The 249,457-nt window shown below is 42.2% G+C and overlaps 4 protein-coding genes across 23 annotated transcripts; 1 reads left to right on the top strand and 3 right to left on the bottom strand.

Moving 5' to 3' along the window:
* Positions 1-4,880: 4,880 nt before the first annotated feature.
* Positions 4,881-24,341, top strand: slc12a4 (solute carrier family 12 member 4). Its single transcript, XM_070960482.1, has 24 exons — positions 4,881-5,124; positions 13,806-13,903; positions 13,994-14,125; positions 14,494-14,640; positions 14,990-15,044; positions 15,360-15,490; positions 15,648-15,889; positions 16,220-16,434; positions 16,685-16,849; positions 17,135-17,233; positions 17,356-17,413; positions 17,542-17,716; positions 18,018-18,136; positions 18,621-18,719; positions 18,933-19,052; positions 19,253-19,357; positions 19,864-20,032; positions 20,701-20,896; positions 21,197-21,366; positions 21,729-21,860; positions 22,161-22,268; positions 22,412-22,599; positions 22,792-22,925; positions 23,029-24,341. The coding sequence occupies exons 1-24, from the start codon at positions 4,989-4,991 to the stop codon at positions 23,118-23,120; spliced, it is 3,285 nt and encodes a 1,094-aa protein (XP_070816583.1). The 5' UTR covers positions 4,881-4,988; the 3' UTR covers positions 23,121-24,341.
* Positions 24,342-25,097: 756 nt separating this feature from the next.
* On the bottom strand, positions 25,098-32,262 carry dpep2 (dipeptidase 2). Its single transcript, XM_070965634.1, has 11 exons — positions 32,185-32,262; positions 31,438-31,598; positions 31,170-31,296; positions 30,810-30,939; positions 30,402-30,552; positions 29,969-30,038; positions 29,047-29,223; positions 27,492-27,576; positions 27,315-27,390; positions 26,209-26,344; positions 25,098-25,740 (listed from the first exon to the last, which is right to left on the bottom strand). The coding sequence occupies exons 2-11, from the start codon at positions 31,593-31,595 to the stop codon at positions 25,531-25,533; spliced, it is 1,320 nt and encodes a 439-aa protein (XP_070821735.1). The 5' UTR covers positions 31,596-31,598; positions 32,185-32,262; the 3' UTR covers positions 25,098-25,530.
* An 8,660-nt stretch (positions 32,263-40,922) lies between these two features.
* On the bottom strand, positions 40,923-43,653 carry LOC139332996 (uncharacterized). The gene has a single exon (XM_070965219.1). It carries the CDS (start codon positions 42,864-42,866, stop codon positions 42,036-42,038), a length of 831 nt encoding a protein of 276 aa, XP_070821320.1. The 5' UTR covers positions 42,867-43,653; the 3' UTR covers positions 40,923-42,035.
* Positions 43,654-84,851: 41,198 nt separating this feature from the next.
* On the bottom strand, positions 84,852-227,959 carry celf6 (CUGBP Elav-like family member 6). 20 transcript variants are annotated; one of them, XR_011602400.1, is made up of 14 exons: positions 227,484-227,942; positions 217,619-217,701; positions 135,837-135,885; positions 125,223-125,351; positions 121,217-121,296; positions 110,961-111,134; positions 109,874-110,021; positions 108,320-108,469; positions 107,437-107,499; positions 106,778-106,858; positions 103,300-103,443; positions 98,495-98,644; positions 94,793-94,864; positions 84,852-92,433 (listed from the first exon to the last, which is right to left on the bottom strand). XR_011602400.1 is itself a non-coding variant. In XM_070968361.1 (13 exons), the coding sequence occupies exons 1-12, from the start codon at positions 227,731-227,733 to the stop codon at positions 98,517-98,519; spliced, it is 1,449 nt and encodes a 482-aa protein (XP_070824462.1). In that variant the 5' UTR covers positions 227,734-227,959; the 3' UTR covers positions 84,852-92,433; positions 98,495-98,516. The 20 variants fall into 20 exon arrangements, 16 of the variants coding, with proteins under 16 accessions (XP_070824462.1, XP_070823943.1, XP_070824071.1 ...); XR_011602409.1 differs by having other exon boundaries at positions 106,778-106,855; XR_011602415.1 differs by having other exon boundaries at positions 110,991-111,134.
* Between the last annotated feature and the right edge of the window lie 21,498 nt (positions 227,960-249,457).

Below are 249,457 nucleotides of genomic sequence, written 5' to 3'. Positions count from 1 at the left end.
ACTTTTTTCCACCACTTTAGATGTTGAATAGACAAGGCCCAAGAATAGACCCTTGAGACACTCCACGTGTGATTTTTGTTTGTCCAGATAGAGAAAAATGACTTGAATCAGTTTAGCACAGTGCCAGAGAGTTCAAACCACTTACTCAAACCCACTTTATTAGTATCTTTAAAGATACTAGCACAGTGCCAGAGAGTTCAAACCACTTACTCAAACCCACTTTATTAGTATCTTTTAGGCAGCGCTGTCGTATGCAGCACTTAGAGCCAGTAATACAAAGAGGATCCATCCATTATCTATACCGCCTATCCCTTTCGGGGTTGCGGGGGACTGGAGCCTATCCCAGCTACAATGGGCGAGAGGCGGGGTACACCCTGAACCGGTCGCCAGCCGATTGCAGGGCCACATGCAAAGACAGACAAACATTCACACTCACACCTACGGACAATTTAGAGTCACCAATTAACCTAATGAGCATGTTTTTGGTCTGTGGGAGGAAGCCGGAGCACCCGGAGAGAACCCACGCATGCACGGGAAGAACATGCAAACTTCACACAGAAAGGCCCCGTCTGACCTGGGGATCGAACTGGCAACCTTCTTGCTGTGAGGCACGCGCACTACCTGCTGCGCCACCGTGCAGCCCAATACAAAGAGGATATGTGCAGCAAATAAAGGAATGAAGGAATGCAGTGCTGACCAAAAATAAGTGCAACTCAATGTTAAAATGTCATGTATAACACAAGTCTAAAAGGCAATTCATTAGGATACCATTTGAGAGGCAAAATATACCCCATTTCCAAACTAAAATATGTCCTTATGTAAGACAAAAACAGAAAACTTGTCGCAGCATAATGACACAGACTGAAATCACCAATAGTTGCTCTTAGTGTAGCCACATGGACTGGAAAAGCTGCTTTGGAGACAATCTAATACCATGGGAACCTTTCTGTCACCAGAGCAGTCAGGCCGCATGGCTTTCATTGTCCACAGAGGCAGATCTTCAGTGCTAGAGACAAAGTGAAAGGGCCCCTAGGGCCATGTCAATGTAATAATGGCAGCCAAAGGTAATTGGATCGACTTAAGTCCCTTCAGGCACAGTATTAGAAAATCCTAATCAATGTCACTGGTAGAGAGACAAGGGGTGCTTAACTTTCACAACCAATTAGATTTAGCAATGAAGCTAAGTACCATTCACTCAAAATGCAGAGAAATCCCCTCTTTCAGACAATAGTCTTTAAAGTTGTTCTTCAAAGGTAGACCCAATGACTGTGGGAAAAGATGGTTGTAATTAAATGTGAGAAATGTATTATACGGTGATTATTTCACATCACAGGTTTCCACAATCTTTGATGATGACACAACTGATTAGTAGATTAGTTTAGAAAGATATAAATAGGCCTATTCATTCAGAAAATTAGCCAGACAATTTTTTCTCTACAAAACAAACACAGCTAAACAAGCAGAGGACATTCACCATGCTTTTCAGCATGTTAGTCTGAACTACAATTTGACAAAATCCTCTCTAGAAATGTAAACAAAATGTCCAACATCACATTTCCAAACACAAACTTTGAACCTTAGAGTCTTTGAGTCTTAATTACTGCAGATAAACAGCCTGATTCCAAAAAAAGTGTGGACACTGTGTTACACATTAATATAACAGAATGTGATAAGTTGATAATTCTTTCTAATGTTCATGTCAACAGGTTCATTGGTCGTTCACAAGCGAGGATGGAGAGAGGTTCACCACTTTGTCAACACATGATTGCATGAAGGATATTACTCCATGACACCGTTGTCAGCGTGTGTGTGTGTGTGTGTGTGTGTGTGTGTGCGTGCGTGCGTGCGTGCGTGCGTGCGTGCGTGCGTGCGTGTGTGTGTGGAAATCACAGACTAAGACCAGAAAATGTCAGTTAGCAATATCTGATACTGATAAAGGTTTATTTATATCACTCATTTCCCTAATGCAGCAGTATAGCAGGCTTGTATTTTCAGATCAGTTGTATCATAAAATGTTCATTTTGTATTTCAACTAATTTCTGCGAATATAGTGCTTGAAGAGAAAAGGCGTTCTTCGGATTACGTCCTCTTCCTTTCATCTGCTTTGAGACTGGTTATTATCAAATGCTTGCCAAATCAAATATTAAGAGGTTATCTCAAACTGAATGTAACTCTGCTATATTTATTAGGTATTAAAATTGACACTGTGGAGGAACTCACCTACTTCTTATCAAGAAGCTGAAAAGACCAAATCCATTTGCAGAATGAATTTCTGAGGTACAAGGTTTCCATCTAGTGGACAATTGCCACAATCACAAGTCAGAGAAGTCTGAACTGTAGCTGATAACGTCAAGTGAAGCCTCAACAGAACACAAACAGATTTTCTTTCAAAAGTTGTGAAAAGATAAACTGGTGAACCTTGAATAGATGCTGAAATTTAGACCGTTTTGTTCCTCTTTATTTATTCCTTTGTGCTGTTTGTGACATTTCAATTCTTTTCATTATATGTTAATGCTATTTATTGTTTGGTCATTTCATATATTTTCTGGTGTTTGTATATGATTATGTTGTCTTATTGATACTGTGATTTTGGGTTGTGGATTTTTTTTTTTTTATTGTTTTTGCTTTTGCATGGCCCTCAGGAAGACTTTGTGGAAGCTAATGAGCATTCAGAGAAAGAATCAATAAAGAACACTAAGGAAGAAAAGAAGGTTAAAAGATTGAGAGCCTTCAGGTAAGAGAATCCTCTCTGTTTGTCTGTTTGTGGCTTCAGGTGTGCCATAATGACACATTACAATGAAGTACATATGATCAGGCAGTCAGTCGTTTTGACTAATTAACTCTGGCAGGCAAAGCACAAAAATGTGACATTTAGTCCATGTCGTTAGAGACAGGACCTGACCTAAATTTGAGCCTTAGACCACAGCAGGTGGGCTCAGAAGTGATGCAGTGCCAGCCCAGAACAAATCTGAGAAGCTCCCATGAAGTACTTTCTCCCCTCTCTACCTTCACCAACATATCCTCAAGTCTCTTCCTGTTCTGTAAACAAGCTGACCCTCTAGGGCCTCATGTTTCCTGGGACCTGCCCTTACTGCTTACATGTCTTTCCACAACACTGAGTAATCGTGGTGGAAGAAAGGAGTGTGTCAGGCCCTGCCCTCCTGCTAGCTGCTCACTGACCCTCACTTGTACAGCACTGCATGAGTTAGTCAGTCCAGGAAATAACCTTATATGGTTGATGCTATCCCATTTGTCAGCCAGGAAAAGAAATGACTTCTATTATGCCAAAGCCTCAGACTGTCTGGAGAGAGGAGAGAGAAGACAATTTGTATTACAACATTGTAACATTTTATTGTGGAGCAGAGCTGTAAGAGTACCAATTACTAAAGAGTCTTGATTCTTGCAAAAGTAAACAAAAAAAAAAAAAAAAAATGGTGAGAAAACATACAGCAATTGTTTTATGGTCTAAAAATTTATTTTTTTTTTCAGAATTTTTCTAATAAAGAAGTTTTATGTCAGGACAAATATTTTACGTACACATTTTTTAAATTTTTTTTTGCCTATGAGGGTCTTTAGGTTACGACAATTTCCCATGAGATAATGACGTTATGTGTTATTGTGATGATTCCTATTTAAAGCAAACCAGCATGTGCCCAAACAATAATCCTCTTCATATTGGACAACTTTGCATAAAACATGTACAGTCATGTAATATGTGATCATCCAACAGATATTCAAGGCTGTATTTCAGTTTAATTTTAGTGTATTTACCCGCCATTTTTGTAGGTCAGACATCCTAGAAAATTAAATATACCTTGACTGTAAAGTCTGCAGTATGATACAGACATGTTACTCACTGGGTCTAAATGCTGTATACACCGAAGGTTTTTTGTATATAAGTGCATTGTGATTGTCCCTGCAGCACCTCAGCTTAGTAAGTGAATTACATTAAGCACTTTTGTGTTATTTTCCAATTGTTTTTGTTTACTTCAAATGGAAAAAAGTTTTTTCTAACACAAAGTGAAAAATCACTGTAGACACACTAATAGATTACAAAGACTCTGCAATCCAAACAGAGCAGCAGCAAGCTCTAAAACTGCCTCAAACAGGACCTCTAATAACAGCCTTACTAGAGAGTCTTTAATCTGCTGCTTTTATGGTTCGAGCTGCAGTGCTTGAAAAGAGAAGGGTAAACTCTTTCTGACATTCCTGCTGAGCTTTTCCTCGTAGCTTCCACAGCTGCTGACCATCTCAATTCAGATTTATTGTACTCAACATTCATTTCTTGTCATTTAAAAAAAGATTTTGCTACATTTGCCAAAAAAAAAAAAGAGGTTGCATTTCAAATTTGGATTGACCCTCACGGTCAAAGGTTGTTCTGCTGTTTGAACAGTTGGAATGAGGATCTTTGATTGTTTCCTCTCTTTTTAACAAGCTGTCTCTTTTCTATCTCACCTTCCCTCTCTTTTCCACTCTGTACTTCCCTGCACTAATGTAGTCTGATAAATTTCCAAGCTGCCACGTTGCTGTGTGTGTGTGTGTTTTGGGAAAGGCTTGCATACACAGAGGACTGTCTGTCTGAACCTTGAACAGACAAGGTTCACTCTGTTAGCTGTCATTATGACACAGAGAGCAGAGAGGGGTTACCCTGCACCCTCTCACTCTCTCACTCTCTCACTCTGCAAGACTCAGGGATGACAACCCTGTCCCTTCAATCAGAGCTATGGCCCACAGGTCACTCTATCCCCTTCAGGGGGATGTGAGCGTCTTTCTAAATGCGTCCCTGAGACCTCCATACCCTCTCTATTCACACAAAAAGCCCAGGAGGGGCTGGCCTGTGGGCGGGGAGTATGATAATACCCTCCAGAGGAAGTGAGCGCAGTGTAGTGGAATGTAGTTGCCATTAGTGGGAGTTGAACTGGGGCTGGCTAACAGTTAGCCTGCTATGTTGAGTCTGAGCTGGAGACGCAGAGGAGAGTGATGAAAACATGCCTCACTTCACCGTGGTACCGGTGAAGGATCAAGCTCAGTCCAGCTACGACAGTCTAGAGGGGATTAACTGGGTGGATTACAGGGACACTGGACAGGACTGCCCTGATCATCAAGACACTGTCAGCTCTGATGGTAAGTCTCACAACTTTTACTAAGCTCTTTATCTCAGCTTGGAAACAATGGGACTCATTTGAAGTTTTGAAGTTGTAAAATCTGCCCTGAGAGTGATACGACATGAGTTGGACCCAGCACAGCATAAGAAAGCTGTGCTTTGTCCCCAGAGCCCTCTGAACAGCTGGCTGTATGGTTACCATGGCAATTCTCCAGGGCCGAGAGCGGTTTTCCTATAGCAGGCAGGTCTGTTTCTGACAGCTCACTCTGGAGAAAGTTGTTGAAACACTTCTCTTATCATTTTGGAGTATTTTTGCCACATATGGAAGCCTTTTAAAATAAATTCAGGGACATATGAGTAACAAAGGGAAAACAATGAAAGGGGTGAGAACCGTGGGGAAAGGCACAACGGGGGTGGGACTGTGTAAGGGGGGCCGGTACTGCCGCAACAAGAAAAGGCCTCAAGTGCTTCCTTGCACAAAAGATGGAGCTCTCTTTGTGCCAGGGGAGGATTTCCTTTCACAAAGATTGGCTGTTCAGTAACACAGGAGCAGATTTCTCCGTCCTCGCTTCTCTGTCTCAGCTTGTCTCTCACTGTCACTCACTTGTTTCTCCACTGTATCAGCATGGAGAGAAGGGGGGCAGTCCCCGACAGAAGAGAAAAGGAGGACAAGGAGAGAAGCATTTGGGATTATGTGAGAGCACGGCTGATTTTTGTTGGCTGAGGGAGTGAACCAGCTGAAGGTTTTTTAATAAAACACACACATGGGTGTGGCCTTCAAATGAAGCACCCACGCTTTACCAAGGGCCCAGAGGGCCAGGCTGGGCACAAAAACCACACACTGACAGGCCATCCATTTATATCACAGTACTGTCTAGCTGTGAATGTCATGCTGACTGTGAGCTCCTTACAGCTGAATAACATCAGAAAGGAGCAGTGTGCAAGGCTGAACACTCATCTAACTCAATGACATGGTCATGAGCCTCCATATAAGGATGGGATGCCTGTGCATTTCTGTGTGTTTGTGCATAAATGTGTGAGTGTGTATCAAACAGTGCCATGCAGATGAGATAATCCATGCTTCAGTGAGCCACAGAGCTCAAGTGGACTGATATTTGAACAGGATGGAATCTCAGCACATGTTGTCGTAGCTGTCAGCTTGTACATTTGTGGAATGCATGGAAGTCACCCTTTAAAGCCAAATGGCATTCTTGAACAGCAGAAACATAAGTTATTGCACTTAAAATACTGCACATAACAGTATCTAATAAGTGTTTAAAAAGTAGTGGCTTGAAGGTTGTCAAAGCTAAGAACTTTGCACTGTGCTCCTACAAAAGGTTTTGATGACAGAGCAGAAGGAAAAGCTCATGTCCTGGAATAACCCTCACAGTTTTATGGGTGAGTCTCACATACGCTTGTGGCCGTTACCCTTGTCTTCCTGCTGTCATAATGCTGTCTAACTCACCCAAGCACAGCAACAACCATTAAATTTAGTGTGGATAGCTGCAAGGATGAATGTAAGCTGGGGTGAACAGAGTGAGGAGGAGAAATGGAAGTATGATGAATGAAGAGATGAAGCAAAGGGCACACAGCATGTTACCATTAAGTAACAACTGCTCATGTTAATGTAATTAACTGCATTTTGAACACACCTCTACAGTGTTCTTAAATTTTAGTTTTGGGCAAAAATGTAAATGTTTTGTTCAAGAGTATAGCGTAACAACTGCAGAACGGACATACTTTGTCATGCACACATTCCATATTTCTCCAACTTTATTTTGCATGCAGTGCAGTGCAAGCAGAAAAGAAATGGGTGGGAAAATATTCGCTGTGGTAAAATACAGTGATTTCATCATGGGAGTGGTGGGCTTGGATATGGTGCATGCTGTATGTATGTATGTATCATCAACTGCAGCACAGAGGAAGTGACACAGTGCCAAATCTGTTTCAGGCTATGAACTTAGCTCTGTGCAGCACAGGATAGGAGTAACACTGCGGTCATTGTAACAGTGCTGCACTCCTGAGTGAGAGCAACTGCCCTGAAATGCTTTCACGTATCCAGAAGTTAAAGTTTGTTGCAGAGTCTTGCTCTTCTTGGCTTCTTGCTGCTGCATGAAATGTGAAAATGAGAGCATACGTGTTTGTTTTTTTCTCAGTGGACATTGTTCAGCCATGTCATCAATACCTGAGATAAAATCTTGTTTCCTTCATTTTCATGTTTGTAAATGTCAGACGGGAATTAAAGTTTTAATCGTCTAAGTCTGTATAAAGTTTCTGTTTTAATAAAAATAACATCTCCAGTTGTGATAAGTCCTTCCAGTTTTTGCATTGAATGTAACAGTGACTTTTCTGCAAGATTAAGTTGTTATAGTGAACATGGTAGCAGACTTTTGGCCTGACTGTAAGTCCAATATTTGCTCACTAGGTCACCTGGCTCTGTTGCTGTTAGCTTGAATGCTCCACTACTCTCACAAGCTACTCTGTCTGCTCTTTTGCATTGCTCAGGTAGCGTAGGGTTTATCAGAGCTTTTAAGCTACAAACCACTGTGTGCCGTAGCTGGAAATGTTGATAAGTAGCACTAACACTGAACTGAAATAGCTTCAGGTCATGCAACCAAAAATATGAGCTGAAAGATGCTAAAACGCTCGTTAGAGCTTTTGATGGGTGCAAGCTCTTTTTTTTCATTTTATTGTTATTGGAAAGAAAAACAATGTGTGACCATGTAGTGCAAATATGTCTTTTGTTTGTCTTTGCAAACTAAAAGGTCCTGAGAAATGATGTAGTGAGTGAATGACTTGGAGAAAGCTGCTGTCTGTTCCTGCTCTAATTCAGGAGAACAGGGTGACCATTCCTGTCCGGCATGCTGCCACTCAGATAGCCCATGAGAGATAAACACACTGTGGCAGAGCAAAAATGTGCAGCTGATGACAGAGTTAGAACAAATACCCACATACACACACACTTACACATAACCCTTAACAGCTCTAAGTTTTAGTCTTTGTAATACTCTTTGAAGATCATCATGCGTTGTAGATGATAAAGATCATGTTTTAATAAGATTATTTGTCACACATTGTTTCCTATGATACAACTGTCTTGCCATCCAATCATGTGCCATCTTTGTTCTATCTGTTCATTGCCATCAAAGTGACAACAAGGCAAGCAGAGCGGCTCAGATGGTTTTCCAATGTGTACCAACTCTGAGGGTCTCCTAGTAATCTCATGTATTCGCTATGTCCTGGGTCTACTGGGATATTCACTGCTTCACTTTGACTCTAAGCAGAGATCAGTACAAAACATACAGTACTACACATGAACACATGAATAGTTTAGTGCCCGTGCACAAAGGAATTCTATTGTGGGTTTTCTTGAGTGTATGAGGAATGAGAAACATGTGAAACTTGGAAATGATCACTGCTGTAATGTTTTCAGAATGTAATACATGAGAGAGGTTCATTGCCATTCCAACCATGTACAGCTACTACACAGTGAAAATGAAACAACGTTCCTCCAGGAACATGGTGCTACATACAACAGCCATGTACAAATGTATCATGTATGTGGGCAACCATGTAGAAAACGGGGCAAGACACAGCAAGGCAGGGCAAAATCACTGATAATGCCATTACAGAAATATTTGATTATGGATTATGATTTCTGAACTGGGATAATACCTGTGTATACATTCGTACTACTTAAGCCATTGTTGTAGGGGATCTTCTTGTTCATTTTAAAGGGAGGTGTTGTCAGTCATGTTGCAATAGGTCAGATTAGGGGGAGTAAATTCATCACTTTTCCTACCTGTTCTGTGTACATGACGGTACAAATAGCACTTTAGTGTAGTTGTTGGTCTAGTATTGAAGTTACTGATGAATAAACAGTCTCGTTCTTTACCGCCATGGCTGTGTGCTGCCTGTGATGTTACAGTACATCACGTGAAGATAAACAAGGCAGTGACTGTTCATCCGCACCATAGACTGTGCAGTCTACCAGCTGTGCATGTAGCATTCACACAAAGCAAACATTTATGAGTAGTGTGTGCTGCCGATGTACAGTTTAAACCTCATTAAATGCACAAAGCCATTTCATGAGGAACACGCTGAAGATAGACAAGTCTCCTGTACAGACCACACACGTTTAGTCATTAGTTCTACACCCATTGATAAACACATTTAGTTAATTTGTGTCTTTTTGAAAGCCTGTTGTACGACTCACCTCATCCCGCCCACCTTTACCCCCTGAGGTAATATGGCTGAGCTGCCATCCTTTTCTCATCATTAGCACACATCAAAGCTAATATGTTTTGCTGTACAGCTCAGCAGGTAAGCATTCCTCTGCTCTGTTCAGATGCAGCTCTGCAGGAAACATAGCCATTACCAACACTGGCTACAGTGGAATTACATTATATTTCATGCCACAGGCTAAAGAAGAGAAAAAAGTACAATGAAACCAAACAACTTTATATAAAACTTGTAGAAATTTTTTAAAAGGAGAATAATGGGATGCAATATTCATTTAGAAAATCTGCCGTCCCACCATGTTGATCTTTCACGACCAACAGGATAACAGTATATGCTGAAATGTACTGTGTCGGCCTATAACTGAACTTGTGAGCGGCATTGTCCAGATTTGGATTTACTACAAAAGTATCAGTGTCAAAGTTGCTTATTGGATTTTGCAATGCATTATGGAAAGTCGGTGCTGTCAATCCATGCACTGAAATGATATTCGGATTACCACAGTAAAGGAATTGTGTCTGTCCCCGGGCAGTTCATTATTAAACTCGGACTTGGTTTGAGACATTCATTCAGATCTGATATTTCATTGGCTTGTCCTCGGCTTGCATCAAAGTAGGAGGAAAGGTGCATGTCTCATCATGGCTCAGTTATATCTACTTATATAATAACAATGTTATCGTCCCTCCACAGGGACGCACCGTACCATAACTAACAGAATGTTAGCTGCCGCAGTCTGTATGAATGCAAACACATTTTGACAGATTTCGCACTCCTGCTCATGATTAATGGAAATGTGGTTTGAGATCATGTTGATTGAGCTGAACTAGTTTCCACATTGCAGCACTCCAAATTGGTCAAGCCAAAGTTTTTCAATTGTAGGATTGGTTGCTCATTCATTACCTCGCCATGCAAAGCTACTAGAGTGCACACTGTTGTAATTTATCTTCTTTTACTCTCTCGCTCTCTCATTTACTGTATGCATGCTTACACAAACACACACTTGTACTTGTATCCTTGTGAGTACCCTCATTGAAATAATGCATTTCCTTGCACCTTACCCCAACCCTTAATATCAGACACATACACACACACACACACACACACACACACACACACACACACACACACACACACACACACACCACCTCTAAACACATAATCGGCAAATCATTCTTGCCAACTAACTGCACAGAGTGGGCTAAGCTGAACGACTTCTCTGCCTCTTGGTGCTAAGTCTTAAATGTTTATTAAAGAGGAAGTTTAGCAAAGAGGCTTTTTTCAACCCCTAAGACGCTAATGGGCAGCGATATTGTTTTCCATGTCTAATCGGCTTTAAAAAAGTGCAGCCACATTACTGTGAGAGAGTTTCTCTCTCTCTTGAACATTAGTGGTTTTGAAAATGTCCGTCTGAAAGATGACTAAAGAAACTCTTGAATACTCCGCATATTCCATCCAAGTACACTGCACAGTCTCGATAAAGTTAAGTAATGACCTGTTTGGTGAAAAGTCATTTTGCAGGAGGCGTTTTCTGGACGCTGTTTGTTGGACCTGGAGCAAATCATAAATCACGCTGAGCTTGTCTTTGTATATCTGCCCTGAGTTTGTTTACTTTTGTTCAGAAGTCATGTACTTTGCACTTTGAAAAGACTTGACAACGTAGCATCTTCTCTGGGAATTGATGTACTTGTAAATACACAGCAAATTATACCCAGACACCCCATAGGCAGTCTGTCAAAACATTTGCGTTGGACTGGAGCTACAATTAAACGATGGTACACAGTCTGTGTTCTTTAAATATTTGTCTTTGATTAATTTCTTACATGTCTGTAAGCACAGTGTGCAGCGCTGCACAGCACCAACACTTCACACCTCTTCACTGAAAAACCTAGACAAAACAAATGCTGTCAATAAAAAGAAGAGTGAACAGATGCAATATCTTGAATGCTTGTCTGCAGACAGTCAGCAGAAAGGAAAAGTCATGCTCGCCACTGTTTAAGTTCTCTATCTAGATATTTCCTTCTGTAAATGTGTCAGTCCCATGACACAGACGGTCTTTGATCTTCCGGCTGAGGTTGGGAGTTTTGGTGGGGGCAGAGGTGACATGTTGGTACACGTTGCCGTAAAGCCTTTGTGCTGTTCTGTGCACACAGCAGGACTCTTGTGTGCCTTCATAACAAGCCAGTTAATCTTTAATCTTTTTCATTAGACATTTAATGTCAGGTTATTAACAAGAGACCCCCACTGTCTCCCCGGCCCCGTTGTTAAAATGGCTTTTATTGTGCTGGTCCAACAAATGGAATGAGTCTGAACTATTTTGGGTTTTAGCATTAGGACAGTCATGTGGAACACAGTGTTTGGAGCAGCACTGACTGAGTAACAGTTCCTGCCAGGAAACATCTGAACATGTCTCACTTTGTGGCTAATTATGGAGTAACAACCATCTGCATTGCTCCCAACAGTGCCTCCATGGCATCTGCAGTAGTCTCCTTTCATTGTTGCTTCAAACACACATACTGTCTGTTTTATCCCATGCCAGTGACAGCAAGATGACACTAGAGGACAGTGTTGGCATGGTTTTTACTCTTATCTCTTCCCAGGCGTCACTACAGTCCAGCTGTGTAGTTGTCACACAGTTTGGAAAGACAGACCAATAGGAACCTGGCCTTCATGCTTTCAACTTTTTCAGCTTCTTGCATCCACTAAACATTTTGAAACAATCCCGTAATTGAGAAATGAAACATCATGTCATGTCTCGTTATCAGAGAAATATGGTCATGAGAGAAACTGCGACTGATGATACATCCAGATTTATCCAGATTGATCACGAGTACAACGTAGTACAGATACTGTAATACTGCACATCTTTGAGATATCCTCAACCCAAAGCTTTTACATACCCATGAGCAGATGTGTGTGTGTGTGTGTGTGTGTGTGTGTGTGTGTGTGTGTGTGTGTGTGTGTGTGTGTGTGTGTGCTGTTGTGTGTGTTACTGAGTTACCACCGTATCCTCCACTCCCCACCTCTCACCCCCCTCACCGTGCACCACCAGGCCCCCGAATGAGTATTCACCCTGGGTGACCGGGTGTCCTGGATAGTTATCGACAATTCCCCAAGCTAGAGCACAGTGTACTCTGTTGCAGTCTGCAGACTGTGCATAACTATGCTTACCCACAGTGATCCTAGCAGCAGTGGGACACAGAACACAGGTGAGCGAGGACCACCGGTGAAGCTCAACCAACTCACTTGCAACAAAGCTGGTCTATTTTCAGGATAGTCGAGAGTATTTTTCTATTTCATGCAGACTTGGGCTAAGTTGGCAGACTTTTTGTTGGAGGATTAATTTGGGTTCTGAGATGGCGCTGTTAACGTTTACATGCTCTAATAACTCAAGGTTAGGTAATTTCTAGGTAATGAGGTATGTGGATGCCTATGAGTGTGAATGTGTTTGCGATAAAGTTTAATTGCCCCAGGCACTGTGCTCATCTCTGCTTGATTCCTCTCTTCAAAAGCAGAAATTAATGAGAGTAAAATCTAATTACATGCTTGTTTATCACCTGGACTTTGTTGGTCTGTGCTGCTTTTGGCCTTCACTGGTGCTTCGCTGCATGAATTGTTGGGGATTATTAAGATGCTGATGCTTCAATTCTGATTAATAGTGACAGTTAAAAGCTGACTGAACATTAATTGCCATGGAAAAACTCGAACTGGTATAGAAAATTGTAATTTCTCATCTACTTTGTTTCAGTAATTGCTGTACAGGCATTGGTACTGGGCTGCTATTTATCCTTTGGAGATTTTGTCTTAATAATGCCACATTGATACGTGATATTTTTACTTTTATCAAAATAAATGTTTTCCTCTTGTTCCCAATCCAGAATAGATGCAAACAGCTTGTTTCCAGGGAGTGATCTTACTCTATTTTGAATGCAAATTGATTGAAAAAATAAATAAAAATGTGGCTGCAATTGTGACCCTTTTAGGCACATAATCGGAGTTCCATGGTAGTTTAGAATAATTCAACTCATCTTAAATGTGAACCAGAATCACATTTTCAATGACTAAAATGACTGACTGAATTTCTTACAGTTTCAAGATTTTAAGTGAGGATTGTTTTCACCTAAATGTCTCATTACATTAAAGACGCCTCTGAATCCACACTGACACTGTCGGATATTTTATGTCTATGAAAGTCTGCTTGTTGCACTAAATAAGGATTTTCTTAAATCAGGGCAGTGCTGATATTATTGCAGGTTTTAAAAACTTTGCTAGAAATCACGGCTTTTTCATATCTGTGAGCCCATTGCCTTGATGTTGCAATAACAGTGTATGTGTTACCAGGATGCCTGCAATATATCTTTAAGAACAATGGTGGCCAGGTTTATTTGCAGGCAAATATATATATATCTCTTTGGCCCTATAACATTTTTATTGTTAACCTCAAGTCATTTCTCCTCTCTAATAGGACACGGAAATCATAAAGAAGACAGTCCATTTCTCAGCAGTGCTGATGCTGCGAGCAAGAAGAATGACTTCTATGACAAGAACTTGGCTTTGTTTGAGGTTCGCTGTTTTTACGTTGTAATATTTCTGTCAGATGATAGACTTAAACCAAACTCTTTCATTTAATCTCTTCCACCTTTCTCCCTCCAGGAGGAGCTGGACATCCGGCCGAAGGTTTCCTCCCTGCTCAGCCGCTTGGTCAGCTACACCAACATCACCCAGGGAGCCAAGGAGCATGAGGAGGAGGAGAGCGCTCAGGGCTCACGTAGGAAGACCCCCAAGGTCAGGAGTCTGGGGCACAGCGGAGGGACACTATGCCTCACTGTTTATCACATGCACACTCAGTCATTCGTGGCTTAGAAGCATTATCTACACTTCTGGCTCTCTCCCTGCCTTGCTATTTCAAGTTCTAGTTTTGTATTAAGACCTGCTGATTGATTGCTTATGCCTCTGCACACTCTGCAGTCAGACTGTGGCTGTGCAAGACCTGGATACATGGAAAGAGCTGATAGCATGATTGAATGACCTTTAAAAAGTACATCAGTCAATGCTAATGATCGATACACTTGTTTCCTGAAATGTCATGGTCAATATTCTCCTCTCTCTCTCTCTTTGCCCCCCTCCTCCTCTCCCTCTTTCTCTCTTATCAGTCTCCCAACATGGGCACTCTGATGGGAGTCTACTTGCCGTGTCTCCAGAACATCTTTGGTGTCATTCTTTTCCTGCGTCTGACATGGATTGTTGGGATGGCCGGCATCATGCAGTCCCTCTTGATTGTCCTTATGTGCTGTTCATGTGTCAGTATGCGCGCACACACACAGACACACATACATACTGTACTGCACTAAGACACACACCCTCTACAGTCAATTGAATCAACATGGTTGCATAAGCAGCAGCATTATTTAAGGCAAAGAATGTCAAATTGACTTGTATTTTTTACTCATTATGCTTCCATTACACAACACATACTGTGGACTTATGAACTTCCAGGCTATATATGCTAAATCCCTAGAAATATGCTCTCTCAGATGGAAGCTGTGCTTGCTTTCAGCTGTCAGATTGATTACAGGATGTTAGTGTCACACTGATGATATCTGTGTCTGCCCTTTCCCATATTCATCATATTTCCCCATTCCTCTGCAGACAATGCTCACAGCCATATCAATGAGTGCCATTGCTACTAATGGTGTTGTTCCAGGTAACACTTTTCAACCTTGCCTCTCAGGTGTATTCACTGAATATCCTTCATCTGTACCTTAAATCCTTTGGTAGCCTATTTCTTTTGTTGTGTAAGTAGTTCAGTAATGAATTGGCATGGTTGTTTCATAAACTGCTGGACCTTGCCATCTCCACACTGCTCTGAAAAGATTTAGAAGTAAAAATAACATAGGCTATTCTTCCACTTGGGGGCAGCATAAATTTACTGTTATGTCCACTGCATAGAGTACACATTAAGGGCTTCCCAGTGGCCTTGTGTATGTGCATTGTGTAACAGTTTGTTTAACTTTTATAGCTGGAGGGGCATACTTCATGATCTCACGCTCCCTTGGTCCTGAGTTTGGAGGAGCTGTGGGCCTCTGCTTCTACTTGGGCACCACCTTTGCTTCTGCCATGTACATACTGGGGGCCATTGAAATCTTCCTGGTCAGTTTGCTTACAGTAAATGTTATTCTGTGGTTTTATTCCAGTTCACATCTGTATGCTAAGATATGATCCCTTCTGTATTAAAATATACAAGCCATGAGTTTTATATTTACTCTGTATTCATTAACTATCCTGTTGTAATTTTGTTTCTCTTCAGAAATATCTTGTCCCCCAGGCGGCCATCTTTCATGCCACAGACCCCCCTGGGAGTGACAGTGCCATGCTGAACAATATGCGGATCTATGGCTCTGTGTGCCTCAGCCTAATGGCTGTGGTGGTTTTTGTAGGAGTGAAATATGTCAACAAGCTGGCCTCTCTTTTCCTCGCCTGTGTCATTATCTCAATTGTCTCCATCTATGCCGGGGCAATCAAATCCATGACTCATCCACCAGAATTCCCGTAAGTCTTATGGAGGATTTTTGTTTTTTATGGGGCGAGGGAGTGTTCATTCTACATGGAGAAATAATACAAGTTGCTCTATGACAATTTATGTTATGATTCTATTTCCCATCTGCCACCAATTACACTCTGTGTGATTTTTCATTCAAATAGAAATTTTCGTTTGAAATCTACAGTCCATCCTATCACCATCAGTTTCCGGAAATAACACTGAATTAACTTTTGGTCATGATGAGAAAGGAGAGGTATATGATGAGGATGACATTAGTGGTGGAAATAATGATGACTAACATAGTCATCATTTCATTTTTGTCCCTGTTATTGCTGTAGGATCTGCATGCTGGGGAACAGGACTTTGGTTAGAGATCGCTTTGATGTGTGTGCTAAGACTGTGGTAATGGGAAACACAACAATGCCCAGTCAGCTGTGGGACAGGTTCTGTCTGCCGGGGAACATGAGCAGCCCGCAGTGTGATGACTACTTCATCCAGAACAATGTGACGGAGATACAAGGCATCCCTGGACTGGGCAGTGGGATTATTAGAGGTAAATTTGTCATTAATTGATTTGGGATTTAAATACATAGCAAAGGAGTTCATGTATTCCTCTATATATCATTATGCTAGACATGTGATTAAGGGGTAGAATACAATAATCATCAATAATCATCATGTGGCAACCCCAAAATGCTTTTTTTTCCATCATAAAAATTATACTATTATATTTTGAATTACAGTAGTAGTGTTTTATGAATGACACACAAGCCTCATATAATGTCATTCTCTTCTGTTGTTAGAAAACATGTGGGGCAACTACCTGCAGAAAGGGGAGATCTTAGAGAAACCGGGGCTTCGCTCAGTGGATGCCCATGGTGGCATGGAGAACTTTGGCATGTATGTGTCAGCAGATATCGCTACATCATTCACTCTCCTGGTTGGGATCTTCTTCCCATCTGCCACAGGTATAACAACGTCACAAAGCTTAAAGTGCCACAGTCTGCAGCAAACTGTAAGATAATTGTTTCCAAGGATTTTTGATGCAATATCAAGTCATTAAATAAATTGTAACAGCTATCTACTCCATTGTATTTTCTATAGAAGCTTGTCGCACACAGTGAAAATATACTCCTGTGTTGTATTCCCGGTGAAGTTGAGAAGCTTTTACACCTCCCTCTAATCCAGCCTGCAGGGGGGTAGTTAAACCATTTGTAGATTGTTTGTAACCTGCTGTCTGTTTGTTCTTACAGGTATCATGGCAGGCTCCAACAGATCTGGTGATCTCCGCGATGCTCAGAAGTCCATCCCTGTGGGAACTATCTTAGCTATTACTACCACATCACTTGTTTGTATCCTTGCTCTGGAGAAGACGCACAATGAATCTGGCAATCTTGCTCCTTCAAACAGGATATGAAGGCCGATTTGATATACATCTTTGTGTCACCTAAGCTCCTTGATCTCTTGTGTTCAGATTTAAGTTCTGTGGTCCTGTTTGGCTCTTGCATTGAAGGGGTAGTCCTGAGGGACAAGTAAGTTCATTTGAGTCCTACTGGAAGTCAGTGCTGTTATCAAAACACTTTTTGTAAAGCAAAACGTATTAAAAGAAAAACAGATAACTTCATCAAAAAACTCTCATTCAATCAACTTTGACTTGCAGGTTTGGGGATGCCGTTCGAAAAAACTTGGTGGTGGGAACGCTCTCCTGGCCATCTCCGTGGGTCATTGTCATTGGCTCCTTCTTCTCCACAGTTGGGGCAGGCCTGCAGTCCCTCACTGGGGCCCCCCGACTTCTACAGGCTATTGCCAAGGATAACATCATTCCTTTCCTCAGGGTGGGACAGAAAACACCACTGATGATACACTTGCGTAACCACTTCACATTCTCTGAATGTCATTTCGTAATAACTCATTACAAGACAGAAATGACTCCTAGAAAATTGAGAGTCATTCAGTTAGACACAACAGCTACCCCATAATTTGTTTCTTATTATTTCCAAAACACATGATAACGCTGAGTATATTGTGGTGGGAATGTTTGCATTTGGTTTGACTTGCAAGCTTATTTGAATATGATACAGTACCGAAGAACTGATTTGCATTGCTGCATTGAAGGTTTTGAATTTCCTCTTTCAGGTGTTTGGCCACGGAAAGACTAATGGAGAGCCTACATGGGCGCTTCTACTGACTGGTCTCATAGCTGAGCTGGGCATCCTTATTGCGTCACTGGATATGGTGGCTCCCATCCTTTCCATGTAAGCACACATGTCAAGAATACGACATATGCCAAGTATTTACTGAACATACCCCACACATTCATTTCTCTTGGTTGTGTACATGAATTTGTTAATTTCCCTGTCTGGTCAAGGCAAATTACACCACTGATGACATGCAGGAGCGGGGCTTGCGGACAGGCAAGCCAGGCAGTTGCTTGGAGCCCCCAGCCACTAGGGGGGGGGCCCGGCCACTTATTTACAACGATTATTGATAGGCCTGGGCTTTCAGGGACCTCTGTTGGTCACTGGACCTCACTTTGAGAACCACTAATCTATTTTTCAGTATTCATCTCAAATGTTCCGGAAATTGTGCATTCATGTGTGCAAAAACCAAACTATTGTGGCGTGCACAGGTGGGGTGGGGGCCCCAGGGATTACTTGCTTGGAGCCCCAAGAGACCCTTGCAACGCCATCGATGACATGACATTATCTACATCAAATTCTTTTTGTCTTTATTTAACAGGTTCTTCTTGATGTGCTATCTCTTTGTAAACTTAGCCTGTGCAGTTCAGACTCTTTTACGCACACCCAACTGGAGGCCAAGGTTTAAATATTACCACTGGTGAGTACAAGCTAGTCTCCCCCATTCTTCTTACCGGCTTTTCCAGTACAAGACAACCTCTGTAAGATTTATGCTACAGTTGCTTTCATCAATGACCAATGTATTATGTTCACTAAATAATGTCTACTGTTCTTGGTATGCAAAAAAACAAACAAAAAAACAAACAAACAAACAAAAAAATGCAACTTCAGGCTTTACGTGTCACACCCACAGGGCTCTGTCTTTCCTTGGCATGAGTATGTGTCTGGCTCTAATGTTCATCTCCTCCTGGTACTATGCTATTGTGGCCATGGGCATTGCTGGGATGATCTACAAGTACATTGAGTACCAGGGGTATGTCTGCAGTCTGGTTAGCATTTGCACTTTCATTTCTTTCACCTCTAATGGTACGTTCCTGTATGGTATGGGGTGATCATGGTTGTCTCTGGTTGTGTTTGTGTCTGAGCTCTGCATATGTGCTAGAGGACAGCTGGTCACTTAAATTGTCTGCTATGTCTTATGTTTGTGCCTTGTCTTGCCCGCTTACATAACAGAGCTGAGAAGGAGTGGGGAGATGGTATAAGAGGCCTGTCCCTTAGCGCTGCACGATATGCCCTGTTAAGACTGGAGGTTGGGCCGCCGCACACCAAGAATTGGAGGTACACCTACACCTAAAGGAGATGCTCTGATTATCTCCATGAAATTTGCATCTCTGATGAGCCACATTGCATGTTGGGATATAAAAGTTGTTTTTACATCTGTATTCAGAAGAATCCATACACTGTACTATAGGAAACAGCATGCCTTCATTGTTTTGATTGTGGAATGAAGAACGGAATGGAGGCCTTTAGTACTATAGATGCAACATTTACAGTATGTACCCTAAATGTCTAAATAACTTTCACATTTCCTCCAAATTTATCCGTGTCATCTAGACATCTTGATGTGTTTCAACCCACAAATCACAAAATGACTTATTGTCCAGTTTGATCAAAGTCCAGTTAGCAATATTTACCAGTCTTCATCCAGTGACAGTGACCATTAAATTAATCTTACTTTGTCACCAAAGTATTGAGAAGAATCAGTCCTTCGACAGGGGTGCAAAGACTCACCTTTGACCCAGGCCCTTGTTTCATAATGACCATCTTTAACTTGTGCACTACAGACCTCAGCTGCTGGTGCTGTTGAAGCTCGATGAGGACTTCCATGTAAAATATCCCCGACTGCTCACATTTGCCTCGCAGCTGAAGGCAGGAAAGGGTCTGACCATTGTGGGCTCTGTCATCCACGGCAACTTCCTGGACAGCTATGGAGAAATGCAGGCAGCTGAACAGGTAAACACTAGAAAGGGATATGTATGCTCTATACAATTCTCTATTGTAATGTGTTGCTGACGGTGTCCGTTAATTGTTACAAATGAACACCTTTTGTAAATTGAAAAGCCCACTGAAGCATAAACAATCTGCATTTTGTGAATTTTAGACTTTTGTTACATTTCTTCCTCACAGACTTTTTTCATTTGTTTGCGTTTGCCACTTTAATCAAAGGGCATTGGTGGAAACACCTTGCTGTTATCTCTACAATATGGTGCCAGTGAGCCATTTCAGATAAAATAGGGAACTGGTGCAGGGCCATTTTTCATAATGTGATGTGTTTGGCAAATGATTAAACAAATGAAGCAACGTTTGCTCTTGTTTATGTGACAGTAACTGGAGAATTTTAATCACTCCTCCTTCATTGACTTAGTGCTAAGCTACTCATGCATTATGTTCAATATCAGGTGTTATCATTAGAGCTTGTGCTATAGATGGAAGTAGTGAAAGTAGGACTTGTATTTATTTAAATTCAACTGTTATTCAGTTCTATGCTGTATGAATCTTTATGGTATAAATGTGACACATGCACTATAATCCGTTCAGACATACAAACTTTTCGATAGTTCAGGTTTATAAGTGTTAACATCATAGACTACAGTTCTCTTTGCCCACATTTTGCCTTCCAGGCCATTAAGAACATGATGGAGATTGAGCGAGTCAAGGGCTTCTGCCAGGTCGTGGTGGCATCTAAAGTGCGTGAGGGTGTTGTCCATCTGATCCAGTCCTGTGGTCTGGGTGGCATGAAGCACAACACAGTGGTGATGGGCTGGCCGTATGGCTGGAGACAGAGTGAGGACCCTCGTGCCTGGAAAACTTTTATCAGTAAGAGTCTCACTGAAGTACTGTTCGTACAACATTACACTTAAAAGGTCCAATCCGCCTCCCTATTAAATGAGTACCACCCCAACTGAACTATGATACATACCTGTTAACACGCATAAGCATATAGTTGTTACACTTGAATACTTGTGAACAGAAGCTACTCTCTCGATGTTCAAATACTTTCTGTGTTAGTTTTCAGCTATCGTTTACAGAATGTAAGGCATAAACATATTCACTTATGAAGTATTCATTTATACAGTACAGTTAATATCCACCCCTGCATGCTTCCATCTCAATCAGACACAGTCCGCTGCACCACAGCTGCCCACCTGGCCCTGATGGTGCCCAAAAATGTGTCCTTCTACCCAAGCAACCATGAACGCTTCACAGACGGCAACATTGATGTGTGGTGGATTGTGCACGATGGAGGGATGCTAATGCTGCTGCCTTTCCTACTCAAACAGCATAAAGTGAGATGACAGATGTCTTGGAGTTTTATTCCAATGAGCTACTTTAGAATTTGTAAAAAAATAATGTAGTTTTACTGCCTGTAGAATGGACGTGTTCAGAATGAGTTTCACCTACAATAACACACTAAAGAAATTCTTAAAGGTGTGTTCAAAATTGTGAATATGATGATAAATTCATTTTAATGAGAATAAAAACTATACAAACTGTGAAATGGGATCATTCCAAACTCGCATGCTCTCCTTGAACAGTATTTGTTAGTTTTAGTTTTATGTTATTTGGGGCTTTCCTTTTGAAGAATGTTACTTTTATTTTGAAGTGTGTTTGCTGTTCGTAATTTTATGTGTTTACATTTGCATTTTAGGTTTGGAGGAAATGCAGGATGCGCATCTTTACTGTAGCCCAGATGGATGACAACAGCATCCAGATGAAGAAAGATCTGGCCACGTTCCTTTACCAGCTGAGAATAGAGGCTGAGGTGGAGGTGGTGGAGATGGTGAGAATTCCTCTTCCACGACTACTGAGCAAAAGTGAAGACTTAAATAGGGCCTTTTATGGTGCGAACAGCTCATAATAAATGCAACTCAGTCATAAAAATTTCCACTGAAACCAGATGTTGATAACGATAAAATGAAGCACAAGTTTGTTGTTTACCTCAAGATGCCATAAAAATGTTTGTTTCAAAGAAAATTTGAGTGCTAAAAAACACACACCGCTTACCTTGAACATGAATCAATTCACTTTCATGGTCACTCTTGTAAATCTAACAGAAACAAATATGATGTTTGCACGTTAGCATGACAGTGACATCTCAGCATACACCTACGAGAGGACGTTAATGATGGAGCAGAGGTCCCAGATGTTGAGACAAATGAGGCTGTCCAGTGCAGAAAGACAAAGAGAGGTATGTTTTTGTCTTATGTCTATTCTTAATGTAACCTGCTCAGTCTCTGTCAACTCTGTCAAATGCTGAGTAACAGTGTTTCTTACATGCAGCATATTGACATACAGTATGGACCCTTATGATATTCCCATGGCACTCAACAGGCCCAGCTGGTTAAGGACAGACACTCTCTGGTGCGTATGGGAAGTCTGTACTCAGATGAGGAAGAGGAGGTGGTGGAGGCTCCTCCAGAGAAGGTTCAGATGACATGGACGAGAGAGAAGTGTGAGGCTGAGAGAAGGAACAGGAACAATGCACCTGAGAACTTCAGAGAACTCATGAGCCTCAAACCGTGAGTCGCATTCAGTTTGCATTCTTCTTTGCTGCCTCTCATTCAGCCAGTGATGTCTGTAACATTTAATGTGAAACCTTTCAACTCATTTTTCTCTTCTCATTGTGTATCTTTCTCGGTTTGGCACAGTGAGAGCTTGCTTTGAAATAGTCCAAATAACTCTGTGTCTCTCTCCCCCTTGCTGCACTCCAGGGATCAGTCTAATGTGCGGCGAATGCACACGGCTGTGAAGCTAAACGAGGTAATAGTCAACAGGTCCCACGATGCCCGATTAGTGCTGCTCAACATGCCAGGGCCACCTCGAAACACAGATGGAGATGAGAACTGTATCCTTTGCCAATATGATCAAACAAAAGGGGTCATTTGGGCTACGGTACATACAGAGTGTGCAGGCTATTGTTCGGTTGCTTTCTTTAACCTGTGCGTCAGATATGGAGTTTCTGGAGGTGTTGACTGAAGGTCTGGAAAGAGTGCTGCTGGTTCGAGGTGGAGGTCGGGAGGTTATCACCATCTACTCATGACCTGTTACTAGCTGCTACACAGGAGCATCGGCCTCAACAGAATACATTCCGCCTCTGGACACCAGGCAGCTGTGCTCTGCTGCCAGACAGTTCTGGGTAGACGCATGAATTTGCCATTTTTACTATGAAGTCTGGACTTTTGAGTACAAAAGAGGTTGATTCTATTCTTGTAGAATATTGGGACATATTACTGTACATATCCACCTGTATGTTGCCATTCTTTACAAATGAAAGCTGTTACTTTTCTCCCTCAGAAGTTAGTGCTGCCAAACACAAAGTTGAGACGAACATTTCCTTATTTCTAGGTGACAGATACCTCCTCATATGTGCTAAAGAACCTATATTTGACAATTTGGCAGACCGAACAATCCTAGTAGTACACACATGAAATGTTTTAACAGTGTGCCAGATTTTTATTCTCTTTACAACTCTGTACTTTGGAAGCACAGCTCTATTTATTTATTTATTTTTTCAACATTTCCCCACTGAGGTTAAGAAAATGTTACTGTAGATAATGAATACAGTGCTTGCCGTTGGTTGTGCTGTACACAGTAGGTGGCACAGACTCAAGTTTGTAAATGTGGATTCCAGAGATCATAAAGCAAGTTTTTAAAAAGAGTTATAATTTATGATTTTTTTGACAGATTTTGTGTTGTTGATGAGAAAAAAATGCATATGAATGACTTTTGAACTGTTTTTGCTACAGACCTGAAAAGCTTATCTACACACAAAAAGGGGGCTTAATTTAAAGTAAGAGGTTTTTTTTTTTTTTATTCCTGCAATAGCTATTCATTGTATTTACATGCTTAAAATACCTTTCTGTATCCTAGTTTTCATTGTTAGTGGCAGAGTGCATCATTCCCGCCCTGGATTAGAACTGCCTAACAACACATACCTACAGCGTGAGATTGTCTGGTTGTATGGTAAACAGATACACCAGTTCTTCTTTCTGATGAAGAAGCTGCTCGATGTGTTTACTGTAGTATTAAACTGCACTTGATGTTACCACGGTAACCTGACTGAACTCTTAAGGAATACAATTATGACTTTCAGACCCTGTTTGTGTCTTTTCAGGTCTTTTTCTAAGTGTGATCAGTATTTCAGGCTATTAAACACTGCTTTTTTCTATGTAGAATAAATGTTGTATACAAGCCAACAGTGTTTTATAAAGGATAAACCATGATAAGGTGTGCAGTTATTAAAAACTAATCACACAATGCTAAGAATGTTCCTGATCTTCCCTTCACTTGAATTTTGATAAAAGCATTTTTCCCCTTGCTTTTTCAGAAAAACATAGCTTGGAGTGGATTATGTCACTTACCAGCAATCCAAATATGCATTTTTGCTAATAGCACTTTGCAATTAGTAATTTGCACTGATAACTGCAGCAGGTCTTCACACTGTTGCTTTGACTAACTGCTGTTCTAAGATTTAGTGTCATTAATATCTATGCACAAATATTGAGATGAGAAAAAGGCAGCTTTCTGTTTGGCCAAAGGGCAGTTAAGCTGAAATATGGACTCTTTTGTACAGTCCCGTCATATTTTATCCATCCATCCATCCATTATCTATACCGCCTATCCCTTTCGGGGTTGTGGGGGGCTGGAGCCTATCCCAGCTACAATGGGCGAGAGGCGGGGTACACCCTGAACCGGTCGCCAGCCGATTGCAGGGCATCATATTTTATTATGCTGTAAAATTAAAAAATAAAATAAAAAAGAAATCAGTTTATAAACTGCTCCCCCCGTCCTCCTCTGATGAAATGCCTCATAAAATACCTACAATAATATTACAGCAATAAAGAATTAGTGTGATATTAATATGATGATGCACAATTGTACATTTAATTGCACTGTAAGTGAACTGTTTACCTTAGCTAATCCTAGCCCTTGTGATGTCACATCCTGCTCTTTGGTTAACAGAAGATTATAAAGTCTTTCACAAACAAAAAATGAAAATACAGATTTCAAACAACTAAAGGTGCCATCTCTGCAGTTTTATTTGTCAGTGTCATTATTCTCTTTCATGTCATAATTGTTCACAGAGATGGTGTCAGCACAGCTACAAGAAATTAATCAACAAAGTAAATATCTGATAAATTAAATACATTCCAAACTGAATGTGAAAGTGCCTTTCAGGGGACTGGTCTTCTTTATTTCTTTTGTATGTGCATTATCTTACTGCATATACAGATACTGCCTTTTAAATTACCTCCCAAATTGAGCTACACATTGAATCCTTTTTTGTCTTGGTGGTAAGAAAGTGATTAATCTCCCCTTATCTTCACTGACCTGTGAAGTGCTGGGATGATCCGTGAATGGCTACATCTCATTAAGATCTTCTTATTTACTTTAAAAATGATCCACTTTAAAAAAAGAAGAAGGTGCAGCTGAATTGACTTTCTAAATAATCATTCAATCAGAAATGGGCTGGAAAGCAGCATAACTATGGCAAGGATTAGCAGACCTTTTGGGCCATGATGGGCTGTGGACGAAGGATTCTGGTCATAGGTCAGCCTTCTCAGGTCCGGAGGTCTGAGGACCAGCCTGCAGGGGTTCTGCACCTCCGCCACAGGGATCTGGGCCTCACTGGGTTGGTTCACACTCAACTGATCGCGGACCTGGGGGATATGCAGGGAGACAAGAGAAAGAGGTGATGTATATAAGACTTCAGCTACTGAAGTAATCTGTGCTACGATTTTATTTGAGAATATATTCAAATTTGTAGTGCAAAGAAACCATTCTATGTATAATAGTATGTCATTCAAACTATTGATGAGCCTAAAATGCACTTTGGACAAAAAAAGTTAAAATAAAAAGGGCATTCATTCTTGAAAACTCATCATGAAATAAGATGGTTCACGTCCATTTGTGTCAGGACAGGAAATTCCTTTTGTATTTGGAAAAATTAAATATGTAGAGTGAAATATATGATGCGTACTAATGAAATAATACACACTGAGGGCATTTTCTAATCACTCCTTTGACCAAGACATGGAGTGAAAATATGCCTTACAATAACCTTCCCTCCCTTCATTTAACAGAGGAGGCTGTTCGTCGATATAATATATATCGATCTTCTAGCTCACCCCCTCAACCTCCTGGAACACTCGCAAGAAGTTCCTTCGAAGGACATCGGCCAACTCATTCTCAGTCCAGTTCCTCTGCAGGAGTTCCTGGATGAGAGCGGGATACTTTGACACATCCTCCAACCCCTGAGGAAAGCTGTGAATGCAAAACACGTTTCAATTCACAGACATTTAATTTCTGAAAGAAAACACTCATTCTGACAGCTCTGGTGTTAATGAATACATTACTTATCATCACAAATAGCAATAGTAATAATAAACACTTGGAAATTCAGTCCTTCAATATGACTTGTTTGGTGACATTCCTGTTTGGACTAAAATGCATCTGCAGGGAACATAGAGATTCAATGCCCACCAATCAACAGTAAATCTACTGCAGCCGCCCTCTCTTTATGCCTGTTTGAAGTACAAATTTATTGATTTTTTCCATTTTTCAGCCTGTTGACAGCTGAGGCAGCCCAATTGTTGATATCATGACAGCCTAACAAAAGCACAAAATTGATCTGGTTCAACAACAACCTCTGAAATATTGCTCGGAGACAAGTGTACACCCTTCTAAAGCTTTGTTTTATTTTACTTTTTGTGTGTATAATGCAAGTTTGTCTGAAGAAAACCACTTATCCTGTAGGATTTAGTATTTGCAAACAGTATGTCCATTTGAACCCATTTACACCTGGCACTAAAATGTGATCTGTATCTGGATAAGGAAAAACACATGTTGATGCAAGATATAAATGCGTCGTGATTGGAACATGATCAGATCTGACTGACCACAGGTGGTGGTATTCTGGCTCGCATTGTGTTCAGATCTTAGGTCGGCGTTAATGCAGCCAGTACGTACAATGCACTGGCGATCGTACACAGCACATAGATATTTGTTTTTAATCAACATAAAATATAGGTTGTTGTTCAAATTTAGAGAGTGAGCAATCTTGAGGTTGAAAAAGAAACCTCTGATTACTGATTACACAGGTACACCGAGGCAAGAAAGTGCTAAAGATGCATTATTCAAGAGAATAATGCATTTAAAATACCAGTTGTGAATGGCTTGTTTTTTCGTGCTTCTACTTATCTCCATATAGTGTTTGTAAGGGAATATTTCTTACCTCACAGCACCGTCAAAGTCCCCTCCAATTCCAACTGATTCAGCTCCAATCACCCTCTTAATGTGATCAAAATGGTCTGTAAAACCCAGGTGGAATAATAAATCATCTGAGTAACAAGAAATAAGAACTAAAGGCTCACTTCATGACTAACAAAAACACTCAACACTGATGCCTCACCAGCCACATGAGATATGTTGGCTTCATCCCTGCAGGAAATGAAATTGCTGTGGAGATTCACCATGATCAACCCCCGGTTCTTTTTCTGAAACACAATACACAGGTGTCACTGCCAAGTCAAGCGAATAAGAAGAAATATGTAGACAAGCATTGAGAGTGAAAATAAGATATGTATAACACACAAACAGCCTTTATGTTTGTCTCATTTTAGCCATTGGCTGTCTAGGTGGATGTGGTAAACATCCGGTTTCCGGTTTATGTTTATCTTATTTCAAACACTATGGAACCCTGTGCTGCAGCAAGTACATTTCATGAGTATATGTGAAAACATCAGTCAACATGCTGTTTAATGTCAACCAGAGAAAGAATATTGCTAGGAGGGTTTAAAAAAAAACTGTACTTCCACTCACCCAATGGATGCTACTCATTTAAACACTGACAATGATGTGCAGTACACTGACCTTAGCAGTTTCCATCAGCAAGAAATGCTGAAAACAATATGCTACGACCATTTACAAAGTAAGATGAGATGGAATTATATCTTTTAACATCCATACTGCTGGTTGTGTTCAGCAGAAACAGAGAGAAATTGACAGATTTCTTGTAATGCTGGACAAATGATATAAAGCACGAGTGGTGAAGGAGGTCGACATTATATTGGAAGCAAGCTGGACCCAAGCTGGAAAAATGAACAAGGCATTAATGAGATAGCGTTAAGTAAAGCAGAATAAGGACACATTAATGGCATTATGTTTGTAGTTAGGTTACTTTGTTAACACAGGTTTGATCCTTTGATTTGCAACCTTGTAACGACCAAGATAAAGCAGTTTACTGTAAGTCTCACCCACAGCACAGTTTCAAAAGTCGACAAAGGAATGGTGGCACACACACTTTGCTATGAGCTTTGGCTCATAAAAATCTTGTAATGTCTCATTCTAAGTGCTTACATTAGGCTGGAGGAAAAACACTCATGATTAGAGGCTTCTACCACTTAGTGTCCCCCCCCAGAATGTGAATCAGTCATTCATTTTAAGATGGAAACCATGTACCACACCGTCAAATGACTGCCAACGACAGCAGAAATACACCACGTGCAGCTGATCTACTGTAGATTTTCAATTTCATCCAGTATGTCATCATCAGGTACTGATGTTTGTGCATTCATGTGTATGCACGCATAGCCAGACGAGAGAGGAGATTGGTGGGAAGCAGACATAGTTACAGAAATTATGGAGGATATGGAACAATAACAAGTCAGGCATTAACTCGATTTCTCGAACCTGCAAATACACCCGAAGGATTTAGAATCGATTATAGTGACTGTTAATGGACTGAAATAGAAGCGTTCTTTACTGGTGGAAATCTGCTCAGAAATTTTCCATCCTGGTGACAAACAAAAAAAAGCTAACAATGAAAACAAATTAGATGGTCTTTGTCAGAGGTTTAAATAAAACTTATAATGAAAATAAATGAATCAGTGACTTGACTGATAAGCTATTCATTTAATCAAGCAACTACGCAAGCAATTAATCACTCTGTGAATTGGTTTTCTCACCAGCTCGTGCAGCAGCCAGTCAGGTACATTGCGGCCGTGGTCACAGATGGAGTAGGAAGATGAATGGCTAAAAATAACAGGAGCCTTGGAATGCTTCAGCACAGCCCAGGCTGTGTCCCAAGAAGTGTGGGAGAGGTCCACTATCATCCCCAGTCTGTTCATCTCCTCCACCACAGCCTGAAAAACACATTCAAAAAGCGTTTAATTGGCCATTTACAGTATCATGGGAAGGAAGGAAGCCAATCCAGCTGACAACAGGAGATTACACATTGGCACATTTTAACTCCCTCGTGCAGACAGCCATTGAGGAAGTCCTATATTGCTGCTCCTAAGAGGGCCAGCTGAATAGGAAAAGCATGATAAAAAAAGTCATAAAAGTTGTTTAGATAGTACAACAGCTTTGCTGTAAAAACAAATACATGTTGAAGGACTTGCAAGTCCATTTTAGGCTACAGCAGCTTCTCTGTAAAGAGCCTCTGTCAAGAGAACACATGGCATGCATAGCATTAAGCAGCTTTAATAAGAAAGTGTCTCAAAGCTGATATAATCAGTATCTGGAATACGAGTATTTCCACTATGACAACCAAAGCTACTACTATTACTACTACTACTGCTGCCACTACCACCACTAATAAAGATTAAGAGTGATAAAAGGCAACATGTTTGTTCATCAGTATATAACACACAGATTATAGGGCTCACAGTCAGTTTAAAAATAGTAATTCAAAGTCATATTTATCAAATGATGGGTTTATTTTACACACAATTCTTCATCTTAAATACACAGCAAGTGTTATTTTCAAATAACTTCCCAATAAGGAGCAGTCAAAATCAGCGGACATGCTGGCAAACTGCTTTCTCTGGAATGTGAAAAATGAAACAATCCTGTAGTGCAGTTGATACCGCTGAGGATTAACCTTACCTTTCCAAAGTGTGTCAGGCTGTCGTTCTGTCTTTGAAAAACATTATAAAGTTTTGAGGATGATTCAGCCCTGCATTGAAAAAGAATACGATCAACGCCACAAATCGTGCAAGTGTGTGCAAGTCACTACCAGGAAAATGTAAACTGTATCCAAATAGCGCTTCACGTACGAGATCTGAAATGGACTTCCAAAGACAGCACAAAATACAGGTTCATTTGCATAGAAGGAAAAAACACCTTTGACATTTCCAGTCAGTCAACCCTATAAATAAACCCTTAAACTAAAGTTTAATCAGTTTTTAAAATAGCAACAGAAGCTAATGGTAAAGGCATAGTTCTATTCAGGTCTGAGCAAATAAACAACGTTTCTGGAATATATCAATCATTCATAATATATGTCAATCAACGCATTTAGAATAAAAGTCTGAATTACCAGGGTGTGTTGCAGGTATGTGTGAGCGCCATGGAGCGGACCCCAAGCTGGTAAAACATCCGCAGGGCCGGCAGGCTGCTGTCAATGGAGTGGCCTCCCTCAATACTTATTAGACAGGCTATCTTATGCCTCATCTCAGAAGTCTTCAGCTCTGCATTGACAGACACACATGCATGACACACACACTATGCACATTATCCAAAGTGAATGCCTCCATCCAAGTCAACAGCTGAGTTGTATCATCATTCAGAAAACAGCTAACACACTGAATAATCCTGCCTCATGGGGAGCACTGAAAACACACACAACAAATCAATTATTTTTATAATGTTATATTTACTCGTCATTCATCTCCAGAGTGGTTTTGTCAATAAATTGTCTGCAATCCCATCTTGAGTTGTACTTTACCCTGGGCAGATGTGACCAGCTCAAAGTCCTGGTACTCAGTGCACATGCGTCTGACTACATCTATTTGTTCCAGAGTCAGCCTCACAGCGTCCTTCTCCTGGGCCCCACACATCACATAGACTGCAAACATCTGACAAAGGGACGGGGGTATGACACAAGAGAACAGGAGACGCATTTAAGTTACTGACATGACTGTCATTCCAGGTTTGAGCTTTCCAATACATTGTCCTTCAGGTACAAAATGTCAATGCTTGACAGTTCAAATGAAGTCAATGTGTGTTTCCACTGGGCTGCTCTCATGAGCAATCCACACTAAAACAGACCAGTGTCAGGAGAGAAAGACTGATCAAATAACAATACCTGAGTCTGCACATGGCCTGCTTGGAGGCGGGTGATGTCCGTAGCCACTTTGCTCACATTATGGAGGTCAATTTGGCTCAGCCGATTGTTGTGAAGTCTCCTCAGCTGGAGAGCGAGGTCGTTATGACTGACAGATGGAGAGAGAGAGAGAGAGAGAGAGAGAGTGTAAGGAACAACAGAACGGATGAAGAGGCATTCTAATTGGATTCCATTCATTTATTTGCATGAGTGTAACTTGTGTGTAGGCAAGACAAGAAACATCCCTTACCCATCAATAAGAGGATATCTGGACATCAAGTCATGTACTCTATCTCTTTGAGAGTATCCGCATATTAAACTACACAGAGAGGACAGTACCACCAGATGCCTGAGGGACTTCATCCAGAAGCTGCTTGACACACTTATTACAGTTTTCCTTAAGGGCATATTCTGAAGAGAGAAAATACAACAGTGCTTTGCAATTATCTGATAGCAAAAGAATTGCAACTGCATGGTCAACACACACACACACACACACACACACACACACACACACACACACACACACACACACACACACACTATAAGCCATATTGATAACACTGACTATTTTAGATTTTTAATAAATTTTGGAAGTAAACAAATATGATAGGACAGATAAGTCTCTTTTGGAGTATTACAGAAAAAAAATATTGAAATATTACAGTGACAGCTAGAAAAACAAACACACAAACAAACAAACATGCCAGTATCAGAAACTCACTGCACTCACTGCTTAGTGTAGCATCTCTTACATTTACTTTGAAAACACTGTAACTATGATGAACTTAAAACGGCCCGGGATATGATGGGACCGTGTTTTCGAACAGACTATTACAAATATTTTGACGTGTTAGTTTATTTGAACTTATGGAAAAAAAAAAAAAAGAAAAAAAAAAAAAAGAGCCCACTGGACACCAAAACTCTTCGTTTCCAATGACAGATTTCATCTATGCAATTGCGAGAACCACTTTTAATTAAACAACAATAGACTTACCTGCCAGGTCGTTATCAGGCAACTTGTTGACCACCTTGTTGAACAACCGCACACAAGCCGAAGGCTTACGAACTTTCCAGCTCTCTGTGCAGTCAAATGCAGAGCAAACCTAAACAAAACCGGTAGATGCGCTGGGTGCTGCATTCAAGACCTGTCGGAGAATTTACTTAACATATGGAATAAGAATTCCATCGCGTTTAGCCAACGAATAAGGATGACATGATGCTGAAGCAATATCAATAATGTTACAGGTTTCAGCGCTAGATGGACTTCTGGACAACTTCTGCCATGCGTCCTTATCGTCCCTTCTTCACTTTCAAAACGCAAGAAATTTGTTAGTATTGCAGTGAGTGTAACTATCTATGGTTACAAAGGTTCAAGTGAACAATGACAATAGGAAAAACGATCGAATTCAGTTTCACATGTTTATTTATCTACATGTTTACTTATTTACGACTTACTGTTATTTAACCGCGTTGCGTCTCTGGGATTTAGAAACTTCCGAGGAGCGTTTGAATGCAGCGTTGAGACCTGTGGATTTGATGCTGCCGTCTGTTGGCCAAATCACGTAACCATAAAAGACCCAGGCAAGAGGTCTAGACCTACCGCCAAGCAATCAGCGGTTTTACATTGTACACGTTTGTACTGACGATTATCATTCTTATCACAGAGCAACCAGTTTTATGCCTTGTAAGATTAATTATTCGTTGATAGAGGTTGAACACCGGTGTCCTTCAAAAGCCCTTCTTTACAGATAATGTCACGATTTCCTGACCGCTTCCGTTTATGTAAGGGAAAATATTAACGGCAAAAAATGGTGGGCGGAAGTGACATCTAATGGACGCGTAGCTCTGGAAAGTGACAAAAGTAAGTCGAAAGAAAATGATAAGCACCCAAATCTGAAAATATTTAAGGGATCAAAGATTGATATAAATAAATGTACTAAAAACAATTTTGCTCATGTCCACAAACTAGCTCGCTGTGTGTTCACATAAGTCACTGTCATTGTTTGGATGGAGCTTGCATGTTTGGAAACCAGTTCAAAGTTTTCAACACTTTTTTTTTTTTTCATTCAGCATGCCGAAAATTTTTGTAACAGCTGAACTAAGGAAAGTTTGAAGAATGTGAAACACATCAGAAAAGGTAAGTCTTGTTAAGCAAAGTAATGAGAGTAAATGGATTTGAGCAGTATGTGGGCCCATGCTGTGTTTTGGTGTTGCAGAGGCAACTGGATTCTCAGGAATGCATGTTTACATTTAAATGGTTTCCTTATGTATCTTGTATTGTGTAAATTTTATGTTGCATGTCTGTATGTGTGTTGTAGAGCTCATTGGGCACTTATGAGGGTGGGCTGGTTGTGGACATCTGACCAGGGATCTGCAGTTTAACTGGTGGATTTTAAGTTTATCTCCTTTTTGAGGAATAGTTGTATGATTTTGTTTTGTTTGTTGCCAGTGAGTCTTGAATTATTTTTCTCTCTCTGGCTCGTGGGTAATATATGTATTAAAAATTAATAATAATAATAATAATTTCATTTTATTTAATTATTATTTGTACATGTCTGGTCATTTGGGTGGGAAAACCAGACATGAGGTAAAATATTGGTTTTCGACAGAGAAAAGAGATGTTATGCGCATTCTGAAAATTCTCAATTAATTAGGTTAAAAAAAACTGTTTATTGATGTGAAGCAGTGAGAAGCAGAATTCATTCATGAGTATTTGCATGTACTTAGGGCTGTTGATTAATTGACATCAGTCATTGTGACATCATGCAGAGTAATATGTTGCTTTACACCATCAAATTGCAGAGAATGTGTGTGACTTAGTGCAATGCAGAGAGCAAAAAAAATAAAATAAAATAAAATAATAAAATAAAATAAATAAATAAAGAAGAAAAGTTATTGGGCAGAAGCAATATGGTGACATCATGGGTGGTCAGAACTAGCAGGTCGCAAGATTGTGTGAAATGGGGGTGATGCTGTTAATTCTAGTTGTGTTTTTTGGTAGTGGTGTTGAATGTAGGTTGTGTAGATGTGAGCCTTGAGCCTCAAACCCAGCTTGGCTCCTAACATACTGCGGATGTTGTGTCCTCTGATACTGCTTCTGTTGTGTTCGAGCATTTCAGGGACAGGAAGAGCAGGTTTTGTTGTGTGAACGGGCTGGTGGGGTTGACAACTATGGTACCTGAAAGTGGAGCAAAATTCAGAGATGATCCGATTGCTAGCAAATTCAGTGTTCAGTGATAATAATCCATTGAGTCACGTGAACACTGCAAAGCTTGTTGCTGTGATCGGTGTCTGAACTTGCTCAATTTGACTTTCAGATTATGTATCCTCGTAGCCTGAATGCAGATTCTGTTTCATGTTTTTTTTTTTAGGTAACCCGCAATGTTCCATCGAAGTCACACTGGCACCCAGCATGCTTTCACATCTACCTTTCCTTCCTTTTACATGGCTGTGTTGACAAGTCCTCAGTGGGTAGATTTGGTAATGTCATGTTTTCAAACATACTGGCTGAGTGGTGTGAAGCCTTGTTGGGTTGGAGGAATATCAAAAGATAGCTGAACACAGAGAGTTCCTTACTCACATGCATACATATCATGGATATCAAGGTGCTAAAAGGACATTCAGATCGGGTTGAAGTCGTTGTTATTAGCTGGGTATGACCAAGGGTTTTGAGGCTTTTTGTAGGACTTGTAAACGTTGCATTGTGCCCTAAGCACGACAGCTAAGGGTGCTCATAGCATTATGGAGTTTATTGGCCTTTATGCTTGAACTTCAGGCCGGGAACAAGATTTTGGATGGAAGGATGCATTTATCTTTAATAACTATGAAATATAGATTATTTTGATGTTCCTGGAATGCTATCTATACCATGAAATGTTTATGAATTGCCCAATCAGACTGTGATAAACCACTACAGATCTACCAATGCTAACCAAGATTTCATAGTTGCATAGAAGAGGTCCTAATAGTTTCTAGGAGTAGTGATGGGAATAGTGAATGCATTAGCTGTTAATGTGTTTGCGATAATTGATTTATTTATTTATTTTTTGGTTGAGTGGTACTTTGGTTTACTTTAGAGAGAGGAAAGTTTTTACATGTGGTGTGTAAATAGTGTGTGTTCTATGAATGCATTGTAACAGACTTAATATGTGGACTTTTAGGACCGCTTGTGATGTGAAACAAGGGTGGCAACCATGTGGCATGTGGTATAGTAGTTCCCCACGTATGGATAAAGGCATGGTAGTCATCACATCTGTTGCTGTAGCACTTGTAGCATACACTTATTGCTGCTTGAGATCCTAAGTCCTTTGGTGTCCGTGCAAGAGTAAATACATTCAAGCACCACTCCACTGGAGCAGCACCTGGTCAGATTATTTTGCTTTGCCTTAACAAGAATCGTTCCTGGAAAGATGCATCTGATACTGTGAACTGCAATTTACAATGTAGCCTGAATACCAAGGTTCAGGCCATTGAATATTACCTGTGCTTTTACATGCTTTCAAACTTGAAATGTGTTTGTGCTTAATGAATCCGGGCCAGATTGCACAAAATGTGAATGAGTCTGGTGCTGATGGGGAGCATCAGGGTGCCACAAATGAATTTCAATTAATTTCAGTGGGAAGATAGGAAGCCTGATTCTGTAGTCCACCCACTGAGATTTGGCCTTGTAGTCTGTAATGAGGAGAGTGATTCGGCTCTGATTGGAGCACCCTACTGCTTCAATGGAGTAATCACAACTGTGTTGATATTAGTCTACCAATCCTCCTACTGTGCAGAGTGGATCCCCAGCTGACACTGTTTGAATTCAAATTAACCAAATCATTTAGTCATATTGTCGACCTTGGTGTGGAATGTGACTGGCAATATACAAGATAAAAATCCCTCATGTTCAAAACAGAGTTTTGATAGATTGCTGAGGAAATTTAAGCCAAATCCTTGCCATTAGTGTTGCTGGTTGCTGTTTTTTGCCTTAAATAATGTGGTGGAAAGGACTTTGGTCAATATCAGGTGAATCACTCGAGAAAATCGATTTTCTAAATAATGATGTTTTTCTTTAAAACCTCGAATGAAATTGAGATAGCTTTACAGAGAAGCACTTGGAATGACCATGAGGAAAAATAGGACTCAATTAGAAAATGCCACTGGCCTGAGTTTTTTTTATTCTAAACCATGAATACCAGTGACATAAATAGTGATATAATTAATTGTAATACTGTCAAGAATAGTTTCTAAAAAGTGCATTTTACATGACAGCCTTGAAATCAGATTCTGAAAGGCATAGCAGACGTTAACATAAGGTTTTCATTTAAATACGATGTTAAATACAGTATGTAACATTGCATTGAAAATGATAATTGTGCTCTGTCGAATGTATTATTGCAGCGTAAAATACTCCACTTGCCATGTTGTTGGGTGTCTATATTTGTGGTCAACTTGGACACTGCTGAACTTCAGACAGAACACCAGTTCTTCATCTGCGATAGGGAATCTGTGATCCCAAATGTTGTCTTTCTTCCAGTCTGTCTTGGTAGGCTGCAGTTGCCTATCTGGATATCTGCCTCTCTAGCTAGCTCGATGGGTAGCTTTATTTATTCCAAAGGGAAATCCCTTATGACAGCAGCTACTTCACATAAATCCCCAAAGCAAATGAGTATATAATTTTATTTTAGTCATCATATAATAAGTAAAATACAATTTAAAAATATAATAAAACAATGAAAATTGACCCCCAAAAATTCTAGTATGAAGCAAAAAAAACTGCTGCATATTCTTCAAAGTAGGACTGTCTGTGGGGAAATGTTTAGTCCCTTGCTGTTCCAAGGGTAAGATGCTTAAGAAAACCACGGTGCCTTCTTTTCAGTGATCATATTGATCGCACTGGAATCGGGCATCCAATTACACCGATAACACTGAGAAGCAGCAGCTGTTCATCACTCTATCAGTACTGAGAAGAAGACTGAAGAATGTTAATATACAACCCAAGGGCACTACACATTATACCCGCCTTTTTTTCATCTGAAGACAGCCAGTATTTTAGAGCAGTATAGCCACCATTTTAGTCACAGTAGAATTACAATACATTTTCCCCACATGTACACATTTTTACCTTTAGGATCAGAGGGCAAAGGTCAGACAAGCCAGAGGGGCTCCTCATTTCCACTTCGCCATTAAAGTGTTTATTTTGCTTTTCCCCCGCATCTGAACTGTCCCACCTCCACCTTTTACTAGGCATTACTGAAATAGAACAAAGCTAATCTTTGCTGGTGCAGACATAAGCTTCAGCAATGTGTGTGGGCGTGGGGGATTTTTCCGTTCTGTATTTCACAAATATGAGTCTGTAAGTGTGGCCTCTCCTGTTTCTCATTGCCTTGTAGAGGAGACTCTACAGTGTATATTATGAGTGCTTTTCATTATATTCCTCAACTTCTTTAAGCTAATTGAGTCTGAAGTCCTCTCATTATTGCAAGCGAGCGGGAATGACGATAAAATGGTAGAATGTAGTCTTTACACTTGTTGAAATTGAAGTAAGATAACAAGCAACATTTCAATAGGCTAGCATTGAGATTGCCATTAAACAGTAAAAAAATAGCACTGCCAACAGCTCCCATTTGCTTGTTGTAAATGCTGTGATATAAAAACATGATTGCAGATATTAATCATTTCTGTGGCCATTTTGCTCTGTTGTGCAGACCTTCTAGAGAACACGACCAGAGATGCCTTTCAAATATATTCCAATAATCATGCCTCTGAGCAAACAGATGTATATTTTCCTGCATTTGACTTTGAACTTATTTGTCCACCAGGGGGCAGCAACAGTCAGAACAAACTCCTGATGGTTTTCTTTCAGCCCATCCCTCATTAAAGAAAATCAATCAAATACCTATATAATACCCAGAACTCACAGATGCATGCACGTTACTTAATACATAAAAATGTGCAAAAATGATGTAAAGAGTCTGATAAAGTCTTACAAAAAGAAAATATAATCATGTCTCGGTTTGCTTTTAAATTCTAACAGCATAAGGCAGCTGTCACAATATCGCTGCGTTAGTAACCACTAAATCATAGGTGATGTTTTTTTTGTACCTTTATTTAGTGTAAATACAGTGTACCCTCATTTTGTATGAGGGCTTTTGAAAGAATGCTGAAGACATTTTGGTTTCCGAACTTCTTATTTCTTTCGCCCTGGATTCTGGCAGCCCTGTAGTCAGTGTTCATTATCTGCTCTTACAGCTTTGACTTCAGCACAGCAATTACATCCTCAGCTGCACTGATTAATCCAACATGGAGGCATTTCACAAAATGGTTTTGAAAAGACATTTCCAGACACTTAGCAGGGAGTAGCTGTGGCACGGCTTGTTTATGCAGATAGACCACAGCCAGTCATATTGCAATAAGATGTTTTCAATGGCTGCTTAAGTGTTCTCTTAACCTCTAGTGTACACTGTGCAGGAAACAATAGACTGTTCGGAAAGTGATTAATTTCGTCAATTTTACTCCCCACATAAAATGGAGGTCTGTCTGATGTCATGTTTGGGTAGTGTATGATTTTCTATTGTTGAACATATTCCCTCTCTGGCCATTCGTTAATATGTCTCTTCTGCTCTCTGCTTAACTGCTTAACCTTCCATTCTCTCCTGACAATCACATAATCAATCACTGTCCCATTACTTGACAAGGCAGACAAAGAGAGTGTATGAGTGAGAAAAACCTTTGGCCTGTCTCGACAAGCAAGAGGAATGTCGACTTCAGAGAGCTAACACAGGCAGAAAACATAGGCCCAGTAAATATTCAATTTAAAGGATTCCCAGATAAGGCGAGTTGAAAAATTGAGGCAGCACCCATTCTTCTAGATAAGAGAAGACGGAGCCATCTGGAGGCTGGGAGATAGCGAACTCCCACACCATCCCAGAGACCTCACTCTCATCTGCTGCAGCGGCAGAGACGGGAAAAATAGAGTGCCAACACTTTCATTATGTTAACTTCAAAGTGAATTTATTCACATTCAGCGCATGTAGTTATTGGCTTTGGTAAACAGAAGGTTATTGTTGTGTCCGCCATAACCGCTAACTTTGATCGGTCAGTCTTACACCTCAACATTATGTTCTTTAATAGCGTTTTAAAAACGGAAGTACCATATGCATGTGTCTTTGTGGGTGTTTGTGTGTGTATATATATATATTTAACTATTTCGTAAGATATTATTGAATTCAATAAGTAAATATACTCATTCTCTGCATCACCATTTTGAAGTAATCATTCAAAAATGATCCGGTTTGTTCTTTAACAGCGTCATCCATTCCACTGTAACATACATACACAGTGGGGGGAAAAGGGCATCACTAGTCTCTAACAGAGTTTCACCCACTTTAGAAAAATCCATGTCTAACCCATTTTGTCTGCTATGCAGGTATGGGTGAATTGATCGGTGATCAAGATTTTACCTTTTTACCGCTTTCTGTTAACTGGTCTGTTTCATAGAAAGAGTAGATGCTTTTGTGATTCCTCGCACTCATTTCAAATATACCATATAGCACAAGGTAAACCAAAGGCCCGTACCTCTTTCAAATCCACCTTGAGTGCATCTTTGAAAACAAACATTATTGGCAAAATGGACGCTCGGCTTGTGAATAACCTTGTCCACGTTCTTGTAATGCAGTTTTTTGACTCCTCCACCGTGCTATTTCGTGCCAGCCACATTGGATTTAGCTCTGGCATAATGCTTTTGTCAGTATGTTTTATCTGTTCTCTCACTCAGGTACGCTGTGCCGTTATCCCTAATTACCCCCACTGCATTTTGTACTTGGCCAAAAATTCTTAATGCTTGATAACAGATGCAGGTCAATTTGAAATTTACTTATAGCAGCATTATCTTTTTGACCTGCATCGCAGACTCACTGTCCCATAGGCTCTTGGGTGAAAGCTGTTAACTCCGTGATAACAACGACACGAAGTGATAACCTTCCAGCAGTCTTGAGGACACACAGTTTGCTACATATGTGCTGTATTGCAGGCACAGCATTTCTTATTCAACCTTGGGTGCTCTGCTTTGCTCTGATTCATTTAATGGGATCGACAGGGAGGTTAATCACTATGTCCGCTATAGACTGCTAAAGGTCTAGCTGACCACAATATGAAATATTGTGATTTGTATTCCTTTGAACTGTGAATTTGAACGCTAATGCCATAGGGCTGAACTCTCCTTTTTTTTCCTCAATTTTAAGCTGTAGCAGAATTGTCTCCCCAGGTAGGAGTCACTTTGATTAATTTACTTTAGGAGGCCGACATCTGCGTTTGCAGATTTTCATTAAGATCAACAGTAAAAGCTTCAGACAAGGTTACACTTGTCTAAGTTATTATCCCCAGAAGACATGGCTGATTAAGTGGAAAAAGTTCTTCAGTATTCAGACAAAATAATTCTCAGGAAGGTTTATTTTGTTTGTCTTGTTTGCCACAACTTTATGTTGAAATTTATGTTGAAATCTTTAATCCATAAAATTCAACACATACGCTTCCAGCTGCTTTTTTTTTTTTTTTTCTTTTTTTTTGCCTAACGTTGTGCATTCTGCTCGGAGTTGAATTTTGATCCAATTGCCATAGATGTCTGTAGCAGCCAGTTAAGCCCCAGCAATTACTCAGAGGTACCTTTTTTGCAACTAAAATAGTATTTAAATGGTGTGAAAATGCAGAGAGGCAATGCATAAAAAACGTCAACTGGAGAAGAGAAAGTCTGCAGCCGTTTCATTTATTATGTCAGTAAACTACAAGTGTGCAGTATTTCTGTGAAAAGTTGTCTTTTTTCAGACCATGTCATTCAGCACATTATTTTGCTGAGAAGTGGTAGAATAAAGTGTAAGAGTGTAAGACAATAACTATGTTGGTTGAGGAGGCCTTTTGGCTGAAAGGGAAGGAGTAAAGCGTGTTTCCGTGGGTTCATATTTTGCAGGAACAGTGTAGTGTGACGCTCTGTCAAGCCCAGTTTTAATCCTTTTCTCCACTGTGTTGTGTGATGTTATGCTGTTATCTTAATGATAATCTGTGCCTGTATTTCTGCCCTAGGCATATCTGTCAGACTGGGTTGGTTTAGGAGCTGTGCCTTATCAACAGCTTTGTCATTAAATCAGCTTTTTCTACAGACAAATTTCACTGCAGTTATTCTTATCAAAACATCAGCACACTGTGATTTTCTGTTCAATCAGAGCTTTGCAAATTCAATGATGTGTGAGTAAAAAAGATGAAATACAGAACAAAATTTCCATTGGGGAAAAAAACAATTTATTTAATTTTGTTTTCATGAGATTTTATAATCAGACAAATAGAATTGGTATGTTTTGCATTTGTCATACCATCAATGGCTTTAAGCTGTTTTTATTTCATGTCCTTGTGTGTTTTAAAGGCTACACTTAAGAACATGGAAGAATAGAGATGATTGTATCATGATGCTCATAAATGATTTTGTCCACAGGCTGTGGATAGTTTACTGCAAGCAGGAATCTGGAACCTGTGCTTTTCATGGCTTTTCTTTGTCAGTGTGAAATGGGATGTGAATCTGTTAAAGATTTTATAGCACGGCAGCACACATCATCACAAGTTTGTGGATGTGAGAGACCACATTGGACGTGCCGAGAAACACATCCCTTAAATGCTGTATGTATAGAGGCAAGCTTTTAGGTCCCAGTCAAACTGACCTCTGGAGGCTGGAATTGGTACTCAGTTCTTCTGAGAAAGCACTGTTCTGTCTGAGTGAGTGTTCTGATTGTCTCAGCATTGTGCTTGAGTGGAGGGCAGCGCCAAATGAACTCCTCTGATTCAATCCTCTCCACTGTTTGACACCAGTTCAGCCAGTCAGTGAGGAGGGTGGACTGAGACTCCTTCCCCCAAACACACTCTCTTACATTGAGGGAAATCGCTGTATGGCAAAGGTCCAAGAGGTCTCTTGCATGCTGTCTGCGAGGAAGATTCAACACTTTCTTTCTCCTCCCACAATGCACTGAGAGTCTCTGGAGGCTGATAGCCTGGTTCCTGGGGATCCAGTGGGTCTTTGGAAAGAAGAATGCTGATGGAGGGCACAGTCCTGTGCACCGTCATCTCAGACGTCCCCCCTTCAGTACTCTCCCACACCTCTTTCACCACCTTGTACTGCAGTTTGGTCAGCTGGTGCAGAGAGCCCACTTTTCGTTTCATGATTTCAGCACAGGTGATGGTCTTTGTGACTGCACGGCCTGACCCAGTGAAGACCACCTGCCTCAGCCCACCACCACTCACAGCTCCCCCATTTACACCCTTCTCTCCCTGCATCCTCGCCATGGCAAATCCCATTAAGTTACGGATCTTACTTCCCTCCTTCACGCGCATCTCCAGCACCCCAGAGGCCAGTCCTGGAAAGGGACAGGGGCTATCCTCTTCAGTTCGGCAGACTTTCTTGAAGCCTTCCTGCCCAAGTTTGAGTGCAGGCGGGGGGGCTGGTGGTGGTGTCAGCGGGCTGGAAACATTGTTCACCACTGCTGGCTGGCCAAAATTACTGTACGTTTGATCCTGGTAGACAGAGCAGGTCCCTGGGGTTACCCCATTCTCCATTTGGATCGGTGTGTTCACCTCCAGTCCAGGGTGGGGCCTGACGGCATCTCTGGTAATGTACTGGTTCTGGCCACTGACCACTCTGCACCCTGTGAACATTTCTTCTGTCCTCAATGCTCCACCACAATGTTAGTCCAGACACACTCTTCCCCAACATGGAAAACAGCACATTATTTTCTTATGCATGTGGCACTTTTCTCTCCCTCCAGTCAACAGCTGTAAAGTTTCAAGACTTCATATAAGAAATATTACCCGCTCCCCAAGAGCACTATCAATGAAGTCTTTAATGCTCCCTCTCCGAAGGAGCTGGAGAAATAAGATAAACGCCTGGCTGGTGAATTAAGAGCACTGTCGGGACCATTCAAGATGTTCTTTAAAGAGCATCTCAATTTCCTACCACAAATGGCTATTTGGAAAGTGCTCTGGAGATGGATAAAAAAATAATAGAAAACGAAACTAAATTATCCTCTGTCCTTCGTTTATATGTTTTTCATATGGTTCTTTTATCCTTAATAGCTGCAAAAGATATGGAGTACTTTGATTCTTCTTTAACAAAACTTTTCTAAAGAGAAACTAAAGCTCGTATTAAGACTCCACCTTTTTCTTAGCGATCCAGTCCAGCGTTGTTCATTTTGATCTGCTGATCATGTCGACTTCAACTCAAAATTGACCTCCTGGATTGTCCAGCTGTTCCACGTCCTGTGTTGGACCTCTGGCTGATTTACTCCAGCTTGAGTGGGTCCGCGTCTCCCCTCCTTGTGCTCATCTGGGCATCCACTGTAGTTGAGGCCAGGGTTGCATGGAGGTCTGCATCTGGGGTGTCCTCCCTTGAGCTCTGTCTTGTCTCCAGTGATGCTCTGGGAAGTCTATTCTGTTCCCCACAAAGAGACATAAGGGACAGGAGCTGCCTCACAAATGCTCACAGGAGGAGTGTCTGTGTGGTTGAGGGGGAGCATGAGGGAAAGGGGAGACAGCCCTCTTAAAGGCGCAGGTCTTTTCATCTTTTAGATGAACACCCTCCCCTCCACAACTGAAGCCTGCCATCTGAGGAAAAAGAGAAGGGCAGGGCTACTGTGTCCCTTTAAAACCTAGAACGCAGAGCCCCGGCAACTTTGTCAATCTCTTTAGAGGACGTTCCAGTGTTCAATGTACATGACTGATTAAACCTGAGTTCTGAAATAGAGACTCAGTCAAGCTTTAAAAATGCATTTTCAGCTACGAAACAATGAATTAAATTAGCTCTGTTAAAATTGAAAACATCCTTCAAAGAGCCACTGAAAGTCAGCAGCATTAAATTGCACTGTACTTAGCCTTTATCCTATTAGATGTTTGTGACCATTACAATTTACATAATGCAGCATTAATAGCTTCATTGTTGAGGCAATCAAGTGGCGCAGTAAGAACGCCTGTCTCTTAACGCTTGGATTGTTATATTGTTCCAAGACTGGAGAGCCCTTGTGATCAAGGACACAAGAACCACAAAAAGCATAGAGGCATGACTTTCATGTTCAAGGTGCTATATTAATTGTGACTGTCTTCATTAGTCTGGTGTATCTGTACAGGTGAGGAGATGGGGCTGACAGGTGGGGTAATAAGCATCTTAATGGGCTTTCCATCACCAGTGGGGGGCGCTGGCTTGCTCCCTTCTGCACAGAGTCAGGCCCAGACAGCTGTGACATCGTCCTGTTCAGCCCAGTCTCCTGGTCGACAGGTGGATTTGTTTTTGTGTGTGACTGACAGATGGGAGAATAGGTAAAGACAGCCCGCTGAGGCTGAACCTATGAGGCCAACAGACAGAGGCAGACAAGTCCTAACTACTCTCTGCTCAGTATATTCCATGGTGCACAGTAGCACACAGACATTATAAACTCACTGTGGCTCAGTCCAGTCCTTACTGTGAAGCTAATTCACAGTGGCATGTGTATTATATTGGATCCCTATAGTAATCAAGGAAAAAATAAGGAAAATCCCCCACACATCCAGCTCCAACTGGCAAAGTGGATGTCTTTGTGAATGTCTTTTATTGGCGGAGTTTGAATGGGAATCATCTGTGAGGAATCAATAGATTGATTGGATTCATGGAGTGATTAAGTTATTTTTTTTTGTGGGGGTGTATGGAGAGGAGAGCTATTTATCTCCGCTGGAACCATTCCAGACGCTGCAGGAGACGTAGTAACAAATATCTGTCTTTTTCTTGCCTTTTTTTGTAAGCTAAAAAGAAAATGGGAGAGCGGGGAAGACAGGGGGAGAAGGGAGGGTCTGTGGCGCTCACCACCAAAGTGATCATTCTGTTGTTTGGGAGAAATTACCCTCATCAGTCATACAGGGATGCACAGTTGCCTAAGGGAATCTGGTAATGTTACTGCATAATAAACTGTGTTTGTGTGTGCACGCGTGTTTGTGTGTGTGCGTGTGTGTGTGTGTTCAGAGTTAGAGTTAGAGGAGGCAAGAAAGCACCGCAAGAGGGCAGGGGGTAAAAGAAGTCTGATTTAACCACAGAGGTTAAAATTGATGATAAAAGCAGCTCTGTAATCATCCCTCCTTACTACATGATGTTGGCACATAATTTATTGCTCCTCAGTTTAACTTTAGGAACCTGTTTGCTGTCGGGAATGTGATAGATTGAGCAATTCAGCTTGTGAGAAAAAATGCACGGCTCTGAGGAAAGTGTCTTCAGACACATATTCACAACTTTTTCTGTTTCCATCAGAGACAAAACTGTTCTCTAGGTGGCTAAATAATACCATCAGGGCTTTGCAAAAGTGCCGTGTATTGACCTTTTTGAGCAGAGCGCTTTTTTCCTTTAAGTGGCTTCATTTAATGATGGGTAGAGGCGGCGGCGCTCACGCTTGGTCACTCACTCCTTCCCACCTCCTCCACAGAGCTGGCCTCTGCTCCTGTAGCTCTCTAAGCACTTACTCCACACTTTATCTGACCTTGGTTGGCATCTGTGACGGTCTAGGCATTCTCTCCCGCGCGCTCACTTCCCTGTCTTCGCTCAACAACCACCCTCGGCTTTCACTCCTGCCCACCAGAATTTAAGTAAAGAAAAACCATTTATTCCCAAACGCTGTGACAAATAGTAGTGCTTGTGTCTTGCTCCCGTCCCTGTTTGCTATGTACTTCAGATGTCTGAAGTGGTTGCTGTTATAAATTGTTGGGCCGTCCCTTTGTTGTTTGTTGCAGCACTGCAGACTCTAGGTGTAGAGGGGTTTGTTGTGCTGTTGTCAGGGCTGCACATAAGCGCGGTGCCTCACTGTGACAGCCGGTCGCTCACTTTACGTTAACCGCAAGTGTTTTCACGGTCATCAACCAATGGTGGCCTGGAGGCTGTCATTTCACTCTGTGTGGAGTTCGCCCGCGGCTTGGTTCTGCCCCACAAACTCACAGCCGGCCCTGGTGGGGGGACAGAGCAACACACACGCATATGCACACACTTATAGACACTCACACGCCCACTGGATGGGCACACACACACACACACACACACAAAAACTATATGCTCAGCATAAGGCAGGCTGTTGGAGCAATTACAGAAACATGGCAGAACACGATGAAGCAGGCCCCACTATCAGAAGGGAAATAGAGTGAGCAGAGAAAAAATGATGACGCCATTAATAACAGGGAGGCTCAGAGGCTCGGAGGGAGGTGGGGGTGGATGACCCTCTCTGTGATTTCCCTGTGACAGCACTTTGAGGTACAAATGGTTGTGTTTGTATTAGTTTAGATGGGAGTGTTTTTCCATCAAAGGCAAAAATAAATAAATAAATAAAACTCTGCTGGTATGATATACCAAATGATGCGAAGTGATGTTTTCCTGTCACTCATGCATCCATTTTTTTTGCTAAATGACAGGTCAGACTTCCTTATTCTCATTCTCTCTTTGTGCATCACCGTCTTACGCTATTCATACACATCTCTTCTCCTCCAGCCGCTGCTTTCCTCTCGGCACTGCAATGCAGATGTGTCTCACACAGCGGCAGGAAACTTTCATTGAAGATGCTTGTGAAAGTGGAACATGAGAGAGTGGAGAGTAGGACATGAAAAAGATGGAGCCAAAGCTGGAAGGGGACAGAAGTGGTCGGAATATATGCAATGCTACCACAAGTGATATAGAAGGAAAGTTTCTGCGTTTGGGAACAGCGAGCATTACGAAGTGAGAAAGTGAAAGCATATGGTAGACTAAAAAAAAAACAAAAAAACAGACATGGCAACTTTTGATTTATGAGGCCTGTCAACGGAAGTGATGTCTTTAGCTTCATCAACTAAACAGCTTCACAAAGCTATCACAAAACCTAACAAATGTTTGGATGTTTCTAAAGCCCCACAGTGATAAAAAAGGGTTGCATTTTTCGGTTTTACATTAAATCGAATTGGGCGGAGCTGAGCCCTGCTGATCTATGCTTTTAGGTGGATTATTGCACGCACTTTGATTAACGGCACTGTCTCTAATTTAAATTGGCAGCAGCGGTTGATAATCACATTTGCATTTGGTGCCTCAGTTTTGTCTGGCCTCAGGCTAAAAGTTAATGGACTTCATAGAAAAATTGTGATCAATTATTATCAAGAATTAATTTGCCATGTTGAAACAAATGCAAAAAGTAAATGGATGTCTCACAGCAAGTATTCACTAATTCTGCAGCTGTCACTATGGGAACATAAGGCTACTTACTTTACATAGACAAACCAACATCAGCAACCAAGACAACAGGTAGACAGAGCTGATATTAAAGGTAATGACATGTGATTGATGCTCTCACACAGGATGTTCTTACACCACATTGAATGTGAAATCTGGTAGATGCCAAGCTCCTTAATAGTGATTTTGCATGTATTAGCCCATTTACTTGAAGTGACTTCTACTTTTTTTTTTTTTTAACATTTTTGGATATATTTGTCTGACCTTCCAGGAAGCTATTGCTTTGTCTGCCTTCTCTGCCTTTGAACTTATATATATAGTTTTCATTTTTTCAGACAGATTTTCCTGTGGTATTAAGATTTCTTTCACTCCAGTGTAACTCTTTAATTGTTTCTAATTTTATCTCACTGACAGAAGCCTCCCTGTTTAATGATCACTCTCGTGTAGCTGTATCTGAGATGTATTTGTCACTGCCAATACAGCAGTTGACGAGCTCCTGAAGCAGCAGCAGGAGATGCAATATATTTGTCACCAAGGTGAATGCCTTTTTGTTAGTGGCGCTTTTGTTCACTCAAAGTTGTTCAGCACCACAATACATGGACATTTTGGGATTTTTTTGTCAACAGAAGGGTTTTCAGTATTGCCAAGAAGGGATGGTACAAGAGAAAGCAGCCACTGTAAACTGTTGGAGGAGGAGCTGCAGCGACAGGCTTTTACTGAAGTTTGTGCAAACCAGCACATCTCCAACACGCCATGAGGTTAAACAGAGCTGTTTACATTCTGTCAAGTGCATGCAAAACCATTCCCACTGTACGTACCGGATGAGATCTAATCACAGGTGCTCATGGCAGACTCGGCATGGGTATCCCCGACGTACTGTTTTCTTTATTAAAACAATGTGACGCGATGAAGCCTCTCAGTCACCGCTCTGCTAGAAACAGATACCCAAGTCGCTCTTCTTCTGTTGTTTCTCTAACATAGACAGCTGGTATGTGCCATTTCAAATCAAACTCTGGCACCTGTTAAAACGCACATCATCGTTACATCAGTCTTAATGTTGTAATAATGAATGTACCTATTACTGTTGATGTGTTTTGATACTTTGTCCACATTGGCTAGATAGATAGATGGATAGATATATTTCCCAGAGGTTTTCAGGTCATATTTTTGTTACAATACAGGTTTTGAACACACAGTATTCATTCTACTCTGTGACATAAACTGATAAACTGACTCTCCAGCCTAATCTTGCAAGATGTTCCTTCCTAGATTTTTGAGTATTCACCTACTTATATATATTGTTTTTTAGTCTCCCATTTAAGCTTTGAGATCATACTGTTTGCAGCTTTGGATATTACTTTTTCTCCAACCAATTTATTGACCAATTTATATCTTCCTCCTTTGGGTCCCAAGCCAGCCTTTTAGCAACAGTGCACTGGATCAGTGGTTTCTGTACAACAAAATGAGACAAAGTAGGCTGTGGCTCTTTGTTCCCCCAGTCTCTCATAAACACTTTCCTGTCACTGATGTTTCCAGATGGCCACGCTCCTCTGTATCCCACAGTTCATAGCTCTAAACTTCCGAGCGCACACATTTGCATCGGGTCACTGCTCCCTCCGACACGCTAGAGGAAGAGGAGCACTAATCCTACCCAGCATGCCTCCCTGGAAATGCTCTCTATGCAAATGCTTGTGGTATTTTTTTGTTTGTTTTTGTTTTTGTTGAGTTTTTTTTTTTTTTAGGGGGAGGGGGGGGGGGTCCACTGTGCGAGTGGTTTTGTTGCAAGCATGTGTATCCAGTGGGGGTGCTGTAACAGATGTGTGGCTCTGCCTCTGTAGGTGTGGCTGTTTTGGCAAGTGACCTCCTTAACAGACTTGGTTCAGGTTTCTTGGCTGGTGACTGGTTGTTAGAAAACACAGCAGCAAAACTTTAAAATATCCATTCACAGGTCCACACCAGATTTATCCTGTATTTAATTGCATCGGAGAGCAATCACTCTCTGCCCTACAAATCCTTGGTAAAGCTGAGCTTTACAATAGAGCCATAATTGCAGGAGTTTAATTGCCTGCCAATGCTCTGCTCCCACTGCCTGCTTGCATTGAAGAGCCCAATAATTAGAAACAGGGAGAAATTAGGTGGCAATTTTGTCTTGGCAATTATCATAATGCAAAAGAAGTGCCATTAGTATTGTTAGCCCCACAGTACATAATCCTTTGACACTGTCAAGTCCCTCTCTTGGCTGCTGGGTACAACAACTCTTGATTTCCCTGTAGCCTCTGCACTCCCTCAGTCACTACTTAAGTCATCAGCTATCCAGGCCAGCCAGCACACTCCGAGTGAAGCTAGCAGACTGAACACATCCATGCCCGGAGTGCTGGGAGGATTAGAAGCTACAGTATTAGCAGTCTGTGTTTCCTTTAAAGGTATATAAATTGGGTGTTAATCCTCTTCCACCATGTCAACCATGAAATTGTGTTTGATATAACAGAAAAATTAATGCAGTCGACAGATATTGTATTTGTACCGCTGCAGCATTTCATTTTGTTTCACTAGATTTTCATTGTTTTGACTCCTAAGTTCAAGTTCCTGTTTTTGAAAGTGTATCTGGTAGTTTTAGCATACGAGCACTGACAAGGAAAGATTACAGGCAGACTTATCTCCTGTAAGTCATTGTAACTTGGATGAAATAAAACTCAAGATCTGCATAAGAAATGTGTGCTACTCTGTCTTTATTTAAATGAAACACATTTTTTACTCTAATCTTTCTTAAAACTAGATGAAATATGTTTTTGGCTAGCCCCTTAAATATGGCATTCTACAAACAAGCAAGTTTTAACTTAAGCACATTTACATGCTCACAAATAACACCATTTCTCTGAATACCCAGATTAACCCACGCTCTAACCCACCACACTCTATGATAGTAGAAACATTGTGATTGTAATTCAGTACTCATTTTACCTCTTTAGTAAGGTGCTCATCAGTCATGGGTTTTGCTTACGTATCTAAAATCATGATCTGTAAATTGTCAAATACTTAAATCCCTTAAAGTTTAAATACATAGTTGACAACATGGTTACTTTTGTAATCCTGCTGCTCCCTTTTGTCAGACTTAGTGAAAACATGAGTCACGTGTATGAAAAGTCATCCCGCCACATTTTTCAAATGTTTGGATTAGAATTCGTTAACTTGGTTGTGAGGAGTGCAAATGTGTAGTAAGGCTTCAGATGTTTTAGTGGAGCATCAAATTGCAGATTGCCTCCAAACCTAAAAAGACACTTGGGGAAAAGATTTGGTCATGCATCACAATAATGTTTATTATTGTCTCTTATCAGCTGATAATGTCATTAGCTTGCTGTCTGGAGTGGTGTCTCACATCTCTTTATGACTTCAAACAATGTTTGTTGCTCTGGGACATTCTTCTTTTCACACTTGTTTTCCACAGTTTTGTCATATTTATCAATACCCTGATATAGGGAGTACTGACCTCACAAGTTGGAGAGCGAACTTGCTGCGGCTGCTCTGACTGGATAGAGTGCAATACAAGGAAGGATATGTAATGTACTTTACAGTGGTCTGCCAGAAATTAGGGGACTCGTATTCCCCCTGGCCTTTTGAACAGATCATTCAATTTTTTTTATAGGTCGAAAAGTAAAAATCCCTTAGCCATTCACTTTACAGTGGTTGCACTTTGAAATTGTCCACTGTGCAATTCTGTCGTCTGAAATCAAGTTTATTTGTTTGTGTAAGGATTAATGAGTATATATGAGTATGCTTTTATTCTAAACAATCCTGACCAGAAGTCTTGTTGAAGGCATATACACTCAATTGCCAGTTTATTAGGTATACTTATCTGAAACTAATGCAGTCTAATACAACAGTTTCCACTCCGTTCATATCAATGAGGGAAGGCTAAGTATTCAAAGCACCTCCCTGTACAATGCAATACAGTTCAACAGCCTCCAAAATGAGCATGCAGTTGAATCTACACGTCTAAAATGGTTTTAACAAAAACCTGAACATTATAACCTTCATGAATGTTGGATTTTTTTTGCTGGAAGTTATGTTGGATTGCTTCTAAGTGCTTTACAAAGGCAGTTCTTCAGCTCTAAGTGACTGGTGAGGAGTCCCAGGCATTTATCCTCACGTAGGGTCGTTCACACCTTGGGAGTCGTTGAGGTCACATGTGAGTCGTTGACCCACCTGGCCGTCATGTGAATCGTTAGGCTTGCTGAACTGTGAAACTGCATTAGCTCAGTGTGCCTGAGTGTTGATGCTTCTCCAGTTCTAACACAAAATTTGTCAGCCTATTCAAAAACACAAGAAGTCCAAGCAAAGCTCGAGTTGCTGTGGACAATTTTCTAAAAACTAATTTTGAACACCATTCAGGGTTGGTTCTTGTTACCCAGTATCACTTCACATGGCTTCTCTTCTCTTTAGCCTTCAGCAGTTTGTAAAAACCTCTGCCTGAATTTGTTCAGAATCTCTTTGTGCAGTCCACTGCAAAATGGCTTTTTTTTTTTTTTTTTTTTCAACCATTTTAGCAGTTTTCCTCGTGTGAATTCATGATAGCAGATGCTGACTGCTGTGTTCGCCACCCACAGGGGAGAGTGACCCTGGTAGCTACGCATACAGCGGCATCATGTTCATATCTTCTGTTGCACACTTTGCATTCTTTTTCTATTTTCTTTCTTGAGCTTATAATATCCTCATACAGCTCATTTTATGATGGCATGCAGCTGGTGTTATTATTGTAGATATAAGTTGACATTGTCACCACTTATTTGCACAGCAGGTGGCTAAAACTTTAGCAACTACATGGCATCTGAATGGTAATAGTTTGTGTTGTATTGGAACTTTTATTTTGTCTGACATCTAATCCAGTATATTTGGTTATTATCACTGATACGGTGTATTGAACTGGTGCTGCCATACCCTCAAGGCTTCCTAAGAAACAGTAGGACATATACTGTTGACAAGGCATTTATAGAAAAACAACATCTGTGGTTATGGTATAAGAAAGATGTGATAATGGCTAGGAAGCTGCATTAAAATTGATCTACACACGTAAAGGGCCCAACTGAGATGAATGCAACATTGGGGACACAGATAAGAGGATGCACATGACCTGTTTGTCACCTCGGCTAACTGTGTTGTATAAGGCAGTTTAGTTGGAGGGTGTTATCTCTGTGTGGAAAACAAGAGGTGCTAATACACGCCTGGATAATGAGGAGAAAATGACTTTGGGAATCAGGAAGTCCTTCACCATTAATGTTGAACAACTCTCAGTGGCTCTCAAGCAATCAAGCAATGGGATTTACAAAAGATTTTAATTTGGATGCATTATCCAAACTCCTCACAGACCAAAAGGCAGGCAATTGCTCTGACAAAAGATATGCACTGATAAGTTTGAAGGTCAACAAGCTGCTGCAGTGGAGATATCAGCAGCTGGTGTGTACCACACGCAGTCAGATGCAGTAAAATACAGGCACATGAAATGTATACGTACACGTTAGAGGTTGACCAGGTGGTATAAACACTATCAAACACTAAAACTGAGTGTATAATTAGCCTTTTTCACTCCTCATCAAAGTTTACGACCAGTAAAGTGCCTCTGTTTCATCACACATTTGAAAGTCACATGGAGCACAGCTTACAATTTGCAAATGCCATAAAGGAGAACAGCTAATGAGGCCCTATGTAGAGAATAAAGGGGGGATTAATGAACAACACGGTTTGAAGAGGCTAGACAGCCCTCGCCCAAACCCTTTACAGTGTATGCATATACTAGGTGAGAATATTCTGAAGCTTTCACACGTTGCCACAGTATTGAATGGTCTGTGCCGCGCTTGGAGGAGCATTCTGCTGATGGAATCAAAACCCCTTTCACAGATTCAAATGAGGTGCACTCAGCTGTGATTGGTATTGGAAAAGCATTTGTCGGAACAGAGGCTCACAGAAGGCTTCTTAAATACAAGGCAATCACAGTGTCTAACGCAGAGACGAGGCGAGAGGTGTGCCCGGACTGCAGAGTGGAAAACAGGACAAAGGATTATGATGGTAATAAGCAGTAAACCAAAACAAAGTCATCCCCTGATCCCTCATTCTCCCTCTCCCTCTGTCTCCGTCTCTCCCTATCTCTCTCGCCCCTAAATCCTCTAACGCGCTCTCTCACTCTTTCCCCCCTCTCTGCATCACATGCACCACATATTGACAGGGCCCATTTTTTCACTCTGCCTGAGCTACAATTTAAAACTCATTTCTCATTATTTGCGGTGAATCCTTTACACACACAATTTCTAATCTGTCGAGGCCATGATGGCTGCTGGCAGAAGCAGAGGCTCTTTATGCAGATGCCCGGCTGTACACCTATATGCAATGTCAACTCTTGCACACCCGGCTGGCCTTATTTTATTACAGGCGTCAGCAAATCTGCATGCCGTCAACTGTGAACCTTTGTGCTAATGTCTTTTTTCTCCCCCTTTAGCTGAGCCTGTGGTGTACAGACTGAAGGCAGTTTTACATCCCAGTGATAACATGCAAGTGCAGATCAGAAGCAGTTTCTAGCTCACAAGCTTCAAGAGATATCACCGGAGGTACAGATTCAGCAGGCTGGGGCCACAAAGGATAAGGTGGAGGTGGATGAGCTCGGGTGGCTGTGGTATGAGGGGGTTTACAAACCTCTAATTTGGACTGTTTAATGAAAGGTTGTCAAGGCTTCACTGTATCCCAAAGTGGCTCCCCGCCTAATTTTCTCTGCATCTTTGACAGACACTGGAACGTAGAGTGTGTGTGTGTGTGTGTGTGTGTGTGTGTGTGTGTGTGTGTGTGTGTGTGTGTGTGTGTGTGTGTGTGTGTGTGTGTGTGTGTCTGTGTGTGTGAGAGAGAGAGAGAGAGATAGAGAGACAGAGAGAGGGAGAGAGAGGGGCAGGGGACAAAAACAGCCATTATTATGCCTGCAAGAACAGGGGTTGGCAGCAGAGGAAAGAAAAGAAAGGACGGGAGAAGATTGTGTCTGGAATTGTCCAAGTGTGGCAGTAGTGGTCCTCAGTCACTTTATCAGTGCCACAGCAGCGTTTTTTCCTCCCATCTATCTGCCCAGCGACGATTCTCCCCCCCCTTAGAGCAGGAAAAAAAACTCGCTCTCACACCATGGATGGCTCAACACAATCACCAGCCCTTTTTTTTGCACCACCTATCCTGCTCAAAACCATCTCTTCACTCAACATCGCTCTTTGTCTAAATGCTGTTCTTTTTTTCCTCCCATCGCACAATCCCATCACTTTCATACAAGTGCAGAGTACTGAAAAATTACCACACTTCACCTCCTCTGCACACGCTATTTCTATCTGTTCACTTAACATCGGGGTTGGGTGTAAATGCCACACCATGCCTGGTAACTTACAGGGTTTGTAAGAAAGGTTTTTGAGTTTGTACTCATAAAGGCTTTGAAAGTTTATCTGGAAAACAGCTAAAGCTTGTGGGGAAGCAGGAACCCTTTGATCCAGGACTTTCTGTCTGTACACGATATTGGACCGTCTTTTCATATGTTTCTGACGATACTTACTCCATACTGAACATCCGTGAGATACAGAACAACATTGTGAGGATGTTCGACCCTAAAATTTGGATTGGAGTACATTCTGTACAGACTCAGTGCTCAGTAGATATGATACAGTCTTTTTCTACCTGGATGTATTTGCTACGTTTTCCTCTAATAATACTTTAACTGATTAATTATTTAGTTTTTAAGTAAAGAACACTTAAGTCAGTATTAGCAAGCTCCAGCATTCTTAAACTTTGTATGGTGAGACAGTTAAGAATGAAATGCTAGCAGCTGCAGTGTGAAATAAATATATGGCCTGTCCACAAATAGACAAGTTTAATGTTTATAATGCACATCAGATTTAGAAAAAACAAACAAACTATGGCTTATTTTTCATCTCTGTAGTTGTTCTTGTGTCTCTCCTTTTTGTTCCTCCTGTCTATCACTCTCATCCCATCTCAATACTTTGCTGTTAGATCAAGCGAAAAACGTCGAAAACATGTCAGTGATGGCTGTCTTCAGAATCTTTGATGAAATCAGGCATACACCTCACTGTCACTTCACACCTTTATGCCACAGCAGTACCAGACTGCTGCTTGTATCTCTATGGAATTGGGAGGGACAGAAAACATTATGTGGCATACTGCGGAGAATTCGCCTCTTCGCAGAAACTCAGATACTTAGGAAAACACTCCAGAAAACACTTATCACACAAGCTACAAAAATTCTCTGACAAATATAGACAATGCAGCATACACATTTCCAGAGTGTACCACAACATGGGAATTAATATGTCAATGTTAACAGTGCCTCCAGTTTGCTGCATATGTTCACCTTGCACCAGTATGGAGTCAGTTAGTAACTAGCACTCAGCATATAAATATAAATAGGTTGATTAACAGTATTATGAAGGTAAGTTTTAGTATCTGTTTAACTTAACATTCTGTAGGTGCATGATGATTTCTGTGTGCCAAGAATCAAAAATAGTCTACATTTAAAAATAGTCCACATTGATACCATGAATGCTTGGTCAGACACAGACATAAAATAAACCAGTAATCCATGGATCACAGATGAGAAGATGGGTGCCCTTTGTGTCTTCTGAAGACTGAAATAGCTGAGCCCCAAGAAAGTTCAGAGTCTGAAGAGTGACTGTGTCGCTGTCATAATAAGAATGAAGAGGCCAAAGCAAAAGAAGGTACACTTATGGAACAGGCAGATGTGCTCACACTGTGTGAGAGGGAAGTCAAAAAGTTTGCTTTGTGGTTTTTTTTGTGGTTAGCATTGCAGTATTGCAACCACAGTCATGGTTAGTGGATAGCATTTAGTGGCAGAAATTGCAGTTACCATCTATTATATGGGTGAAAAATGGGTGGTGGGTTGCATGTTTTTCAATCTTTATGCCATGACCAGTGAACAGTGCTTAGATGTCCACTTAACAGAATGGTCTGTTCCAGAGGTTTTCCAACTGTGAGGCGAGCCGCCCCAGGGGGCCGCAGCAGGGTTGAAGGGTGGTATGGGGAGAGAGACACGAGGCTAAGATACTGCATGAGGTGAAAGGGACACACACGTGCTGGTGTGCTGAAAACAATGGACAGTTAGTTATTGTAATTTCACCTTCTAATTTTGCCTGTTCGCCAACACAGTCAACAGCAAAGGCTGTGACACTCAGCACATTGAGGCAATTATGGTAAAAACCCTTAGCACCAGATTGCTGTGATTTGTGTCAAAAATAGCACTTATCCTCTGAGTCATAACTCAGTCAAATCTGCACACACAGACATGATACACTCATGATTCAGTCTGACTAACGCTTTCCCAGGAAAGTAAAGCTGTTTAGAAATCGCAGAAAAGTAGACTAATAGAATTTGCCTGTAAGTTTATTTAAAGGCACAATATGTAATGTTTCCATATCAAAAATGTGTAAAAATGTTGGGTCCTTGTGTAATATTTTGTTGAGCTGTGTGCTTAAAATGATCCCAAATGTTTCCAACAATGTTCAAAATCAGAGAAATTGATAGCGTCATACCCCTCCCTAGTAGCTATAGCTTCAACAACACGAGAAGCACTAGATGATACGTCAGGGAGTGAGCAAGGGAGTCGCAGAACTAGCCAGCCACTGAATATACCTCACTAAATGTAATGTGAACAAAATAATGCATTACCCTGTCCGTGAAAATTTCTGCCGAGTCATGTCAGATAGATTTTCATCAGCAGTGTTGGTTGTTTAGTAATGACTACAACAACTCCCATGATCCTGTTTTGATTGAGATCAGAGAGTAGCAGCAGAAATCATGCAGTGTGCATTTAAGGATACAAGTTTTCATTTATCAAGAAAGTCATCCAGTGATCCTTGTCTGTGTATCCGTGGATTCATTCAAACAGGAACATCTGATAGCTAATTTGACCTAATAGTGCCAAATTGACAAATGCATCAGCAAATATAGGCTAAAGTTGTCGCCCACAGTGTAGCTAACTGAATCCTTTGCAGCATTATGCTTCCTGTTTATATTTTCCAAATCATTGTTGAATCTGTAGTTCCAAAAATTAGTGTGCACATCCCTCCAAATAAAGGGAAGGTTGAGAATAATATGATTGTGTGCTTTTTTTGTGTGCAAATGTGAATATTTTTTCTCGATTTTGTTGCAGGGTGCCCCACGGTGTCAAACTTTTTATAATCCCTGCTCTATTCCAACATGCAGCTCTGAATTTGAGCCCACACTTCTAGCGGTTTTCCCTGTTTTTGCTGCTAAGAATGGAAGTTGAACTGTGACACCAGCCTCAATTAGGAATTTTGTTGATCATTACCTCACAACCTCAACTGTTACAGTTTTCATGGACGGGTAGTAAAGACTGGATGTCCGCAAAATTACTAGTCAGTATTACCCTTGATATATTACATTAATAGGCCAAATTGTTGTGGGTGAAAAGATTTAATGGATCATTATCAACCAAAAAACGTCAGTCAGTAATCTCTTAGAGGCTCGTGTCCATTCAATTTCACCATCCGTTATGACTGGCGAAGCCCTGTATGAATGTTTAAAAGTGAACTCGGTTTCTTAAAATGAAAGAATCATGTGCTGTCTTTAAACAGCTTCATAGAGAAGACTTTTAAAAATACAGTGCAGCCTCTCTGAAAATCTACTCAACTACAATAACTAGTTTGTCATTGTTGCACACAGCAGCACATCAAAGCAAGCTAAACTGAGGATGTGATGAGCTTGAGTGGATAATTGATCAGACTGAAATTACCAATGGATTTCTGCAGAGCCTACGCCTGAAAATCTATCGTGCTTCAGGTCATCTATTGGGAATCATAGAAGTATGTAATACAGTGAAATGGGCACAGAACACAGTGTTAATAATATGTTTACACTTCAACCCCTTTCCATTGATTTCCATTCTTACCATGCACTGACAAGCACCACCTCCCCCAAAGGACTACAGCTAGTTTTGGTGAGAGCACAGACATTTCAAATGAAACAGCGAGACTAAATCTGTTACGAAGGTCTGCTTTGTTTTATACTGTGTTATATACGTACGTGTTTCATACTGCTGTATGTTTATGTGTTTGCTGGTGGTGAGCAATTATCAATATATTGTAAAATACTTATTGATAAGCCATCAGTTCTTGATTATGTGCAGGACATATTGATCTAACCGTCTATTGAATTTTGTTCACTCATTTATGAATGTACATACATCATGTTTACGTCTGTGTATGCAACCCGTTCTCATTCCCAGAGCGTCAAATACCAACGCTTTGTCACCCCCCTGGGCATCTCATGCAGGGTTCACTTAAGTGTCTGTATGATGCACCACACATTCAGCTAAGTCCATTGTAAACCCATCCACAGCAGTATTACTTGCCCAGAGGCCGGCGACGCACAGAGCATTCCTGCCAGAGGCCTTTCAAATGTGATTTAGGCAAAGCTATTTGGTTAGTTATGAGAAAAGATCGTTCACTTTCGGTTTCACCTTTGTTTTCTCGTGGGACACGAACCCTGGTCTCCTGGGTGAAAGTTGTGTGTGGCTTTAAGGTGGAATTTGTTTGAATTCCTGGTGCGTCTCATTCAGATGCTAAAGGGTAGCCACCTTGTGCATTTGTATGAGACCTCAAGGTGTGTGACAAAACGTTGGTATTTAACACCGTCTGAAAGAGACTAGGCTTGTCTGAATGTGGGTCTCTGTGACATGATTGTGTGTGTGTGTGTGTGTGTGTGTGTGTGTGTGTGTGTGTGTGTGTGTGTGTACAGCGTTTGCCTGTGTGTATGTTTCTTGGATGAGTTTTGATATATAGCCTCTATGAAGAAAGGTCAAAACTCAGATGGCCAGCAAATGGAGGTTCAGAGTGGGCAGCAGTGATGTACAGTGTGCCTGTGCATGAGTGTATGTGTTTTATGAATTAATAGTTCTTATCTTAAGGCTGAATAATTTGAGAAAAATATCAAAATATGCTATGTTCAGTCAGTCGAAAAAAAAAAGTCAATTTCTAAGTAAACTTGATTATCTTACTTTGTCAGTAACATTTCTTTATTTATTATTCAATAATTTGCAAATACAGTCACGCCATTCTGTTTTGAAAGATTACTACTTTTGCCTTAATTTACAGAGGGGGGAGTGACAGAGTGGAAAGGGGAGAGAGAGGGAGGACGACACGCAGCAAAGGACCACAAGTCGGAATTGAACCTGGGCCACTGGGGTAAGGACACAACCTTAGTGCATGGCGTCCTGATGATGAAGACATTAAAGTGGCATCATACTTTCTCGTTAGTTATAGCAGCAGCATAATGCCCACTTATGGTAATGATGACAAACTACTGAGAAATCACATCTGCCGATGTTTTGATATCTGGCTGACGTTTGATCCCGCTGACAGTTCTGCATCGTAGCTACTTGAGCAAACATTAGCTGCACAGACTGACAAGACAGCCTGAGCTACTGGAGGCTGCAATTTACAGCTTTTAATGTGATGATGTTACACAATTAAAAAAAAAAAAAAGATGAGAGATCCCATAAACTGTGTTCACAAGCTGTCTGTCAGCTGTCTGAAATTTACACGAGGTGATTTAGATCATTTATGTGGAAAAAGACTGCAACAGCAAAAAGAGACTGCTGCTTACAACTTGCTTTGTCAAGTATCAAAACTATACCAAGCAGGTATCTTCTTGTATAAAACCACTTTTGGCTGAGCCTAAATAGTGCAGACACTGAACCAGGTAACAGCAAAGAGTGTCCTTTTTATTGTTTAGCCAACTCACCAAATAAAAATCAATTAACGACAGCTGAGAAAATGATTATGGTTAAGTCATGGCTCATGGGATTTGAAAATTGCATTATTTCAAATTGTAATTTTCATATGACAATTATTACAATTATTTATCATATCACAATCAATTGTTCAGTCCTACTGTACATTGTACATTACCGATACCGATACATGATGTCATTGTCTGCATCGTTTTACGTACATTCATATCCTTCAATTGTCCACTCCACACTATGTATGTGTGCGCACTGTACCTTATTTCATTCACCTGTACCTCCTTCATCCGTGTGCATGCCTGTGTGTGTGTTTGTGTGTGTGTCTCACTGCAGCTCTGTCTGTCTGCCTTTAAAGAGGCTGTGAGTGATCTTATTTAGTGTGCGCTGATTGCTGCTTTAACCTGGCGGCCACGCTGGCTGCTGCTGCATTAATAATCGCAGAGAGGCAGGAGAGCTGGCGAGGCCCGCACCTTGTTCACCGCTCGCTCGCTCGCTATCTCCACGGCACCAAGGAAAGAGCCAGCAAACAGCAGGGGAAGTGTGGCGGAAAATTACAGTCCTCACATGCCAGCCAGGGAGGCTGCTGCTGCTCGGTGGGGGCCAGTGCTGTGTGAAGAAGACAGAGGAATTGGGAGGACATTTTGGTGTATAATGCCTATGTGGAGGCAGAGGGGTGGTGTGTGTGTGGGTGTCTTTGAACCAGTTTGAGCTGAGCATCTTGGTCTCTCTTCTTGAAGGAGCTAGTTTTCAGGCTTTAAGTTTGAATCAGGATTCAGTTTATAAGTTAATTATCAGGCTTGGGTTTCTCTTAACAATTAAGAAATGACATGAGTGTTGACAGCGTATGCGTGTGTGTGCATTCCATATTTGTGTAAATGGCGTTGGTGTGCTCCAGTTTCCTCCCACAGTCCAGAGACGTGCAGGTTCGGTGATTTTGAAAGTAATTTGGTCAGAGGTGTGAATTTGAGTGCTAATGCGTGCATGTGAGCCCAGAAACAGACCGGCAAACCGTCCTCGGTGTATTCTGCCTTTTGCCCAGGGCATGCTGGGATTTTCTCCGGTGGGTATGTAAAATATATGGATGAGTGATTTTGTATATTGGTGAGTGGGAGTGCATGTGAGGCATGTGAGGAATAGACGGAATGAAACACGGAAAAGCAGAACATGCGACAAAGCGGTCCACCAACAGACCTCCTTTGTGTCAATATTAACTAGATGAGTTGAAACTGCTGCCCTTTTTAAGCATGGCCAACAATTCCCTCTTTCAGTCCAGTCCAGACGACATTTTGATTGGTTGTGTGAAGATTAAAGCTTTGCACTCTCTGCCAGGGAGAACAGTATAATTGATATTTCAGCCCTGGGCAAACTTGCTCTCGCAGGCCAGTGGCTGTTTCAGCAGAAAATTAATGTTAGCACAGCTTGGCGGCAGAACGCTCGGCATGTTTCAGGAAATATACTTTGAGTTGGGTCTCTCTGGTCCACTGGCTTCTGCTGCAACTCTCTATGTGTGAAATGAACATCCTGTCTCACGAAAATGCATGTTCTTGGGCGCGCGCGCGCGCACACACACACACACACACACACACACACACACAGTTTAAAGATCTAGATCTGCTAAGGGAGGCTCACTGTTTATGAAGCTGTAGAAATACCTTTTTATGCCTTGTCTTATGATGCCAAAATGTTGCATACAATTAAAGATGTCAAGAGTTCTTCAAAGAGGAAAACAACGAGAGTCTGAGCAGGATTTGATCAGTCCCAGTGCTCCTCAATGATATCAAGTTGCTCCACAACGAGGAGCATCTCGTCTACTTCATTAACACATGTATCATTCAGCCAGTGTGAAGAACATAAAAATCGACCTTGCATGAAACAACGCCAGAGTCCTCGTTCCGATAGAACCCTCATGGTGCACTTGTCCTGAATGGGCCATTTAAGTGGACACAGGGGATTAGGCAGATGATGGCAGTCGAGGTCCTCATATTGGTGCAGTGTGACTCGGACCACATTAACAGGACATTAGTCTCATTTCCATTCCGATGGCGTGCACTTGCACACAACACTGGAGAGCGACTAAAATCATTGTGACCCTCACGCTCCAGCCTTTCATTTCCTGTCGCCATTCAAACCTTCCTTATCTTTCCCTCTCTCTGTTCTCCCATTTTCCTCCTTGCCCTGTCTCTGCCGTCGTTCTTTTTTTTTTTCCCCCGTCCTTGCCCCCGCACACCCCATCCTCTCCCCTCCATCTCCTTTTTTTTCTTTCTTTCCTTCTTGTTCCACATCAGCAGCTCGGTGAAGCCTCTCCCCGTCACGCTTGGCCGCACTCCCCTTAATTACCATGTATTCTTCTTTAGCTAATAAAAAACGCTGATGAAACCGATTACATGGCAGCAGGGCTTTGTATGGAGTTGGATTTAGGCACGAATGGAGAGTGAGAGAAGAATGGAGAAAGAGAGGGACATTGAAAAAGAGCGATAAAAGGAGAGAGAGACAGTAGGGGAGTAGCAACAGGAAAAAGCTGTAGACAAAGGGGTTGAGAGTGATAGAAAGAGGAGGAAGAGAGGAGACGGTAGGAAAGGCAGAGGCAGAAAGGAATGGAAAGGATGGAAGGAAATGAAAAAAAGGAATGGTTTGGGCAGTAACCCGTTTGTTGTCTTTGTTGTTGTTTGGGTCAGAGATGCTTTAGGCCCTGAGGGAACTTCCTCATCTTATCACAGCGAGCAGACGGCTGGCACATCTTTCTCATTACTAGCCTCTCAGTTATAGATTACTCCTGCCTTACTCCTCTCCCCAGCCACAGGCAGTCTCTGTTACAGTCTACAGAGCCACGCTTGCACCAAACGCAGTTTGAACTCCTGAATATAGAGTTTGCCTTTTTATTTCCCTTTCATGAGCATTAAGTCACTCTGTCTGTCCATGTAATTGTGGTTTCAACTGCACCCAACTGTGGCTTGGAGGAGAAAATGAATTGGGCCTTCTTGCTTGATTGAAAGCCTTCTGTTAGGAGCTGGTAACTGGTTCATGATACACTCTTTCTCCCTGCACTGCATTGTGTCCCTGCTCAGCTGGATGGAGCTTGTATATTCAGCTCATTTTGTTTTTTAGAGTGTTAGTTTCAACGCATGCTAAACAAAACAAAACAAACAAAAAAAAAACAAAAACACAGCAGCCAGCAGAGAAAAGCTGTCAGTGTTGCAGCAATGTGTCTGTTACAGTGTTTGAGATACCAAGAACCTGGTAAATGTGATTTAACACAAGCATGAAAAGTCTTCCTCATTTTGCTCTGGCACTCTTGAAGAATTGTGTTCCAACAATGTAAGACTGGCTGCTACTGCAAAGTGACCCCTAATGTTAGCCAAAATATACAATAGACAGTTTATGATAACTTTACACTATATATGGGTGTGTGTGTGTGTGTGTGTGTGTGTGTGTGTGTGTGTGTGTGTGTGTGTGTGTGTGTGTGTGTGTGTAAAAACACCTCAGATATTCCTAATCAACAAGTTGAAACATAAACTGTGACCTTTGTACCCACTGCTAGTGCAATTTTCTGTTTGCATATCTGGACCCATTAGCAGCAGAATAGTGCTTTGGAACAAGCTGTGCCATTACTGGTTTGTTGTCCTATTTCATGACCCCTTTTCAACAAATACGGAAGCCCTGTGAGGCATCCTCCACATTTACATGTTAATGTTTGCAATTTGTAAACATAAATTGAAAATGTCAGAAGCTCAATAGCTAAATGGAGATAAGTAAACACATTATTGAAATGCTGTGGCCACTTAAAGTCGGACACCCATTCCATACAAAAGTCGAAAATTATTAGGAGGAGAAGGAGGAGGAGGTAAGAGAAAGGAGTGGAGGAGGAGGAGGAGGAAGACAAAGAGGAATAAGAAAGAGAAAAAGAGGGCAGGGGCGCTTTAATTCGCACAGCACGTACTTGCCGAGGGGGTGAGACGATTAGGTTTGTGATGAGAGGCAGTAGTGTGACGGAGAGGGCATGGGGGTTGTCAGGATGAGCGAGGATGAGGGAGATGAGAAAGAGAGAAGTATTATCTTGCCGTGCTTTCAGAATCCTGCACATGCATGGGCACAAGCACTCATTTATATGTACAGATACGTACACATGCAATTACATTGACTTGTGCGTGGTTATGCCCACATGGCCACACTTAAAATGAACACATATGCACATAATGTTCACACTTAGTATCTATTTCTGTCTCCTGCACACACACACACACACACACACACACACACACACACACACACACACACACACACACACACACACACACACACACACACACACACACACACACACAGATGTGCACACAGTCAGTGGAGAAGAGGAGTCACTGCAGTTGGCACCTGGTTCCCCTCTCTGCACACACATTCATCACTCAGTCGTGGGCCTGACAGAACCCTCTGCCCCACAGGCCATTGGTCCACACATACACACAATCACACACACACCTTTACGCTGTAACAGACATGCACAGACTAGAGAGGTAGAATGAGGAGACATCAGCAGTACCATCCAACTATAAAACTGCCAACAGGCCAGAGACCTGCGCATAAACACACTTAGGCTGTTGCACACTGTCAATAAAACATTTTTCAAGGTGTGGCGGCATCTGTGCATTAATTACTGCATTGTAAGTATGGAAGACTATGATAACTAACGGGCAGGTATACAGAAAGGTTTGTGACTTGAAGGAATACTTCAGTATTTTGAGAAATGTGCTTTTTCACTCTTGGGTTGGATTAGAAGATTGATGTCACTCATGTCTGTACATTAATTAAGCAATCGGTTAGCTTAGCTTAGCTCAAAGACTGGAAACAGGTGGAAACAACTTTTGTTTGAAAAAAAGGTGGGAATCAGCTATAAGAGTGCACACTGGGCACATTTTGAATTTAAAAAGTTAATAATGAGTTTTGCAAGACGAAAAAATATTTCTGGATTCTCTCTGCTCCATCACCCAGAGACTAATGTTAGTGGAACTCCAGCACAAACAAACGAGACTGGCTGACCAACACCCGCTGCAACACAAAACTCCAGCTAAGTGTGGTCGGGTGAGAAAATGACTCCATCCACAGTGAGTTTCATTCCAAAAGACCTGCTCCCATACAGCGTTGTAGTTAACAATGGTTTTCCCCATTACAAATGTTGAAGCAGAGAGGCTGTTCTCCACTGGAGATATCACTTTAACAACAACACAGTGGAACGCTTGGCTTTCTTCCCCAGAACACGTCAACTTCTGTTTACGCAGCAAAAAAAAAAAAAAAAAGCAACCAAGCACCTGATGTTGATCAGTAAATTGCACTTTCATTTCATTACTCACAGACTGCTACATGCTTCCAAATGAATGCAAATACCTTTTTTTAATTTAAAAACAGTGCGTACTCACACACTTATCTTCTATGTACTTTCCTGTTCAGTCAAAAAGTGACCTTCATCAAGAGCAGTTAGCCTGTGTGCTAGTTAATGTTTCACATTGCATTTCAGTGGAGTAAGAGCCTGACAACGTTGCACCCATTTCTATTTATTCAATCGAGAATCGAGTTTGGAATTGAGAACTTATTTTGAATCTAAACATGACTCTGCATATCGAAGAATGATGACAAAACGTCTCACACCTATTGATCAGCACACCAGACCACCATAGTGGCCATAGAACATTCATCTGAATGGGCAAACCTGTGTTGTCTAATATAAATGTCATCAAATCTAAACCACAGGACAATATACAGGACAGTATACAATGGAACCATTAAAAGATGTGGCCCTATAGACCCGTCAATGTTGGGGTAGGTTATTTCATGATGGGATTAAATGAACAATACAGATCCCACAAAGTCAGTTTGCCTGTACCTCCATGTTCAGTAAATAGTGTGCGTGCGTGCGTGCGTGCGTGCGTGCGTGCGTGCGTGCGTGCGTGCGTGCGTGCGTGCGTGCGTGCGTGCGTGCGTGCGTGTGTGTGATATGGTCCTGTTTCTTGCCAGAGTGATGTTTGTTGAATTGCAGTAACTGAACCAAAGTCACATATGAATGGCAGTGACCAAGGATCAACCCACGACAGCAGGTTGAACGTGTTCGTTATTGTGCACCAAACATTGGAGTTTATGTGTGAAAGCGGTTGAAGACACTCAGCAGTCATCATGGGAGGCAAATGTCATCTCACAACAGGGAAAAGACAAGCTGTTATTACTGTGAGGAATGAAAGATTGTCTTACAGAGAAAAACTGTCAAAAACCTTTAATGTCTTTGAGCTCTGTGGCCTACACCATCAAAAGACTCCCAGAAAATGACAAAACCTCCACTGGAGCTCTGTTTTAAACATAGATGTGGCTAGCATTAATGAATACACAGCCTGGTACAGGTTCATACTTTGAGTAATCAAGGCCATGTTGTTATCCATTAGACTTCAAACCTTTCTTATTCTTCACTCCTTTCACATATTTAGAGGTTGAGGCTCAAATTCTAGATTAGGTTTAGCCAAAATGTTTGATAGTAAAAACCTTTGGTGGTGAACACGTACATGGACTCAGCCTATCTCTCTGTCCTACACACAGGCACCAAACATAATTTGCTCAATACACAGCATGTGTTTACTCCTGTCCTTCATCATACAGGTGGTGGAATTTTGCTAATAACACAAGTACACATCAAATGAGTAACGGGTCATCCTGCATGAGCAATAGCAGTATTACCTTGTAACTTGTTCTTGAGAAACAATGGTTAACAACATGTGCCGGGATCTCTAGAACGTATGCTCTGAAGTCACTCCAGTTACAGTAAGACTTAAGTAGATTTAGAGCGAATCATTTGTCAAAACCTTCCACGTCCTGTTGTAACCACATAGTTTTTTTTTTTGGTTGGTTTCTAAGCAAAAACAACTTGATTACAGCACAGGAAAAGAGTCTTCTACAAAAGGAAACAGGGATATTTGGAAATTGCCTGTAATTCATGTGTTACACAGCCAAACCTCATTTTGTGTGGAATTTTGCCATTTCCAGATTCATCATTTGAACATAACAACAATTTCCACCATTTCGTTCTTCTGTTTCAGGTGGCCCTTTTTTGATATGTATGATGAAGTTGCAGTTGTACAACTTACCTGATGAGGTTCAGAAGCCCTGTCAATTCACTTAAGTGCAGCGTAATAAATTGTGTTTTGATTTGCCCCCATGGGTCCATATAACCCACAAAATCCTTTGATTGTATTTTAATTGTCAGTCCATGTTGTTTACAGCTCGTGGTTTGTTTGTAAGCCAACACAGTGGGCCTGAAATAGTCTGAATGCAAACTGTTATTATTGCTTCCTGGCATGATGAAGACAATTAATAGCTGCGTCGTGTGCTTTGAAAAGTGAATGAGGTGATAAGGACACTCCCAGACGCCTTCAAATAAATATAAAATACATTAATACATTTTTTAAAGTAAATTCCAATCTTAATTTGGTACTGCAGACGCTGGAGAGAACGATTGAATGGTTAAGTCCAAAAGTTAACAGTATTAAATGCTCTTAAAATGTCATTGTACTTTGGTGCCACCAGGCATTTATTATCAGTGTATTAACCTCTCTTGCAGTAAGTGTCAAACTGCACAACATGCTAGTACATTTCACTGCTTTTTGACATTTCACTGCATGCAATCTCATCAGCTGACCTTTACCCCGGGAACCTTTCACTCTTCTCACAGTATGTGAGTCCAGTCAGTGGTTCAGATATACATACAGATTCTAAATGTTTTCCTTTCCATCATTACAGTCATAATGCATAATACAGGAAACCAGTACTTGTAAGTACTCTGGACATTGCTTTTTTAATGGATGCAGTGGTAAACAGTATTTTAAATTACATGCTAATTGTTGCAAGATAATGCTTCATTAAACTACACAGTGTGTTAACATCTTCTCTACAAGTAATGAGTCACAAATATTTACGTATGTAAGAAAAAACATTCAAATTGTATCTCACCATCAAGATGCAGTGTAAGCACAAGGAAAATGTCTGCTTTTCATGATACATTAGGCCTTTTCTCAAAATGCAACTTGAGAAAATTGCAAATGTGCATGTATGCGGAGCTTTGCCTAAAGTAGTGTGTGTCTGAATGTGCTCATTTGAATGTGAGCACTTGTGTGTGGATTGCAGTATTAATGGACGTTCCAGTACATTTGGTCTGACGCCAATGGGCCCAATTGCTTAGCATGCCTGCAGGACATTAATTGATGGCCGGGTTACGCTTCCTAATAAGTGTCATAAATAACGGTTTAGCAGGACGAGGGGGAAAATCTCAAATACATTAACCACTGCGTTGACATCTTAATGGAGATTCAACTGAGATGTGATCAAGTGGAATCCGTTGAGTAGGAATCCATTAATGCAAGGCTGAACCCTCCGCAGCGGCAAACTGGTGACAGTGATGATGGGGATGGGACAGACCAGCTTTACTGCTGCCCATGTGTCACTCGCAGCTTTAATGGACAGCCTTGTCAACATCCTCATCCCCACCCGCACATGGCCCTCCACCAACACAGCTGTTGAAGATCTGTCAAACCTCCGTGTCAGAGAGCCACACACACCCTCCCAAAAGTCACTGATGGAGCCCATAAAAACCACGGGCCGTTCACTGGCAGCATCATTGATTTTATCCCCGAATTATTGTTGAGGACACACCACGCCTTGCATACCAATGGCGGGCCTGTCACAGGCACACAGACAGGAGGGTCAAATTAGCCCCAGGTTGCCACAGTTCTTGTTGTGGGTATGGAAGTTGGAGAAGCGAGCGCTGGCAGCTTTGTTTGGCGATTTGTCGAGTCGCACGTACTAACACTCAGGCACACATACCCACAATAAATTCATAGAAAAGCACCCACGCACGCTTTGCCAGATTTACCTCCGTATTGGGTATGCAGCCAATAAGCTCATCAGTGGAATTACAGGTTTAGCCAACCGAGGATTTTTCCATGTAACCAAGCCTCAAATGAATGGCATAAAAAACCTCTGAGCTCCCACGATATACTGTAAGTGATGTGCGACTCAGCAAAGGGACGAGCATTTGCATGGAACGTGCTGGGGCTATATTACGGAGAAGTGTGTGTATTCAAGTGCACATGTGGGAGTGAGGCAGAGTATGCATCTGCGTATGTTGGTGCATACTCATTTCTGGGTGTGTTGACATGTGTGAATGGGATTCTGGATGTAGTGCATGCTTATTTACATGTGCATGGTGTATGCGTACACATATACCTCTGAATAAAGATAAGCATTTAATTCTTTGCTGTCCCTCTTGTTACAGTAATAGTGTTATTTTTTCTTTTTGTTCGTCTTTTTTTTTTTTGGCTTCTTTTCAGTGGGATGTTTTTTGTGAATCCATTTCAGAATGAGTCTGCAGTGCAAGGATCTTGGCACTCTGAGTAGTGGTACCTTTTTGATAGTTTGACAGGAATTGCCAAAGACAGGAAAATTTGAAATTATGCACATACAGATTGGAAATTAGCTACTTTTTGCATTTAAGTAGAGTTTTACATTGTAAAGTGACTGTTAACATGAGTAATATCACTCAGAGTAACAGTACTTTTACTTCAGTATAGTGTCTTATCGTCCTTGCTGTCAGTCTCTTTCAGTGAAAATGGCTGTTCAATAGTGTAGCATAAGATGTGCCATGCTCAGCTCTACCAGCAGAGTGGTGGATGTAGTCTATCATTAGCCTACAAACTGTCTTGACAGGCGCTTTTGTCAAAGGAATTCCCTCAAGTTTATCAACTTGGTCCTCTGAAGTTTCTTTTGTAAATCTGCCAGTGTTTAGGAGGTGAGTAGAACTGCTGCGGTGACAGCCATTGTATGTCTGCGTGTGTGTGCCAGCAAGTGTGAATGCCGGTGTGTGTGTCAGTGCGGGTGCTTGTATGTGCATGAAAATGTCTGTTGGGGCCTGTGGGGTGACAGTTCTGCTCTCAGCAAGTAGGTAATTAGCATGCATTATTCAAATGAAAGACGGAGGGAATGAGGGTGGGGACCTGTCCACCTGGTTGTCAGCACTGGAGCCCGTCTCGTTCAGCGCCACTTACTCCACATATTTGGAACATCAGAGCGCGTCTCTTGTCAATGTATTACCCTCCTCTGAAGCGTGGTGATAATGTACTTTTACAGAGCCCCATTATGAGGCAAGATATGATCGAAGTAAGCCAAAGTCAGAGACTTTTAATCTTTAAATTGGAACAGAAAAGCTGTTATGCACTTTTATGTTTGAGTCAGATCAAGTCAATTTTATTTGCGCAGCACATTCAGCAAAAAAGGTCTGACAAAGTACTTCACACAGCAGCAAAGGGCATAAGTAGACGGGCCTTCACATTAACACAAAGAACGCTCAGCACAGAATGACATACAGAGCTTACAGTATGACACTGAGGTTCCATATAAAGTGGAAGCGTACTTATAAAGAGGCCAGACTCGCCTGAAATCAAACTAAAGCTGCACTGTGTACAAATACAAGCGCACAATACTGGAACGCTTATATTGTTTTAACCAATCCAATATAGTAGCCTTGCAATGCATCTTACCTTTGTGAAGCTAATATCTTCTTGCTGTGGCAATTCTATGGTAATATGTCAGGCTGTAGTTTGTGGCCTTGCTGGATTACCATATATTGTAAGGCGCTCCCGTTATTGTGCCTACTCCCCTGTACTTACTCACTGAGGCTTTGTTTTGTTGGTTTACTTAAAACTCCATGGCAGCAGAGATGCAGGAAGCAGAATTGGAAATGCTTTTCCACAAAGCAGCAAAAGCAAATTGTGGTATTTTAGACCAATTACGGACTTTCATGCACCAGGATCTGGTGTGTGAAGAACTCTCCTAGTTCAGCCAGCAAGGCTGTGCGAAGGCTGAAGCATCTGTATCTCCACAAACATGTCCCTTTGTTCCTGTGAATGAGCTGAATTATGTTTCTGCAGCAAGTGCACTGGCAGCTAAAGTAGCACGAATACTACATTGTGCCTTTGAAAGCAAAACAAGGAAACGTGAAATATGAAAACAGGACTGTAAAATGATAAGACATAAGCTTATTGTATCTGTATACACCTAAAATATTGCTTAGAGTGTGAAAGTGAATGCACACAACAAAATGACTTTGCAAACATACGCACATGCACTCTCCTATAATACTGACTTTTGGCATTTTCCTTTACAAAATATTATCATCTCCAGGCTCATATTTTAGCTACAGATGAGTCACAAGCACCTTGCCTTATTCTCCAGCCCCACCACGACACCCCTTCAGGAGCGGCCTCTGTTTACTTAATTGATCAATTAGCTGCTTGAGAAGGCTCCCTCTCTCCTCCACACGTCCCATTTAGCCAACATTTACATGTGTCAGTTTAATTGTGTCCCTATCTCCTCTCCCAAATTATTTACCTACTCACTCACCCACACTGCAAAGCTCCCATTGTCCCCAGGTGACTGATAGTCTGACTGGAATGGCAATGTGCTGTCTGCATCATAATTTTAACTTTTTTTTTTTTTTTTTCAACTGGAAAACGATGAAGCTGAGGAGGTCTAACCAGTAATACTACAGCATCAACCTACACAGTCTCGTAGACTCTTTTTAGTAACTATACAGGTGGCAACTTTGACCGATCAACTGCTGTATGCTGTACAATATTTAAGCAACAGTCACAGCTTCAGCACAGAGCTGAAATAGAATTAAAAGTGAGTCCTGCATGTGGGCAGACTTGAAAACAAAGCCAAAATATATCCCCAGATGAAAACTGCGGGAACAAAACATTTACAGAGGAAAGTGATTTTGTGTCGGTGCCTGACTTTTCACAATACCCTTTTTTCTCCACGACTATTCAGCCATGGGTCTGCTGGCCTGAGGTCCTCTTCCAGAGGGGTGACCGGGCATGGAATCATACTGGCATAACCCTCCTCTCCCTCAGTGGATTTGCACAATTTACATACAACAGTCTTTTGATTGTGCTGGACCACCAACTAATCCTTTGTTCCCAGGAGGGCTTAGGCTGTAGTGTGTCCACTCTGTCAGCTGCAGACTCCTACTGCCCTCCAGTGGTTGAAAGGCGTGTTACAGCCTGGTGAAGGTAACGGGTGCTCAGGATACTGTATTTGTTGATGTTGATTCAAATAAGTAAGCAAGCATAGAATTTACTGTCTCCCAATAATGAAGGCCGTATTGATGCATTCCAAGTGTTTCTTAAAGGAAAAAAAGGAATTCCTAAAAAATTGGCTTCGGGAATCAACACTTGTTGCAGACTAAATTACACAAAATGACATCACACTGCATATCGTACAATGACAACCTGCAAATAGTGTAGCGTATTTATAGACATAGATCATCATATTAAGTTGTGTGCTGATAATGCACTTAGGGATTCTTTAATTTGCCTTCTATGTATGTTTATCTGAAGGAATGTTTACTGACAAATTATTTAACTTTTGTTTTTTATGTATTTGTTTTTATATATGTACAGAAGAGTACAGTACTTTTTTTGTCTTTAAATCAAACAAGATTATTACTATTATAACTACTCTTCTACCCTCCAGCAACCACAAGGTGGTGGTAAATCACTGAGATTGATTTGGTGTTCTTTGGTGTTCTTCTTGTGTGGCTTCGGAAACCTCGGCCCGCAATGGGTATTTATTTATTTATTTTTTTTTCATTGAAAACAACAAAGAATGCTGTTTCTATTTCTTTAAACCAGCATAAAATATTTTGGCAGTGTTGCATCCTCCTTTGAATGCTGCCACAGTTTGAACTTGTCCTTTATCCTCTCCACTAGTTCAATAGAAATAATAAAAAATGCAATATAAACACATCAAATAGCATTTGTTTCTGCACAGACTCTTTACAGAAGCCTTCGACCAGTCCTTATTGGAATTGAAATTATTTTAAGTCAATAAAGCAAAATGTTTCCTGTGGTTGTTTTCACTGTTAGAAATTCAGAGAAACTCATCCTCAGTCCTTACAGAACAGTCTACTTTTGTACAAAGTGAACGTGTCCCTGTGACAAACTATGAGGCATGTTTATATGTAAACTAACAGCAGCAACAGTCTAAAAGAAAAACCTCTTAGGCCAGAATTTGAAACAGTAAGATGAGTTTGTTCCTTCTGGAGCGCAGGCTACAGCTCAGTATGGGTGCAGCAGGAGCAGAGGGGTTGTGGTCAGAGTCATGTTAGTGTAAGGTCATGTTTCCGGTCCTGTCCAAGTCCTTGAGCAAAACACTGAGCCCCAACCTGCTCAGGGCCCTCTGACCGAACCTCCCTGTCAGTCTCCAGAATACAGATGAAAGTCACTGATGATCTCTGTGGCCATGTTAGTGTGAGGGGGGTGATGGTACACTACTACATATAGAATGATATACTGGTTGAATGGAATAGCTTGATATGTATAGCGTGAAGGATCACATATTATATAGTAATATATTTAGGGCTGACAAAATCTTTATGTCAAGACATTGTGGTTCATAGAGAATACATGATAAGTAAAAACTAACATAATGAGATGTTTGAGTGCCAGACAAATCTTTTCTTTTAATCGTGATAGTGTTTGTGTAGTTCATGAAAAATATCAATCCATAAATGATTAATGACGAAGCAATTTCACCATGTGCACGTGCACACTTTAGCATTCAATCAGCAAACAATCAGTGCTATATTAGACTCAGTATAATTATTACATAATTATGTGAAAATGAATGATTATGCTGGAACTTTAATGTAAAATGAAGTAAGAGTGAAGAACAATCAGTAACACAGATCATTTAAATACATTAAAAACAAATTGCATGTAAAATAAAACATTTGTTTGAGATAATACACATATAACACTGAATAGAAATTCATTCACTTACTTTAAAACTTTAAAAGTAATGTTGCAGCATGTATTATTTACTCTCTGTGTGTGTGTGTGTGTGTGTGTGTGTGTGTGTGTGTGTGTGTGTGTGTGTGTGTGTGTGAATGGAGGCAGATGTGTATTATATGTTTGTACACGGTACAAGCGTCATATGTTGCGTTTCCTCTTAGGAGGTTCAGTAATGACTACATCTAACACAAAACCACAGTTTGGTGTGGAGTCAAGACAATGGTGTGTGTGTGTGTGTGTGTGTGTGTGTGTGTGTGTGTGTGTGTGTGTGTGTGTGTGTGTGTGTGTGTGTGTAGGTATATGTATTCTCATGTGGGCGTCAGTACTCTGTTGAACACTGGTGTACTAATGGTACGGACCTCTGTCAGATTCAGGCCCCCATCACAAGCATCCAGCCATCAGAGTTCAAGCTAGGATCTGCCCATTAACACGGAGGCTGGAGGATACAGGCTATCCACACCAGGAGAGAGAGAGAGCGAGCCTGACACAGAGCAGGTCGCTCTCCCACAGCATGCGCACCAGCCTGCACTTTCCAAGGACATTACGGCTCCATTCCACCAGCTCTCCAGTGGCAGGCTATCATTAGTGCGCTTGCAAGAGCCCAGAGAGGTGATAGCAGGGGAATTGTGGGCTTTCATATCCACAAGCTGGTCCACAGGATGCCAGGCAGAGTGTGGCAATTTAGCTCAGAGGTGATGGAAAATAGTAGGTTAGTTTAATGACAAGTTTGTGTGGCCATGTAAAAGCACTCATCAGAGAGTGGGCGATAGAGAGAATGGGTGAGAAGCACCAAAACGAAGAGAGAGAAGGGACTGTGTCAGTGTGTGTCAATGTGTGTGTGTGTCTCCTCTTTTCTTATTACGGCTCTGTTTTCTTTTTCTAATAGCGTGCCAACTTACATACCAATTTTCAGTGGCTTTAGAGTTTATTTAAAAGAAAATAGATCAGTGAGATGTCAGGGGCGAAGTCTGAATCTTAAGTCCATCCTTTCTTTTGATAAAATGAATCGGCTAATTATTGGAAATTCAGAACAAAAGACCGACATAAGAAAAAATAGAAGGGCTGATGCTCGACTCAACAATCATGACAAAATGTGATATCGTACCTTAATATTGTACATCAATTCACAGATTAATCTAAATCCAAAGCAACTGTTGTATCCATAATATAATACTATGACTGACACGGAGATTAATTCAAATCACATTATTTGAAGACTAAAACACAAATACAATTCCCTTTAAATGTATTTAGTACTTCATTTGTCTTCAAGTCTTTATAAAGGTGTAATCATAATGATATCAGTCCATGACGGTTTACCCTCAGAAAACCCTTCTGATCATAAAAACAGGCTCAGTGCTAATCTTTTTGATAATCTGTGTCAGGATCAGGTTTAAGACTGTAAATGAATGAAGTCACCATTCAGAAATGTTAGTGCGCCCTGTCTTGATGCATTGTTTATTCATGCATCTACTTCACTTTCAATTTCATCCCTAAAAAAAAAAAAAAAAAGAAAAAGAAAAAAAAAAATCAATCCTCCATCTCTGTCTCCCTTGGCAACAAGTTATAATCCATAGTTACGAGGAGCGGTTGCTAGGTGCGTTGCCGAGATACAGACCCTTGTCTCCGCTGGCGCTTCGTAGGAGGCCGCCAGGTCCTCGATGATGGCAGAGAGATGAGGGACGGGTGAAAGGATGACAAGAGACAGGACAATGAGGAGAGGAAATGGACGCGCTCACCTGACAGAGGCTGCGTGAGCAGAGGCACAAAGACAGCGCAGAAGAAAGGCTGAAAACGAGCACAGAGCATGAAAAGTAAACACAAAGAGGATAATGTAACAGTCTAAGTGGGCAATCTGCACACCTCCATTTGCTGCGGCTACGTTTTAGTGCGTCTGTCTCTGTGCGTGTTTGTGTGCGTCTGTTTCTGTGTGTGTGTTTGTGAAAGACGGAATGACAGCAGAAAGGAGAGCAAGATGGGGAATCTACTTTGACTCCTTGAAAAACCTGCTATTATACTAAAAGAAAGAAAGATAAAAAAAAAAAAGGCTGCGCTGATGACTTCAATCACTGAATCTTGAGAGGGCTGCTTTTTTTTCTTTTTTGTCCTGGGGAGTGGGGAAAAAAAAGTAAGCAAAAAATGAAAGGAAGGAAACTTTGAGTACGGCCAGCATTTTCAAGCTCCAGGTGGCTCCTCTTGGGCATAAACAGGAGTTAGGATTTGATTAAAATGGAAACAAATACATGTTTTATCATTTTGAAGCCGTGGTGATGATTCTGGACATGTTGGACCTGTTCTGTTCTGACAGATGTTGCATACAGAGGCAGTAACAGCTCTTTGTTTATTGGTGCTCATGGCCATAAAAGCACCTGAGTAGCACAAGCTGTCATTTTTTTTCTGAGGCTGATCCGGTTAGTATGGTGATGATAGAAACCCATGGGAGTTCTTACTTCTCAAGACTTTCCTTGTTGGTAGATAGAAAGAGCGTTCTTTGGTGGTGAAGCTGCAGGAGCCATCTGCCGCTCCCAGCGCCGATTATCCCCAGCGTCTCCCCCAGGGGGCAGTAGCACCGTGCGCACGGCCACTCGGCACACTGCTCTGCCCTGAGATCAAAGACACAGAGCTTCTGCAAGCCAAAACAGCCACCATCGTCCTCTCTTCTGTCTACCTCAGGACAAGTTTTCAGTAGTTTTATATTTTAAAAAAAGGATATTAATATAATGTCATAGAATGAGAAGCCGACCTCGAAAGCAAGGCTCTTCTTTGAACAGGAAGTGCAGCTACGCCATGCCCATCGCTTCTGACAATGTTATTAGGAAGATAATTCTCACAAGCAAATAAACAGTATGACACACCCCATGCGAATTTTGCTTTCAGGTTGGGTTATTGTGTGTGTATTTCACTGATATTGTGTCATCTGGTGAGGGAGCAAGTATCAGGGATAGTTAGAGTTTGGGCTTTTGATCTCTTTTGAGACTGCAACTGAGAGGCTTTATAGATGATCATGAGCAATGCTTTACACTCAGTTGAAAAACCACCGACATCAGTCACTGACTGACAGCAGTTGAAATATATTTGCAGCTCATAAACACCTAATTTTGTCTGAGGTGCTTGGATTTCATGTTTGTACCCTCGATTCTCTGCTTTCCTTCATTGACCAAAGTAATTCAAGAATCACACGACTGGTAAGAAGTGCTTAAAATGTTCTCTAATTTGTTAGGTCTGTTATTATTAAAAGTTAATGAATTTGAAATCTCAATTGTTGGCTGCCTTGCATGATTGCTTTGATGCCTTAATGTGGCTACCCAAACAAAATCCAAACAAAAGGGAAGAAATAAAAAAGGAGAAATTAATTAAGTACTTATTAGTTTGTGATTTGCACGTCTTCACTGAAAAAAAAGAATCAAATTCGGAAAAAAAAGTACAAGGGTGGCAAGAGACTGCTTCACTGCTTTTTGGTAAACTGCTTTCTATGACTGTGTAAAAACACATTGTGAGGCAATTCAGACGTCTTTAGATGAAACATGAGCTGGACCTCTGGATCAGTATCTGTCCTTCAGCTCAGCAGCATCTCCATCCTGTAGACTCTGCTTTGAGGAGACCCCTGTTGCTCGATTGGAATGACTTCCCTAATTGGATTCAATTCCTAATTGAAACGTAATAAAAATGCATCAGTAGACGTGGTGCCAACAATTACCTCATGCAAATCTCTTGATGAATTGACGTGAGGGGCGTAATTGCAGCTGTTAAAAAAATGCATTGATTTCTCCTGGAATAACATCAATTCAAATCAGTTCACGCTCACGCGTCAGCCTGCGTGCGGAGAGCATTCGTCACTGCTCAGTGTCCCCGTATGGAGGTGTACAGAAAAAATAGAAACATCTGCGCCCTTTCACACGGGTATGTCAAACTGACTGAACTTGGGAGACTTTGTGTCAAATGCGCCACATCTTATCTTTGCATGTGTAATAAAGTATTCCCAACACCTGGAGGAGGGAAACAAAAGAAGAAACGTGTTTATCCTTTGTTTTCACTCTGATGGTGCACAGGTCATGACTTCCTTTGATTTATAGAACATGTTCTGCTGGGAATGCAACACACACACACACACACACACACACACACACACACACACACGGCTGAATACAGTTGGAGAAAAAAGAAATTAAATCAGAGAGACAGAGAGGAACTACGATGGCTTTGATTCTTCCCTCCACCAAATGTTGTGAACGTTATCCGTCTGTCTGTTGATCGGGGGTGGCGGTCGAGAGGGAAAGGGTTAAAACATCTTCTGAGTTATTGCCTACCGCCGTAGTCATAGCAACAGGTTAATAAGTAGCTTCTCTGATCTTCCTCTGTTGCTGCACGGGTTGCTAAGATACAAATAGCATTCTGGACCCAGTGGACTGAACCGCAAACATCTTTTGATAGCAATGAACTTTAAACATTTAAAAGTAATGTGGAAGGAAAAGAGCCCTATATGCACTGAGAGGTGTAGAGGGGAAAAAAAAGAAAAAGCAGCAGCAGCAGCAGCAGCAGCGTTACACCTACAACCACAGTGATTGCATCTACCACGTTTGACCTACCCAGGCCGAACAGGAGCACAGCAAAACAAAATTGAACGCTTGCTAAATCCAGCTACCTCACACCTAGGAGGCTAGTGGTTGGCCCATGTCTAAAGGTAAACGGGCCAATCAGCTTTGGAACAGAGTGGCTGTTCCTAGACGCGTGTGCGAAACCAAGGGCAAATTAAAGCATTGCCTCCGAGTTGCATCATTCTCCCCTCACAGCTCTATTAGTAGGCTAGCCACAATGTCTCTTTACGAGAGCTACTCTCAGAGCAGAATTAGGCACACTTCCCCGCAGTGATATGTCTTTTTATGAAGCACACTGGCGTCATGTGTGCCAGTTCCTACAGGTGCAAGCCACAGTTTAATTCCTGGGAGAAATGCATGTCTGGATACCTCTGTTCCCTGTGAGGTGACGTAATCTCAAAGCAGCAGCTTTATGTATATTTTCCTTTTCAGTGTAATTCTGGCTCAATGGATTTCTCAGACATTCAGATAAATGAAGATGTGGACTGATGATCTGAACGCTGATTTGAAGAGATGAGAAACAGGTGGCGTCATCACCTCTCTGTTCTCATCTGAACTTTTTTTTTTCTTGTTTTCTGCTCCTTGTCTCCTTCCCCTTCAAATAATAGGAGCTGAAAAGTGCATTGATTTAAAAAGACGGACGATGCACATTGACACAACAAACGAACAAACACACCAACAGCTTGACTGGAGGAAGCTGTGAGGCCGCAGTAGGGAGCACTGGAGTCGTTTTTGATGATAATGCTTGATCCCTCTGTTCTCTCTGTCACTGGGCCTCATGCTTTCACTTCAGCTCAGCTCAGCTGTCAGCCAGCAACGGCTACTCACTCAAGCGCTCGCGCACACGTCCAACCTCACGCACGCCCACCCTGACACTCGCACATTATCCGAGGTTGCGGGATTGTGTGCTTTCTCGTATGCAATTACAAACTGTGGTGAAACATATGATACGACAGTCTGATGAAATATCCATTTGTGTGTATCGCATTTCAGAAATGAGAAGCTATCCATGTGTGGTAATTTGGATGCTTATAGGCAGCATTAATTGTGTATTTGTGTGATTAAGACAGTAATCAGAAACTAATGACACTTCAGTGTGATTTATGAGAATGGATGAAATTTCACGGCTGAAAGGTGACAGGTTAAACAAGACTGACCCGCCAAATGCCAAGAGAGATTTAAACAAAGGCCAGAGCTAATTCATCAGTGAAACACGGGGGTTGGGGGGTGGGGATGTGTGTGTCGCCAAGCCTTGGACAGCATGAGGAGTCCATCCAAGAAGGGATGCTGAGGTTACACTACTTCTGAAGGTTGAAAAAGAAGTACTCACAAAAAAAAACAAGTGTTTCGTGAGAGAAGGAAATGCTCTTGATGCTCTCTGTTTATTAAAATGATGCCCTGGGTTTTCGGGAGATTTTGACAGCACGAGGGTCATGAAGCTCAGCCGTCATGCTCGTGAATATAAAGAATCGCAAATTTGCAGTTGCAGTGTTTTTAACCACAACAGTTTTATTCAGCGTACATCTACAGATGAAAGCGCCACTCTCTCCAATACTGATTAAAGGCTCTCCGCTCCCTGGGGGCTGCACGCTGGTTTGGGTTCATTCAATCTCGGCCTTGATTACTCGATTGGTCTCATTGATTGAAGGGGAACTTTAATGACCTATTATCTCAAGTGTTAATCAGGTGTTGACAGACAGCTCTCTGCGGGACTGGGCAGGGCTGAGGGCCAGAATGGACAGAGCTTGCTGGACTCCTGCCGCTTGGATGAGTCAAGGGTTGTGCGGCACACAGAGTACAGACGCACAGCTCGGCAAGTTTCCCTCTGGAGCACAGTCTGTGCAACGCGGTGACATCATCTTCAGTTTGCCCAGGTCGCCTATGACTCAGATGTTTTGCTGCCTTTTTTTAACGCGCTCATTCTCACTCACTTTATCTTCCCTTGTTACAGTTTTACCACCCTGTGAATTAATTCTAAATGAGAGAGAAAGGAATTGATATATATAAAAAAGGAGGCCCGTTCGTGCTCTCCATGTGTTCTCATTTCATTTTGTATTTGGAGAATATACGCAATCGTGTTAGCCTTGTCGAATATTACATGAGAGCTGCTACATTAAATTGAGCTTTCGATTGTAGTTTGGAATGAAATTATTTCCAAATGTGTATAATGCATTTACACTGTATGAGGCCCATCGTATCTCGAATTTCATAAATTTCTCTAAACTGGCTTCATCAAGGAAAAGAGGCATTTTGAGACCGATTCAGCAAGGAACCTGTCTTTCCTTTGTTGGTGCTTTGCTTGCTATATGAGAACTTGAACGTGATTTGGTAATATTTATCTGCAAATGTAATTGTTGCTGTGTGGTTTTCTTTGTCAGGTTGCCTTTGAAAAACAAATTGAGTTGCAGTGTTAAAGTACAGAAAGAAATCCTTGTAATTGCAGGGTTAGGGTTTCTTTCTTTTTCACAACTTTAATTTCACGTGTAACTTAAGTGTCTCTTGTAAGACATTGTTTCTGCTCCAATAGTTTTTCTCTTGTTCAGGTGGTAGTGGGTGGAAATCTTAGCAAATGCACTTCCTGCTGTTCCAGTGGAAAGCAGAGATGGCTACACGAGTCCAAGTTACACCTGTCTGCTTCACCTCCTGTATCTCCAGCCTAAATCTCTTTTGTCCCTCGTCCCTCCCCCACATCTCCCACTGCATCCCTCTCTTTAATTATCTCCCTTTTCAATCCCAGCATCTTCAAGTCTCATCAATGCTTCTTAATTTCCATCAATACCACTGCAGCCTAAGCTCCCCACACCTGTCCAGTCACCATGGCAACCTCACCTCTGACAGCAAAGAGCTCTGTAAGACATGGCATGCTGTATTCCCCTTGATTAGATATTGATTAAGCTTTTGTAATACATAATAGGATCAAAGGGATTGTGCAGCTTTGCTTACCCAGGTCTTCTTCACTCTTTCATTTAGTTATAGTCTTTTGTTATTTAGGAATATGCATGTTAAGAGGGATGGAATCGAAATCTGCCACCCTTTGTCATAGCCATTCAGAGCCTCCTTCAGGGACCAAACCTTTTTTTATTTCATATAATCGTTTAAAAAAAGAAGTGAAGTGGAGGCACAAAGACTCTACTGTGCAAATCTGCACTTTAAAGACAATGTTGATCGCACATTCGGGTTTCTGGGTGGTGGAGCTTATGCTTGGTGTTTGCAACATGTTTCCCATTTAAGAACATGCTAATAGGCCTGTTGGAGTGTGCCGAGACTCCCGAATGCTTGAGTGTCCCTAATGGATGCATTGATAGATTAATGGACGATAAAAGTCAAATGCTAAATGCATGGTAAGTGACAAGTGATAAGTCAATGTGGTAAATATTTGTGCAGGACATAGTTAAGAAGTTGAAAGGCCATTATTCACGATTACCTAGAGACAAGCCATTCCTTGGTATAATGAGGCACATGGCATGAATTTAAAAGCGTATGAGAGTAATGGCGTAAAGTGAATTTCTGTTAATTATATATTAGTGTCAGCTGCAAAAGAATCATGAAGACATTATGAAATTGGTTTGCTTTATCATAAAGCTATTTCATCAAACGTTCCATGTGAGGAGACAGAGTAAATATTGTTATCTATTGACAATGCGGCACCTGTCCAACACCTGCCTGTTCAGAACATGCCGACTGCTTGGCCTCTTGCACTTGTCTCGAGAACCTCTCATCCAAACGTCACACTCAACACTGGGCTTCCTTGGGTTGGCTTTGGTGGTTTTTGACATGTATCTTTTAACCGGGTGACGGATTTTAGTCATTGGGCATCTGGATCCTAAGTTATCAGAGAAACAAGCTGAGCTAGCATTAGCGGCAGCTCAGTTCGCAGCCCATCCTGATGTCCCGCGTCTGCTGAAGAGCACAAGAGAGACACTGATTTTTAATGTGACAACTGCTTTATTCACAGTTTTTACCTGTTTGACTGTTGGGCCTGTCTGGAGGAGGAGGAGACCTCTGTGGATTATTTGGCTCCCAGTCAAAACCTCCCGAACAATGAACATGAATTCTTGCCTTTGAGAAAACAGCAATGGTAGTTCTCTCATGATCCCACGCTACATCTCGACATCATCAAACTCTGTCTTTCGAGAGACCCCTGCCAACCCCTAAAATTACAAATTGTATGTTGAAGCCTCCAAATTGGGTAAGGCCCATGTATTTTTCTTTCACCTGTCAAACTCAGATATGTGCTCTCGCTTGTGAGATTATATTTACTGGAATGTCCTCCATATTGTGAAGTGGTGCCAGGTCTGAAGCTGGCTAGTATTTTCACCCAGCTGGACACTGTATGCACTCGTGGAAAACACTGTGCTTTTTGATGCAGCCAATTCACATGCTGCTCTTTGTTGATGTGAGTGATGTAATTCTAAAATCCTGAAGACACTTGCTTGAGGACACTAGAAGGATTGAAACAGATCTTTTAAACACTTTTTTTTCTTTCTCATGTGTGTCTATGTTGTCAGCTGCCATATTTGAGCTTCATAAGACCACCCCATCCCAATCAACATCACCAAAAAAGTAAATACACACAAGAAACACTCCAGCCAGACAGGAGGTTGTGTGTTTGTCAAATTTACACTGAAGATTTAGAGAGATACAAGGTTGAGAGAAGTGAGAAAAACGATTTTTCCTTTCCTACACTGAGTAGGGTAGGCGGAATTGAGGATAAACCCGGGAACTGCAAAGAACCATGTTTGGAACAATCTGACCTTTTTTTTCTTACAACTCAAACAAGGATAAAGACAACAAAATGTAATAACTTTCCCCTATCCAATCCATACTTCATGATTATCCCTCACTCCAAAACATTGGAAAAAATGGAACTGTCAAAAGAGTCTGGTTGTTCCATTTTCTTTCCCTTGGCCCCCCTCCTGGAGACAAACAAACAAACCCCTGTTAGCACATTTCATTAGCTTTAGGGGTTACAGAACAGATTGAGTATCGACAACAGTGGCTGTCGAGGCTTATGGCTCAAAGGCAACAGTAGAGGAAAATCTCAGGGGTAGGAGATGCAATCGAAAGGACCAAAATAATTCAGCAGGACTCACTCGAGGAACAATCCAGTTTGTCATGTGGAATCATGGAGTGTCTGCCGCACAATGAGAAAGGGTCCCCTGAGACTCTGGACGGGAGTCAACATGTGAATAGCCAAGAGTTAGTGCCCCAACTGGCCACTGTTTGCCTTTTTATCACCTACAAATTTAGCAACCATAAATCTGTTTCCACACCAATGCTGCTACACGGACGCAGCAGAGAGGCCCATAAACAAGGAGTGATGTTTGGTGTCTTGGGATGGTTTGGTCATTGATGTTCCCTGGGGTGTCATGCTCTATTCTGGGAACAGTTGCTGTCAGAAGATTTTGATGTTTTCCCTCCGTCGTGATGGACAGTTGTGGCTGCTGGAAATTGTTGAACCATGTTGAAATGAAGTTGAAGAAACAGGTTGAATTATCTCACCGGTTGTGCACAGGGGGTTCAGGTTAATTGTGGGACACAATGTTATATGGGCTTTTCCTCCTACTGTAATAGACTTTGAGGCATCTGGTGACTTCTGACTGACACTGAGGGTTAATGAGGGAGGACGAGTCTCAGGGCCATAAAAAGGACACTGACTATAGGCTTCAATGTGACCTGACCCTCCTTACCTTAACGTCTCTGTCGATAAAATGCAGCATGAGGAAAACCTCTGATTAATCGATTGACCTCCTGCTTCTTATTCACAGACGGTAACCAGCAGCAGCCACTGCACCTGATTTTGTTTCCACTGTAACACCTCCACGAGACAAGAGCTGAATATCCATTTCCCTTTAATCAATTCACAATTTATTCCCCTCCCTCTTCCAATCTCCCTTCCATTTATTATGCATTATTCGCCCTTTTTAAACGATTTTCTACTAACCGTCTCATCTAATTTGGTATTCGGATATGGTTAGCGCTGTTAGCTCAATTAATACAATGACATGTCCTAAATGCATTCTCTCCACAATCCAAGTGACAAGAGGACACCGAACACTTCACATCTTTGCAAACGGGGTCATGCTTGCGCACCATGATAGATCCAAACCTTCAGGAATTATTTAATCAAGCTCTGTGAATAGATAAAAAGGACAAAGCAGCCTCAATCTTCTACAGGACTGTGCTTTATTTTAGTCTAAGCAGAATATAATGAACTAGAGAACTACAGAGTTCAGGAGCACTATGGGAGATATCACCTCGAATCAGGGAAACGGACCCGAGCCAACGCTTATTCAAATTACATCTCTGTTTCGAACAAAAAGAAAACAGTAAATCAGTTTGTTCAAGTCCAATAACAAAAGAAATGATTATTCCATTTGTTGTGATTAGAAATACCCAAATATATTATGATAAATGAATTTTGCATGAGTAAAAGTGAAGAGGATGAAATTAGATAGTGAAGCTGGGAATGTAATGATTCATGATACGAAGATCCATGGTGCAAAATTACCTGTGACTAAATGTGAATTCTTTAAAGGCTCTCACTGAATGCTTGATTGGAGCAAACGGCTCAGTTAGCTGAGTTTGTTTACATTTTGGTCCATGTAACCAATGGAAATGGAGGTGGATGACCACATCCATATTTGTGTCAGAATGGGCTTGAGGCAAAACTGACTCTGGCAAAGTGTTTGTCTTTACAACAGATTTTTGACCTTTGAAGATAGAACATTTGGCATCCCCAGAGTGTAGTGTGTCTGACCACTGTTCACAGGTAGTACTGTCAGAGAGAACAGGCTGGGTTTAAGGCAGAACTCCCTCCTCACATTAACAAACCTGACGGGAGGAAAGCAATGTGACACTCTCTGCTGTTGGTACAAGTCGTCAGTGGATGGAGTCACATTAGATAACAAACTGTGGAAGAAACTTCCCATCGTTAAGAGCAGAGAAGATGAAAATCAGAGATATGTCAATGATTACAACAACACAAAGAGCAAAACAACAAAACTAAAAAAACAAAAAAGAAATACACTGTGATAGAGAGAGACAAGAACATTACAGGAAACCATTCATGGCTTGGAGACAATGAGATATGACAGCATACGTATCAAAACCAATCTGACTGAAAAGCTTGATTTTTTTTTTTCCTTTTTTTTTCTCAAAACAACAAAAGGCCTCAAATGAGATTCTTTTTGAACATGCAATGCTGATTCATTTTAACTCAGTTGTGCAATGACCAGTACCATCAATCATCCTTTTACAGTGCAGTTTGTTAATTCTTGTATTGATTTAAGAGCTTTCAGTGAGCAAAATCTCTTTGAACTCGCCAATCCACCAGGGATTTCATACAGGGATTGTGCAGCCAAAAAAATAAGGAAAAATGATCAAAGCATATACGAATAAACCTCATGACAATGGGTCTATCCCAGCTTCAGCAGATAATAACTAAACAAAAGAGAGAAAATAAAGGACCATTTACTAACATGAGTAGAAAATCCCATTTGTGAACATCAGTGCTTCACTATACAAGAAATAACATCATTTTATCTTCTGTTTTTGATAAATTATTTCATAGGTTCCTTCTCTTAGTTTCACTGAAATATATTAACTATTCTTTTAATTTTTTTAAACGTTTGAGCATGATCTATCATACGGCCTATAAAGAAGGTTCAACAGAATTGAAAAATAAGCTATATTGTATGTACAGGAGTAACGCAGCTGTGTGGTCAGGAGAGCATCGGCAGATTGGGTCAAGCAGGCAGGGGGTTCTGCTGGGTTCTACAATAATTGCTCTCATGTTTGTCCACATCCTCCAATCTCAAATGTGGGTTGGACTGTGTATGTTAAAGGATGATTTATGTACATGTTAAATAAACTGTTACCTGGAGTTTCATTTTGCAAAACGAACGTCCTTAAATGTTGTGACGGCCAAACTTTTACTTCCAAGAATTTGAAAGCGTCATGGTGGCAAATGCTTTTTTTTTTCTTTTTTTTCTTTCTTTTTTTCTTTTTTCTTTTTTTTTGTCGCACTGTCAGGCGGTAAGCATGCAGATGGATGAACTCCACTGTCACTGTCATATCTGTTCATCAGCCCCAATTGGACTAATCCAATTACCGCACAGGCGATCTTTCTTCTGTCAGAAAAATCATGACATGTCGGTGTACACAGAATCTTAATTAACGGATCACTTCGGGGCCGTGGCTTAGGTTTGACACTAAGTCAAATACTCTCTAAGCCTTGGTCCAATGCTTAGGGTTGTAGGATGCATGTTCAGAGCCCAAACTTAAGGGGCTTAAAAGGACTAAAACTCTTCTCGATCCCTGCACTGCTGTGGATACATTTTATAGTGACATCATTGTCCCACAGAGTTGGGCTTCTTAACACGAGCTGCTATACAACCTTCTTTTGTTTTTGTATTTCATAGGCTATTTACATTAAGGAATAAAAAAAAGTCTTTGTCTTCATTACTGTCAGCCGTCTTGTTAAACATAATTGCACACCTCCAGCAATTCACTGTGCGTTGTTAGGTGGACGATGGCATCTTTTTTTTTTGTCTGTTTGTTACTCTTGGAACTGGATGATGATAGTATAAATCCAAAGCACAATTTAGGTGCTTCATCAGCCCTTGTGCTGGCACAGCACTCCCCCGCGATGGGATGCGATCTGACCTCATGTTTGTGATTCTGCTCGACCAACCCTCAGGATCAGGGGTAAGGCAAGGCTCTGAACCTCTCCACTAATCATGACATCATAGCGCCTGATGCCCTGAGTATTGGGAGTGATTTTGTGGAGTTTCAGTTTAGCACACAGCACCCCCACCACCCAGTGCCTATTTCCACCTCCACCTTTTTCCATACAAAAATCCCATTTCCACGGCAAAACCCTTTCTGCGCAAAAGAGAGATGACGGAAAAGCTCTCTCCCAAAGCAGCTATTAAATGAGAGGCATTAATTTCTTCCCTCCTGTCCAACAGGTTCCTTTAATTATCTCTCCACTTTCAGTCAATTACATTTCACTTCCTTTCCTTGACAATCACTGCTATTTTAGGGTGAGTGTTATGCACCCAGGGGGTTGGAGACTCGTAGACATGCTCTAGCACTCCTCTGCTTGGCCCTGCCATTGGTTTGGGCCTTGAAAGATACATGTTCCTCTAGAGGCCTGACTTTGTGAGCAGTGGTGTAGTGGTAAGCATGGTGTTTGAGTATGCTATGTACACTATATACCCCTCAGTGTTTCATGTATTGATACAAGTCAAAGTGGGTACTTCCATTGGTGGCAGCAAAGCAAGTTGCTTAAATTCTCACTGTCATACAACTGGCTGTACTTGTGTTAAACCACTGATTCTGAGATGCTAAATAAAGACAGCATGGCCACAGAGAAGAGAAGCTTTATGCTTGTGGCGATATGGACATCATTTTGACATGTCCTTGTAGGTTTTTGCCTGGCATGCCAAATATTATATTCTCATAATTAATTAGATTCAAACTAATTCCTTTTGGCTAAAATGCCAAGTTACATTTTCTCTTTGTAAATTAGAGGACAAATATCAGATAGCATTTTGGCAACAGCTTGGCCAGTGCCTGCTGGGTTGACATTTGTCATTGCTCTTAGAGGTGAAACACGGCCTGCACTAAAGTAAAAACCAGAGCAGACTGAGGCTGGGAGCAGGGCAAGAGGAGACTCTTGTCAATAAATGGGCAATGGAAAGAACAAAAAACAATCTCTTCTTGTTTTGGTAGTTCCGGAACATGTTTCATAGCTATTTCTGTTTTTAATGCGCGTCACTTCAGTCGCATCCTCCCCGGGTGTAAAAGTACTAAAAGCACCCTTGTTAAGTGTTGATTTCACATTGCCTAATTTAGCCCTGGCATAGCAGAGATGCTACATGAACACTGCACTGTTAGCCAAGCAGACAGCAGGATACTAGGCTAGGCTGGGTTTTGGCTCACTGGGGACTCAACCTGCCATTAGCAGTAGGAACTAGTACAGCATCTGGTACAAGACAGAGAAGATCAGTGGAGCAGGCATGCTAGGTTCATGTTCAGCCTGACAGAGCATCACTTGCAGAAGGTATTCTAAAGATGGCCAAGACAAGCACAGGAAATTTCATTGCTCATGGTACATTAGACTTCCCATCGATTAGTTCAGCTTCACATGAATAATGAGCACAAACGTTTTCAGAACATGGCTTTGTTTTGACCTACTTCACATCACTACAATTCATGTAGCTTCCTGCTTCTCCTGCTAATGCCCGATCAGGGGCTGAGGAAGGAGGGCTCGGCTTTACCCTGCATGTATTTGAAAGCAATTTCTTTTTCTTTTTCTTTTTTTTTTTTCAAATGTCATTTTGATGGGCATCATTTTGAGTCTGAAGAACTACTGTGCTTCACAAATATTCTTTCAGCTTTGAACAATACTGTGCTTTGCAGGTGTCCCAGCAGGGAGACAAGCAAGAAAAGGAAAGAAGTACAGAGCAAGTTATTTTGTAAAAAACTGCAGCCTCTGTAGAGATCGTTGAGACACAATTACATGCTGAAAGAAGAAGCACAATAACACAGTTGCCACAGCAGCTGCTTCTACAGAATTGAGGATTTCCAGCAAAGTTGTTAGTTTCGACCCACTTTTAAGCAACTATTGTTGTAACGTTTGTGCTGAAAAGAAAAAAAAAAAAAAAGGGTTTCAGAAATTTTATTGTCCGTCTTTCTCTTGTCATTTTTGGTAACACCAATCTACTTTGCAATATTAACACCTTGCTATGATACGGAAGGTTTTATCCCACATCCTCCATTGCCACTCCGGGAAAATTTGGCAGTATTATTGGTGCCAGGTCAGCTGTCGGCAGCCTTGCCAGGGAGTAGGCACAAACATAATTCTCTCTAATCTTCCTTCTGTCATCCATGTGCATGCAGGGGACCATCTCTCCCGTCATTTGGTCCAAGTGATTATCCCGGTGATTTTTCACTTGGTTGCTGCTAATGTATAGAGGCTGGTGATTACAGTGTGATTAGAGGGAAAGGTGAAATAGCATGTCTAATACGGTGTGGGAGATAATTGAAGGGTAGCGAGCACAGACATTAGCCAGGTTCGAAAATGCTGTTCCAAGGGGAGAGCGGCTGAACAGGAGAGGCATGGCTGCTCTGTGGACATGGGAAAGAGAGGGGTCGTGTGGCGCGCTGATATCAAGGACTCGAATCAAGACCCTCTACTTACTTAAATGAAGAATGGTGGTACGCTGAATCTGATGACACATTTTATTAGTCCCTTTTTCTCTCTAAAGAAATCCAGAAAAAGAGAGAGGTAACGGCAAGGAGAAGAGTCTCAGTAGCAAAAAATAACTGGTTGGACTGGAGCCTAAGGTACCAGACTCCAGTTCTAGTTGAACCCTTTAATCCTGTTCTTTGAAAGCATATAGCGCAAATATCTAGTGTGTGTCACCAGGAGCTTGTTTACAGCTTCTGATTTTTTGGATCAAGTCACTGGGCATCATCCTAGAAGTATCGGTTTCAGGGATCTTGATGTTTGGTTGTTGACTTCCTCTCATCACCTCCCTCTCTCCTTCTTGCCTAACCATGCCTCTTACTGCCAGCTGTCAGCTCAAAGGGCCGGTGTACGGATGTGAGCTGGTGTGCGACAGAGAAAATTGGGAAGTGTTCAGACTGATTGAAACAGCATCGCTCCTCCCTCTAGACTCATTCCAAACATATTGATCTGCTTTTAGAGAAGAGCCCGCATGGAGAGCTCGAAAACAGTCAAAATAAAGGCTACAGGACTCTATATCAAGACATGACAGTACTGGAGTGCTTTCCTGTGTTCTGCCTGGCGTCAGCGTCAGAGAGGCTGCAAGCGAGCTGAACGATGGTTAAGAGTGACTGTTCAAATCTCATTTAGATATAGTCTGTTTAAGCAGTAGCTTTTTCCCCATAGGCTCTATGTATAATATATGAAGAAAGCAGGTCAGGGAACATGTTAATAATGGAATTTACATTACATTTGACAGAGCTAAATGAGCTCTAAAAGCCTGCACTCCTTTGCCATCAATACAGTAAATTGAGTTTGTCTTCAGAGAAATTTATGTTTGTATCTGCCAAGGGACAAGAGGCAATTTTTCTCAATCTGGAGTATTGCAGCAGCTCCAGTGGACACACATTTCCTTGGCATGTCGCTCATATAAGTCCTGGTTGTTTACAACGGGCATACTTTGTTTTGTGACAGAATTCTGATGCCACAAGGGCCAATTCATTTGTATGCTGAGTTCATTCTGCTGGCAGTTTCATTAGCTGTCACCTCACTCCTCCTCCTGCTCTGTTCCCCTCGTGACCATCCATTTGTCCATCTCTCTTAGTGGAACCATCTCCTTTAAACAATTTGTGGCTTCATAATTCACACTCCGTGTTGCAATATAAAAGGTCAAGAGAAGAAAAGAAAAAAAAAACAAAAAACAAAAGACACACCATGTCCATTTTGCTTGGTCTTTACAGTGGATTGTCGCTTGAACACAAAGGCTAGTGAGAAGCCTTAAACGTCTGCACTCCGTCCAGCACAGACATTAGTAAGTTCAGTCTTTTTTTTCTCTCATCGTTCTTTTTTTTTTTTCTTCCAGAACGGTCTGTTCATAGCTGTCAGAGAGCGCGGTGACTTTTACGTCATGATGAGCGAGATATCCAGTGGCTGATACCTTAACATCCAAGAGGAAGAGACTTGTTGCGTACAGGGGCAGATGAATGTTTTCATTTCCCCCACTTTTCATTACGACTTCAAGTATTTTTTTCGAACAACAGCAAAAATTAGCAAATCTACATTTTTTTTTTCTAATCTACTTTACTATTCTACAACCTGGTGCTAAATCAGCATCCAGAGCAAAAGATCAGCCCCTATACTACAATTCCATGTCTTTTTTTTATACATTATTCCATTTTCTTTTATTCGTACTTACAGTAGGCCACTGGATATTGATTTAATGATTTTTTGACTACGAGTAAATTGTAATACTTGCAGCTACAAGGTATGAGTTTTTAAATATATATTTATATATTTATATATTTATATTCTTTTAAAAAGCGTTTAGTCCTTTGGTCCCTATTTCCTAAGGAATGATGCATGTAAATTATCCTGGATTCTCCTCTTCTCTCCTCGTCTTCTTCTCGTTTTCTTCTTTGATCCAGAGCTTGCCCTGTCACAGAGCACAACACCTGTGTAGGCACAAAAACCAAAATGGCAGCAGGCTGGTGTGTGTGTTTGTGTGTATGTGTGTGTACACACACGCATGTTTGCTTCAGTACTTGAGTTGGCATTTGCACGTATTTATACATGTACAAAGTAGATTTTTTTTTTTTTTTTTTTTTTTAAGTGTAGCATCCTTAAATGTGTATGTTTGGTTTGTTACCTGTGTGTATGTGTATTTATCTATATCCTGTGTCAGTATGCATGCTTTGAGCATAATGAGTCTATAAAGGTTTTTTTTCCCCATCATGTCTAAAAAAGAGCAGCAAAAAGTTGGTCTCTGCAAAAAATCTTCTTCCACAGACGCCAAAGCAAAACAGGGAAAAAAGAGGCATTTGCGAAGAAAGAAAGAAAGAAAGAAAGAAAGAAAAAAAAAAACTCTGGGATCCCTCACTCAGTCACCCAATCTTTCAGCGGGTTTCCAGCAGGATCAAGGGACCACCCTTCCTTCATGATATGTAGCAGAGCAAGAAGTCTTTGTACTTTTACTGCACTTGTGGAAATAAGGTGTTGTGGCCCTTCATCCTGTGACAGAGAGAGGGGAGGGGGGAGAAAGAGAGGGGAGAATAAGGAGAGTGGATTCAGTGAGGCTGCAGCAAACATGCTCAGGGTTGCTGGCTCCTGGTTATCACACAGACTGACAGGCACAGCCAACAGCATGAGAAACAGACGGGAGGAGAAAAAAAAAAGAGGAGTGTGTCAATCAAAACCAGATATAAGTGGGCTAGAGGTGGGGTGGGAGATTTGTGTTTTAACCATATGGAACAGACATCTACACTGTGACAGCACTAATCCAAGGAAGGCCTAATTTAAACTGACTACATCTCCCTGCACAGAGAAAAAAAATACAGCTGAATGTTGCGTGAGATGCTGCTGTCATTCATCTTATTGTTAATTCATTATGAACAAACTACCAAAAAGACCAAGGAGGAAACATAAAGAAAACAAGACAAGGTTGTGTGCGAATGATTATGACAGAAAAAACTGATGGTTGTCCAATATGAAGGAAAAAAAGCACATACTCGAGAAATAACCTGAAAAATCCCATTTAAAAAATAAACACAAAGAAAGCCCTGGCTTCTCCCCTGCTTTTGTGTTGCTTTAAAATGCTGCATTGTCACTAAATGTGTCCGTACTGGCCAGCTTTGGATATAAGAGATCTACTTTACAGCCTATCATCCCTAATATGTTGTGAGCTGTGATGTGGGAGAAGAAAGGCTGTGAAATCACAGCAAATCACTCTCTGGGAGTGAGCATGAAAGGGTCTGACTTTGGGACGGGAACACGCGCCCAGACGCTCTTTGTTCTACCTTTCCATTCCTGTAAATGAGCTTGTTACCATTTCATAATAGATCTGCTTTTTAGATGTGGCAGCGGAGATTCTAACTTATTTCTTATGCGTGCCAAAGCGAGCTCAGCCATTAGCAGCATGAAGCACTAACAGTCCCGATTACAGATGCCTTCTTTCATAAGCCGCTAGTGATTCTCGCTATACGTACATCTACCATAGAGCAGAAGAAACACACTGTGGCTTTAAAATAGATCTCTTTTTTTGCAAGTAAACAGCTTCTTTCAAAACATCACAGCTATTTCACCCTCCAACTTTGTCAGATGATGAAGAATTTATTTTCTTTTTTCCCAAGCTGTTTTGCCCCACCCCCCCAGCCCCCCACCCCCCACATCGCCACCTACTTCGATGGCTCCATAAAAGACACCTGGCAGTTAAGAGGCATAGTTGATGCCAGAAAGACCTTATCCCTCCCGGCTTGCCTGGCTAGACACCCCCCTGAGTTCATTGGATCGACTACGGGAGGGCGAATCGCCTGCAGGGCTTCTGAAAGAATAGGGCAGAACGAGTTCAATGAAAACGACTAACTCTTATCAGGGTTTGGCCTCGAGGGATAGAAACAAACTCACTTGCAAAGAAAGGACCTTTTTCCACTGTGAATCTGTTTGCTGCCTTTTCTTTTTACAGATCAAGTAACAATTATCTCCCATACAAGCAGCAAAAACACAAGACATAATTTATCTGCTGCCATAATCCTACTACTAGAACAACAGGCAGCAGCAAAAACTCATCCCTGATATTTCTATTTTGTATTTCCGCACCCTCCTGCTATATCTACAGTATGGCTGTATGGTGGACAAATTTTGGCCGTGTGGGTCTGCAGCGCTGCCTGCAGCTCCGTTATCACGGTGTAATTGGTTTGCACCCTCATAAATAAATAAATGGGAAGTGATTCTCATGTTAGGCAAACAAAACAATCTTGCAAAAGTACTCCCTGTGCAGATGGAATCAAGGGAGAAGTGGAGTGTCAACATTTGCCTGTGCTCTCTGCGTGAACGGTGGAGATTTAATTGGCTGCACAAACATAGGGTCGTCTTGGCCATCTCTCCACTAAACAGCTGTCGATCGGGTGGGAGAAAAAGGTCCTTTTTGCAAAGATTTAGACTTTCATAAAAAATTATATTTTGCTGAAAAGAAAAAAAAAACACTGATGTGAATGTGAAGAAATAGAGAAAAAGAAAATACAGTACATCCATACACATGAACCCCACAAGAGAAAGTAAAACATCACAAGGGCACATGGTACAATAGCACAAAGGGTTAAAGGCCACTTCCAGTTATAATCAACCAACCAGTCAGCACGTCAGTTACATTATGTACAACAGGTACCAGCCAAGAAAGGCATTGTTTTACTGCACTCCACAAGCTGCCAATATACAAAATACAGTAAATATATATATATACGTATATATAAAAGGAGGGCAGAATATAAAGATAAAGTTTAGAGATATCAATCAACGCCACGTCATGCAACGCAGTCACAGTCCCACCACATGACGTCATCCAAAAGAAAATGACACCATGGGTTCAACTTACAGCTGTGGGAACTTGGCCCCATGACAGGTGTGGGGTTGGGGGGTGGCTATAGCGGAGAAAGGCCACCTCACACTGTGATTGGCCATGTCAGGTTGCCAGGTTGGTGGGGGTGCAAAAGAAGGAAAGAAACAGTGGGATTTTCTTTTCCTTAAGTCAGAATTCAAAGCACTCTTTCCATATTTGTTCCACACTCTCTCACTTATTCTGCCTGACAAATCAAATGAGGTTATTATGGTCATTACCATAAAAACTGGAAAAAAAAAAAAAAAGAAAGAATTGACAAGTAAAACAGAAATAACAGAACAAATAATCTTCAACACAGCACAAAAAAGGCCTGCTCTTGTGCCTCAGTGTGGTGGTGAAATATTCTCAGGCTGACAACATTTGCAGGTTAAAAGGTTGAATTGATGTTTTTATATTCACAAAGATAACCCTTAGGCAGAAATGCATATTTCAGAAACTTGTCCTGTCTACAGTAATTGGATTTGCCTTGCATTGTTTGCTATGAGGGTGGCCGTACAGTGAGTGCTTCAGCTTTTTTTTTGCATTAAGTTTATCTTTAAGACACAGAACGCAATTTGAGAGTAGCAGGGCTCCTGAGACCAGCAGAAGAGAATGCTGTCTGATCGCGTTTTTAATTCAACTTCAAAGCGAAATCGTCAGTGTTATAGAAAAAAAGGGGGGTGGGCTCTGAAGTTATCTACATATTGAAGTTTTCACCCAAGGAAAGCGCGAGAATTCATCATTCAAGTTTCATCGAAGTTTTTCATCGTTACAGTTGAATTTAGAGAAAATTAAACAGTTACAGGTGAACTTTACTTCTTTCAGTCTTTTCCTCAAAAACTCGATGCACTGTCTGTCGCAATGCAAGGCAACAAATGAAAAGAAAGAAATTAGAAGTCGATTGGTCCAATTTCTCAAATACCTTTTTTTTATATAAGAGCCCTCATGATTTTTAAGAATCTATAAACCAGGAGCTGCCTTCAGAAGCTCCACTGGCGTATTTTTTCTTTCCCGTTTTCATGGGATTGCTCTTGGTTTTGGTCTATTGGGTTTCCTTAACAACAGAAGTGGTGTAATAACAGAAGAAAAACACAGAGATGGATTGAACCAGACCAGAGACGAAGGAGGACATGAACACACACACACACACACACACACACACACACACACACACACACACACACACACACACACACACACACGCACACCTCCTGCTAAAGTGACAGAATGTTGTTGTGGGAAATGTCTGTACTTGGAGAACATCTCAATGACTCTCCTGTCATTCAGTGCTGTTGTTGATATTTTCCATTTGTCCCTCATTGATGTGCTAAATCAACCCCACCCACCACCACCACCACCACCACCACCTCCTCCCCACCCTTTCGCAGGGTGTCTGCTTTGAAAGCCTCTCTTCAATTAGCAGCACACAGCTCTATCCAAAGGCTATCAGGCAACGGATAAAGGGAGCATCTATCATTTGTATTGCATACCACCTTCCATTAATGCCATCCTGTGGCTTTTAAAGAGTCAAATCTAAAACAAACAAATGGTATTACCATGCTTTTATTTATGGAGGAATATAATCCAGGCTTATGTTATTGTAATGAAAAGTTGCTTCGCCAATTGGGCGAAGAGAGCATGCATCTATATTACTTTGCACTGGCAGCTGCACTTTGTAACAGATGGGCGATGATTCTTTGAATGAAGCCTGACACTGTGAAATTAGTCGTTATTGAAGGATGGTGCCACTTTAAGTGAAGCATCTTTTTATTAGTTTGTATGGAAGCTCTGCCTTTTTAAGGGCCAAAACAAGGAAGTGTTAGTTATTGAAGATATGTGCTGGCAGATACAGTATGCTATCAGCACAAGTAGGTAACCATACGTTTGCAAGATCTCGTTTGCTCCGCTCTGTGAGTGCATACTTCATAAAAAACAGTATCATTAAAACATTTTAATGACCCTAACCCTAACGACAGATAATTGTGGGCATAGTTCACATCGATTCCGCAAAGTATAAACTGGATTTCAGTATGTTATACAGTAACTTAAATGTTCAGCATTAAATGAACTCTTTTGCTTTGATGCGTAAACTCTGGTGTAGTTTAAAAGTGATGCTTCTATATAGTTCTGAACACATTCCCCAGAAGAACACAACAAATGTACAACATGAATGTCAATTTTGCATTGGCATTTTATTAGGTGCCCATAATGCTATTTATTAACATTGGAAATGTTGTTCATTTCAATGTATTTACTTTTATACACAATAAAACCATAAACCACATTCAGTGCCAGTTATGGTTCATTTAAATGAGACATGAAAGCATGCACTCAATGTAGAACAAATGTCCTCATGAGAAAAATGTCCAGAACAGAATAAAAAAGGCGAAATTACAGTCCTAACACAACCCTAAAGTCTGTTTTTGCTATTTTGCAAACAAAGAATGACAGAATATGAAAATGGAGTATGACTGTTTTGGCTGAGAACAGATTGTGAAGCATCACTTGAACTAACCAAATGGTGCTTACTGGGATTGGTGCTGTTCTCCACCATTATATGAGCCGCTGCTGTTTGTAGGGTGAGTGAGTGCTTTTCCATTAAGCATCTTTTGGCGTATTTTTGTGCGCACAAACTTTTCTGTCAAACATCATGCATTTACTCATCATGCTCATCACTAGTCTTGTAAAAGTTGTTATACTATGAATCTACTGTATTGTTGTGCATCCCCTCAGCGAATTTTCCTACAAGTTAATGTTCAACTGAAAGGACCTCTAGATTCTGCTAAGCAGCTGACAGAAATCGAATGCTGAGTTATTTTAGGAGAGAAATTACAGCTATCTGGTTTTATGAATTTGTAGCTTAACAACTCGCATCGATTCTCAACGGCATCCTCAGTAGACGGATAATTATGCACAGCTGGGTATTGATGATGTCATCAGTTTGCACTGGAGCATCCTGCAGGTACAAATTAGATTTCAAACCCCTGAAGAAACAAAAACAATTCAGTGGAGCAGAGCAACCTGACAAAAATCTCAAGAGGCTGATTCTGTGAGGAGGGCCTGCGAAATCTAGAAACTGGCTCCCTGACACTTTCCCAGCTAATATGTTAAAAAAAGAAAAGAAAAAAAGGACACGCTGACCTGGGAGAATACAAATTTCATGTAATTTCAGGGCTCATGGGGACAAAGTCATAGTTACTGCAGTATTACAATTTTAACTCTTCCCCTCATTGACCACATTTAATAGTAAAGTAGGTAATTCATGCATTTTGTAGTTTTATTAGTCTGTCATATTGATAAGTATGCAAATTTCAGAGAGTATTTCTTATGCAAAGTGCAGGTTTTCTACTGTTTGGAAATAGAAGTCCACACTAGAAAAAAGTGACCTCTTTTAAAACAAATTTGGGATGAAAAATTTGCAGTCATTAATGGTTTTATTCATTCAGGTTCAGTCTATTTGCCAAATTGCAAATCTACAGTTTTAAAAGGACATAAAATCTCAAAGGAAAAATCCATCTTACATAGATTTAAATTTTGAAGAATAGTCTTTTTGCATAGAGGTTAAATTGACATTCGAGGCAGTGCACTCTCAGACATTACAACAGCAACTAGAACTAAATAATCCAAGTGAAGTGGACAGTTTAGTTTGAGAACTGGCATGGCATGGCACTGTGTGTTATGGCATGGGTGTTACTATACCTGGGTATGGACAGCAGAGGAGTCAATAAGGTCGGTTGGCATCCTTTGGCCGCTTTAGCTGCACCTTCAGCCTCTTCATGCCTATCTGAAAGCCGTTCATGGCCTGGATAGCGGCTTGAGCACTGGACGGGTTATCAAAACTCACAAAGCCTGAGACAAGAGCACAGAACGGAGAGATGGGGCAGAGAAAAATGGGAAAATGGAATAAAGGAACAACACATGAGGGGAGAAGAATGGGGAGAGATGAGAGTGAAACAGGACGGGGAGAAAGGGAGAGGGAGAAAAGACAGGCGAGATGAAAGAAAAAAGGGGAGAAGAAGACCCTTTTTAACTCGCAACAATGACACAACAATAGGTCTTTGTTTTCTCTTTTCAGCAGATTAATTGAAAATCTTTGAATTAAAAAGATTACATAAAATACCACAGAGGCTAATAACACAGATATTAAAAATCAAACGAAGAAGAGCTATTAGAAACCGTGAGTTTAACTTGAACAGAGAACCAAAAAAAAACATGAAAAGGTGCTCAATGATTAGAGAGAAAAAGGGGAGTCTTATGTTGTGTGTGGATTTTCAGAGCAAAGCGGCGTGTGTAAATGTTACCTGAGTGTTTGAGCCATGCAAGAGTGGCAGTGCCCTGTGTGTGTGTGTGTGTGTGTGTGTGTGTGTGTGTGTGTGTGTGTGTGTGTGTGTGTGTGTGTGTGTGTGTGTGTGTGTGTGTGTGTGTGTGTGTGTGTGTGTGTGTGTGTGTGTGATGTATGTGTGTGCCTGAGCATGTATCTGAGTAAAGAGTAAAGGGCATGGGGGTCGTGACGAGAAGCTAGGAGCAAGGTGTGCAGGACGGAGGTGCCTGCTGCTCTGAGTTATCACCTGGGTGTCGAGGCGGAATGAGCCCACAGCTTTCCACACCGGGACTCCTTGCCTGCTCTTATCAGACACCTCTGTGATTGACGGCCCGAATTTTCCGCCTGCCAGCTGATTTGATCACACCGCTATGGGTCCAATTTAATTTGGGGGGAGAGGGCAGGCTTTTGTCAGTGCGGGTGAGATAAGGCTGCTGCTTTTACAAACCCTTTAAACAAACTGAGCAGGGAAGGGCCTGTCAGTTGGCAGTGATCCCCCTCCCAATCACACACACAGACACACACACTCTGCCTGCCTTTAACGAATCTCCATACTTCACATTTACATCCACATGCCAACAAGGTGATAGGATGCTAGGGGTCAAAGTACAGAAGAGGAGGACACAGAGTGCAGCGCAAACACTGCACGCTTGAATCCACGCACATTAAAATAATCAAAAAGCAGATAAAGATATTTGAAATTGTTTCTCAGTTTTAGCTGTTTTCTCAAGACAAAGTAACTGGCTGACATTTCATATCTTTTATGCAGCACTGAGTGTGTGGAGCTGTGCAACTCAATACCCCAAACACTACTAGTGTTTGAGGTATGGCTCTCACCGCAGCCATCCATATCAGCAGAATGTGTGTACACATTGTAATGTTATGCATTTTTAATAAAAACGCACAAAGTTGCAAACGTTACTGGGTGACAGCAGGGAAAATACAAGTGGAGGGCCAGGTTGAGCGGCTGAGTGTGCTGCAGTACATAAGTCTCACATTGCCCAAAGAAAAGAGGTACTGTGTAGTCATGCTGTGCACTAATGCTGTTTGGTAAAGCCTTTTCTGCACTACGCCGTAGTCTAGAGGTGAGATCCTGGTTCAAATACCCTCATAAGCTGGGAAAAGCAACGTCCCCTGCGCTGCTTTAACTACCCTTGAACTCCCTTTCAACAAGTAAGTCAAGCTCCAGGTTATCCACTGAAGGTGCTTAGTAGTCAGAAATGTTCACAGGAAGCTCCACCACAAAATTTACAGCTTCAATAAATTGTTATTCATTTATTTATTGTGATGATTATTTCACATTTGCAGGTGTTGACTAGAGGTTTGCTTGTTCTTTTTATAGAAAAGATAGAGCTTTATGGTGGCTGGATAAAAGTGTTAAATTAACTGAAGATGGTGAATCTCTGCGTCGTAAATATATGAATGTGCTGCTAAAACAAACATGCACAGGCAACTTTCCCCCAGCTTGAAAGTGGTAAAGAACAAAATGGCAAAACAAATAAAAGGGAAAAAAAAGATATATGGTGTTTTCAGAAGCCCTCCAGGTAAATCGCATCTCTTGGTGTATATTTTTTCTGTCATATCTAAAAAGCAGCAAGCTTCATATTTTATGTGTGTGTGTGTGTGTGTGTGTGTGTGTGTGTGCGTGTGCGTGCGCGTGTGCGTGCGCGTGCGTGCGTGCGTCACTCCACTCTCAGAAGACCTTTTGAAATTCATTTTCAAGCTAAATCCAGCTAATTCCACTTAACAAGGTAAGCTTTGATCACTTTTAAAAGTCAATATTGAGTGACTAAACGCAGAGGATTAAGACTAATGTATCCATAGAGTCCCAGGTTAAATTAAACACAACCATATAGCTCCTCAGCAGTGAACGTCTATGTGGTTTACACGTTTGCCTTGTGAATGTTCAGTGACTCATTAAAGCATTAGTAACTAAACACACACACACACACACACACACACACACACACACACACACACACACACACACACACACTGTGTTCATACCTGTGTCACTCATGCTTTCTTGTCACCTTTAATTTTTTAAATTACTTTGAGGTGAATAATCCCTTAGACTTTTCTTCATCTCACCTGCAAACCTCTTTAATATCATGCCATGTCGTGTATTCATATCCATTTGATCAAAGTGCAAATAAATTTGCTAACCTCAACAGACGTGTGTCTGAATTGGCAGTGATGCATCCCTCGAGAGTATACTCCAAACCCTACTCCAGAAACACAGCCTTTATAAGACCATGCTTCGAGTGCTCCTCCAGTGACCTTTTCATCATATTCAAATTTTCAAGCTTTCCTGTAAACACTCCATCTCAAAGAGTGATGCCTGATTATCTCCTCTCAAAATCCCCAAATGCAGTTCACCTGTGCCGCAGAGATGCCAGGCCATACACGCCTGGATGGTAGCGTTGAAACTCACGAGAAACATTCTGCTGTGCAAGCAGTTTGCCAGAAGTGCTTCATTTAAAATGATTAATTATATTAAGTAAATGTTAAACATTCTTTACCTACTCCGATACTGTAATATGCTGCTCTTTATGAGTTACACCGACATTTTTTACAGATTGTAAGATGTATTTAGATGGAAAATGTAAGGTAGTGGTTTTTAGATTTTAATTAGGAAAAGAAAGAAAAATGTGGAGTATCTAAATGAGACTTTGCTGTTGTACTGTTCAGTGCACGGTGGGAAAATTAAAATCTTGGTTAACTAATTGCTGAAATATAGCCTGGATTTGTTCATATGTTACAGATCTGAATAATTAACTTGCCTTCCTGGTTTTTCATTTTGTCCGATTTGAATACACACTGCGGTGCTTTTGAAATGATCTCTTCAACTGACAGTGAGGTCGTCAGCTTTCACTTAGTTTGTATAAAATGCTGTCTGTTTGGTGTTCATCATTGCAGCGCTTTGTAGATGGAAAATTTAGTGTTTTTTTTCTTATTTTTCACACCATTATGTGCAAGGCCAACTTCGTATATTTTAAAAGGACAATGGATCAGTCCATCCATCTATCCACTTTCCTACATCTGTGTACTGTAGGTATATATGCAATATACTGTATCCACACATGCCCGTGAGTCTACAGAGCCCATTAACCACATCATCAAGGCTAAACTCACACATTTTTAAGATGAAGTGATCCAAGTTCTTGGAGGCCTAATAACTTATCCCCCTTAATGCACGGCATCTTCTGCCTAATTTGTTAACGTCTTACAAAGGAGCCCTGGGGCCTCGGCTATAAAAAGGAGGGAGAAATGAATGAAAAAAAAAAAAAAAAACGCCAAAGAATCATGGGTTAAATTGCTGTTTTTCAGCCAAGATCTTAATTACTAGCCTTGGAAAATAAGCCGGTGAGACTGATGAGGTCACCGCCCCTTTGTCCTTCCCCCTTGTTGACTGACGGATAGTGATAGCGAGCGGCATATGTTTAGAGGAGAACACACAAAGGGGGCGAGAGAGAGAGACGGTCCGGAGATGGACAGAGTGAGACAAATGAGAGAATGAGGGAAGAGTGGAAGAGAACGCCTCATAGACATGACATGTTGAAGAGAAACTGAAAGCCAATGCTGGGTCTCTCTCTCTCTCTCTCTCTCTCTCTCTCTCTCTCTCTCTCTCTCTCTCTCTCTCTCTCTGCCTGCCTGTCTCCTGGGTGCTGCTGTCCAACTGAATCAACAGCAAGGCCCACACCAGTCTATTATTATCTCTTTAAGCCCATGGATTCCACCTGCACCGCCTCCACCCTGATGAACTGGTTTGCTGTGTGGGTGGGAGGTGAGAGAAAAGGAGGGGAGTGGTGGCGGGATGCTGCTGGGTTGCCTGACTGGAGGACTGTCGGGTGGGGGGGATCTAGGAAAATGCTTTTCTCTTGGGTAAAGGAGGCTCGGAATGGCAGAGAAGAGGGGATGGATACCGATTGTATTGGGAATGGTGTGAGAAGGTGATGAATGGCAATTGTGGAAAGATGTTTGGCCCAGTGAGGGATTTGTGGTGGCGTTGGCCTGTGTGATTTTAGGAGATTAAAGCATCCACCCTCTCACACCACCCTCCCCGCGTTCCATTGCCGAACCCCACCATCTTACCTATGCCTGCGTGATGGAACCAGGGAGCATGGGTGTATTAGTCTGTTCATTTCAGTGAAATTCTCTTCACTCTCGATTTTTGACTCACCAAAACATTTGCTCTGATTGGTCGCACGGTCCACAAAGACTTTGGCAGAGATGACGTTGCCAAAAGGCAGGAACATTTGCATGAGCTCCGCGTCTCCGAACTCCTGGGGCAGGTGATAAATAAACAGGTTGCAACCTTCTGGCCCTGGTGATGAGAGAAAGACAACAGGAGGGTTACATGGGAGCATAAACAGGGGATGCCTGGTGAGAGAAAGACTGACCATAATAACATGGAAAAATGACTCAATAAAGCAGTCCAAGGAACACAGGAGCCATGTAAACACCAAATTCTGATTGCATCACCTGTGGCACTAATATTATTGGTGTTAAACCTAGTTATGGTGGCATGTGTGGACCGGGAACACCTTAATCTCCCTTTTCAAGTATTATAAGGTCAGCTCTGTCGTGGATTCTATTTGAATCCTCCCATGAACCCCATTTCAGGTAATAACTGCATAGCTAGGTGGCACTTTAATATATGATATTATAGAGCTAAATTTGACTGTTGTCTCTGAAACTGTGCTGGCAATAGCTGCTCACGTGCAAACAGCCACACAGAAGCAGAAATAGGAGTAAAAGAGAAAAACAGCCTGATAAAAACAGAGACAACAGGAGGAAGAAAAAGCACAGAGAGGTTGATTGAAAGAGAAAGATTAAGAGGGTTATATTGAGAAAGAGAAACTCTGAGACAGAGGAGGAGAGAGGGGAGGAGGAGGCAGAGCATAAGCCAAGTTTTTGTCCCAATTACTGTGTGACAGTAGGACTGTCTTCCAATCTCTCTCCATCCCTCCACACTCATCCACCCAGCTGCCACATATTGTACAGGCCAATCTGGATAAAGAGAGGAATGAACTGGAGAGAGAGAGCAAACCATGGACAGACAGAGAGAGAGAGGGAGAGAGAGATGTGATGGACTCAGGGACAGTACGCTTGCAGCTGGCTGCCTGGCTAGCATTCTCTCCTGTCTCATTGCTCAGGGTGATAGCATGACGAGATGAGACTGGGGCTGGTGAGAAGGCTGATAAGAGGGCTGCAGTGGTGGCTGGCTGTAGTGATGCTATGCCTCAGCGAGATAGAGGACACACACACACACACACACACACACACACACACACACACACACACACACACACAGGTTGACAGAGCAAGGATTTTTTTTTTTTACAGTTTAAGGCTGAATTTCAGCTCTGTCTGTTTAGGTTTAGGTGTCTCACAGAATTCATGCTTTGAAAAGAAGTGGTTTGTTTGAGGGAAATAAAAGTCTCCAACTGGTGTGTGTAAAGACTGTTGATCGGTTGGGTTTGCTGCATGTTTAGTTCACTCCTCACAAACATAACTTTTGTTTTGTTTTGTTTTTTTGTTTTTGGTGATTGCATGAACATTATGCATTCATTTCTGCCTCTTCCATACGTGCAGGTCTGTCCATTTGGCTGTGTGGGGGAGAGGTGACTCTGCTGCTGCATGTCAGTGACCATGTGACTGGATAAAAGCATGAGAATAGAGTCATACAGTCATGTGTCTTACACACTGCTTGCACTTTTACCCAACAAAGAATATTGTTACATATGCTGGGTTTTCTCCAAAAAGTATTGAACATTTGAATTATATTTATTAAAATCTGGTAACTGGCAATTTAAAAAACAACAATGTTGCTGTGTTGTATTTTTTTTAAGGTAGTCAAAGAATAAAAGTTGCAGTGAAGACAACCGCTGGCTGCATGACTTGTATGCACATTTTAGGATGAGGAGTAATGTGGTATGATTCACATATGCAGAACTTATTATTATTTACTTTTGAAAGGGGAGCTTCACCTGTTTTACACATCAAAGTCTGTTTGCAGGTGTTGGCGAGCACAACTGAAGTGAGATTACCAGAGCTCTGTAGCCCACTCCTCATCTCTACTTGTGGCTACATTAGCTGCTACTAGCATAAGGCACCTTAGTTAGAATTGCATTATAGGTAATGCAGGCACCAGGTTTTGACAAGGAAGAAGAATGCATGAAATAAAAAAGTCAATATCCCCTCTACATCTCGGACCACCCTGAAATGATTCAGCTTATACAACTGCAGTTGGCAGTGTTCCATTTAACTCAATTATTTTAATCAGCACTGATTAAAAGTTGAGCCATTTCTAGTTTATCAACAAGGATTTGACAGCACTGCACTGCTTCAGGGACAATACGTGTTGATATTTTCTGTGTCAGCACGGGTTGCTACACAGTATTGACATGATACACATACGGTAGCTATGCTAAGATGCTCATCTGAAGTGAAAAGGACACATTGTCAAGGAGTACAGTGAATATTTATCTGGGTAAAATTATATTTTTGGATTTAGGGGGATTTTCTCTGTTCACACATACGCGCACACACACACACACATACACACACACACACACACACACACACACACACACACACACACACACACACACACACACACAGAATATATTGTTGAAATTGCTAGCTTTCAGAGGGAGGTTGAAGCTGAGGCTTGACTGTGCCTGTTTATTCAGGTTTAGGTGTCTCTTGTTAAATGGCAGGGCTGCAGACTGTGGCAGTGGACTGAGACAGGCTGGGAAAGCAGCCAAAACCCAGAGGAGGCCAGAACTCAGACAGGCCACTGGCTCAACCAAGAATAGCTCTGTGTGTGTGTCTCTGTGCGTGTCGGTGCGTGTGTGTCTGTGTGTATGTGAGAGAGAGAGAGGCTGTGTCTGAGTGTGTATGCATTACCATGACTTCTATAATTCTTGCTAATGATTAAAATGTTCCAAGGTAGCAGTGAGCGATGGGATGTCCTTTATGACTGTGTGTTTTTCCCGTGGTGTGAAATTATGCCTGCATGTAAAGCGAATAAGCTGCTGGCATGTGAGGATAAGTTTGTCTATGTGTACTTCATCCGTGCAGTTCTGCACTGTGACCCTGGCGTGCACTCACACTCCTGAGAAAATGCAAACATAAACTAACTTTTCCTCGAGGCAATGTTGGAAACACTCAATTTCAGAGTTCCTATATTGAATATTCATGCCACTCTACGCTGTCTCGTACAATCATATAGATGAATAATTGAGACTGACGAATGGCGTCAAAAAGAGTGATTTACCATCGCAGTATATCCTATGCTTTATTACATCTGATGCTGTGGCATAAGAACGAACACTACACTAGGAATGGTAATAAATGATTATGCATGCAGCTAATTAATCTGATGAATATTTATAACCACTTAAACACATTGTAATGGACTGATTAAGCAGTCCAACGCTGCGAGTTTGAATTAGTGCAGTTTTTGAATAATGACAGAGTAACTTTCCATCTCACTGCTAATGTTCTTCTCTTTAAATGGGGAGCCTTTTTCTCACATTTTCCCCAGCCAGCTTTTTCCCTCCCTCGCTAATTCAAAGCAGCACAGCTACATTAGAATGGAACATGGCAATTATCACCTTTTATCTTGGGTGGGCGCGCTTGCTCGCTCTTACCTTCCCTCTGTTGCTGGGGAATGATGGTTGGTTGCTGGGGGAACGCTTGGCTGATTGGCGCATAGGCGGCAGGGTAGGCTGCTGTTGCAAAGGGAGAACCAGAGTGGAATTTTTCACATCTCCATTTTCATATTTGACACAACAAAACTCAAATCAGTATTCCATTGTTCATTTTTGTCCTCTAGACGTTGCATAAATAAATTGCATTACGACAGGGAGCCTGGGCTCATTTGGCTGTGGATCACTACACAAAGAGTGTGGCAAAAGGGGAGTGGAGTGCGGTTCAACTAAGCAGACACACAAAGAGAGAGAGGGAGACTTACACTGTGTTAATGAGGGCTGATGTCAGACAGAAAGCAGTGGTTATGAGAGGTCTATGTCATCTCTCATGTAGGAGGCTATGGCAGGTTCAGATCCTCGGCTCTCGGTGTACTTTTGGAATTAAAGATTTTTTTTTTGCGGGGGTGTATAATCAAGTCAACTGAAAATCCCTATGCCATCCTAATGTAAAGTAGCCTAATCCGGGAGGAAATTGGCTGGTCCAGCTATCTCTACCTGTCACAGTGTCTACTGGTGTGACAAACAGAAAGGGAGAGGGGAGAGGGGAGGGGACAGATGGAGCTAGTGAGAGAGTAGAGGAGATAGGAGAGACGGATCACCTGCGTAGTGTTGGACGCCAGCATAAGCCTGTTGGAGAGGGTCGGTCACTGTTGGACTCTGTGCTGCAGAGAGAAGAAAAAGAGAGACAGAGAGAGGGGGGTGACAAAGAGGAAAGTGAAAGCAAAACAGACAAAGAGAGGATGGAGAATGGTCAAGACAGACAAAGAGAGCTATAGAGCGAATGCTGAAGAGCAAGACAGAATTTGGCTTAGCGGTAGAGAAGCATCAGGGGGTAAGATCACACAGGGAGTGGGAGAAATTTGGGTTGTCATATCTCCGCTCTTCAAAATGCCTGTTCGCCCCAGATGTTTGCATCAAATATTAACAACATGCCAAACAAACCACTTTGTAGTTCATTACAATTGCAGCTGCCTTTGCATAATGCAGAAACAGGGAGTGTGTGTCTGTCAACTCTTCAGGAATCAGTCCCAGACAACATTAAGAGGCTGAGGACGGGCTGAGACACATCAAATTAACCATAATGGACTGATGGATGAACTGATGGATTCATCATGATACTAGGGCTGGCTGCTCAGAAATCTGCCAAAGACGCTGCTGATTGACCCTCAAGCCTGAAACGCTTCAGTTCAAATCAGAAAAAGATGTAATGGGAGTATGGAGTAAAAAGGACTCTTGTCAACTTTTAAGCAGTAGCATGTGATGGAATTCAATGTGTCACTGCTGACACGCTGAACTTGCATTGTGGCAATTAGGTGATGTTCTTTTTCAGATCAAGCGCAACGCTCGAATAATCAAACATTCATCGCTCACCGTGAGTGCAAGCTACTTATCGTAAGTGTCAGGGTCAGAGTAATGGCCTCATGACAGTAGATGTTATGGGTATATCTCATGTTTCTTTTATGTAAACCTTGATTGGCTCACCTGGGTAGGGGTGAATACCGTTGGTGTAGATGGGCTCAGAGGTGGGCTGCCCGTTGCTTTGAGGCGGGAGGGCACTGAATCCGTTGACCCCGATAGGGGCGGCTATGCTGGGCACGGCTGTAGCAGAGATGCCTGGGGGTGTGCTGGTGCCTGCAAATAGATATGGAATCATTATAGAAACATCAGGGTCCATGCTTCACATGCTACACTCTCAAAATAAAGGTAGAAGAGAAGTGTATTTTGGTCCTTTCTCTCAAATGTACTACTGTAGAAGAGGCACGTAATGGTCCTCATGAGCACAAATGCATATCCTTTGACCCACGATGAAGTGCAGCTTGGTACAAATTGGTGCCAATTCAGTCTGAACTAAAGGTAAAGTTGCTAAAATCAGTCATAGCACAATGGATAAGGTGTAAGTTGGGGAGAAAGCACTTATCCATCACTGTAATGGAACATGATAAAGTTAGCAGTCTGATTTTCTGAATATTTCCTCATTGTTTGCTAAAAGGTTTATTTTTATTTCCTGGGCTACATCACTGCAAGGTAGAAAAAGTAGTGGCACAAAACTGAGTTACAAGAAAAGCTACCATAATGAGCAGTATAGTGGATGCAGGGGATTGAGCCTCCTCTTCCAACTGCCTTTCCTCCTTGTGGTGATCTTCCAATTCTGTCACCTTGTCAGTGCCCTTTTGTGCCGATGGATTTTTATTATTTTTTCTAATCCAGGTGAAGGACATTTAAGTCATGTAGGATTATGTTTGATAGGCATTACCTGGTATATGTAGGACTTGTGGATTACAAATGCCAGGTACAGCGTCAAGCCACTTTATTTAATACATTTGCAATGACCCTGCCTTCAGGCGGCCTGCCTACTTAGTGTCAAGCCATCAAAGCTCCTCATGACAAGGGCCAAAAAGATAGTTCAGACTGGGGTCCAGGATTATCTCACACAAATCTTTGCTCTTATATTGTATAAGCCAAGGACTCTGCATCCAAAGTCATCGGATTGGCTGTGTTCCCAGAAAACACATACTGTCACAGACACACAGAGGGAGAGAGCAACAGACAGAGAGAGAGAAAGAGAGAGAGATAATGACAGAGAGGAGGAGAGAGAGGGACTATAATGTGGCTGCCAATGAGTGTCAAGGAATGCTGTCCATCTTCTCCGCTCATGCCTCACTCAATATAAAACTCTGCTTTTGTTAATTCAACACTGGCAATGTCTGCTTCTTCTGAAAATGGAGCCCGCATCTTAAAAAATGTAACAAGGGCAAAAGCAGAAAGGCCTTGAATGAATATATTACTACTGCTTCTATAATTCTTGCTAATGATGAAAATGTTCCAGGGCAGCAATGAGAAATGGAGAGAGAAGCCCTGTGTGTGTGTGTGTGTGTGTGTGTGTGTGTGTGTGTGTGTGTGTGTGTGTGTGTGTGTGTGTGTGTGTGTGTGTGTGTGTGTGTGTGTGTGTGTGTGTGTGTGTGTGTGTGTGTGTGTGTGTCTGCTCTTGCACCCGTGCCAGTCCATGCATGCCTGTGTGTGCCTATTAGTGTATACCTGAGGACGGTGTCATGGGAGTAGCCACCAGGCCGTTGACATTGAAAGCTGCCATTTGCTGCATTTGCGCGGCAGCGATGGCTGCCATGGGGTTCAGGTAGGACCCTTGTGTTGCTGCCATCAGGGCTGCTTGCTGTTGCATCATCTGCTGTTGGATTAAAGAGCAGTGGGGAGAGAGGCAAATGGCGGGAGGGATGGAGGGAAGGACAGAAAAGGAAAGGAGGGTGAAATAGCCGCAGGACCAGAGCATGTTTACTCTCACATCTCTGTTTGCTTGGCCCATGCCTTGTTCTTGAACAGAGTGGTATGTGTTGCCCTGCAGCGTTGCTTCCCAGCTACTGTAACACCACTCTGGCCTTGTGCTCATTATACCGACACATTATAAAGGCCATGCGGTGAGATGAGTTTAGCAAGCTGGAGACTATGTATAGTATCTATATGGACAGTAAATGCATATGTGTGAGAGAAAAAGGGGGCTTCTGTGGCAGAGCCAGTGTAGACATCGTGCATGAGTGGGTGATTCTCACCTGTCAGGGTGAGTTGTTAGCTACTGTGTGAGTGCAAAATCTCACACACTCCTAACCCAGGTTGTGACTTTCATGTGTGAATATGAAATGGGGTGAGGTGGGGGCGGGGGCTGCCAGGAAAGGGGTAGGGGGGTAGGAGGTGTGTGTTCTTGGTAATGACGTGCGGCTCTGTTCGAGTCTAAAGGCTTATGTGTAAGTAGATGAAATGTTAAAGAGGCAAGCTCGAGTTTGGCAGTTTAAATTCACAGACCACGTCAGGAAATGTGAGAACGGAAAGAGAAGTTGAAATGGATGTGTACAACTGTATGAAAGTAAAACAGTGCAGTGCTGAGCATACATGATGAGCAGCTTCCCTGGACAAATGAAGGGATAAAAGACACAGTATAAAAAGCAGTGCAGCGTTTTCTGGAAAGCCTCTGTAAACTTGGACTCTAACAGCCATTTAATAGCGTGAATCACTTAAGAAGTTGAGCGCTGGGAGTGTCACATGCCTAGTGGGAGAGATAGTGAGTTCAAACCTCAAATCACAACAGTTTTTGTTTTCTTTTTTTAAAGCTCACCGTCTCCTCCCCCGCCGGGCTGAGACTTACAGCATGAGAGTAGGCGCCATAGGCCCCAAACTGGATGGTCATGGGACTGAAGATGCCGAGCTGGCCTGCCATCTGGTGCATCCTGCGCAGCGTCCTCTCCTTATCAGTGTCTGCAAACTTGACCACCAGACTGGATGAGGCACCCTAGGACATGTATATACACCAGGTTAGTGAAATATGCAACTAAACGCATATTCATACTAAGTTTACCAGATCCGATTTCTTTTTTTTATGTGTGTCATCATAAAAATAGTTTAATGGACACTTGGCGTGTACTTGTATATTATCATATTTTCCAATGGCTGCCTGGAGATTACCATCCATCCATCCATCCATTATCTATACCGCCTATCCCTTTCGGGGTTGCGGGGGGCTGGAGCCTATCCCAGCTACAATGGGCGAGAGGCAGGGTACACCCTGAACCGGTCGCCAGCCGATTGCAGGGCCACATGCAAAGACAGACAAACATTCACGCTCACACTCACACCTACGGACAATTTTAGAGTCATCAATTAACCTAATGAGCATGTTTTTGGTCTGTGGGAGGAAGCCGGAGTACCCGGAGAGAACCCACGCATGCACGGGAAGAACATGCAAACTTCACACAGAAAGGCCCCGCCTGACCCGGGGATCGAACCGGCAACCTTCTTGCTGTGAGGCACGCGCACTACCTGCTGCACCACCGTGCAGCTGGAGATTACCAAAGACAAATAAACATAAAAGAAACTTCTAAGTATTTTTCAAAGTAGAAAAACAAATAATACCAACTTTTGCAACTACCATGATTACTTTCAATCAGCAGCGTGTTGCAGACTGCACCTGCCACTTCAGCTGGCCAACCAGCTAAACCAGACTGAATCGGCAGTTATTCACTGTGAAAAACTAAAGGAAGACAATGAAACAACAACACATATTCTGTAACTACAGCAGTTTGGAAAGCTCACATGAATTTCCTAAAGTTGACTGCAAACTTTAGCCAAAATGACAGTACTGATCTCATCAATACTGATGTCACTGACTGACACTGGCTACGTTTACATAGACACTTTATGGTCAATAATGGGATTAAGGCATTACTCAGATTGAGGTGTTTCCATGACTTGGCAGTTCTTTTAAATCCTGTTTACATGCCACTTGCTGTTATTTAGCTTTGTGTGTGTTTACTGTGCTGTACTCTCTCAGATTTCGTCTGCAAAATGCTGCCGTTATGACAAAAATGCGGTTTTTTCAGTCCCGCTGCCATCTTTCATAGATGGTTTTATGATGTCACTTCCTGTACACGCGCAATGTGATCAGAGGGAAGGAAATGTGATTAAGGTGTATACGTGCCTTCATAATGCGAGTAAAAGAAAGTGCACTACTCCAGGTATCTTAATGCGATTAAGCTTAAACTGATTATGAGCTTAATGGCATTAACATAATCGAAGTATGGTGTTTACATGGGCTCCACCATACTCGCATTAAGGCCTTAAACGTATTATAATCGCATTATCAGTGTCCATGTAAACGTAGCCATTGTTACATATGCCCTACTAGTTAATATGCGCTCGTGTGCACATATATGAACATATTGAACACTATCAATCTGACCATAACCCGAATATAGGCCATGTAGAAACAAGGTTGCTGAATGCATACATTACATTTGCATCTTTTAGTGTGCTGTTGAAAATAGCCTCCTCCCAGTGTGTGTTTCCCTGAGGAAATGACCTACAACAAAGTGTTGGCTCCAAAATAAGAAGATGTAGAGCTGATCTTTATCAGTGTATCGAACGAGTGTGAGATCTCTGCATCACCACAAACAGTGAGATCGTGTCGTTCATTTCTGTCATCTGATGTGGAATAGTTGGCTTTGAACGATTACATCTTCCCCCTCCCCTGATACCTTAAAAACGTGTCTTAAGACTTCTTAAGATCTCTCTTCTTTAACCTCTTAATTATCCTCATGAAGACATCCTGATCACACTCTGGTGTGATTTTATCAAGCTATTCTATGCTTTTATTAATTTACTCAAATCCTCTTATTTAGGTCTGTCTTCCTATGTTGTCTTTAATCACTTTTCAAAGCACTTTGGTCAATGTTGTTGTTTTTTTAAATGTGCTCTCTAAATAAACTTGACTTGATCGTGTTCAAAATGTTCCCGTCTCTAAGCCGAGGAGGCCAGTGGTAGTGAATGTGCACCTCTCATGAATGCAATCATTTAGCTGTCAGCGTTAAATGAAAGAGAAGAGCTAGTGATATTTGCTTTTCTGAACTTTCCAACTCCACTGTATACACTGGGAGTGAACTGTGATCCTAACCAGATCCCACAGGAGTCCCAGTCCCCCACTGGTGAAGCTCCACTGAATACTGTACTGGGTAATTAGGTCTGACAAAAGCCTTCGGCATGTGGAGGGCGAAGTATTGACTAATGGCTCTGCCTTATGGCAGATATAGTTCCGTATTGATGTCCATGCTCCTGAGTTTGCATCCAATTAAATCATTTGAGAGACAGAGTCCAGAGTCAGTTCCTCATGTGACATCCAGGCAAGGAGAGAGGGAGGGAGAATATCCGTGTGTGAGTGAGAGACAGAGAGATAGACGCAGAGAGAGAGAGGATCAGGAGGCTGCCAGGCAGAGAAAGCAGTCACAGACACTGTCAAGAGGACCAGGCTCCTATTTAATTACAGGCAGTGCATGCTGGGAAAGAGCACGGAGCACCACCAGGACAGAAGGACACAGGCAGCCAGGGGGCAGTCAGGATATGATTAGTACGATCATAAAAGCAAAGACGTGGGGAGAAAAGGACTCCATAATCACAACTTGGATTCATCTTTCACAAAATGTCTCATCCTGACAGGGTCAGTACAAATTCAGGCTTTGATTTAGATTTCCATATTTGCTTTGGGTGTAGAAATCGAAAATGTGAGTGAACTGCATCGGACATAGTGACAGAAAAACCTACTTAACCGGTCTGAGCAATGCTGCGTACACTTTTTGTTGTTGTTGTTTCTGTGCATGAGTTTATATGACTCTCTGTAGCAGAAATTGAAATTGGCAAAGCCAGACCAAGCTGCTCTACAGGTCCAAGTTTAAGCTCGAGTGCTACTTACAGGTGGCACATTGCTAAAGCAGAGCTATCCAAACAGAAAATCAGAGAAACAAACACAACGTATGCCCTGTGAAGCTGAATATTGCATCTGCACAGTGAGAGAGTGTAAAATCAGACACTGAACAAACAGTCTCAGTCTCACTGTTGTGCAGCCTCACTTTGTGCTATTTCATAGTAATTCATACAAAAAGTGTGTCCTATTTTTGTAAGTGCTTCATGAAATTTTAAACAGGAACAGCTCAGCGATAGTGCCATTGAGAGGGCAGTTTGCCAGGACGGTCTTGTACTTTGTGGTTTGGTTAGCCATGGCTGCTGCAACAAACCTTACATAATATGTGGTATCCTGCCAGAACCTGACATGTTTTATTGTTTTCTTCCTACATTACCATGACATCAGTAACAATTTTCTTGAGCCTTACCCTTCCCTAAGCTACTGTTTTGTTCTTGCCTATTTTCTTCTCTGTAAAAAAAAAACAAATATGCTTTTTTAAAACGCAAAAAATAAACAAGCTCCTGTTCAGAGGCTTTGCGAGGAAGCTATTCGACTAACCCATGTGAAAAGTGTCTTGCAAACATTCTATTAACAGAACCAAGAGTGTGTTGGCTGTAGATAACTGTGAGAAAGAGGCTGGGGAATGAAGGAAGGCATCAGAATGGACCCCAGGGACAGTGCGTCTCAGATGGGATCCTATCAGAGGCAGCCAGCACCCTACCTCAGGCCAGAGGAGACCCATCTGGTGTTTCTCCCTCGGTGCCGTTTCAATTAGTTAAATCAATATTCCGACGTGGCGGCGTTAACGGCACAGTTTTTCCCTTTCTAATTTCATTTCGTCCCACCTCCTGACCTTTTTCAGTTCTTTCTCAACTTTGTGGGCCAGTTGAAGGGACTGGGCTGTTGGATTTAATGAGGCTGGCACTGAGCAAACATCTTCCTCCAGCGTTGTTGCACAAGCCTGCCTGCAGCACAGGGGCCTGGCATTTAGATCACATTCATTTTCTTCTTTGTGTATCTGTGTATTCTTACATTCATTTAATACTTCATGAAGAATGCATTGTGAGCATCGGGACTGTGAAAGCCCGAGGCTGCCTGTACTCACTGCACCATGACTCAAGAGTCTGGCCTGGTCTGGTTTCTCCCAGCAGTGCTCTGCTGTAGACGACAGCATGGGAGGAGACTCAGTTTGCAATGTCTACACTGAACAGACTTGGCAGCAGCACTAAAACACTACAGCAGCCTCTGCAGGTGTTGCCAGCACTGCCACCCATGCCACATTTCTAACTTTTATAGCATTAAAGCCAAAATATCCCCTCTAAAAATAATAAAAAACAAAAAACAGAATCTTCTCTTATCCTCACTCCTGAACAGGAGAATTTCATATCCTCACATCTCAAGCAGACGTATTGTGACTACATCTGAGGCCTAAGTGGAAAAAGCTGATTTCAGACTGTGATCCCCCTCATGGATCAAGAGTTTCTATTTCCACTTTCCACATAAAGAAAGAGTAATATGTGGCCAGGTAATGAAGGAACAGGTGGCAGCAGACAACAGGCACTGGATGCAAAGCAGCCACTCCTCACTGGTAGCAGAAAATCACAAGCTGACAAACAAACAGAATAATAACCTCCACCGGCATGACTCCTATACCTGGAGAGAAAATGAATTCACTGAATTTGATAAGGGCCAACAGGGAGCCTTCACTTTTGACAGGTACAACTAAGGAATTTGTCACGGGTTCAAAAACTAATCTAATTTCTTGAACAACACACTTGACTTGTGAAAATCTCCCATATTGGATTTTGTATAGGCCTAAAAATGTGTAGATGGGAAAATACACAACGGTAATTGAGGGATTAGAACTCAACTACACCAGTGAAATGGCATTATGCTTTTATCTCTGCATTACTGTGATACAAAGACACTGGTGCTGAGTGTGTACCAACAGGTAAACAGACACTCATCTTCCATCCTCTACAGAGGCTTACAGCAAAATAATTTAACAACGCACACATTGAGGGGAAAACTGTCATTTCAAAAAGCATATTAATGATTAACAACTGATGTGATAAGAGCCTTCCTTCTCCCCCATTCAGCAAATATGTAACAGCTACTTTTGAGTGAAACTTCCAAACTTGTCTCAGGTTTCTGCAGACTCTGAAAGTGTTAATCGAGAATCTGTAAGAAATTAATTGAATACACCATAACAAGTTTGTTTGGTAATTGGATGAACCCCCTGTGGGCTTCGTATTCAACTCTCTGAACCTTGCTACATCTCTGCTAGCCTCATGGGAGGACTGTCGCTCATTAGCACTGGATGATGCTGTCTTGGTCTGGCCTCACTGTCCACCACATACTGCTGCAGCTGCCGAGCACACTGCATCAAGCCAAAAGACACAGAAGAAGAAAACTGTCATTTAGAACGGTATTTATGCTTGGTATCTATACTACATCAGGTTTCACTGCAATATGTGAGGAACGCAAAAACACAAAACTCCATGTAGTATGTCAGCTACAAGCCTGCCGACATTCTACAGTAGTTTCATGTGGCGTTTGATGGTATTGTGTGTTGCAATGCTTTCTGGCTTGGTCTTATCTCTCATTAATCCGGAACTACTGTATAGCATCACACACACACATGCACGCTCGTGTCCCTGCCAACACCGGCGAGCTCCACAGACCCTGTCAGCCACGCTGTGACACCGAACATGACAATGTCTGCAATTTGCTGGGTGTTGTCTGCCTGCCCCCAGCTCTGCCATTTGAAGTTTTGCCACCTGTGCCTGTGCAGCCCTACTGTAATTCAACAACTGAACCAGTGAGAGAACCTGTTCTCTGCCCAATCACCTTTTAAGTTAATTTTGGAACCACCTGCAATCTGCAATAAACATCAATTAAAGCTATGACCCGATCTATCAGCGCATGCCCTTCAGTGGCATCCCTTGCCCTTAAGCTTCATTAAAGCCTTTTCATTTTGGGCCAGCTTATTTTGGTGCAGGTATTATTTATGGCACTCATGTGTGTGCCAGGTAACACAGATGCTGTAGAGAGAACATTAAGAGGGAGAGAGAGACAGAGAGGGAGTGAGAGACAACTCTTTGTTCAAGGTTCATCCAGGCCTCACAGCTGGCAGCAGGCAGTGAGCAGAGCAGCCCACTCCCTGAATCCTGCCTCCTGTTAGTCTGTTGTTGACGACATGTGGCAGTGATATTATCCAAATTAACTGCATCCCCCATCGGTACCAAAGCCTTAGTTGGATACTAATGGCCACCTTGCCTATTAATCTGAGAGGAAGTTGGATTTGGGGAGAGGAGGATAACAGGTGCAGGGATAGAGGGAGAGAGATATGGATAATATAGAGTATTAATGAACTTTTGGATGGCTCTTGATCCGCCCCAGGTCTGTTTGGGGCTCCATATGTTGCCTTGGACAGTTCATGTGCAGCAGGCTTCGAGCAGCTCAGTGGACCAACCTAATGCAACTGCGCCACTGCCACAGCAAGACAAACATACAGGAAATGTGCAAAAGCAGCCAAATTTTGATCTGTACAAGGAAGCAAAAAACAGCCCCGGAGGAGTCCAATTATGTAAATCTTGTGGATGTAAACATATTCTGTTGATTGAGTCAACAAGATATTTTGAGTAGAAGGTAAATATCTTGATTATAATCAAATTTCAGTAAGAGGCCTGTCATAATTGTGCATGATCAGTGAGCAACATGATTATTCTTTGGCTCGTGGCCCACTGCTTATTAGATTTTGACCCTCGTGGTCTACGTGCCAAAAAGTTTGGTCTCTACTGAGCACAACAACCACACACCAACTACCACTTATTTCCCTCCCTCACTTCTTCAATGTAATGCAAAATGAGGCAGCATCAAAAAGATGTGTAAATTGCATCTGGCTTCCAGGACACTATCTGGCTGCCAGGAAGCGTCCGTAAATATTTATTGCGGAACATCAGTGAAGTGTGTGAAGGTGCGGATGTCTGCCAGAGGGAGTGTGTGCTCATGTGTGTGTCCAGCTGTGCGGCACTCAACACATGCAGCACTGGCAGGGAGATTCTGCGTAATTCACCATTTCTTTTACTTAAGCCTTTTTGGTGGCCTTGTTCAAGCCTGACAGAAGCATATCCAATTTGTAATTAACTGTAGCTTGATGAGAGTTACAGGTTTGGTGGCCCCATTCTTCAACTAAACAAATCAACACCAACTAATGCTATTTCATGCATCTCATAACCACCGTACCACCACATCAACCTAGACCAGCACACCATTACCTACAGTACTGTCCCAAATTCCTACTTACAGCTAAATTATATTCCACACCACTCAAACATATATTTAAATCTACATCTATTGTGTGGTGCAGTGTAGTCCAGGGGTGATTCTTGCACCATCCTCTTGCATTGTATGTAAAGTTTTGTCCTCTCGTTATATGTCAACACACTGCATGATTCTGTGTTATGGTCAGTGTGTCGCCACTGGAGCCATGAGAACAAACACTTGTTTGTGTGTCCTATGTCTGTAAAACGAATGAAGTGACTCTTATGCAAGCTGATATACAATTGGGTTGAGCAGCAGTATAAATTAGTATTTACAGTTTAACATTGTTCCACAACACATAAAGATAAATACCCCAGTTTTGGCTAGATGATACTCAGGCTATGAAGAATAAATGTAAAAAAGCTAAAAGTTAATGGGAGGCCCACAATATTATGAAGGACCCGATGCTGAAATATCAGGATGCAGTTAAGGAAGCAAGAGTGTCTTATTAATCTGACCTCATTTTGGAGATCCATCTCAACTCTAGGGTGCTTTTCAATATTATTGACTTACTTGTTAACCTCTCTTCTAATGAAGTCTCCCTTGATAAGTGTTTTCAAGGGTTTTAAATGTTTAATATTCTTTAACAAAAAGTAGCCCCCTGACAGGGGCCAAACTGTCACTGTTACTATTTTGGCTGTGATGAGCTGTTTTTCAGTCATATTCTCCCATGTTGCTGGAAGATGCTGTGATTTGTATGAAGCCCTTTACTCCCCCCCCCCCCCCCCCCCCCCCTCCTTCTGACAAAATATTCAGCATCCTGTATGTTATCTATTATCTATAGCACCCTGGTCACTCGCTTAATGTATTTTTTAAACAGGCAGTTGGTCTCAGAAAAAGATGGAGTCCATCCTTAGAAAATATTTACAATATCTACCCATCTCTCTTAACCTCAGTAGAGCTGATACTGATTTTTATTTTTATTTATTTATTTTGCCATTTACAGTATTCATGCATGATTCTACTTGGATGTATCAAAAGCACACAAAAAAGTTTCACTGTTATGCCGATGACACACATTTATATCTCGGTGTACGAAATTGTAGAACTACCTGTCTAGCCATTCTCATAAATTTTCTAAACAGCATATTAAGTGTCAAAAGTTAATTACACCATTTCTGAAATAATCTTTATGGCCTGCTACCTCAATTAAAGTTCTTCACCATGAAGATGACACACTGCCTCCCAATGTAAAGCCACCAATTTCACACTAATTTCAGTTTTCAGGAACAGGTTAAGAGAGCTGTTCAAACTATTAACTTTTGACAGAGGACTATTTTCCCATGCAATGAGAAACATTTTAATCCATAAGTAATCAGAAAAAAGTCATCCATGCTTTAGTTTGCTCTGGATTTGAACATAGCTCAACAAATTCTCTCTTGCTTTTGTCTCCAATTGCACAGACGTATCCTGTTTTTTGCACTTTTACAATTTTCCTCAGTCTATCATTTGTGTAGGACTTTTTACCCCATAATATCAATGTTGCATCCAGAGGTCTTCTGGCTGGATTATGAAAAATTGTCTGAAAACATACACACATTAAATAATTAATTATCACTGACTCATCAGTCCTTCAAGACAATGTTGTGAGCTTGTTTTTGGTTAATTATCTAACCCTACTTTTCTGATTTTTTTCTTTATTTATTTCAGTTTATTTATTTATTTTTTATTTTTTCAGAAGTTGGTGGACCAAAGCAGGAGTAAAATGCCAGTCAATATTGAACTTCCAGTCAACAGGTTGCCAGAAAAGGTTCCCCAATGGCATTGGATAGTTGTTCCAATTAAAAAATATCTTGAAATGCATTCTATGCTGTTTAATCATTGCATAGAGAATAAGTATGGAAATGAACTTAAGAACAAACTCATTCATACAGTATGATTACAGTACATACAGTATGTGTCCATTTGTACATGGCTCTCTATTTGTCCGTCATTCCACAACTTCAGTTTCACAGTATCTCCTAAGAACAAATTCAAGGATTCATGTGCAGTAGGCAGTAATCATATCTTTAAATGACTGTGGATGTAAACATTCTCTATCTGTCTGCTGAAAAGGTAGTCTGAATAGCAAGAGGAGGAAATTGATATTGAGTGAAAAGACAGATACAGAGTATGCAGCTGTGTGCTGTAAGGTAGCTGACTTTGACTGTGGGAATCTTTTGTGTGCAATAACACACATTGAGAATGTATGTGAGACTGGACTGTTGATGTGCTTTGAAAAGAGTAACTGTGTTGACTGCATACACATATATATGGTACACTGTAGAGAAATACTACATGGAGATAAGGGAATACATAGATAAACAGAGATTATGGTACCTTTTGCATGTATGTTTTGGTGTTAAATGTATGAGATTTTTTCAAAAACACATAAAAAAGACAAAGAAATTCAGTATTGAATTTTAAAAAAAGGCAGACACCCTCCAGTGGGCATGTGCATGTGAAATAGAAAACTTTAAAGGAAGACTGGATCAGTGTCCGTCTCTTGGCAGGGTATAAAACAGAATCAAGTAGTCTAGCAACCTTTGTTCTAAACTTTATCCCAGTCTACCCCAAACATGTTGTACACTCAAGACCACGGAGACAAAACAGCTGGCATAAACAGACACCGAAGTGACATTGCATCCCTTGCAAAATTATCTCTAAAACTGTCCACATTGAGCGTAAAGGCAGCTGTTTGTAATTGTGTTTAAGTGAACTTGACCCTACAGTTAATTCTTTTGTGTGTGTGTGTGTGTGTGTGTGTGTGTGTGTGTGTGTGTGTGTGTGTGTGTGTGTGTGTGTGTGTGTGTTTCAGAGTGTGTGGCTGTACTTACAGGCATAGTCTGTCCACCATGTAAGCTGTTGATGGCAGCCTGTGCTTCTGCGTGGCTGGAGAACTTGACAAAGGCACAGCCTGTATACACAGAAAACAAGAGAAATAGAAGGGAGGGGCACAACATCAGGAAAATGGCCTTGAGTATGGGGGAAAAAACACCGTTCATTACCATTGTTTTCATGTTATCTGGTTTGTAAATATATTCTGCCATTTGTGTGTTCAGCGCATAACTCTGAATAAATCAGTCTAATTGTAGTGAAGGCATTAGCTGCATGGAACATCCTGTCCCTCGCCCATTTCTAATTCCACCCCCTCCACTTTGGAGCACAGAGCTAAGGCATTTACTATCCTGACTTGTTTGTGATTATTAATCTGTTTAATATTTACACATTGTGATTTGTGTGCAGTCACTCATAAAAGAGATTATGATGACAAAGGCATGGTATTATAATCTGCCTATCTAACCGAATCTTTGCTCGCATATAATTTCAGATGGAGGGGGGCTTTGCTCAAGGGGCATTCAAATCATCTTAAATCTGTTGTGTAGTTAATGCACAAAAGGAAAAGTCAACATAAAAAGTTGGCTGGAAGACAAGCGAATGGATGTTGGCAGCAGTGTTCTGGAGCCTCATTGCATTAACATTTCAAATTATGTTAAAAATGATTTAAGTAGATAATGATAATTTGCAATATGTTTTTTGGAAGGTTACGTATCCTAATCATATGATTAAATTGTGCATCATTGTATAGGTAAGGACAGACACTCAACCACTAAAACATAAAAGGGAAGCTATAGTGAACTGAAATACAGTGGAACTGAATGTGGTAATTTTCCAAAAGCCATTAAATTAAACAGGAGCTATTTCTCTAAGCTTTATGGTCGTCATAGACTGCACTAGGTATTCTGTTATGTCCTATTCTTATCCTTGCCTTCAGGTAGCTCATGTGTTAAGTCAAGAGATACCTAATTAACAAACTCGTGGATTAATTCTGCCCCCTTTTCATTAATCGAGCAGCACCAGTGTCTTAGAACCAGGCCGGATTTTCCTGAGTTCAAATCCTGGTTTCTTGAGGACTGCTGATACATATTTAAGACGCTTACATATGTCCATATATGTATCACTCTACATTCTCAAAGGAGCTGTGACGATTCATTGAAATGACTGTTTTGTAGACTCAGGAGATGATCCGTGTCTGGCAGTGACCCATTCACTTCCACATCTCAGCAGTTAGCTTTGCTTCCCGGACAAACAAATGAACAAGTTCTTGCCAAAATCAAAAAGACTGAACTAAGGGACATGCAGTATGTGCACAATCAGTGGAGGACAATTTCCACCTTCATCTGAGGCTTTCCATCCACAGACCAGCCACACAATAAATGGTGAGCAGCTGAAACTGTTGTGTGTAGAAATGTGGTGAGTAGTAAAGGCCATGTGTTTTCTGTACTGTCAAATGTCCTCAAAGCCGTATAGATCTACAGAGGCAAACAGATAAGTCAAAGAAAGCTTTGATTCTGTCACAGCACTCTAGCACCCTTTTACTTCACTTGAACGCCCCTCCGGGTAGAGGCAGGAAAGGTCTTCATTTGTCCAACTGAAATGCATTGGCCTACTGTGTGCCATTTGACTGCAACTCTGTCTTTGAAGGAACAAACACATTTAACCTTTGTAGTTGAAATAATAAGGGGGCATTTTGTTCTTGCAAAAGCCTTTTGGTTTTGTAAGGCAACATAACTTGCTGTTGGTTCCCTAACAAGGCTATCAGATATTGTGCCAGAATCCCAGTGACCTCAGCGGCTCAACCCAACAAGAAAGACACTCAAAACGGCAGGGTCTGGCATACACCGTCTGTGGCAAAGTCATGTCAAACATACAGTGTCCTCAAATTTCTTCCCTAAAATCAGTGCTGTAGCCTTGCTTTTCCTGACCCAGAAAAAAAAAAAAAAAAAGTTCAGGGACACAGAGCACAACATCTCAAAAGAATTGGAAGTGCTACAGCCTCATAAATTATAGTGCACATTTGAGTTTTTGAATTTGATGGCTCAGAATGAGTTGGGGAAAAAGGAAAAAGAGAGATTGTATTGCTTTCAAGCAAGAGGATCTGCACTGGCTTTTGAATTCCCGGGGTAATAATATGTATGCATGAATTCCATCCCGCTGGATGGGTGACATTTATAACACAACTTAATTATAGACCTAAAAGCCATCTCTCTATTTTTCCTGACAATTCGGGGCTCTATTCAACTCTGGCAGCAAGTGTTGCACTTTGAAAGTACTTTGAGGAGCAGCGCCATAGAGAGATGGGTGTTAAACTTCTCGGCCTTTTTATTGGGTGAAGAGGGGTGCTGAAAAGCCTCTGAGTAGCATAAATTTACATCAACAGGGGACAAAGCCTCCATCATGGAACAGATAGCACTGTCAATTTCAAGGTCTGTCTCATTCAAATTACGCGAACCTCATCCCAAGCGAGGCGGCTGGCAAAATAATTTGCCGTAACATCCCGTAATGATTGCGTGGGACTGTTGCACAGTGAGTGATAGGACCAGATACCTATATATGAGACCTTTGTCTGGTGGTAGCATTCATAGTGAACATTGCTCTACAGTCCTCCATTCCATGGCGGTGAAAACTTGAAGAAAAGGTAATGATCAAGCCACTGGTAATAGAGACAAATACCAACACAGCAAACATATGGCATGTGAGGAGAGGAGAAAGAAAAAGAGATGAGTTGCAGAGTGAGGGAGGGTGAGAAGGAGTGAAAGCGTGAATGAGGGAGAAAACTAGCTCCTGTCTGACACAACAGCACCGGCCTTATTTCATTTTATGTGCTGTCAATCAGCTTGAGGCATCTGAGCAGACAGGAAGAGAGGGAGTTGGAGAGGGAGGGAGAGACAGCAAAAGAGGAAACAGGCCAGGGAGAAAGAAAGGTAGTGGGCTGGTGGGGCGACGCAGAGCAATAGACCCAGGATTAACAGTGAGAGGAACAGATGTTGACACAGATAGGTGTGTGGTTCAGTATAGCCAGCCTTTCTCTTCTGATATACTCAGAAGGCTCCCACATTATCAGCCCCTCTCCCTTGCCTTCCCACACATCCTTTTCACACATTCAGACACATCATATAGGAGAATAAATCACAGTCAACGGAGAGAAAGGAAGGCAGAGCTTCCGAGGAATATCATTGGCATTATCGCTCCAAATATGGCTGTGAGACAGAGACCCATCAGAGGATGATGGGGAGACTCCCGCACTCTCAAAACAATCCCACCTGCATCGCACATTTCACAGCCATCTTTAATTTGACCACGCTCTACTAACTAAATAGCACATAAGCCGCAGACATGAATGCATAAGCTGTTTCTGAATGCAGGCAAATGTGCCTCACAGTGAGTGACAGTAGCAAAACCCAAAGCCTGGCCGCTTTATTTACAGTGGGACATTATCGTCCAATGGTGTCTCTGGGGAGGGATGACGGAAAGTGGGAAACAAACATGATTACACCCCTCTGCTTTTCAGATAACGGGAGGAGGAGGAGGGGGCGGAGAGGGGTGAGCAGAAAGAAGAGGTGTCGTGTGATGGATTTGTTGAGTACAAGCCCAGGGTGAGAGGAGCTGCCGTGATGAAGAGACAACATGAGAAGAAGTTCTGGAGGGAAAGAAAAAAGGAGAGAGGAAGGAGAGGTAGAGTGAGAACAAAAAAGGGAAATACAGAAAGTAGTGAGAAAAGGAAAGTGGGAGGAAGAAGGTGTCGGAGCACGGTGACAATGAGCTATGAAAGAAATGCGAGCGAGACACATAAGAGGTGGTGAAAAAAACAGTAGCTGAAGGGGAGGATGAGTTATTCAGAAGAGCAGAGTGTCAATGAGTGTGCAGCGGGTGAAGTGTGCTTCTAAAAATGTAAAGCGGAGAAAGGGAAAGAGAGACAGCACACGTACAGGTAGACAGATGCAGGGATTAAGAGGGACAGACAACGGGAAAAAAAATAGCAGGAGGTGTGTGGGCTCTGACCCTTACTGGCCCCATCAGGCCCTCGCAGGACGGTGCACTCCTCGATCTGGCCGAAGGTCTCGAACAGCCGCCGGACGTCGTCCTCGCTCTGCTGCTTGCCGAGCATTCCCACAAACAGCTTCCTGTCTTCTGGATAGGAAGAGAGGAAGGGGGAGGAAGGAGGGAGGGTGGAAGAGAGGAGAGCACAGACAAATGCTACAGCTGATGGCATCGTTCTGCTGAGCTGAGAGCAACTCAAACCCCCTACCCCCCCCACCACAGCCCCTTTTATCAGCAGTCTGCTGTGTTGAGCTTATGTTGCCGCTGCTGTTGTTGTTATTGTTGTTGATCTTACTGTTGTGTGGTGTGCCACCTCGCCCTGGTATGAGGGAGGTGTATTCCTGTTTTCAGTGAGCTATTCAAGTCTGCCACAGTGATGTTTGATACAGATGATGTTTGGAGCGCTGTGGGTTTCAGGTACCGGTAGAAAGGGAGCGGGAATATTTTGCACAGGTAGACGAACTGTTAGATCGTCTGGATGCTTAAGTCACTGAGTTGAAAGAGAACATGGAACAAGAACATGGTAGTACATTTTCTCATCACTAAAGGAGGAGGAATTATAATAAGCAAGAGTAAACTTGCAGCACATTCTATCCAGCGATAAACTCAAGAAAAGTCACAAAGATAAACAGTATCTCAGCCAGTGTGTACTGGTTTCTCATTAGAGTCTATACTTTCTCATCCGCTCCACTTTCTGCTGGATAGAAAATATATTACATGGAGACAAAGAGGAAGGCACTCATACTTCTACAGTATAAAAGCCTATGGGAAACTTTATGTCAGGGAGCAAATACTTTGGAAATAGAGTAGAGTAAAAAAAACTTTCTGCAAATTTCCCAGTGTTGGCCGCTCAGAAATAAATGAAATGAAACACAAATGAAATGAAACTTTTCCACGTTAAGTTGTTGCATAATTATCAGCCAAAGGTCTGCAGATTTGCCATTTTTCAAGTCTAACAATTGCAACAAATAAAGAACAAAAATTGAGCTCAGCTTCTCACAGTGCAATTCAGAGAAAGACTGTCCTCCCACTATTTTGTGCACACACTGCATAACTCTATAGAAGTTGTTTACAAGTGAAAGGGTAAAAGATTTTTTTATATTTCTTTCTTTTTTCTCCTTTTTTTTCCACAACTCAACCACAGTAACCATGACCACGACCTATTTCTTTCACAGCCCAGTGATGGAGAACACTGTTTGTAGAAAGTATTGCAAAACATTTCATCTATGAAAGCTACAAGATGTAGTTTTCATGCTTTCATGCTTTGAAATGAAAGAATGACAGAGCATTACAGTTGGTAGTTTTTATTGTGATAAATGAACTCCGGACTAAATATTACTGTTGAATCTGTGGTTTAATTAGCCGAATAGATTGCCTCATTTTGTGTGTCAACACTACAAAGCTAGCTAACAGATGAGGTTAGATGCTTGGAGGGGGATCAAATCTACAATGCTAGGTAAGAATCACGGCAATATCAGGACTAGTGGTGTGATTGAACGTCTGGGCTGACGTTGAGCACCGTCTTTTCCATATTTACCAACCTATATTCAACTGGAGTCAAATTTGCAGTGCTGCTCCTCATTAAGTTTGAATGCCAACTCCACCTACACCAGTATCTTCACTGCTGTTACCGGCCATAGCTGCTTTCTTAGCTCCAGAGGGGGGCACTCTGGCACAGACGTATGGGCTCCATACCACTAAATTCTGGCCAGTCAGAAAGCTGGATTTTTCTAATTAATCTTCCTGGTACCCTGGCATTAGACAGAACATTCATCTTCTTTACATCTTTTACATTATGCATCCCCTATTCCGCTGTGTTGTGGAAAGAAATGGCTACTAGCAAGAACCTATCGCCAGAACTGATGGAAAGTGGCAGGAAGAGGAAGAAGAGTTTATTGGAAATGACACTGTTGATCTTCAGTGTGAGTCATTTGACTGGTCGGGAACGGGCGAGAAGCAGGGAAGAGTGGAGGGCGAGAGCATCACCTGGGCCTCGACAGATGTGACGCCTCCTGTACCTGCCAGGCCCCATTAGACGCAGCTGTTCTAAAAATAAAGCACCAGGGCTTCCTTTTTGCAGCGGGGAAATCGGATCCTGTTCCATTCCTGTAAAGTTCAAATGAGACACGCGCCTGCTACCCGCTTGGCCACACAAATGAGCACCTGCATAATCAATAAGGCCATGCTGCCTGGTCTCTACTGCTGGTGTTGTAGCTGTGGTGTCAGTCCATGTTCCTGTAGTCACGCCTCACACAGCAGGAATTCTCAAACACGCCAGCTGAGCCCGGTACTGCTGCTCATTACTGCTACTCCTCCCTTGGAGCTCCAGGGTTGGAAGTGAGCGAGAACCCTGAGGAGATCACCACAGAGACAGCCACTTATACTGTCGACTGAGATTTAGCAAAGTGCGACAGGAGGACAGCCATCTAGCTGGATATTTGGCATCAGCGGAGGAGCTGCGTAGCTGTAAAGTCAACCCTGAACAGGTGTTGGAGAGAAATGAGCCCGACCCCTGTCCGTGGCAGAAAAGGTGAAACATGAAATGAGGCAACAGCCTGTCTAGAACACACATGACATTACCCTCCATCTTTCACATTTTCACCGAGGTGTCACTGTCACAATTTAAATAGGCAGAGTAGAGTTTTACAGGCCTCCTGCAGTGTGTTAATGTTTTGGGACAAAAGTCTCATCTCGGTCCTGGCCCGGGGAGATCTAATGGCGGCTTTACAAGGCTAATTAACAAGCCATGAGCGAAGTAATGAACTTTCCAAATGTGCTGGCAAACGCAAAAATAAATTACACCCCAGTGAAGGCATTAAAGGAAGTGTGAGTGTACTTGGGAGCCTTCCTTTGGGAGAGCCACGGTGAGAAAATGAATTTGGAGCTGCTATCTTTTCATTGCCTGACCTAAGAGTGTCTCAGTCGGCCCACTGCATGCCCTGGCCAGAGTATAGATTGCTATTAATTAGTCCACTTTGCACCTGTCTCCATAGCAGCTCTTATTGGATTTTCCAAGTTCCCGCTCATCTCCTATGGCCACTCACAAGTGTTAAATTGGCTTTTTATGAATATGAATAAATATCTTGTAATGCACCCTCTGCACAAGGAGATGACTCCATGACTCCAAAGAGTTATTCATTAAAAGTGGGGAGAAGAGAAAAAGAAGAATACTCTTCTCAAGTGCAGTCATGTATTTGCATTAAGAGGGGTGAGGACCTTCCTATGGAACTGTCTGAGGATATACAAGTATGACAAAACTCGTTGAGCTGACTGCTTGACCTCTTTGTACTTATCTCTCATTGAGAGGGGCTCATCTTATCCCTCTAACAGGGCTGAGCCACCCAGCTGGAGAACATTTGAGCTCTGCAGCACCTCTCTGCTCTACTCTGAAGAGACCTTTGTAATCTGCACTTTCAAGCCTTGCTACTACTTTGGAATAATGTGTTTGTGTGTGTGTGTGTGTGTGTGTGTGTGTGTGTGTGTGTGTGTGTGTGTGTGTGTGTGTGTGTGTGTGTGTGTGTGTGTGTGTGTGTGTGTGTGTATGCGTGCATGAAGTCTGGCATTTAGATTGTTTTGTATCACTATATCCTCAAACACTGTTAATTAATGCATGCATCTCTGCAGCATTTCTATAGTGTACTTTAAAATGTAATTAGCAGATTCAAGGATACATAGGCTATTTAAAAAATGAGTGTGGGTGTGTAGAGGTAAATGAGGTAACACATGGTTTGATTTGGCTTGTCAACACAATTCAGATTGTGGACTTCCCCCTCGCACAAAAAGTAATCCACATGTCATCGTTGTCTGCCCTCACCCCCGAGTGCCTCATCTCCTGACCGGGGGTGGAAGCAATTGTGTGGAAAATGGTTCCATGTCAGTCTCCAGCCATGTCCAAACGTTGATGGCATGTGGTCAGCCCCGTTTCATGAATGCAAATAAAAAAGGAGATCAAAAAAAGTTATCAAAACACTACTGACATCTGACAATTGCTTGTCTCAGGAAGCCTTTTCATTTCAGTGCCCGGTATATTAAAAATTAATGGATTTTGCACAGACGCCATATGCTGTCAAGATTGATGCTGCTCTCCATGGAATAAAGTGCTACTTGTGTTGTAGGCTGCAGTATATGCATATAGATTGTTCTTTTCCCTTCCCTTTCTTCTTCTTTTGTCTCTCTGTTGCTATCTCTGAATCTTTTTCTTTACCCTTCATTGTCATCCCTCACCCTCCTGTTTCTCTCCAGGCAAAGACTCAGTTGCTGTGAAGTCTACTTTTCAAAAGTTTCTGCTTTTGTTTGCCAATAATGGGAATATTCTCTTTAAATAATTACTCTCCTGCTCCTGTGTCATGGTAAATCTATATTTTTTCATGATTCTATCACTTATTGCCCGTCGGCAGTAGTCAGGGAAGCTTGGTAGTAAGTGTTCAGAAAGCATGGACAGCTGCATCCAACGATAAAAGATGCCTGCTAGGCCGCTGGGTTCATTTCAAATGCAGAGTAATGTTCCAGGCAGCACAACAGAGAAGTTGTGCTTCTTATGGTCTCATTAGAAAAGCCTGATGCTGGTGCGCTGCCGCCTGGGAGGCCCGCCACCGGACACGCTCACACATGTAGGCGTACAGACCGGGTGTACAAAATGTTGAAAACTGCTTCCTAGCATTGTGTTAGACTTTGTTTTTCATCATCTACTGTATGTTGCAGTTGTGTAAAGGCAGGAGTCTGGTAGGAATCAAAAGGTTCCGTATAATTTCAAAAAGGCTTTTGTAGATAATGAGCATTAAACATTAGCACAGCACGGAGAGAAAAAAAAAAGATAATTCTTAGCATTCCTTTTGTTATCTGGCGATGTTATGAGTTTTATCTGGGGTTATGCGGAGTTAATGGTACTCTGGCCACAACAGACTTAATGTCCTTTCCCCAGACAAGCCTCATTTAATCACAGAAACTTTACCTCTGTGCCACTTTTTGTAAATACATTAATAGATTACCATTATCTTTCTTGAGGAAGAAATAGTAATAAAAACAGCTGATCAATTGATTAATTATTCATTAGACAAGCAATCACTGAAAGTCAATGATATTTAATCATTAAGAAAACTAAATAATTAATAGGGTAGTTATTAATGAAAAAAAAACTTAGCTGCAATCTTAAAGTGAAATGAACTGAAGAAAATTAAGTGCAGTGAATAGTACAAAAAAGACATACAGTAGCTAAGAAAACAGAAGAAATTACTACACATCTACTAATTGAAATTCCCCCTCAGGGATCAGTGACTTTTTATGTTTAAATGGCAGCACATGCTACATTTTATTTATTCATTAGTACTAAATCAGGTATTTCACAGAACAAAGTCACAGAATGACACTTTTGATCATAAAACTTTTCAGATAAAGATTTTTGTCTCCTGTCATCTAACAAGATAAGCACAATTTTGGGGCTTAAAGAAGTAGCAAAGAGGGGTTGTTGATGTATTTGGCAAATATGATGATGGTGCATAAATGAGAGACAGTTACTCCATTTAAAGGCAATGAGTGAAAAGGATGACTGAAAGGTATCTACATTAAATACAATAGGACTAATTGACTTTCCGAATGGACCAGAGAAATACAACATAAACACAAATGGAAGCATTTCAACTAAAATAAAAAGTTTCCGATGTAAAATACACTTGCATCTCACATTGTGCAATCACCGGTTAGCATTGTTAATACCCCTTCAACCTTTCTGTAACATGGGAATTGGTCCATAGAAAGAATGCCAGGACGTCTGGCCAATGATTTTAGATGCTACAATATTTCAAAGCAATGTTGGACTTTTATGGATTGTTTAAACTTAACATCATTTGTGCCTATTTTAACAAAGTTAGTATAGATGAATTCATGAAAGCAGCTCAGGATCTCTGCACCTTGTGTTGTACATGGAGATGTTCACAGGTGCATCAGGGAGGTTGCCAGACCTGGTTTACCTGGTGAGCTGGGTTTGCTAACATGGAGTTACTGATGTACTTGTGTTACAGATGTTAGCATTAATGTCAGCTTTTTAAGCCAACTTCTTTGGAGGTAATGCATGAGCTTGTGCAGGGACCAGTCGCCCGCAAATGCAAATAACTGCAGAGTGGGATATAAATTTTCTCCAGGATCAGCAGTATGAGCAACTCAACTCAACGGAGAATCATTTAAGATTAATAACAGCAAATATCGCTTGATGGAAATTTAAGTACATTATTTATGTTGGATACTGAATATGTATTCATGTTTATGTGTCCACTCAACTATTTTCCAAGGTTTGTAGTTTAGTAGTTGTACAGTAGTTTTCCTGTTGTAGTGCATTTCTAAACCCTCACAAGCATTCACTTTGCCATTGTACAACACCTTCAACTACTTAATAAGCCCTACTGCTTCTAACTCATGTTAGTTCCTACCCAGCTAACAGAAGTAATTAGACCCCATCCCAGTGACAATGATGTGCAACCACACACGAAACCTTTCTTCTGCTGGTCCCAATCTGATGTATGCAAGTGGATTATTCAGTATAGTGAGGTGGTAAATGGAATAATCAGAGGAGAACAAACATCCAAATTGTCAGTGTATCAGGCATGATGAAAGGATACAGGCTTTGTGTTTGTAAATGCATTACTTATACCACTAGAGCTGTCACATCTATTTACCCAAGGGAGTGGGAGGGGAGCTTTAAACCTTCTGATATGCATCCTCAAAAACAGCATAAGGAAACTTGTGAGAAATTGTCTGTTGGAGCTTCTGTCCAAATATCTTCACTCCTTCTCTTTCTACATTAGAAATATCTTCTCTCATGTCAAGGCCCACACTTGGAGCTCTGCAGAGAAGTAATTCAAATCAGTGCTTTAAAACCTTTAATTAATACCCTGCAATGGTCAAATCGGAAATCCCTGAATGCTTTTGTCTGTCCATGTGTCCCCGTGTCTCTCTGCGTATTTCTCAGTGCACACATATCAACTGCTGCCAGGATTCTTCTTGACTTTTCAGAGTTTTGCACGATCGTGTCCAGAGGCGCAGAGGGATCTTTTGGCTTCATTTGCATGTAAAGTGGAGCGCGCTCTTCTGTGGCCGTGAGTTGCCTCCAGACAGTCCCTCCCCTGTGGCCTGCCAGACTGAGCCAGCCAACAGCCCTCACTCTTCCCTACCTGCTGGGGTGGGGCATGACAGCACAGTGCGCAACATCTTAAGGTCCTGTCAATCTCTTCACTGCCTCGCTGGGGGTCAACCTTCTGCAGAGCAGCAGGTTGGCAAGGACAAACGTGAACCATTCACAAAGACCCCTCAGACAGACAGACAAAAGGCATGGACAAGATATTAAAAAGGCTCGGAGTATCAAATGCAGAGATCGCAATGCTCCTGGCACTGTATAAGTATCCCATAAAACAAAAGTATGGGGAGCTAATAAACAAGTAGGGTAAAGAGACTGTGTGTCGACAAATGCACTGTGAGTGGCACTTTGAGAAAAAGTCGATGTTGATGGAGGTTGCTGGGCATTTCGGGAGAGTGTTGAAACCATCTTATCAGAGTTAATAAAAGGAGAGGGTGTTGCTGGCTGACCCATCATCTCTCTTCTCATCAGTGTGGTCTCCAGTCTCACAGCAGTGGCTAGAGGAGTGGGACCTAGCTCCAAGATTGTGTTTAGATAATGGCCATCTCCAATCATAGATAATCTGGCCCCATCTTTTCTTCACAGACACAGCGGCAGACAAGGTCAGGGGGAAAAAGATTCCTGGCGAGGCGAGGAGGAGATATGGATGGGGCGGCTCTGAGATGATTTACTGCTGAGATTCACTCAGCTGCCTCCATCACCCTCCGTTAACTTTCTCATCCTGTCGTCTCTTCCCCTCTCGCTCTTTTTGTCTTCCATCTCTCACTCTCTCGCATTCCTCCGTGGGCCTTGTACTGAATCCCCACCCCTCTCTCTCTCTCTCTCTCTCTCTCTCTCTCTCTCTCTCTCTCTCTCTCTCTCTATCACTCGCTTCATCTCTCCCTTTTGCACTGCAGCTCCAATGAGACAGAAAGAGGTAGAAGGAGAAAGAAAGGAAGCAATAGAGAGCGAGAGCAAGAGACGTCTACTTTTCCTCATTTCTGCCCCTTTTCAGTTGAAGAAAATTGCTTGGGTTTCAAGTGGAGATATGGTGGCGTGCCTGTTCCTGCACTGACCACAGAGCGAGTGAGCAGAAGACCAATGCCTCGATTGTGTCTCAGTATCTCTGAGTTGAAATCATGGCTTGAAAGAATTGGGCAGGAAAAAAAGTGGTGTTAAGCACATCAGATAAATGTGGACTTTGCGGGGAAAAGGTCGGCTGACTCAAGGAACAGAAATAGATTTAAAGGCTGTGAAGCTTCCCTCCCATGCTCCATTCTTTCTTGATAATCCAAGGAAAAAATGAAAAAAAAAGACATGAGTCATTGTAATAGACAGCCAGAGAATCAGCTCTGTGATCCACAATGGCAGCCGAGTGGCAGGATTGTGCGGTGCTGAGCCCCCCAAGCCATTCTCTGAGATCTGGTTTAGCTTCTCCTCCTGACACTCCCATATCCCCAGAGAGAGGACGTCTCTCAGGGACACCGTGAACAAAAGAGGGGCTACTAGAGTCTCCAAATGGAGTAATGGGCCCTAATGCCTGCACAGGCACGTAATCGAGACCCCTGCACATGTTCCCATGACAAATAATTGCTGATGTCTTGGTAGTGATAAATGTGACTCCATTCTAGAGGAGCAAATGTCTTGGTTCAGCCCTGGGTTTGACAATCCAGAGGTCCCACTGGGATTGGTGTACCTGACTGGTCCTCAGCCTTTCACAGATGAATCCCCCGCTACTTTCTCTCCTTTAGTCAGCCCTTGCCGGGCTGTCTGTTTTCCTTTAACCACAGGCCTTCATAGTAAATCTCATTTCATTGTCAGCCACGACTGTGGTTTACTTCCCTGGCCTGTCTGCTGACTTCCTGTTGCCATTAACGCTCAATATCTCTGTTGGGGCCTGTCTGCTTGGTCTTATTTCACTCTGTGCTGTGTCCTATCCTGTCCTCCTATATAGAAAGTTCATCTGACAGACTAGCAGGGGCTGTGCCAGCCTAAGAGCCCTCTGTATTTCATTCACACTGCCTGTTCATCTCCCTTCTCTTTCTGCTGAAAAAGGGTAGTAATTGATATTGGGACCCATCCATCCTCCCCTCTTAAGCCCAGAGATCCAATTTATCTTGGTGAGAATGCCGATTGGCTCTCGCCCAGGCCTTGTCGGTCAGACTTTGCCTGTTTTTAGATGGCCGTTAATTAAAGTGCCGCCATGACAAAAATAAGATCTACATGGGGGTGTGTGTGGCAATAGAAATGGGCCATCTGATTCACACTTGACCACATAAATCAGCGAAGTGGCTCAGTCTAATCTGACCTAGGCAGTCTAAATCACCACTCTGAAATGCAAGCACAGGGCAGGCACAGACCAGTCCAATTAGATCCAATTCCACCCACGTAAATCTTTAACTGGCTTAATCTGCATTAACCTCAGTGATGTTTGTCACAAATGGCTTCAGAATGATCTAGTCAATCACCATGTCAGTCAGACTAAAGATGGAGGGGGGAGCCTGTGCGAGAGAATCAGTACAATGTCAAGACAGAATTGCACATTTGAATGCTTTTAAACGGGCAGGTTTACTCACAAAAAAAAAAATTCTTTTCATACAAATGATCTAATTTAACTTGTAGAATTGCACCCACTGATGCATGTAGAGTATGTCAGTGTGAGTTCAACTGGAAGTCTCATTGAGTCACATTAAACCTCACTGAATCTCGGATAACTTTTAGGTGGTTTAACAATCTGTACTATATAATCCCAGTGTTATCATATGACAGTAATGAGGCAGACAGATGGATACGTAGACAGACAGTTAGAGAAGTAGGTAGGTAAGTGTAACGGACACTTTACATTTGTGTGCTGATCTGGGGAAGCGAACAAGGGACTGTGTGTAACACTCAATTCGTCGTGCCCTTACTTCTAAATAAAAACAGACACTGTATACCACAAAGAGGTTCTAAACTCCTGAAATTATGATACATCCCATTTTAGACACTTATAGTGTCTCTTCCCTTCATTCAGCAACTTGTAAATTACAATAAAGTAATAGCTCCGGAGTGAGTTTGTGCCTGGTTCTGTGTCTGTGTATATTTGGGATGTATTCCAGTGCCTCTTGCCATCTGAAAGCAGACTTCACTATCACTCTGTGGAGATCAAGAGATGGAGATCCTCCACCCTTCATTCCTATCTGTTCTTTTCCTCTCTTTTATTTCTCTCTCTTTCTCTCCATGTCTCTCTGTCTTGTCTTTGAACCACTCCCAGTGACTGTGAACCTGAGACAGCCCCTCTGCTGGCACAGATGGGAAGTCAATAGAAGCAAGTGACCTATATTACGGGCTACTCTACCAACTCCCAGTGTGTCTCAAGTGAGAGCAGAATATTAAGGATTGCGTGTGCGCTGTTCCAATGTATTTGTGTGTTTGTGTGTGTGTGTTTTTTAAGGGGGGTGTGCAACGGAGACCAGGAGAAGGTTAATTACCTCCTCGTCCTTCGCTGTCGGCTGGCTTCACCTGGATGGGCCGGTTCATCTGGAGAGAGAGAGAGTCAGAGAGAAGTAGGAAAGGAGAGAGAAGGAAGAGAAGGGAAATCCCAGGTTAGCACAAAACGATGCGAGCAACTGCTACAATATGTGAAGTGGTAAGAGAACAAGTAAAATGTGGCAGTGTTCCTGGCGTTAATGTCCTGAGTTTGTCCTGCTCTCTGAGCTAAACACAAAAATCAAACAGTGACGATGCCATAAAAGAGATAAATCTGTGCAGTGCTTCATGCCAGCGTGTTTAATTAATCCAGGGCACTGCCTCTAGAGATGCCTGAATTCCCCTCACAGTTCAGCAGAATTAGCACTTTTCAATGACGGAGCCACACTGGGTGTCAGATGGCACTTGGAGATTAATGCCATTACATCAGCCACTCCCAGCCCCACAGGGAGAGGTCCTTTCTGGCTGGCCCTTGCTCTTCCTGTCCCCTCCTGGCTCCAGACTCCCAGTCACCAGCTACATCCTGCTCATCCCTGACCCCCAGCAATCCCTCTTTCTCGGCCTCCATCCCTTCCTCCTCTCTTTCACCTCTCTGCCCAGAAGCCCTTTTTGCAACTCACAACCAATATGCCACTGGTCTGGACAGCCAACCCCACCCGGTTGCAGCCTCCTCCTCCTGGAAGCTATTGAGAGCCACCGAACAGTGTAGCTGTGAAGCAGCTTGTGAAAGGTTAACAGTGGGGAATCGATAAACAACCTTTGAAGATCCATTCTAGAGTGAGGTGAAAGCAGAACGTCGCCAAGCTAACATAAAAAACCCTTTTAAAAACTGCCTGCCGTGAATAAAAACTCCCCTGGTTCTTTTTGCTCCCCTGTCTATGGTTTCATTTTTTTCTCACTCCCTGGAGTTTGAATATAAAAACAGAAACATACTCGATCTTGTGCCTCCTCTGAAACAGGAATAACATCCCCTCTTCCCTCAGTGAAAGGGGTCCGTGTTAAGAGCCACCCTCGAACACCCTTGCTTATTGAGGCTACCCACGCATGTCATATTTGGCATTTTGTTTTATATTTGGCATGGTGTTTTTCTGGCTTCAGTCAGCAGTGGACCCATCTTTCTAACTAGGCCATGTGGACAGGTCCAACATGTGAGTGCCAGTGAATGGCACACGGTACTGCCCCCTCAGATCAGTCAGCTAGGGCAGCACAGTGGGCGTCGGGCCCTCAGGCAACGCAGCACTTGACAGCAGTTGACCACGGCCAAATATAGACCGAAGACTGCTGGACATGTATAGACAAGCGTATACATAGTGACACCCTGGGGATGTAATGTACTCGTCGCAATATGGTGTGACACTGGAACAAAGCTTAGAGAGATGATGGACGCATGAGAAAGACAAGCAAGTGAAACCATACACACACACACACACACACACACACACACACACACACACACACACACACACACACACACACAATCAGACGCAGGCGCAGTCATGCCCATACAAATGAACCTTGCCACACACTTATTTCCACACAGATGAACAAACGAATGAATAAACACTAACTTATTTGGCTAATACTGTATGCAGAAGCTGAGGCAAAGAGGCAAATACTGCATAAGTCCTCTGTTGTTGTTTTTAAGATGCACAATGCTGAGCGTTTCACTTTGCAGACACGAACAAACAAAAGCAGAGCTCTGAGTTGCTGCTTACTGTAGAATCACATCTTACTCACACATTTTCTCTGAAATTGTAGTGTTTGGGGGTATGATAATGACCTGAACTGAAAATACAAAGGTGACATGCTCAGTTTCTGCACCTGTTGGTGTCTGATGAGTTGAAGCATCACTGAGAAAGACGCTGACCTGCTGACTCACTGTTAGTCACTCTGTGTAAACATCATCCAAATGCCAGCAAGATTCTTGTGTATTATCAGAGTCCTGTACCAATGATTAGATTACACTGAAAATAAAGTAGAGGTGACAAATTCATCAGAGTCCAGATGTTTGAGCTACAGGCATTACTGTGTCAGGGCTGGCTTACTGAGGCTCTGGGAGAATGGAGTACAAAGTCCTGTTGATTTATGTTTGTAATGTGGATCAAGGGCTATGGGGCACTTAGCATCATTATTATCATCTTTGCATGGCCTTAAACAGAAAGGGACAGTTTCATTCTGCTGTTTCTGGTTGGATAACAGCCATCAATATTAGACTGACCATACTCACATGTGAGTCTGAGGTGAAGTTCAGCTAGGATGAGGCATTGATGTATGTGAGTGTGTGGTGGGGAGAATTAAGGTCAGTTGGAGCATTGTAAGCAGGAAGTTAAGGTGTGCTCTGCGTGCATATTGGAAGTGTGAGTGTGTCTTGACAGCAGCTCGAGTTGGGGGCAGAATTTGTCTCACATAAGAGGTTTAGGGTAGCCTGAAGTCCCAAGATCCCTGTCCAGTGATCAGTCAGCTTCCAGGTCTTAAACAGCAGCGATTGGTCGGGAGGCTTCATTAGTAGCCCCTGGGCCACTGCAGCAACAAGAGTCATTAGACAACCCAAAAGTACACTTGGGGTTGCTAGGCAACCGAGTGGAGGTGGCCGGCAGGCAGGCAAGGCAAGCTGGCCGTTGGTCTGCGGGCTGTTAGCCAACCAATTGGCACTCCTTTCTTTCTTCATTTTTTCTTTACTTCGTCCAAGGAGGTCATAGTGAGAGGGGAGGAAAAAAAGATTTCTCAACTCCCACCTTCCAGCATGTCCCACTTTCATGTCCCTTTTTAGTGAGTGTGACAATGAGTTTTCAGAGCGAGTCTGCTGCAACTTCTGCTTCAGCTTCCTGCCAAATTATGGAGTTCAGTTGATGCCAAACTATGGAGTTGTGAGTAGCGCTCGCATGCATATGGCAGTAGTTAAGATGTCTGCTTGTTTGAGCTACTATATACTGTCCTCTACATATATTTTCTTGTGCAAATGTTTTTAGCACAGAAATCTTTCACTTCACTTTACTTTTATCCCATCTCTCTTGCTCCCCCCCTCTCTCACTGTCACACACATACACACACACAGAGGCACAAAAAGTCTAGGGGCTCAATAACAGCAGGTGGCTTAGGTGACATTTTAATCCCTTATTACTGAGTGCAGGATTAGCCAACAGATCAAGGCAGAGTTAATTATATGAATTCATCAGAGGCTGGGCGAAGAGGCAGCCTGCTCTCCCCTAGGGCCAGGACCCACCCCCACCCCACCACCCACCCTTTGCACGCAACACACACACACACACACACACACACACACACACACACACACACACACACACACACACACACACACACACACACACACACACACACACACACACACTCTCTCTAAGGAAGAGGACAAGTGACATTCTGTCTGTCTGAAAAGCTAGCTAGTTTCTTATTAGCATTGCAGTGGCAGAAAGCTAAGATAACACATACAGAGGAGCCTCCAGAGATGCTGTAAGACAAATGACATCTACTACCTTCCCATTGGGCCCTGCAAAATGAACTGCATAGACATTGGAGAGGAAGACTACAGGCTTTTTCATCCTGCAGACGTGTGGCTGCCGAGGCTGAAAGGAGTTCAACACCCCCCCGTCTTACTTTATCTTTGTCTCTCTCTGCCCCTTTGGCCTCCAAAACCAATATGCTTCCCACCACAGCCCCTTAATGGGTTGATCAATGCTGACAAATAGGCAGCTCATGCTGTCTTGCCTGGGAACTCACAGCTCTGTGCCTGTGTGCTGCTGCACTTACAGAGGCCATCTCTCTTTCTCCTCATCTCTCCCTTTTTCTGTCTCTCTCCTTCTTTCACTCACTTTTTTTATCCTCTCCATATTTCCCCCTCCTTCATGCTCTATTTCCTTTATGTCTATACGTTCATTTTTTCTTCGTCCTAATCTCCAGAGGCAAATCTATATTTTTCATTCTGTTATGATGAATAAAAGTCAGCTGAAGTCACGGAGGGGTGGAAAACCAACAGTGTGGAAGAGAGGAACTTGCTTATACATTTTCCAGGAGAGGACTGTGTGTTAGTTTCAGGAGTGTATGTCCGTGTGTGTCTGTGTGTGCATGTATTTCGGTCCATCTATCTTTGGCTGGTCTGTCTGATTGATAACAGTGGAGTGGAGAGACAGAGAGACAAGGACACTGCTGGCCTCTGACCATGTTTGACCATGCTCTGTGAATACCACTGCTCACAAAGCAAGCAAGGAGAAATGCTATCTACCAGACACTCTAAATACAGAAAAATGTTCTCTCGCAACTATGACAGAAGTATGAGTACTTTGTCCACTGTTGAGTCTCTTTGCCTCATTTTCTTCACACTTCTTCTTTTCTATTTAGGTGACTAGAATTATTCAGTATGAAGGTAAACTTAGGTAAAGTAAATTTAAATGCTTTATTTCAGACAATAAAGTCTGGAAAAGTCTTATTATTGTTGTTATTATCATTAGTTAGTGCAGTTTGTACTTACTTATTTTACTTTTACTACATACATATGCTGTAATTTAATTTATGCATCACAGTACTAACTATCGGAGACACACAGATAGTTCTGATGTCTTCTGGGTGGATTTATGTTAAAGTGAGCAGCGGCCTCAACCCAAAAGTTGTGCTGCTCATGCAATAATTGCCAAGTCACTCACAAAAAGACAGCGAGCTAAAATGCATACGATATAAAATGAAAGATATTTCCAAATGGTGATTTAACAAGGCTGTAATGACCATTAGCTTTGCCATATCAGGCCCTATTTTAACTACACACTTACAACCATCAGTGCAAGTCATGTGTCACGTGCAGATGATGCACAATGAAGGCGCTATTTTTGCTCTTCAGTGAGCATTCACACTGGACAGGTGTGTTGGGTAAAGTGGGATATTAATAGGACGGTGTGGTGATGAATCATTACCTTCTCAGTCAGTCACATTACTCATCTCATAACTTTTCAACAGCTGTGCCAATCACAGTGGCACATGACCAATATGGCCCACCAGATGAAGGAAAGTGTGTCGGCAAGTTTGTCTGCATAGAAGAGCATTCTTGTCCGGGAGGTGTAGAGTGGCAAAAGAACGAATAAAGTAAAAAAATAAAGAAAGTGTCACACTGTCACACCCGTTGAATTTACTTTGTTCCACTTATGAAAACAATACAGTTAGACTCATTAAGTTTTGGCTGAATCTACATGCAACAAAGTCACTACTGCCAAAACTGTGATTGAGCATTACTCTGTCTCACAATTCTCAAAATAATCCTGTTTACATGACTTCCCCAGAGAACTGTAATGCTGTTTTTCCCTCCAAAACAATTAACTTGTCTCTTCACCACTGTCAAATTTAACTGAAACACTTATATACACTTTATTTTCCATCACGTCATATTGTGATGATCATATCACAGTTACAGATCAAGCTCTGGTGAGAACTGGCTGCCATGACGTTTTGTGATGTAACTTTTTTTCATGAAAGCTGAACCAGACACATTTATTTTAAAACAATGATAATACTAACACAATAGTAATGATAACTGTTAATTAATTTCTCTCATTTCGCCTCTGTTCATTTCATCTCACAAATCACATACAGTTTAGTTTTCAAGTCATCAGGTACCATTCTCTTGATAAGCCATCCATTGTTTGATGCCTCTCATTATCATTCTGTGGTTTCACCGTCAGTGAACTCACTGGAGCTGGCGATGCCATTTACAGCCTTTTAAGCTCAATTAAAGATGTTTAATGCAGACTGACTTTTCTTAAAGAGCCAACAAAGAGCCAGTGGCGATGGCTGAGACTGAGAAAAATCATTCTGAAAGGAGATATAAGGATGCTAAAACCCTGACCTTTGGCCATTGTGCAGCCACGGTAAGTGCCCTGACCCCGGTCATTATTGTCAGTGCCTTTGGAGGTGTAGGGAATTAAGAGTATTCTATTTCATTGAATGGAATTGGCATTTCTGTCAATACTCACTTTAGAGGGTCATCGTAAGTATGTAAGTGGTTTAACTGTTTTTGTGTGTGTGTGTGTGTGTGTGTGTGTGTGTGTGTGTGTGTGTGTGTGTGTCGTGAAAATGAAAGGAAAATAATAAATACAAACAGAGAAAAATAATTTGACAAAATAACACTTTCCAGATTGGATCCTTTTCTACATTCAGGATTTATTCGGATAATGTCATCCTTTTTTTTAACTTGAGGTAAAAAAAAAAACACAAAAAAAAAACAATTATCTCACTGTAGGTAGGCCTATCTCACTGGCAAGCAAGCGCCCAGATCCCACACAGCCTGTACTGTACCCGCCCAAATTACTGCTTCCATCACCCATCGCTCACACGTCAGGACATCCTGCCCCTCATTTCTGTGTGGAAGAGAAACAGGGCCAGCACAGCAGGAATGAGTCTTTCTCTCAAATTGGTGTGCGAGTTCACAGCAGCCTCCCTGTGAGGCCAGCAAGTCAGGAGAGGTTGTGTCTGCCGTGTGTTGGAGGAGATGGGTTAGAGTTGGAGTGATCACACACTGCCTGTCTCCCTCGAAAACACATGAAGGAGAGCTGTGTCTGCTTCACTGTGAAGAAGAGGGAGAAGGGGCGCTGACAGCTCAGCAGAGGGTGGCTGGCGGTGAAATGCGGCCTATTTTTAGCTCTGAGCCCGAGCTCCTATTTAAAGACTAGGTACTGGGGGTCGGTTTGGGAAGGGGAGGGGCGCAGCAACAGCTAAAATGTGTTGCTTGTATCCAGCTAACACAGTATTCCCTGGTGTGATGCTACAGCGTCATGGGGAGGATCTCTGTGTTTTTGTTTTGTCTCTGTAATCTCTGTCCCGTTCTCCATAATTACCTGGCAATTGATTCCCTCCGGAGCAGAATTTTGGCTTTTAATTTATCTCTATGAATCCGGTATTGGCTCTTTGGTCCTCTGAGAGCTTCAGCTGAACATCTGAACCAATCTATACCTCCCCACCCTGCTTGGGCCAGTCCAACCCAATCTAGTCCTGGGGACTGTAGTCCAGCCTGCATTCATAATGACCCTACTCTCCTTTCCTATTTTTATTTTTACACTGCCAGTGCCCAGCAAGCCTCCTCTTGAGGTGGGACAGAGGCAGACAGAGACAGAAAGTGGATGAGAAATCGAGCCATCATGTTATCCTCTGCTCCATAAAGCCTCTGTTCTTCCTCTGACTGTAGATGGATTGCTGTGTAGATCACTGCAACCAATGGCCAGTGCACTATATTACATTTATTGCCCCCTTTTTCCTCCCTATCTCCCTCCCTCCTCTTCCCATGGATATGGGGGTGGGAGGGTGGAAAGAAGGACAGGGGGAGTCGGGGTAGAGGTGCATCGGGGGAAGAGGGGGGTGACGATTCAACACAGTGAGACAAGACTAACAAATTAGTCAAAGTGACAGGGAGTTTTATGAGGTCTGCTCTTGTGAGGCGACTGCTGCTCTCTCTCTCTCTTTCTCTGGGCCGCAGGGACACCATGCCGGGGCAGTGTGTGTGTGTGTGTGTGTGTGTGTGTGTGTGTGTGTGTGTGTGTGTGTGTGTGTGTGTGTGTGTGTGTGTGTGTGTGTGTGTGTGTGTGTGTGTGTGTGTGTGTGTGTGTGTGTGTGTGTGTGTGAGAGAGTGTGTGCGGGCACGCCTCTGTCAGTGTGTATGGTACATATATTCATGCATTTGAAAAGCAGAATAGAGGTGGTGGAATAAGGAAGGAGAAGTGGATGCACAGCAGAGAAAGAGAGAGGGGAGAAATAAAGAGGCTCAGGGATTAGGGAACAAGAAGGCAAACGTTCAGCTTTGCTCTGCTTTTCATTTTGCGTGTCATGATGTAACAGCCACTCTTAACATTTGTCGTCAGCGTTAACATATTGAAGGGGGAGGAGAAGTATTTATGAAACAAGTTTATCACTTTTTCATGCTAACAGGCAGAAGCTGCAACTTACAGGTGCCTGGATGTCCTATGTGAATCTATATATTTATTGCGCTAAGTGGCAAGTGAAGTAGCATTCATAATGACAGGTATGTTGAAATGTATTATCGATGGAGGGGTTCTGTGGATTCCAGCTATTTCTGGTGAAAGTGAACATTTGTGTGCAGGTATATGTGATCTGTGTGAAGGCAATCCAAGTGGATACACACACGCCGCTGCCTATGCATACACCTAAACAAATAAGGTTAAATGCCCAGACTAGAGTCCTGCACACAAACAAAAAGCCAGAGCAGGGATGGCAACAATAACCTGGTGCCTCCCCAGGAACATCTATCACTCCGCAAGGCCACAGTACAAATGTTTCCGAGCCGGGCTGGGAAAACAGCTAAAGTGGCTCACAGTATAAGGAGGAGTGGGAGAATAATAATAAGTGGTGGGTAATGACACACCATGCATCTGTCAGATTTATGAGTGTACATCCTGCTCTGCTCCTCGCATATACCTGGCGGCCTGGTCGGCGCTCCAGCCCGTACACACCACAATGCTGATGAGAGGAGTCAGCGGTGAGCAATCATAGAGCACAGAGCGAAGGGGAGAATGGAGCTGGACTCGCTCTGCTATGGGCAATGACAACATCCAACAATTGGGCACTAAAGGCCCAGAGCACACACACGCACAGTAGCACACGCATCAAAATGGCCTGCAAAAATTCACAAAATCACACAGGGTTTACAGGAAACCAGCAGCCAGGGCCAGGTCACTGTGGACGGCTCAGAGGGGATTCAATTCAAAGGTATATATACAGTATAGTGTTAAATAACTTTTTTTCCATCACGCTGTATGTTCTGCCACACATCTAGGATCGTGTCTGTTCTATTGAAGTGCTTTAAAAGATAGTATTGGACCACGGAGAAAAACACAACAGCAATGTAAATTTCAGATTGCTTTATGAAGTACGAAGGACACACACAATCAACATGATTTCACTGAGAGATGTTGTGTAAACACAAGTGTATCTGTTTTCTAATGAATATGTCCAATTGGACATTAATGAGTGTCCAAAGGCTGATGATCAAGCCTTCAACAGCGTATTCTCTATACAAAGTTTATCTTGGGTCAGATTTACATGTTTGTGGCTATTTTTGCTGTAGCCATATTGAGAATAGACTTCTTCATCTGGCCATGGTGGGTAAAGTTACTCTGAAGTTTTCAAATTGAAGTTTAAATTTAGATGTATTTGTTTGATATTTTCACCAATAAATTACGGTGGCCGACAAGGGCAAATGCGCCGCAAACGGCAAAACGCTGCAAACACAGGAATGATGCAAAGCCAAAAACACACAAACGCATAAAACAAATGTAACAGAAGAACACTGCAAGAGAAAAATGCTGCAATCACAGAAACGAAGCAGAAGCAAAAACTTACAAACACACAAAACAAATGCGAAAGAAAAATGCTGCAAATATCAAAACACACACAACCTCAAAACAACTGCAAGAGACAAATGCTGCAAATTCACTCCACGAAACGGAAGTGCGCCAGGCCACTAGGGGGACTCGACCTGAGGGATGGACCGGTCCTGTAGGACCAGACCATAGACATAGACGCCGCATCGACCGCTACTGCCTATCAGCACTGACGAGCCGTGGGGCCGCCGTCTTGGACCGGTTACCCGCTCCACTCAACACAGTGAGACAAGACTAACAAATTAGTCACAGTGACAGGGAGTTTTATGAGGTCTGCTCTTGTGAGGCGACTGCTGCTAATCCCATATGAATATTAAAATACACTGAACCATTTGTCCTGTATCATAGCTACATGTATGACGTTTGCAGCAAAGAAAACGCGTGAAAATCACTTTAGTATTCAGAGAGTTACGATGGATTAAATGCGCTGACACTTCTTTGTGCCTGCCAAACAGCACTGAGTGGAGCGGGTAACCGGTCCAAGACGGCGGCCCCACGGCTCGTCAGCGCCAATAGGCAGTAGCGATCGATACAGCATCTACTCTTTATAAGTCTATGGTCTGGTCCTACAGGACCGGTCCATCCCTCAGGTCGAGTCCCCCTAGTGGCCTGGCGCACTTCCGTTTTGTGGAGTGAATTTGCAGCGTTTGTCTCTTGCAGTTGTTTTGGGGTTGTGTGTGTTTTGATATTTGCAGCATTTTTCTTTCGCATTTGTTTTGTGTGTTTGTTAGTTTTTGCTTCTGCTTCGTTTCTGTGATTGCAGCATTTTTCTGTTGCATTTGTTTTATGTGTTTGTGTGTTTTTGGCTTTGCATCATTCCTGTGTTTGCAGCGTTTTGCCATTTGCGGCGCATTTGCCCTTGTCGGCCACCGTAATAAATAGACACTAATGAAAAAACAACACTGTAATTTTAAAGAGTAGCAATACATATAAGAAATGTAGTTAATGAAATAACTGGATTTACCAGCTATCACGATCATCTGCCATATTACCATCAACACACAGACATACACAGAAAGATCCTGACAGCCAACAACAGAGCAAACACACAAACAGCAAGTCACAGTGTGATCACACATACACACATTTGCTTTTACCATCAGAATGGTACATACATTCACATACAAATAAACACATATGTTAACACATTAAGCTGCCTGCCAGCATGTTAGACAACATGTGCCTCAGATCAGTTCAATGTTTACGATCTTAACCAAATTCCCAGCAAGAACTGACCTCCAGTACATGTACAAGCATTACACGCGTGGCAGCTAGCATAGGGTTAATAATGTTCATGTGCTCAAGTGTTAACCTTTGAGAGGATGTCACCACATTGACAGCTCTCTCCATTGTTGCAGGTGCATGTGCAAATTACCTTAAAATAGAAGAACCAGGTGGTATTACTCAGGTGCCAAAATAAAAAGTTATTAAAACTAAAAAAAAAAAAAAAATCCGATCTCACCAGCTGAAGCGTATCTCCAATGCACATACCTCTGTGAAAATAGTCTTGTTTTTTATTCAGTCCTTTGGTAATGGTAAGACACATCATGAGATGTATCTCTTCACCTGTTTTATTGTGATAGCTGTCTTCTCTTGTCTTTGTTGCACAATTAACACATGAAAATTTCAGTAGAGTTAATAATGTTGTTTTGTGCACTGCTCTGCTGCGTTTTAAGTCTGAGACTCATTTTCACTTTAATTTGATTTGGTGTTTTAGAGATTTTTGTCTTTGCAGGGGTTTTTTTTTTTTTTTTCCACCTCTAATTAGGTTTTAGTTTTAGAATTTTCCAGGGAGTCAAAAAAATTAAATAAATAAAAAAAAAATCCTGAAACATTCACAGTTTAATATTATTCACATTTGGGTATTGATTCTATTAGGTTCAAGATAAAATCTCATGCCATACCCACACACACACAGGCTGCTCATGATATGAGCTACGTACAGTATTACACACTCATCATGCATGAGACAACATGCACAAAGGAACAATGGATTCGTAAACCTGCCCACAAACACACACTCACTGGCTGCTGATCGTAATGGAAGGCATGAGCATGAAGATGTGCATCAAACAGACACTATCATAGTTAAATGGTCTCATAAATACACACAGCAGAACCAACACAGAAATAAGATAATAATAATGAAACAGAAGATGTATTGTTGTAATGGGCAATACAGGACTGCTATTACACACAAAAATGCAAGCATGTGGATAACCAAGCGTATGGAGACATACACACTAATGCATACTTGCTCAGTTGCAAACAAATGCATGCATCCACAGACAGATACACACACACAGACAAACACACACACACATGCTGGCAGAGATGCCTTTGGACACATACTAGCACACAAACACACACACACACACACACACACACACACACACACACACACACACACACACACACACACACACACACAGCCCTGCAAGAGTGTTCCAAGACGCCGTTAGCACAGAAGGCTGTTTGTGAAAATGATCACATCAATCGAAGTGATAGATAAAAGACTGGGAGCAATTGATAAAGTGCCACAATTATTTGGAAGATGAATGGCTGAATTTGCTTTTGAAATTGGACTGGATCTCAGTGCAATGGAACAGAACTCATCATCATCAATGAGCCTGCCATTAGATTGCTTTCTGTCACAGCCCAATATCAGCCCGGACAATTGGATCCATCTGCCAAATGGGATCAAATAGACCTACTCACACAACATCAGAGGTGATGTATAGTGACCATGTGTAAAACATATTACATTGCAAATGCACAATGTATCATTGTGTATGTTGTTGTGTGTGTGCTTGGGTGTAACATTTGCCATCACTGTGTATGAGTATGCCCAATAGAAATGATTTGAGACACATTAAGGGAACACAAGTTCGACATGGTGAGAACTGATAGCCGTAGCAACGCTGGGAGGAGGAAAAAAAACATGATGCTTAAATGCCACAAATGAACCCATCAATTCATATAATGTGTGCATGATGATTGTAAAGAATAGGTATAGTGTGAATAGCCTGAGATAGATGTGCAGTTAGCGCAGGCTTTTAGCAGTAGGGAGAAAGGAATCATTTTCTCACATCTTCAAACAACAGGATATTTTTCTTTTATTATTATTATTTAAAAGAATATTTGCAAAGTTGCAACTCATAAAACTTGCACTATCGTATCACATAATTTATTTAAGCCTATAAATCCTTTGGCTTTTGCAGTTATACGCCTCATAATGATGCATTGGTTAACACGGCCTGAATATTTGAGCCACATAAAAATGGTAATAGATTAAACCAGGGGAGTGTGTAGAGCTTTGTGTGTTGAGTGTGTGTGTGTGTGTGTGTGTGTGTGTGTGTGTGTGTGTGTGTGTGTGTGTGTGTGTGTGTGTGTGTGTGTGTGTGTGTGTGCGTGCGTGCGTGTGCGTGTGTGACTGTGCCTATGTGAGCGGTGCTATCAGTAAAGACGTATTACTGCAGCTTACACAGGCCTTAGCAAACAGAAGGGAGCATCAGAATACACTGTATCTTCTCTGCATGCACATGCACAAAGCAACTGAAGAGGGACAAACGCAGCAGGGGGTTGGAGGGAAACACACTAAGTAATGTATGGTGCTGGGAAGGAGGTGACAGGGGTCTGACGATTCAGAGGAAGCGTGTAAATGGGCCGCTATTAAGGGAGAGGGAGACTGAATGATTGTTTATGGCCACAGATCTGCCCAGAGAAAACGTCTGAGCGCCCAGAATTAGTTACTTACCTTTCCTGTATTCAGTGTCAGGGGTATCTATGGCATCTAGCACACCCAATTCACATTTTCACACTATAAATCACACACACACATCTGCTTCAAGCTGTAAATCTGTCAGTGAGGATCACAATGTAGTTTAGTCTTTATTTGCTGTATTCTTTTCTATATAACAGGCTTATTATCTGTATTATCTTCTGTACTGCATATACTGCTCCATAATGAGCTAATTATTGAAATATTCTATTTCGTTGTGTTGTCTCCTCTTTCATTTCTTTCTGTTATGCTCTTGTGTCATGTCTGGGGTTGCTATGGTTTTAGTTTAGTTTATAAGTTAACTTAACAGGGGCCTTGCACAACACAACTGTTGAGCCAGAGTTAGCCAGCCATGTCTGTCTAAAGCAATGACAGGCCAAACTTAAACGGTGAATTTTTCCAAACATAGGCACGCAATTATAGAGACGCCTACACTTTACCTTTTTCCACCTGCATTTGCAATAAAAGTACTTCTTTCTGCTGCCCTGTGAGGGAGTGTGTGTACACTGCATTCTGATATACCCTTCACCATCACATTCACATTCTGTCCTTTTTTTTTTTTAACTCTCATTGTCTTTGTCAAACTCAAGCGCACACACACACACACACACACACACACACACACACACATACACACACACACACACACACACACACACACACACACACACAAAACCAGACAGATATGTAGGTATGCATGTGCACATGCACTCAGAGCACCCCCACACACACACACACACACATACACACATTGTTCCTGTGTGGTCATTGTCTGGGGGAGCTCTGAGGGGACCTGTGCTGTCAGAGAGCAGACCACAGAGCATCCCTGGTCCCCGCTCCACCTGCTGTGACAGCTAATTAGGCCTGGCCACAAAGGCTGGCCTGTCTGGGTGCTGGAGTGGGTGTCGTGGCATGGCATGGCAGGGCATGGCATGGGATGGCATGGGGATAGCGTGGCCAGCTGATAAGGTGCCCTGCCATGTTATCTGGGAACGACCACAGTGGTGTGTTCTTGTCTTCGTTAGGCTCCCCTTCAGTCATTAATTACGCTCACGCACTTATATTAGTCCTCTATTTAGGCTAATCAACAAGCAGGGCCCTCCGCTGACATCATTAGCTCTCATAACAAGCAGCAGCATTTGGGGAGGGGCCCTTCAGAGCCGTTTGTGAACATTAACCCTTCCTGAGCAGTAATGAGCCATTCTTATCTTGTTGTGCACCTCTGGGCCTTTTGTCCTGCTCCTGTTGTCCGACACCCCGGAGCCTGTTCTTCTTGCACCACTGTCATTAGGAGACAGCAGCAGCTAGCGCCAAAGCTGTGATCGCTCCAGGCAGACAAGGAAGCTTAAATAGCATGGCAGGAAGTTAACACTGCAAGGGGGGCAATGTATTTTTGGGAGGGCTGGGGATCAAAGGCTCTGAGGAAATGGGATGAGACAGGGCAGTCTAAGCCCTTTGGGTGTGTGTATTTTCTTTGAGTGTGTGTGACTCATATTAGATATGAGGAAAGGAAGGAAACACAGGTTGGAGATGGTGTCAGGGGGCTCAGCCGTTTGCCTGGACCAGCAGGGAGCATGGGAAGGGAGAACGGTCCCCTGAGCTACTGCACAACCTCCTGGGGTTTGAGCTGCTGTTTGGACATGAAATTAAAAACACAAACACACACACACACACACACACACACACACACACACACACACACACACACACACACAAACAAACACACACACACACAAACACACAAATACACTGGCTGAGCTAACATTTGTCAGTTGTCCTCAAGGAAAAAACATGTCCAACTTAAAAGTGTATGTTATCATTTTGTGATTATCACACACCAACACATACACACGCAAATACTGTAAGTTTGTGTCTGTGACTCAGAGTACCTCAAACAGTGTTACTTCGTGTCTTCGTGTTATCAGGCAGTAGTCGTGCATGCTTCCACACAACTGTGTGGTAACTAGTGCTAGACACCCACCATATCATGTCACCTTTCACACTGATTCACATCTGAACACACATCTATTCATGTTATCTAACATATGAATGTGTATATGTGTGTAATCAAGGCTTCCTCCCACACAGATGTACATGATTAATGTTTAGCATCTGCCTCATAAGACAGACAAGAGTCCCGAATGTATGTGTGTTACGTATGCAGCAACTTGTTTACATTGTTTAGTGTAACTAAGCATCAATCTCCAGGGCTGAAAAATGAAGACTTCTCACAACTTCCCAAAACTGCAGTTCCTCTAATGGCCAGTAGAGGCTGGCTTCAAAAGCGAGTCAATCCCCATAGACCCCCATATTAAAATGCCCATCTTTACAGCAGAAATAAACATATTTACAGATTGGTACAGGAAAACATAATAGTACATATAACGTAAGTGTTATCATTCAGGGTGACCATACCTTTGAACATAAAGCATCAGTGTGATATTAGAAAATAAAGGTCCAACATGTTAGCTAACATTATGCAATGTTAACGTTAAAATTGTCATACAGGCATTTTTAGATTATTACACTCCAGAAATTGTAGTAGCATAGCATAACCAACCAGATAAGCAACCAGGTTTCATTCAACCTCAACACACCAGCTTGTATTATTGCATTAGAAAGCGTCCGGAACTGGCAAGATGAAGCCACTGTTACCAAGCTTAACAATGGCTTTTCAGAAATCTATGCGTGACGTCCTGGAGAGTACGTCCATGTTTTATACAGTCTATGTCTGTAACTAGCTTGTATACCAGGAGCAGGTGCTGCTCTGTGTGGCAATTTGGCTATTTAGACGTTGCGGTCAAAGCTGTAGCTTTCTAGACCATCACACAAAAACCACAGACAGCTGTATCAAGACATTGTTGTGCAATCATGTGGGCGAGCTGTTGTCCACGCAGAGCCAAAGAAATACACCATTGCACATGCATTATGGGCACTGACGAAGGAAACATGATTAATTTTTTCAGGTTACTGTATGTGCTTGGCAAGCAGCTTTCATTAGAATGAATGAGGCGCCGTGTTTGAATACCTCATTCATTGTTAAATACACCCATGGTAACTAATCACCTGTGGTGTATAGCTGGGAGCAAAGAACTTAACAATCCTAACCAATAATTTACCAGATGAGATCTGTGAACCATGTTAAAAGTAAGCAGAATGAGCAAGAAAAGTGCAACAAAGTCAGAGAAACCTTCATTAGACTCATGTGCGCTGCTTCAAGTTGACTCTGAAGGCACAATCCTAGCCAATTACTGCATCTCAAAACTTGTGCTCAGGGCAATGGGTAGCTCTCTCTGTTCTTTACTTATTAATCTCTGCCAGGCCTGCTGTTGGTGTCCTGATTGACTGTTCATGGTAAAAAATTCATGCTATCTCATTGTCTTCCTCCGTCTTGCTCACCTTCCTTGTAACCATTGCTGACCACTAACTGCATTTTCCTGTCTTCTAAGCTGTAATTTAGAAGGGTATGCATGCATCGCTGCTCTCTGTGGGCTATTGAGGCTGAACCGTTTGAAACAAGGCTTTAAAGTTGTCGCTGAATAATGTAGCTGTGTTGGTGAATGCAATGTGACACAAGGTGCTGTGCAACTTTAAAGTGCAAGACATTTTAAAGATGTTTATAGTGGCCAAAGCAGAACTTTTCTTCCAACAACTGAGGATTCTCAAAGTAAACACAGAATGTTGCTGAGCAATTTGCACAAAGAAACTGCAGGGCGCTTTGCACAATACTGAAATATGTTAGTGTACCTATGTTTGTTTGTTTGTTCTTTGATTCATTTGTTGGCTCATTTTGCTCATTTGCAAACCCACAACAGACAAACATATGCACACATTCAATCATGCATGCACACATGTAATTTGTGTCAAGAGAGGTTTGGTATGAAAAGGGTTAACACACTATTTTCTAGCTCTTATCGGTGCTTGTAAAAGGATAAGGAGAGGAAAAGTGAGAGATAGAGGGAGGGGGGAGCGAGAAAATGCCATTTGGGGGGAGAGCCAAGTGGGTCTGCTAAACGAGTGGATTCTTATGCAAATACATGCTAATTTATGCGCACAAGGCAGTGGCAGCGCCCGAGGCTGCTTTGATTGGCAGTTGCAGGTCTGTGTGTGCTGAGGAGGGACGCTTGGCTCCGGGTGCTTCTGTAAAGTTGGGCACGGCTGCCTGTCCATGTTCTACATGCTCTGGATCCACCGACTGCACACGTCTGTAGCCTAGCCTCTCCACCGGACTAGTCCCAGCAACCAGCAGGGCTCCCATCCAAAAAACTCTCCACACACCAAGAGCTCAGCTCAGCCAGCTTCAATTCCTCCATGGCTGGAAGCAGCCAGGGCATCATTATAAAATCAATGCCCCAGCTTCAACTGTGTGTGTGTGTGTGTGTGTGTGTGTGTGTGTGTGTGTGTGTGTGTGTGTGTGTGTGTGTGTGTGTGTGTGTGTGTGTGTGTGTGTGTGTGTGTGTGTGTGTGAGCAGGAGGGGCAGCGTTCTGGGCTTGTTTGTGTTGATTCTAGGGGGTATTTGTGAGTGGCAGAACAGCAGAGGCGCCGATGCAATCCTCTCTACGCTCACTAATAGGCTGACAGAGAGGCTCTAGGTCAGGGCCTCCCATTACTTCAGGAGGCAAACTGGCTAAATGAATAGGAACCTGCACCTAGCTACCACCCAGAGGAAATGTAAATGCCATTTGTTTCTGTGGCAAGGTGTTGTCATGTCGAGCAGTGGTACATCTTGATAATGTAAACATAAATTCCTGAATACGGTGATGCCAGAGTAATTGGGTGGCTGTTATTTATCATTTTTTGGCAGTTTTTTTGTATTTGCAAGGCAGGAGGAAGAAAAACAAATTTAGCCAGGCGAGGATGAAGCCATTACTCTGTCTATTACTCATTCACACAGACCCCCAGGCCAATAGGAAAACACTTGGAAATCACCAACATAAAATAGAATATGTTGCCTAAAAATATAGTGCATTTTACGCTACCTCATAAATATACTCTGTCATGATGAGGTTTCTTGGAATGAAACAATGGAGGCATTTTTTTCCCACTTCTCCCCTGCAATAATATGTATGTATGGTAGTACTCATGCATATGTGTTATGAACATCTCATTCTAATGTGCAACCATGCTTGTCCCACAGACGCACACACGCACCACATGTTCGTGTGCCCACATGACCGATGATTCCTGCCCCCACCCTGGCCCCCAGCTTTTCACACGAGCCAAAGCAGAATGGGTATTTTTAAGGTCTGCAATTATACCCTCTGCAGAGTGTCGGCAGCAAAATTACTTGGTTGGCACCCCCAGCATCCCAATCCCACACTCCCCACACACCATATCTCAATGGGAAATAAAGCAAAACCATTTAGACAGATCTGGAACAAACACATCCAAACCTTTTGTTTGTCACACCTGGGGACCACAAATGGATTCTCATCATACAGTAGATTGAAAATTTATGCTTATTTACACCAGCATCCCTCTCTCTCTTTCTCCAAATATTACAGTCATTTTACCATCCATGAAGTGGCCCTATATCTGCCCATGTTGTCCTCCCTCAACTAATCTCCCCTCTCCAGCTTTTGATGACACCAGAGACACAATGTGATGTTCCCTCGTCACCCGTCACATGTCACCCAGCGTTGGCTTTTTGAAATAGCGCAGGCGCCATATGCATATTTCATCCCTCCCCTCATCACTGTAGAAGCAATGAATAATACATCTTTTATTATATTATTGCAAGAGATTTGTAACACTTGAAACAGAATGCAATATGCAGTTTATCTCCGTGCATGGCGAACACAAGGTGCTTCCGTAGTGTCTGTCTGTGTCACCAGGCGAGAGGGGAAGAAAAGAGGAGAACAGAGGAAACAAGCTCGTGTGACTCCTGACAGTCCATCAGCTTCCCGGGGCAATTATTCTCCCAGCTGAGGGGTTGGATGCTGAGGCTGGTGACGGCCTCCGTGCCTGTCTACACACTTAAACAAAGGATGTGTCATTCTTTTTTACACGTCTATGTGCTTTGTGATACTTTGCAACCCAGTGTATGTTAATAGCAGCTCATGTTGGCATATGTTTGGTATTAACATCAGTGGCCAGAACCCTTGTAAGCTGTCGTGACAATTTGGTCGTTGGACGAGTCATATCACTCTACAATATCTTGTCATACACAACAACAAAACATCAGAAGATATTAGAACATGACAGTGACACCAAAAACCCCATTAAATATACAAGATATCATCATTGAAAAAGTTTGTGTTCAATACTTTTTCGGGCTTTTTGTTCAGTTCACTAACCTTTCAAGACCTGGAAATCATTACATTCATTTCTCATATTCTGCAGACCTGTGTAGAAAATATGGCATTATTAAAATCCACCCTTAATCATCAAGCGCCTTTGTTTTGCTGCCATAACTGTGATCCATTTTGAAATTTAATTTCCTGAAGTAGAGGGTCGAGAGCTGATGCCATTTTAAATGGAATAATTGAAGTGATTTTTTTTCCCCCTGCATGTGTGAGCAGCGGTGTTTGTCGTTGGCCTGCCTTGTCCTCTTAGAGATGGAAGGGTGAAAGCATGCTGAAGGCCTGCAGAAAGCCCTCCAGCCTCTATTGTTTAATTAGACAAGGAGGCGTGAGGTGAGCTGGAAGAGGAAATGCGTCTCGCTGTTGCTGTATACCACTTCAGAGCTCATTCACTGCCTGGGGCTATTGACCACACCATGTCAGGTTCTATGCTAGAAATGCGTCCCCACACAACACTTAAATTGCATTTGGACCTTGGCTGGAGTGAGCAAATGCCTGGCCAGAAATCAATGGGAGGATACAAGCCTCGGTGGACACGGGAAGGCGTTAGCTTTCATTCCAGCTATTGATGAATGCCAGGTACATTTCATCAAACTGCTGTAGCTCTCTGAGTTTTTGTTAAGTGTACTCATACAGAATTTGAGATAGGCTGCTAGCTTAGAGAGACTGTATTTACATGAAATGTTTATTGTCAAAAGTTGGGATCTGACTTCAGTGCTCTTTCAGTCACAAGGAGCTAATACAGTAAGTTTTCAATCTTAAGGAAGAGGGGTTAAATGTTTAAAAAAGAATAAGTAGACAGATAAATAAACATTGTATCCCAGCTTTGCTTCGCTGATCTGTGACTAACTGGATAGCCATTAAGGTTTAAAAATCCCAGAGTGTGAAACAGACTGGAACACATTCAGCTTCGGCTCAGCATAATAGATTTTCATTTCCTTAATCAACTTCCTTATTCATCCTTTTTTTTTCCCAAGGAATTAATATAGATCAGTGTAAATGGAAGCCAAATACGTGAGTGGCAGCATGCAGGGAGCAGGCTCAGTGGAGGAGAGCAGGCTTTTCTCCTTCACCAGGAGCAGCATCTGTTGCTCCCCTGCTCCAACGCTATTTACAGATAGCTGCCATTATTTACGCCTGATAAGATTCTATCCAATTTGCCAATCCACACTGTTCAGAGAGACACGGACAACACAACCGCTTAACAAGGAAGTATCACACCGAGGCTTGTCAGTCGGTGCGTGCCGTTTCTGATTCAGCATTGGCTGCATATGAAAACAATTTGTTGCTATGTAACAAACACAAAAGAATGATGAGCATTTGTTTCTCTGAAGGCAAATGGCAGGGCACAGACAGACAGCGACGCGGGCACAAACACACATCTCATACATATATGCCACGTATAATAAGTTAAATAACCTTCAAATTCTAATATTGGTGGCTATACCAAAAACATACACGCTGAATTATCCGCTGCTTAGTCACCGTCAGCATTCAGGAGAGGCCGGCAAACTGAAGCGCCCCAGCAAAGAGACAATATGTATACTGAGATAAGGATTACACAAAGCTCTCAGGATAAAATTCTCTCCTCGCCATGTAACAGCCCCCCTTCACAGAGCCACCGGAGCCACATAATATGTACACCTCTGCCTAAATACTGTGCCTAAACCTCAGATGAATCCTTGGAAAGTTTGATGTGCCAGCTTTCAGCTCTAGGCTAGGTGGGCGAGAGTTATTTTTCAAGTGAAATAATGCACTGTGAATATTCTGTGCAAGTGACTTTTTTGTGGATTTTGGAAATCACATTCCCTCTGACTTCAGGGACTTCAGAGAAAGGGGATTTATTTATGTCTGTATTTGCGTGTGTGTGTGTGTGTGTGTGTGTGTGTGTGTGTGTGTGTGTGTGTGTGTGTGTACGGTGTGCAAAAAGACAAGAACTAAGAAAGAAGTAATGAAAAAAAAAACGCTGTAGAGAGAGGAAGTGACAACGAAACAAAAGAACAAGAAAAGACCAAGACAGAGAGGGAGAAAGTGACAAAGGCAATGAGAGTAAAATGAGGCGACAGAGAGAAAGAGAGGAATAAAAAAAACGAGGGATGTCAAAAGTAAAATAATAGAGGAAAAGAGAGAAAAATATGAGAGATGGGAGGACACACAGTACCAGACAGAGAGAGAGAAACTTTAAGGAGGATTGACTGTGGCAACAAAAACGGTCTCTCTATGATTGCAGCTCGCTTTGCAAATAACATATAGTGTCAGTTTTAGTCTGCTCCAAGCGCCAGATGGATGTTTTTTTCCACATACGGAATATTCAGATGCCAGAAGAGGAAAAAAAAGATACTGAATTGTCAACTGTAAAGAAATAAGTTGACTTTTCAAATGCACCAAACTGTCATATGTCAACCCATCAGACTGCAAGGAGATTAAAACAAAACAAATATTTGGCTTTTAGAGGTAGAGATACGGATGCGCATTGCACAACTGTCATCCATCAGCATTGCCTGAAGAGATGTCGACAAAATTGTCAACCAATCACAGCCCTCGGTTGCTAATGCAGTTGCCCTTTGTATCACAACATCGAGACATTGCTCTGAGTAGCTGAGACAACGCAAGTCTGCTGGTCTTTAAGCACCAGATAACCATTACAAAAGGGGGATGGTGATTGCTGATGACCCTCGGTGTGCACACTACTAACTGATTCCTCCTGATGTACGCACACACAAACACGGGGAACAGAAAAATCAACAGGTTCTCTTTACTTTGCTGCTCTATGAAGACGAGAGAATAACAAGTCGCATGAAGTTGTGACATATTCCTTCCCTTTTTTCCTCTCTTTCCCTATGCCTGTCACTGTCCGCTGTCTGCTGTGCAAGTCACCGCGATAGGAACAAAACACACACACACAAACACACACTAGACATCCCTCCCCTTTTGCCAGAGGATAACCCTGTGATGTTATACCCTTGCAGGGTGCAGCATCTATAAGCTCCTTTTTTGTCTATTGAAGAAAAGCGTTCCACTCTGGTAGATTACGGTCAGGGGCGATTAAGATCTTTGCCTCACTGAAGCAGGGAAAAGGGAAAAAAGGGACGTGCTCTGTGTAACCTAAAAAAAGAAGACAGAGGAGATAAAACAGATGAAATCCTTCCTTCACTCCAGAGCCCCGGGCTGCTCAGTGGGCGTGGCGATCCCAATGCATGAGCAGCATCATTGGCTTCTCTCTCTTTGAATGTCTCCGTCTTTCTCCTTGTCTCTTTTCTGTAGCTTTCTCCCAACTGAATCTCCTTGTCTCTTTTTCTCACCTTACCGCTCTCAGAAAAGAAAAACATCCCTTGTTTGTCTGTCCTTCGCTCTGATCATTCTGCCGTCGGAATATTAACTGGACACAGTGGCGTCAAATGTTACTTTTCATGATGTTGAATTTTTGGAGATCTAATGTGAGTTCAGTCTGCTGTTGCACGTGTTGCAAGTCAATCTAGGTCAGTGGATCAGCAATCTGGCTAGAAACTTAAAACGAGATCTCTGACACGTATTAAACATACAGTACATGTATGTACATATGAGCAGGATTTTTATGTTGGTGGTGCTTTGTTCATATTAAGATTAATACCATTTTGTTACACATTGCTTTTATCAGTCTTATTGAGTACAAAAAGGACAAATAAAACAACAACTAATACAACCACTTACTGTAGTTTGCTAGTTTGACCTGGAGCTCCTGTTGCTGGTTAAAGCCGATTCAAGCATTGTGTCTTTTAGAATTGATCCTGTTGTAGACGATGCATCATTTTTAAACTGGACTTTAGATTGTCAATTTCAAGGAACAAAAGTCACAGAGCACAGTTTTGATTACCATTTCACAGCCGTCCAATGATAAAAATCAGATGAGCCAGTGAATGCATTTGGGTTGAACTTCACAAGAATGTCAGCTGTCAGCAAAATGTGCAGACACTGATGGAGATGCAGCCTAATCAGTCAGGAGCAACTCAGGAGTTTTTTTTAAGTTCAGGCAAACATTGAGATAAATAGTGCAGCCCCTCCTGTATACGAAAGTGTCTCTTTGCTGATTTCATTAATCCAGAAGTGTTCAGACCCTGCTGCAGCTGTGGCGGCTGATTTAAGTTATTTGATGACTGAATGTCAATTATTTAAGGTTGTGAGCCTCATCAAGTGATGGAATCAGCTGCTTTGCTGTCACAGCAAATTCCCACCAACATCAACAGAGAACGGGTCCGTTAACAGCCTCATCATCTCGTAGGGGGATGCTGAAAGTTTTACATTAAAAAGCAGTTGATTTTCAGCGCCTCCCACAAGGCCATTACCACTATTTTGAAATGTGATGAGTTTTTCAAGATACTTTAATGCCTGCCCTGTAACCTCTCTTAAGTTGATTCAAATGATTAAATATGTCAATCAATGGAACTAACTTCATCCACATCATACAGCATGAGCAATACAAATGGCTGCTCTGGTGGGTGTCTTGCTCTGCTTTTGGTGCTCAGCATTAACGATGGAAAGCCAAAACCATTTTAAGCTAAACAGCCTGATATCAAAGTGGGTGAAGAAATCTCTGCTGACATGTCACTGGTAGAAGAGGCGATGCTGCAAGTACCAAGCACCACCGAATGAAGTTTATAATTTGCCACTGCAATTGTCTTTTGAACGCTGCCCGCTATCGTAGGAGCACTGTCTGTTACCAGTATTTCACTCCGTTCCAAGTCTTTTCTTCTTGAGAAATGAAAGAGTCCTCTGGAAAATGATTTCACCAGCTGCGTGTCCTGACAGGGGAATATACTGTAGACTGTAGAGTCCTCCTGAAACTTTTGCTAACTCGGCAGTCATTCCTTCTTCACAGACCTTTCCTTGGCCACCGGTCCTGCCTCTACACTATTACCCCACGTGACCGTCACGGTTTAATTTCTATCTCCTCTACAGCTCCCTGTTTCTTCCCCACTTACTGTAAGTTAAAAACATCACCTCAACTGTCACAGGGTTGGGAGAAGATGAATGGCATTTCAGGACATTTATCAAACGGTCCACTAAAATGTCTTAGGCAGGGTGGGAAAGCCAGCAGGCACCAAGTAAGTGATTGTAAATTTTAACTCTGGATGGTTAATTTGTAGTTTTAGAAGCAGACCAATGTGCAACCTCATGTTTCTTCTGCTCTGGTATATGTGTCTGGTAGCCTTTAGACAGATTTCCCTCCGTCCTGATTTGTGACTCTCCAATCATAACACTTTGACTTAATATATAATCTATGCTTTGATATGACACTCTGTGTGCCAGTGGGGTTAGAGCATGAATAGTGGGCTTCTGGTGTATAAGCCTTCCACCAAAATCTGTTTCTGAACAAAATTTAGGTGCGAAACAAGCAACCCAGTTACTGAATCTTCTCTCATATTAGATCTATAAGACCTGATTTAAAAGTTTGTTCCAACTTTAGTGAGGCAGGGGCACTACACTGTCCTGCCAGTATTTACATTAGCAGTTGCTAGTAAGATTCTCTGAGCTGTGATTCAGTGTGAGCTAGCGAGTTTACATTTCACCCGTGCTTTGAGCTGTGCATGTTCTGCTGTCGCATATAGCTCACCAATACATCACACGTTTCATTGTCTGATCGGTTTGTAGGTCTATCCAATTGCATCCAGAGGCATTATGGTCTGTGCCCGCTGATAACGGTGCTTGGAAATCAAAAATGAACTTAGAGATTCCAGACTAATTTGTTTTTGCAGATTGGTCTGGTGATGCCAGGCTAGTTAGTTTGTGCTGTCAATCAGGTACTTCAGCAGCAATTCGTCATCCATTTGGAGGTTTTCTATTGAAAGAAAGCAGCTAGGTAAACTAGTAAAAAGTAGTAGTAGTAAAAATAAATCTGGTGACAAATCAGCTCATGTGTGATGGTTGTACTCCTGCCCAGTATCACACAAGGAACATTCATATATTTAAGAAGTTCAAATCTACAGAGTCCTTTTTCTCAAAGCTCCATTGCTTTACTGTTGGCCTACATAGAGAGGCAGGGTTTTGGTAGGCATTACATCTTCCAGGCACGTTCATGAGGAAAGGGAGAGATGGCAAGATAAAAGGTCTTTTTGTGGCTCCCACCCTCTGCTTGCCTCTCGTGCCCACACTACAAAAAATAATCCTATTGACAATTCAATTTAAGTGGGCTTCTGTGTTAAATAAAATACCAATTGTTAATCAATTCATTTGATTTCATTGCAAAAACTTGCAGGAGCTCATATTGTTACATATCGAAGTGTGACAGAATAGTATCAGCTTATTCAGAGAAAAGAAGTTGGATTGTGAAGGAATCAGAAGTCAGATCATCTCAAAACATTGGTAGTTTTTCTCTCAGATTTAAGCAAAGTTAGATTCTACACCAATGGAAGATTAAATGAAATGTAAGAAGAAAAAAAAAGCAGATATTTTTCACAGTGCTTTCTCTGCTTGGCTCTAGTGCCTACACTCTCTTTGCTCCTCTCTCACAACCCGAGCAGGGAATCGGCCATATGGCAAAGCATCCCCTTTCTCCTATGTGCTTTCTATCCCGTCTCCCATCTCCAGTCTTCTCCAACAACACACACTCATGCGTACAGGAAAAGAGTGGAGTAAACCACAGGCATGCTATGGGTCCCGGTACAATAGGGCATAGCAGGGTGGGTGAACAGAGCAGATGTCTCTCCCTTTCCCTCCGTCCCTCTCTTACCCAACCCTCTCGGCGGTGTGTGGTGTCAACTCATGCCAGGGCACTCGTCCGGGCACCATGGTGCTCCACGTTGACTAAAATGTATTCATATAGAAGTTGTCCATGGAGATTAAGCATCTCTGCGGTGTCTGCAGGAAAGGGTCAGAGTTGGCTGGTAACGAGGAGCAGCAGCACAAGCACAGGGCAGACAATAAATCTTTCCTGTGTGCCAGCAGACCCGTGGACCTACAACTCACTGAATGCTTTGTTTTTTAAATGAGCCGAGTTGACCTTAGCGGTGCATTAATGCACATTGCAGATGCAAAGACGTTCTCGCCCAGCAAAAAAAGGAAAAAGAACGAAAAAAAACCCACTGCTTCTGGCTATATAAAAGGGGAAAATAGGGAGAGGGAGGAGAGCGAGAGAGAGTTTACTGTTATGACTGTTCACCTTTTTACCCTGGCTGCAGAATTAATTTCAGCATTTGAATGGTAACACTGATGTTTGGCTGAAAGATACTGCCAGTGCAATGATCCTCAATAAAGAGCTATGAGCGCTTTACATGGGAAGAGACATTTGCCATTTGCAGTGGGAGGCCCATTGGATCACTTGCTGAGGGGCTTAGGAGAAAAAAAAAAAAAAAAGACACTGGGGCTTTCACAGGAAGCTGATAGAATAGCCTCAGCACATAAAAGCTCTGTCATACTAGGGCAGAAAAAAACACTATTCTCTGTACTCAGATTATGGGTTGTTTATGCTCCATTTGGAATTCAAATGGTATTTCACACTGACAAAGAAACAAAGCTGCTGAGATAAAGGCAGCTGGTGTGAGAGTTGTCATAGTGGCAGTGATGTTGCTAATGTCTACGGCAGGTCCAGCCGTCACGGGCAGATGGCTGCTGTACGGCAAACCCAGCAGGAGAGCCCAGCAAAGCGCCCCCTTTAGGCAGAGTCCTTCATGCACGTCTTCTGCAGAAGTAAAGACAGAGTGAGAAACTGTTGGCCAGTCTGAGTCAAGCTGTCATTTTGTCATAATGATTGACAGTGATATAATTTCTCAACCATGCTGCCTCCTACCCCAACACCACCCACCGCCCATCTTGGCCACCTCTGAGATGAATGTCCGTCCTCCGATCAGCCGTGCTTACACAGCTTCATCAGCGCTCCCTGGAAGGCCTGGGAGCTCATATAGCCTTGTGAAACAGAATGCCAAGATGAAACGGGGGATGAAGAGGACACCAAAGGAGCACTGGCTGGGGCCAGATTAGCCATTATTTGCCACACAAACCCTCACGATGTGAGGCCAAGGTCAGACAAGCAGGCGGGCACAGCTGGGCGCAAAGACTGAAGCATCCCAGCGGCAAATGGCCAGCCTTTGATCAGGCGTGTCATTTCTGTCACGAAGGTGACCCACACGATCAGACCACGTTGTCTAGCCGGAGCCTGTGGCCGTGGCAACGAATGATGGCTACCATTCATACTCTCTCTCTCTCTCTATCCACCATCCCAAATGAAACTGCAGGAAATTTTTATTTTGTGGCCATGTCAGCCTCACAACATGAGGTCATACCCTGACAGAGATCTGCTTTTTTTTCCTGTATTACAAAAGCCTGTTTTACTTCATTTTCCCCTCTTCCATACCCTAACCTCTGCTTTATGAGGGCTCATCACAGAGACAGTCAGAAACAAACTGTGAGACAGATCGAGCTGGAAGGGGAGGGACACCACAGACAGAAGCATGGCAGCCGTGCCAGCCACAATAATGGTGCCCCCTACAGTAGAGTGGCCAACATCCTATGGTCCCATGTAACACAGTCCTCTCTCCTCCTTTGCCTCCCCTTCTTTGCCTTTTCAACTATAGGAAGGCAGACTGACACTCAAGTTAATTAAGATTTTAATCCAGGGTGGGAGTGTCAGCGGAATACCACACAACAAAGGCAAACTCAGGCCTATCATGAAGGCTCTAAAAAGGAAAAAGAGATTTGAATGTGGGCTATACAACATGACAGAATTCACCCCTCCTTCCAGAGGTCAGCCGCAGTCAGTCACTTTGTAGAACGATCAAAAGTGCTCAACATCTAGGTCCATTACACCAGGCTAAGGGCTCAGTTCAATGCCATCTACAGCTGAAATGATGAGTTCATTTCCAAACACAAAATGCATAATCAAAAGCCATGTCTGATGTTGTAAACATGAGGAAACAAATTACCCACGATGGTAGGGGAGCGACAATCCATGACTGACTAGAGGAAAAGGAGGATGAAATTGACTTGGAGACATTTGAATGCCTCTACTTCTTAAAAATTCTCTCGCAACTCAACTTCAAAATAGGACAGCTTGCTACAGTTGACGTCTTTGGAGATGAAATATGAGCTCGCACAAAGGCTGATTCATTCCTCATGTTTTTCCACTTAGTTTCAAATCAGATTTGGACCTTTCTCCATCAACGTGCCCCCAGGTTCAGTATGGCCAAGTGTAAGACCTTCTGGGAAATGTAGTTGGAGTGAAAATGTGAGCAAACCATCCCACTGGCCTGATATCAGATCAGGCAGCAGGCTGCAGGAGAGGCAGGGATCTATCCCATTTTAGGAGGTTCACCTATGTGGTAAGGCGTGTATGGCGAAATAAGTGGGACAACTCCCAGATGGCTTTGAAAACACTGGCCAATAAATGATAAAAGAGCAGGACCTGTCCTGATGCCTTATTGAAGTTTACCTTTGTACATTTACACCAAATCCCAATTTGCCCTCCCTGCATTTTTTGACCCATACCATCTCCCATCCAGAAGGATGGGGACCGTCAGGCACATCCGCCACTGTTCAACCTGACTGGCCTTTGTCACAGTGAAGATAAAGGAGATGAAACTGAGCCGCAACTACAACAATCCAGAAGCTGTTGATAGAAAAACTACCGTATTTCCCTGAAGACATTTGTTTTTCAGGCACAAGATTAAGTTCTTAACAGGTCTTGCAGTTTTCTGAATCTCTTTAGACACGGAATGAGCAATAAAATGTTTAGTAAAAGCCAGAGTTTGAGCCAGAGACACAAGCATATTTGGGAAGAGAGAGATTGGAAATTGATGACGCAGTTCATTCAGTTGGAGGGCAGTTTGAGGTGAAGCCCCTTAAGTGCTGCTACACAGGCCCTTAACCCAAGATTAAAGGAATCAGACCCTCTTTAATTACTGCAGATTGCCTAATTTTCCTATGAGTGACATAGCTTCTTGCCTATGTAAGAACTTTTTTTCATTTTGCATTGATGAGCAAAATGTTTAATTATACAGAGCTATTTATTCCCCCTTGACTTGTCCACCGATGAGTGTGAGCAGCCACGCGATGGAGGAATTTTAATGAAATCATTTTTTTGTTTGTTTTGAACCCTCTGTGTCAACAAAGCACCACAGTGCAGCATTTTAATCAAAATGATTGTCAGTGACAGGAAAAAAAAACTAAAATGAATGTATACAATCTCTAATTTACCTTTCATCAGAGGATATTTCAGTGTCACTTCAGTAAACTAATAATCATGCATCGTTTTTATGATACAGCTAACACCTGGAAATAGTTGCAATCACAGAGGAGGCTGTAATATATCAATATTTCGTAATGTCGCAAACAACAAACTGGGAAAAATGCTGTTAGGTTTGTTGTATTTTTCTCTCAAGTGGTTTATTCTTTCCAGATAATTACAAAGCTAATATCACATCATTTATGCAGCAGGAAAGTTATTTACTCACAGCTCAAAAAGATGGTTGTATCCTTCATCCTTCATTATACCCTGTAATTCCGCTTTAGCTTTTTTAACCTTATAAAATAAGAAGTGCGAGACATGTGCAAATGTGCAGTTGAACACGTGAAATGGACGAACTCAATGCAACTCGGTGCAAATGTAAGTGCACATTCCCTCTGCTTCATTAGACCTTAACAGACATAAGCCTGATAATACTCTGACCCACTCAGCTGACCCGAAAAACTCTAATCATATTTGCGCTGATTCCCAAACATAAGCACTTTAACTTAGATATGCAAATATGACTTCATACCAGCACCTACAAGACAAACTCTCGGTGATGTGTTTTTTTAGCTGTTCCAGCCAGCTCAATACCTTTCCACTTAATATGCTGCCAAGTTAATCAACGTTGGTTGAAATCCGAGAGATCACAGGCACTTTAGCTGCTGACGCGCCAGGCGTTCCTCAAAGGCTATGGCTGATGGATCTCCTGTGTTCATTATGGAGAGAAAGAGTTCTCTTTAATCAGCCTGGGAGTCACTTATCATAAGGACGCTTTGCCACACACACGCACATGCTCACACACAGAGGCACACACACGCGCACAAAACACACACAGACGAACCCTCATGTAGAAAAGCACACATGGAAACACACATACATTAGGCCTCAGCACACACAAACACTGTCGGTTATTGAGACACTTCCACTCAGACATAGACAAAGGAGGGAAAGTGTTCCAGTGTGGTCACATAACATAGATATAGACATAGATGTCAGGCATACAGGCACTAACATCTTTGAGATCCTTCCAACCTGCAGTACAGAGCAGTCGAGGAAGATATATTGTATGTGGACAGATCGTACAGGACCTAATATGGGCATGCTTGATTACGGCACTGTTCACACACACGCACACACACACGCACACACACACACACACACACACACACACACACACACACACACACACACACACACACACACACACACACACACACACACACACACACACACACACACACACACGGCACATGGCGGTAAGTACAGCAAGTTAGCTGCCATACCCGTCTCAATGTGACAGGCTGAGAGAATCTGATCTTGTGACAGACCATGCTTAAGACTGAATAAATATTTGAGGTTTTGTGTTCAAATGCTTGTCTGGGGGATGTAGGTAAATATATGCGTCTGTATATTTGGGTTTGTACTGTGTCCCTGTGTGCAAGTGCATGTCTGTTTAGGTGACTGCACGGGTGTTAGTGGTGTGTGTGTGTTTGTGTATGCCAATCTCTTTGGATTGTGGACAGGCGTACACTGATTTAATCACTCCCCAGGCAGAGTGTGGGGGAGGCAGAGGAGGCTGTGAGGCAGATAGGAACAGACAAACGCGACAAGGCGAAAGAAGGAGCGAGCGTGCTCGCCCCGCGGGCCAGCTCTGCTACAGAATAAATACAGACTTGTACTCATACTACGTTAAAGGCGTACCTACATGGACACATAAATACATACATGTATGTATGCACTTCAACCTTTCATACGTACTGTAGATAAATATTAAAGCATTAAACCAAAGTGTGTGTGTGCGTATACGCGGTGGCGTGTGTGCAGGGGTCACACCTGGTTATGCATGTGTTTGTGTGTACACACATGTGGTTCATTACATGTAACCTTGCCTTTGTGAGTGTGGATGTGTGTCTTTGTGTAGTTTGGATGCATGTACTGTATACATTTAGTCTCAGTCAGAGGTCACTAATGGAAAACAGGGTGGTAATGGGCCTGGCAGTTCAGTTTGTTCTGTAATCTCATCACGCTTAACTCAATAAGGTAAAGGTCAGTCTGCCCCCTGGTAGACGCCCTGTCCCTGCTTTGACCTGCTGAGAGACAGAAGGCATGGCACCACAACCTCAGGGCCTCTGATGGAGGCTGTATTGAGACCGTCAAAGCTTTGTTTTGTCTCCTGGCTTTAAAGCTGCACAAGACAATTTAAATGCAGTACATAATGGCAGCAACAGGTAAATGAAATTTGATACCAGTTATCATGTAACATGGAGTCAGTGTAGTGTGTACAGTACAACAACACACTGATGTGAGTTTATGGAAGAGGTTTATATTCCAGGGGTCAAAGGGGACAAAAGCAAATACCTGATGTTGGTGAGTTTGGTTTTTAGGAGATTAGTCTCTTATTCACTGAAAGAGAAATTTCATTTGGGCATTGACACTCATTGCAGCACAGATGTTCTTATCTGTTTCAGCCCCACTTTGTAATATAGACTAATAAATTAGGATTATTATTCCATTAAAATTACTTGATGTACTGCGGCTTCTAGATGAAACTGCACAGGAAAAATGAAGGTGGCTTAGTTCTTATTGGCCCACAATATGTATTACTAAGATTAGGCAAACCTTTGCAGGAATTTCTTTGTTTTCTCTTGCTTGAATAATCTGTTCGGCAAAAAGAGATTTTGCAAAGGCGCCTTTGGTTTTCTTTTTTGTCGCTGCTAAAGTTGTGCCTGTTAATGTTCGCAGGGTTGAAAGATGCAGACAATAGTGAACACCTTGTTCTGAGAACTTCAGAAATGCCAGGAGACTGCTCTGTACCTTCCTTGTTCTGTTTCCCAACCCCCTCCCTTATTCATCTCACACCTATAGCTCATCCCTCTTTCTCACACGCGTTATTTCAACATTCCCTCAATTGGATTTCTCTCTCACTACTATAGATTTCATTTAGCCTATGAAACATAAAATAGACTTCCAAAACTGCTTTGACAAATAGCAAAGTCTACTAAAATTAGGCACATTTGATCTATATAACACAGATTTGATGATGCAGTGAAACTACAAAAAGCCCTCTATGATATCAATGAAAATAGATTATTCCTTCTCCTTCTCTCACTGTCTTTCTTTCCCTCTCGCAGCAATGAGCGGGGTTGGTACCGTGTTGACAGAATCAGACCATGTGATCAATCAGAGCACAGCGGTGACGATGAGGACCGACAGGTGAAAGATTACACACACATGCGCGCACACACATAGCGGAAACCTGAGACTAACAGCGGGAATTAATTCAGAACTTTCTGCAACGCACACACAACGCAAAATGGCTAAAAACAGGAGTAACTGGAAGGTAACAGCTATAAAAATGTCATTTTCCTCGGGAGTCATCTCCCTGAGTCTCAGTGTCTGACATGGCAGGCTTGCAGAAAGGGGAAGGAGCTTAAAGAGTGACCTGGGAGTCTCCCAGTGAAATGCCTCTAATCAGCCCCGGGGGATAACATCCTCTCTGGGCTCTGGCTGAGCTGGGAGCCGGGGGCAGGCACACGGCAAGTCTGACAGACTCTCTTCCCAGAGATCAATAGCCAGACTCTCTTTAAAGTGTGACATGTTGAGAGGCAGACATGGAATTCTACTTCTGAATTCCCAGGGAGGAGAGAATTTTTTTTTTTTGGTTTGTTTGTTTTTGTTTTGTTTTTTGTTAAATGTGATTTTCTGGTGAAATTGCCTGACATATAGTAAGTGTGTGAACATCAGTGTGTAGCTGTGGGTGTTGTGTTGCTTTGGATTACGTCAGCCTTATCTTCATTAGTGAGTGTGAAAGGGAGGGACTGTGCATGTTCAATATGTGCTCAGATAGAGTGACTTGTGTGTCATTACTAGAGGCCAATATTCAACAATCTAGTGTAATTCTTTAAAACACACTCTAAAACTGTGTTCATGTCTTTCAAAGGAGCCTTGAGTACTGTCGCCACACTGCTCAGCCTCACCCTGCCACCTACCGGACGTTCATCCGCTGAATCCTTTGTCTTCAAGTGTGATTATTTTGGTGTTGTTGAGTTTGGCCCCACCTTCTGTGATAATTGGTCAGTGCTTTCGTGTTTTGGACTTCACTTCCCCATGATCACATTAAAATACTGTTGGCAGTACTTTGATGTTGCAGGACTGACAGCAGATCCCAAACCCCAAACAAACAAGAACAGGCTGTCCTACTGAGAGGGGTGAAACGACTACAAATAACAGCAACAGAATTTCAGCCAGCGCCACAGAGCGACCATGTCTACAGAGACAGTGTTATGTGCATTACGAACAAGCATCGAAATTGACAGAAAGGCTGTTGAGGTACGTTATTGCTGCAAATCCACGATAGTAAATAGCAACAGCTTGGTCAGCTCTACAACTAGACAGAAATAAAGACAAAGTCAAATCTGACCGCACTGCACTGACGCACAATAATACTAGCAAACAGCAACACTGGCAACGCCTCCATTTTCTTTTATCTTGGAATAGACGTTGTGTTTATCTGTCAAGAATAATTCTGATGTTTGTCCAAGTTTAGATCAGAGATGCCTGTATTATCTTTAGCATGCCTGCTTGCTTCTGACTCTGATTATGTATTGTTTTATAATTTATATTAGTTTGATCTTTCTGTAGTTGCTGCATTATTCTTCGTCTGTTCACGCTGCTATTACCACCTTGCAGCTCATCTTCTGTTTTTTCCAAATACGGCACTCGCTTCCATAGCTGTGCAACACATCAGCTTTTGGGTGGTGAAGGGTTTTTACTGTTGAAGTGCCAACTGGGACGGGGTGTTTCTAACAGCAAATGCAGCCTTTCATGAACACATTATGCACAATGTTTCATTGTTCATGTGTCTTTTAATAATAGTTAAAAGTAGCCGACTTTTATGTGTATTTAATTTTAATCAAACATGCAAAAAGTGGACCCTAGGTTCAATAAGTAGATACAGTGTGTGGTGATCAGCAGTTGAAGAAGTTCTCAGATCTTTTACTCAAGTATAAGATAAGATAAGATAAGATAAGATAAGATAAGATAAGATAAGATAAGATAAGATAAGATAAGATAAGATAAGATAAGATAAGATAAGATACAACAATCTAAAAATCCTCCATTACAAGTAAAAGTTCTGCATTCAAAATCACTCTTCAGTGAAAGGATAGAAGTAAGAAAGTAATATATTTTTCAGAGTGTCACATACCAAAAGGTGCCCAGCCCACATGGGCGTACAAGACACTACAAACATAACAAACAAGAGTAACAACACAAGGGCGGAACAAATGGAGTGCACCTCCATGACAATGTCAAACCAAATAAGAACACAATCCTGCTCCATCGACATTCACAGAAGTATTATTAGCTAAACACAGTTAATAAAAGTACTCATTCCACAAAAATTGCTCCCTGTGAGGAACTGTGGATTAGACGATTCTTAAAACTGAACCAAAAATGGTGATTTTTCTGTTGTAGCTGCAGCAGTGCTCGTTTTAAACACAGAAGCTGTTTGGTAGTTTAGTTGCTACCTTCGAGGTCGGGAACCAGGTTTTGGGGGTCATGAAATGATTAATGCAGTAGGAAAGAAGAAAACAGAAAATTTCCCTGCACACATTTCTATTTTTATGAAGTTTTGAACTTCGATCACTACATTTACTCAAGTGCTGTGTTTATCAACTAAAAAAAACAGTTTTTCAGATAATTTCCTGTGGATATTTCAACATTCTGACACTCATTTTGTTGTCTTAAGTGGCAAACAAGTAACACCCATCTGGCTCCCCAGTAGGCAAACTGTAAGAAAAGTCTTTGCCAGTTCTACCTGATCCAGGCCTACTCGTTCCTCCTCTGCATAACTATCTCTGCCATCCATCCCCTCTGACATCTGGCACCGGCTGACTGGGCACAGCTCAGCCCAGCTCGGCTCCATAGCTTCAGGGGAGGTCAGCGACTGGGGGCTGAGCACTGGGGCCGTCAGGGAGGTTGTTCTGCATACTGAGCAGCCTGATTAGGCAGAGGAGCACAGAGGGGCTCCAGCCCGAGAGGCCCGGTGGGGAGACAGGCGTGACGGCACACAGCCCTACAGCTTCCTGCCACCACTGACCAGGTAACCGATGACAACTCACAGACCATCTTCCTTTGCATAGAAGACGATTCACTGAAAACTCTTCCTCTATCCCAGGTTTTTGGGTACCACCACTGTCATCAAGAAAAAAACAGTTCATTTAACATCCTGAGTTAAAAGTTCACTGATGGGATTAAGTTTTACAGTCTGCGCCAGACTGGCCACAATAGTAATGGACAAACGCATCTGTGGTTGTCTCATCTCTGTGTGAGGCAAAATTGCATAAGGAAAGAAATATCTAAGAGTTAATGCATACATTTGCATTATAATAGCAAGGCCAGTGCATTTTGCTTACGACTGATTTGTCTTTTAAAACAGCGTCTACTCACCACTGTCCCTATGGTAAGAGCAAATTGATAAAGATAATGAGCCCATGACAAGGCTGGCTCACATTGAGCCCAGCACAGCTGACTGCCCAGAGCAATGCATCCCCTGCTCTGCCTCCATGGACACACTGCCAGTGTGACGGATAATTTGCGTAATACCTCTCCATTCCACCTCACCCTACCACTCCATCTAATCGCACCAGCCCGCACCAAAAATCATCAGCGTCTGCATGGAACATGCCCAGGTGCATTATGGTAACTGATGAGTGTTATCACGGTAAAAAATAAAAACAGAGAGACGTAAATCAGCCAGTGATTGGGGAAATCGTTTTCTGCAACACAGGCATAGGGTTTATGAAGCGTCCCTGACGTACACTGATTACTTTTGATTCTCTCTGCTGTGTCTTCTTTTCCCAATGAGGTGAACAATGGGGGAGGGGGACTGGAGATGAGGGCTTGTATATAATGGCTGCTGTGAAAAATAGGTGTGCAGGGGACGACTCAGTGGTTTTCTCACATCATTCCCCATGGCTCATTGTTGTTTGCACTTTGTCAGAGGGGCTTGTCATGCACAAGCATGCACGCAAACATGCCAACATCACCAAACACATGTGTATGTTTTTGCACAACTATATATAACGATATATATACCTGTAAACCCACACATTAGGGAAAAGATGGAGCCCGACACTGCCAAGAGCAAGAGGTGGAGAGAAAGCAAGTGAGGTAGAGGGGTCAGCCATCCGCTGAGATGATAATGAAAGAATAATAATAGAGTACAGGATGAAATTACTGAGCTTTACCCACAATATCTTCTCTCATTAGCTCCAGCACTAATGTTGCCGTTTATGCTTGTGTTCTACACCAGCTCCCCCTAATTAGGCGTGGGCTTCTAAAAATAAACAGCAAACTAAATAGTGGCGTGAAAGTACATGCAAATCTGTTGATGTACAGGAATAATGGTGGCAGGGTAGAGGAGGGGTGGGGTGGGGATTAGTGGTGCGCTGCAGACTAAAGTAATTGAGTTGGGTAGTGTTGACACCCAGACGCAGTCAGAGTGCCCATGTTGTGGAACGTGCTGCATGCGTGTGTGCTACAAGGCTCAGGCGGCGTTTGTTTTGTGTGGCTGGTGTCATGGTAAAGGTGTTAGCTCTGGATAAAAGGCTGGAGAGGATGCACAGATACTAATCCCTGCGTTAGTTTGTAAGAGAGGAGCAGGGTGGAGTCTTCCTCCTGTGACACAGCGAGGACAATCTGTTGCAACACCTGAGCGGGGCACAGCTCGGGCAGAGCGAGGGCACAGGGCTTGGCACAGCAAGGACGAGGAACTGTCAGCCATCAGTCAGATCCAGGACAAAACAGCATTGTTAAGAACATAGGAAAAAAAGTAAAGGTAATACTGTTGTCTTAGTTCAGAGGCACAGCACCCCCCCCACAAAAAAAAAACCCACAGCCTTCTGTGTACCTACAGCTGCACATCTTCAGCCACTCAGATGCCAGAGCACCCTGAGGTGCCACTGCAAAAACAATGACAACTTACAAGTGCCACACAGAAAGGAGCAGGGCACCTTCTTTTCACTGTGAGGTGTCAGTGCCAACTGCTGAGCCACTGTGCTGCCCTCCTTTGTAATTTCACTCAGATGAATTTACCATAACAAAGACTTTGAACCCTAACAGAATAAAATTCAAACTCAGTAGCTCTCAAATAAAATCCAATATAAATGAAAATGGGTAGAATGTTGACAGTTTTATGATACGTGGGAGATAAGGTAGAAAATACAGTGGCTTAGAGCAGTTTTCACAGCAAAGTGCCTGTTTAAGCACGACAGGGGCAAAGTAGGGCCAGGCTCATCTTGATAATTCCTTTCTTAGCCTTGTCACTCCAGCTTTGCGACTTAAAGGAATTACTTGATCTCTTGACATTGACTTGGTTATTTTTTCATTCCTTGGCATTTATCATATGTTTTTAACCTTCAGTGAAATTGAGTTTTTACCGTAGAATATTTTCACAAACAGCATTGACATGAAGGTTATGGATGTTTGTGCTATACGCAGCAGCGGGCAGTTAGCATTTGATACTTACAATAAAGAAATTACTATTTCACTATGTACAAATTTCCCTATATAAAAGACTATGAATGTGTAATATTTGTGTCGGTAAATTACACTCCCATACTTTGACTCGTGGTTGTTGTTGCATTTCCTGCAGTGAAACCATAAAAACATGGCTCCTCCCTACTTTCAAAGCTATATGGCTGTCCAATAATGTAATAAATCCATGAAAACATTATGTCTAAATTCATCTGAAGTGTCTATTTTAATTGGGCAGGTTGTTAAGGGGTTTAACAGAAAAATAAGTGTAGACACAGTCAGAAAAATGGTCGGTTTGTGTACTTTATATTACTTGCATTCATACGACCAGATCCATAGCCTATGCATATGTGAAAATTATTATATTCTTTCTCTCCTATTGATTGGATGTCCACTGAAGTTCTACAGCACTAACAAGCCACTTCGGAGAACCTGTAAAAGAGAAAACTTTTAACTCAATGCAACAAATGTCTACTGAGGAAGAGTGAGTACCCAAAACTCAGAGTCTCAAGGCTTTCCTTTGAAGAAAGACAAGGCTAACTGGAATTACTGGGTGAAGATGAGTCTGTCACTGCTTTGTTTCTCTGGTGCTTTAACAGACACTTTGCTATGATTATAGCACTAATCCAGTGTATTTCTACCTTATCTGCTGCATATCATCAAGCTGTCAACATCCCAGCCAGCTCTCATTTATATTAGGTGTTATTTAAGAGCTATTGAGTTCGAATTTGTTCTCTCAGCAATGTTACCCGAGGACCCCAAATCTTTGTTATGATAATTACAGCTCAGTGACGTTATGTAGATGAAACAAATGAATGGGCCAAAGTTTCAGCAAGCAATGCACTTGGGAGAAGGTTGTGTTTTCTAGTTAGTAATGTTAGCAGAGTGAGTACAGCTTGATCAGAATTCAAATCAAACCAAACCAACATAAAAATCAAATCGACTAAAAAGTGTTGTGAACTTCCTCCCAGGGAAATCTGTGACATCCCAGATGGAGAAAGATTGTGAAAATAACACTCAGCTATGTGATGATAGGTGAAATGTCCTTCCGCCTATCAGGAACAACCTTTATCTAATCTCTCCACTGCTCTCCTCCAATATCCAAACAAACATCTTTTTTTTTTTTTTTTTACAAATCCTTCTTGGGTCAATAGGTAGTTGAAATCTCAAATGGATAAACTGTACTTTGCAGATTTACCGCTGGCATTACTCATTTCTCTGTGCAAAAAGTAGTAGCACCATTGTGGTGTGTTCAAAGAGAGACGTGTGGTGACTAATTTCTGCCTTGAATGCAGTCCATTTGGCCTCGCTTCCAGCCTAGCTCTGTCCATTACTGCAGCTCTGAGTCACAAACCTCCACCCTGAGGCTGTCAGCAAGAGTCACCGTGGTGGGGGGGGTTCAAACACACAGACAAGTAGGCATACATGTACTTTCAGACACACACACACACATACACTCAAACGAACCTTTACTTCTCACACTATTACACATGCACACATGCTCTCTCCTTTTCTTTCTTTCTTTCTTTCTTTCTTTCTTTCTTTCTTTCTTTCTTTCTTTCTTTCTTTCTTTCTTTCTTTCTGCCTCTCTCTCACACACAGAACCTTACTTCCCCAGGAATCTGATCTTTTTATAGAGCGGCTGTGTGTTGGCGTGGGCGGCGGTATGGCCGTGCTGTTTCACCCAGCTCAGACTGGATCTCAGATCAATATCCTGTCCCCCGCCGGCCAGCTAGTTCAGACCGGACAGACTGCTTCTGAAAACCTGTCCTTGTGGTTTCACGTCTGCCGTCTCTCGTAAAAGACAAAAAAGTCTGGTGGTTATTTACATTGCATTAACTTGTCTGCTCCCGTGTTGCATGGTAAACTGTCGCCGTTTTTCTTTACCCCATGCATTACATTGTAGCATAAACAAGAAAACCTTACAGGGGAATGATTGCATGTTGTTTCGCTAATCATAAGCTCAGCACTGAATAATTTCTCTTGAATATGACATTGGTGATTAGCTGTGGGTCCTTGGCAAACCTTTTTCACAGACTAAGCCAATGAAAGAAAGATGTAAGGATAACATCTTTACGAGGGCTGAGTTATCCCACTAAGAAAAATCCAGAGCAGAACCAGGACTTACTCATTGTCAAACAAAGCAGGTGCGAATGGTTTGGTAACCACAATAGCCAGTACTTGAAAAGTACACATTCATCAGCTGTGCATGAGAATTGCTTTGCATACTTGAGGCATAGCCCATAATATTTTCACAGGGAGCCTGCACTGTATGTGGACAAGTCACTGTGTCTGTATGAAGAATATTTTCTGCTCTGACTATGGAAAGGCACACAATTCACATAACAGGAATAATAAATAATTATATATATTATAACATATTATAACAAAGGAGATACTGGTATTTTTTTAATTGTTTGAACTGATCAGCAGCTCATGGCCTGTAAACCATGGTGAAAAGTGTCCTCTTACACAAAAGCATTTGGGTAGTTTGGAAATTCGCCTACTTTCAAGATGACCCCACCAACGCGCCTTTGCAACACATATTGCACTCTTTTACATCACATTTGAAGACACTGTAAGAAAAATGTTTAACTTAAACAATAATGCCACAAGATAATATTTCAAACATTGAGATGCATCATCTTAAAAGTATGGAAAGAACTAATGTAAGAGAAAATAATGACCCAAAACCAAGCCACCAAACCACATTTCAGCTCATATGAAGTACATTTCTGTCTATGAGGCCTTTTAGGTTGCCAACATGGCATCTAAGGCGCTCAAATCTCAACCCCTAGGGTTGGGTAGATTGTGCAGCTAAGCTGAGCTGAGCTGCAGTGATCTCTAAGGCTAGTTGGGCCCTTTCACAACCCTGTCAGCCCCTGACGGCTCTTCATGATCAAGGTGACTTATGGAGGAACGTCTGGCGCTATGACGTTGCGGTCGGGATCTCATTCCCTGACAGATTACAGTGTTGGACAAGCTGCCACTTGCAGCAGTGTGGCTGTGATGGCTCTGATAATTGAAGTGCTCAAAGGCGGATGGGTTGGACAGATGAAGCCCAGCAAGTCAATGGATCAATAATGTAATCGTGAGCTCCAGGTGCTGGAGCTAAATGGGCCAGGTGGACTGGGCCCAAGCAGAAGTAAACTAAAAAAAAGGTCACAGGGCATTTTGTGTCCATATTCTGTGCTTTTCATTTTAAATCTATTTGTTACCCACCAATATTTGCCATTATGGGAGTGAACAGCTCAGTGCTAATGAATCCCATCGAGCCACATGTGCCCCAGGCAACGTATATGATGCACAGAAACTGACACCAGAGAAAATATACCTTTACAAATGATATGACAGCCAATATCTTCTAGCCAGGATGTGGCATTTATAGGCGTATTGCCTGGGATTTAGCCTTTAGATTCTGCTATTATTGTTTTATCTCCCCCAGTCCCATTTCACTGATATAACCATCTATTGGGCTTCTTCCTGGCAAATAGACAAACAGACTGCTCAACATTCATTGTGTAGCGGCAAACAGATTTCATAATCGTCACTCGCATTGCTCACAAGTCAATAGCTATGACTTTATCAGCAGGAAAACACACAGAAGGTTTGTTCATGGACTTAATTGAATAGGAATAGCTCAGCCCCAGCGTCATGAACGCACAGCCATTTTCATATCGCTCAAATGTCACCAGCCGATGGGGTGACAGGCTGCTCTGGCCACCCAAGACTCCCTGTGACAAGTACCACCAAAGAGAACACCCTGAGCCTGGCATTAAATACAGACTTCTGTAAGGAAATGATCAGCAGAATCTCTGTATTCACCGACTATGAAAGTACATATTTCTTTCTTTATGGCACTGAGGAAGCATTATCAACCTGCACAGTTGCAAATGTGTATAGTCAGATGTTGTAGAGGAACAACAACACCTAATAATAAGTGCCAGTGGGCAGTGCAGGACAAACAATACATTGCACACTACAAACATCACTTTGCAAACATGTCATTCAATCAGACGGGGCATTCGAGCAGCATGGTGCACAGAGAAAGATGAGAAATACTAGCTGTGCCGTTTGCCAAATGGAGGTGTACATAGGGAGAGGAGCTGCAAGGATCCATGGGGAAGAGGACAGAGACATGGCTGGCTGTGAAAGCGAAAGAGATGATGATTTCTAATCTATGGAGGTCTCTCAAGAATGAGAAGATCAGTCACCAGTAGGAGATGGGCCTAACCAACTAACCGTAGCCCTAATACACACCCCCACTGGTAATTTACACTCGTCCACGCCATGGCTGAGCCTGAATGAAGGTGAAATGCACAACAATGCATATGAGAAGGAGATTTATCCTTGTCTTTAGATGTTAAGAGGATGCTTGGGTGGAAGGACAAAGGATTACATTTAACCTTTTACATTTGCCTGATGCTGTTAGCCAGGGCCACCTATCAGAGTAAGCTTAAATTGTTATATCACCAGCATGACAAGCAACCAGTAATAAGTACAGTACATGCAGGGGTCAGAAGCATAGCGACAGGGCCCTAGGATGACAATATTAGAGTTGCGCTAGACAATGAAATAAAGAGGCAAAGGAAGAAGGAACTGACAGGGTCAGATGAAGATAAATGCTAGATGCTGGAGGCTAGAGTTGTGGTCCGGCTCTACAAGAAGAAGAAGAAGAAACCCAGAGTGTATGTAGAAGAAAGAGTAAGAAGGAGTTAAATAAAGTGAACAATAGACAGTGAGAAACCATATCCACAGTGGAAGGGGAGCAATAGGGAGGTAAAAAAAAAAGAGAGGCAATCCAGGGAGGGGGTAAAAAGTTAAAGCAGAAACAGGGAAGTAGTGAGAAAGAGATATAGCCAATTAGCAGGGAGCCAGCAGGTGTGCTTTCTCTCTGGAGCCCCCCCCCCCATCTTTGGTTTGGGGTAGGGGGGTGGGCTAATGCTGTGCAGGCCTTAAAGAGCAGGGAGTTGCTATGGCAACCGCCTGGCACGCTCTGTCTCCAGGGAAACGGAAATGTCACAGCTTAAGAGGTCTCACAGAAAGCAAGTGAGCAAGAGGAGCAGAGAGAGAGGCAGGAAAAAGGTACAGGTATGAGCGCGGAAATGCAGCGACAGGGTCGATGCATTACTCCTTATCTTTGTCGCAAGGCTGTCACATTATCTATGGAGTTTCTGTACAATCAAATTAATCATCTGCCATTGCCCTCCAATCCTCCCACTCACCCCTTAACTTAGTTTACAGCCTGAACAGATGACAGCATAGACGCTGGGTAATTTAGAGACAGTCCCTTAGTAAGAAACTGAAACTCAAGTCACCCGCACCTGAGTCACCCATACAGTTCATTGCCAGACATTTGAGAGCTAATCAACCTTCATTTATTTAATCAAATATTTACTGTCATAAGCAGCTGAGGAGCCTGAGGGTGTGGTGGGAAAGCTAAAGTCTGCATTGGCAGCGTGTGGCGAGGGTGAATGTGACCGGTGTTTGCTGCTGAGCTATGGGCTGACCCTCCAAATCACACATTAGCCAGGGCCGACTAGCTGAAAGCCCATTAACCTGAATGGCCGCTGATTGCTCCACTATTAACACAGTCTGACTCCTCTCCTCCAGGGCTGTACCCACTTACACAGGTGCTTCAGCACCCCTCAAGGTCTTGGATTAATCAGGGTAAACAAATGTTGTTTCTTTGTCATGGCAGTGCCACTTTGTTTGATGTATGCCACACATTACAGCGATAGTCAGTCCCACTTTTCTCCACAAATCTTTTTTAAATTTATTCGCTAAATGTGCCCATCTGGTGTAATTGACCTTTTGTGTGTTGCCTGTCGTGATTCAAAAAGCTTGTTTCAATTGTATTGGAAAGTCACAGAAGAAATGAAAGGTGTGCATGCATGTGTGGTCTGTGTGTGGGTTTGTGTTGGTGTGAGGATGGTGGGATCTCGGGGAAAGGAGATGGCCAGCTAAATGGAGCATTTCTCCAGCATGCTGCTGCGTGCCTGAGAGTGTGGCCTGGCCATGCCTAATTTATTTCCTCTTTTGTCGTTGTTGTCTCCATTCCTCGGTTGATTAAACCAACCTCATGCAGCTATGCTCAACAAATAGCCTAATTGAGTACGACCTTGGCAAATGATATATCAGCCCTATCCTCCAAAAACACCACCTGCACCAGACGCCCATCTCCCCAGCCCATCGCTCTGCGGGCCGCCACACCAGGCACAACAAACATAAACAGGGGATTCGCCTCCTCAGCCAAAGTCATTTCTTGCACGACCTTTCCCACAAATCACCGAGATGACACAGGGCTGGATGGATCACTGAAATGGGACACATTTGTATCACTTAGACCTTTCATCAGATGCAAGCAGATACTCATCTATTATTCCCCCTTCCATTTGCAACTTTCACCCCACAGCCTGCACACAGAGGGCAAAATAAGTGAACAAAACATTCCTATCTCTGCTCCATGCAGCAGCTGCAGCGGGCTTAAGCAGCACAGAATTCTCATTAAATTTCCATCCTGTCTCTGTGTTTAGATGGGAGCTGGAATGAGGGAAGGGTGGGGGGATGGGGGTGGAGGGGTAGTTTGTGTTCAAAGGGGCCTGCCGTAGAAGATCTGATGGCTCTCTCAGTGCAGTCTCTGGTGGGATCTCTCACAGGATACAGATGCCTGCTCCGAGATGGCTTCATACCTAATGAGTCTGAGCTCCAGCAGGGCTGCACACAAAGCAGCGCTGCCCTCGATTCTCTGTTTGTTTGCCACCGCCAGCCCCACCCTCGCTGTCTCACTCACTCGCTCACTCAGCACTGAGCGATGTGCCTGCCCACAGCTAGTGTGTGACACTGATGTGTTTCTCAGGAGGGATGCGTATCCTGCAGGTAAACACCTGGAGGCTGAAAAATCACCCTCCAAAAGCAGGCGACAGGGGCTGTGCTGTAGCCAGGGACTGTTAACAAAGTGAGACTCATCCCTCTGCCTGTCTCTGTGCCGGCTTCGGTCTCAGCACTGAGGCGCTGGACCACAGGACCAGGTTCTGTTTGGTGGAAGAGGATGAAGAGAGACACAAAGCTTCAGATTCTCAGATGTGAATTTTTTTCTTCAAGATTTCCTGGAATTTCTTCAGTTAGCCTTACAAATCTTTTACAAATTGGGAAATTGTAACCACAAATTAACAAGATCTGTTGAGAATGTAGAAATAAGTTGAGCATGGAGTGTAATCTCTTCACTCGCCTTCATTTGGGATGAGAGGACATTTACTAAATGGGTTGATTGCTTACTCAGAGATCCCAGTGTCATTGTGACAATCGATACTTTTTTTTGGAATATGAGTACATACAAAACAGAAGTGTAAAAAGAAGGGCAAACTTCAATAAATCCCAAGAAATTAACATTTCGAAGCGACCAAATTAACCCTCAGGTCTGCATCTTCATTCATGTAGAGGAGCTCTGTCTTCATACTTCGGTATGCGGTATAAATGTGTCCTTGTGTGTTGGGAAGTTAGAGCCCATGCTGTGGCGACCTCTACTAAAGACATAGAGGGGACAGAGGCTTGGTAAACAGCAGATCTTCCTTCCATGTCCCTCAGAGCTTTGCCGCATCTGGCCTGGAGGTGGAATATGGACGTGTTGATAAAAATAGGTCACACTGCCAATATATACAGCCTGAGAGGATAGCAGGGAGGTTACCACAGCAAGGATAGGAAATGGACGGATGTGTCTGTCTGTCTGTCATTCCATCATCTTCGTCCTGCTGGGAGATTAGAGGAGAGTTGTAGGGAAGAATACGGCAAACCAAAGAAACTCTTGTCCTGTCTTGCCAAAGAGGTCAGGTGCTGTTAAGAACACTTGAGCTCTTTGCACTGTTGATAATTTTCATGACAGCATCCACACGCATCCATTTTTAAAATCACATGCAAGAGTCACACTGGGGGGTAATGCATACTGTAGCTCATTAAAATTTCACTTTAGAGCTCTTTGACGTGCTTTGAGCTTTAAGACAGCATGCCATCGAGGGCATGTGAGAATAAGTCTCTCAAGGCCACTCGGTCAAGACAAACTGCAAGGGATGTCTATGTTCTCTGCTATCTAGGCGATTAATGCATACAGCACTAAGGGCTCCATACAGTCCACAGTCTTCATGCCATTATAGGCCTGCCTAGAATGAGCCGTCATCATATCGACGCTAGCTGTCCCAAGGCAGAATGGCTTTAATCAAAGCCTGTGAGGAGCCAACAGTCACTGGGGACAAGTTTCGTTGGGAGTTAAGTTATAAGAATGAAGGAGCCGTGCAATCTCAACTCCTCCCAGATGAGATAGAGGGATTAAACAGTGAAGAAGTGGTGAAGATGGATGGAGAGGAGAGGACGTTTCTACATGCCTCTCCCCATCTTTACCTCAGAGAGCTGTCATGATAGCTGGCCTGGCCTGCTTATTTATTGGGAGCTTTCATTCATGAGCTGACTGACTGGGAGCATTTGAACAGACCTAAGTTTCTGCCCCTCGGCGTGGCTTTGCTGCCTTTTTAAACGGGCCTTCCTTCATAACCATCAATCAGTTGATGATTTTATCAAGCACTCCACGACACTGACAGTCCACACATGCAGGGCCTCACCAATACAAGACCCTAATAACGTATTCCTTTCACCACTTCCCTGCAAATGTGCCAGGGGATTTATTAAAACACACTTCCCATGGTTAACAATTTACATATGGCCAATATCACAAGACTTCATTAAATAAATAATCTGGGATCACATCTCTCCTCTGATGTTTGTAAATCCAATTATTGGTTTATCAAATTGGATTTCGCTGTTATTATTTTTATTTTTTCAGGGTGTGGTGCCTGGCAGTAGGATGATGAAATTGGTGCAGTTTAATATCAGCGCTGCTGATAAATGTGTTTGGTTTCATCACTGCAGCTGTAGACAGTCCAAAGGGCAGGCACAGTGCTCAGGAGCATGGGCCACTGCTGGGACAACTTCTGCGTTAATCATATTACAGTGCAGCTCCAAGGTGTGCAGAGGACATTTGCACACAAGGAAATGTGTGTAGGACAAAACTGATAGGCAAGGAAGCACCCCAGGCCACCACAGGGAAGCTAGCTTACAGTGCTGCACAGACAGGATGGTTGTGTTTACTGTTTAAAGACACGGAGAGACTATAACTTTCTATGGGGAGTGTAATTAGCTGCGAAGCGTCAAATAGACGACAAAGAGCACAACATGAAACTGGCTCTGATGCATCTCCTTGAACGTTCTGTGAGGAGATGGTGTCTTTACAGAACAAAAAGATCCCACATCTTTGTCTCTGGTGTCCTCTGATCTCTTCTTTTTACACTACCATCTACATGTTTTCAAAATAAAAACAAAGACAACAGAGAAGGAAGGATTCTCCACAGTGCCAGTCTGATAAAATAGTTCACAAGTTTTCCCTGGAAGTAAGGAGAGAGTCCCCAGAGGTCCTGTGTCCACTCTGAATGACACTCCAGCAGCCCTGCTCTTTGGGGAGGCACTGTTCACGAGACACAGGGAAGAGAGAGAGAGAAAAACACAAGAAAACTAAAAACACTTTCCTGCTTTCTTCTCTTCTCTCATCTTTGATGCTCCTGTGGTACAAACCTGGGTTTTCTCTTTCTCTTTGTAGCACCACAAAAATGAAAACATGCAAGGAGAAGCAGAGAAAAATGAGGCAGCCTAAGGTGTAAAAGAGAGGGTTGAGTGTGAACGGGGGAGCTCTGAGGCTGTTTTCATACAAACAGCTACGCCGGAGAGAGGCAAGTGGAACATCTTGTTAATGTGCTGCCTTCAGTACAACCTTGCCCTGATACCTAATATTCTCCAAAGTGTGAATGTGTGTGAGTCTTGCATACATATGAGAGCATGAGCGGGACCTATCTAGTGACCCATGCTGACCTATGAATGAACAGCTTTACTACAAATGGACGGGAGTGGTTAAAACGAAAAAGCCTGTCATTTCAAAGTCCCTGAGAGTAAAGGCGGTGGGCAAGAGGACATGCAGTAAATTGACATGAGGCATGATGGGTACCTGCTGGCTAATTAGCTAGAAATGCTAAAAGCTCCCAACTGTTGATTGTTACTATGTTGTGTCCCTTGACTGCAAAAAAATGTAGTCTATAAACATAATTAAAAAAAAACAAAACAAAACAGAAATTAGATAATTAAGGAGAGAATTAAGACTGTAACTCTCTGTCTTGCGGCGCGATGAGCAGCAGGTAGTGCGCAAGCCTCACAGCAAGGTCGCCGGTTCGATCCCCGGGTCGGGCAGGGCCTTTCTGTGTGAAGTTTGCATGTTCTTCCCGTGCATGCGTGGGTTCTCTCTGGGCACTCCGGCTTCCTCCCACAGACCAAAAACATGCTCATTAGGTTAACTGGTGACTCTGAAATTGCCCGTAGGTGTGAGTGTGAGCGTGAATGATTGTTTGTCTATATATGTTGCCCTGCGATCGGCTGGCGACCGGTTCAGGGTGTACCCCGCCTCTCGCCTGTTGACAGCTGGGATAGGCTCCAGCCCCCCCGCAACCCCGAAAGGGATAGTCGATGTAGAAAATGGATGGACGGATGGATGGACTCTTTGTCTTTTTCTTTAAAAAAAACAAACAAAAACAAAACCCAAAGCATTCATCTACCCGCGCCTCTCTGCATGTCTCTGTCATTGATTATTGTACAACCTTGATTCAAAAAAAGTCAGGACTGTGTAAAAATGTAAATAAAATTAGAATGCAATCATTTACAAATGAAGCTGATGAGATAAAACATTAAATATATTGTCTTGGTACTGCTTTCAAGTAAATATATATTAAAAAAGATTAGCAAATTATCACTTTCTGTTTCATTTATCTTTAATACAGCGTCCCAACTTTTTTGGAATTGAAGTTGTGCTATTTACTCCTCTGAAAGCTAAAAACAGGGCTTTTCTAATGCAGATAGCTACTTAGCAACTCCAAATCAGGGGAGATGCGGTGCATTGGCTCGGGAGGTCAATAGCCCAGTCAGACCAAGTCATAGAAGCATCACCATCAATTGGATAGAGCACTAAAACAGCATCGTAAAGGATACAGGCTAGGAATTAAACAGGGACAGGAAGGCAATGGGCATGACAGTGAACAAGACACAGTTGCTTAGACCCAGTGAGGAGACTCACTCACACTTCCAGACTGCATGTACTGCCATGGAAACACAATACAAAGAACTGACAGTGAAAATAATACCGAAAGATATCATGCAATACCAGGTACCCACACTCATTACCTGCTTTTGGTTTTTTAAACCATCACTAAGTTTGTTGAATTTAAAGTTCAAAATGGTTGACAGTTGAGACAGGCAACGGCAAAAGTGAACATAAAAGGAATTCGCACATGCAAAATAACACAAACAACAAAAGGAAAATAATTAAGTATGCTGCAAGCTGACAGGCATAAATATAGATGCATTAAAGTGCTAGCTCATTACCAAAATCTGAATAGGCAACAGCTCTATGCCAGCCTGTGCCATCTCCTGAGACCTGAGGGTGTTTATGATATATAGGCAGTCTATATGTTCCTCCCATACCTTGGAGAAGGAGCTGTGAAAAAAGGGTTGGGCGTATATTGGTGGCGGCAAACAACAGGGAACAAGAGGTCTATGCTGTATAGCCCACAAATTCCTCCCCTCCTCAGGCAGGTTTCATACCCGCAATGTCAAATATTGACATTTTGTCACACCCCTCAGCATCTCACACACCCCACAGGTACCTTTTAGCATCTCCCACACCAGGCTTTCAACTAACTTCAATGTAAACCCAACCGCAATGATATTAGATGCTCAGAGCAACCGCTCCAGCTGATGTAGTAGTAAGATCGAGTCCTTACGGTGGAGGTCAGGGTACAGTATACATGACCTTCACCCCAGAGACCGGGGTTGGTGTTTTCCATTTAAAACCACAAGCCAAAAGTCAACGATCTTTTTCTAAACCTACTCAACCAGTTTGGTTTGTAAACCGAACCAAACCGTTTCATGTTAACCACGTGTTGGAAAGCCTTTCTGGCAGGGAGGCTTTGCAAGTTCCACAAAGACTTGTGCATCGCACTGAGGAGTGTGACAAAGCGGCAACAATTTTTGACAACCTCGGATGAGAACACGTTGCCCTCCTCCATGTCCTCCTCCTGCCTGGCTGCCAGACAGCCATACAGCTCAGCGGCCATATGCATAGAGAAGCTCACAATGTTATCTGTGTCCTCTGCCTTTCCTTTGCCCAGTTCACCATGATCTATTTATTTATCCTGATCCTGAAAATAAAGATGGAAATGAAAACGCACCTTTTTCATTATTTTTTTTCTTCATTGAAGTGGTTTCCAGCTGACTAAAATTCATATTTATGCTAATATGGGCACCTCTTTCCGCCTCTGCCTCACATGGGAGATGGGAGCCAGGCTAGAATTAATGACATTGCATCGGCGGTAATGTTTGCTGCGTTTCATTAGCTGGTATATCTTTAATTTCCAATAAACACAGTAATTAGGGGAGGTATCCGCGGAGACAGGCCCTGGCAGGCTGCTGCCGTGGTAACAGCTGTAACCGAATCTGCACAGAGGTAACAGCAGTCAAGGAGGACTTTCAGCTTAACCAAATCCTGCCTCGCTGTGGGAAGGGCCTCAATTCAATTATATGAAAATGAAGCCCACCACAGATATCAGCCCTGGCCGTTCACAGAAAAGTGAGAAGAGAGGGAAAAAAACATGTGAAAGAGCATCTGCACAAAGGATAGAGCCATCCATATGTACCTATATGTATATGGTATTCAAATAAAAAAATGCATCCATATTTCAAGACTGATTTTTTTTTCCACAAAAATCAAACACTGACATAAACCGAGACTTTTGTGTCACCTTTTTTCTCTAAAACCCCCTTCAAAGCAGTATCTGTCTTTGCTTCAGCTTTCAAAAGCCTACTCTTTCAAAGAGCACTTAAGAGGGAGGGGAAAACATTCACAGAGTGTTCCAAAAATCAGCCCCTCACATATTACACAGTCTCTTGCTCACTGTGAGCACAAAGGGCAAAAGAATGGATTAATCCTACACATTATAGTCAAAGGACTAGTGAGACTCATGTACAGAGAGGCAATTTACCATCCTGACCTTTCAATCTTTAAAACGTTCCACATATCTCTCCCCACCCCCCCACACACATACTTTTGAATGCTCTCCTCCAATGCAAGTGCTGCAATCATCTGAGGATTTCTTCATCTCAACATGGCTTGATGAACAGAGTCAGATAAAACTGGAGGAAGAAAGAACGTCACAAAGAGTAAAGGGAGGGACTAGATAGGAGAGAGATATAATGATGGAGACAAAGAAGGGAGAATTTCTCCCTGAGAAAGGATACGGACCAGGTAACCGAGTGGTTGTGCTGCAAAGGAGAGGAGAGCTATAATGGAAGCTGACACTGCCTGCTTTCCAAGTTCTGACCTCCCAGTCAGAGTGTCCTGTTTATTTAGAGACAAACAAATAGTGAACCACAATGAGCTAACAGGCTGTGCTAGGTACTCAAACTCAGTCACCCCAGTGTAAGGCAAGGATGCTGAACACAAGCTGAATGCCGCTGATCTCACAAGAGCTGACATTTGTTTCCTAGTGACTGTGGAAAAATAGACACAGCTACGTTTCAGTTTTAAAAAGCAAATTTCAGTGTGGATCATTCAAAATCCGTATTTAGATTTGTGAATATGCTGCATAGTCCTCACATTGCCCCATACAGGACATTTAATCTTTTATGCATTTTGCCTCAGTATGTTTCTTGTTATCAACAAATCCCAAGAAGACACCAAAGCCAACAATGGATTGATCCTACTAACAAATTTGTACGTTGATTCAGCCAAAGGCTTCTACTGCTGTCCAAAAACATTTGAAAATGCTTTCATGGGCAGCAGCCTTGCTATAGATGGCATGTTCCCTCATTACGATGAACAGGGACACTTCAATTTATTTAGAGTCGATCCCTTGCACACCATTCTGCTGCTAGAAATACGAATAAGAGCACGAAATGTGTACTCATTCACAGCTGAAAGTAATTCCCAACAAGTACACTATTTACTCATGTTTGAGTAACTTTTTTAACAATTATAACCCAGTTGTTTTAGGAAATTCTTAAGCTTTTCTCTAAATGTGTGTGTATATTTGGGACCTGTTTTTTTTTTTTTTACAGATTTATATCAGTAGGAATAAGTGTTGTCTGTGCTGAGAGGTAAAGATAGGGTAGAAAAGCCTTTTTCCTAAATTTTAGCCACACATCAAAAATTTTCAGGAACTAAAGGCTATTCTCTGCACATGCTATTATAGTCGCATGCGTTTCTTTCCTTTACACTACAACTACTTCTAGGTTGCTCAGTTGTTTTGATTTGCCAGGTTTCCTCAGTCCTCAGCTCCTTTGGCATCTCTACCATTGTACCTGTCCCTCCCCTCCTCTGTTCCTCCTCCATGGACTGTACACTTCACCAGTATACCAGATCAGATACTGGCTATGGAAAGGTCATAGCTCACTGGTGGGTCCATGGCAGCCTCTCCCGCTGCCCTCCATAAGATCAAGCTCTGCATCCTGGTTATGGGGGCCCCAGAGCAGTTTTGCTTCTCAGTAGGTTCCCTGATGCCCCAAGCCCAGTCTGGTCCCCCAGCATGTGGGATCCATAATGTCAGACATTTCCATATCCCCAGTAATAACCAAATCAACTTGGGACCGTGTGCAGGGCTGTGATTAGCAACGGTGGCTTACCAGTCCTGTTCAGACTTCGCACAGGAGAACAATAAGAGTTGACGTCTCCATCTGCTACCGTGAATTACTGCCATTGCCTTCCTTCACTCCCCTCACTGAGAGAGATTCACAAGGAAGGAGAGAAGAGCTCATTCACTTTGGAAAAGCTTGCACCCTAAGTCAGATAGCAGTGGGCTCAAGCTGTGCCTCTTCACCCTCCCATCTCAGTTGATCTTTGGGTGAGCATATGGCCTGAGAGTCGAGAAAGTGCAGCATCTCGGCAGGCTGGATTAGGGATGGAGTAACAGGCTGCAAGGGAGTGGTGATGGGCACTTTGGCTGGAGCACGCCGTAATCTACCCAGCAAGGCAGAGCACAGATGCTGGGCCAGGCAGGGAGGCACACTCCTCGTTAAGGGTCCATTACAGAAAAGTCCTCGTTAAAGAAACACCACTGTGAGGAGAGACTGTCCGATAGATGAGCAGGAATGGAGAGGGGAAGATTTGATTAAATGATTAATTCATCGTTCCACCATTTTTAGTGTGATAGTGTCTTCATTTCCCTCACTGATAATATAGCAACCTGGGTGGAAGGCCCACCTTAAATCCAAGCTCATTATTCTGTTTTCTTTTTTTATTATTGTTGTTGCAAACTCTTCCACATTCATATTCTCTTCCCACCTTTTGTCTGACTAAATTTCGCCAACCTTTTCCATCCGTACTTCCTGACAGGCGTATGTAGATGAGAAAATGCTTTTGGTTAGCAAAGCAAGAAGATGTGGTGAGGTAAGGGAAGAGAGAGAGGTCTGAGGAATTCTGCTCAATTGAGCACAGGTGAGGATGTTAACATGGGGCCCTGGCACCTCTGCCAAAATGAGTTAGCCTTACTTGATGTTTCAGTGTTGATTAAGAGACAGGGATGGGAATAGGTTTCAGCTCTGTTTAGTAAGGGAGCAGCAGGTGCAGGTTGGGACAAGCCAAAGTGATGAGGGTGTTGACTAGCGTCAGTCTGTATACTGCGACGAATGTCCTCGAGTGATTCATCACAGCACAATCAACAGAGCATTGTCGTCCTAATAGCAAAAGGCACAGAAATTCTTCAAACTGTTATGTCTATGAAGACATGAAGTAACTTTACAGAACTTTTGAAACATTTTGCCAGAGCAGAAAGAAAGTTTGACACAAGTCAAATGTAATGATCAAACTAACGATGATCAGTTTTTAACAGAATAAAATTCCTGAACCTATTGAAGTGATTGTATTGGCAGCGTAAAGTTATGTCACCCTACAATCCAATTGGTAGACTAATTTTAATGACAACATTTAATGATCAAATGCAATTCAGTAACATTTTGTGTAGACATTTTCTGCTGTGCAGAAGATGGAGGAGATTCTCTAGAGAAGCACGTAGGCCGAACTGATGTAAGGAAGATTTTTCCTCTGCCTCTTTTTCACTGTAACAACCTCCCTGAGCATTTCATAGCTGCATATGCTGCTGCTTAAAGCACCGCTGAGATTTATGCCGTTGTCAGCTCACAAGGGTGCAATCAGGAATAAAGATCCCATAAACCCCTCTGATGTGTCCACAGGTACAGCAGTACTAGGTTATTGCTGATGGCAGATAAAAACCATGTAACTGTATGTTTGGTATTTTTTCTTTTCCTCATTTGAAGTGAAAGCTTACATGGTTAAGTTTTGAGTGAGTTTCATAGTCCATAGGCTTTGGAACCCTGATTAAACCTCATGGCACAAGTTGACAAATAAATTGACATCAACAAGAAAGCAAGTTTAGACCCTCCCTCGTTCATCCAACAACAGCATCGTGGTGGTTGAGAATGAGGCAACGACAGGGGCGAGAAAGAAGCCGTAAAGATTGCAGACTGCCAGAGAAAGAAGAAGAGATTAGGATGGATGAGAAAACATGCACATCACGTCAAAGCTTTAGGGTCCTTTGTTTTAATCCTAAGTAATGCTGATTTCCTCTGGGTTGCTGAGGTTGCCAAGAGTGCTTGTGCGTGTCTGTGTATGTGTGTATGTCTGTGTATGTATGTGTATACAATATGCGTGTGTGTGTGTGTGTGTGTGTGTGTGTGTGTGTGTGTGTGTGTGCGCGCGCACTTAAATTGTTTGTCCACTCGTGAAGTCAAGCCAGGTTGGCATCTGCTGTATTGTGTATGCTAATAGTGCGAGTCTGCATGAATGTGTATGAGTAACACTTGGACCCCACAGATTAGCCACTGTGTCCTGCATGTGTATGTGTGTGTGTTTGTGTATATGTGTGTGTGCCCACCTGGCTATCTCTCAACGGGTTACATAAGTATGTGCGATCCCTTCAGGGGACTCCCTAGCACCGGGTCCAGCTGGCACACTGCTCCCACTCCAAGCTTTGCCTTTCAACTCCGTCAAAACACTGACTTTATTTATCTCTTCCTTCACCTGTCTAATTTTGTTCTTCATTTTAATTGATTTATTTGTTCTCTGGATAGTCTTAACTGGGGTGACTAACGGGGCTTAGCTGATACAAGCCCACTGCACTGCTGAGACAATTCACTTTTTCATTTTGTATTTTCATGGTGAGGTTGTCCGTTGTTACGCCTGGCTAGATCATATCTACTGAATCTAGCCTGGCTCAAATATGTGGTCAAAACTGCTCAAGAAAATAAACAAAAAAAAAAAAAAAGAAGAAAATATGTGTAACTGTCCGTGCGCCTGTGCAGTTTGATGACTGATGGGAAAAGTATTTGCGTGAAGGCCGAGGTATGAGAGGTGTCTCAGTCCTGTCTGTATGAGATTGCAGAGTAGTAATCAAAGAGGTGGCACATCTTGGGCTGAGTTGAGGTTGCACTGCAAACACCCCCGCCCTCCCCCAAAACCCCCCTCCAGGCCTCTCAAGGGCCGTCTATCCCACTCCATCGCATCACTGTAGCGACAGCTCTCTCTCGCCTCCCCATCAATCCCCTGGCCAGTCGCAGCTTCCCGATCTGACTGCCAGCTCCTCAGCCAGTCAGCAGCTGCCCTACAACGCCAGGCCTGACAATCGCTTACCCTGCCGGCTTCAAGTCTGTCAACCCCGGGCCTGTCAAATTACTGTCAGCGTAAACAGTGGGGGAGGGAGGGAGGCAAGGGGAGAGAGAAAGAAGAAGGGGGTGAGAGTGGATGGGAAAGGAGTGGAGAGAGCAGGGTGGGGCATGTTGGGTGGGATGAGATGGGGAGAGTGTCACACACACACACACACACACACACACACACACACACACACACACACACACACACACACACACACACACACACACACAACTCTGACATATATATCACTCTCCCCCCATCTTCTTCTGATGCTGGCACCCGCTCACTCCCATCAGTGTCCCCCTCCTCTCTCTTTTCCCCATCTTTCTTTCAGGTAATTCCCTCGGTCACATCAGTCCTACTCATCTCTCCGTGCTTTTCCTCCCCCCATTCCTCCCTCTGCCCCTCCGCCACACATGTTCTATCTCTATCCCCCAGTCTCAAAGCACCAGCTCAACATCGCTTTGATTCAAAAAAAGCGAGAAAAAAAGAAGACGAAGAAGGAAAAAGTAATGGGCAGAAAAATGAAATGACTTTCTGGGCCCTCACGTAAAAGTGTGGCTCGCTCTTCGAGACAGGCAATATTCCCTCAATTATTGCCACTCACAGAACCCTCTTTGCCAGTGGATGAAGTTTTAATTCCAGGCCCCCAATAAAATGGATGCCCCAGATATAATGTGGAAATAACCCCTCAGTGTTTCAGGATTTGCATGACAGTGTAATGTGCATGTGAGCGCCACACACATACATTGTGCATGTGAGTGGGTGTGTTCTCACATTCTATAAGTGAGTAGGAGATGATGTGGAAGCTCAGTATTGATCTGTCAGCTAGCCATGGGCTCTCAGCTGTGAACTCCAACCTGTTTTTTCCTCATAGCTGGAGTCTATCAACTCACGGTAATTTACATTTTCAGTACCACCTCTGTATAAGACTGGACATGAGCCAATACATCAATAATGCCCCAATCGTCAGGCAGCTACATTCTATATTATTAAGATGTTTTTATTTAGTCCTAACTGTTGTAGCAATGTTTCTAGAATTCTAGTTTGAATTCCAGTTCTAATTCTAGTTCAAGTTCAAGCTATAGTTTTACTTTTTAACCCTTGTGGTAATAATATTTTCGGTTCTACCTATTATTCTAGTTCCAGTTCCAATTCTAGTATTGATTCTAGTTATATTTCTGGCCTGTGTTGTACTTATTATTATATTATTATTATATTATTATATTATTATTATATTTCCATTTAGTTCTAGTTCTAATTGTAGTTCCAGTTGTATTTTTAGGTCTGCATTTAGTTACAGTAATGTTTCTGGCTCTCATAGTATTAACTGTAACTGTATTAACTGTAATAACTGTATTTCCAATTCGAGTTTAGATCTAGTTATATTTCGAGTTCCAGCTCTACCTCTTGTTCTTCTCCTTCTTCTTGTTTTTGTTCTATTTAAATTACTAGATGTCATTCTAGTTGTTCTAGAGTTCCAGGTAATTGTACTTGTAGTTCTAGTTCTGGTTCTGATACTAGCTATTTCTAACTCTTGTAGTCGTTAGATTTCCAGCTCTAGTCCTAGCTCTAGTTCTAGCTACAACAAAGTTCAGCCTCTTTACTCTGCCAGCCTGCCTTTGACTTTGTATTGAGACGCTAAACTGATTTGCCATAGTGACTAACCTCAGGCACTCAGGTCTCTGATTGGTCAAGGGAGGGGAGTGGCCCCGCTGTGCATAGATGAGTGCTCAGATAATTGGTTGAGAGAATTGGGAGTCGTCAGCGGCCACTCTAACAGAAATGGGTCTAGCCAGCTGAGCTCCTGGCTCCTTAAGTGCCATTTTAACACAGTCATTCCCCTCGCCTTTTAATTGCAATCTGACTTTCAGGGCATAGACGTGGCCCCGGCCTTTCGTCATAAGCGCACACATTCCATACGCACATGTAGCCGAGTAAACATGCGTGTTCAGGAGAAAAAATGTGTCAGACCTGTACGGATGATCCACACAAGACACACACACTCACATGCTGACAAGAGAACAGAAATCCTTCAGATCCACACTGCTGACACACCAGAGGGAATAAACATGGCAGAAAATTCAGCTTTGTCTCTGACTCGGGGAGAGAGAGAGCAGGGAAGAGAGAGGCTTTGTCTTGGGTGTAGCTGTGTGGCTGTGGGGATCGATAGGTTTAACCAGCAGGGGCTTGGGTTTGTGGAGCAGGAAGAGACACAGGCAGGAGGTTAGGGCTGGGCAGAACAGCCTGGAAATGCTTTATCACCACTACCAGCAAGGCACTGTCTCCCATCAGGGGCGCAAGAAGCTTAGGGGCTTGAGAGGCTGAGGCTGAGGCTGTGTGTGTGTGTGTGTGTGTGTGTGTGTGTGTGTGTGTGTGTGTGTGTGTGTGTGTGTGTGTGTGTGTGTGTGTGTGTGTGTGTGTGTGTGTGTGCGTGTGTGTGTGTGTGTGTGCGTGGCATGCAGGGATATGTCTGTGTGAGTGCATGAACTGTGTGTGACAAATATTACATTATCGTCCAGGGTGTTTCACTTGCATGCTGATATTGTTTGATTCAACCTGGCATCTGTGAAAGACCTCAGGAAAGCCCTCTGCTATTGTTTCTGTTTTGCCCTCCCTTACCCCACCAGGTTTCAGATGGAGCCATCAGAGAGAAATGAATCTAAACTGTCTGGTGAAAGGGAGGAAATAAAAGGCGAAGGGAAGCCAGGTGAAAACTGTAATATCAGGCAAGGCGTGCTGCTCCTCCATGCTGACATTAGCCCAAAGATGAAAAAGTGCTGTCTATCTTTCTACACTATTTGGATCAAAGAAGGAGGTTGCTTGAGGAGAGGAGAGGAGAGGAGAGGAGAGGAGAGGAGAGGAGAGGAGAGGAGAGGAGAGGAGAGGAGAGGAGAGGAGAGTGGAACAAAGGACTTTGAGACAAGCTGACATGCAAAGAAAGGTGGATTATACATCTTCACACGAGATGAGAAAAGAGGGAAAGACGGCAGAGTTGTGGAAGCAGGAAGAGGTTGACGCAACATGCTGACCCGTCACACTAAGATACCCAGGGCCCATTGGTGATAATGACATCACCCAGTGTAGGGCGAAGGGGTGCTGATGGGTGCAAATGCACTATGACTACTGCAGTATGAAAACATTTGACAGATCATAGATTATCTTCCACTGTAACATCTCTGCATTGTGCATATTTTTTATTTTATTTATTTGGGATAAAAACTCTTCAAAAGTGTAACTCTGCATGCTTGGTTTTGGTGAGACAAGAAGATCACTGCATAAAGAAACTCAAAATGACAAATTAATCCCATGTGAGTTATTCATCTCAAATATTGATAGTTTTGGTCTCTGACAATTTCATTCATTAAGCCAGACAAGTCACACAGTAATTGAGCTGAATAAGTTGGCCTAATGTCTTAGTCCTCCAAACAAACAATGCTGTCATAATTTGTTTTTAATCGGATTGCATTGTTTTGGCTGATAAAATATGCTAACTTGCATTATTATGAGTAATGAGAGGAGCAGAACTTACTGAGCAGCGGTCCTCTACCCATACAGTAAAAGAGACGGATTGTGTTTTTACAGCAGATGCAAATGAGCTTGTCTTGCTGCTTATTGATTTAGAGGACTCCATCTGATGTGGATGTTGCAGTCTTACGATCTGATTTTTACCTTTCACCTGAATCAGACTCCTTCTGTATTGTGATCCCAGTGTTTTAATTAAAATGTGCTCCTCAGCTCAATATTTGGATTAGTTGAGGTTTAAGCACAGACTGTGAAATTTAATTTGATGATATTTTCCGCTGTATCAAATGAACAGGTAAACAGCTACAGACCTTTCACATAATCCTCTCTATTTCCAAGTGCAATTTGGGTGTTAAAATACCTTAAAAAGTATTCATTGTTTTTGTGCAATGTTGTGTATTCTCTGGTGTGTAATATACATCAGTGCACTGTACTCTGTGAAACCAGATTGTTTTTTTAGCTACTGTATGTACTGCGGAATAGTCCTAGAGATACCTGGAGACTAAAATGAGTCTAATATGTGATCAGTCAACTTCATCCCAATATCTTCACCACACTGTATTTTTCAAGTGTGCCTCTGAATCTGTTGCATTTATTTTTACATTTCAAATCAAACGTGCACTTCATGCTTATTCTAATTATGCAGACAAAGACAAGTATTACCACAAACATTATCATCTGACATCTAAGTGCATGAATAATAACAGGCAGAGCTTAATTTTTTTAACAGCCAAAACTTAGTTGGGGTATGCAACAGTAGCTGTGAAGCTGGGTCAAGTAATTACGTTATCCAATTTGCCGTCAGTGTTGCAGTCTGTGTAATTTCTATTTACATGGTAATAGTCTGTCAATTCATGTTTGCAGAGGTTTTTGGGACGGAGATATGAAAGTGCATAAAAACAGCATATGCTATGAATAAAAACTAGATCAGGAGATGAGTTTTACTTAACTTTCCCACTGCAAAAAACATAAATTACATGTAAATGTGCATTATGCAAGCTCTTGTTTCACTTTTCCAAATCAGTCCATGCTGTGTCGGGAACAACTAAACAGTTGACTAAATGAGTGTAAATCAACAAGTGTCTGAGCTGTCAAACCTGCCTTAAAACACCAGGAACCTGCTCAAACACTGACATGAATGACTTAAACAGTCTGCACTCCGCTCTAATTTTCCTATTTAACTCTGTGGGTGAAATGAGAGAACAGGCTCTGCTGCCAAGTGTTGTTTCTGCCTATCTTAAAAATGGCATTAGGTACAAAAGTAGATTGTGTGAAAAAAAAAAAAGAAGAAAAGAAAGGAAAGAAAAAAAGTTCTTTTTTTAAAACCAGCACGATGATTTGAAAATGGTTTAAAGATTTTGTTCAATCCAAATAATTTTGGCAGTTTTGTAGTAAAAAAAACAAAAAAAACAAAACTGTGCTGCCGTCGAGGGGGTGTTATGGCACAGCTGTTCCAATTCAGGGCTAATCTGACAAAACTGCAAACTGAACATAAATGCAGACTGTACATTCTTGCTCATACACACAACCTCAGAAGGTAATATATTCAGTGTATGGGGATTAGAATCATTTGACCATAAACATCCTGTCAATCATTGATTCAGTTTTTTTCCCCCTTTTAAGAAACGCATCAATGGAAAAACACAACACCTTCAGTACTGCACGACACCAAATTAAATGCTGTACTGAAAGATGTAAATAGTAAAACCCAGACACTCCAAAAATAAAGCTGACCTGCTTTGAGGCAAAATACAGTTCTACACCAAAGCACAAAGTGAGCAGGGCTGCATGTGTGCTTCTTTCACAACAGTCCACAAGATTTTGTTTAAAAACTCTCAAATAAGATCCATTTTAGCGTTTTTGACAGTATGTGTGTCACCTTCATACCACTTACTATTAGTGCATGCACTGACCTGTACCTAAGGACTGAGCTCAAACATTACATACATTTCCCCTTCCTAAATGAAAATCAAACTATCAGCTAATTAATCAGCAGCAAAGAGAAATGAGATGATAATAAGACCTTCCCTATGCTTGAATATTTGAAGCCAAAGTGGATCTAAATAACCTCGAGGTAAGACAGAGATAGGACCCGGGCAGCTTAGAAGACTGATAAAGGTTTTACCTCCATTACAGGGGCTAAGACGAGGCTCGGGCCACTGCAGCTCTGGATTCCAAGCACGCCTCTGATTTGTCAGCTCTGGGAGAATGCTGTAATAGTGGACGTAATGGCACACGGAGGGTTGTTGTTGGAATGTGTGTTAACGTGTGTGTGTGTATGTGTGTGTGTGTGTGTGTGTGTGTGTGTGTGTGTGTGTGTGTGTGTGTGTGTGTGTGTGTGTGTGAAGAGGTGGGATGAGGTGTGTTGTGGGTAGACAGAAGGAGTGAATGACGGTAGAAAAATGTCTGCAGATGGATTTTGAAACAGCCATACATCCTCGTTAGACCCCCTGTCTCCCAGCGGCCGGAGCAGTCCCCTCATCTCACACACACATATAGACGTACACACACACACACACAAACACACACACACACACACATGCACTCATACAAACATGCACAAGGCACAAACACTCCTGCTTGGTAATGAAGAAATGATGTTCACACAAAGACACACACAAGTTGTTTAAAGGGCTGGGTGTCAAACTTTCTTGGGTCAAAGAGCGTCACACACCAACAGTTGACATTCCTTCTTCATAGTTGCAGTCATAGTTATAGTTTACTTTTTGTTTGGTGAGATATTTCCTGATTTGAATTAAAATGTTGCCAGTTTTAGACCGTATTTTATTCAGACAAGCTCTTATACAATACACTGCATTTGAGATTTCAGCTCATTTTCTGAAGAACACAGAATCTATAGCAATGCTAGCAGCTCTGTGAGCCCAGACTGACACAGCTGTGCTTTGAGCTAAATGCTAATGATGGTATGCTAACACACACACAACATGACAATGTTACTGTGAGAGATGTTCACCATCTCACATTGGCATGTTAGCATGCTAACATTCACTTAACATACCACCAAACAAAATGCAGCTGAAGCAGGTTTTTGGCCACCAACTGAAGAATCAGACAAATGATGCTGATGATGCTGCTTGAAACAAAGAAAAGGCAGCCCCAGAGTGCGTAGGGTTCATCCTGAGGGGAGCAGGAATGTGTCCACCAAATTCAAAGGTAATTCATCCAATAGTTGTTTAGACATTTTACTGACATGTCTTCCTGCTGGTGGTGCTGGAGGTAAAGTTACTCAAGTCAAGTTAAGTCAGTAGGATTCATCCTCTGGGACCACGAATACATAATTTAACTACATAATTTCACAGCAATCCATCTGATGGTTGTTGAGATATTCCCCTCTGCTCAAAAGTGGCCGACCAGCGATGCTGCTGGCATTGCTAAAAAGGGATGTTGTAGAAGAAAAACATCTTTATATTCAGTGTGACTCGCAAAAATATGGATATTTGTACTGAAACTCAGGTATCATATTGGCACTATTATCATAAAATTTCAAACAATATCCATTGATTCACACAAGCCCTCCAAATGTCTTCCTCTACTCACATCAACAACATTACAACTGCTTATAAATGATCTGTTTTAATCCTCACATATCCTCTGTTCTAGCCGCAAGGAAACCAATCTGTACACTCCGAAGCTAAGACAAGGAAGAAAGTAGCTTTCAGACCAAATGCCACCCTCTCTCTCTCTCTCTAGCCCAAGAGACGCTACCCACCCGCCACCCCACATGATCCGCTGGAAATTTCCCCCCAGCATCCCCAGCAGCCTACCGAGTCATGTCCTTTCCCATGTTGTCACCCCCTCCTCCGTCCACCCACAACACAAGTCACTTGCCCTAAAGAGAGCTGGCAAAGCTACAGTGAAGCAAACAAAGATACAAATGGCCGCCCCAGACAGCTCACACTTGCATCTGCATTCATTACCTCTCATTTTTGCGACACACAAAAGCCTCTCATTGAGGCGCCGTTGTGCGCTTATGATGGGCTTCACGGTGCCGTCACACCAGCCCTCGGGGCTCACGGCTTCCACGGTTGAGACAGTCAGAGGTCAGTAATGAATATACATGTGTGGTCTGCAGCAGGGAAGATACTGGGAGAAATAGAGCGAGGGAGGAAGATGAATATTGAGTTAACGTGCTGAGCAGGGTAGGGCTACATTCCCAGTTCCCCAGTCACAATGTCCTCTGCTGTTAGTCTCAGTCTGGCTTGTGAGCATAAATATTTACACGGCTGTCACGATCAGGATTTATAGGACATTCTCTGCTCTTCCCGTAAGAGAAATATAAAGTGTGCTTTATTCCCTCTTTTCTTTGCAGAGGTAACTTTCCTTTTGCACAATGGCAATGAAATTCTTGTTTGCTCTGGGATGTCTACACAACGCTGTTTTCTCTGTATTGTATACTGAGTGCACAGGGTGTGAATATTGTCTCATTATATTGACAGTTCTCATCCTCAATAACCAACATTCAGCAAAAGAAGTGCTGTAATATAAACAGTTTGGATATTTCCAACTGCTGGGCTGGTGAAGTGAGGGAGAGGCAACAGAGGCAATAAAACACAGACAATATACTTATTGTCTGTCTTTGTAATACTGGCTGCAATAACAATACTGCAGACTAACCTGTCTGATGTTTATTTTCATGTGACTGCGTATGTGTGTCCAGACAAGCTCTAAATGTTTGTGACCATAACTGGAATATTCTTAATTGACGCAGCGCCGATGCAAACACCTTTCTCTCCCTCTCTCTGTTTTTCTCTCACCTACTCTTCCTCCGCCTGATTCCATCCTAATCTGCCAATGCCAAATCTATTTTGTCATGTAACTCCTCTGATAGGTTGGCACGTAATTAACTCCTTGGCATGCGCTGTGGGTTGTCATTTGCATGGTAATAAATCTCGGCTCCTTAATGTAGGTGGGGGAAGCATACAGGACTGTGTGCTTAGCTTCGGCAAACATCCCTGTCTAACCCTTATCAACTCCCCCGACTCCAACCTGTTTGGTCCGGGAGGAGTAATCGTCATTTGCAGGTGGCAGGACCGTATTGATTAAACCCTGCGTTTAGTTTTTATAAATGTATTTAAGGGAGAGCTGTGGCAAATGAAGCTTTTGGACGACTGACTGCTATTAATCCGAGGGTGTATTTGGAGCTTTGTATTTATTTGTTCCTACAAGCCTTCTGCCATCCATTACAAAGTCATTTCCTTTTGTCCACTTTATCAATTTTGAGGCTCATCTTTCCTGGAGATCCCTGGCTCGCGCCCAACTATTCCTTCTATACAGTGTATCAGCCAAAGCCACAAAGAGGAGGCTGAGCCAAAGTGTGTGTGTGTGTGTGTGTGTGTGTGTGTGTGTGTGTGTGTGTGTGTGTGTGTGTGTGTGTGTGTGTGTGTGTGTGTGTGTGTGGTGGGTGTGTGATGTGTAAGTATGTGTATATTGTGCACATGCACACACACAAATAATAGGGCGAAGAGATGAGGCATTTGGGGCAAGGGGTGCGCGGGGGGGTGCGAGGTGATTATATGTGTGTGTTTTGAGAGATGGATGAACGGAGTAAAGATTGCACTCATCTGTCGTGGTACACTGCTCCCATCAGGTCTAATGAGCGTGCCGGGGTGACCTCAGTCTCGTAGGTTCACAGGCCTGATTAAACATCGTCTCCGTGTCGGCTCAGGGGATGCCGGGCAGACCAGCACCGACTCCCTGCGCTCCTCTTCTCTTCCCCCTCTTTGCTCCCCTCCGTCGTCCTAATGGCCCCCTCTGATCTAACCCCATTTATCTCTATCACCCCCCACACACACACACACACATACACGCACGCACCTTGTCACCCCTTGCTTCACTTTCCCAATGATACTCCCTTTGTTTGACTGTCATCTGTCTTTATTAATATTTCTTCTCTTGGATTATGAATATTTGTAGCTCATATGTTAGACGGTTACATGTTTCCTTTTGACTGCTGTCAGTACGTGTGTGTGTGTGTGTGTGTGTGTCTGTGTGTGTGCTACTTATGAGCCTCCAAAAGCCAACTCACACGTTTTCTTCAACTACCATCCTTCTATGTTTATTCAGAGCTACTAAGCCATAATGAGGCTGAGGGTGAGGGATGATGATTAACTGCAACAGGATCCAGGAACTGGCTTAACTCATGATAAGACAGCTTTCTGTGGAGACTTTGATTTATTTGGCTGTAAGGTGCAGAATATCGGCCGTTCCTCTGAGCTGGAGGCCATGTGGGGTCACGCGTCGGAGACATGCAGTTAAGACGCAGCCAGTCGGTGCGTTTTAATCTTTCTCTCTTCACTTTGATCTCAGTAACTTCAGTCGAAGCTTGCTCAAATCATCACCAAGACATTTTAAAGGGTTGCAATTAGGGCCAAATAGCCCACCATTTATCAAGCTCCTTTCATGTCCACCATTTTATTTTATGAAAGCAATCGATTGTCTCTGTGGCATGGAGGTGCAGCCCAACCTCTGCTCGTGCTCCTAGGTGCAAGCGATGAGCGCAGTCAGGCCATTGCTCCAGCAGTGAGTGAGAGAGAGAGAGACAGAGGGTGATTTGGCTGGCGGGAATACCATGACCGACAGTTCTTTCACATTTACACCAGAGCAATCAGACAGCCTGGTCTGGCAAAAAATATAGCAGCTAGTCAAAATGCCAGGGGCTCTCCGGGCATCAGCATTTGCTTTCGGGGTGGGGCTCGGCAGTTTGAAGGGAGACTGGAGAACAGAGGGAGGAAAAACAGACAGAGGTCAAAAGAAGGTGAGAAAAGGATGGAAAAAGAGATAGCAGTGAGGGAGCAAACAAAGCCAGCGAGTGCTAGAGTTGTGTGTTGTTTATTTACAGTTATGTGTTATTTACATCACTGCTCCAGAGGAGTGCTCTGCTTCTTTGCAGACAGACGGCGAGGGGAAGACATGTGGCCGACACAGACTTAGACAAAGAGGCTGCACACATTCAGTACACACACACACACACACACACACACACACACATCAACACACAGATGACTGGGATTTGTTCATCATAGCAAAAGACTATTCAGAAAATGTACAAAATGAGCACCGTTCATCAATATTTAAATCCTCAAACTATGAAATGAAACGTGTTTAATACATGAAATATGCATATTCTTTGAAGATTCGGTCTGCAGGAGTGTTTTTTACGGCCAGTAACACAACAGTTTTTACACGCATATCTATTAGTAGCCTGTTTTAATGAGAGGGAGACATACATGTATGCACAAATGTTCACACACCAATAGCAAATAATCATATATCCACATAGTGTGCACTTCCATGCACACACACACACACACACACACACACACACACACACACACACACACACACACACACTGAGGCACACAGAAGCAGAGCAGAGCTCCAGCAGTGCGGGGCAGGAGAGGAGGCTGCAGGGCCCTGACCACATAATCATCTCCTAGAGAGTGATCATCAAGGCCTCAAACATCACTGCACAAATACACCAACCTTGGACCCCCTGGTATGAGGGGAGGGAGGAGGGGTGAAGACAAGGGTGTTTACAGGAAAAAGGGAGGGAGAGAGAAAATAAAAATAGAGGGGAAAGGAGGGGGAGTAAAAGGAAATTAAAAGTGGAGAGCAGAAGCAAAGCAGAGGGAAGATGGGGGTCTGTGTTTACGGGGGAAAGTGGAAGGAGGACAGAAAATTAAGGAGGCAGGAAGTGAGAATATAAAGCACAGGATTGTAGGAGGAAACAGTGAAAGGGAAAAAGGACTGATGTTGTATTGTCAGTGAAGGGGAAAGGAGACAGAACATTTGCAGGAGAGAAAGATGTGTGAGTCTTTTGGGTGAGGGAGAAGGGAGGGAGAAAATCGGGAAGGGAGAAAGTCAGGTGAGGGGGCAAGATGGGGGTCTGTGTTTGCAGGAGAGGAGAAAGGAAAAAAAGTGAAAAAGAGACAGTAAGAGAGAGGGAAAGGAAAGAATTAGAGGTGTAAATGGGGCTGCACTGACAGGAAACAGCCGAGGAGGAAAGGAAGAGAAATGAGGTGAGAGAATAAGCAAAGGGGAACGAAAAAGAGGTGGGAAACATAAAAAGGGACACAAAAATAAGAGAGACTGTATCTGTTTGCCACGCACGAATTTACAGCAGCGTTGCCCTGGAAACGGCAGCCGCTTGGATTATGAGCTGATTAGTTGCCCTCCTCCTTGAAGCCCCCCCATCTGGGCTGCCTCCACTCAACAGGGTGTGTGCAGGCTACCTGGGACACAGTCTGATGAACAAGTGCATGCACACCCACAGCCTTCATTCAGACACATACGAATAACCTCAGTCTTTCTCTTGGTTGGCCATTGTATTCACTGTAGCCAATACCTTTCCGCGTCAACATCTCAATCTTTCACTCTCTGCTGGACTCTGCCTCTCTGCCTCTCTGTGTGTGACGTGGCAGGGTGCTAATCTTGGCCCTTATCTGCGCCTGCAGCTCTGCTCACATTCCCCTCTCCACAAGCACCTTATCTGCCATCGCTGTCAATCAGAGCAGATCAGGCTACCTACAGCTGAGTCCGTTCGACCACCCTCCTCCCCTTGCCCCCCCACCAACCAGCCTCCCTACATGTCCATTACCAACACTCTCGCCATGCATCCTTTGGCCTTTCACACACCTTTTACACACATGCAGGTACACATGCAAACCTAAAACCATCATTAGAACTGTCAACACTGGCATCCATCAAACAAGTTTGGCTTAAATTGATTTGTTCTTCTGGCAACTGTCTGACAAAAGGACCACTAACGCTCCTTCCTTTGTCAGAGTCTGATTAGCATGTCTGACCACTAAACTCTACATCCTTACAAGCTAATTACCAGATCAGTTCTTGTAACCTGCTCATAGCAAAAACAAGGGTGAAATTTGATTTTGATTAGAATTTTCCTCTAGGGGATGGAGCCAAAGTGCAGCAGTAATTCACTAAGCATTGCAGCAAACAGAAGCTCCTTTGCAATCACCACATACACTACATACCGGTTTACTGCAGGCTGAAGAAAATTTATACATAAAGAAAGACAACAATATAACCAGCAAACACCAAAATACTTTGAGTTATTTTAGACTTGCCAAGGCAGATACAACATAGGAAACCTTAACCTTACCATCATTATGTTTTACTGTAATGACCCCTCAATCCTGAGTTTAATGAGAAAACTAGATGAATTAACAATAAATTTTATTGATGTATTAAATATTTTGATGAGGGACACTTGGGTTAATTTAGTCTAAGAGTGTGTGGTGAAGGTTGTTCTTTAATTAACTCTAGTTCAGCTCATTTTCTGTGTAATGAAAGTTTTTGTACTGAATTGCATCATCAGAATGTTTAACTTGTTGCTGTAACACCATTATCATTAGTTTCCCCGTTCAATACTCATTTCACACAAGCATCCTCACAAAGGCTCCAACACCTAGCCAAAGGAAAAAGCCAGTCCACATAGTGGCTGCATAGATGCTGTTACTGTGTTGATACTGTTCAATGTGGACTCCCACAAAAAGAAGTTCCCAAAGGAACATTACTTAATGTTATGTCATGGCTACATAGTCTTACACACAGTACAGCAATGGCTGACATGCAAATGAAAACACAAACTCCTCCAATCAGGCAGGGCCAGTGACAGTCACCTGTCATCACGCTGGGAAACCCACCCATCTAAATACAGTTCACACAGCCCATATTCACACACCCACACACTAATCAGGAGCACTAATCCAAACTGCTGGCATTTTTGGTTCACAAGCCTCACCATGAGGGCAGCCACACTGCAGGTACAACAAAAGGAAAAATGAAAAAAGAAAAATCACAAATCCCTTTTGGGCAGGTTTAATATTTTTAGGTGAGGGCACTTTTATGTGGGGGCAGGTGTGCTCTGGCTCCCTAATGCTGAAGTAATTGTCGATAATGGAGTTTTAAGGACAGCTGCTGATGCAGGTTTAAGTAGGATTTGGGTAGAGATTTATATTGGAAGGAAAATGGGCGGACTGGTGGAAAAGTTGGAGAGGTGCGAGCACGAGGGAGTGAAGGAGGAGGTGGAAAAGGAGATGTAGCAGTTAGGAGAGACAGGGGGGTCTGCCTTGGCTTATCGCTGCAAAGGTGAGAAGCAGGTGGGGGGGGTTGGGGGAGAGTAAAAAAAAAAGGAAATGGCTCTATCTTCTTGCAGAAAAAGCTATGGGATTGAGAGGGTAGGAAAAAAAATGTACTCATCCATAGTTTAGTGTGAAACGAGAGCCCGTCTGGCCCGGTGCTTCTCCAGAAAAGGGGTTATAGAGGGCACAAGCTGGATGACTAATTGGGGAGGATACGAAATGAGGCTTGACTCAATCCACACCCTTGAATCAACTCTGCCCTACAGTATGCATCAAATGGGCTCCCTAAGTGGTGCTTTTCCATTGATTATACCCTTTCAATGTTACGCTCCAACTCCTTGTTGGAGAAATTTGACATAAAAAAAGAGAGAGAGGGATCTAAAGGGGGCAGTTGAAATACCGGTCAATACTTAGCAGGGGCAAACCAGAAAAGTAGGAAAGCAGAGAGTGAGTAATATCATATAAACAGATAACCATGAAAGCGATTCGGGAGAAAGAGAGAGAGAGGACAAGGTGTGTAAAAAGTGCGTTTGGCGTGCCGTAAACGCAGCGGTGCGTGGTACTTCGCCTGGCATGGCACTCACACTTTATGAGGTGTGGAGGGGCCGTCTCCCTCGCCTCTCTGCCCGTTTTAATGATACAGTTTAAATGGAAAAGCTGGAGCTTCAGTCGGCACCAAGGACTCCACTCCCTCTGCTCCACACCCATACATGCACAAACCTCGACGGGCACGCATAAACATGTACTCACACACAAGCATAGAAGTTTACCAGTGCACACACGTCAGCATGATCTCAGGATTTTTTCAGTTATTTGTGGGAGCAAGGAAATTTTGTGGTAGTTTTTACTTCAAAATAAGCAAAACCACGACTTAAAAATCACATCAAACAAAATGACTTAGCCTAACCTTAATCAACTCGACAAAAAATAACTAAAACTACTGAAGATGTGGTATCATCTAATGCACAAAAGAGCAATTGTAGTTTTCATAGGACATGTAGGAACCTGAGTTAAAATATTGCTCACACACACACACACACGCACACTCTATACACCCTACACATGCTGTATAGAGGATCACAGGCCCGAAGTAGAGCCTTGGATGAGACCGAGGCGCGACAGCAATGAAGGCAGAAGGTGAAACTGGCTGTCAGAGCTGTGAAGTCTCCTCAGATCTGCCCCATGTGCCTGGCCACTGTACAGACAGAAGAGACAGTTTTTACCCACACCCCTCACCTATCACTGTAACCTCTCAGAAGAGAACATACTGCAGTAATGCAATATTGATCTGACAATGTTGTGTGTGTGGTGTGTGTTTGTGTGAGATGTGTGCTCACCAGCTTTGTGTACAAGTGACTGAGCTGTGCGAAGTTTGTTGAAGTGTGTTGCATTGTTTGTGGGACGGTGGTGTGTGTGTGTGCGTGATAGGGAGGCGGCTATGAGAGCGATGCATTAATAAGCAAGAGGTAAGGTGTTAGCCTTGGTGCTATTTCTGACACCTTGCTGTCAGAGCCTTCCTCTGCAGTGACTGAGCGGAAACTAGCGGGGGCCTGTGCACCCTCATTTCACCTTTCACTCCTCTGCATCGCGATCGTGTTCTCTCTCATTTCCCTTCTGTCTCCCTATCTACCTGTCTGTGATGAAAAAGTTTTATGCCGCTCGGTAGTATTTACAGTTACAATTGCACTTAAAACTTACCAAGGGAGTAAATAATCTGGAAATAAAGCCTTTGAATAAATGTGTATAATACAGGGTTAAATTACAAGTCTAGCTTTTATATTTGCAAAATATTCAAATACTGTGTACATGCAATGTTACACACACACACACACACACACACACACACACACACACGTGTATACATACACACACACACACACATTTTCTGTTATTTATGTTTGCAGTTTTTTCATTCAGAGTGATGAAATTCATTGATCACAAAAATATAGTACTGAAACCACTGTTTTTCTTCAATGACTAGCAACGTTCCCAAACCCTTTCAGGCTCTGGATGGCTAAAAAAGAAACGTCATGCCCACAAAATGTGTGTACCACTGCACATTGTTGTTACAAAAGAGTTAATCAGCAATTTGGGTTTGATTTTTAGAAGCCTTTGTTAAGATTAGATAACCCAGACATGAAATGGTAGAAGAATAAAGGTTGATGCAATTATTCTAATCAAGCAAATAGTTTATCCCCATTGCTGTAATTCGAACGTAATTCAAATAGTCGACTGTAGATGCCCAATAGACCCTTTAGAAATGTAGGACAGCGTAGTGTAAGAGAGATAAGGCTAAAACTAGCAGAGGGATTGATGTTCCGTATGTTCCTAATATTACTTTATGTTTTTTTTTTTCTTCCTGCCAAGAGGACTTTCTTTTCCTGTTTGTGTGAGTGTGCAGAGGATAAAGGATCAATACTGTAGTGACATGAGGAAAGCAGGAGACATGACAGCAATTAAGACTAAAGAAAGAAAGAAAGAAAGAAAGAAAGAAAGAAAGAAAGAAAGAAAGAAAGAAAGAAAGAAAGAAAGAAAGAAAGAAAGACGGGAGAGAACATCTGGAGTCCCCATGCTGAGCAAAAATACATCCCAAAGTTCAGCTGAAGCTAATATGAGTCTTCAGAAGAGTTAATCAAATAAAGTGTGTGTCTTCCAAAGTTCCATTTTTTTTTAGCACAAAGTCTCCCTTTGCAGTCTTACTTTGCTGTAACATAAATAGTAACACAAAGAGGGAATTTTGTGCTGAAAAGACTGTAACTTTGGGAGACTTTCGCTTGCAAGGATCTCTTGATAAAATGCGACAGTATCCTTTATTTTAGCACTAATTACTGTACATTACCCACAACCCTGTCTGCTGCTTTGTTAAAAGTAAGCCTCAACTAAACTAAACCTCTAACATCAGTTGTAATGGCACCATCTGATTCTCCTCTATGCTGCACTTTACATCGAGTCTCCCTGGCTGAGATTTTGTGGGTACTCTGACTGTATTGTTGTTCTGCACAAAGGGTGTTATGGCACAAAGAGGTGCAGCAATTCCAGTGCTAAGTGATAAAAACAAACATATCCTCTGTAGTAAATCAAAAGAGACAACTTTTGAAGGGAAAAAGAAAAAAAAAGAAAAGAAAAGCAGGAAGGATTATATGAAATATAGCTTTCATGCTGAGAAACACTAACCACAGCAGTGCCACTAGCATAAGACAGAGACTTGTAAAACTCAGTTATAGTTTCAGCGATTTTACAAAAAAAATTACATGTATTACAATTATTACAATTCCAGACAGATATGTAAAACACTGAATACAGCTCCCTTAATGCAAGCCCAAAGAAGAACCCTACACTGCCCTCTTAAAAAGCCAAAACGACTGCATAAACGCCTTTCCTCAAAGGTCTAAAACTCACACTGGTTCTTACAAGAAATGAACTACAAGAGCACTCACATGCACATCACACACACACACACACACACACACACACACACACACACACACACACAAACACACACACACACACACACACAGATAGTGTAGTATATAGACTGACTCATAGGAGCCAAGAAACAGCAGCTATTCCCAGTGCAATAAAACAGGCAGACTAACTAATGGAACCACCCACACAGCAAACATACTTTTTATCACGCACCACCTTCACAAACAAACAAACACGTGTGCACACTGTTTTTGTCCCAGCCCACTCATTGCTCGTTAGCTGCTACATCAGGTGGTTGTTTTTGCGTTGCCACTGTGACACAGTCTGGCTGCGGCTCGCCGTATCTGCTGAGAACGCACCACCAAAAATACTTCACTTAACAAACTCTTGTGATTACAGTTTGACTTTCTCGCTGTCTCCTTCTCTCCCTCCTGTCTTTAATCAGCATGTAAACAAGCGCAAGGTCATTTTCTTTCTTAAACGAAATGGGGGAGATAAGAGGAGCGTGGCGTAGTTAATCCTTTGGACACGCTGATGGAGGAGTTTGTCCTGGTGATGCTCGGGCGTTAATTATGCAAGACTGCATCTCCTCTCTCTCTCTCTCTCTCTCTCTCTCTCTCTCTCTCTCTCTCTCATGATGACTCATCAGTTTATCTTTTTCCTCTTTCTTTCTTTTTCGTTTCCTTGTTCTCTGCCCCCCCCCACACACACACACATACACACACACACACACACGCACTTATTCTGTCCCCTCCCAAAAATGTCAGACATCCAATCACATATTTTCTCACAAGTCCTAAGGCGCCTCCAAGGTCCTCTGTGTGTGTGTGTGTGTGTGTGTGTGTGTGTGTGTGTGTGTGTGTGTGTGTGTGTGTGTGTGTGTGTGTGTGTGTGTGTGTGTTCGTGTCACCGTGTGTGTTTTCGAATCAGCAATCAGTTTAAACTAGTCCACGTGTGATTAACTGCAGCGTTTGATAACTCAGGCTGCCAAAGTGATTTGCTGAACTCAGCAGCATCGTGTTCTCTTTACCCCTTGTTTCTTTTTTTTACACTTTGAACAAATACGTACAGATTGCCTGGATGTCTTCAGTGATTGCCAGAATGAGTTGTGAATTGCAATGAAAGGCTACTAACTTACCTGACAGGGAGGAGAGTAAAGGAAAGCGAAGGCAAGGGAGAAAAAAAAACCAGCAGGGGGATAAGAAAGAAAAGTAAGGACTCAAACAATTTTTTCAGACAAGTTTTCAACGCAGCTGTCACTTCTCCCTTTACCTACTCATTGTGGGGTATCAACAGCACCTGTTTCTACTGAGACATCACATTGTCTGGATCTCGATGGAGACAGCCTTTGGATGTCACATAACTTTAAAGGTAGATTTACACGGTAATCTTCTCAAATTGATCTTTTCAAATTGAATGGGATGTGAAGTTAATCAGCGAAATCCAGCCTCAAATATTCTTTTTTGGTTTTACTTTTTCTTTTTCTTTCCAGTTGTTATTGCCAAACAACCTGAAATTGATGCAACAGAAACTTTGATGTTTAATTGGTTTAGGAAATGTCATATTCCAGTGTGCAGCCTAACAGCAAACCAGCCTGAGGAAAAGACTAAAAGCATCATTCTTGGGGGTATGACGGCACCCGGGCCTCATTTCCATCCCTCTCCACTGTTTGTCAGCCTTCTCCTCTTCCCCAGTCAAGCAGCAATGTTAACAATGCTGTCCCCACATTTACCAGTTCTGCCTCATTACAGCTAAAGAAGTGGATAAATTAGCACAGGGGAGCATGCACGGTGGAGTCTGACTCCACCTGTCAGTGAGGGAAAGATAGTGAATGTGTCGACGAGGAGGAAGGGTGTGAAGGAGCTGCTCAGCTTACAGGCTTTCAACATGTATTAAAACGAAAAAGCATCCAGTGAGGCTGACGCTCGTCTTTCCAAAATCATTATCTGTAGTACATCTTTCAGTACTTTAGAATACAGGCAATCGTATTCTGAAAAGGTTTTCTCATTTTGTCAATAAAAACCTGTGACCTATGGGAGGGTCTTTCTAACCGGTTCGTGTATCATGCGGTCATTCAATTATTTCATTCAGTCTGAAAAACTGAGACGAGAAAACAGGAAAAAGGGAAAATGTCTTTCTGTTTTCTTATTGAAGTGAGTCAATAATCATTAAATAAACAAGAAAACAAAAGTCTCGGTTCTGTTTTTCTGATTTGTGGCTTCACTCTCTGTGCTCAAAGTTCCTCTCTGTGCAGGGTGAAACCGTGGATTATTATCGGACGTGTTGATCATTTCTGACTGGAACTGGTGTTTGTGATAGATATTAACATTTATTATGCTGGTCACCAGTATTGATGGTCTGTAGCCTGCGCAATAATCATGTTGCCATTATTAGACCAGAATTATCTTGATTTAAAGTTGACTCTAGGCTAAGCATAGTAATGATTATCAATCAAGCACAGCAATAACACATATCACACATAGTCGCTTCTTTTTTGTAAGGGGACAAACGATTTTCCTTGTGTGGTGCCTGTATGTACTGACTTGCAATAAGACTCTGCATGTTCCTGCAAGGTAACAGGTGCATGCATTTCACACTGCAACGTGTGCAGAGCGGAGAGACACAGTGCAAAACAGAATAATAGAAAAACTGAAAAAGAAAGAAAGAAAAAAGTCAGTGGTTTTCTTGTTTATTAGTTAGTTTAAAAGAGGAGCGCGCAATTTTTTTCCTTCCAGACAAAATGAAATAATTGACATATGATACAAAGATGCTAACCTCGTGGATACACTGCTTCTGCTGTGTTTGGCTGCAATAAAATGCACTTTTTCAAATCTTGGACAAGTCAGAAAAGTTGCTTTTGTTTTTGCGACTGCAACTTTGTTCATGAATCTATCTTTCCATAAAGTGAGAAGCTGGTATTTTTCACCTGAACAACCTGGGCACCAGCCTGTTATACTGTGCTGCAATATACGTTTAAGATCAAGAGGACAAATGGACCTTGTTGTCGACATCCTCTGAAAACCAAAACTCTCTTGTCTGGTGGCCGTTAAAAAGCACTATGTCTCCTGCTCATTTGTTCAGCACCTCTGGCCTGCCATCTTTATGGGATGGTTAAGGGCTCTCTCACAGTCAGCTATGTTTGCACCCTGTCCACATTTGCCAGTAAAACAGTCAGGCACTCCACGATGTCCACCCGCCTGCCTGCCAGGATTAACATTTCGCACTCTCCAAGGTTGAAAATCCCATCAGATGGAACCAAATTAATTTTTGCACAATATTCAGGGCCACCAGCCACATAATAGGAGACAATGCCGAGTGCATCCCTCGATTGTGATTCCTTTCACTCCCTAATCGGCAGGATGGCCGTGCACGGTGCAGCAGCGTAGTAAATGCTTTCATCCCAGGGGGATTAGAAAAACAATGGCCCTTTTTAATTTCTTTTCTAAAGCAGGCAGCAGAAAGAAAATGATATAGACGTAATTGATGATGAGGAGAGCAGGGGGAGCCTTTGCAGAGGTCTCACGTCCAGTTCCCAGGCCTTTTTTTTTTATTTTTGCTTCATAATGGCAACCGCTGGAGGTTGACAAATCTGGCACGGAGGACAAATTGATCGGCAACAGAATGCAATTTGTCCCTTAAAAGAATGGGTAAAGGGCCTGTGTGGCCTGAATAATTAGTTTAAACTACAGCATGTCTGTCCAGGAGTGGACCCACTGGAGAGGGGCTCAGTATGTCCTCTGACAAGATGCCCTGACACATCAACACACACGCACACACACACACGCGCACACACACACAATACTCCTCACTGCTCAATATATCAATTAACATGTTTTCGAGATAAATGGGAATTATGAAAGCAGGGTAGGCATGTCAGTGCAAATGTCACATATCAGGGCATGCAGTTGAGTGCATGAGTGTTTTTGTGTTTATTTGTATTCATGTGTGAACTTGCATCTTTTAGCACCTCACAAATTCCCCAGAGAAGTCACTGTAGACAAGTCGATTTTTCCTTGAATAAAAGTCTGCTTTAATAAAGACTAAAATAAACAAACTGCTGGAGAGCATTTACACAAATGAAACTTTTTTTTTGTTATGCATTCATGCTCACTGCCTATCTAAGGCTTGGGTGATTTTAGGAGAGTAAAAAATGACAAGGGGAAAAATGCTGGTTGCTTATTCTCAGCGTGCAGCGAGACACAGACATAGACATATGGCAGGTCTACGGTGGCCGCATCTGTGGTGTGATGCAGGGAGAGAGTGTCAAGAACACGGATGCATTGGTCCATGGCAGTGTGCTTAGTGACACATAATACTGGTATTGCACAATCTTCCTCTGACCCATTTTTGTGTGACACACGCTGAAGTCAATTTTCTGCACTTTTCATGCACGGAAGAAGAAGAAAAAAATGTGTGAAGCCCAAACATTTTGCTCCTCACTTTGGTGGAAGTTGATACCCTCAAGCTTACCCTTTCAAATTTGAAGAGAAACACTTCAGAAAGAATGAGTCGGTAAGTTTTTTTTTCTCTTCTATCTTCTTCACGGTTGCGCTTGGCTGCCTCGTCATCAATACAGGGGTCAGGTGCTGCTGGTACTTTCACTCAGAACCCAAGAAATGTGGATCTCTCCAAAGAAACCCCTACCTAAATGACAAGTATAAGGTTGGGCTGCCACCCCACACTCAGCACATTCCATAGAAAAAGTGTGGAAAAAGAGGGTGGGGGAGTGAAATTGGGAGAGATATGATTAGGCACTGGGGGAGGGTACGAAGAGGAAGAGAGCACAAGTGAATGAGAAACAAAGAGAAGCTGGATTTTTTTTTTCCTAGACATTTTTAATTGGCTTTTGGGCTTCAGTAGCACCCAATTAGCATGCTTGTTACATGTGAACACCAGGAGCTAATTGGCCTGAGAGGAGAGAGTGGCGTGGCCCTGAAAGGAGAGAGCAGAATTCATTTGAAGGTTCGTAGCTCCAATGGCAAGCGCTCATAAATAACATTTTGGAAGCGCAATTGCAAATATTATTTATTACTGTCTCTATTGCCAGATCGCGCTACAAAAATATAATGATTGCCATGAAGTTTAAAAGCAATCAAAGAAAAGCATTTGGTCATCAGGACTTTATTTACTGTAATCAATGTCTTACCTGTAGTTATAAATTGTCTTGAGCTAGAAAGAAAATGTTAATGCTTTGTTCATAAACTACTTCTCATCCCAAGACTGCATGTAAATGTCCCTGGAATTAATGAGATCCAGGGAGAAATCATTCACAGGCATGACCTAACCTGTCCACATACAGTACCATGGTACCCTGCGTCGTGGAATATGCTGAATGTGCGTGGAAACACAACAGCATTATGAGCTCACCAAGGGCAAGAGGCTGAATCTCTGATTACATTTACTGTACAAACTGTAACAGCAGGATCGGATGCACAGGACATCAAGAGCTCATTATGCTCTTTACATGCAATTAATCAAACAATGTAAACAAAGCTCGCTTCAGCCACAACAAACAGAGCCGGATTCCCTGGTGGCAATTCAAATGCGGTACACGCAGTACAAGACTTAGTAAATAAAGGAATGCGAATTATGGAAAATTTAAGATTCACAGCCAATCTGGAGATGATGTAAGAGTCGTAGCTTCCTGCTGAGACCACACACACAAATATCTCTACCTCATCTCTGTCTCACTGCTAAGCTTATAGTCTCCTCCTTCTGTGAAATGCACACAGTGTGTTGATGTGAAAATGTCTGCACTGTGGAGGAAAAGTGAGACAAATACGCTTTGTAACAATGGAAGCGTTACATGAAGGACGTTGGCAGTGATACAGCACTCTAACTGAGATGCCTGTGTGGCATGTACATGTTCCTTCAACTGTGATGACGTGGGCTCAGTTCATGAAGAGAAGATCTCATTTTCAGAGCAAACATTTCTTGCTAAATCTTTTGATGCGTAATTGGAGGAGCCAGTAAGAAAATAATTTTTGATTGCAATCCACATCTTTATGCAGGTAGTGAGACTAGAAGAGGAGGTAATAAGTCATTTTTCACTCTCAAATTAATACTTTATGCCAACAAATTAGATATTTGTCCCTTCAAATCTGTAATGTTACAATACACAACAATTACATCCCTTTGCAAAAAAGCAGCTGAAGCAATAAATCCTTCTTTATTAGTAACTAGCTACCTAAACCTGCTGTGCTAGCTACTTATTAGCTATGACAGCAAATCACAAATAGATTGCATTGCTGGTCATGGACAAATAATACATAATACAAATCAAAAAGTTATGTTATATTAAAAGAAAGTGGGAGTCCACCGCTTCTGCTTCACCTGGTCCCTCACCTGTTTGAACACTCCAACCTGCAGCCCATACACTGTCCTGTACATCCTGTATGTATGATACCTGAGACATTACCACAGTACTTTAAGTCAATCTGTTCCTGTATGTTTTAAAGCACCGGCCGCAGCTATTGGCTCTCCTTGAATAAACCCTTGCAAAGTGCTGGATCAAACCTGGGAGTTAATTAAGTGAAATCAAGTGTTCTCAGTGCTCCAGAGCTTTGTGGAAAAGTACACTGATTTTTTGAACTATGTGAGGAAGCCATACAAAGACTTCATCCTGGTAATGTGGGCTGAAGGCATAGTTTGATGTAACCTAATCCACATATAGGGAAAAGGATAAACACAATGAAATTGGCTGATGACTCTCAGAGCTCTTGTAAAGCTAACACATACTCTCATTTACATTTAACCTCATATGACGTAACAGTGCAGCTGCCATTGAAAACGAGATTTACCTGCGTCCAATTAATGTTCTAGTATTATTTTGTTGACCTAACATTTTTACCCTAATTTTGTTTCATGTATCATCTTCTGAGAGAAAGACTTTTTAAATGCCAGATGTCTCATTGGAACAAAATTTGCATTAAGGTTGCCTGACAGTAACACAGCCACAGCCGGACTGCACAATCATGTCTGCAACGGTGTGTGGAGGAGCCACTGAGAGGGCAGCATTATACAACAGAGCATTTCAAACCATCAGGCCTTGACAATGACAATGAGGCTTGTCCAGAAGTGTCACCTCTCTCTGTCTTTGTCTGTGTCTGTCTCCCTCCAACTCTACTTCTCTCTCTCTCTCAGTCTCATGCACGCATCAGCACACACAGACACACACACACACAAACACACAGAAAGACAGAACATCTTTATTAGCCCTCTGTATGCAGGCTGTGCTCAGCCTGAGATTGCAGGACTGACCCCTCGCTGCGAGCTGTACAGGGGAAATGTTTACTCAAACCCCACAGAACATGCCATTAACCTCCTTCTAGATAGAAGACAAACAAGAATGTCCCTCCATGAGGGCAATAAAGACAGGAACACCTATCCAGGACCATCATGACAATCATCTCATTATGAAGCTGCGGGAGGCAGTAACGAGCCAGGGAGCCCGGTCTCTCAGGGCCTCTTTTGCTGCAGTGTACCGATGTGCCTAACATTCAGTGAAGTACCTATGAAATGCAGTGAAGTGCAAACAACTGATTAACCCAACAGTGAGGAACAATAAAAGCCCCCCCACACACAGTCAAACACCTCTGCCCTCCCTTGTCAAACCAATCCATACTCATACTTTCTTCCTCTACTAATTCCTGTCTCTTCCTTCCTATCTCCCTCTGTCTCTATACCTCTCTCCGTCCCTAGAGATTCAGATGGATATCCCGAGGCTCTGATTAAAGCCCCTTACTGACAGGGTGTCTTGGTATGCGGTGAGAGGAAAAGGGGGAGTGGAAGGGGGCAGTGAGGAGCCTGGGCACTAGAGCAGTTTCTCCTTCTTAGGGACCTGCGGGTGTAATTCAATCACACCTCGATAATTCCCCTGATGTGAGAGTCGAATCCCCCTCACACACATCAAGTACAGATAGACACCACGAGCTCACGCTCATCCCAGATTGAGGGTCTCCTCCTGGGTGGGCTTAAGAGCCCACTACTGGGTTCGTTTTACCTGTGTCGTTTTAACAGGCCATTATTTTAATTGAAAAAGTTACCCGCCCGCCACAGGCAAAACGATAGAAGGCGAGGGGAAAAAAACAGGGGAGAGAATTAAAACAAAAACACCAGATGGTGATATACATGGTAAAAATGATTGTTTATACTTACTGTTTGATTATATGTGATAATGAGAGTGGGATTCCTCAAGGCAATTAGTGTCTGCGGCAGCCATATTGCGAGAGGACAGGGGAAGGACGGCACGGGCTGTTATGAAAGAGCGCTTATCAAATATCTCCGCCGGGGTGATTAGTGTAATAAGACACTGCAAGGTGAGATAGGCCACTAACGCTCTTTTAGTATGTCTGCTTGTGTGTGTGTGTGTGTGTGTGTGTGTGTGTGTGTGTGTGTGTGTGTGTGTATAGGTGAGTGAGCATGAAAGCCTGTGTGTGGGCATGAGCAAGAAAAAGAGGCTGAGAGGGAATCTGAGAAAGTATGAGTGACTTGTTCCATCTGTTTCCATCTGTGTGTGTGTCTGCGTGCCTGAATGTGTCTCTTAATGTATACTGTGTCCCCATGCGCCTCGGCATGTGCGCGTATGTGTGTGCGCAAGGGTGATATGATTCCTATGTTAATGTAGGTTCCCATGCCAGGCAGGCTGCCCCAGGGGCTGTAGCCTATGACAGAGGGCAGATCGGGGCCACTTACCCCTGGCAGAGTCTTCTGTTCATGGAGGGCGCTCTGGGCCTTCAGTGCTGACTCTCTGGCACAGTATGTTAGAAAGGCACATCCTGCAGTATGAGGGAGACAGAAGAGAGACAGACTTATTCCACCAGACAATGCCTTCACAGCTACATCCTACTAATGGCAGGAAGAAGTGTTGCAGTGACAGAGAATTTATGGCTTTGCTTAAAGGGAATATTTATGGTATGTTGTGCTTTTTAGGATGCTAAGTCGTCTTCAGGACTTTATAGGAGACCACAAAACATGAAATCCAAGTATAAAGTCGGTGTCATTATGACGATCGAGGGATTTCAGCATTTAGTACCCATCAAATACACTGTCTAAATGTAAAGATGCTGATTGTAAAAGGTAAGAGCACAAGCCATATAGCAGATTAAAAGAAGATTAACTCCAGCTATCTCTGTCATCTTTATGTAAGCCCACTTAGACCGCACAATGTGAACTCTCAAATGCAAATCTTCATTTTCACTGGATAGCTGTACCATAAAAGTCTATTCTAAACGCAGCATGTGAAGCCAGCCTAACGCCTCTCCAGCAATGTTTGTTTTTTAAAGATTAAGCATTCCTGCAGTCGACTTCCATATACCACTTTGTAACCTTCCAAAAGGACCCGGTGATTTGTGATTTCACTGAAGTAATTCCAATGTACGCAAGCCGCAGCACAGTAGAAGACTTTACTGGAGTTTTACAAGCGAGGGCCGAAAAACATGTATTACATTAAAATGGAATTCATATAATCCGCCCTCAATTTGCAGTGTGGCTCTCTGAAGTTAATAGCTGTACGCCATGAGAGAAAATAACATGCTAGCTGAGAAATAAGATTCAAATTTCACACAATTTTGTTTTTGTTTGCTACATTGTTGCCTCTCATTTTTTCCCATTTATTTCAATACAGTGAAATGGGCTGAGATCAATAAAACAGCAAAAATGTTCAGCATACAAGTGTCAAAGTGGCATGTTCTTGGAGTTAAGCTTAAAGGAAATAGTGAGGGAAAATGCTTAGTCACCCCAGATATGATGCTATTGTTTTTTCAGGTATAAAGAAATATGGACACTGCTCTCTGATGAACAATCACTTTCACAGTTATTGAACGGGGCACAGAAGGAAAAAGTCATATGCATGCATTTTTTTTTTTTTTTAGCTGCCAAGTAATCAAAATCCTCTGGTGATGAGCTGAAACTGAGCCCTCACACATCTCCGTGGGCTTGAAAATTCAGAATGAATATGCATCAATAAATAAGTCCCTAACAAAAATGTGATGGCTTTCGTTAAAGGGTGAGCGCTTGCTCTGTTACGCGCTTGGCAGAGCTGACAGTGGGTGACCCCGTTCAGAAGAGGTTTTGCACTGTGCAGCATAATTTCCCATTACTACATGTCACACCTGCTGCCAAGGATTCCCATGGGAGAAAAGAGACACACACACTTGTACACACACACACAGATGATACCCGGCATGCAGCACATAGCACCCATCGCCCCCGAAAACCCAGCAACGCACTCTGGCACCCGGCCAAGAGAGCTCCCTTTCACGACAACCTTCACCCACCTCCACAACTAGGCAGTTACTCAAGAGGAAAAATCACCTAAACGACACTGATGAAACAGCATGCCACACAGCAAAGCAGAAAAGTTTGGAGCCTGGGGAAACACTCTTCATCCTTTTGTGACATTACAAAACTGTAGGACACGAGCCGAGGTCTCCCGGGGGGGCATGTGCTCGCAAAGGCTTATGGGAATTGTGGGCTGCTGCTGACAGTCATCTGCCACTGCCCTAACCTCTTTTGGTGGTTTTTTACTGTGCCGCCTTGCTGCATATTCCCCAGAAGTTTATATATATATATATATATATATATATATATTGCTATGATGAACAAATCCCAGTCATCTGTGTGTTGATGTGTGTGTGTGTGTGTGTGTGTGTGTGTGTGTGTGTGTGTGTGTGTGTGTGTGTGTGTGTGTGTGTGTGTGTATATATCTTGACAAGATTTCATCACATCATTTACTGTAGTGTGAGTTTAAAAATGTGTCATGAAACTCATGCAGCAGTGATGGTGTTTTATTTTTTCTCGACAAAGTTTACCAGTAAAGTTTTATTTGACCATTGTCCTTTCTGGAGAGCGGCTTTGGACTGCTGGGTCCTTCAGTGAAACTGAAGCTGCAAAAAGTGTCCACCTGAGCATGAAACTGATAGAAACACACACTGGGGTGAAGTAATTTTGTAATTTCAGAAAACATTTTCATTCATCTTTTCACTTTTTTACTTTTCTCCTCAATTCAAAACATGTTTAGTTTCAGTGATACTACATCTATTATTGTACATTCACCACTATAGTTACTAGTTACTTCAGAGTAAGATTTTATCAGTTTATAGGATATAATGCATAAACTACCCAGCCGTTTATGAAGTAATTAAAATCAGTTCCAGTTAATGCATCAATAATAAAGATCCAATAATATAACCAGGCCCATCCTGCATCATGACTACTTAAATTGTTGATATTTTAAAATTACTTCATTGCAAATACTTCCTTACTTCTACTTTAGGAACCTTCTGAATGCAGGATTCTTATCGAGTATTTTTTATTGTGTGGTACTTGATTAAATCATTTGCGGTTCCTCCACCGTCCGTGTTTTCCAGGAGTTTGCTTAAAGCAAGTTAAACTGCATTTAAAACAAGTGAAGCCAACTCCCCTACTGCAGATTTGTCGCTTGAAGAAAAATAGCATTTGAGACTATTAGTTCAAATGACTTGTTAAACTGGGCTTTTTCTGTCGCTTAGCCTTTAATATTCAGGCCAGCTGCATGGCTGCCTGTGCTTCCTCGCAGTGGTGGAAAATCGGCAGGACTTTAGTAAAGCTTCATATCCAGCAGTGCTGGCTCTGGGGACATCTTGAGCCCATGGGAGTCAGTGATTGAGAAAGCCAGTTGTAGAACAGATGAGCATTCAGCTTGGAGAACATGAGGAGAGGCACCATGATACTGTTTCAAGGGAGGTAACAAGGATGTTGCAGCTGGTACAGTAGCAGGTTGTCATCTTAACATTTTAAGCTGACTAATTGGCATGGGATTCCATTCATACTGATAAGTTATCCCACATTGTTGTCCCCTTGGTATTACATAAAATCATGCTAATGGACCTCTCAAAAATACGCTACTTTCATTGGTGTGTGGTAATGCAGCAGCATGTGCAAACTGATGCAAACTTCAGGAACTGAAGCAAGTCTTGTAAGTCTTTAGCAGTAACATACAGAGTATTTGCAATAAAAAGGGTAAAATATGAAAAAAAAAAAACACTAGTTCTGTCTTTTAATGCTTTACACTGCTGTTAAGATGTACAATATTCATTTTCAGCACATAACTCAGATAACATTTCAACTTTCCTTTGTGAATTAAAGTATGAATGAAGCAAATATTAAGCAAAGACTGGAGGAAAGAAGATGCTTTAAATGGGAAAAAGCACGAGAGGACATGGACAAAATAAAGGGTATAAGCTCTACTGGTGGTTCAACAGAGGCAATGGTGGCATCCTGTGATGAGCAGGTTAAGTGGGGTGAAAATAATACTTTGGTAATCAAAGACAATTTACCACACTATAATTTCAGTGAGGGACAAAAGTTCAACAAATTATATTTAAAGCAAATGAAAAAGTAAACCCTGCAAACTAGTTCAAAGAGAACACAGGAAATGTGAAACGTGCCTTCACGTTTTCTCAACACGTCTCAGGTAATTACTTAAAGAACTTTCCCCCCTGTAATGCTTCTTCTAACAGTTTGTTTTTAAATGGAAATTAGTATGTGCTCACAATTGCATGCATCCAGGCATTAAGAGTAAATTGTGCTTTTTCAAAGGCGTCAGATACCTGTAATTGAAATAACTCCAGAACAAATTTGTATAAAATTTCAATTCATTACCACCGAATTCATGAATCATGAGCAATTTGCTCTCCTTCAGTCTCCTCACACGCCTGATGCAAGAATGTTCATTAAAGTGGGAAAAGAATGCAAATTAATTTCCTAAAAAGCAGAAGGAAAAAAGTAAAACAACTGGATGCTGCGCAGTGTGGCAGCCTGACCCTCTCACAAGCACTGAGACAAATAGGATGGGGGGATTCATTCACCGTTTCACATTTCTCTGTTAACCACACGATAACCCGCGGAGCGTCTTTCAGTCGTTCCGTCCATCTACATTCGAAGCGGAGCCATTCAGAGCAGTGAGCTGTCTGGTTCACACACAGCCCGCTTTCTAATGATCAAAGAGGTCATCTGTAGACTTAAGCTACGCCTGTCACTCAACTTACACAAGCTGCCAATCACTGTCCAACGCTTCCTCTACAACACTCGTACTGTGGATAAAACCAATACAAACATGGGTCTGTAACTCCTCGTGGCCGTTCCTAAAAGCCTCAAAACAATTCTTTCAAAAAGCAACAGAATTACATTTCACAGAAAACCACAAAACTGTCTATGAATTGAAAAGACACTTTCAAGGATTTGTTGCTACATTCTATGAGTCATTTGCAATTAGATATTAGTGCCCTACTGTGGTTTACTTTTGACATTTTAATGCCTGAGAGGGGTTTTTATGTCAATTTGGCAGGCTATTTATAGCCAATTACACTGCATGGACCTACCAAGGAGAGGAGAATGGATGAGGATATTTAACAACTCTTTGTATCTCTTCCTCCTGGCTGTGTGGCGCAGCTCAGAGTCCCTCCTCTCAGCATCAGAGACGGACTGATAGATAACGCTACTCAAGCAAAAGATTTGCCCCCCACTAACATTCAGCATGTCTGAACAATGCATGCATTCTGGCACTGACACTAAGTATTATGATAATGTAGTGCTCAGCGAAATGATGGATGTTAAACAGCACGACCTGGCTGCACCGCACACTGACGAGCACCGTGCCCGCCAATAGTGTCAAGTCATCTCACACGCTGTATAAGGCTCCCTGACGACACACAAACTATCAAACCGACATTAAAGGCAACAGTGTCTAACAACTACGAGGCAGGATATAATCATCTGTTAAAAGAAACAGATGAAAAAAAAAATGCTTTTGAATAGGTATCAGTATGAAATCCCACTAATCCTCTGAAGTGTACAGGAAAATACAAAACCTAAAATTCCCCTGATATTCAGAGCAAGTTCCCTGGAGATACCCTCAATGTCCAAAGTATGAATTCTCAAAGCACAAAACATCTGTTCAACCTGATGCAGTACAATCTACATGAATTAGTCATGAGCAACGTGACATATTTTGATCTGCCCTTAAATCCATAATTATGGTGCAATTCTGTGTCACAGGACTCGGGCTGTGAAAAAAGGTAGTGCTGCAAATCATCCATTAGGTATGGTTTAATAACTGATGCCAACAGCCATATACATCATCTATCCGAAACAAATCAAATCTTTCTCAACCACAAACTAAGCTCAAAGAGGGATTTCAAAGTAGTAGTCAAACTAAATTTATGGCACAGCGCTAAATCTTTATGAACTTTATGTTTTTAGGCATCATGGAGCCAAGCTGATTACATCCTCCTCCTCTCTTCTGCTGCTCTGCTGTGAAAAATGTTTGTGTTACCGTTTATGACGAAAATGTGGATTGAATTTGTGAAAATGTTACAACATTGGGAGCCTCCCGGGCTTTGACATAACAGCAAGCCACTGTCCACTGGCATTTTATGCATTTTCATGAACCAAACAGAACTCAAACTACTACTGCACAAACTTTAAACCACCATGCAGTACTGTACGTTTACTGTGGACAAAAGATTGCTGCAAAATCTTCCTGTGCAGAGGCGGAGGAATGGCTCAAGGTCTGTTCTGCTACATTGTTGATGATAGTTACACAGCCACAGCACTTGTCTTTGTAGATTAATCCCATTCATTCAGGCAGTGCAACATCAGGAAATCAAGCTTTTCACTGCACTGTGAGTTGTAGAGATCTGTGAAGTTGTGAGGAACTGTTGTCAACACTCAGCTGAGGGATTTCTACCAGGTGGCCGTGAGTCTGAGACTGTCATGTGACCCCAACTATCAACCACCTGCATGTGACATCATGATGTGAACAACCCACAGAGGTCAAATGCCCAGGCCTTACCTTCAGCCAGTAGGAAGGATGAAACGCTTTAGATGAGTAGCATAAAGTCTTCAACTATAATTTAATTTCAGCCTGAGGCTGTAATACTTGTACAGTGGGTTCATTTTCATCTAATCAAGGTTTTGGACAAATATGATCTATTACTATATTAGTGTGATGGAGCCACAGCAAACTTGTTTCACTGTTTAGAGGTCTGCTTTAACCCTGTGGTAACTCTTTATTTGGCCCTTGGCAGCATCAGAAAACTAATTGTGACCCAACACACACTTTAAGTCGATTTGGTAAACTTGATTTATTAGCAAATAGGCATGGAGCATTAGCATTAGCATTCATCAGGTTTTTGGTGTTTCTGGCCACCTGATGAATGTAAGGCAAATATTCACTCTTCTTGTAGCTCTGTTTCTGTGAGGAAAATGTATGTTTCTTTAGCTCCGAAATGTCCCCAAAACATTCAATAGTCAATCACTAACTTTGTCTGTTGGTCACTTCCTGCTGGGCAAGAAGGCTATAGTTAATTTTTAGAGTTGTTTCACAGAAAACATCTGTCTGCTAAAGCCAGAATCAACATGATGACAGCGGTGAGAGCGATGCAAAACAGTAAAGTTGCGTCAGAAAACCAAAACAAGGAGCTAAAAGATGCTAAAGTGCTCCATCAAGCTGAGGGGGACTGCAGAGTCATGTGTTTCTTCTCTGTGGGTTCATTACTGCAAGTAACCCATTTAACAAACAAGTAGTCATGTGATCCATTTTCAATAACAATTATTATATTTTTACATATAATTGCTTTAAATTATGAATTTAACCGACATCCCAGAGCGCTGAAGCGGTTACATGCCTTTGATTTCTGAGACATCAACATGATGAGGAATCTCAATGGAAGCTTTCACTGAACTGATGATGCTGACGGTTAAGCCTCGATCCATCTGGAGACTGTAACAAGCCATGCTCCAGCCACAGTGTCACTGTTTCATAACAGTGCAGCTTTCACGTCTGAATATCTTAAACCTGAAAGTATTTGTTCGCAAATACAGAGAGCTGAAAGAACAAAACTTTTTCACAAATATAAACTTTGCTGTCACGTTTCATTTCAGCAGGAAGCTGAAAGACGAGGAAATGTTTAAAAGGAAAGCAATATATTATTATTATTATCATTATTATTATGAAGTTATGAAGTGAAGTGCATACAGTTGAAGCTCCAGACAACAGCCAGTGGGCCTTGAGATAGGACTGTTTGTCAAATGAAATCACAACTTATTTTCAGAGTTAGAAGTCTGATTATATAGAAGACGGCGGCACTGACCTTAGCGTGTTGTTCACAGCAGCATTCAGTTTGAACAAACTTCGTGTAGCATTTTCAAGGACAGTTAAGCAAGTAATTAATTTTACCTTTAATTCCCCTACAAAAACTTTCCTCCATCTCAGAATGGGCTTTCAGTCAGTGTTTTAAAGGCTCTCCTTGAGTGACACACCCGATTATACACTATACCTACTTCTGTTTTGTTAACGAGACTAATCCCATTTTCTTACTCTTGTACTGTCTTGCTTCAGTCCACAGATATCACACATCGACGCAGCAGGAGGCACTGAACATGGTTTAGGTGAGTGGCCAATAAGAAAAACTCATCCATATAATGCATTGGTGAAATCTTATTAAAAGTGCACGCTTGTGCTCCCAAAGTGACTTTGAATGTCACACGGGATGAAGTGGGCATAATGCATACATGAGAGTGGCCTTGGTGGAGGATGATTTGAACGGGCATACAGGCTGGCTTTGGAACAGGATTATCCTTCCAGAGGAAACCATCCTCGGGAGTGTTGACATTCAGGGCTGGTCGAGGACAGGCGTAAACAACACGAACATCAGAAATATTGTTTTAATCGATCATTTGGTTCCAAAGAGGACCACCGGAAAGAGGAGGAGCAGCTTGAGCACCAGTGACTGATGGCTGGAGGAACAGGTGGTGCATGGAGACCTTCAGGACTGCACACACAAGAAAGCAACACTGAGCCCACACTCATTTCTCCCACAAGAGCGCTTGACTTGTGCTGATCAATAAGATCATGAACTGTAGCCACTGACTTACATATCATACATAATTTGCCTGCCTTGCAAATAGATTATTTTTACTGAGAGTGAACTGACAGTCCAGTGCTACGTGGTTGCACAGGTGAAGTGCTGGCTGTGCGTCTGCTCGTGTGGTCGTGCGTGATTTAAAATTACATCTTAATCTTAACATAATTCCCAAATACCTGCAAAATACTATTAGTCACAATAGCAGCAGCTGTGTGACAATAAAGTTCTACAGAGCGTTGTTCTTCATCTGATATTAAACTGTAGGTTCCACAGTCAGCTTACCATGACACTGGAAGTGTGACCTTATTTTGGATTTCTATTCCAATAAAATTTATATATTTAAAACACTACCAAAAAAGGCTTTAAAAAATCACTAAAAACAACATCGATAATAATAATAATAATAATAATGATAATAATAATAAGTTCTCATTACAGTTGAATGATTATTAGATTCAACACAATAGAATCAAATAAAACACTGATGAAAATTAATGTGATTGAAAGCTTGTAATAAAACAATAACTTCTAAATGCAAGTGGACACTGCCTTTCAAAATCTGCTTATTAGAAATACGTTAAAAGGCTTATTTTAACATACTTGTTTCTACAACACATGCAAAAAATATAATGGGAATAGTAAGTTGTGTTTAAACCCGACTTGGACTTTGAATTTAGGACTTGGACAGGATTTTTCTGTAAATAAAAGATCCTCACCGCACTCTGGCACTCATTATTATAGCTATCATTAGAAGAGATCGATCCCTGATTTCCCCTGGCCTGGCTAATTACTAAGTGAATACTGATCCCGCTCGTTTTGGACAATGAGGAGGGACGAAGAGGGGGCTGAGAACAGAACAAGAGAGAACGACGATGCATGCTGGATCTCAGCCTCTACTATTATCCTGCTTTGTACTTCCTGACTGCAACCCGCCCACGGAGCTGCACAACAATACAGCTGCCGTGTAAATAGTATTTTCCACAGCTAATGACGTCCGAAAAGTAGGCTACATAATAGCTTCGCTGAAAGGTCAAAGCAGCATGCCAGCACCACCTTAATCACCGATGCTGATTGCCTGATAATGGTTTGCATTTTCCGCTCCCCTGAAAGCATTTATTTCTCTCTGACAATATGCAGCAAATAGACTCCGTGGTGCACAACGGAAGGTTTGTTTTCTTTTATTATTATTCTCGTTTTTCTCATTATTATTTTTTAGTTGTGAAGACATTTCTGCAGCTGCAGAAATAAGCCAGCATCGAGCGCTTGCCTGTCCCGCCCCCTTCAGTGGGACGTTCAGCACATGAGAGTCAATGTAAACACACAAAGGCGTTTTCAGCTGGAGTATTCACGTGGATGGGCTGGACGCGCTAACAATTAACCCTGCGCTCGCAAGCCATTCACTTCCACGTGTTCTCGCTCTCACGCCTCATATATTCGCGCGTGCACGCGCGCGCGCGTGTGTGAGTGTGTGTGAAGGCTCTACGGGTCTCCCACTCTGTCCCAAACATCTGCAAATTAACACACTTTTTTCTTCTTCTTTTTTTTTTTTTCATGCCCCAAAAACTGAATCGGGACGCTCCTTGATGCCTCTCCGCCTGACTCCCTTTCATTTTCTAAAGGAGCACAAAAGTGAAGATACCAAAATAACCAACCTTTATGCATTCCCGTAAACCTGTCTTTCAGTACAGTGAGTTCGTATATCTTTCCGAATTCCTCAAACAGGGGTTTCAGGTCTTTTTCCTCCAGGTTTCTGGGAATCTGCCCGATGAAAAGCTTGATGGCGTCGTGGTCCTTCATTGGAATGGTGTTCTGGCCGATGGTAAGCCCGTTCATCCTGCCGGCGCTGTTCGTGGTGCTGAATCCATTCTCTTGCTGCACTCCGTTTGCAGTGACTGTAGCCATCTTTCCTCAATGGGCCGGCGAGCTGCTCTCTCTCTCTCTCTCTCTCTCTCTCTCTCTCTCTCTCTCTCTGTAGTCAACTGCACAGTGCACACTCCCCCCCTCCGTTATATCTTCCTCTCTCCCCACTCCTCCTCCGGTTTTCCCTCCCTACACTCTCTCCTCTTCCTCCACAGCCTAAGCCCCCCTTGTTTGGAATCAGCCTTATTTATTTGTTCTTATGCTCTATGTGTTTTCATTTTTTAAGTCCCCCCCTCTCCCCCCCACACCCACCTCAGCTGCCCCTCTGCCCGTGACGTCACTCGTACTCTTACGAACAGACCCCGCCCACCACATCATTTGCATAATGAGCGCGGCCCCAGCCAATGAGAGATCGGCATGGCTGAGGGCCCCACAGGGCAGAGTAAGAATGCAAACATTTGTGTAGAGTGGAAAGCTTGGGACATTTAAACGGTGCAATGGCAGCGTTTGTGCTGCTTCTCCTGCGTTCGGTCATTTAGATGAGGCACAGTTGGCGCTGGTCTAGGGGGAATAGCAGCTTTGTAATGGCAGTTCACTGCAATGCTGAACATCCGTAGTTTTAAATATTTATTGTAAATGATAACTAATGAAGTGACAAATCAGAATGTAACACTGTGGCTCTAAAGAATGAATCCTTTCTGTGCCGATTTAAAATTTGAATGAATTTGACTGTATCATGGAGGATTTACAGTGTGCAGAGCCCTGCCCTCATAACACTTCTGGTCGCTTTGCACAGGTGTTCTGCTGATTTTTCTCTTTTCTTAAATCCTCTCAGGTAAATGATTGCATTCATCTGGCACACTGGGCATACACAGAGTCCCTGTCAGATGTTTAGAAAGGAAAGCAGCAGGGCTGTAAGTCCCGAGGACCAGTCACGAAAGGCACTGCTGTGAAGCCTTGTAGAAATGTTCTCTACAGCAGTGGTTCTCAATCCTGATCCTCAGGAGCCAGAGCCCTGCTGGTTTTCATTCTAACCATCTAACAGGGGCTATTTTACACCTGAGATGCCAGGTGAATGCTATTAACTATCCAGGAGGGTAGAAAACCAACAGAGCTGTGAATCCTGAGGTTACTGAGAACTACTGCTCTATGGTACTGTGCTCGACTAATGTACTATTTATTTTTCATGGTATAGTTAAGAGCTGTTTTAAATATAAATTACTAGCAAAATTCCCATCCACATCTACAGAAGAAAGGAGACATAAAAAGACTAATGATGGTCTACAATGGAGCAGACCTAAATGGAGGGCATTAGAGTTGGTGTATTGCTCAAGGACACTTCAGCAGCAGAGACTGTTCCTAATATGGGGCTTAAACACACCTCTGTCATCAAGGGCCAGCACCTTTTTCAGCTCCAAGTCTTCACATGTGTTGTGATCTTTCTTCATGTTTTATGTTTTTCTCTAACATAGCAGCAGGCATTTTGTAAGCTCACAGATACTTCAGACATGAAGCGCATTCATCAATGGTTTCAAACCGCAGCTGCTTTCATTTAAAAGAACGATTTGAAAAGAAAATGGAAGCTTGGTCAGGTGCGTGGATCAAAGGCATATTTGGGTGAATAATTAAAAAGATAGCAGCGTGTTGGAATGCAACACGCTGCAGCCTTTGGAGTGTTGCACTATTTAAGATAACAAACATGTTTCTCTTTCTGCACTACACACAGACAATGTGAATAGATGGAGAGCAAAAGAAGGAGAGACGAAAACTCGGCAGTTTGAAATGATGTCAGCTCCAGCCTCTGGATTCAGAGCTGCCTTGTGTCACTGTCCGTGGTGCTGAATCAACGCTGCCATTCAGAGACCGTGAAATAGATTGTTGGAGCTACAATTTCAACAATACATGTTTGCACTACAAATTTTGCACGGCCCCTATCTATGTGCTGTGCACAATTTCCAGACTGGTCTGTCCTTTACTTCAAACAAGGAATGATGCATTCAATGCCGCTCTCTTCAGAATAGTTTTGTTATTCATGCAAGCGAGCATGTGCCCTGCCAGTGTTGTATTACTCGCACAGTGTATTCTGTACACAGAAAGGTCTAATTAGTGCAGATGGGAATATAACATCAATACAAGGGCAATCCAGCTCATACTGATATGAGTAATTATGCTTGATATGACTGCATTTATCTGAACCGTATCATGTATCAATAATCGATTGTACTGCATGTGGCAACTTTATCATGAGAATTGCTAATGAGGGCTACACGGCTGCATATAGACTAATAAGATCTGCCGTGTTCAAGTGTCATTGAGCAAGATGTGGAGTGTCTGACATCTCCAGAGGTGTTGTTCTGTAACTGAGCCTGACCTCTGATCCCTCTGTGGAACTGGGCAAATGGAAAGAAAGCGCATCTTCTGGGATTAAAGGAGGATCACAAAAAATGGCATGTCTGCTATTGAAATGCATTCAACCGACATGCTTAACCTCTGTTAGGTCAGAATTAATTGGCTAGTAAAAAGATGTAATTACATAATAGTTTGTTCTGTTGCTTCTGCTAATTAGTGGAATGAAGCTGCCTCACAAGAATATTTAACATTTGAACTGCCATATCTATCTATCTATCTATCTATCTATCTATCTATCTATCTATCTATCTATCTATCTATCTATCTATCTATCTATCTATCTATCTATCTATCTATCTATCTAATTGCACAACAATGTGCATTCATACACGCTGAAAACATCTTTGTCATGAAAAATGAAACAAACACAGCATTTCCCATGAGTCAGTAATTGAGCTGACCAGTTTCTTTCCCCCCTGATACCAATGCAAATTTGACATTTGGATGTCTCCTCACTGAGCTACTTAGGGTTTATGTTATCAGAGGACAGTCTTATCTATGGTCAATAGACAACAGGGTGGCCACCTTTTTCAAATAATATCGTCCAGTATGATAAGCACATGTATTTGTAGTGTGTCACCCCAGTGGGAAGAGTGGGAAGTCACAGTGTACCCAGTGAACTTTTTTGGTCACTAGGTAGTAGAGAAGTCATCTTTGATGGATTACATGCTATTCACATTGTAGGCATCTGTGTGTGTGTGTGTGTGTGTGTGTGTGTGTGTGTGTGTGTGTGTGTGTGTGTGTGTGTGTGTGTGTGTGTGTGTGTGTGTGTGTGTGTGTGTGTGTGTGTGTGTGTGTGTGTGTGTTTTCACCCCTGATGTCTGTCAGAGTGAATGGTCTTTGGGGATAGTTGTATTCCGAAAGCAACTAACAGTAACATCTGGCACTGCATTGGCTTTGTTATGAGTATTTATGTATTTTCTATTTAATCATGTCTTTGTAGACCATCTCAAAAAAATCCTGCAGTGTTTTTTTTTTTTTTCTTTTTTTTTTCTTTGCTCTGAATGGGGATCAAAAACACAACGGGTCTCCCTTGTCGATACCATCAGGGCCATTCTTCCCCACAAAGACATAGCTAATTTAGCGTCAGTGCTGCTTATTGGCTTTGTGATTTTTGTTTCCTTGTTTTTGTCATTTCTCTGTGGGATAGTTTGCCTGCACAGCTGTGAAGACTTGGAAACTGCCTGGCAGGAGGAAATGCAGGTACTGCATGATCTCTTCAATTATGCCTGTGTGTAAGCATCCTCTTTGTTTGAACACAGGCAAGCGTATCAGAAAGGTTGACAGGGTTCTTTTTCTTGTCTGTGCCAAGCTCAGCACCTGGATGGTTGCACAGGGCACCTCTGCCGATTGCTCTCCTTTCAGACAAAAGAGCAGCCAGAATAGTTCCAGCTGTGTTTGTGAAGTGGGTATGAACTTGCAAGAAGAGCAACACGGAGGAAAAGAACTCCCTCAAGGATCTTGTACACCGAGAGACGCATTTCACTCAAATTATTGTCTTATTATTTCTGGATAGAAACTGCGTCTGCCCATTAGCAATGAGTGAGGATTTTTCTCTCACTAGGCCAACTAGAAATGGAATTGGGGAACGGAGGGGGGGGATCATTTCCAGAGTCATGAAAAAAATATTTACCCCGAGTATTTCACACAGTACTACTGCTATTTTCCAGTCCTGAGTGAGTGCCATTTCTGTTTTTATCACCAAAATTATTCACACCACTGCCAAGGTGACTTGTTGGAATGTCACAGACACACCACTTGAAACAGCTACCAAAAATACAGTCCCTTGAAGGAGAAAAATCAGTGACATAAGTCATGCATTGTGCATAACAGCTTGGTGTCATGCACAATTCCTTTATACTGTGTGTTCATTATCCCATTAAACTGGATATATAGAGTGGGCCAGGTGGAACGTAGTCATGCATGAACATTTTTCACTGTCTGTTTTGTAGAGTGAGTCCAAAAGAAGAGCAACCATTGATATTCATGGCACAGCCAGTATGAGGTGTGACAGTATTTTTTGTGAATCTGTGAGTGTACGTATATGGTAATACCAGAGCTGCCTCAAACCTCAACTGCAGTCTCTGCCTGAGGGAGGGGCGCGCACCCCCCCCCCCCCCCACACACACACACACACACACACAGGCTATGCAAGATAAAGAACCACTCGCTCACAAGCCATAATTTTCTCTTAAAACACAGTTTCTTGCCAGTTCATTTGCTTCTGCGCTGTAGGGAAAATGCAGGAGTGATTGTTGGCCTAGCCTGAACAATGTTTTTGATAAATTAGTTTTTGCTCATTTTTAGTTTGAAAAGGTAGATTACATCTCTATTTTCCCTTTATGGGTGATGTTTCATCTATGCTGCTGTTGATGTACTGTTGAATGATAAGCAGGCATCTTGCTGCATGTTTAAGTTCACTGGTGATGCAAGGAAGGGAATAAATGAGAGAAAAAACAAATAAGAGGTCACGGAGACCACAGTGAGTCATCTGCTTTTTGGCAACTAATGAATCCCAGAATACTCTGAGCAGGCCCTCCCTGAGTACACTCACAGGATTTACTTGCATATTCCATTGCATGTATATGCAGTATTTTGCTTTCTGTTTGGTGTTAACTGTAGATCAGCCTATATGTATACTGTGACTCAGCAGCTCTGTAATTTGTTGGTTGAGGTGATGTCATTGGCTATCCCTCAACATGTGCTCTAACAGAACATTTTAAAAACAGGTTTAACCAGCGGTAGGCTTAAGGTCACTGAGGTCATCTCACAGTAAAAAAAATAAATAGTAAAAATAAACAGTAAAAATTTAAATATATAAATGCATAGTGTTCACAGAGTGGATGCAAGTTGTTGCTAAGATTGTAAGTACTGCTGAGGTGCCCACTGCACCAGAGTCCAACAGAAAACATCAATGTGACTGTGCAGCTCACTGATGTTAATATAAGTGTTGTGCATTGTGTGTGAGAATGTGGTTTTCAGGGGTACATACGTGCACACACACACACACACACACACACACACACACACACACACACACACACACACACACACACACACACACACCCTCTCCTCCCACTCCCCTTCCCCTAGGCTGTTGTTGCAAAGCTGATGTCACTTTTCTGTCAACCTAGATTCCTCTGATATGGATTAAAAAGTACCTACGGCTGTTTTAGCACATTATCTCTAACAGGAGTTCATACAACTTTTTAAAACTATTATTATACATGTAAAGATACTGTGCTTCATAATAGCATTTTCACAAAAAAAAACAAAACAACATTTTTTCATTTATTTCATAAAGATATAACTTGAGTGGAACTTGCAATAATGTGTCAGGGGTTTATTATATCATTGTAGTGCATCCTTTTGATGTAAAATGTATCAAAGCTGTTTTGAAAGCCACTCAGAACGAGTACTGCTCCATGGCCTAACTTTGATAAGTTGACCTAGTTACTTTATCTTGCAAATGTTTTAAAAAGTTTAAACACACTAAAACACCCCCACCCCACCCCCCCACACACATGCACACACACACATACAGACACAGGAGTGCTTACATGCACAGAAAGTTGAAATGCACATTTCAGTACTAGAGAGACAGTGGCAGGACAATTACGTGCAGTTAACTAACAAAGACCACACCTCAGCAGAATACAGTGTAAAGCTTTATTGCAGTATGAATGGTGAGAGAAGCTGACTGGTGAGAGGAGCTGATGAGGTCAGGGGATGATGGAATCTGGGGAAGATGAGACTCAGGGTGCCGGCAACATCTCAGCTTAGAGTCTTCAGGCTACCCCTAGGGTTCCTCAGGAGAGAAGAGTTTGGAAAGAGTCAAGAAAAGGGTGAGGGAGGGGGAGTTTTGTAAGAACTTGAAAGATCATAAAGGCCTTTTCTCTGTTCGTTGCATTAAATGGATAGTTTAACATTTGGGAATTACACTTTGCTTTCTAGCAGAGAGCTCAGTAGAAAACCTATGCCACTCTCATGTCATGTCTGTTCAGATATGAAGTTGGAGCCAGAAGCCAACTAGTTTAGCTTAGTACAGGGATGGAAGCGTGGAGAAACAGCAACCTGACTCTGTCCACAGGCAACAAAAAATGCATACCAGCACCTCTAAAGCTCAGTCATTAACATGTTCCATCTGTTTTTGATTACAAGTTCTATATCTGTTACTTCCTGGAGTGCCTCATGTCATTGAGGCTGCACATAAATTTAAACCCACAACCACATCAACAGGCTAGCTGTTTCCCCCAGTGTTCAGTCTTTATGCAAAGCTAAACTAACTGGCTGCTGCCTCCAGCTTCATATTTACCATACACACATGAGAGTGATATTATTCTTGAAAATTCTGGCAAGTACTATTACTGAACAAAAGCCTCACTATGGATCAGGCATGGATCACTGTGGATTATTTGTGGTGGCTTCAGGAAACTAAAGACATGTCTTCTTCAGTTCAGGGCAGAGAATAAGCCCCATTCTTCTGAAAAAGTTTGAGAAAGTATCACTACCTGCACAGGACACGGTGACTGTCGTGCAGTTATGGATCAACAACTCATTCACGTATGACACAAGGATTATAATGGCTGAGCTGACAAACTGCCAAAGCACAAAGACAGCGGAGTCCACATGTGTATGTGCTCTATACACTGTATATAAAACATGCCTATTTGTGGAAAAAAGGATAATGAATGGATATGAATGGCCTTTATGTGACTAAATGGACACATGAAGATTAAAATGTTATTTTACAGGCCAGGAAAAGACAACGTAATGACTACAGACCATAAATATTATTGGCATTTCAACAGCTTGGTAAGAGAAGACTTTTCAAAGCTGTAGTCATAAGTGCCTTTAAAATAAACACCCCTCTGAGCTTGTCATTACCAACAATAACATCAGTGCAATGTCATCAGCGTCTGAAAACATAATACTGGAATTGCTGTTTCAATTTGCAATAGCATGGGTTGACAGATGTTTTTTGTATATAGAAAATTAGAGCTGACTGAAATATAGATGTGCTGCAGTGTCCTTGGATTTCAAATCAACATTTTTTTAAATACCTAGCTAAGGAAGGGCCCCTGAAAGCATGGAAACCATTAACATTATGGAAATTAGTATCGGTTATCTGTTCATAATCATCATGACACAATAAAAAATCTAATTGTGAGGAAGCCTGATTGAAAGATTAGCTTCGTAAAATGCCAATAAAGAGTCTGCCCTCGTGCTCTAATGGTAAAAAAGTAATGTTCTCACTAGTGGCAGCAATTTTTCAGAATTGTTGTAGACGTAGACTGCAAATAAATGTACAAGGATTTGTCTTAGTGACATTGGTGCCGAGACATTGACAACTTACAGCGTTTCATTGTGCATACTGAGACAACAATGGTACAAGGACAGCTGGGCTTTATGCACTGTGCAATGCAAAAGACATGAAGTAAGCTGGCAGATCAAACAAATAACAGCACAGCAATGCCAGGTATACTGCTGGTCAAAAATAATACTCCAGGACAATTTACAGTTGCATCAGTGCATATTCTGCGGCTGCCCACCTTTGTTAAGAAGCTTCAATAGCAGTGATGATGAGACCAGAGTGCAGTTGGTAAGGTGGGCTATGACGCCCTTTGTGCAAAGTTGACACAAAATGAAAACTCTCACATAGACACGTATGCATCCACAGAGAGAGGCATGCATTAACGTGGAAGCGAGAAGACAAATAATGTGCAGGGGTTACATTGGGTTATTGATGAAAATTCAGATGAGTCAGCGATAGACCTCTGACTTACGCACAGTTTTAAACAAGGGGGGTGCATCTGTAATATGAGTAAAAATGTGTTAAGACTCAGATTAAAGCCCTGGCTCTTGGCAAAAATAAATTGTACATTATTAATAGATACATTGTTATTCACTCTAATGAATGCCATATAAACAACTTTAAATATTATAATAAGAAACTGCAGCGATAAATGGCTGCTGTTCGTAACTCCAAATAGCCTACATCCATGGATGGATTATGAAGAAACGGACACAGATATGGAGACTGAAAGATATCAAAGGATTACAGTCGATGCAGCCGCATCATTTGTACTTGTCTTCTATCTGTATGCGGTCACCTTTTCATCTCTTTGTGGTCATTTTGCATCTCTGTGTGGTTATTTTGCATCATTTTGTAGTTGTATTGCATCTCTTTGTGGTCATTTTGTGTCCCTTTGTGGTTGTTTGGTACCTCTTTATAGTCGTTTGACTGACTTCCCAACAAGAAACGTTTGGTCACTCAATACAGAAGTTCTGGTCCAGGGGCCCTGGTCCTGTACCCTGTAGGTCCATTCAGTGACCAGTTTAGTATAATCCAATATGTCTAACCTCGTCTGCCACCAATCCCACCACTACATGACGTGATGCCCTTTAATTCTCCCAAAGAGGTGCCCACACAAGTTCCCCCTATATTTCTGAGAGTCAGATGAGGACATAGTGGATCCTCATGCTGTGCCGCTCAACAGAAAGAGCACAGTGGAGCTTACACAGCACTCAGCTATTGTCAGGCTCGATGCCATGCCTTGCACCAACAGCTTGCACTCTGTTTCCATCAGATGTAACACACAGTCTGGCAGTGCAGCCAGTCAAACCTTGTTAGTTGCTTTAGCCACTGCTTACAAAGACTGGGCATTTTGTCACGTTGGATTTTGTTTATCGTATAGCCTCTGTGGTATGGACTGTTTGATCAAGGAGGGAAGTTTTTTTGTTGTTGTAGGCTGCTTCAACAGCTTGAGGTGAGCCGATCTGGATCTCCCTTCAGCAGCTCCATGAACACACATTGTTAATGGGCGTCTTTATGGCACCACAGAGTTGTCATCACAGTCTATTTTTACTTTGGTGGAGGCCCGGCAGGATCAGCAATGTGGCATTTGAAGCTCACACCGTTGAGTCACAAACAGCGCTGCTTCACAGAGCCTACACAACTAGTTCACAAGCTGTTCTGTCACACATGTTGCCTTCCATCACGCCGCTTTGGTGAGACTTAAATAAAGTAACATGTTCCCTACTAAATCTATTTTTCATTAGCTTTTAGCACCGTGTTGTGCAAGCTGTTTGATTTCGGCAATGCTGCCTTTAGCGCTTTGGCTCAACACATCAAAACTCCTACATCTCCTTACAACTCCTAAAACCTTTGGAGGATCCTTTCTTGTATTTCAGTCCAGGAATAGGAAACACTGAGTAGACACAGGCAAACACATATGCCAAAGAGGCAATTTGATAAAGCATGTGCACAGTTCACAGCTTCAAGAAGAACAACAACAACAAAAGTATTGTGTTTTGATAATATATATACATATGCTGTTATATTGCCAACATAATAATAATAAGTAGAAGGAGAAAAAGCAAAGACATGACAATAACACAGCGGTACATAATATTCTTCTCACTTTTTCTGCACTTGTAACTGTCCTTGCTCCTTCGCTTGTGATGAATTCTTTTCAGTTTCCCTACTGGGGTTCATATGTTGAAGGCGCAGTGTGCATCTGAGCATGTGTGCATGCCTGTGTGTGTCTCTATATGAACCCGAGTATGTGGCAGAATTGAAGCCCACCTCTCTTAAGATTTCTGAGGACCTCGGGGGCTCAATATAATATTGTTGTTTTCTACTTATTTTCTAAGAATGTTTCATTCCCAGTAGTGTGCTTCCATCCAATATAATGCTGTTTATTGTGCTGGAAGGACAGGATATGCTTGTTTTGCAGTCTAAAGGATGTATTTTGTGTCTTCAAGCGCTCAAGGTTGTACATTGAATACTGTATAACTGCACTGACGCAGAGTACAAATAAAGGTTCAACTGCTAGATGTTTCAGTTCATAAACTTTTTATATATGTTACACTTTATGAAACTTTTTGTTTTCTAATATTCTGGTACCCTAATGACGACTGCAGACCAGAAACGTACTGGCTTATTATTTTGCTACATTTGTCACCCAAGTGTTGTTGAATTAGTTGTTATTGTTAAAGCTCTCCCCACGACCCCGAAAGGGATAAGCGGCATAGAAGATGGATGGATGGATGGATGGATGGATGGATGGATGGATGGATGGATGGATGGATGTTAAAGCTCTCATATGCAGGCACCTCACTTGAGCAGCAAATTAGCATCTGATTAGAGATTGTTCCATTGAGTGTTTCAAAAACTGATGAACTACTGTTGACCTGATGCTAGAAATATATTAGTAGTAACATTTAATGACAACTGTTTTGAGTTACACTTATGTTTCATGTATCAAAGCTGTTGTTTCATAGCAAGCTGCTGTGTATTATTTCTGTAGATACCTTGAACTTTTGCAGTTCAGTTAATTTAATGTATCTTATTGTGTGTTCATCCTTTCAAAGAGGAGTTTTTCTTTCTTTATTTACCCATATGTGTGAGCATATTAAACTACAGTATATTGTAGCTGAGAGCATAGCGCATATTGAAAACTAAAACGTGGGTTTTGGATTATTCACCTCGAGCTGAATATTTACAGGATGTTATTAAAGTCACAAATGTTATATGGGGAATTGTATTGTCACAAAGAGTGATTTGTTATGCCTGTCACTGATGCTATGGAAAACGGCTGTTGGAGTACTATATATATAATGCTGAAGGAGGATACCCCAGTGAGCTACTGTACAGCAGATGACTTAAACTAACTTTCAAAAAGCAATGTCTCACATAAAGCTGTAACTTCTTTTACTATCTGGTCCCGTATACTTACAGAGTGACTTCAAAGGCATTAGGCGAAACCGTCAACCAGTGAGCTGGATTGCATCCATTGTTCTCCTCTGATGGATCATTTGCAACAATCCAGAGATAAATCTGCTTTCTATTTTTGGGCTCTGACAGCCTCTACCTGTATCCAGCCGCCTGCTAGCCCCCACCCAGACAGTGACTGGCCTAATGTCTGGTCGCAGTGGCTTCCTTGAAGTGCTCCTGCAAGTTAATAAATTCTGGGCCATCTGTTTCCATACAGCCCCTTTCCATTACCAGGTGCCCCCCCCCACCCCCCCTTGGACCTCTATCTAATTAACTTTCCTCTCTCTGCCTCTCTTTGTGCCCACATTCAAACTGGGGAAAGAAAGGTTGGGAGAGAGAGGACAGAGGGAGTGAAAGAGGGGAAAGGTACATTTGTTTAACCTGATGTTTTGAGGCAAAGTAAACAGTGCGGTAACCTAGTTAGCCACAATGCTTTTTTGTGCGATTTAGCAATGATGTTATTAATAACCACGTGAGTCTAAAGGGTACTTAACCATGCAATAAAGAGATGGGACATTGAGTGCCACTGTTCTGCCTTCGCTTTGGAGAGGAACACTAATTGCTAGTCGGGGAATCTAATGAAAACCCTCCAAACAAATAACAAAGCAGACAGTGAAGAGTGTATGAAGTAGAACAAAGGGAGGGGAGAAATGCAAGGAAGAGTGAATATGAAATAATGATAACAATAAACAGTGTAGGTATTAAAGGCAGTTAATGCTTCACAGACAGTCAACCAATAGTATTTCAAAGTCACAAGGAGAAACAATAAAACGTCCAGCCATGAATTGAGAAAGGTATTAGAGATCAATAAAACAAATATTTATAGTAAAGGTAAGGTTAGTAAGAAATAATATAAAAAGCCTTTTTGTGAAGCATGTTTTAGGAAGAGATTTAAAAGCTGACCCAAAGGGACATGAAACGATCTCATTTCATCATAGGATGGCTTTTTATCAAATAAACATGAGCAACATGTTCTGCTCTCAGAGATTTTGTGTCCTTTCTTTAGATGAATGCTGTTGTTGAGAACAGAAATGGCTGTGGGAAGAAAAACAGCTCTCTGACACTGAAAAGACTAGCAATGCCCACAGCATATAACGCTTTTAACTACTTTTTGCTGTCTCAATCTAAGTGAAAGCATCAACCATCAAAGCCATTAGGGTGCCAGAGTGCCCCCGTGGTTTTGCCATTAGCCTATAATATATTGGAAACACCATGCCACAACGGCACCACAGTATCAACATACATACACTGAGGAAAAATTTGGCACATAAATAGCATAGCCAAAAGAGCACAACAAGGTTAGGATTCCCCATTGTGGAGGAAATGTAAGTTATGAGTCTACATTAAGCTGTAATGTTCTCGGAGAAGATGATGCCACTTTTTTATGGTAAGGCTGTTGACTATTCATGAAAATCATGAAGGTGGCTGCAGGAGATTAGATTCCTGCTGTTGCGGGAAAGCCTCGTAAGTCCAACTTGTAATTTCCATGTTTCTACCTGAGCTGAAGGTTTATGTGGTTCTTTATAGGAAGTGCCAGCTGTGTGACCCCAAGGCCCACAAAATCTATTCATAAACTACAATAAGGATGCATGGTTGTCAGTATGAAAATAAGGCTGCTTTCCAAAGATACAAGGTTTCTACCCGGTGGCAGCGATATTTCTGACACATGTTTGAGGCATTCCCATTTGCATGAATCCTATGCATATTACATCGCTCCGACCTGTTGGCTACCAAGGGAATTGTCATCATCGGTTGCAGGCAATAATAGTAAGTTACTGCTGCTTGTCATATGCCATCCTGCTTCTGCCATAATTTATGTGCATAGGACCATTGTCTTTTGGCCCGGGGGGCATTTTGTGTGCCTCTGATTTCAGCTTTATGACGCAAGGAGCGGAGAGCCTCCACCAATGCCAACTGAACCAAAACCTGCTGCATGCCAAGAAGCTCCTCTCCAAATGAATCTTTCGCTTCCCTTCCCAAATTGAATCCGTGAGATGGGAAGGAAAACGCGCAGCCTTCGTGTTGACAGAGTCAGAGAGGGCTGTGTACAGTATGAACAAAATGGAAGGAGAGTGATCGGAATCGTTTACTTCTCTGAGGAGCTCATCCGGTAGGACGTGGCCCTCATTACAGCTGTTTGGAGAGAGGTCTCGTTTTGCTGGCGCTCTCTCCTCCGTGTCCTCCACCTGCAGCAGGTCAGGGAGGGAGGGAGAAGTCTCTGACATGACCTCCAGTGAAGTGAGCATGTCGGGAACCGCTGGAGATTGGGGGCGGAACCAATGCCGAAGAGGGAGAAACACATGCCTCGCAATCAGCCATGAAATGCAACCTGGCACCAATTGGACTGGGCCTGCAGGGAGCCTAAATAGACCTAAGCCTGCAGAACAACAGGGAGGGAGGGACGGGTAGAGGGTGAGGGATGCAGAGGGTATAGAGAGGGTTGTGGGGTGCGAGGTCATCCTACCTCACAGGGTGTTTTATTAATGTAATTAAACACGGGCGAGCTCTCTGGCTCTGCATCATACCTGACCTCCACAGTAGAGGGAAGGGAGGGAGGGAGGAAAAAGAGGGAGAGACAGACAGGGAAAGGGAGGGCAGCAGAGGAAGGGGGAGAGAGGCAGGGAGTGTGCAGGGGAGAGAGGTAGGGATAACAAGGACATGAGATTGGCAGGATAAGGCAAGATGAAACAAGAGAGGACAGGACTAAGCAAGAGGGATAAAAAGAGATAGATGCAGCATGATGCATGAGTGGGAGGGAAGATGTGAATTTAGTCAGAGAATTAGTGCATGGGACAAGGCAACTCAGCCATGGAGGAGTCAAGGCCAGGGCATTTGAGGAAAGAGAGGTCAACACGAGGGCAAACAAAGGCCTCTGGGCCTGGTGCGAAATATGAGGAATGTCATGTAATCATATTAGACACAGTTCACTGCTCTGTCTAAACACAGGGCTGTGCTCTCTCTCAGTATAATGATAATGATGCATAATATCCTTTTTAAGCGCACTTAAGCTCAACTCTTCATGTTTAGAAGAGGTATTATTGTTGTATATCTTTCAGTAGTACAATACAGGATTGGACAGAATCATCAAAATAGCATATAAAAAGGGACTTAAAGGCCCTTGAAACTTGGGATCAAATCTTAAGTATTTCTTTCTAGCACTGAATATTCATGCCTGAATAAGAACCAATCAAATGCAGATAATAGCATGGTTGTCATTTGCTCACTTTTTACTCACTTGACAGTGGTCTGGCAATGTAAGCAAACAACACCACAACCGTCTTCACATTGTGATTCAAACATTGCTAAAATCTCATTGGTTTAAGTAAGTGACGACTCTCTTTTACTGAGTCCCGACCACCTCAAACAGAAAAGAACGGACAAAAACACACATAAAGAAGTCTCTGATGTGAAATGACCAAAACTTTGGGAGAAAGTTTTGTGCTCATGTAAGACCCTGTCACTCAAAGTAAGAAGCCAGTTCAGAAAGCATCTTTTTGGCACCTTTAAAGCTGAACAAACTTCCTTCAAAATAACTGACTACTTTGACACATTTGGTGGTGGTGGAAGGCATGGCTCTGTTCTCGTTACCAAGTGAAAAAAAAACCTGGTAAAGGATATTAAAAAGGAATAAAAGAAAGAATCAGTTCCACCCTATCTGCTCTAAGAATGTGTATTTTGTCCTTGAGACAACTACTTTGTCCTTGTCCCTGTAGAATGTGTTGGCGACCTCACACCAAAAAATAAAAAAATCTTGTAAAATAGCCAAATCTGTTATCTCGTTTAAGGTACTGACTGCATGTCAGGGCTAAGAAATAGCTTATTGCTCAGTGACAACCCTGCTCTCAAGTCTTGGAACTGTTATCAATGAAAGAAAAAACAGTTCAAATAAGTCTTTCATGCTTTTTCCTTTGTTCAGTTGGCTCAGAAACATAAGGGCCACAAGCCTTCAAACCGTAATGTTGCTGCTTTATTGTTTTGTTTGCTTGAGTGTTTCTTGACTTGCACACTGTAATAGCAATGGCAGGTTAACCAGACCTTGGTCATACTTCAGCTGCAACATAGTGATAATAAGTTCCATTGTTCTGAAGCTAAATAAAATAAGATTCCAGCACCATAACAGTAATTTTCCCTAAAACATAAACCCTGTCCATTTTCAGTGATGTCTCCACCTCCTCTTTTACTCTGTTGTAGATGAACTCAGTCACATACACTCTACGGGAAGATGGAGGGACACATGCCACAAAATCCAGCCTCTAAAGACGGGGCTCTGTAATAGGTCAGGCCTTTTGGAAAGTGGTGCTGTAAGGATGGGCTGGCGAGAATTCACCACTGTACGTGACAGTTTGAAGCACACCCCGTCACAATCCATTTCTCATCTCCGCGGCCCACATTAGACGCCTTGTCACAATAATTACATTTCTCTGTATTAATTGATGACTTATAATGGAAATAAGAGCTGTCGGGGAATGTATCAAACCACAGCAACAATAGCAAAGGCAATAACCAAACAAATATCAAATGGACAAGTGAGGGAGAGTGTCAGACGTGATTGATGAGGGGAACAGGTGCAACCACACACTGTGTATGTGGTGAGGAACTTCTGCTGCTGTGCATTTGACAGCCTTGTTTGGCTGTGTGTGTGCATGTGTATCAAACAGAGAATGGAAGAGTGTGTGTGTACTTAGCTGTACACTTTTAGTCTGGGCTAGAGACTCTGCTTGAAGGGAAATTATAACAACTAATAGAGCAGGAATGAGGAATTTGTAATCCGTGTCAGAATTGAATTACTATCCAATAATGCTTATTTCAATGCACAAAAAGACATAATCCCATTCATCTGTACACTTTCCTATTGTCATCAGCGTTTACACAGCAGAATATCAATGCCGAAACGCACAATCATTACATTATTGATATGAAAGCTCATTCGTCCTTTGCCCTCTAAGTTCAGCTTAATGAGGTATATCTGGTTTTTCAGGTACAAATATTTACAACTGCTGCGTAATGGTTCTGCACAAAATGTCATTAGAATGTGTGCTTTCCTCGAGTGTAATGAACTGAAGAGCCATCGCACACAGTTAACGACGCAAGCACAAAGTGTGTCCATGTATACAATTAGTAATGCTACAATGTACTGTGATCGTCTGGTTTGGCTTAGCCATTTATCTTTTCTGGTCTTCCTGAGAAATGTCTCGCTACTTACATGAAAAAAAAGGGGACGAGGTGGTCTAGTGGTGCAAAAGACAATGAACTTTTATGAAGGAACCTTGACCTTTTGTCAACTATATACCACCCTCGCACATACCTTCTCTTTTCATGTTATATTTTCTAGGAAACCTTGAAACACATGGTGTAAGATAGCTGTCAAAAAGATGTGTCCATATTTTAATGTTCGTATTTGTAAAGTTCACAGTTTGTATGTCATAAAAGTTGTTTTACACAAAATTCCGCTGTCATATACGTGAGTCTGTGAAATTGGGTTCGGGTTATGATTGTTTTTATATGAGTATGAGTCTAAAAGCTGTGAGTGCAAAGTCTTGTGAATACAACTCATTTTTCTACGACTAGGAAGTCTTCACTGTGAATACGAATTCAAGTTTACGGGTACGAGTCGAAAAGTGCTGAAATGACGTCACTGAGGTCACAGTCAAGTCGCAGGGGAAAGTAATCGATCTGCAATTCCTCAAACTGCGCATGCGCATGCCCCAGACACAAACATGCAGGGCAACGCCGCCAGACCCGGAGAGACTTCACAGATAACGTCAATAATAACGTGCATAGCTATTATTGATTTCATAAAATCGAACCATTTTATACAATATACATATCTTTAGACTCTTTAGACTTTAGACAATTGTAACCCGAACCCAATTTCACAGACTCAAATATGTGACAGCAGAATTTTGTGTAAAACAACTTTTATGACATGCAAATTGTTAACTTTACAAATACGAACATTAAAATACGGACACATTTTTGACAGCTATCTTACACCATAGAAACAGAGGTCTTTGTGAAAAGGCGTATATTATGAAATTCAATATTCCTTTTATTCGTCCCGCGAGGAGAAAATTCCAACAAATGTGCAGATCAACCGGTTAGCCCTTTCTAAAGTCTGTACCAATGTTTCCGCCATCTACATGCTAATGCTAGCATTTCTTATCTTTTTTTGACACATAATTTAAAAGTCGCACGTACAGTGGTGTCATTTACAGTCACACAGTCACTCTGTGATTCTAAGTGCTGTAAAGGAACAGATGGATGTGTTTCCAAATTGACCATTCCTTAAATTGTACTGATGATCATCCATGAAATTATACCCTCAATCAAATCAAACAGTCCCTTGATTTTAACCTTGGCTCTGGAACATCTGCGAGACCTAACGTGGAAGACCTCTGAGGACAGAAAAGTTAGAAAGTCACTGATAATCCAGCAGAAGGCCATGTAAAGCCTTGTTACGTTAAGTAAAACTATAAAGGAGATTATAAAGAAAGTGACAAACAATGCATGAAAGCATCTGGGACAAAAATAGTGTTGTTAATATCTCGGCTTTCTTCTGCACAACTTACAAATTAAAACTCAAGCAAGAATTTAAGAGCATAGGATTCTCTCTGTGTTACTAAAAGACAAAATTGCTGTGATAGGATGTCTTTTTTGTACTCTCTCCAGGGTGTACTGCAGAAATAACTAAGGCATGACAGCGTTTGCTCGGAGAATGAGGATAAGAAGTTAAGGAAAGGGAGAGTTCAGGCCCAATAAGTAGCGTATAGTGAAAAAAGGGCCTCTTGTGGCCAACACGTCCTCACGCCTAAACAACAGAATAGGTTGATTGCCAGTGACTCCCAAAACAACGTATATGACCATGAACAAAAAGACACATATCAATGTGGAGGAAGAAAGAGGAGAGAGAGAGCAAGACACACATGCATGGGAAGAACAGAGGAGGAGTTGCAGAGATGGCGGAGAAAGAGAAAAAGATTGAAAGGCCAATAAGTGAGAAAGAAAGATTTATTTTTAGTTAGAGTTAAATCCCACGATGGTCTGGAATGGCAAGGGTTGATAGATGTGAATCGAGGAAGGTATCAAATGGTTAGAAACACTTTTATTTGATGTTGTATGGTAATGTGTTTGAAGTGGTACCTCTATAGATTACATTTCAGGATGAACAAATATCTTTGTATCCTCAAATGATTACTTTAAGTTTTAGTCCAGAGATGTTGAAGGCAAATGTGTTTATTCACTTTCTCGCCAAGAGTTAGATGCAACAGGTCCTGGTACCTGAATGACTGAATAGGTAATTCGCCAATCACTCCCAAAGTGACATATTTCACCATTGGAGAGCGACAGGAGGACCAGACTTTTGTCATCACATGGTCAACATTGTGAAACAGTGGCGGTTTGCTTAGGCAGTAACCTAAACCCAACCAAGAGAAGAGAACCAAGGATTAAGTTGAGGCAACAAAACTACTCATTGAGGATGAGTAAGAGATCATGGTTTGGTTAAACACATTACTGTTACATACATCATATAATTTAATTACATTAAGTTAAAATAAGTCAACATTGATTTTCAGTTTCACAGTGCAGTTTTTCAAACAGAATATACATACATACATACACACACACACACACACACACACACACACACACACACACACACACACACACACACACATATATATATATATATATATATATATATATATATATATATATATATATATATATATATATATATATATATATATATATATATATATATATATATATATATATATATATATATATATATGACATTTGTGTCATCAAACCTCATAATTTGTAAGGAAAAAATTTCAAAGAAAAGCTAACTGATGGAACAAAACTATGCTAGATTAACTTTGTCATATGCTGCAGGATAAGTTAACTGCCACCCAAAGATGTGCAAGCATGGAGTGTGTTCACTCTGGTCTTTTGAACCATCCTGTTCAGACCTGGTCACAGTGTGCTGTGGATGCCATGTATAGATGTGGTAACAGTACTGCCTTACTCCTGCCTCCTGCTGCATGTTGATGCTGTAAGGTATAGTGAAACCGTTGCTGGTGTGGGCCATCTTTTCTTTGTCTTGTTTCACACAGACTGTATTTCAAAGTGTCTGGTATCCAGCAATGAGTTGTTGTCTCTGCATTCACATTCCTGGGATAGTCTGATTGATCCACAGGTGGTTGTGGTATTGAGTTTATATACTGCAGGCTGACTGCTGTTTTCCTGCGATGATCAAATCATGAAAGCAGCACCAACTACCAGGGAGCCTGTTATTGTAGATCTGATCAATCAGGAACTGGTCCCAATTTAAGACCTGTTCTTGTGATCCATCCATACTCATATGAAACTGATATCTGAGGAAAACCATAAGTGATCTCTGTCGCCCACAACATAAAACCATCAGCTGAGAAATTCATACCGGACAAAAATGCAGTGAATCAATTCAAGGAAACCTTCTGTTAATTAGAGTGCCATTGGTTATTTCAGCACCTCTGAAAGTTGTTCAGAAAGAAGTTGCCCAGAATTGTAGGAATGTAAGGTAATTTCAAAATTAGTCTAATTTTTCTTTTCACTAACTGCAAGCATCAAGGTCAGACCATTTCAGCACCCACTCTTAAAATATCTGGAACATATCCAGATGAAAGAGAGCTGTTTTGAATAGAAAGCAAACCAGGGCCTACAGCCCACATAACCTCGCTGAATAAATTTGTGGAAATGCTATCAAGAGGACTGGAGCCTCATATGTGACACAATCTCAGCAAGCGTGTGCAAAGAAATCGGCCCAAAGCGATTCAACAAATTAGGGAATGGGCAAGGGAGGTCTGCGGCAGAAATTAGAGGAGTTGGAGGAGTTGATATTAGTCCTTCCTCAGCTTCAGTGAACCTGGGGAGAATATTTCAGGACTCTTTTCATGTCCATCAGATAATGCAAACATTTGGAAGCCATTTCAGTCTCCCAGTAATATCACCAATCTCCCTTCTAGGAAATTAAGCTGCACGTGTCACAGGTTAGAGGAGACTACAGCTTCTCTTTGGGGTGAGTCTACCTCTCAAACTTTAAGAGATGTGTGAGTTGCTCGCTAGTAGCGATAGCAATGCAAAAAACATTAGCTAAGCTATGGGTCCTGTGGAGAGATATTTATCCCAAGGACAGCTTGTCAGACACAAATGAACTGCATCAAAACAACCAGGGAAACATTTTAAAGCATTTTAAACTTGCAGCACCCAGAAAGGTAAAATAACATCAGCAGCTACAACAACAATGTTTTTATTAACTTTTAGTGTAGAACAGCTCTGTTGTTTCTGGTGGTAATTATGGTTTCAGTGTTTTGTTTGGAGACAAAGCATCCCAAGGATTTAATGTCTGTCCATATTGGATGAATCTGCAGCACAATTTACTCCCAGTGCCTGTATTCAGTGCCATTGTTTACAGGCACTTTACCTCAAAACCACCTACATCTGACTTGGATAAAACACAAAATGCATCTTCACTAGTTGCTCCAACATGAGTCAGCACATCCTCAGCAGCATTTCAAAGACACTGAAACACTATTATGGCTACTAGCAACAGTACACATAGCATTATTGTTGTACATTAGCATATACAGAGATGATATTTTTACTTTATAGCTATGCTGCATAGTGGTATGTGAAGTTTCTTACAGGTTTTCACATCCAAACTTGACAAATGAAAAAATTCTTGTGATTGTTAAATTTTCAATATGACACAGTTTAACATAAGATAAAATAAGATTTTATTAATCCCATTATAGGCAGCAGCAATAGTAGCAGGAATATAAAAGGAGACATAGAAGGGAATAAAAAATCCAAAATGAAAATTAAAAAAAAATCAACTATATATATAAAGTGTAGTTAAAGAATTATATTGCTGGTGGGAAAAACATTGAAAATTGCACATGGTGATTGAAAAATAATTAAGTACATTGTCTGATTGACAATGTCAATGAAATGACGTCAGCAATGATGTCAGCTTGGCTAACTTTTTAGTCTTTTTCTGTGCTTCTCAGAGCTTCGGCAGCTCCAGCAGACTGCTGCACAGAAAACTGCAAATGCCACCACAGACTCATAAAATTTTTTCAACAGTGTCAGACATACTCCAAAGGACTTCAGTCTTCTTAGCTGGTGGAGATGACTTTGGCCCCTCCTGTACAGGGCATCTGTGCTGTTAGTCCAGTCCAGTCTGTTGTTGAGATGAACACCCAGGTATCTCTAATCCCCCACGATGTCCAAGCCCTGGATGTTCACTGGTGTGGTCTGTGGGACTTTTCTGCCGAAATCTATCACCATCTCCTTTGTCCTGCTGGTGTTTATGTGCAGGTGGTTCAGTCCACATCAGTGTACAAAGTTGGTTATGACTTCCACATATTCCATTTCATTCCCCTGTGATACACATCCATCTATGGCTGTATGGCTGTATCTCCATTGATGGATAATAACTTCTGGATGTGACAGCTGTCAGTGTTGTGTCTGAAGTCAGATGTGTAGAGGGTGAAGAGGAAAGAAGAGAGCACTGTACCCTGCGGAGCCCCTGTG

This window comes from Chaetodon trifascialis, chromosome 1 (genome assembly GCF_039877785.1).
Source record: "Chaetodon trifascialis isolate fChaTrf1 chromosome 1, fChaTrf1.hap1, whole genome shotgun sequence".
Taxonomy (NCBI): Eukaryota; Metazoa; Chordata; class Actinopteri; order Chaetodontiformes; family Chaetodontidae; genus Chaetodon; species Chaetodon trifascialis.
This window is presented reverse-complemented; position numbering and strand designations above follow the sequence as displayed.

Coding starts and splice junctions, on each gene's coding strand:
- slc12a4 (XM_070960482.1), top strand. CDS start 4,989: ATGCCTCACTTCACCGTGGTACCGGTGAAGGATCAAGCTCAGTCCAGC. Junction 17,717..18,017: donor ACATCATTCCTTTCCTCAGG/GTGGGACAGAAA, acceptor TTCCTCTTTCAG/GTGTTTGGCCACGGAAAGAC. Junction 22,269..22,411: donor GTGCAGAAAGACAAAGAGAG/GTATGTTTTTGT, acceptor GGCACTCAACAG/GCCCAGCTGGTTAAGGACAG.
- dpep2 (XM_070965634.1), bottom strand. CDS start 31,595: ATGCCCTTAAGGAAAACTGTAATAAGTGTGTCAAGCAGCTTCTGGATG. Junction 30,940..31,169: donor CAGGCCATGTGCAGACTCAG/GTATTGTTATTT, acceptor TCCCTTTGTCAG/ATGTTTGCAGTCTATGTGAT. Junction 27,391..27,491: donor CAACATATCTCATGTGGCTG/GTGAGGCATCAG, acceptor TGGGTTTTACAG/ACCATTTTGATCACATTAAG.
- LOC139332996 (XM_070965219.1), bottom strand. CDS start 42,866: ATGTTCACAGGGTGCAGAGTGGTCAGTGGCCAGAACCAGTACATTACC.
- celf6 (XM_070967842.1), bottom strand. CDS start 227,733: ATGGCTACAGTCACTGCAAACGGAGTGCAGCAAGAGAATGGATTCAGC. Junction 111,135..121,216: donor ATGGTGGACAGACTATGCCT/GTAAGTACAGCC, acceptor TACATGTCCTAG/GGTGCCTCATCCAGTCTGGT. Junction 106,859..107,436: donor TGGCGTCCAACACTACGCAG/GTGATCCGTCTC, acceptor CCTTTGCAACAG/CAGCCTACCCTGCCGCCTAT.